We start from the raw sequence: 274,057 nt of genomic DNA, 5'->3' as shown, positions 1-274,057 counted from the left end.
GAGATGTTAACAAATTGAAGCATGCCCTTAAATGTTTTAGAATTTGCATTTTCAATTACGTTTTAAACTTTTTTCTATTTTTTCAAAAAATGAATTCACAATAACATTATATGAAAAAGCGAAATCATCAGGTGTTGTGAAATATGAAACAAAGATTTTTATAACTAGCTTTTTGGATACTTTATAAATAGTTATTATTTTTCGCTTAATATATAATGCAACTTCGATACAAAAAATAAGATCGCAAATCAGATAATCTGTCATGCGTGCCATGAACACACACAAAGAAGAAAACACAAATACCCAGACCCACAAAAAATATCTAAATTCATCATTCAGATATCGGTCTGGCCGGGGATCGAACCCGGTACCCTTTGTGTGCAGACCGATACGGTGATCGCACCGTCAAGTAGGTCGTCTAATTGATGATATATTTCACGTGATGTCATCAAGATCTTAAATAACTACCCATTATAAAATTAAGTTCTTTTTTAAATCTCGGTCGTTCTAAACACAAACAGTGCATACAGATATTGATCTGACCGAGGTTCGAACCCGGAACCCTTTGCGCGACAGACGGGCATGGTCTCGCATCGTTATAATGATCTCATCATCACACTGCTGGGCACGGGTCTCCTCTCAGAATGAGAATGATTAGGCCATAGTCCACCGCACTGGCCAAGTGCGGATTGGTAGACTTCACATACCTTTAAGATTTTTTTTATAAATCTCTCAGGTATGCAGGTTCCCTCACGATGTTTTTCTTCACCGTTTAAGCAGACGATAATTAATTTCTAATACGCACATAAATTTTAAAATCAGAGGTGCGTGCCTGAGATTTGAACCTCGGACCTCTCGATCGAGAGGCCGCGTTCCTTACCCATTACACTATGAATGCTTCTAATAATGATCTGCGTTATAATGATCTATTTCACGTTATTTCATCAAGATCTTACACTATAAGTACCTATTATAAAATTGAGTTCTTTTAGCATTCTAAACACAAACAGTGACCAAGAACAGTAGATATCAACTTCTGAACACTGATCTTACGGTACTTTTAATTTACGTCCCGTTAACAAATTGGTTTTTAACGACCCGATTGTCAAAGTACGATAATGGTGAAAGTCTGTTGCTAATAATTTCTGTTATCTCGCACAGTATCAGTTTTTTGTCGAGATGTCGAGTCAAATGCGATAAAATAAAACTTAAATAACGTTTAACATACATTTTTTTTTGTGATTTCACCGTTTTTGTATACGTGAGACAAAAGGAATGTGCAGTCCTCTTGATATTAAATGCTCATTGCCATCCAAATACCTTTAACAATCTATACAAAGTAGAATAACAGTGCTGCTTATCAAACAAACGCTGTGATGTATTCTGCGTTTCGTTGGAAGGGTGGACACCAACTGACGTAGGTACATGTGAGTCCTCAGTCCTCAGAAAATAGCAATGCATCGGCAATGAGCTCCAGATGGAACCACTCGACTGTATGAAGGTATTAATGTTCACTAGCGGCAGTGACCACTTAAATGATTTTGAAGGGGTCTCCCTTACCACACCCTTCAAAACGGACTATACTTTTCCAAGGTGTACCAGCTTAGTCCTGAAGGGTAGCGGCGCATCTGTGGCCGACCTCAGGTAGGAATATCTAATCCTATCTGGGGTTGATTACAGATATCCATGGGCGACAGTAGCCACTTACCAAATTTCACGTTAAATTGATGCTTGTTTAGTACTTCCATCTTATAAAGAATATTGTGTGAGAATGAGAATGTTTGTTGGCTTCACCCCAGAATAAATTAGACGCCATGCTGCTGCTAATAAGCAGAAATACGCCGCACAATAGAATTTTTAAATATTTGAACAACCTATAAGAATAATATCTAACTACTCCTCTACGCATTTATACTTACTTTTCCTTTTGTACAAATAATATAATTTCTAATGGGAACAACGACAACTACAAAAGAATCCTTAATAGTCTGTGAAGCTCATTCCATTTCGTTAGGCACTTTCACTAACAAAATCAAACGGAAACTTACGATCGGATGTAATATACTTTTGTGCTTTGATCGAACTCTTTGTTCGAGTATGAATGCCGTCAAAGGTATATTACATGTAGACCCCACGGTGACAATATTTTAACAATATTTAATACTATTTTTGAAGTCTTTTTGCCTCTTTAATACAGAGATTTAAGTATTGGCAATTATGTTTAGAAGGATAACATTTATATACAATAGAAAAGATAAATAATTAAAGTACTTAAACATAATATTAACTATTTACTTTTGTTACAGACATGCACAGGATATTTGTGGTTATAAATAAAAAACTCAGTGCGCATACACCATAACAACAGCAACTAAGCTTACCCCGCATCTACGCATATGCAGTTATTTAACAAGTTTTTTTTAATATAAAATTGAAGTATTGATCGAGCATGCAATCTACCTGTTGGTTAACGGCTACTGCCGCCTATGGAATGCGTTGCTACCCCTGACGATTAACTTGACAACGGGTAAGTACGTTTCCGTTACTACAAGATTCAAAGCGGAACACAACAGCGCTTAACACTGTTGTTATTTGGCACAATTAGATGTGGCGGTGGTGCTTCTGGAGTCGAACCACTAAGAGTTCTACCACAGTGAATTATTTAAAAACACACACACACGCACTTTTAATACAAGCCTTACTATATAAAATTCTCGTGTCACAATGTTAGTTACTGTACTCCTCCGAAACGGCTTTACCGATTTTCACCAAATTTTATATGCATATTCAGTAGGTCTGAGAATGGGCTACTACTATCTATTTTTCATACCCCTAAGTGATAAACTGTTTAGGGTGAACAAGCCTTAACAGTTTTGTTTTGTTGTTCACCCTTAACATTTTTTTTATTTATATGGCAACACAACGTTTGCCGGGTCGGCTAGTACTTACTGTATAAACACAAATACATTGAAAGCAACGCTTACAAAATATACTCAGGATCGTTTGCGATTCACACATGTGACGCGTGAATAACTAGGTTTAGGTCTCTAGTGACAAACACGTTTTATGATAATAAAATATGTAGATAGAAAGAGGTCCAAAATAGACTGGGATTCTCTATAGACCCTAATAAGTCGGATCAAAGATTTTCAAAGGAGTACAAAATAAATTTACGAGAATCCCCAGGGTATCTAGGTTCTGTTATTGCAAATTTTCTTCGAGTAAACGGCCCTGTTTCTAAATCTTTTGCACTAAAAGCCTGCCTAAAAATCTCTGTAGGGAATTGTGAGATGGAAATAATTGTTTTTATACTTAAAAGTCGAATAACTGCATATTATTACTTAAGTAATTTATAATAAGCAGTAATTATATTCAAAATTAATTTCGATTACAATTTCTTGTTATTAATAGACCTTAACTAGACATTTGCATACAATACATAAAATATCGGCCACATCCATATAAACATTCTTAACATAGTGATTGCTTTTAACTTGTATTTTCACTAGTATAACAGCTTCACTAGTAAGTTATTCATAATAATTTATACCTACTTAACAGATGCATTTCGTCCGCTCTGCGACTTATGTAACAATTTTTTTCCGCGAATTTCGAATCTGTCTCGTTATCAAGATATCAGTTTCTGGAGAAACAATTAACTCAAGCAACTCGGTCAGTGACTGATTGAGGTCAGCCTCAGCTTGGCAATGAAAAACAGGACAAGTGCCACTTGCTCCACACGTCGAGGATTCCGTAGACATACCTAGGAGAAACAGCGAACTACGTGAACAGCTATCACATAAAGCAATTTTTATATCTATTTAAAACACCTGTGGTTTTAAATAGATATAAAAATTGCTTTATTCTGGACCTATAAATTTTAATTCTTCACTATACCTATCAACACATTTTATGCATAATAACAGTATTCAGCGCTGCTGTTTTTCGACTCGGAGGATGGTAAATGATACTTATCGTTCCACCTTAGTCTTCAAGATTTGTAACGCAATTTTGGCCGAGCTAAGGTCTCTTATCTTATCTGGGGCTGATAACAAATATCGATGGGCAGCAATAGCCATCAATTATCTGGTGGACGTCATGCTCGTTTCCTTCTTCCATATTAAAAAAGACAATTGCATAAGTACAGGAAATAGCGTTTCCAACCATACCTACTTATAACTGTAAACAAACAAAAAAAGAGGCTCATTTATCTTGTAACTTAAAATAATTGCAAGACTTATTGTGATTTACAATTACATCGTTCAAGTTCACAATAATAGCCCATGTCCAATGATGGTAAGAATTACATTTTATTTTCCTCGCGAATAAAGTAATTTCGCGCGCAATCATCAATCATTGTACAAAACCTTTTCTCCATTGTAAGGTGAACGAGTGTGTTCGCATCTCAAATAATATTCCTTGAAACTCCGAAACTGATTTCTTCATTTCTTGAGTCATCATATTCTGATGTAATTGAACATCTGTGATCTTTTCGTTAATTGCTGCGAAGGACTGAAACGACTGAGCGAAATGAATTTCACGGCGGACGGTTCTCAATTTCATAACCAATTTGGGATCACAAACATCTCTGGGAACATTGTTTGTTTTGGAGGGAACATATGGTAATAGTGCCAGTTATATTTAATATGCTCACGTCTCTAACCACTTACAAATAAAGTGATGTTTTATAAAATTGCAGTAGCAAACATACTTTCCCTTTTTTTTTGTTTACTAGGGGGAAACCTTCAAAAGGTACCCTATGCCGTGGGAGCGACACGGGGTTATGTGGGATTCTTACCGCTCTAAAACCGCCCCGGTGGCCATCGTCGGCGCTGCGTTGAAGACTCTGGGATCTCCAGGGAACGCAACCGGAGTCCTCTAAGCGCGATTGCCCCATCAGGCTCCTCCCAGGTGAGCATAAGCTCGCCACATCCTCTGGTGTGTACAACGGCATGCGGCCACACATACCGCCGTCCTTCCCGAGGTCGCTGGCCAGGCGGTTCGAGCTCCCAATCTTGCCACCCACTACTCCGGAAGCCCCTTTCAGTCGCCTCTTACGACAGGCAGGGGATCCCGTAACCCTATTCTGGTCCCGAAACTACAGGGACAAAAACATACTTTCCCTGTCGCCTATGATAAGTGATACCTGCCGCCTGTAGAAATCTGTTACTTACTCCAGGTGAAATAGAGATTCCACCTGAAGACAGTCACCGATTCGTTGCCATTCCCAAGAAATATTTGTCTGTGACGATCATCTTATATGTTAGTTAGCCGATTGTATATATTATGATTGCCGATTGTATGTTTATTTATTTAAATTTTATGAATATTACAAAAAATATAGAAACGATAATGAGCCTTAATATTATAAATATTATATTTTTTCCATTTAGGTACCTTATAATTCTGGCTTTTCACATAGGATATAATATATAATATTTAAACACAACACTTCATATTTAACCCGCGTTAAAGATATCAACAAACACTCTACCTTCTCATAATATTCTTATTAGTTTTATTTCCAAAGTAAGCCCACACTATCAAAATTAAAATCTGGACACTCATATTTATGCTATAATGAAAAACAGTGCAATTAATAATAGCCGGAACCAACAAGTAACAATGTTTTATTTGAACAATCTCATCGTTCTTCCAATTTTCCCGCAGTAACGCTAAACCAATAAGGTTAAACTTTCAGAAAACTAATCTGGAAACTGTTTTATCGGTTCTCGTCAGATCGCAATACGACAATATTGCAATATGATTACCGAATGTGTCCTTTCTATTACAATGTAGGTATAAATGAAAACCGTCATACTAGATTATGCTGAATCACTATAATTGTTCCATACTTATTGTGCAACTAAAAAAATAAGAATAATTCTAATTCTATTATAACTTTTAAGCGGGACATATTTAAAATTTAATGATCCGACCAAAAAATAATTTATTTTCTTTATGTAAGTATATAGGTTTCTTGGAAGGCAGAAAATAGCGCGCTTTCTTTGAATACAGCCGAACAATATTTTTATTTTAAATAAATGATTTTATTGCCCTATTTTTCTATACTTACCACTGATGTATTGCTTAGTAGTACAAGTACCTTGCCATTATATTCTTTTTAGTGTTTTCTCTCCGGGATTACTGATATCGATTAACCACCAGTCTTAAGGTCAGTCATAACAACAATAATATTATTATGTTACTATTCACCCTATTACCTATTACGGAGACACAACAACGTATTTAGATATACATACTTAATATTACTTAAGGCGCGTCACAGTGGCCCAAATTCGACCGTTATATGACCGGTGATGCTCCCGAAGTCGAACCTCAGAGGACTACCACCTGAAGGTGGTAGTCCTCTGAGGTTCTTCTGTATAATACTTATACTTCGTACGTACGTACTTCTGTATAAAAATAAAGTAAAGAAAATGAATTTTCTTTACTTTTTAAATAATTTTCTGTATAAAAATAAAGTAAAGAAAATGAATTTTCTTTACTTTATTTTTATACAGAAGTACGATATTACATAATATATAATAGTTTACATTGTTCTCTACCATGTTTATAAACTACATATAGTACTTATGTTTAAGGAAAAATAAGGTTATTTGCTAAGCAGCATTTAAAAGCAATAACGCGTTATTTGTCAGAGACGTCTGCTATTGACATATCATGTCTTACATTGTCAGTTACGTAAATAGTGAATTTAAAGTTCTTTAATTTAACATATCTATTTATACATAAATATTATCTTCTCAACTGTGAACTTTAACTAAAACAAATGTCTCATTCTTCCGTGGACGCAATATACGTGAAAAGGTACCCCAAGTTTTTGCTTCACGTATTAATATGACTGATTAAAAGTTATGTTTCCAGTATTCTTCAAAATAATCACAATTATGATATCTTCACATATATTTCTTCAAATAATTGCCGTACCATAATATATAAAATTCTTGCTGCTGAATATTATAATAATATATAATCCTATAATAAATATTATCCTAGTAAGTATACAGAATTGCAAGGGAGTATCGCCAATATGACGATGCGACGATCAGCGTGCGTTGAATCAGAACAAGTTATGACGTTATCAGTCTCAACGACCTTAACGCAACGAACGATAATGTAAATAAAAGAGTCGCTTTATCTGAAGTAGCGGGAAGGTAACACACCACAATCATGCCGGCAGCGCCCCGGCGCGGACGACTGGCGAACAAACGTCGCGCGCGTTGACACTGTTTGACAGCTGAAACCGTCAACAAAACTGGAATACTGTATCAAGAGAAATAACACCATTCACGCTCGCGGCGAATCGCGGACCACACGTGGCCAGCTAATATTAGATACACGGCACGTTCCGTTCCAAAACATCACATAATCCGCCAGTGTACGCCCACATGCACTAAGCCGCCGGTGCAAACCGTACATAAATGTTTATTACAAAATACTCTGTGAAAATAAAAAATGTGCATCAGACGCAAGTGGAGAGAATATGTGGCAGCACTCAGTGGTTAGTTTCATTTATGTTTTGTTTGTAAATCTTTTTCGTTATTAAATTGTGCTTTCGTGCGAGCGTTCGCGGGCAACACTGTACAATACTACAATGTACATTCAGCGAGCTTCTGTAAACATGAGTGTAACTTATGACAATACCAAGGTATATTTTGTTTAAATACACTATATTTGACTCGGACTAATCCCGAGTCAGGACAAATTTTGACTGCAAATCATTGTTTCAGTGACTTGTAAAGTCTGGTGCATTTGTATGTAATATTGTGAAATCTTTAACCTTGATTTTGGCTTATTTTTGTTCCGCGCGTACCGGTAATCGCTTACTAATTTCTATGCAAACTTTGTTGAACCATTTGTGAGAAGTTACGTACATAACAAGGTCTGTAATAGAAACTAATGCCGTAGTCAATTACCACTGTAGCAGACGGTGTACAACCAAATTGTTGTCGGGAATTTAATTTATTACACAGTTCGCTTAAGTTGTCGCATGTTACTATCTATTTTAATTAAGATAAATGTACACATACGAAATAACTTTGCAAGCATTTACTAAAAAAATGTACAAATTATTTACAATTAAGTTAATTTAAAATTTTATTTTTTGTTAAAACTAACTCAAGTAATATTCAAGTAATTCAAGTAATATTTTTACAATATATTTAGTCGGATTTCAATGTAAATCATATTCTCTATTGAGTAATGCAAGGCTTAGTGATAACATACAAGTTATATGTCATTGTTTATCACCGGTAGCAACGACACACGATTTGCAACCAGAATTGATGATATAAACTTTTATAAATACATGCTTTCCGCACTACATTGGTATCTGGGATATCTGCTTAAGAATTGACATTGAAATCAATTTGCAGTCGATTCTTATACAGATACCACCGATACCACCGAGACAAAAATGTCTATGTCACTGTAAAGCGTAAGAGCGTCATCTTGTATTTAGAAAATTAATTCCGTTTAAAGATTTGTTCTTCACAAAAAACAATAGTTCAATTTTTAGTTATGTATAGTTAATTTTTGTTTATTTTATTTCCAATAGGTTTTTTAATTTCTAACATATTAATTTTACTTTCTAACCTGGAAATGGCTGCATGAGGTAATTTGTCGGAGGATATAATTCCTGTCCTCTCTTGCGATAATCGCCGACTTAAGTAGGTTATTTGTACTACCATCAATGTCATAGTGTTGTTATCGTTGGCAGAACTAACGGAAATATCAATTTTCTATTTCTATTCGTACATATCTAAGTTAGCCTGATATCGAAACAAGTAAGCCTTGTGAATTTTAAATGGATGATTTACCTACTTATAACACCGGCGTTGGCTTCGTGACGCCGGTATTATCAAAAACAAAAAAATGATTGAAAAAAGCGAACTTTTATACGCACGTACGATATAATACTTCTTTGGTGTAATTAATAAAATAAGAAGGAACTTTACAATAAACTTGCATTTTAAATGTTTGAATTTAAAATTGCTGCAATAACTTAATTTATTTTTTATCATTTACAATCGATTGCATACATAGATACATGTAATTCATAATACTTGTTACGCCATCTCTTATAATAAAATTTGTAACACTTCCACAAACATATTTGACTTAAAAAATATGGAAACAGTTAATTTTATAAATATTAAAGACTCAATACCCATCATAAAAATATAATGACAGAAAGAGGTATTTAAAAACATGTAAGTTTAAAAAATTAAAATTTACAACGTCTTACGCCATCTGTTATGAAATGCCGAAAGCACTCAGTCTAATCTGATTTTCATTGCACCAAAAGAAGTATAACTTCAAAATCAGTTTCGAGAAGAAGAAAAATAATCCGTTGGTGTAGTTTCAAAAGGAATTTGAAAAAAAATTGTATGTTTTTATATTAGATCTCTCTGGTAGAGCAGTTATCGCATTGGTCTGACAGAGAGAGTTCCAGCTTCGATTCTTGGCTAAGCAAATATTCGTATGATTTGAATTTAGATTTTTCTTTGGATTCAGAATATTTGTTTGATGTTTGTGGGTATCTATGGCACACAGCCCGCGGGATACGATTGTCGAAAACGTATATTTTTTACGATATATGTAATCCGTTAAAAGCATAATTATAAAGTTAAATATTACGTACTTTAGTGTTTTATATATATCTATACAGATGTAGGTCACAGTACCACGTGAAAGCTTGAGATAATTTTCCTTATCGTTACTACATTATCATATCGGAGTAAATATAACGTACCATAACACTCACTATCTGTTGCTTACCAATCTCTGATAGCACTTCCGAGGTACTCATTTCACAATGTAACGAATTAATCCTTGGTTACCGATCTTTATTTGCGTTAAAGTAATTCTCAAACATTTTTTATTAAATGTTGGTAGTTACAGCAATATTTTTGACAATGATCTCATCTCGTCAGATAATTTAGTCGTTAGTCAAATAAGGTCTGTGTAGCGCTTGCCTAAAAGATATCCGTTAAAACTTTCCAGGTAATCGCTGTCAGGTAGCAGGCTTAAATATAGACACAGACCAAAAAGTTTAGCCCTTGCTAAGTTTAGCTAAGTTTAGTTTAGCCCTTGTTTAGTTGTTGCTTGCTTGGTATTAAGTGATCACCGACCGTTGACCGACGGATAATTCACAAACTTAAATAATGAACTTATCTTAGGAGGGTTATCGATGTGTTGCTTTAAATACACTAATATCTACCTTATAATAGCGTTAAACGCTGTTTGTTCTGGTTTAATCGTTGTGGTTAGGTTAGGTTAGGTTATGGCTCTACCATTTATACGAGGCATTCCAACTTATTCCTTCAGGTTTAGGAACGCATCTGTGACTGACCTCAATTAGGACGCCAATCATATTATTATACCGGATTGGTTATAGATGTCCATGGTCCAGAATGGCAGTGGCCACTTGCCACGATGTGGCCTGCATGCTCATTTGCTACCCACCGCATTATAAAAGAAATGAACTCCTTATAACGTTTATATTAGTAAAAAAGCAACTCTTAACAATTATGGTACTTTCATATGATATAGTTAAATAAAGCATTGTTAATTAATATAATTATCGTAGAAAAGATAACTTAAGTTCATAAAAACAGGTAAACAGCCTTTTAATTGGCATTATTCACCTACCTAATTGTGATTATAATAATTATAATAATAAAATATTTTTAAGGGTCAAAATAATAAAATTATAGTATAGTGCATCCATTGGTACAAATTGTAGAGAGTTGTTTTGTATTTGTTTAAAACAACATATCTACTAATAGAACTATCTACTAGTTTCACCGTCACGGTACACTGTGCCTTTTTGTCGTATTGACCTTTTTTCTCCGGTTCATTGGAATATAGATTATATAGTTTATTTTTTTGTTTGTGGATCGGCAAAATGCGCTCCCTTAAACTGCTCCCTTCTTTTACGAGGGGGAAACCTTCAAAAGGTAACCAATGCCGTGGAAGCGACACGGGATTATGTGGGATTCTTGGTCGTTGGCCGGGCGGTTCGAGCTCCCACTCTTGCCACCCGCAACCCCGGAAACCCCCTTTAGTCGCCTCTTACGACAGGCATGGGATACCGTAGCCCTGTTCTAGTCCCGGAACTACAGGGACAGAAACTGCTCCCCTGGCAGTTGTCAAGCCAAACTCTTAACAACGACACTGCTTATCATGAAACAAAGTAGTATAAAAATCGGCTTGCAAAATATTGGGTAGTTCATGAATATGAAACATGGATTCGAAGAGTTCATATCACCAATTCAGATTTGCAGAGTTCGGGCGTCGTTGCTACCGTTGTAATAAAAGAATGATATGCAACTTGTATATCGATATGCCATACGTGCGTCAAAAAAGAATAGAATTAATATTGCAACCATAGATTAGTAAAGTTATTTCGCCGCCTTGAAGTTTTTTTTTAATTCGTGACAAATAAAAACATTTTTAGAGAAAATTTACGAGTAAATAACTAATACTGCGTGTAAATAACGCAATAATAAATAAATAATTATTTCAAATATTTTAGGGACATTTTACCACGGAGACGTGGCACAAACTTTTCTACGCAACTATTTCAATTCTCAATACTGGGTACATTTTCTTGTTAGGAATGAGTAATCTTTACTAATCTATGATTGCAACGAACATTATAAATGTATTTTTAAAGTAAATACACAAAATTTACTCATCGAAATTCACATCTTTAATGTTTGAAGGATGAGCGATTTTTTTTTTGGTACCGCAACAGAATTTTTCATATTGGTTTTTATATACCTATCGTAGCCACAAAGCTACGAGGTGCTACTAGCTTTGAAATATCTTATTTTAATATATGTAGGTAAATAAACTTATTAATTTTCACAAGATCTACTTATTTCCATATTAGATTTAGCTAAGTTACGTAAAAATAGAAAATATTTTATCCGTTACTTCTGCCAACGATAAGAACACTATGACATTGATGGTATTACAAATGACCTACTTACTTAAGTCGCCGATAATAACAAGAAATAGGAATTATATCCTTAAAAAACATTCCTCGCGTTGCCTGGTCATGAAAGGTGAAATAAAAATGTTAGACATGAAAAACAGTTTATCTATCACGCTTTGATCACCTAATCTTCAAATTGAAGCAATTTTATCAACAAAAAAATGATAGTAATTCTTATTCAACAAATATTATATATTACAAATTATTTGCAAATATCCGTACCTGGTCATGAAAGGTGAAATAAAAAGGTTAGAACAATTTATTTATCTTTTTTGTCACGCTTTGATCACCTAATCTTCGAATTGAAGCATTTTTATCAACAAAGAACTGACCGTAAGTCCTATTATTATCTATAAATTATTTGCATGAGTGGCAGTGATAATTTTATAAGCGTTTCCGTATGTACTATGTAATAAAAAAATAAATGATACATTATAATCAATTTAAACTTAGTAAAGACTACGGGGCTTCTTTGAAATTATAAGATGAGCTAATCTGCAGATCTGCATCCTAGTTGCCATCGCCAGTTCTTAAGATCTTGGCAATATCACCTGTTTTGAGTAATTCACTAAGATGACTGACTGAGATAAGAGCCAGCTCTCTGGACATTCGTTGACTCTATCAAACGATTAAAGTCGTTAAAAGATTAATCTACTCGTAGCATCAAATCGCTAGTGCCCCATAGTTTCAACGACAAATTGCAGAAATGTCTTAATTAGAGTTAAACATCTCTGTAACTTAGGTAGTGAATCCAGTAAAGTGATTACACAAAAACGACCAATTTGATCACCTGAAAATTTGTCCCTATCAACCAATGCTACAAACGGTACATTAAATTCGAATTCAAATCTCTCATAATAATAAGAATAATAAGCGGTTCCTAACTTATCTTTGGAAATATAATATTGTTCGAAGTGACTAATAAGTGTCGTATCCGATGACCACCAAGATGATCACGAGGCACGTTATGCCTCACGCTGTCAGAATTTCTGACAACTTGACGTTGCTATCTGTCCTAACACATCTACGTGTTAACGTTTTATCATTAACCTATTACTTCTATGTTCAAGTGCACTCTCAAATGGGATTATTAAGACCATACTATACCATGGTTATGAAGTGCAAATTAATTAATTTCATATTCACACTTTTGAAAATATTATGGTAAACTACACCGTTAATACGTCTAGATTGGCCTTCACCGTTGTATTTAAATTGTTTTGGCACTAACACTTAAATAACCTTTAAAAATAAGGTGAAATGCATATTTTTATTTGGCCCCTTTCGATAAATGTTCTCAGCTCAAAGATCACTACTGTGTTCAATTATATGTTAAAGATTTGATGACGGGTTCAACAACCTCACTTGTTTCGATTACATGTCTACATTAACAATCATGCCTACAAAGTTATGACCCATTGGAGTAATAAAAATATAATCATAATAACTGTTCATATTAAAGTAGAATATTAGTAGAAGGCCAACTAAATAAGTGCATTATTTTAAAACTAAATTCGTGTTAGAAGCAATTGTCGTTAATGATAAGAAATTAGCGAATCGATTGAAGCAGAAAACCACTGTCAATTATGTGATTTAATACATATTTAGTCACATAACACCTTTTTGATCAAATTAAAATGTTACTTTACTTTTAAACTTGCGGTATTCCGGTTAATGGGCATCGGAAATCAGTAGATCTCGATTTGATTTCTAGCAAAAGGAATTGAAGAACGAAGCTAATATAAAACGAATCGTATGTCTTATTGTCACGGCGGTGCGGTCCCTCACGAGTCGCATTCTTCAACAAGACATTCCAAGCTGATTAGATGCGGTCTTTACATCGCTGCAAGGGTCAAGGGGTGTAGTGGCGTCTTCGTAATAGGTCGTCGTAATTGAATACCTCTTAACGCGGGCAGAGTTAGAGAAATGCTCCTATGGCATCAATATGGGTAGAATTGATGAATTGGTTCCTAAGAAATATTTTAACAGATTCAGCTACTGTTTCAAATGCGCATTATTCCCATGATCGCATGGATTTATTAATTAAATATTATAATTATCTTCAAACAACTTGCGGCTATTAAGTAAACATTTAATATAATTATTTAACTCACGATAAGGTCTTATTAATACTTATTCTAAAATCTACAAAAAAAATCGAATATAAAAATATCAGCTGTTTTTCAAGTTAATGTTGGGATTTTATTCATACAATGGATGAATGAATTCACGTGACTAATCGTACTTAAATTTGATAAGCACCTAAGCAAATCCAATGACCTTGACCTGATGCTGCAACCAGCAATCTTAGAGCATAAGCTGCCAATTCCTCGATACCTTATTTTTTCTTTAAGTTTTCAGCCTCATTGTAGTACAGATTGTGATCTGGACGAGGGTCTGATGATATCATGTTATACGTACGACATTCTTTGCAGGTTTCTAACTTTATTTTTAGACTAAGTTTTTGTTTTCATCCCAGATAAAGATATCAATTGCAAATGATAAGGTCCGTCTTATAAATTGTAATAAATGATCTCACTGTAATTATCGTTATATATTTTTTTAAGTTTCCAGACACGTTGTAAAAATACGCGTATTAAGAATAAAAAACAAATATTTATTTTTTGATAACCTGCGTAACACAATGGTTATCATGCTAATAAGCGGCTCAGATAGTCTCCAGTTCAATTTCATTTTTCTGTCAATGCCACTAAAAATGTGGGGCGCGAACAACGATTAATGATAAAATGTCTAGAACACATAAAAATTCTATGTCATGGTTAGAACTAAGCATTAATAAATGAATGATAGTATTATTACCGCGACTAGACTCTAGACCAGTCACATTTGACACATGACAAGTGAAATGTAGCAGAACACGATTTATTGGAGCAAACAGAGCAAACAATTGGAGCTCGTAGACGTCAATGGTAATGTAATCGATGGAATAGTACCGGTACACTATGGATATGTACTGTATTTTCTTGAGAATTTGTCTCATAATAAAAAAAATTGACGATGATGGAACGCCTCTTAAATTCGGAGGCAATGCTGCCACGCGTATTTCTGTTTTTACCAGCAATTCAAGCGCTATTATGTTTTGACTTAAAAGGTGTTTTGAACAAAAGACCCGTAATCAGTGAAAAGTTCAAAGGTTTTAGTTTAAATTATGAGGTCTCTATGTAATGAAACTCCGAAGATATCACTGCCACGCTTATTTCTGCCTAAGAACAGTGTTAAGCGCTAGTGTTCAGTCCTGAAGTGTGTAGTGAGGTGCAATATTTGCTTTATAAAATCCGTAACCGAATCCAATTTTCCCAGGATATGTAGTGATGCGTTTGCTTATAAAAAGGTGCCGTTTTTATCCGACATTCTGTTTGCTGGTCTATATTAAAAGAATACATATTATGCTTAATGTCTGATAACAGTGGTGAATACATAAATGTCTGATAATAGTTTTAATCCTATACAATTATACATATATTGAAAAGTGGTAGAAACAGCATAGTTCAAATGGGGAGGTAGGTACCACCGTCACACACTTTTCTGTCGTGTATTCTTACGTGTTTGGATGCCGGCAGACCATCTTAGTCCTCAACAGTGGCCAACGCATCTGTTATCGCTTTCAGGAATAATTTTTCCTTTATATGAAGTTGGTTACAGATCTGGATATGCGGCAGAGACTTCAACCACATGTACCGACTCCATGCTCGCTAGCTACATACTGAGTGATCGGAACCTTTACTTTTACGGAACCCTGATTGCACAAGCCCTATTCCCCTTTGAGACCATTATTGTCATTTATATTTATTGCAAACATACTCGTAGTGTTAGAAATCTATTCAAATTATTTTATTATTAGTATTATAATAATATAAAAGTAAAATATTATTTACCAAATTTGTGTTTCTAAAGTGGTTATTTAAGAAACTTGTTTGCAAAATAATAGTTTTCAGGCTATTTCGTACAATAGGTATGTATTTCGGTCTCGGTCTGAATCTAAATTTCATGCTATTAATTATAATATAAATTCATTGGACATGGTACGTACTTGTGAGTTACGCTTCGTTGGTGAATCAATAGTATTCATTGTTTTATCAGTAAAGATATAATTTGAATAAATTTACTGCCAACTTTTAAACTAAGAAATTATATTGAATTTTTGGCTTTTCATCTTTTATCTCTAACTGTTTTTATTGAATAAAAATATTGTCTTCTAATATTTAGGAATATTTATAGAGCCTTTGTCATACAATACGCATTGTTATTATAGTTATTCGAAAATGAAACGCTACAGTAAAATATGCGTATTTTTATGAAAGTATGTAAGTGAAAATTACCTACATAAGCGACCACTATCACTCAAAATAATTTTGTCTTAGCTAGAGTTAGTCCCTGATCTATTATTAACCGTGGAAACTCAGTTGAAGGCCTTATGTACGAAAGTGTATCTACCGTTCCAGTGTTTATTACAACAGCAGTGCTTCACTTGACTTTTATAAGGTAGAAATAGGTGCTGATATCACTAGAGAATTTATCATTCATTCACTTTCTGAAGATCGAAACGCTTCGTTTATAAAGTACCTACGTTACACGTTATATTGCTTGCGTTTTCATTAACGGAGACAGTACTCAAATAAAGACACAACACTACTCAACCGGAACCACAATGAGAAAGTAAGTAGTAGGTAATGGTATTATATTCCTGATATCAAACAGTTCAATATCCAGACACGTTTTGTTATCTTTTATCAAAATGTTACAAAGTTATCGTATTACTGTTACAAAGTCACTACCGGCATTATTTATTATTTCCGTACAGAAATTCTTAGTTTTGAAGGTGGTAGAACCCTCTGAGGTTCGACTCCAGCGGCACCACCGCCCGCACCTATTCCTATATAATAACAGCAGTGTTAACTATACACTGCGACTTTAAACATACCTACTTGTAAATATTTGTATATCAATATCCGGATATGTTTTCGTTTTCCTTAAACGCACTATATAAAACATGATTTTATGTTCAGGATTGGGAGGAACATGGAGAGTAGGTATCTACCCATTAAATTTAACGTACAATGATAACCATTGTATGATCAATGATTAATACCACAGTACGGTTCGTCCCATACGTAAGTAAATCAAGTCAGCTATAACTTGATTTATCCTACCAATTAGCACACATTCTCAATACGGTCGGCACAAAATTTGCGTGTATAAAAATGTTCTAAGTACCTTAATTCAAAGTTCGTAAATGAAATGTAACATAATCGATAAAATGTATGAATGTTTAGTGAATTGTGGTACACACAACTGGACAAAATACCTTTTATTCCAGTAATTTATCATCTCAACAAGCAATTTCCTGACGTCTTCTTCAGGTCACTGTTCTGCTCTTTTTGTCTATTTAATGAGACAATTATTGGTTCCTGTCATACTAATATGCAGTATGTCAATTTAAATAGTCAAATCGGATTATTAACTCATTCGTCCTAATAAATTAGTTTATTAGCAAACTCGTTAACGTAAACAAGTGACTTTGTTTCCTTCCAACCGTACACGATACAGTAACCTGTCTTGCTACGGTCATCCATACATGCCATTGAAGCAAGTAGGTCGTAAATGTTTTCTTATCATGACACAATCCTGTCGCCCATTAAGTCAATGCGAATGTTTACATTATGTATAGTAATGCGGGTCCTTTAACACGTTCCCTGCGGCACAGATTTTTCTGTACTTTCCATTACTGCGTTACGAGTTGTTTTAAACCTCGTCCTATATCCGACATTGTGGCGGCACGAGGCGTGTTAAATCCCACCGCCCGAAGGAGACTAAAATCCTTTTTTTGACGCCAAATAAGACAAAATCGACGGCTTTTGTCTTGATTATTATTAACAATGAGTTGATTAACCTAAAACTGCCGCCGCCCTTGGTTAAATTCGTTACTTTAGATTCTATGGGTAAAATAAAATGTGGGTCTAATGCACCTCGGACCGCACTGAAAAATGGCAGGTTTCCATATAATTTAGTGATGGGAAAATAAATATCGATTTTATTTTATTGTTTTTATTTATCAACGTTATGGACAGAATGAATACAAAAAGGGGAAAAGTTATGGATGTTTTTCATTGAAACATTTCAGATAATAAGGTTTTTTGCAAACAGTGCATTCCGTGAGATTTTTTTTTTGGTTTTTTTGTCTGCCTCACGACATGTCAAGAATGTGCGGAGTTTTTCGTAGCATCCGACACATCTCTTCTTCTTTGGACCCTTATCGAGATGATGTGCTTTCTTTGCAGTGGATTCTGAAAAGTAGGAGCGAGTAGATTAGGGTAAGGAGTAATCGGAATACTCGGTAACGATTTTGCCTACGTTTCCTATATCAATAATGTAGCTACTTAACTTTTGTTTGAACCATAACAGGAAACGTAATTATCTATAATGTAATTTCTTACTATACGGATATACGCCTAGCCTGCCAAGTCTCACTACTGGACTTTCACCTAGACAGAGTATATTTGTGACTTACCTGTTTTTGAAATATCTTCCTGTATTCTGATTCTGGCTCAGATTTTTCAACCGGTTTTTCTTCATCTTCCTCCATGATCAACTTTTTTCGGCAACGTTTCGACATGATAATTTTCAACATAAAGACAGCGGTCCTACTTCGTCGCTACGCAGCCTCGACTGCGTTGCACAACACTAACCACGTGAAGCTAGCGTGGGGTGCGGTACGAGGTGCGTGGGGAAACGAGGCGTTCCCAACCTCGTTCCGCACTGTGTTAGCATTATTATTTGTTCAGTGCGGTACGAGGTCTAACAAACCCGACATTAGGTTGGTGTACCATAGAACTAGGAATCAGTAGCACATCACAAACATATAGTTATCACTCTCCTACACTGAACCAGACGGAAGTTATGCCTCTCGCACCACAGAGAAGTTAAAGTTTTTTCTTACCGCTATAACGACCAGACAAGGACGAGGTGTTTTAAGCCGCGTTCCGCAGCTAACGTGTTAAACTTATTGCCGATTGACGCCGACGCAATATCGCTTTCGTCGAATGTCATTGCCATACTTCTTGTTATTTTTCACAATACAGCATATTATTATGCATGAACTGTGCCCGCGACTTTGTTCGCGTGGATATTGTAAAATGTGTCCCGTAGGCCAGCAAACCATTTAGAGTTTAGACTTTAATGTGACCATCGAAATTTAAGATGCATTGCGAAACATTCATACAAAGATATTTGATACAGTAGTTTTGCTGTTTTTGGGATTTTAAATACACTAAAAAACAGAAAAAGTTCTAAAAAAGTAAGAAATTTCAAAAATTACTTATTCTTAATTATCCAAGCTCACACACACCTCACACACACATGTCACAGAAATTCTGTGCAAATATATTTATTGTAAGAACTCGCGGAACTTTCATTATTATTATATGTATGGAAGATGTGATGAACGAAACTTGTTCTTAAATTGCATTCTACCTTATAGCAACAACGCCAAATACTCCAAGTTAACCTTTACCTACACTGTGCATGTCATACAATACACTTATTAAATTTCTGCTCTTATGTTCATTACAAGTATGTTTGTTCTATAATATGAGTAACAGTGTGAATCTAGTGTTCTAGGTTGAGATATGTAGGAGAAACAATTATACGAAGCGTTCTAATTTGTTTTCAGGGACAATATATACTGAAGGTGGTAGAACCCTTTGTGGTTCGACTCAGGCGGCACCACCGCCACACCTATTTCTACCTAATAACAGCAGTGTTAGGCGCTGCTGTGTTCCGGTTTGAAGGGTGTGGTAAGAGAGACAGACTTTTCCGAGGCGTTACAGCTTAGTCCTCAGGGGTAGCGGCGCATCAGTTGCCGACCTCAGATAGGAATATCTAATCTTATCTGGGGTTGATTACAGATGTCCATGGGCGGCAGTAGCCACTTACGATCGGGTGGACTGCATGCTCGTCTGCTACTCCTATATTATAAAAAAAAATACTGATACCGATATCGATCACTGGATCAATCTTAGGTATACTATCCATGGACTATCAGTTTACTTTATGTTTTACCCTTAGTATGAGTTTATACGTTTTTATAAAAATGACTGTTTTTGTATTTGTTTACGTATTTTCCATACATTTCCGATCAGTTCTGATACAGTCCGCTAGGGGCGCTGATTGGAAATGTATGGGCAAATACGTTAACAAAAACGAATACAAATTCCGACAAATGTCACTTCAACACCTATTTTACTGCTAGTTTTTGCTCCCATTACACAAAAACACAAAAACCGTAATAATATTTGTCGTCCTTTATGTAAAGTTCTCAGCGCTAGAAACGTTTCAGTTCCTGATAACATCGCTGGCCACGAGCACGGTACGCTATCTCGATCCTGATCATGTCCGTAAGTAGGTCGAGGCTTATTCCGCGCGTTGTGACACTTTCTTGTCACGGGGCCCAGAGAAACAGGATTATCTAAGGTAGCGCTCGAATATGATTTTATCGATAACGGCCCAAGCTATTTTTAACCGACTTCGAAAAGGAGGAGGACCTACATTCGGCTGTATGTGTTTTTTTTGGCACCGGCGATTGGCGTTATGACGATTTTGTTGACACTGCGTTACGTTTTGGAGACTTGCAGTGTTAAGTCGCACTATTGGAAAACGTGCGTTTAAGTGACTGCATGAATACTGCAGTAATTTTCGCGTTCATTTGTTGCATTGTCCGTTTAAAGCAGTTGCAACTAGCTCACACGTATCCAAGGCGAAGCGTTTTATCGCTGTATCTAACTTAAAGCAGCCAGCGAAAAGTAGACTAAATCGTCGAATAAATTTCCAGCATCCATAATTTTAACACTTCACTCATAATGTGTGAGACGGATTTTCCATATGGGAACCGCGTAACTGGTTAACACAAATTTAGCACATTCACCACATTAGCCTATAGAAGCAGTGGAACTTCCACTATTTATGCCCAAATAAAGTCTATGTACCGTACGAATATTTACGCTATTCTACTCACGGAATACAAGAACATCTTTTAAATTACATCAGCATATATTTGACCAAAAAAATAAATAATCTCACTTAACATGACGTAAACATATTACAAAACGTATATTGCTTAATATTAAGAGTAATATGACGTAATATTAGTAGTAGTGAAATTACAAATTATTTTAAAAACAAAAACCCAACTGCTTAAACATAATATAGCTTTGGTCACTCTCACAATTGGCTTGATGGCAAATTTTGAAAATCCCTTCTATAATGTACGTACGTCGTACATGTCTACTGATCCCAAAAATCGTATTATTTCTGCAATACATTCAGTATTAACGAAATAATACCATATTTTTATACTTATTTTGAATTAAATGTTATAATCCGTCTAGTCTTTTGGCATGTAGGGTGAGCTAAAATATGAGACAGACATACGAAAAGCTCGAAAAACATTACCCTCCCAGTGGGTAAAAATGCATTGTATATTATAAAACTGGTATTTTATTCTCACCTTGGGGTCAATAATTACATTGTTTTGCAGTACTACCGATGAGTCACTACACTATACAAGTTTATAAAACAAGTCAATAAAAGATTATACGAGTATGTCGCACCGGAAGCTGTATGAGTAGAAACATTTCACTTCCGTTTACAAATACATGTTGTCTTGAGTTAAGGCCTACCACTTGTTAAGCGCATTATAGGTTTTGAATTTAGAATTTTAAAACAGTAGGAATAGTACAAATGTATATTGCATGTACTAGTTATGTGATGTGATGAGTAAAAATGTTTCAACTCGCGTCAGGACACGTGACCTGATCGAAAATTTGTAAGACTGTCATGTTTGTGTACGATAGCGCCATAAATGAATATTGTATTTTAGCACATAAATGATAGTACTTTTATACTGATAAAATTAAAGCAATTCGCGCAAAATTATTCCCTAACTATTCCAAAATATCAAAACTGCACGACGTTAATATTTAAGTTTTCACTTCTGCCGACACTCCCGGAGTACAATCCATTGATTTTTTTAACATTTCATGTGTTAATATTCAGTGTATATTTTTTTGTGCTTAAGAATGAAACAATTAATACGAGAATTGTTCAAAAAGAGTTTCATCTCATTATTTTTTTATCAGCTCATTTTGGTATATCGATGATCTTATTGTATTCTAATCTTAAATCTCTATTTTTAATCAGTAGTCATTGTGACGACTCCTTGTAAGAAATGACTCTATTGTGCAATCATATCATTTAGATGAACAAAAATGTCAAATAATGTGCTCTACTGATCCAAATCGCAGATTTTTTAATTTATTATATTATATGGATATTGGAAATTGCGTGTGCGATGGTTTATTTTTAAATGTGAATTTGCGAAGATGAAGTACATTTGTTTTTATTTTTGAAAGAGTGATCTTACATTAACAGGTCTACTTCCTGATGTAGCCACTAGCAATGCGTTCATGATACCAAAATAAAAAAACATTTTTACCACATGTCAATCTACATGAGGAAGCTAATCTAAGTAATATGAAAGTAAATTTTAGAAAGATAATAGTTTTGTAAGAAAATTACGTAACACTGTTATCCAGGACTCTACTAAAAGAGAAACATGTAGAGGTAAATTATTATTGTTCATAGTTGATGTATTTGCTTTCGCGCCCTCAATTATGACGTTTTGGTTATGTAATGTTTAGGATGTGTAATTCTTCTTAATCATGTCATATCATTAATGTAAATATTGCTAATGTAAGCAATTAATTTGCACTCGCATTATCTCCGCTGTTAGACATTATTATTATATTACGCAGAATGCAATGGAAAATCATGTTTACTATTCTCGGTGTTTGTAACGATTGAACATGTTAAAAGTAGTAATTGAAAGTGTAAGTTTTTACGTTCGCTCGAAAACGTTCAACGTTTACGTTTTCGCTCATACAGCGCCTCCGTGGAACTATAACGCTATCGAAATTAAGTGAAACAATTAAAAATAAATGCATTATATTTGTAAAACTAAATGTCGTTACAATTGACTATTCATATTTTTAAAACTCATAATGCGAAATTTTAGTTCCGATACGGTCTGCGGGAGCGCTGTTTGAGCGAATACGTAAACGTTGAAAGTTTTTGAGCAAAGGTAAAAACTCATATTAAGGGTACTGAGTTTAGTTAGTTTCTCTGCTCTTTACGAAGAATCCCTTCACATTTTCGAAGTAAAATGATCTATAATTACCTAGTTCATGGCAGTCTTTAAGTTAAAATAAATCTTATAAGATGAAACACTGTTTGAATTAAGTGGAATAATATATTTATGTAATATTCTTTCTATACTTTGTTGTTCGAAATTTATGTAAATGACATAAACATCATTGGATTTAATATCTTAGAAGGCATTGTTATGAATTAATAAGTGCTAAATCTACTACAAACAAAGGCAGCGTTACGAAAGTAATTCTAGACTATAAGGACTTACGAGGTGTTTTGCGTCTCTGCAACACACCTATATTGTATATTTGTTATTGGTCATGGCCAATTCTTGAAAGAGTTTAAAACGAGCGCATGCCTGGGTTTCTTACAATTGTAGATCTCGAAAGGCCGATTGCGCTATTACTGCTTTTAACATGCTTTTATTAGCTTCACTTGACGTTACTAACAGCCTAATTAAGTAATTACTAATTGCCCTTTCCATTTTAAACTTACCATGTATATTGTATATTTATCCTGTAATAATTTAGCACCACGAGGTTCATTTGATTACCTATTTATGGAACGATGGAGTAGGAGATGAATATTGGACGGTGGAGCTTTTTTACTAATGAATCTTTGGCAAAGGGAGATCTCCCGCCGGGCTAGGTGATCATGCCCGGGGAGCGGCCGTGCTCCAACAGTCTCAGTTCGGAGCTTGTATATATGCAAGAAATTCAGAAAACTTCGATAGCGTGATTCAGAATACTCGTGACGCCATCTCTTGTCGAGTAGCGGGAAGTCGCCACAAATCCAATGAACTTCGGCACATTTGATATGCTTTGACGAGCCTCACATATAACACTTTATTACAAAGGGTAGAAACCGGGAAATTGAGGTCTGTTCAATATTTTCTAGTTATCTTAATACTTATTTCCTTGATCGTAGAGGGCAATGTTTTCAAGTGTATGTCTCATTTTCTGGTACCTCCTACAAGCTAAACGGCTTGACTTTCGATGGATTCTTCTAAATTGTAAGAGTAACATGCGGTAAGTATTTAACGAGATAATACATATATGACTACATATACACCCGATATTAATCGCATACAAGTATGTCCTGTATACCACTTGTCAAACGAATAGGTTATTAGCGTATAAGCGTAGTAAATACGCGATATATCTTAAGTTTAATTAACAAACACTGGCTGTTGATAATGAAAACACTTTGATGAAAATTAATGCTTACTGATGCGAAAAATTGAGTAAATCACGTAATTTGACGCTTCTGAATAAGTACATAACTATTTGAAAATCTTAATTTTGGGATTAATTGGTAGATAAAGATGTGCAATCTAGCAATGTCATTAATGTCAAAGCAATGTCAATTGTACATTCCGGTATTGTCCAGAAACATATAAACATTGTAAAGAAAACCCTAAAGAATATAAATATAATAATATAAATATAATACATATGCAGGTGTGGTATAATGATGATTATCAATATCATCATCACCACAAATTACCGATTTCTTATTTGTATCTAAATATCTAGTTGCCTACAAACTGTGTTTCAATTAGCGAACCACAAACAGTCCCCAAATGTTAAATGGTTAGTAAGTACACTTAATACGAGTTTTCAAAACATTTTTACATTACTATTATTAAAATATGCTGGCAAGATTGCTACTCGTATTACATAAAAAGTAAATAAACGAAGTGGATTTAAATCAATACAAACCACGCCCTCACACAACAATTATTCACAAATATAAGTTATGTGTACAACACATTATAGCAACTGATCCAGTAATATTTGTGGTAAAGCCACCTCGACTTATATCATCGACTGCACGAGAACTGATTGATTATTATCGATGATATTAATAAAAGGTGTAAAAATATATTGAGAATAAATGTAAAATACATTTAAATTTCTCAGTCGGCTTTCATACTGTTACGCGTAATGGAATAACTGATCTCGATTTAAAAATCCGTCTCCAGTATTTGGATAGCAAAGAATAATCCTGCTTGTAATTTCTAATTGTTGATATACTCATACCTATATTGTACCTACTCCGTAGCTTCACGACAGTTATGTTCTCTGAAGACAGTAGTGAATGCACATGCATCTTTGTTCCTCTATTTATTTACAACGTTTACTGATGCTCATTGTCCGTGATCCCGCAACAACAAAAGCCATGGTTATATATATAATATTCAATAGACGTCACGATGTTTACAGGGAAATACGCGTGATAAGAGGAAAGTGCCAGAGCTCTACAAAAGATTCAGCTACCCAAGAGCTTCACTCTACCTATACGTTAAAGCAACAATTTAATTTAGTTTGAGTTTAAAGTTTTATGAGGTTAGCAGTCGGTAAACTTTTTAGATAATAACTTCATATTAAATAAAATTATGCTCTTATATAATTTCATTAAACTATCCATGATTACATTATATGGAGCGCTACAACATTTTGCATCAACATTGTTTTTATATAATAAAAGTTTTATTTAAGATAAGACTCTAGTATGCGAAGTTTATTAAATCTTATACAATGTAAGTATATTACATTGATAAGTTATTTTATTTTCTATCTGTGACCAGTTTTTCAATCGTTATTATGCGACGGTGAAGTACCTAATGCCGTTCTATTGCGTACAGCGATATTACAACTGTGTCAATAAAATACATGTTTTTAATTGTTTTCTGTGTGTTGCCGTCTATAATCGGCTTCAAGTGGAACTGTTCTATACGGAATTGGTTACAAATGTCCATGGACAGCAGAGACCACTTACCATCAGATGGTCTTTAAGCTCGTTTGCTACGCCAATGCTTATTAAAAAAGTTGTACAACATACAAATAAATATAACTCAAAACACAATGTATACAAGAGTATTATAAAGTATAATTATTTTAGTCCTGTTTTAATTATAGATACGTAATTATATATTTATATTTAGTTATATACTGTTGTTTATTGTTTACTACATGAGTCCACTGCAGCCTTAAGTCCAAAGTGGCTATAATTTACATATAGGTATACCTACAACAAAAAGAAAAGGCCTTTTTTATTCCAGGTTTAAAAAAATAATGAAGATAAAGATAGAAATGAAATAACTTTTTAAGTTGACACTTTTATGCAACAATAATAATCATTGAGATAAAACATTCATTAGGTATAAAGATTTAACTGTAAATATGTGTATTTTTGTATATATTTCCTTAATAATACGCGGAATGCATTACACAAACTTTTGCGATTTGGTATTTCCTCTAAACTTAAAGGAGATTTATTTGCGTTTCCAGCGACGCTGATCACGGCGGCGGCTGGCACCACGGTGGGCTGGACGTCGCCCACGCTGCCCATCCTGCTGTCCAAAGACTCGCCCATACAGACCACTGCCGACCAGAGCTCGTGGATCGCCTCGCTCATGATATTGTTCTCAGGTAATGCTTAATAATAATGCGCCAAGTACGTGTCGAACTCGCACATGGAGGCTTCCGTACCTACTCGTACCTAGAGATGTTCATTATATTTTACTTATTTTTTTGTAAAATAACCATATTAAATTATATTTTATTGTTCTTATTTGTATTTATTATAATACCAGTTATAGTAGTAAACGGATTGTAATAATTTCAACTGTCTTTCTAGTACTTTTTAACATTTAGATCGATAAATGCCGAAAAATACCGATTTGTTGTATGGAAACCCCCTGCAATATTCAACATTATTTTAGTTTTAGTATTTGTTGTTATAGCGGACACCATTACGCATCTTCTGTAAATATTCAAGTGTCTATCTATTACGGTTCCAGAGATAAAGCCCTGTGACCGAGGGACAGACAGCGAAGTCTTAGTAATAGGGTTCCGTTTTTACCCTTTGGGTGCGGAACCCTAAACAGCAATGATAGCCTAGAGCTATGAGTTTCTGTGAACTACGCTGTGAAATCTAGGGTCCGCAATTTTGCATCCAAGGCAGATGTCACAAATTAATTACGTCTTGTTTTAAGGACAGCAAAATATTCGTGAAAGTTATCCATAATGGTCACGAAACTGTATGTAAACTTCAAGCCTGGATTTATCATTAGGACGTATAAAATTGACGACTAACTTAAGCTAACCTAACTGTAGGATAAAATAAAAAAGAGTAGAATAATGTATTAAGGTAATCGAAACATATAAAGTTTGTCAGGTCATAGATTGAAATGATTTAGCAGTTAATAGGTTATTTAACAGGAAGCCCTTTATACTAAGAATTTATAATGTTTGCTTTTATTATAAATTAATACGCAAACCTGAAAGTGGCACATTAATTAACGTAGGAAGAATCTCAGCATATTTCATTCTGAGAATACAGATTTAATTTGTGCATTTCATTATTTTGTTATGATCACTTTGCATTGTGCTTTGCATTTGTTAATATAAAATAACATTTTATAAGGTAAGGTTTAATTTTAGAACAAGACGTTTTATATTATTGTATGACGAAAAATACAGTAGTCACAACATAATAAATAACTAAATACGCAACGGAATGAGATTTTGTAATTAAGGGACCAATAAATTGCAATGAGTTGACATTAATTACTTAACGTAAGAAAATAAAGAAGATAAGAGGTTTTAAAAGTTCAAGTATTATTGTCATGACAAGACGTCGTGACTTATTTTATTATTTAAGGCAACAAGATTATATATTACACATCATAATTTCCCTTTTTATAATATAAAAGTAGCTTCAAGCATGCAGACATAGGCCCTGAGGTCCGCCACAGATGTGTTACTATCCCTGAGGACAAAAATGAAAAGCCTCAGATATATATAATTATGTCTCCCATACCATACCCTCCAAACCAGAACACAGCAGCGCTTTACACTGTTGTTATTAGACAGAATTAATAGGCCTACAAATGCGTTACTACATATACATACTAACTTACAACGCCTCGTATAAGTGTAACTACGAGTATTAATACTAAGTTAGTTAGCGCTTATTATTCTTACTTCAACAGTGAAATGACACAAACCTATTTATAATTTCCAGCTGTAAGCCCGATCCCAGCGTCATACCTCGCAGACCGCATCGGCACAAAGAAGACGCTTCTCCTGGCAGCGATCCCGTACATCATCGGCTGGATCCTGGTGATGCTGGCAGCTAACGTGCCGACCATCTACGCGGCCCGTCTCATCTCCGGCATCGGCTACGGCATCGCCTACACAGCGGCGCCGATGTATCTTGGAGAAATCGCGTCCAATGAAGTCAGGGGTGCGATGGCCACGCTAATCACTGTGATGTCCAAGGTATGTGGCACTTACACATTTTCTGTCCCTTTGTCTGTTTGTTTGTCAGCTAATAACTCGAAACCACTGATACAAATTAACACTGTTGTATTATGGAAACACATTATTTACTCATTAACTGTTCCTTTCTAATAAATGTTTATGTTATTGCTTTGATTTTGAAATATTTTGAACAGAATTTATATCACAACAATTTTCCTGTTACGTATCGTTTTCTTATCTGTGACCACCATCTCGCCAATACTGTCCCCATGATAAAAAAAAAGATACCGGCCGAATTGATAACCACCTCCTTTTTGAAGTCGGTTAAAAATAAGGGAATGAAAGAACTCCCTACCCGCTTTTGGCACTTATGTAGTTCAATAAAGTTAAATAAAGAACAAAATTCAATTCAGATATCCAGTATCAAAAATAACTAATTTCTGTTAATTAAGTTCCGTTTTGTATGCTTAGTATTCATTATTGGGGTAGGACGATTAATATAGAATGTAATTCATGTTTATACAATTTTTCCTGATGTCTCTATATTTATTATGATATACAGGAATAGCATTTTAAGGTAACATCATTATATCGTAAAAGGATTGAGGTTGTAACTTATGTAGCGGTAATTATTTATTATCTAAATTCATTAACTCAGGTTACATACTTGTTTTATAGGACAAGTGTTGCCTTATCAATAGTTACACCGTTTAATAGAAGTAATTATGTATACTTAACTATGTAGATATATCTTATGTCAATCTAACTATACTGGTTACTATTGTTACAACATACAGATGCATTCCTACCCCTGAGCACTAACTTGGATCGCCTTGTACAGGTATTTTCCCCTACCACTCCCTTTAAAGAACACAACAACACTAAACAGTGTAACTTGACAGATATAGCGGTTAATTTTGGGCTAGTTTTTCAAACATTATCGCCACTACAATATGATTCTGCGCCGATTTTGTCAAACAGCGATGCGGTTTAATATTTACAATCAGTACCATGACCCTGATATTGGTAATAGTCTTATCATTGTTATACTAATTAAATAGTAATGAGCAAAATCATTTAAATCTTTAATTGCATAAAATTAGCAAAAAATTCAGAAGGTATTGCCAAATGAACTTGATAAAAGTCATCCTACATTTATTTACTTGCGTGATCGATAAATGTAAATTTCTGTTTTATTAAGAATAGGCACATGAAATAGTTTATTTTAATATATTTTATCAAACACTAACATAGAGTTATTAAGTAGTAAAAACTAAGGTCGCGGGGAACCGCAATCTGTAACCTGTAGATTGTAGACCTGAATGAATTCAACAGTCTATTTGTAATTCAATTTGTCAGTTGCGCTAAGTAACTAACCGCAATGACAAAATATAACAGCCCGGGCAAATATAACGGTGTAGGGCTTAGCGACAAGCGGCGCGATTATTTATCGCCCTTCATTTGTTTTTCACCACGCACCGCTGTCTTCTGTCACTCGTCCACGTAACATGGATCATACATTTCTTTATATTTGTCTTAAGCTTGTAGGAACGTAGCGGCTATTTTTAGATACAAATGTATAGAAATATATGAAGCATGCAACGCAGACTCACATCGAATTGCTCGAGTTATAGGCGGCGACGGTGCGCGATCCGCAATAACAAATGACCAGTCAATGGGAATGCGATAACAGATCGACTGAGTGGTATTTCGTAAGACAGAATTCTTCAGAAGATTTTAGACCGCATAATTGTAATAAACTATCTTGCTGTGTCGCTTGTCTCACTGAGTCCGTGGCCGAGCTGTAAGCGATAAATCCGATAAAACATAGGTCATACCCTCTATACATCGAGACGCGTAATGGACTAGTGAGAATTCTATTAAAGACCTTTTCTAAATCTATGATATACTTAATTGTGGGAATTTACAATTAAACGTCAAGATAATTATTTATCCCGTCACGGTCGCCATGTAGAGATGCTGCAGGCTCGTTCGTTTAAAAGAGGCGTGTTGATGGAACGATGTTTTTATTATAACTAACTTAACATTACCGTAATTTCGTAAACCTATCTTATATTAGGCCGCCTTAGCTCCACACTACAATTGTCATTACCAGTGATTGAAATTAACTACTGAAGGACGGATATTATAAGACATGATATACCTAAACTACATCGTATTCTCTTCTCAGTGTGCCTGTTTCAAAATATAGCATCAAATAAGTATCTCCAATTAATAAACAAGTGTCATATAATTACTATGGTATTTGCCTACGCCTAACACTCACTACATAGCAAATTAAAACGAAACGCGTTTTTAATGCTCTTGTACTACATGAAGTCTACTAGATCAGTAGGATATCGCACAGTAATATAGAAATAAATATTCTTATGATATTTTAACATCAATTTTATAAAATTAGGAAATAGATAATAGATTAATTTTGAAGTACCTACCTACATTTTGATATCAAATACCTACATATCCTTTACTTAATTATTAGTACAAATAAATATATTATGCAATTGAATGATAATGAAATTTGATGAATGACATTTTTTTTGCATGTACCGAATGAGTAATAAGGTACTTTATATTAATTACAATCTAGCCTACTATGCCTAGCCTAGAATGATATTAACATCAGAAAAACATAACCAATTTAAAAGTTTAATATTCTCAATTTCAGTTCGGAATCCTGTCACAATATTGTATCGGGCCGTACGTGTCAATGCTGGGACTGGCGAGCTTCAACATCGCCATACCGATCCTGTTCGTGGTGACCTTCAGCGCCATGCCGGAGTCTCCCTACTACTTCCTCAAGTCTGGACAGGCGAACGAAGCTGAACAATCGTTGAAAAAACTTCGGGGCAAGCAGTACATGAGAGAAGAATTAGATAGTATGACGCATTTGGTCAACGAGAATATGAAGGAAAAGAGCCGTTGGAAAGACCTCTACTACGTTGGTGGCAACAAGAAAGGCCTAATTATTTTGATGGGCATATACTTCACTCAGCAATTCTGTGGAAGCACGGCTATTATTTCATATGCCCAACAGATATTCGGTGCTGCCGAGGGTGGCCTGGGAGCAAAAGAGTCGTGTATATTGTTTGGCACGGTTCAATTATTAACATCGGCGATTTCCTCTCAACTTGTTGACAGGCTGGGAAGAAAACCACTGTTATTAGTGTCTTCCTGTGGCGTTGGCCTCGCCAACATCATTATAGGAGCTTACTTCTTTATGAAGTATGAAAATAGCGAATATGTTGTAGGTTTAAAATTCATTCCTATTGTTGTTATACCAATATTTATATTTTCGTATACGATAGGTTTAGCCACTGTGCCTTTTGCTATTACTTCGGAGATATTTCCGACGAACATTAAGTCGAAAGCGACGTGTGTTATACAAATATTTGTAGCGCTAATGACTTTCGCCGTCACAAAGTTGTTTCAAGTGATCGCGGACAATTTAGGTAATTACGTGGCTTTCTGGTGCTTCGGTGCGCTCTCAGTGGGCGGTGTGATATTTATACTAATTTTATTACCAGAAACAAAGGGTCAGTCGTTCGCCGCGATACAAGAGAAGTTATACTCCAGCGACCGAGTAGTGTATGAGAAGCGCCATAACAAGAGCAATGTGAGGCTGGGTTTGAGTTACGCGTGAATTTTATCTTTTAATTTAGTTTCGTACTTAACTCCTCCAGATTACAGATTACATTTAAAACATTCCGCGGAACAATAATCGCCACGTGACTATTACTTATCTACAATGTTTACATCACCGTACCGAATTAAGCTCTATTGTAAGTGTATTATACAATAATTATGCATACTTTGATATCACAATTGATTAAACACAAGTTATTGTTCGTAGCCTCGTTGCTCATTAAAGCATTACTTTAATGTTTACGCAGTGCCTTTCAAATATTGTACCAAAGTACAAACTTTAGGATATAAGCAGAGATATATAGAGAAATACGGACATATGATATTTTAAAAGATGAGAATTTAATATAATGACTACTTAAAGAACTTATTTTTACTAAATAATAGTAATAGTAAATAATAATGTGCCTATCCACTTATTCTTACGGGATACAGCATCAGAGTAAGCTGATGTTCAAATCCCAGACACACTCGTCTGATTATCAAAATTATGCCGAGGTAAATTTTAAAAAAACATTTGTTATAACACTTTGCGCCTGAGACTTTTTTGAAAAAGAAGTTCTCAATGGTGTCTAAACTATGGTGGAAACACACACTAGTAGGACAGTAATGGGTTGACAATATGAAAAGTACACTACATCGATAGACATAGCATTACCATCATAAACTCTGATAGCTTCTCCGTATGAGAAAGGTCATTTATTAGAAGGCACATGTTACCAATGTAAAATTATTTCACGTCTTCTTAATAAAAATACCTACTGCTATCAGAACTATCTTGAAAAGAATCCCAAAGCATTTGAACTATTATGTAGGAAATAGATTTTTTTTCGAATTGGCGCTCCAGATATGAAAAGAGTGTGTTGCATGTTATATGTAAAATAAATATTGAATGGACTATGTGACCTTATAAATTGCGATGATCTTAAGTCAAAATTAAGTTGGAATTAGCTACCATAGGCCTAAGGAACCAAAAACCAACAGTTTAATAAAATATTACCATGTGTTAGCACTGACGTGCCAAATAATTATTTATTTTAAGTAAGGCAACGACGAAAGTTTATTGACTCTGGTGCTTTTATGAGGATTGACTAGAAATACAAAGATATATTCTATTATGTAAAAAAGAACATATTTAAAAAAAACAAAAAGAAATATAAAAACAGCTAAAATGTTTAACATTGTAAGAATCATCACGGACAAGATATATAATTGTAAAATAAGCAACACACAAACATATACACAGTACATAGAAATGTGAAAATGAAACACAGATACTTAAACTGTAGGTAATTTTGCGTCATAGATATGATGATCTGCCTATATGAGACATTAATTTGAGAAACAGTCGCTGGCTGATTGAAATTTAGAATGAAATATTAACACTGAACTTTCGCAAATTGTGCAATCGCCAACGTTTCAGCGAGTCATAGCTATAGGGTAGGTCATCCGTATGTGATATGATATTCAAATGTCTAATATAAACTAATAACGGTAGTAAACAAAGATTCCCCATAAATTGATAAAGATAAATTGTTACGAAAAATGAAACGAAGCCTCAAATAATCATCCATTGGATTTAAAACCATTATTGGAGGTGGTTTTAAAACCTGGGAGCTAGCAATGTATACTCTGAGTTACCATAAGCGTAATGAAATTAATTCTTACGATTTATTTATCCACAAATAGCATTGCAATTTTGCTTGGTCATAGGCTGTGTAAATGTACTAAGTTTAAACCAATGTGTATCACATGTACGGTTTCTTCTAACGTGGCTTAACATCGAATTATTAGTATTAATGTATGTTAAACGCTGTAAGTAGTCCAGTGAACTGTTTCACAATTATTTGTAGTCTAATTTTAATTTATCGTTATATATTTTATAAGTTTTAAAGCACATGTAAGCGTTTTTTGCACTCATTAACAATTTTTGATGACTAACTAACGTAAAGTAAGAAAACTGTAACTCTTGGAAATTGTGATCATAAAAATTTTAACATTTGATTTGGAAATTTATATAGGACTGAAATAAACAATTACTTTATTTTTATGTTCATTTGCGATTAATAAACCGATTTTTGTATTTGATTGTTTCTTATCGATTATTTATTATTTGATTTGATTAATTTTGTTTATACATAACATGTTAATCTATTCATAAAAATATTAGAATAACTGATTGATAAGAAAAAAATATTTCATTTTAAATCAAATAATGAATCTCCTATTAAATTACCCTTTACCAGACTTGTACTTATATTTATATGTCATGTGATAAATGTAGAGATTTAACTTTATTTAATTTAATTACCTCACACTCATAATGTAATTTAAATATTTGCAAAATAGTTTTGTTTATTTATTTCGCTTGTTTGAACTGTAAAAACAACGAAAAACTATTTAAATATTCATATACAAACAAGATTGAAGTGCCTGTCTGTTACTACAAAATATTTCAAGACCTTGCACTATACCAAATAATTAAAATGTTTCGTCTATTTAGTCAATTTAATTGCAAATAACCCAAGTGGTTGGATTTTTATGCAAACGATCCTACGGCTTTAAGTAGAGTAACGTTAGATACTTTTTAAACCGCAAATATTTAGGGTTCTTACTGAATAAAATAAAACTGTCTGTGGACTTTTTCATTAATATTCACGTGTGTAAAAGACTTGAAGCAAAAAAACACTAATCCGTCTCTATTTTTAATTTAATCGAGCAAGCCCTCTGCCGCGAGAGCGATAGGGGTCACGGCAATAGATACACAATACTGAGGTTTATCGTGATTTAACTTATCATAATGTTTAGAAACTTTTTAAATGAAGAAAGTATTTTTAAAAGTAATTGTGATGTGACCACATTCCGGGTGCCTTGTCGTGTTGTGCCATTAGAGTTGTTATAATCAGGGCTGCCACCAATGTATACTTCTTATATTAAAATTGACTTGACGGTTAGATATAGGTTCATTTTATCATATCCCACAGACATTTGAAAAGTTCTATTATATAAGGATCAAGTTTCATGTTTCATGAATTATTTTATATCGACTTATATGTACAATTATTTAATAAACTTTTCCACACGAATGAATAAACATTTTTTATTTGTTCTTAAGACGATTTTTAATTTACCTACTATTAAATATTGTAACATCCATAATGTTTGTGTCATAAGATAAGTTTAGGAGGTATCCACCGCGCCGCCGTATATAATCGTGGCATAAAAACTTCACATTTTTTCTTGACAGGTATACATGAAAAGATTTACCAGTTTTTAAAGTATGAAATCACTTTTAAAGTACTTATCATTAACCAAAATACCTCTTCTTTTGTTTTTTTTTTAATAGTACGGTTAAATCGTTTTATTTAGCCACTTATATCAAAACTATATATACAAAAGGAAGAGATAAAATACATAAATAGATATTAGTAACAACCATACTTGATAATTTGTAATGACTTTGAGGCTTATTTATTATTATGTGGGTACAAGGTGGCAGCCCTAATTGCCTAATCAATAATAGCAATTGTATCAATCAGCCAGATTGCGTTGTTTAACTGTAGATATTTATAACTATTTAGAACAATGTTAAATAAATAATATACACTGAATTCTTATGTTTTATTGGGGCCTTCCTGTTAAGTCCTCATTTACCTCTATTATTTTATAATTAAATATAATTTTTAATGCGTTTCAACTTTACTCTCAAAGACAATAACAGCTTAGATAAACCTCAGTTAGGAACTTTTTGTTTCAATTCAGATTCAGTTATCGAGGAAATTCGTCGTTTTCACGCCACTATATCTTTTTTCCGAAATGTGTTGTTACTGGTGGTCCTAGCGGCCTTCCCAGCTTCACCGGGCGACCAAATACTCTTGGCGTCTTGGTGACCATGCCGGTGACCGTTGCAACTATACCTAGGAGCATATATTTTAATATCTAAGTCAAACTTAAATATGAAAAGTGTTTCAAATTATTAATATGCTTACTGATAACAAATATATTTAATCTGTTCAAACATAGCCTAAACTTGATAAATATATTTGAATTATGCAATGATATTTTTCATTCCTTAACTATCCTCATTATCGGATTTTCCCGCATGCCTATGGTTATCTTAATTTAACAAACAATTTTTATGGTCACAAATGAAAATAAGATTTAGCGCTGAATACACATAAAGAGTGTCGGCAGAAAACATTTTAACAATACTTACATTAAAGGATATCTTGAACGCACCCATTTAAGTAGATACATTTAATTTCTTAAACCTATTTTAGATTGGTATAATTTATTAAATGCGAGCGATGTATTTTTTACACATTTTTTTTCGAAAGGGCAATATTGTAGACGTTTTTCCTTATATTTAATTTCGCAGATTTTTGAGCAAAGCCCAAAATCTTAAATGTTAGAAGTTATGGTGTGTAAAGCGGTTATGGTATCATTCCTTTAATCACAAATAACACGTGTGACATATGTACCTATTTCATGAAGATCGGTTGATTAGTTGAGCTGTGAAACAAACAGACTTCATATCAGTAGTAAGAGTATGATGTCTCCAGTTAAATATTTATTACACTTAAATATTTATTGCAGTATAGCAAACAGCTAAGTAAATGCCAACGTAATAAGTTAATAACATACAGGTCACATTCAAAAGTACCATAAATTTATTAATATTTTACCAGAATATGTTCTATTTTTATTTTAAGATAACATTTTATTAATATAGAATATATTTTAATTGCGTTAACACAAATAATTATAAAATAAAGATCAGATTTAGTGGAAGGAAGATATTATATTATGATACTAATGATCAGACCTAGTGTAAGAAAGATATAATATTACGGTACCTTTATTGTTGTTTTACACTGCTTTATTCTTATTTGTAAGGTGAGATAAGGCAGGCGACTTACGGGACACATAAAAAGATAAGTACCCAAACACCCGGAACACAACAAGGTATGCAAATTTCTTCACTTAGATATCTGCTTGGCAGTGGATCGAATCCGAAACCCTGTGTTTGCCAACCTAAAATGTATCACTGTGCCGCACACCTCATCTCGAAGGCATCCAAATTAGTTTTCTATCATCCAAGTTAAAACTTCTGTCAAGAATACTGCTTTATAAAAAGTTCTACTCTATTTCATTCGATGCTCGCGTTGATAAGATTGAGGGGATCTAATTTTTATAGCCTTCGAGGATCGTAATCTTAAGTGTTACCTAATCCACATTCAACAAACAATATCCCGACGTGGAAAGTTACCAATCAATACATGATAGGATTCATTGTGAACCAACTTGCGTCTATAACTCTGTAGGTAATAAAAGTAATGGTAACTCGTTATTGCAAGATGTATGAGCACGGAATTTATGCAAATGATCCTTAATCGCCAAATATGAATAGCGCCATCTCTTATTGTAATAAAGAAATAAATTACAACATTGCGACACGTCATGATACTGTTTCTTTAAATTTTTAACTGACTTCAAAAAAGGAGCTCTCGTATTTGACCGCTATATCTAATATATAAAATTCTCGTGTCACAGTTTTCGTTGCCATACTCCTCCGAAACGGCTTGACCGATTTTGATAAAAAATTTTGTGCTTATCCGGTATCTATGAGAATCGGCCAACATATATTTTTCATCCCCCTAAGTGATAAGAGTTGTTCACCCTTAATTTTTATTTATTTATATGGCAACACAACGTTTGCTGGGTCAGCTAGTGTATTTATATAAAATTCTATGTTCGCCATTTTCTTAAAACTACGATTTCAATGATTATTTCAAAATAATGTTACGTAGTTTAAATGTTTACTTGAACTTAATAATAAAGAGTTTAAAACTAATGTATATACAGCAACGGATTGGACAACTAATTATCCAATTATTATAATTAGACAGTAATTATACTTAAAACTAGAAAATATCTATGTGTGTCGTCTTCGAGCAGTTTCTAATTAACATATTTACAACTTTAATTATTTGTTTCTTATAATCAACGGTTATACCGGTTTTCTATGCAATGGATGGTAGCTGCTTCTAATCTTAATCCTAGCACAAAAAGATACATTTAGACTTCGAGGTTTAAGTCTTTGTCTCACACCCAAAATTGGACGTAGTTATGCAAAATAGATCCAACCACAAAAACTAAAAGCTTTTGAGAAAATAGGTCTTTTAGTAAAAGTTAAATTGCTTAATGTATGCTTGGTATCACTGATATATATATATTTATATTTATATATGTATATTTATATATGTTTATTTATATATGTATATTTCAAAAGAACAAATGTACCATGCAGCTTGAATATTTCTTGCATATACGTCTAAATAAAATGGTTTTTGTGGATTGGATCCATTTTGCATAACTACGTCCAATTAGGGTCGCCATAAGTACTTTATTGTAAAGTATTGTAAGTTTTAAGTTTCAGTTTTCAGTTAAACGTACGAGACGACGCGACAGCAATAAATGACCTATTGCGACCATTTAAGGTTATATTTATTTATTGGTGTCAAAAAATAAACAATAAAAAAGCGTCCCTACATTCGTCAGAGCAATGACTATAGCAATTGTTCTTCTATGCTACATTCATAAATAATTAATTACTTACCTGTCGTTATAAAGACAGATTGTCAAAATGGGGTTAAGGCGTTCTTCGATAACAATTTATTTTAGATGTTGCTAGAAGCACCAAAAACAGCAACTTAAGAAAATATTATTTACTTAATTTTTAGATGTTATTTTTTTTCATAGATCTTATATATAAAATTCTCGTGTCACCATGTTAGTTACCGTACTCCTCCGAAACGGCTTTACCGATTTTCACCAAATTTTGTATGCATATTCAGTAGGTCTGAGAATCGGCTACTATCTATTTTTCATACCCCTAAGTGATAAGGGTTGTTCAGCCATAACATTTTTTTATTTATATGGCAACACAACTTTTGCCGGGTCAGCTAGTAATTAATAAAACTTTTTGCTTAATGAAAAGATAGAGCAACCTCACACGTGACACGACAATTCTTCTACTAACTATTTAATTATTTAGTTATCATGTCCTAACATATTATTTCAAACTTGTATCTAAGAATATCTACGATATTCCTAATTCAACAGTAAATAAGAGTATGATATTTAATTTTAGTAATGCACCGTCACCCCTCCCACTACTCGACTTATGTATGCATAAACATTTCAATGTACCACGATTTATATTCACATCGGAATTGCGACACTAATTTAATGGTTCATATTTGCAATCGTCGTCTATAAATATTAAGTTTCGTTCCAATCAATAAGAAAATAGAAAATAATGGTGTTTGTTCTTTCATTCATGTCGCGTATCTATGAAAAAGGGATAAAATACGCGCTATCATCTTAACATAAGAGCAATGTACGAAAGTATCACAGAAGTACTAATGTAAGATGATATCTATATTGTGTAATTCAGCAACTACAACAGTTTTTAAGTAATAGAAGCAACAAACAAACTTGTAATCTTAAGTCCTTTAAAGTTATTTATTTGTGTCTATTTGTGTCATTGTGTTTGTGAAATAGGTAACATGTTCTGTTCCGACTAAGCAAAATTCCTTCTAATGCTATATACTATATACGCTATGTACGACCTGTGTATTATCTGTCTACTAAATGTCATATTTGAAGGACAAAATCCACCTCACCCAACGAAGGGCCGCGCCTATGTTGACGTACGTACCTACGAATACTCTATACACTAGCTTCAAAATCATAAGCCCTTCATATGCTCAAGTCCTAGCAAACAAGGTTTGAAGATGGTAGAATCCTCTATGGTTCGACTCCGGTAGCACCAACGCCGCACTTGTTTCTGCCCAATAACAGCAGTCCTTAAGAGGTGCTGTTCTGTTTTAAAGGGTTTGTTGAGAGACATATACTGTTTTGAGGGAGTTCCAGCTTAGTCTTCACTGGTAGCGCATTTGTGGCCGACCTCAGATAGGAATATAATCATATCTGGAGTTCAGTACATGTATATAGGCGGCAATAGACTTCCTTTAGGTGGTCAGATCAGTTTACCAATTCTTCCAAGTGCGTCCTAATAATGTTTTCCAAGATATATTTTGGAACTAGATAAAATCTCCAAGATCTTGGAAACCATTACGACAATCAGCCAAGACCCTAAATATGTGTATGATTAAAAAAATCTGAATTCTTCGGCTTAGTTTCGGTACCTAACTTACTTAGCGTGTACCGTATAGACGCTATAGACCCTAAACAAAGCAAGAATACGATATAAAATATCTACTATATTTATATATACATCGCTTAAATTCTTTTAAAGAAACACGTGTACAGTGAATGTGCATTGCATGTGACATTTAAAGTTCCTACGAATTTTTTGTCCACCATTAAATATCAAGAGCAACTTTGTAACCTGCGAAGAAAATTCTAACCGATGCGTCAAGCGCCCAAATCGATCTGCTATCAGTCAGAAGGCGTGGGAACACTGCTTTGATATCATTTCGTTACTTGAATCGTTGAATGGCATCACTAATAAATAAGGTGAGATATATTTTCAGAAGCGCCAACTGGCGTCCAAATTGCTGATACTAAAAATAGAGCGCGCTTAGGACGTTCATCTCAGAATGTAGCGAAACGAATCTTTTACCAAAATCTCGGTGATTCATCAAAAACTTGTGCAAATTACATCGATAATTCCGCGTTATCACGGTGGGTGTGTTCGATATACGTCACCTTTATTTTTAGATAGTTATCTAGTTGCATAAATATCGCCCGGCATATGTGCGTTTACCATAAACCTATTCACACGTATTACAACTACACCACAACGACAACTGTGTGAGAAATGAGTTATGTAAATGCACACCTAATTTAATTTACACGGACTACATTTTGCCATCCAAATCAATAATATAGACGAAACTGACCACAACACAACTACAAGTGACACCGTGTATAAGAGGCCGGTTAATCTATCGCAAAAACATGTTTTTGTATTTACCACAACAGAGTAACAAAACCTGCGACACTATTTACACGTAACCACCGCTTGCCGACATTTTGTTGCTGTGCTGAATGGTACATGTGAATAGACTATTAGAGTCACACACCGTTTGTAGATTTACAACGAGTAACGACATTGAATGTCGATTAAATCTAGGGCGTCTATTTTTATATTCAACGATATTGAAAGTAAAAATAACTTTACTTATGAAAGCTATCAACATTATAAGTTGCTCGCCAAAGTGGTCACTCGAAGAAGAAACAACAAATTCTTTAGAGTACGACAAAGTAACTCAAAGTACATAAAATAGCAACGATTTTGCCGAAATTTTCAATCATACCTACGTCGATAGACAAAAATTCGTATACATATAAGAATACATGCCTATGTCAGTTTTGTTGTACATGTGTGCCGAAGTCTATAAACACGTAACAGTAGCACACAAGCTCAGCTGCCAAGACTATACAATGATTCACAGTATACATATTCACTCAGAAGCTGAACTGCATACAAAACATCTTTGAATTTCATTATTTATCTGCTATTGCATTATATGTAGTCATTTGATTTTGTTTAGCTATAAAATGGTAGTTAAATAGTCTGAGAATTAGGTACTATTAATATATGATTACTGAATTTGAGTAGTAATTACCGCCTTTGGAATATAACAATTTAAAACTATTTTTTATAAGATTAAAGTAACAAACGGCCTTGTACTTGTAAATGCCTATTACACAAACTCTACCTGAATTTGATCATAGATGCGGTATCACTCTTGAGAACTAAGATGGTCGGTTGATACAGGGCCTGATTTAAGGGAGGGCAACCGGGGCGGCAGCCCCGGGGCCTCCAGAAAAGAGGGGACCCTACAATAGAGACATCAGATTTCTTTTTTAATTCTGACTAGTAAACTCTAGTAAAAAAAATATATCTTTTCCTTTGATATTTTTTTTCGCTGTTTTACCTTTATCTACAGTACTTTGCACAAACATGAATACTAGAAGAATTTTACCTGCGTTTCACAATAAAATATTTATTGAAAAACTCAACTGAAAAAAATGTTCATTTTATTCGGAAAATAATTTGGGGCCAGGGGGCCTCCACTCCTTTGTTGCCCCGAGGCCTCTAGACCTCTAAATCCGGCCCTGGGTTTATAAGTCAGCCAGCATCAACACCCTTCTACCAAAACGTATAACTGCTTCCGCTGGAGATGGGTATACTACCTACCCAGTTGAACTATACTGGCTCTACCACCTTTCAAACACCTTACGCACTTTCAACAATTATTTCTACAAATATTTTTTCATTTAATTATACTTATACATTACTTACTTATACTTAAACTTAGCTAATTTATAAGTCTATTCGTTTCTATAAAATTTACTTTCATCGAAAAAGTATGAAACTTCCCCATCTTGAACACGATTCGGAAGCGATCGCTTTTATATATTTTGCCGATGCGTCTTCTAAGTTCTCGCTGTACGAAGTTTGACTTCTGCAATATACTTCAATGTGAACAACCGTTTCGTACACAAACGTGCTTGGCATGTGTGCGTCAGAGACTTCACGCGTCGAACGAATGATCACATGTCCACATTCCGAGTTCCTTATAAATGACGTGAAAAGATCTGTACGGTTTCAAGCATGTTTCAATTTCAACGAACTTTATTGAACAGCCGGCCAATGTGTGCGATTTGACCTACATTCGTATTTTTCACCTCAGACGCTCGGTGCTCATTTATTACGTCATATTTTTTTAATATATACGCCTAACATATTTATTGCGTTACGTAAAATATTAAGAATCTTTATTATTCTAACAATAGGAATAATACTCAATTATTATTATATACTGCAGTGGGATACTTTGTCATCTTTTTGTTATTACTGAATTCATTTTTTTCTTTATGGTTTGTCATGTCTACATTTTAATATGTTTTTATTAATAAAGTAGAGAATAAGCGAAACGTAAATAAAAAATTGCTACCATATTCCATTACAATATTTACAATAACAAGTTAGCTTTTAACAAGAAGCGAGGAAGTAATTCTAAAACAAAACGTCCACATTGTAATATAACAAACAACTGCGAGCTACGTTTGCTGATAAAATTACACAATCATGCAGAATATTGCATACGATACAGATAATATAGGTACTGATTCTGGTTTAATCAATGTGTCTCTTAAAATAAACAAAACGTACGAACTTATTTTGATGTTTTCTTAGTAAAGAAAAGCAGATAAAGGTATGCATCATTATTCTTTATAAACAAGGAAACAAACAAATAAGTGCCTAGGTACTGACTGAAATTATTTTCTTTTTTATACCAATTGGTAGCAAATTGACCAGTCTGGTTTGCAATCTATCTTATATTAATTGTTCAGTGTCGCCAACGGACGTTGGAATCAATTTCAGACATAACCGGCATCACGGCTAAATTGGACAAAAAAAGCGTTGTACTCGTACTTGCCATATTCTGTTTTGAAGGATATCATAAGGTAGAAATGCTTATATAATGGATTCCGGCGTAGTACTCGGTTCGATTTTTTTCATAATCGATTTTTTATAATTTATGTCGGTTGCTAGTTTGTTTGTAGTAAACTGAATCCTTTGGAAGTAGGTAGGTACATGATCACTGCATTCGAAATATTATGTTCTCATGGCTTATTTAACAAACGGTGATAAACCAATATGAATTATACCCTTCTACTTTCGATTACTGAGTTCATATCCTCTTTACGCTTTCGAACATCACGAGTATAATCAAAAAAATATCACCTACTTGAAAGTTAAAGAAAGCATCGCAAGGAAAGCAAAGCATATGAAAATTTTCCACAATGTTTTCAAAGGAGTGTAAATTCTGCATCTCACCAGAAGGACACACTGTGAGTCATCTGTTTCAAAAATGTACTTATTTTCTAAACAAATCAATAAATGTTTCTTAGACTTACAGTAGACTAAACTCTAGCTAGACTTGTAGCATGCATAAGAACGTGCTTCACTGATAACCTTATCTATAGGACTTACATAGCTTCGTCATATGAATTAATACTAGCCAGATAACCGAACTACGTCTGGTTATTTTATACTAATTTTATTAGTTCCACTCGTATAACAAACAAGCTAAAGATAACAAATCTAGGCAGATTTAAACCTACCGATAATTTTATACACTTTAAATTTTACAAATATATAGTTTTAATGAATAAGTACAATTTTCTCTGTTATTGCTGGTGGAGATAAAAAACAGGCAGCCAAATCTTAGGCTACTGTAGATACGGCTATAAGAAAAGGTAGGTACCAAAGTCAATAAAGGTATCTACTGTTTATTTTATCGATCTATATACCTACATTTCATAATAATATTTTCTTTATCTTTAATAAGACACAATAAACATTAATGTGTAGTTTCACTACACATTGCTCTGCCGTTGACAGCGGCCGCTATAAATTACATTATATGACATTTATAATGTGTTTTAAGCACAACAATGGTTTTACAGCTCATTTTTATCACGAGACAAAAGCAACGCTTTCGTTCAAAATGAATGCTTATCATCTTGCTCTTTCTTCTTCATAAAATACACGAAAAAATATGTTTTAGGAAAGTGTGAAGTTCGTGATAAAGTCGGTATTTAGATAATGTGTTTCGTCATAATTATTCATATCTGACACGTACTTAAGGCCTGATGTTCATGTTTTAGAGCTGTCTGTCAGAATTGTAATAATCTGATTACGGTGAGAGGAAATTTATCATGCAAATTGAATAATACTTATGATTCATGTGTTTACGATAGGAATTTTATCGTAAATTTACCATTTGGTATTCTATTGTGAAATCGGTTATTAGGTTTTCCACAGCATCATACCGTAATTAAGGGTTCATTTACATTTAGGGACATTTAGCGTTTCAGACGCTTGTCACAGCAGACACGGGCGGTGCCTATCAAAGTACTTTCTGATACGTTTTTGAACTATTACTTACAAATTTTCTTTCGTAGATTAAAAGGGGCCTTAACCGTGTAATATCACGCGGAAGTACTACGCCTTATGCATGGAAGAGAGGTACAAGATAGAAATAGATTAAAATAGTGTCGCTTATCATATTGTTTACTTTAATAGATAATAAAACGGTTACACCGACAAGCAAACTACGAACATTTAGATACATTAACCTTTGGCCATAGACATAGTATTAAGCGAAATAGTCTAAATGCATCTAATGTAATGATAGTACGAGATTTAAGGATGATTTGTAGAGACAAGGCCTAAGCCTTGGCTGCTATTCTGTCGACAAAACTAATAACATAAATAAAGTTGGACTGTCTCTTAGTTTTCCGGTTTATGAGCTGGATGAAGAAGTCGTGTTTCCCTCAAAATATAATATGCGTAGTCTCACCTGCTATAACGGCAGATATATCAATTTTGAATTAATTTAGAGTACATAATATATGAAAATGTTTTATTATTATTTTAATTAATGAGATGCGCCTAGTAGTTATGTTTGAATTAATTCTATTCGTTTCTTCCTCTGAATATTGTGAAACCTATGATGACACACATACAAAGTTACTCGTGTAATGTAAACGCTCTTGTAGAGCCCTACATCCTGTAAAGTTAGGATATTTGCAACTGATGAATTAATAAATATGAAGGTTAAGCTGCAATTCTCAGAGGAAGAGGTAACGATAACATCCACGGTTCAAAGTAATCAGAACATTTATTAATAAATTACCACAGAATCTATATTTACACTTGTGAAACTGACGAAGATATATGGTCTGTCTCAGTTAATTACCGTAAATGACTACCGGTATTTATTTATGTGGAAAATTACTCATTTCCATCGGAAGTCAAGAAAAGTGGGTAACTGGTCCCTTTACATAAGTCACTCTGTTTCAACATGTCACTCACGCGTCAGTAGTACGTAGTGTAAACTGTACTATTTGCTAATATGAAACATTGAAGTACTATCATTTTGAATCGCAAATATTTTAAAACACATCCTGCGTAGACTACTTAAACGATAACATATTATGACGTTCGTAATGTTTATTTTCAGGTTATTTTTAGAAAGACTGCATTATTTATATTGGTACGGTTTTAAATTTAAAAACATGGCATCATTGAATTTATGTGCCGACAAAATGTAAATAGTATATATTCTATTTTGTAAATAAATTTATCCATAAGATGGCTGGCATCATTACTGACTTCTGATAATAGTATTTGGCATAAAATCATCGGCTCAGAAATCTTTCTAAAATTTCTGTACATACACAGATACAGTATAAAAATAATTTAATTGCTTCTAACTTAGCAGTGCCAAAGACTTTTCGAAAAAAATGCAATAGTGGGAGTACACCATATACACATAGTGAACTCTACATTTTTAATATTTTTATTCATTTTTGTCACAGGCTTACAACATAGTTTATATAATTAGTTTAGGAAAATCTGAATCGTTTTTTATATAAAATATCTATGCAATCAACTTTAAACATTGGATTTCTGAGAACTCGCTATACTTAGAGGCATAACGATTATATATTACTGAACGTTGACTTCCTCCTACTATAGTTACTGCCTTGAGTATTTCCAATCCAAAGATTAACAGCCTCATTCTTTGAGTCCAATGTCCACTCATCAAATTCGTCAGCACTACATTCGGATTTAGAAATAAAATGACATCATAAGTGTGTCACATAATAAAACTGTAACAAAATTAAGAAAAAAACTACACAATAGTCGTTCTTTTAGTCGGTACTTGGCTAATGTTATCAGTGAATGTACGAAAGGTCTGCCAACCATTGTCCCGTCAGTCCGCGTGGAGTTAACTATTGTCAGTATTATTTTTGGCAAGTATGAACTAAAAATACATGTGTCTCTACAAATATTCGTAGTCGGGGCGGCTCTAGGTGTACAGAGCATAGTGCGACTGAGCGGTCGCGGCGGAGGCGCGTCACGGCGTGCGTCTGCGATATCGACCTTCTCGTTATCGATACAAGAGCTACTCGGCGCCGGCGAGCTAACTCAGCCGATAAACAAGGAGCAAAAGCGTGCGCCCGCGCCGATTTGCCTCATTCCATTCCACTCCGTGCGATCCTATTAGTTCGTTCGCCTCAAACGCCACTTAGTTCAGTTGTTCACTCGCCCTCGTCGCGTTAACACTCGTGTGCGTCTCCTCGCATTATGTACCAGCAAACCAACAACACATAAACCTTCCAAAATGAAGCCTAATCGGTTATAACGTTTCTCTTAAATACATATTAATTTTTAGATCGAATATTTTTATTATTGTGATATTTAGTTTGTATATAACAACGTTACTATTTATATTATTACCATGGGTTCGAATTATGTTATATAGTATTTTTATATTTTAAAAACAAATCAGTGCTCAAGATAATCTCATTCCAAAACGCCCAGTAATTCAAAGTTAGTCTGATAGAAAAATAAATCGTTTGCAATGACAGCCAAAACTCGTTCACATTGGAAGGAATATGGAACAGCACTCTGTGGTGAGTTCGTTTTCTAACCTATTCGCATCTCACAAGCGCCGCCCATGTCATTACTATATACCATTTCCAACTATTCCATGTTCCATTGCTTTGGAGGGTGTATTTATTATTTTATTTACTTTAATATTGCAAGTAGCAAGGTGTTTATTCATGCATTCCTTACGGTGACGTTTATCGCGAACGTTAGTCTCGTGAGCCGGTCGTTCGACATTTTAATGAAACGTGTCGGGTCCGCACAACCACATTGAACACAACGCAATATGTCGTGGCGACTCCAATTCATTTCACCACAATCAAAAACGCATTTCCAAGCACCCATTACCGCAAAACCACCTATGAAAGCACAACAACCCATCCCGTGTAGAGTGTAGGTGTAGAGTTGTCGGTGTCGTGTCGCAAAAATGATACTTAATGAATTTGTGTTTGTTGACATGCGCTCCGGCTTCTAAGAATTTAACCAAAGTCTACATTTGATTTATGATGGAAATAATATCTTGAATTTATTATAATACATAGAAACTACGTTCTACGTTCGCGCCTTTTTAACAGGAAAAATGAGTAACAACGTGGAATTGCCGCCATAATTCACTTATTAATGTTGGCAGTCGCCACAGATATTAATTTGAAGGTTAAATTAAGAACCTTACCTAGTGATAAACAGCGATACGTTATTTAGTTCAATTGAGCGTGAAAAATAACTCAATTAAAATAATGAGGGTAAATTAAACCGATACGATGACAAACAAATCATTTGAATTTCAGTCTCTAATTAATGTATAGGTGTGATGGAATTATGCTCGCCTAGGTATAAAATATCCCATTTTTATCCCATCCCATATTATAATTCCCATATAAATAACGGTTTCAGATGTCTTAATATCTGAACTACCTAGTATAAACCACTTGCTGCATACACGTGAAATCGTGAAAGTTGTATCACACGATTCGCCGCTTTCCGATTCCTATGCATAAACCGCGCGATAGCAAGCGAGCCAATTATTATTCTTCTCAGAAATAAAACAGATTTATAGCTCTATCACTAATATAATTAAGACTGTATGTTTGCAGCAGTAATTACAAGATTCTTCAATAACTCCCGCTGAAGTGTAAAATTACATGACGTATGCCCTAGTTTAAGGATAAAGTCTGAAACAGGAACATTTCCTGATTCGTTTGTTTTACGTTTGTGTCTCTTATACACTTGTTTATATTTTTGTGCTGTATTTTTCTCTTACAGTGAATCAACTTGTCCTTTAAAACAACTCTAAGTAAATTTATAATAGTCTCTACCATTAATTCTTCTGTTGAGTCATTCTAATTCGTCTTATTTGTATGAAATCCGCTATACATATTAAGTATTGCGTATTCTTTAAAATAAAATGTACCTATATAAAATTCACATAACTGTCTGTGTCAGTGTAACAAATAATAACAAAAAGTATATTTGACAATTTCCTTCATTCATATTTTTCGATTATCCTAAAAGCCATAAACAAATCGGAATATTCTAAGTTTCTTCAGAATACTAACATCTTTACTGTGCAGTTAAACTGCATACTAACGTGCTTCCAAATACAACCTACTGACGAAGCTTTCCACGAAACACTTATAACAAACAGTACGACTAATGTAATATAATACGCCTCGTGTACCGTACTTTGCGTATTACAAAGTGGCATTAATAAGCCAATGATAATATCAAACCACAATCGAAACTTCCTGTTTTGATAGATGTATTGACAAAAAACCGGACTTCAAATATAAAACGTAGTTGAACAAACTATTCGTATGTATTTTAGTTGTAAAATACAAAGAAATATGTTATTGTACACATATAACTACTTACACCATATATCTTGCATCAGTTTGCAGACATATTTCAAACTATAAATATTAATATCGATAAATGTATAGCAAAGTAGAGGATAAAAAAGCATAAAAAACCAGCGGCCTTGTTTAGTTCCAAAACAGCAAAAACTTATATTTAGTATTATAATAATGATATAGGTCACTTATTTTCAATAAACATAGATAAGTATAAATAAAAATGCATCTTATTTGTGTCGTTACGCTTCATAAATATTTTATCCCGATGAACAATATGAAGGCAATGTCCAAGGCAAGTTATTTTATTTATACAGACGTGTAATGTTCCTCTTAAATATTATTCAAAATTATTGTTCAAGAGAAAAAATAATGTACGGCTCTTTGAAGGTTCACTTACATTGAACATCAATCAAGAGTATCCTGTGGTCATAATTCCTTCCCGACGTTGAGAAATAACCAAAGGATTTCTCGGAAGGCAGCCCCAGGTATAAAACTTCGATGCCGGGTTCGTTCAGTAAAGGGCCTTTATCAAAATTGCTACATTACGCAACATAACCACAATCTACAATAGGAAATAAATGCTGTTATACTCACAATTATTGGAAATGTATTTTGTAGAATTTTAATTCTAGAGTCTCTATTTTCAATAAGAAGTAATAATTACTAAAAGTTTATTCAAATACCTCAGTGAAAGGTATTAAAAATAACTGCAGACATGTATTATTATAATAGTAGGTCTATTTACATATTTAATTTAAAAACTTTCTGTAGTTTCATTCCATCATTTTTATAGTTTCCATATTTTGTAAAAAATATTTTTTTAATTTTTCTGTTGAATTATTATTAAACAATATCATTGCCTTGAAAATTGCCATGTAGTAACTATCATACCTATTAATTTAAAAAGTACAAAAAATCATTTTAATTGAATATTGTTGGTATTAACTTATTATCATTTCCTCCTAAGAACATTCGGACTATTCATCCGTGTTTTTGATACTATCGTACCAAACGAAGTATCAAAAACCTGAAAAGATTGCTATCAAAAAACATTAATCACTAATTACACGACTTTTCGTGATGCAATATCGTGTTTAGCGATAAAACTAATTAAATATATCTTTCAAAAAGATATAAATAAAAATGCATCGTTACAAATAAATACAATTAAAGAGTGCCGAAATTATAATTAGAATCCAACAATGTAATATATTTAGTTATCAAAAGCAACATTAAGTATGTAAACCACATTTATCAGAAAAGTAATCGTACTGTAAAAAAATTACAGTTCTTATACAACGAATTTTATGATGGGATTTCTTCTTTCTTAAAGTTTATTGCCTAGTTTTAGATAAGAATGCACTTTTATTTATGCGTAGAAACATTATATAGATGTATATCCCACAATTGGTTTGCGGAATTACACCTAACACTCCATTTTTTCCTTATAGCAACTGAACCTTATTTTATAGTGTAGTAGCTGACCCGGCAAACTTTGTATCGCCTCAAAATCTATTTATCAAATATCATATAAAATATAGCCTATGTTACCCGTGGATAATGTAGCTTTCGAATGGTGAAAGATTTTTTAAAATCGGTCCAGTAGTTTTTTAAGCCTATTCATTACAATCAAACAAACAAAGTTTTCCTCTTTATAATATTAGTATAGATTTACCAGGGATAATCTGGTCTATATACCTGTTGATTAAATAAAAGCGATTGGCAATCGTACACAAATGCATGTCTTCTCCTGAGTACTGAGTAACAATAAGTCTAAAATGTAGGCCTTCCCTTTTCCCTTCTAACAGACCAGAGTAATGATAGTGTTGTTATAAGGCAGAAGGGTTGCGATGGTGCTATGTAGGTATCTACTTTCACATTTTCAACTTATTCTTTGAGATACTGTGACAGACGGATAAGATTCTGCCTCTATATTTCAGCGAGATGGTCCGCATTCCCATTTCTTCTGTCATCATAAATAAAAAAGGACTACGTCGTTAATTTACCGGTTTAACTTATCTCAAGTACCAAATTGCATTTTATTGTATTATTATCCATATCTAACGGATCTTTATGGTGGTTTGTGACGAATAATATTGCTTTGACAACTCACTTATCGAGTCTTAGAGTTTACAGCAAAGATAGAGAGTAATGCATTTGAATAAATTATAGCTAATTTATCTTAATATACTTCATTTTGTGCACTATAAAGAAAAGGCTTTGTGTAATTTTATGATTTGATTATCTGCCTATTGTTACTGTAAGGCAATTATTGAATTATCTGTGCAATTTCTCGCATAAGCCACGGTGCAACGAATTGCTTATGACGTAAAAAGTATAGCTATTATATTAAACATTAGTAACGACATTGTAATTACTATTCAGTCATTTCACACAATTATCTACGGCATTGTATTATTAGGTATTAACGCTTATTTATGTTACTTAACAAATGACTTGATTAAACGTGGTAGATGTGATTTTCACCAATGGACAGAGTGATTAATAAATTCTTCATGAGTTTAGATTTCAAAATAAACGTATTGTATGTTTTGATTTTTTAATGAATTTATATTGAAAATATGATTTTAGTATACATAATTATATTATGTTTACTGGAATGACACTCGAACTTCAATCTAAAACAATACTTATGTTTCGACTCATTATCTGGATAACAGATGGGTTTGTATTTATTTGCCAGTAACTATAAATTAAACAGATAAGTAGCACATATCCACCAAGAAGCTCATGTCAACGACACTTAGTTCCTATTCACACGTACTATAACCATACCAAATCACAACGCAAATCCATAACCGCGTATACATTTATATGAAATTGCATAGATTTATATACACGGGCCATATTTTGACATCAAAATCAAAGTATGGACGATACGGACCGCATTAAAATCACAATACAGCTACAAAGCATAGCATAAGAGGCCACTACTCTATCGCACAGACACGTTTTTGTTATAAACGCACACTTTCTGATATTTTATGCTGCCAAGTGCTGTGGCTGTGGTACATGTGAATAGGCACTTAGCACGAGTGGTGATTATCTTTGGCTCACGCGGGGAAGATCGTCAGTTGTCAGTCTGTGCACCACGGAGCGACGTTCGATGTTTATAAACAACGCCACTTCGATCGGGCCTCAATAGTTCTTCGTGGAACCGACAGAGTTCGCTGCGGTTCAGTCCCATTCAATGCAATTGTATTATCCTTATTATTGAACATGCTTTAGCGCACGGTTATGTCCACATTCGCGCATATACAGATTAAAATTTTGACGCACAAATCTACAACAATTTCGAACATAAAACTACGTAAACCTTCTCTAAATAAAATTCTATATACATTTAATCAGTTCTGTCCTTTCGAAAATTAAGTGTTACAGGCAGAAAGATAATTAAAACTGGTTTACATGTCTTGTGCTTATAACGTATCACTAAAATGACAGATATTGTAAGATGTCAGACAGGCACTTAAATTTTATTTATTTGTATAGATAGCACTTCACACACCATCACGTTAATCAATTTCGATAGTACACTCACCGGCACAAATAACCGCCCACTTACATATTTTTGAATCTTTCGTAAATGCAAATAAATTTGTCGAATATTGTTTTAGATTTATGTTAAAGTATCGAGTACCAATAAACAACAATTTTGTTAATAAAAAGTGTTGTTTATAGTGCAGAATAAAAAATACAGAAAAACACCTTTTTCTTGAAAAAGTACCGAAAAAGGCAATGCACGAGTATTTTCGAGTGTATTTTCGAGTATATGTGTATTCGAGTGTATATTTAAACTACTATATTTATAGAGTCACTGTTTCATAAAACCTATAACGGTTTTTCTATAAAGATACATATTAGTCAAATATTATCATAGCCATATATCAGTGTAGGAAATAAATTGTTTAAATGTATGATAATGATAAAAATGTAAGTCAATTATGATACAGCAACGTAGGTGCAAACGTTTATATTATCAAAGTATTGATAATAGTACTCGTAGTTAGTTACGACATATAAAATACAACATAAAATACAATTAGGTACCTATATAAATGTGAACACAATTATAATTTTTAACACTACTACTACTACCACTACTACTTGAAACGACGGCATATTTGAGTAGCTTGCTATCAATAAATTGGCAGTTTTTAGGACGTAGGCAAATATATTTTAATCATTTTGAATTATTAAGGAAAAGTAGTATATTACAGAAGAGGGCAACACCAGTTATTGTGGTTTTTGTACAATTGATATTTTTTTATTAATTAACACTGGATTTCCAAATAATTTGGGCGAATACAACACAATTTCGGTAAATGTAATTGTATTTAATTATCCAATGTTTTAATTTCTAAATTTTGTATTTTGCATTTATTTATATCTGTACTATCTTCATGGCCAACAGGAATTTTGCTTCAAACCATATGAATTCTTATCAACAGTCGTTACGAATGCATTTCTACTTCAATGCCGTAAAAGTGCTCTCAAGAATATTTCACTCTCTAATAGAAAACTGAATTACATCCGCATTTGCGTCAAACCGAGAAGCTATAGATAACCTCGACACAATGAAGTGTTAAGTGCATAGATAGCAATTTATTTATATATTATCCCACGTGTCGTCATTTAATTTCTTATAAAATAACCTATCGATTACTACAAAAATATTATTAAAAATAAACTCTACTGCTTAAAGTAGCCTATTACTCACCCACAATTTAGACGAATCCAACGACACCTCATAAGAATGTCAAACCATTTGGTTTGTAGGTTGCAGTTTGGTAACAATAAATAAAAAATACGCTTTAAAAAATATTTTCCAGTTTTCGGCTCAGCTCAATCACAAAAACTTTGTCACAAAGAGCCCAAAAGTAATCTCTTGTCGTATAATGGTCATTAAAGCGTGCCACTGCCCCTTTCCTGGTTATATGATTATGACAGCTTAATGCTATCCAATTATTATATTGTAATTTGAATTTTACATACTGACAAAATATCAAATCGATACGACAATTAAAAGTAAGTTAAAATCGACTTCCTATTTTTGTTTACATAGTTACATAAAAAATAGGCGAAACTAATAGAATAATGCTGAAAATATTTTAAATTGTGATTTTGAGTGCAATTAAGTGTTTATAAAATTCAAAACAAAGGACTCTTGTTAATACGTACTTAATTTATAGGTATGCAAACTCTATTTCGAATTTGGAATTCGATAAAATTTCCCCAACGTTACCTATTTCAAAGGTTACCTATATCTGGCTGTGTTGTATACACATTAAACTTATGAAAACTGGTTAAAATAAGGCTATCTTATTAAAAAATGGAGGCAATGTAATGCGCAACAAGTGGTAGAACTCTTTGCTGCGTATGTATAAAGACATAAGTCTCATGGAAGTAATATAATAAACAATCAATGTTATTATGACGATATGTCGATGATAGTTGACCTTTTTGATTATATTAATGTACCTACGCTAAACCTTTTCCAATTTGCGCTAGTATATTCACGCTATCAGGTTTAGCAGCTAAATGACTGATTTCCTACATTCTTCGTATTGCCTAGAAACCGAAATGCCTAGAATTCTGAAAAAAAAACGGTTTCATACAAACTTAAAGAGTATACTGCGTTTAAAGATTTTTAGACACACGTGTATATAAGAGAAAACATTTCTGAAAACACGGAAGCCTGGCAAAATATATTAAAGGTGGCTGATCTTTGTAACCACAACTTTCAAAACATGATAAGCAGTAAAAGTGACTCATAGTTATTGCATTCATTTGAGGCGTTCGATCTGTCCTCAAATTTAGCGACACAGAGTGTCAAATAGTATCCCTGTCATGTTTCAGGTTGTTCAAAGAAGTCGATACCTACCCAACTGGGTAGGTATCGTAACTACGATCATATCATCACATACTGTTCCCGTATATTTTAACTCCAATTTATTTTCCTATATTTCAGTGCTTATTTGATACTAAAATGTTATGATTCATTTTATTTACTTTCCATTATATTTACTTGCCATTTAATTTACTTTCATATCATATACGTAAAAATAATGATAAAAGCGAGTAAAAAAATCGAATCCGCAAGTGATAAGCAGTGTTTACGAGAGGTGGAAACGCGCGACCGCAATCGTTCAAGAGGCAAGTTTTGGCACGACACGTGCTCCAGGCACGTGCATACAGTTATTTATATACTAACCCAACCCTTCGTCTTACCGTGTCGTAAGTCGTCACTACTTTCGTCTCTTAGAACGAAAACGAGGAAAATGATTATTTTTATTTCGACAGCATAATTTTACATAGTAATGTTAAAAATTAACATAAAGTAGAGCGATTCTAATAATAAGTTCGCAGTAAACTACGTTATTTAGACCAGATATACGGGTAAGTAATTTTATGCAAAAGCGTGAGGCATATAAAATGATATTTTGTTTGGACATACGAGTAGAATGAGTTTAAAAACTGTTTGTTATTATTAGCTCATCTCACGTGATTTAGAACTTCAACACAACTTGTTGAGCGTTGACATTGATAGTGGTATGTAGGTAAAGTTCCTTTACAGCTACAGACATAATGTAATTACTGTGCTGTTCTATATAAGGCTGGAACCACACTTTCTTCCGGTTTTTGTTACGAGCTACCATTAACTTAATGGGTTTGATTATCCGTACCTACTTGTACGTATACGTCTTGGAATGGATAGAGATCGTCATAATTAATATTGCTTTATGAGTCTGGTGACGTATGTATTTACTACTTAGGAGTTTTATCTATAAGTTCAGTTTTAAGGTCAAAATTAACCTTAGTATTCAAAGTAGGGCCAAATCATTATTTACTAAGTGCACTCACTAACATACTTTAATTATTAACTTATTAAAATAGCACCTTATCACAAAAAAATGCAATAAAGATAAACATTGTAATTATAAAAAATGTTTCCAGAATTACAGGAAAATTCACTATCTAACTATTATACGAGTATATGTTGACCAGTGTCCTTGGCGTTAACATTTTACCTACAATATTTTTTGTTGGCATTGTTGTCTTGCTACTCGTGGCTTTGTTTCGCAAAAAATACCTACCAAAGCTTCAATAGAAATCAGGAACAAAAAGTGAACGTAGGCTTTTCCGCAGACAATTGATGTAACTATTTCTAGACCGCTGAATCATACAAATTAATAGAAATAAAGACAGCTCTACATTTAGCTACAGGTACTCAATAAACAATAGGCACTTGAAAAATAGTGTTGACAGTCTAGTTCTTGTGAAAGGTTGCCTTACCTTGAAATATTTTAATTTAGAACTAAAGTCGACATTTAAGGAGCAGTGTCAATTATTTCACCTTATTTTGAAAAAAATAACTGAGTTTTTATTAATCTATGAATAGCACACGTTCCACCTTTTACCAATGCCGTAAACGTAATATAAATTATAGCCAAAGAAAAAAAAAGGTCCTATGTAAGCTCGATTACATTTTCCTACCCATGGTTAATACGTTAGTGTACCTCACTTATGCCGTTAACCTTAACTTCCTTATAGATACACAACTTTAGATAAGACTCCCTAGGAAAAAAATATTTCTACATTAATTTACAATTTTCTATAATAAAAATGTGCCAAATTAATAAAACTCGTAATCTGAACGCAACTTTACCGGTGGTTTACGTCACCGCGCACCGCGCGACGCGACGCCCCCCGCGCGTGCCCCCACCCGCGTCGACCTCGCACACAGGTCACGTAAAAACATTTAATACGAACTGAACACATTATTTAGATACAGAACCTATCTGAATAAATAAAAAAATGTACCGTCTGTCTATTACTTGGAAACGGCGGCTGTTTAGGGTACATTTTTAAATAACATTGCTTTTATGTAACAACAATATCTATTTTTATTGGGAAATAACCGAGGTTCTACAGAAGAATTTTTAAAACGCACAAAGGTGGCTATAACGTGAAAGCTGTTTACCAATAAATATATTTGTAATAACAACAATGTAACTATCAGCGTAATAAACAATTATGCGCATTTCGGCATACTTACAAACCTACGTCAAATAGTTCCTTCTTCATGTTATATGCAAAACATTGTCAAATCTATTTTAAAAATTCGACGAGACATGTGTTCATTACATAAACTTTTACCCACGGAAGTGTTTGAATGATAAATAGAACAGTAAGCCACACAAAACATATTGTAAGTAGGTATTATTTTTCACTTCGGTCATTTCTTAGAATTTAATTATGTTGACTCTACTCGTACTTCAGCCGTAAAATATGATAATTAAATAAAATTAAATTAAAATAATCGGATCGAATCACAATATGCTGCATTTGCGTTTTTAATCAATAATGATCACGTTCTTGCGCGTGATTTTATCGGCTTTTTTTTATTGAAGAGACCGGATACAATGGAGGCTTAGATTCCCTATCTTGCAGAATATTTACTCGTATATACTAACACGTTTCGTCTGCATGAATATTCTAAATAACTTCTTGAATCATCATGATCGATAATAGTGTGTACATGTAACGAATGTTGTCTGTAAAACAGTAAGGGCTATTGTTACTGTAGTGTACTTCTAAAGATAATTTCAACGCCCACTATTGAGGAGTGCCACTTTCAATAAAGATTTTGGGAAGTGTTAATTCCATTATTATAAGTACGTATTTGATTACAAGCACGTCTTATAAGTCCACACAAGAAATATTAATACTATTTTCCAATTCCGATTTCAGGGTAGATACGAATGTATCCCGAAAGTACAAAACTCGTTCAATGAAATCAATAATCGTAATTACAATCGAACCGTAAATATTCAAGAACAAGCGCGTGGGTGTTCGTCCAACTTGTCCATCCACAAAGTACACATCCAGAATGCCGTGCCAACTGGCATTCGCTTCACATCCTGAAGTTGTTCCGTCTACCGCTAACTTCACACTAATCACGTCACATTCGAACTGAGTGTAGGAAGATGCTAACGTCATTTCATTTCATATCCCAAGATCAATGAACCGGACTGAAATCATTTTAATGGAAATTGACTCACTTCGCAAAGACGTTAGCTGGATGCTTAAATGTATCAAAATATCATTATTAATTTTACATTTATTCATCTTTTAAATTTTCGAAGCCATATTTTTCGAAGCCTTTTGGCAATAAAAGAAAAATCATAAACATAACGAAACAAAAACAAAATAGGTCTTCCCTTAGCTTCATAACCATTAAACATGGGATTTTTAAAAAAACGGTATATCTCTCAATATTGCAATGTTATATTATGAAGGTGGTAGGACACTTAGTGGTTAGACTCCGGCGGCACCACCACCACACCTAGTTCTACCTAATAACAGCAGTGTTAGGCGCTGCTGTGTTCCGTTTTAAAGGGTGTGGTAAGGGAGACAGACTTTTCCAAATCGTTCCAGCTTAGTCCTCAGGGGTAGCGGCGCATCTGTGGCCGACCTCAGGTAGAAATATCTAATCCTATCTGGAGTTGATTACAGATGTCCATGGGCGGCAGTAGCCACTTGCCATTAGGTGGACTGCATGCTCGTCTGCTACTCCTATATTATAAAAAAAAATATGCGGGCAAACTTACATCAATATTTTCATCTGGTAAACGTATTTCCAATATTTCCAATCGGCTCAGATTTAAACCAAGTTATGGGACGTAGATAATCAACGTACGAAATCATCTCCACACAAATATAACACGCACTTGTCCAGTTCTTAAGTAAAAACAACGCCAATCAAGGCGGCAACTTCCTTAATTAATTATTTATGTTTTAGTTTACGACTGATGGTCATATTCGATTAGCATGTACCTAATATGATTATATTATGAACCATTTTACGTCTTAATTAGTAGATAGTAAAATATTTATATTGGACATTCCAAGTAAGTATTCCTAATTTAGTATCTTAAAGACTCGACAAGTATAAAAAACAGCCAAAGAGAACTTTTAACAAGTAATTAATTTAAAAAATCAAAAACCCGACTGCACCAAAAAGGCTGAAGTAGAATTTCCAAAAGCAGTGAAATAGGCATTTCATTATTTTTATCCAGAAAGCCAAATACAAAGTTTCATATTAGGTGTCTGCTTCAAAAACAAAAGATGTTCAAACAATATTATTCTATTTTATCCTCGTAGTGTTCATTTACGCTATATAAAGAACCTATGTGTAAAATTCCAGCACGCTTAAGTTCAGCGGTTTCCCTTTGCGTTGATCTCTGGCACAGCAACTCTCTTATTTAGTTCGGAGGAGTACGGTAACTAACACGAGAATTTTATATATAAGATATATTATATAATGTATATGTAATCTCCTCTTAATTTCCTTTATTTTGACACCCTACTCGATAGGTTTGGTTAACTTTTTTTAAAACGTGTTACTATTTTGCGAAAAAATTCACCATTTACGGCCTATAAAATATATAACTTCAGTAAATCAAAGTTTCGGTCATTATTTTACCTCGTTAGAGGTAGCATTTCATTATTTTTATCCAAAAAGCCTGATACAACATGTCATAGTGTTTGCTTCAAAATTGACGATTGTTCAAATGAACTTTTGACCCTTATTTTACCCTCTACGGGGTTGATTTTTCGGAGGGGGATAAATAAGTGCGTCCTTGTTCCTATCCAGAAAGCCAAATACAAATTTTTATAGTAATTGCTTCAAAATTAAAGGATTTCAAAAAAACTGTTTTCCCCTATTTTACCCTCTTAAGGGTAGAATTTCCAAAAGGCCTTTCTTAGTACTTATTCAAGCTATATAGAGAACCTGTGTGCAAAATTTCAGAACTGTAAGGTCCTTGGTTTAGGCTGTACGTTGATTTCTGAAAAATGAAAAAGTCATTTAGTTAGTCAGTCAGTCAGTCACCTTACTGTTTTATATATATACAAATATGTTTTTATAATCTCCGTTTAATTTCCTTTCATTTGATACCCTACTCGATAGATTCGGTTAACTTTTTTTTTTAAATGTGTTACTATTTCGCGCCAAAAATCCGCCATTTTGTTTTTTTTTTACTAACACCTATCTAAGGACACTCGGGTCGTTGAGACAAATATAATGACACTTTAACTGTTGAAATTCATCCAGCCGTTTGTTAGATCGGATCAAATAAAGAAAGACAAACATACAAGATACGCGCGAAAAACATAACCCTTCCTTGGCAGTCGGGTAAAAAGAAAATTTTAAAATTTTAAATTGGAGTATAATTATAATAATAATTAACTTAGTGTTGATAGATTTAAAAATGTGAAAATAATAAAATTTGCTCTTATCCACTAAAATCGGCATAGTACTATCTACAGAAAGCACTATCTGCCTTACTTTGTAGAAACATGCACGTACTAATGTAAAACTGAAAATATTAATGTCACTCAAGATGCAAGTCATGTAAGTAATATAATAAATGAAACACTCAATGTCATATAGCTGAAAGTGATGACAAATTGATGTTTGCTTGAATGCATACCTATTGTGACCATAAATCCTGTTTTAAATAGGACGGTCCTATTTGTTTTATGGCATTCCGTCTCATTATCAAATCATAAAAGATACTTACAATTTCTATAAAAGTTATTCTGAATTAACGCACGGCAATCAAATTAATTAGTAAAATATTTACGGTGAGATATTAAACATGGCAAAAGTGAATATAACATTAGGTATACTTACCTACTTACTAAGGATTTTCCTTAACGTTTTTGGGGGTTTTGAGCTGAAGCTTCGAATTCGTACAAAAATGTCCCATTTTAAATGTTATTAAAATGGTCATGTTGTCCTGTCAGCATTCATGTCGCTCAGGCTTATCCAAGCATCGCATTACTATTCTGTTGATTTTAAATTAGTTCACTTCTACACACTGCGCACTCATACAAGCAGGTGATGCACTTTGTAATCCATTTTTTTAGCCTGGCTGTTAGTTTACGTAAAGTTGATTGAATTAGAGTGGAAGTAATAATAAACAAAAGTAAACAGTTTCATATATCTAACTACCTTCTTGTTAACCTAAAACGTTAAACAGTTATAAAAAGTAAATAATGATTTTGTCTCATTCTATCATTTTATTAATAATGCCAGACCAGAATAATGAGACGGACAAGCACACACTCAAAAAACCCTCGAAGTCGGGTAAAAAAGAGAAAACATGTAATAATAATACCATTTGGTTAAGAAGTGTGAAGGAACTTAAGGAAATCTAATAAAAACACATTAAAAAACTGGATCACAATACGTATTACTGATAATTATTTCCACATATCAGTAAAGTTTAAAGATAAATAAAATCGGGATACGTCCGTCTGTCAGAAGTTTCCATAAGTGTGGTGATAAGGTGCAGTACGATAACCGGGCGAGTGTGTGCGCCACTCGCCCCAACTAAACTTGTTTTATAATTACATATTTATTTATATAAGGTAAAGTCACCTAATGCCGAGGGGTTCTGAAATTGGCACCAAATTCCGTGGTATTTACAAAAACGGCTTTTATAAAGTATTTACAAAATCATTTTTACTGAAAGGTATGTTATTTAATAGATAATTTATCTCTCTATCGTCATATGGCTACCGTAAGAGTATTATGTGTATGGTTTTTTAAATAATCGCATAGTTTTGCATTAGTGCCTCCATCAAACGCATGCTTCATACATTTTGGGCCTCTTGCACGTGAATGTCACGATTTCTCAAATAGTGATTTTGTCAATAAATATGCATGTGTGGGATAGTGTTTCAATGAAAACATTATATTGATTATATATGGAATCGATAACATTTAAATATTTTGCTTATTTCTTAACAGATAATAGTAAAAATAAGTTTAAAAATACAGCGGCATTAGGTGCCAAATATTTTGGGTTGTCCCTAAAACCGAGGTATACCACGGAATAGCAATTTCATAGACTTGTATTTAATTTCAATTTTTTTAGATGTTTTTATGAATAAGCACGTCTTGCTTCGAATTTGATAAATTTAATACTCAATTAATATCGAAATCATTTTCCGAGGTACAGCATTGTACTGCATTACCTAATTATATAATATCAAAGATGACCTATTTATGTACTTTCCTAATTTCTTCTATGGGACAACTAAGGAGAGAAAATGAAGTTTATCCAGATAACAATGGAATATTGAACAAGTATTGTATATTATTATATACATATTTCAATAAAGCATCTTTCTGCCTTTAAATTGTGTAAAAGTCTGTTATTATTTAATAATCGGAATTTGGAAACGTGATTTTTAGTTATGAAACGCTATTCCGATGTATATAAATCGGAATTAGGTTATATGGGCACATTAATCCGCGGCATAGCCGCAAAATACTATACAGGGTTTAAAGTTTTCATCGGTTTTTAAGAACACATATATCGTTTGTATCAGTAATTCACTTAATCCTAATTAATGAAGAATTAACATTGTCATACGATTTTAATAGCTATTTAAATAAGAACTAGAACATTTTACGACGTTTTCATTTGATTAAATTACTCAAAACGAAATAATTCTATAAACCTGATGACGATATTCCATATTATTATTATTTCTGGTGTACGATAATAAACCCTAGTATAAAGTACACGAAGAAGAATGTCCAAAATTGTATTGCAGATATACGAATCTACTGCAGTTTAAAAAATACATGATATACCTACATTAGTAAAATTAACCAGTCAAGAAACTATACTGTAAAAAAGTTTTTCGGCAGCTTTCCTTTAATCATAGCTAAGAACACTTTTGATAAAGCTACTCTTTTAATAATAAAAAAAAAAATTAAATCAAAATATAAACTAAATTCAATAAATAACATTTATTTTTATACACCATGTAGCAGTCGGTCTATCTCTTTCACTCCCTTATTTTGTATACTCGGAATAAGAAGCCAAATACATCGGAATAAGGATTTTTACATCGGAATTAGGGTTTTCTGACTTGGTTCATATTTATTTTAAATACACATTTAAATCAATATTTAATCGTAAAATGTCGAGTCTATTTCAAGAGTACAGATAATGAAGCTTCTGATAAAATTATCTAATTCCTTATTAAGCCGTAGTAAATGCTTAATATCTGACGCTCTTTCTAGTTTTGGTGAAAATACCGCGGAAATAGGTGACTTTACCTTACTAAGTACCTCAAGTTCCCAACTCCTTCCATGTAGAAAAACCGTAATTAATCACATTCGCTCATTCCCGGTATTAAAACATATATTTTATGCGTTTCCATACTATTACCATAGATACATAATCTTTACCAATTGCATTATTAAAATAAAATCCTACATGTAAATAGTACAACTGAATTTTTCTTATAAGTTTAAGCTTCTATTAATAATTAACTTCTCTTGCTTATAATAATAATATAATTAAGATCAGTTAAGTACCTATTAATCTTCGTATTATTTGATGTCCCCAAAATATCTATTAAGATAAATATACAACAACACAACTCATTTCATGGTTTGAAAATGGCAACCTAAATATCTTCCACATCTAATTTCACGATTGAAAATGGCAATCCAAATATCTTCCAACCTGTGAAGTTATATGCACGTAGGTAACTCCTATTTTCCATTGTTCTATTTGTAATTTAGCAGTGCCGTTATCTATGTAAACATTTTAACATCTCTTGTACACTTACTCAAGTCAAACAGATAAATAGACACGTCAAAGACTTTCATGGAAAATTGTAAGGGCGTTATACTCCCTATCTTTACCTACTCGTTAAGTTTGTGTCTGTACCTACAATAATAATCATCGTTAATAAGGAAGAGCAAATCAGTCCACCAATCGACTTCAATAAACGCAACGCGCAAATAAGACCTGTGTTTAACATGAAAAGAATAACTGCTGCAAAACTCGTTGAGCTATTTGACCCTTCTCATTACTCCTGCTCTATTCCTCCTTCATATCATCTCCATATTTTTATACGAAATAATTACTGCGTATCCTAATTATTTCTGTATCATAAATAACCGATGTTTTTTCTACATTTCAGCGACACTCATCACTGCAACTGCGGGAACCTGCTACGGTTGGCCATCACCAACCCTACCGTACTTAAAGTCGTCTGCAAGTTCAATACCCACTACAGCAGACGAAGGATCATGGATAGTCTCGATCATGATCCTCTGCTCGGCGTTGACGCCAATACCGTCAGCATACTTCGCCGACCGCTTCGGCAGAAAGACCGCCTTACTCCTGGGAGCGGTTCCCTTCATCATCGGCTGGGTGCTGGTGATCGTAGCCAAGTCCGTAGTCGTCCTGTGCGTCGCACGAATGTTCTCCGGTCTCGGTTACGGTATCGTGTACACCGTCGCTCCTATGTACACGGGAGAGATCGCCACCAACGAAGTCAGAGGCGCCCTCTCCACTCTAATAACACTCATGAATAAGGTCAGTTGAAACTACGTTAACATTTAGGTTACAGTTGTCACCTGTACACACATTGCCATGACATCACCTTGCTTACAATAGTCAAATAGTAAATACTTCGCGTTTGTTTTCGTAGCCGTTATTAAAAATAATTGTTTCAGTACTCGTAATAATAATATATATTATACGCATTATTCTTCTAAAGCACATTTTGTTAATTTACACATTAAATCAATTAAGCACATTTGAGTATTTAGCAATAACTTATAAGTTTTTATCTTTTGTCAAGGTAAAAGAAATTGCTAGTTTGTCGTGTGTAGAAGCCTATTTGTACCAATTTTAATAAAATGGCTCATTAAGCTCGCATAAATAGACGGTGTTTTGTTTCGTAATTGATTACAAACGCCGTTCTGTAAACTAATAAATGGGTACACGAGCTAACACGTAAACATGAGTCATTGCTATAAGTATAAAGTGTTGCACATGAAATTCAAATAAAGATAAATACATAAGCCACCGGCTTAATAGTTTATACGCATGCAGCATACTGCGCCCGCAAATATCCTTTTAAAGTTGATAACGTTATGGTTATCTTAACTTTTGAGAAATATTCATACGCATTTACATTTCATTTATCCTCATTCAAAGTAGAGAGTATAATTATATCGTTTTCAATTTATTACGCTTAATTATTCGTACTAACTATTGCGATAATAGGTACATATGACATCAGTAAGCCGATTCCTAGTAATGACTCAAGATATAATAAACACATACTCATAAAATATATTAAATGCATATTGCATTATAACTCGTTCTTATTAATATTCCATATGATATCGTGCATTTTCACCTTTTAGTATATTCTAATTCAATGCGTTTCCAGCTTTTAGTACGTTTAAAATAGGTAACTCTTAATAAAAACTTGGTTTCAAAATTAATTGACTAAACTCACTTGGAATCCATACGTAAAACTCTTTTTAATGACGATCAAAGTATAAATATAAGATTCTAGCTCTATTTAGAAGTCTACAGGGACTTCATTACATCAAATCAAGCAAGACAAGTAGTCTTCTAAATCTGGATTTCATGAAATGTACAATGTACCGATTGCGTATTACCCTACTATGGATTAGAGCAGTTATCTGTAAACTTATAACACACTTATGGGTAATTTACAACCTATAGGCAATATTTTCCTTAAGTACGTACGACGCGTACTAATCTGGCGAAGATTAATATCCTATGCCGTTCTATTTACACTGCATATCAGATAAGATATCCTAAATGTTTATTATTACCGTCCATATAAGACGTTTCATGATTACAGACAGGAATTTTTCTTGAGTAATGAGAAAACGCTAAAAAAAATAATTAAATAAACCATTTTACGTACCCTGCGATTTAAATTAAACAAAGATTTCAATTTCTACACAGCTTACCTAAAGATATGACAATTAAGTTTCTATAACAGATTCTTCCCTTTTTTTCGCTCACTTACGTGTACTTTGATGAGATGAAAATAACACCAATATGGATTTTAAATCCCTCAATCATGAACTGACTTTTCTACCAAGAATCTTTATGGTACATAAATGTTATGCAAGTTGACGGTGATCTCTATTTAATAGCTTTATTAAAAATAAATCTTTTCTCATTTCCAGGTCGGAATTCTTGCCCAGTACTGTATCGGACCTTTTGTTTCGATGCGCACATTAGCCGCCATCAACTTGATCCTGCCTATAAGTTTCGTACTATCGTTCATCTTCCTGCCGGAATCGCCCTACTTCTACCTTAAATTCGAACGCTCTGAAAGAGCGGAGACAGCTTTGAGGAACTTAAGAAGCGGAGATATAAGACTCGAACTCAAAAATATCGAGATAAATGTCCAAGAGGACATGAAGAATAGAGGTACTTGGAGCGATCTTCTCACCGAGGCCACGAATAGAAAAGCCATGTGGATAAGCTTAGGAGTATTTACAATTCAGCAATATTGTGGAAGTGCTGCAATTGTAGCGTACGCCGAAGAAATATTCAAGCAGGCTAAGGGCCAGCTTCAGCCCTTCCAGGAGTCCATTATCCTGGGGTGCGTGCAAGTTGCAACTTGCATTCTATCCGTCATCCTCGTGGACCGCGTCGGAAGGAAGCCCCTTTTGTTGCTATCTGCTCTCGGAGTGGGCCTCATGAACGGCACCATCGGCACCTACTTCTTCTTCTTAAAGTCTGATGAGTCGTCCGTGGAGCATCTCCACTGGATACCAATAACAGCCCTCCTCATCTACATCGTATGCTACGCTATCGGCTTGTCGACGGTGCCCTACGTCATCATAGGGGAGATGTTCCCCACAAACGTTAAATTATACGCCTCATGCGTCGCTCATATTTACACCGGCATCTCTATGTTTGCGGTCCAAAAGCTCTACCAAGTAAGTATAAAACAACATAAAATTTTGAGTAATTGTTTCCAGATATTGAAATTATATTATACGAGTACTTTTAATCCCAACTCAAACAAGTTTATGAAGCAATATATTTCAAAAGTTTGCGTTGGTTCTTAAAATGAACGGATAAAATCTGTAACTTATTTGACAACTAACATAATAATACTTAGACCCGTTAGTTTATGTTCTGTTTTACGTTCATTGTTCAAGATAAATTTATGTACTGATGGTCCGTTTGATGGTTTCCAAATTTTTTCCCTTAAAATAGTGGAAAAACGAAAAAATCTAATGACTTCCTTAAAAACCATAGATGGCTTAGACCCATAGATAGATCTACAGCATAAAATCTCATGTTTTCAGGTGGTAGCTGACGCGTGGGGTATCTACACAGCATTCTGGGGTTTCTCCGCGTTCTCACTGATGGGGCTGGTGTTCATGCTGGTGGTGTTGCCCGAGACGAAGGGCAAGTCGTTCGCGTGCATCCAGGCGCAGCTGCGGCGCGACGTCGCGCGCGACAACGCCAGCAAGCTGATGACCGTCGAGTATTAGCGGCGGACGGCCGGTTTAGTTAAGCGTACTTTACTTAGGCATAGGTTGCCAGGTTGCCTAGCCGGGCATGTGGCTTTATGTTCGTGGACGACCTGTCTGGTTTTTATTTAGTCTTTAAACACGTAAAATAAGAAATCCTTTTATAACAAAATAAAAAATAATTTAAAACACTTAATCTTAATTACTTTTTTACAAATGAAGGGAAGTCCGGTCTAAGTGCTACATGTCCGGACAGATAACCGCGTCCGGTTGTGTTCCGGGCCGGCAAATCTACTTAGGGATCAAGTCGAAATGAAACTTAAAGATATTACTTAATTGTGTAATGATAGTTTTACATACGTACTTAGCGTTGCAAAGTGTTATTATAAATACAAGGCGTATCACAGGATTAGCCTGTAGAGGGGCAGGAGGGGTAAAACGGGGAGGACGGTGGGGACGAGCTTGCTGGCCGCGGAGAAGGCGGTGAAGTCCTCGGGGTCGTAGTCGGCGGGCAGGCCGCGCGAGCTCACCACGCTCGCGTACAGCCGCGCCGAGTCCTTCGCCGTCCGCGTCTTGTTCGGGCTCTTGAAATCCACCAAGTACAGACCGAAGCGGGACCTGCAATTGCATTTACAAACATGACGAGTGAAATTATAACATGATTTGACTGACGATGTGTTTCATTTCAACTCACTAAAACGCTTTCTATATTATTAACCCCATATTAAGATTATCTCTCTCCTAGATGCCATACACAAGCAAATATTATAAAACATGGGATTTAGATAGGGTGGATAGTGCCATACCTTAAAAAGATTATAAACATCACTCAGATATCGGGAATCGAAACTAGACCGTTCTGTGTATTTAATTGGTACCTATAGTTACCAAAGTAGAGAGTATACTCCCTAAATTAATAATTGCATCTACAGAAAACAATGCACCATTTAATTTATTTAAAGAGTTAATAATAACCGTGATGTTAGGCTATCATAAATGGACAGGAATTAAAATGATTACTGTTATCAGTAAACACGAATTTTCCAGTCATAATTACGACTAAAGTAAGTTACTGTTAGATAAGGATCTTAAAACAGTTTTACAATATATTTATGTATTAAAGGATAAATTGGACTGTTCATTTGTAATGTTATTATAATTTACTTGTATTTGTATAATACATAAATTCTAAAGTATCTGCAATTCTAAAGTTCTAAAGTAGCTACAGCAAGGGGTGTAGATTTTTGTTATTGGCTTTATTTAACTTGAGATGCAAAAACAGTGGAATAGGCAAGAACGTCGGCGAAATAAGAAAAGGTCGTCTGGGCCCTGAATTTATTTTTCAATACCATGGAAGTTTTGGAATAAATAGTCTCTGAAAACTTGTCGACAAACAAAGAGGTCCTCCTGTTTGACGGATTTCTCTGTTTTCGTCTATGCTAAGATGTTTAAAGGATCCAGATCCAATGTGCGCATATTCGCCTACGACTGCGGCCCATGGATAAATAATTAGACACCATATAAAAGTGAATTGTAGAACTCTTGTCTGCTAAATTTTAGCTCAAATTGAGTCCAGACCTCACCTCACTTTCGACCGGGAGATGGAACCGAAAAATCGTGTTAGCTAAATTAGTCTAACACGCACAGCTTTCCGGGTCCGATTTCAGGCTAGGCAACTATCTGATGAATTGAATTTCCATTCTGAGTCTAGATTGTGTGAGGTATTCCCCAAACGAGGAATTGCTGTATAAAGCTTCCTTATAGGAGTAAAAGTAATGTTTAAGATAAGAATAACTTAAGTACTTAATAATATAAAGCATGCTGAAATTTTGCATGCTGTGTAACAAATTTTAAAATGATTGAATGCTTTCGGACTAAGTCCTCATAAGAAGCAATACGTCTATAAAGACTACATCTGAAGAGATAATATTTAGAGACGGTAATAAATACAATGTCTGAAGTATATAACGTAATTACAATGTTAAGTCAAATGAGGTCCGAAGTTGGATGGATGATCGTTAGGGGCTAAATTGTATTTGCTTCATGCTTTGGAGGACACGTTAAGCCCTTGTTAAGCATCTTGGCTATTACCACTTAATAGCACATTATAAACTTTACTGAGTAGTTCCCATAGAACTCATAAGAAACTCCTTTCAATCAACATGAATATTTACTGGAACTGACAATTGGATTACGAAATTTTAATACCACGAGGATGATATTGAATATCTGAAGTAAGTTTTACCAATGCATCGACATCGTAAGTATAAGACAAAAAGCATTCAAAATAATTGTGTTTTCTTATTGCTTTGTTGAGTTATTTATATTATAAGAATAATATCAGGTGACTGGTCAAAAGAACCAAGTAATTACAATGACAAGGCCTTTGAGTATTATAATAATGAGTGTGAACATCCAAAATTACTTCGAAGATTTTACAAAAGGTGAATGCCCGGGGAAGGTCGTGTGTCAATCACACTGTGATGACCAGTCTTACACTTACAATAGGTTACAACGAACCATCAATTCTGTGAATATGTACTTCTTTTCAATGGATCGTCGTCTCCGAGGCTGCGAAAAAGCCTTTGACGGTTTAAATATTATGATACAAAAAAAATACCTTTGCAAATCACCTCGGCCAATTATATGAATAATAAATTTATTATTTATTCATTCATAAAACTTATAGAATTATTTAACACATATGTTGCAAATTTTGGAAGATCATCCCAGCAACTTTTATAATTTTGTAATTGAATATGAGGAAAATATTTTTATTATATACAAGCAGAATAAATTTAAAACGACATAGGGTTGTCAAATTTCCGTAGGCTACTGACTGAAAATCCTAAATTGAATTACAGATCAAATTCCATGATTGATTTATTTAACGGTCCTCTCACACCAAATATGTCTGCCCAGCCCTTGTGACCCATATGGCACAAATTACAAAGTAATTAGTAGTCACGTAGATAGCAGTCTTTTTTTCATTTCATACATAACTCCTCACAAAAGTCGTTAAAAATACTTTACTTGTTTCAAACTCATTGCAATATCTGAGGTATTCACTAAAAATATCGTAATAAAAAGATCTCGTTGTTCTTCCATTTGCGTGTTCAAGCCAGAACTGTATTTTCTGATAAATATATAAATAAACTTAAAAAGGCGTAAAAATATTTTAAAGACCAAAACCCTTTAATTTCTATATTCGTTCGCTATGATATCATCAAACTATATTTATGTCTTATAGTACGAAAATTAAAGAAATGCTAAACATAAAACATATGTAAATATTTGGTATAATATGAGATATGGTTTCCCCATCTTCTTTTAAACGCTATAAAAACTTATTTATCATAAAGACTGGAATCAAGTATAAAACTAGTTATACAAGTATCTTCACAGATAATACTTATTTATAGCGAATAGTTAAATGTATTGGCATCACCTTTAGTTCGTTATTAACCGACAGTTTGATTAATCATTTACTTCTACTTTTTATCACATGACGTCAATATGAGTATAATTAAAATATATTTTATAGTTGTCTATTATATATGCAGCGTAAAAAAGTAATCTTCTATATGATATCCTATTATAATGTGGTTATATGCCACCCGTGGACACGTAATCAACTCGAAACAGCACTTCAATCGTGAACTGTGAGCGAAGATGAAATGCAACACAAAGTATCTCTCCTTTACCGCAACGTCGGTGGACTTGACGGCTATTATCATTCTACATAACATAAAAACCATATTTACACATATCCATCATCCCATTCGAAGTTGTCCATCAAGCTCCACGCGAAGTAACCGATGACGCTGCTGTTGTCTTCGTGGATGGCGTGCAGCAAAGCGTTGAGGTAGTGGCTGTAGTAGGACACGCGCGCGTCGTCGTGCACGCCGCTGAAGTCCGCATACCCGTTCTCCGTTACTATGATAGGTACGTTGTTGTACTCCTTCGTTATCCAACGCAGTAGCCGCCTGAAGCCGAAAGGAACGACCTGGAAACAATAGTTACCTACATTTAGACAGGTAGTTATACTCTTAGAGAAACACGTTAAAACTCATTTTTTCTTCCAAATCTTTTAACAATTCGACTCTAATATTTTCTCAATTCTACCGCTTCTTTGCTTGACATTGATTAAGTATAATTAAAACAAGGTATAGGTACTAAATAAAATAGGTACACTTCACATTTATATAGATAACGGATATAATGAAATAATTTACATTTAGATATAAAAACCTAATTACTTAAAATGCATCATTCTGCATATCAAACTTGGTTTTTTCAGTACAATTACGTGGATATATATTCATTAATTATCTCCAAAAGTTCAATAAAATTCACATTTAATATCATTGCAATTATACATTGTATACCTAATTCATTATAATTAAAGTAACGGTACCTATATTATGAATTATTGCAAGCATACATTAGTTATAAATTTGCTCTTGCAGTGTATTACTTTATTGTTTAAAGCAAATGCAAGTTTATTATGCGAACAAAGGCAAAGATAATCACAAGGACAAATCATAAAATAATTACATCCATTATGTTGTAATCTGAGCAATTTAGCAAAATATTGAGTACGTTGTAAGAAACATTAGCGGATTATCGGACAGACGCGTTTTTTATAACATAAGAGTAATGGACGAACATGCAGTCCACCTGGTGGTTAGTAGAAACTGCCATCCATGGATATCCGTAATCAATCCCAAATAAGATTACATCCCTGCCTGAGGACCGCCACAGATGCACCGCTACCTCTGTGGACTAAGCTGGAATGTCTCGGAAAAGTATATTTCCCTTATCACACCCTTCAAACCAGAACACAGTTATTATTAGGCAGTTTTGTATTTGTTATGCTGTTATTAGGCAAAATAAAGTGTGGCGGTGGTGCCACCGGAGTCGAAACACAGAAGGTACCATCTTTAATTAATTGATGTGTCTAAAATTACCTTTAACCAAGACGAGGAGGACATTGAAGGCCAGCTTGCATCTTGAACCCTGACGATGCCGATATCGTTTTCGTGTGACGGTATCTTGCCTACTTCTCCGTCAGCCATGCTCAACATATAAGTTGTGTAGTGATTCAACCCGAAGAAGTCAGCTGTGCCGCGGATGTAGACGACCTCCTCAGGACTAAACTTCGGTAGACGGGAGCGAGTGTAGTTCTGTTGACGGCTCTTCTCGTCAACCAGTCTAATCAGATCAGGAGGGTAGTTTCCTTCGGCTGAGTACACGGGATGCGCGTACCATCCCACCTGAAAGGTGAAACAAAAGTATTCATTAACTACTGCGTTAAAAATTAAGTGATGTCCACATCGTGGTAAAAATGTCGTAATAATGGTATTTTTTGTATGACAAGCATAATAAAAGAGCATTTAGACTGGCCTGATGGTAAGCGGAAACTTCTATCCTCATAATTAGCTTAAAATAGTATCCTACATAAGCAACAGATAATTTACTTTCCCGTAGACCTTGGAACACCTTGTGTATTATGTTACCATTCATAATGCATAAATTTTAATATAAATTATTAAGTAAAAAAAAGCTTTGGGAAGTTCCATATTTTATTTACCACAGTTTTATAGTCCTTGAATAATTACGTTCTATTCGCAAAAGCTTTTGATTGGATAATGAAGAAAAACTAAATATTGCACGCGACTCTCGCCGTACAAGATAATATTCTCAGGAAATTAACTACATATTTAGATTTAGATAACAACTATTTATTTAGATTTAGATAACAACTATTTGTACGTAACGATACAAAAATATAATTTGTTTATTATTGTAATAATCTAACTTCGACTATCACTAATTCTTGTGACATAAATATCAATTTACAAAATCTACATTCCATGATATGTTTAGGTCCTTAACAGCAATTCATATAAAAATCAGCGGAATTGTAACCAATATTGATGTGTTGATTCTAATAAACAAACATGTCAACATTTTTATACATATACACTAAACTCAACAATCGAATTAGAAATATACAACTTCTACATCTACAGAGCCATCCAAACTCATAAAAAGCTGTCCAATACAATTTAAAATTTTAAACATTTATTAAATATAGATACGTTATTTATTACTGCTTATGTAGGTATTTATGTACGCAGTAAAGGTCAATTAAGAAACCTGAAGAATGTTTTGTTCTAATAAAACCACATTTATGAATATTAAGTTATGTCATGTTATATGATTGACTATGTTAGTATTTTTTAACTCTACATAGCTACATGCTGTGACCGATGATCAAAGCTACTTAACATTGCAAGACAAAGCTCTACTATTATAAAAACGGTAGGTCTGGAAGCATAAGAAAATTGCATCGGAGCTTCTTATATACCAATTAAAATGCAAATGTAATTAATTTAGCATTAGCAGCACTTATATTTATACTCCTGTTTTTTCTCGAATCCTATGTGTTGAAACGAAAACAGAAAATGTTATATAGAAACCTTTAAGCTTAAAGTATCCCTATATTTTTATAACAACTTAAGTTACTAATAATATCGTTATTAATGGAAAAGCTACTTGTAGATTAACTTAAGAGATTTTGGGGAAACACGTGTAAAATAACCACACCTATTAGTATAATGACGTTTAGGATTTTTTGTTTGTTGCACGTCTTAAAGTATATATGTACTATCAGTCACATTAGTCGCGCATGAGTACGTATTTAGTTTTATCTTATTTCTACACAATAAATGGTGTGAAGTCATTGCGCACCTGTCCAGCTTGAACTATGATGAGAACCTATCTTATTCTGAAAGGAGATAAGTACGTACTGCAACAGAATAGCAATAGGTCCATAATGATCATGACAATGGGTAATTCATCTGCCATAGAGATATAATGTAGAACCAACGCCCACGAACACTAATAGGTACATTAGGTACTCTCAATATGTGGGCTAGCCCGAGTTCATTAACCACTCAGCAGCAGGTGACTTACAATACAAAAATATGAATGATTATTATGTATCTATTCTACTGTGTAGTTAATTTCTTCGAATTAATAAACCTACAGTTATATCACTTTAACTGCTACAATTAAATTCGATTTGGATTTATGTATGCCAAGAACAACATTCTAAGAAGGGTTAATGTCTGGCAAGCATTCGTATAAGGCTACCACATCCTACTGCAATACATATTAAAAATCAAATTCATATGTCTGCCCATATTTTATAATTAATTCTTATTTTCTAAGATCACACGATACCAAAAAGTCCAATTGTAATTTAAGAATTTCTCCGTGCACCTCCATGTGCTAATCATGGAAGTGGAGGAAATTTTGAAGAGACTCTTGGACAAAGTTAGAGGATGTTACAAATAGTGACGTAGGTTATTTTTGACCAAAAAGTACTGTGACATTTAAATAAAAAATATACTCTGCGTACTCTAAATTGATGAGGTGCTAGATTGAATTATCTTAGTTTAAATGATGTCGATAAAAATAAAGTGTTAATAAAGAATCCACCACAGCCTACTTAGCATAAGTGTCAAGGCGAGTTTTGCCATGGAATTCGCAGTATCACATTTTTTCCAGTAATTAAGTGTATTGGCAAATTAGGTACTCAAGAGTAATAATACCTAACTATTAAAGGTTGCGGTAATTTAAAATGTGGCGGAACATATTGTTTTAAATATCTTCTTATATATAAATTCTCGTGTCACAATGTTAGTTACCGTACTCCTCCGAAACGGCTTCACCGATTTTCACCAAATTCTATATGCATATTCAGTAGGTCTGAGAATCGGCTGCTATCTATTTTTCATATCCCTAACTGATAAGCGTTGTTCATCCTTAACATTTTTTTATTTATATGGCAACACAACGTTTGCCGGTTCAGCTAGTAATAAAATAGAATGACTTTTTGAAATTAAAGTAATGAGTATATATGATAAACTATTCTTTTTCTCACAGCTAAAACTTCAACGAGCTTTTTCTCATGTCCGGAATTTTAGTTACAGTCCTGAAACATTTTATGACTTCAGTACGTAGTTAATCTTATAAACATATTTAATTATCTGATAGTTTCTAAAGTACCTACAACGTATTATTTTCATGTAAGATAAAATCTATTGTTAAACAAAATTCGTTATCAGAAGTACTATCTCTGAGATTATTGTGGATTAGATGTGTTTATCAAGTGCTACAGGATTTCGCGATAAGAGCACTTAAAATACAATTAAATTATATAATTCTATACTATTCTACAAGTAGAGAGTTGAAGATAATATAAACTTTGCGTGTAGACGATTCCACTTTATTTCTAAGCAACCACTTACCATCAGATTAATGACACTATAACTCTTTTAGTACCTGCTACTTATTAAATCTTTATTTGCAAATATATCAAGGTATTAAACCGTACAATTATATCGTGTACACACACGCTCTGTAACCTAAACGTCTTGTCATTATACATATTAGATTTTTTTTTGCATCTCAGATACCACACGCTATATTTTGCTTGGGGCCCGTCACAAGTTACTAAACTGCCAATTTACTCTCTCTCCAAACCGAAGATTTGGATGCGAAATATAAATTTAATTGTATTTAATTGTATGTACGTTAATTTTTATACAGAAATGACTATCAATACTACTCACATGAGTTTGTAAGTACAATTCCGCTGCAGCTTTATCCTTAGATGTGTTTGCTTTCGGTTCTGCCCAGTTTGAGTCCAGTGACATGCCAATTTTACCTGTATAATAAAATAAATTTATCGTCATTATCAAAATACCATTTTAAAGGTCGAATTATTAAGATGATTATATTCTTGACATTCGAGAATTGATGAATAAAAAACAAATGTATAAACTACGTAATAATTTAGCGCGATACAACAAAAACAAAACAGCATAAAAACTGATACTTAAGCTGCACTCAAATACCGGTCCTTGGACAAACAATTTGAAACGAACCACAGTTAATTTACATTTACGACATTAAGAGTTAATTGATCATAGCTGCGATCGATTATAGTCTGCGCTGATTGTATATTTTATTACCAGTAATTACAAATATATTACATACTAGTTGACTCGGGCAAACCTTGTAATGCCACAAAAATATCTCGACATAAGACAGACGTATCGGGTACAAAAGTGTACATATAAACACTTTGAAGGTGGTAGAACCCTTTGTGGTCGACTCCGGCGGCACCACCGCCACACCGATTTCTATCTAATAACAGCAGTGTTATTAGATATAATAAAAAATGTGCTATGCTGGAAACTTTGCAGAACCCTACTCTACAACTTCAAAAGTTTCATGTCACATTATCATGGTTTCATTGCATAAAAGTAAAACAAACAGACATACATACATTCACACGGACATACCAATACAGCATACAGATATATAGTTATAGGTTAATCTGACATACCTCCGTACGTAGGCCGATACTGTTGGTCGAACAAATGATAAGCACTGGCGTGAGCTTTCAACAAGTTGTGGGTGCAGAGGTACTCAGCAATGCCGTGCCTGTCGAGAGCTGGAGCCCGGTACGTGCCTCCGTAACCTTCGAGACAGGTCTGCATCGGCTCGTTGAAAGTTACCCAATACTTCACTTTATCCGCGAAATTTGCAAACAAGACATTCGCGTAGTCCGTGTAGTAATCAACTATGTGGGCATTGGTCCACCCTCCGATATCTTGCAACTTCTGTGGTAGATCCCAGTGATATATCGTCACCATGGGAGTGATATTGTACTTGACCAGTTCGTTTATAAGATTTTTGTAGTAAAGAATGCCGAGCGGGTTGACTTCGTTAGCTAAGCCGGTGGGCAATATCCGTGGCCATGATATTGAGAACCGATAAATGTCGACTCCAAGCTCGTGAACCATTTCTGCGTCACGCTTATACAAGTGGTAGGAGTCCGCAGCAACGTCGGGGTTGGAGCGGTCTCGGACGAAATCGGGATTTGTGTGTATTAAATGGTCCCATATACTTTCTGTCTTTCCTGGAACAACAGAATAGGAACATAAAATAAAGAGTTGACTATCACAGGTTACACATGAGATGTGATGTGAAACATTAAAATTGATGGAAAATGTTCCATCAAATTAACGAAAATCAATAAATAAATGTGGAATAAAATAAAATAATAACATGCTATTCATTTCTATCTTAATTGTGTGTATTGTTTCTTGGAAGATTTTAATATTATCTTTATCTTAGAAAACATAATATACCTAAGTCAAAACAATAAATTGTTTCTTAGTATATTGTGCTTAGATTTTCCTACCAGTAAAGCTTGTAGTGCAGCATCGAAACTTTATTTACTTAAAATAACCACCCACTACAGGGAGATACATACTACAGTTATACTACCTTTCTCCTCTCAGAAGAAGAAGGATTAGGCCATATTAAATTGCACTGGCAAAGTTCGTATTGGTAAACTTAACATAGAACTTATAGAACTTTTTTTATAGATCTCTCAGGTATGCAGGTTTCGTCGTGATGTTTTTCTTCACCCTATAACTACACACCATCGCATAGGTGATTTGTAAAAATCAGAGGCCTGGAATTCGAACCTCGGACTCCTCGATCGAGAGGCCGACTGTCAACCACTAAACTATCAGTGCCTTAACAAATTAATTAACAATAAACTGAAATCATAGGAATACTCAAACCAACAGTGAGTCGGTAAACACACCGTTAAAAATATAATGTGAAACACTCAGGTATACCTATGTAAAACAGTACGAGGAAACCGTTTTTATTTTTAATCCTGTTTTAATAGGAAAACCCGTTGATGAAATTTTATTATGTGCACTTGTAAAATATATATATTACATAAACTATATAAGCATAAAATATTTATTGCATAATTACAGTCGATTTAACAATAAGACTGACGATCATAATTATTTATAATCATTCAAACTAGTTTGATGAATTAAATGGGAGGTACGTATATTTAGCAACGTAGCACTTGCAAGACTAGACTAAGAAGATCGTAAAGCAGAACAGAAAAATAGGTCTTAACTGTAGTGCTAATTTACCTTTCTGTAAATTAATGTGTCATTAGGGTAACAATAACTAAGTTAATATGAGTAAATCTACTAAAGGAAACAACAATATTAAATCAATATATTACCATCTTCGTTCCACGCTCCTTCAATCTGAATAGCCGCCGTAGAAACACCAAAAAAGAATTCTTTTGGAAACGTGTAATTTGATTTATCACCACCAGAAAAGTTTAATATATCAGCACTCCTGAAAATAAATAAGCATTATTAATTTATTTTATTAAATTATAATTAGAAAATAACAAACAAATAGTTTCAAACAGGAAAAAAAATGTGAGCCGTCACGGGACGCCTGGCAGATGTGAAACATCGACATTATTTTGTAAAAGTAATATGCAGAAAAGAACATATTGTGATAGGAACTAAATATGTCATAATGATAAAATAAAATATTACGATTGCGCATGGCGACGCGTCGCCACACCGTACACACTACTGCATATAGACTGTATATATATACAAAAGCATGCATCGCCACGCCAGAAATCGGTTTTACGTGCGGCTATAGATGTTTCACATCAAAAATTTAAATTTATTTTACATATTAATGAATTTAAACATCTGTTATTACTGAATTTGAAAATTATCCTCATATCGGTACAAAAAATAAATAAGTGCACGTGAATATGCAAAAGTTTCTTGGAAAGAGATGATCGCTTTTAAACCGTCCGATAAGCAATATATTTATAAAACTCTATAAATTTAATTCGTGTATAATATTTAAAACATGATATACCTAAGAGTTAAGTTATGATACAATGATTTCGTAGGTATGTTATGATACAAGTTGAAACTTGAAGTTACATTTAGTTTTTAAAAGCGACAATTAAAGAGTTTTAACTTTTAACACATTATGTGAACATTATTCAAGGTTGCTTAACGATTACGATAACTATGCACCTCCTTTTATAAATATAAATTGTCTAGCTAAAACAAGAAATAACCGATTTACATCAATCAAGTTATTGTAAACTTTTCTATGTCATTAAATCCGATCCTGTGAAATGAAATAAAGTTATTGACCTTACTTTTAAATAGCCTATGTCCTCGAGCCAAATACATGTGATTGTTTTATAAGTAGGTACCTACCTATTCTTCAAATCTACATACGGACGCAGATATAAAAAAACGAATGTAAACACTGATTTACAAAACCAGACCAGCTACTCTACTTATATTAACAAAAATCGATAATCAGAACATAAGCTAGTTGGCAAGAGGTACAGGCAAGGTAAGATGTACAAATAAAGATCTTGAAAATATCAGTGTTACTTCGTTCGTCGTATCAATATAGATCTCGTTACCTTCGATGTTAAATTTTAACGGAAACACTATACGTATCTCCCGTGAGAGGCGTGGCTGCCGTGACATTGGCCGTAGTGTCGTGTAACCAGGACGTACTCGTTATGACTTAGACATTGCTCAAAAGGGCTATGCGGAAACAGCAACAATGACACGAGACTGTATCATACTTTCTGGGTTACACTCGTATATCGATAAGTTACATGTAGGTTAATTGATATTTAATGAGAATCCGCTGAGGTTACAGTAACAAGGCATCGTTGCCCTATACACACAATACAGAATTGTAATCCATATATAAACATATAAAGGGAATTTTCTCATCGTCATCGGGCTATTATTGTTCCACTGCTGGACTGGGTCCCTTCAGAAAAAGACGAATTAAAACAAAACTCCACTGTGCAAATTGTTAGACTTCACACACCTTTTACAACGTTTAAAGTACTCTTATGCGTCTAGCTTTCCTCGCTGTGTTTTTCTTCACAGTTATAAAAAGTGATACGTAAATGAGTAATAAGCAAATAACTGAAAATTCAGAAATGCGTGCCTGGAATTAAAAATTTGGACCCCATTTGATAATTTGGGCCATATATTAAATCCAAAAACTTTATTTAACACCAACAAAATGTAGTATTAAAAAGTCCTTCAAATAAGGCTATCGCACATACGAGTAAGCTGTGTAAAAAGGGCGTATGTATATCCGTAAGGAAAACCTTCTACCCGTTACCTTAAACAATGCGGAAAACGAAATGCGACTGAATGACCTACTAATTACGATAAGTTCGATATATTTTATCTACCATTCAAGTGTTCCAAGAAACATTGACGCAATAAAACGTAAATGACCATTTTAAAATCAAATTAATGTTTAAAGTAACTAAAAGTTTTATTAGCCTTACCATTTTAATTTCCGTTCCCTGTAACTTATATACTTTCAATTGATTGTTTTAAAACGGCAAGATAATCTCGAATTCCGTTACCTTCAGAAACTGTGATCAAGAACTCATTTAATGATTAATGTTATGGTAATGATCGATTTAATGATAAGGACAACAGAGGAAATCACAGCACCGTAACAACTAACGAGCAAAAAATATAGGATAAAACTAAATCCCACGAAGACAATAAGTCTCTTTTTGAAGATCGTCTTCGGGCGATTTTCAAAAAGAAACTTATTGTCGATATGTCGATTCGGGATTTTTATAATTATCAACAGGGACTAGAATAATATTATGATAGCTATATTCAACTGTATCTATCATCTACATGTTCATTTGTATTCAAATTTGCTGTCAAAATGTCTCAGAAATTTCAAATACATTACCCACCTCAAAACTTCACCTTGACACGTAAAAATCAGGTTTTTAGATATGACCTTTAGTCAAAGTAATTAAGTGTAACTACCACTGAAAGGATTTTGCAATAATGAACGCTAATAATGGATACGAGTGTTTTGTAATAATAATACTTCTGTATAAAATTAGAGGTTTCTATACATGGCAATGTTATGATGTTATGATGTCTACGCTGAAACGAGCTATTATAATATTAAATATGCTATTCGCCTTATACATTTCAAATGCATATGAACCTCACATAAAAACGCAAATCAACTGTAGGGCCTTATGATAGGAATTTGCAAGTAATGCAAACTTTCGATTGGATCGCACATCGAAGCGCGCAAAATACGAACATTTACGCAATCCCACATATCGATAGTGACATATGGGCGCACTAATCATCATGAAATCATCTTTGTCAATTCAATCATCGTTGCAATTTTGTTTTTCACGAAATTGCAGGCATATTTAATAAAAAACAAATTTGCGGTTTGGTTTTTAATTTGTTTAGCATTTCAAGTGAAAACGAAGGGTTTTTTCATAGTATATCTAATCTTATTAAATGAAATATTGGGGTAAGACGACATGAAGTAGGAAATGAATTGTAAATCATAAATAAAATAATATAATAAGTAATAACAACAAAATTGATGAAATTCCTATTAGATTAGATTCTCAAGTAATATAGAACGGTAAAGATGTGGTTTTAAAAAAATTCCAAAACTATGTTTTGGAACTTATATTTATATCGTATCTATGAGAGGTGTATAACGATCTTGCAAGTAAATACTAAAATTAATCCTCATAAAAACAGACAACTGCGCAAACAAGTAATGATAAGAATCGTGTGGAGTCTGATTGAGACTTATTGTGTATGTGTATTTTTACTATGTTTTATATAAAATGACTAACATTATTTTATTTATTAGCCCTTCTACTAGATCTAATACGTCTATAAATTCTACATCATTTATTTGATATGAGTTTATTTTTATTGATGTTACTTTGTATACTGACTCTTTAATAAAAAATGATAATTACAACTGACAAGAATAAGAGCAATCATTATGAGGAAAAACATAAACGTTCTTTCTTTAGAATAGTAAAAATATGTAACCGGGCATACCCGCGCATGTCAACTCGTGTCAACCGCACTGGTTTTTTTAATTGACTCAAAAGCACCTACGCCTTACACCATTACATCGTTGAATAAAAAGTTACTTCTTGTTTCTCGGGAGTATCTTTCCTAAATCCTCTATCTTTGGGCGAAAAAAGTACAGTCAAGCAAACTGCTTACTTTAAAAAATATTTATTTACTTCTCTAATATTTATTTACTGTACATTATTTAAAAAAATGATTCGTGCAAATAAGTGCACGCCTCAAATTCAAATTCAAATTCTTTATTTGCTAGAACACAGTTATTACACAGATATTATGTACATACTACAGCCCAGTGTGTTCTACCTGTATGAGGTTTGCAAAAATTCAACAAAATTATATAAAACCAAAATTAAAATTTGTTACTAATTGAATTATAATACCTGACTGGCATTAGTCGATTAATAATAATATTTACATAAGTACCAAGTCAATAATAAGATTAAATAATCACACGTCAAGAAAATAATAATAATAATACCAAATAGTTAAATACAATAAAATAAAATGTGGATAGCTTAAATGTCAGTTTAAAAAAAAACATTATTTTTACAAATTCATTTCAATTTACAATGTCATGTAATCCTGCAGGCTGTAAAAGCTATGCCTCGTGAGCTTATAAAATTGTAGGTACTGAGAGACATTTAAATTTTATAAAATTATATATATTTTATAGAATGGATTTACTTATTGCACGTGCACTTTAGTATTTGAAGCTGAACGTTGCTTAACAAGAAAATCTTTTTTCATAACACGATGCAATTAAATATCTAATATATTATTATTATGCAGTTTATAAGAAAAAATATGTAGCTAACAAAAATAAATACATAAATACTTATGTACACAAATGGCTGTCTTATCACAGTAAGGTAGTTTAGATAGATACCTACCTGTTTGAACGACCATTGTTGTTTTGTAAAGAATTATAACGGAATTTTAAGAATAAAATTATTTATATAATTATACAATATATTTTAAGTGTTTAATTCTGAGAACATTGTGGGGCAGTTGCAAATTGTTGGATCGGCTTTATTGAACGAAAGGTTATTTAAGTAACAATAAATTATTTTATGTACTTACCCATTACACACTAATACTAATACGGTTATGAAAGTTAAATATTTGTACATCTTCATTATAATGTTTTTAACACTGTCTACGAAAAAATAAATATCACAAATATATCACTTTAAATCTATCTAACTTTAAATTACTATACAAAATAATTTAAGTTCTAATCATAACTACTGAGTTGAAAAGTAGCTCAGTCGAGTGTAGCGATCGAGCGACTCGAAGTCCTTCACGAGTTTTCGCAAGTGTACGTGCAACACGCGCGCCTACCGACCGCGCACTGTGCGCACGAGATTTTCATTTTATAAAGTCATAACGAATGTTCAGACTCTTTGAGCAGACAATTTAGCTATTGAAAAGGGGAATTATGTTGGCAAGTTATCGTCACCGCCGCAGCAGTCAGTGGCATTTCGTCACAGTTTTGTGCGTCCTTCCCAACATCTTAATCCGGGAAACTTACGCACTGCATAATATACAAGGAAGTATACTTTATACTACAGGATAAATTCGTTTTAACAGCTACGGTAGAATTTCCAATTTCAGATTAAATATTAGTAAAGACTGTTTTACGTGGACACTCCTGGTAAATAAGGTAAATGGTAAATTTCAAGGTGGAATGCAGTGTTAAAGTAGGGCTTCTTTAGGACGAAGACTGCGAGGTATCCTAATTTATATTTTATGTAAGTTGGTCTAGTAGTCGTTAGATGCCCAAAGTCGGCAGTAATTTATAAACGCACACTGTTAAACGTATTCTTCGTCCAAAAGAGAAGAGAGTAATCATAAATTGATAAGACGTTTTCCTAACTCTGAAGACTTGGTTGGAATATTTCCAGCACTCATATCGTGTAAAGTCAGAAGTCAGAGTATTTCTAATATAGACTTAGCCTCTCGAACAAACTTTTATCGTAACAAATTCTGACGATTTGCATAGCATACAAAAATTTAGTACAAATTCAATGTCAATCACTCCGATGGTGTTGAGTAAAAAAGGATTTCATATGAGTAGATTCATTTTAATTAGTGATGTTCGCTTACGCGGCGTCCCGGTTATATCTTCTTATTTGAACTTGTTAAAATTTTTTCACCCAGCGACACAAGTACCTAAAACCTCCTGCCATATAAAAAGTTAAGGAATAACATTTATGCTGCAAAATTATTATACTCCGGCAATATACCGCTTGGTATTTTAAAACACATTAGTATTATCAATCAGGGTCAGATTTGAGGGATAACGAGCGGGAATACTTCCCTGGGGCCACCACAATGAAGGGGACCACAATAAAGAAAATAAATATCCAAATTACGACGGCTCAGCAGCTTAAAGATTCCTATTTCACCAAAAAAATGTTTTCGCCTTTTTATCAATAATACTTGCTAACTACTTAGTTCGTCGTCCCTGAGGATACCTACTACAGTTGTGGTGTAAAAAGGTCTCGCGTAATCACGAGTTTCTGTTGATTGATGAAAATAATCGATACGGAAGTTTACCTCAAATTCAAATACGCTGCCAGTATCAGTATTATCGGATACAATAATATTGTCATATGTCACTTGTCTGGGGATCTTACTATATTCAATATAATTAATATTACCTATTATAGTGTAGGAAAACTTTGTTTAAAGAATTTATTGGTTTTCATTGAAAAGTGAATCAAAGTTAACATTGCAAAGGTTAAGCACCATTATTTAGGTGAAGGAAGTTTCACAGACAGAATTTTCCTCTTATTTTCATACAACGGTATTCCATGAGAAATTATTAATAATATATTTAATACGTAATTTCTTAATAACAATCCATTATAATTACAGTCTCATATAGTTTAAATATATATGGTTAAGTCGTCTTTTATTAAGGAAACACGATTTATTATATTATACCTAGTTTTATCGTAATTTTACATTGTTTCTCGTGTAAAAAAAACATGATACTTGCCAAAAAACATCAATCGAAAACATCTTTTCACTCATAATCTATGTCGTGTTCCCCAGCTGTACTTTATCCTGATTTATTATATTCAATGACTTTAAAATAGGCGTTGCACCCAAAACTAAGTACACAAAAAAATACCGCAGCCACCATTTTGCAAACAAGTAAGTCTTAACACACTCTTCAAACAGGAACGCAGCAATGCGATCAAAAATAGCAAAGCCATTTAACAGAAGTTGGATAATGTGGCCGTGTGTCATTTGCCGAAAAAAGCAAGACAGACCCGCTGAGTTTCCTTCTGGACTTTCTCAATCAAGGCTGTGCTCCGATACCGCAAACGGCCAAAAAAATGTCGGAGCCCCCTAACCCTAAATAGAATAAATAATTTTTACTTTAACTACCATATACCTAAAGATATAGTAAATGTATTTATGTGAATTTGATAATGAGTAAGACCAACGTAATGCTGATGCATTATATTTTAGTGTTAGAAAATCCCATGGAGTATGCTACATGTCGCAACAGTCATAATATCGCGTCAGTCAGTTGTTTGTCAGACTTTTCAGTCAATAAACTTACCACATTGGGGTCAACCACATACCTGCCCATATTTTCAGCGCTGCTGTGTTCTGTTTCATATACCTACCTATGCCGTAAAGTACAAAAAACACCAGAGGTGCCAACATAGTCATCTTGGATAACGATGTCTCTTTAGTACACGTCAAATAAGTACCTAATCCTATTTGTAATGCAATCTATGTACATGCGAGATTGACCAAGTACTTTCAGGTGGAATGCGTACTCGATTGCTATTACATATTTAAATTACATCCGAATAAGGTACTTAGTATATATGTAGATACCCAATGTTACGCTCTAGCTTATACTTCCTTATCAATTACTCAAGTTATTTGTGTCTTCATTCAGAATGTATTAAATCAACATCCGGTCTTCATGAAGATCTTTAGTACCTAGGTTCATAAGGTACTTTTATACCTAAGTGTACTTTGTACTTACCTAGAGGAGAATTCTCCTTACTTATAAGTCACTTGATATACCAACACGATGTTTGCAATTATCCTGCTTTATATTTTACTCCTCTTGTACATTCATACAATATGCACCTTTATACTTTTTCCTCTTCTGTTTTACCACGGAACAGGGTTTTACCATGCCTATTAAGTAAAAATATAGGAAGAACTGGAATGCTGGAACTTCCAGGTATTATTGCAGATGAGTAAGCTCATTGTTAATTGAAGTGCCTTTGGAACGAACACTGCTAAACTTACATCTTCTCTATAAAGAGTTTAAAGGTTTTGTCGTAGTCACCCAACGTCGTCTCATAACTATTAGTGACGGCAGGTTACTATAATAATACAAAACAGGAAGGTACTGCCCATTTTCTGGAGATATTTTAATTGCCTCTTACAAGATCCACGATGAGCGGAGAAACAACATGGTAAACTTAAATTCAAATATACGTTAATCCAAAATACCATTAGTAAAAATACATTAAAATACAATATATTAAGTATTACTTTGTAGTTTAACTGCAATAAAACAGATTTGAAGGAGATACGTATTACTTAATTAACACAGAAGCCTACTGAATATTACTTAATCTGGTAACGGTTACAGACAGTCCATTAGCAATGTAGTATTGTATTGTATGTATTGTGACAGATTATCAGATAATACAATACAAACGACCTTGATTTATGGTGTTCCTAAGCTGTACTATATGTAGGTTGCTAATTATAACCTCCACTGTCGTGAGTTCCGGATATTGATTGCATATAGGATTGAATAAAAAACAACATTACATACTGCAGGTCGCAAATGTTGCTATACGTATAGGAAACTCAATGCACTATGCATAATACTTTAACTATTGTCGTAATAAGTGCATAGCTAGAATAACTTTTTTGTTGACAGGATATCTTCGAAATGTACAGTGGCATCTTGACACTTAAACCTCCCGGTGACCTGCCCCAGCTCTATTCGGGCTCTGTCAGGGAAATAATTTTAATTTTGATCCACGTTTCAGGATGACTACGACATCGTCCGTCGTCCTTCCTGGCTGGACAATTCGATTTCCCACTCTTGCCGTCCGCCGCTATGCTGAACCCTGAAAGTCTCCATTTAGTCGCATTTTACAACAGGCAGGGGACATAGAAGGGCAATTTTACCGTAGCTCGTATTGTAACTTGGAGATACAACAATACTATTTTATTCGTATCCATATTGGTATTTGTACAAATTGGAAAATAAACACTCCCACAGCCAAAGGAAAATATTGAAATGTATGTTATATATTGGCCTTAATCAGCATAGTTAGGTTAGGTTAGGTTAGAATTAAACAAAATTATGAAGAAGACATCCGATCCTGCACCGCCGCCGTGCCGTGGGAACGCTGACTCCGCACTAGGGTTGTTGCGAATATCAGCATCAGCATCCGCTGATTATCAGCTTTCTTTTAAATATCAGCATCAGCATCCGCATCCGCAACAAAAGATGCTGATGTTTAATGCTGATATTGAAATTGCAACGTGTTCGTTGAAGGCGGGACCGAGCTTAAATCACGTGGAGTTTTAGCCAATCACAGAAGTCTATAAACACAAGTTGTCACTTGTTCCCTCATCAAACAATCATTCGATTGTATTGACAACGTAATTTGGTCAGACATCAATAACTTTCGGTCATAGTTCAATCAATCAATAACAGAATTATGTATTCAATTCATAATGCCACATCCAGCGAAAAGTGCAATATGACTAAATATTTCGTTATTGAACAAAGATACGGCAACAGTGTAGTTTTTGTAAAAAAAAATAACAAATAAATGCCGACTTCTGTGTCACTGCAGAGTGGAGGGTAGCTGAAGTGGATGTTGCTGTGTGGTTCTGAAGTCGGTGCTAAATATATTTCGTTGGATAACGGCGTAAACAGCGTGTTCAATATGAGTGCCGGCTTCGGAGATATGTGCTGAGCCAAAAAGTGATGACATACTAAAAATCTTACAAACGCACTAGTCGCCCTTACGATTTTTGAAAGTTCCCCTCGATTTCTCTGGTCTGCCATCATCAGACCCTTATTTCCTTATAATGGAACTACTTTGGAAATATCTTTTTTTCCAACAAAATAAAAATCATCCAGTTCGGTTCATAACGACGAAGTTATCCGCGAACAAACATAAAAAAGACATATATACGGTTGAATTGAGAAACCGCCTCATTTTGTGAAGTCGGTTAAAAAATACTATTCTCGTAAGGGACGTACAAATACCTCGGTATAAAATATATTTAGTATTTTTAAATATCAGCATCAGCATCAGCATCAGCTGATATTAATCTGAAAAAATCAGCATCAGCTTCAGCATCCGCTGATCTAGTAAAAACCTGCATCAGCAACAACCCCGCTCCGCACCTACGTTGCCACCTCATAGTCCCGAACGTGGGAGTTCACTCTGGGCGCTAACATTGCCCCAGCAAGTCACTTAGGATAGTTAGTTTTAATTTAGGTTAGATTTAATCCAAAACATGTAATATTCTGTTTTGATTAAATACGTATATATAAGTAATTCGTGTTATCGTCGTTAATAAGAAGCTTGGATATTAACGATATCACATTTTTATAACGTTACATTAAAGTAATAAGTGACTCATTTGATACTACAGTTTAAAAACAGATGCGGGTAGGTGAAGTGGGGACGACACCTTGGCGGCGCTCGAATTAACAGAGAGCGACATTCTGGTCGGAGACTTCAGCAAGAGCAGTCGAATAACGGAGATACTTGTGTAGTTATAATACTTCTAATCACTAGTGTGAACTTACTTACGTATAATTGTTATATCGTTACTCTGTACCGTTTATGTGACTATATTATTACATGACTTCAAGACCTTCAAGACGAGTTTGATTTCATCAGAAGTGTACAAGAACCAGCTCACAATCATGGACGGCGATTCGTAAGTACGAACATACTTGACACAGGAATAAAAACCGTGAGTTAAAACATTATTTTGTCATATGTGAATTTATCTTGGTAAAATAAGTAAAAATGGGGGTAGATAAATGTCGTTGATGTAAGGGCAAACTCATTTGAATTAAGAAAATGGATAGATTGAGACTAGTAATTCAATGAAATGTTAATACCCTCTGAAAATGATATACTTAAATTTTGTGAACAAACTTTACTCTTAGCAAATTACTTGTTAACATTGTAAACTGAGGTGTTTACTTCAAAATAAGTGCATTTTCTGTGAAGAAGTGTCTAAAAGTAATTTTGCAAGGCAGTTCTTGTGGTAAATCTGTCCATTTGGTTAAAGTCTGTGGTGTAAAAAGTAAATCCTAATTGTTCTAAAGTTACACCTACTTTGAAATATATAGAAATACACGTACTTATGAAAATATTTTAAGGATCTTTAATCTTAAATGTCAGGCTTTATAGATGTGGGAACCTAATGGTTGTTAATATAGGCTAATGTACGCCAGAAATTGCATACAGGTTAGATTTGAATTTATTTTTGATAACTTTTAATGTTTCAAACTGGGTTTACGTATATGCGTTTGTTATTATTGTATGGAGAGGACTATGCGGTAGCAACAAACGCAGTTACAGAGTACAGTATACCTACTTGATATAAGTGACACGTTTATTAAGTTGCAAAATTTTGATTATTCATAATTGTACAGAAATGTATAATATCTACGTGGTACATATTTAACTGACTGCAAATAAGTATCACGACCACGGTATTCAGTGGCTGAGTGTACCCACGAGGGAAATGGTAAATGAGTTTAAGGTTTATTGTTTTTTTTTTTTTGGATATTAATTGACTATATTTAAAAATAAACTTCTACATTGAAAATTCACATCTACATTGTTCACACTTTCATTTTATAAATCAATGAAAGTTTCCTTTTGATTTCATATACTTGATACGTAATTGTTATGAAAGAAGCATACGTACGTTGCCAAATTTAGCATTCCATCAATTCTAGGCGAACTCACGCAGTACTGTGTACTACTGTGTTTTGACTCCCATAAAGTATAAATGCACATTAGTTAATGATCTATGAGAAAACTGAGAAACTTATGCGCAGCGGTCTTTGGAATATTATATATAAAAAAACAACCTCCCATTTCACTTATACAGAATATTAAATGTCTGTTTTAAATTTAGTATGCAACGTTTCGTTTTGTATTAATATTTCTTTACATCTCGTAATTTTAAACCTTTATTGAATTTGAATTTGACACATTACACGTCCTTTTGGTTTGAAAATTGGGCACTATCAAATACTGGTAAATGAAGTTTGTACCTTAAACGTTGAGGCGCTTAGACTATCGATATTATCAATTATGTGAGCCACTTACGAAATGATAAACGGGATCCACTTTGTATGGGATTGAGAATAAATTATTTTAAGTAAAATAATAATAATAATAATAAATTGATGCTTTTATAACTTGAGCTTAGTTCTATTTACAAGTTACAGCAATTAAGTTATTATGCGTATTAAGTGAGAAACGGTCACTGAATCCTACATAAATTTAGATAGTCTTTTGTATACCATATTTAAAATGAGTCTTGCCTGCGACTTTGTTCATGTGGATTCAGAATATAGTTTGAATTGCATTTTTAAAACGAGTCTTGCCTGCGACTTTGTTCATGTGGATTCAGAATATAGTTTGAATTGCATTTTTAAAACGAGTCTTGCCTGCGACTTTGTTCATGTGGATTCAAAATATAATTTGAATTGCATTTTTAAAACGAGTCTTGCCTGCGACTTTGTTCATGTGGATTCAAAATATAATTTTAATTATACAATGCCCTCTGTCAAGATCACGGAGTACATTGGTAATTTGAAATTCTCCATTACCTGGTCATGTAATGTTTTAAAAAAAAAATATATTTTTGACATCAACTTCGTAGTTTTGGTTTTAATGCATTTTCAAACATACAAACCGACAGACAAAAATTTTTCTTTTTCAAATATATTCGATGTAAACACGTGAAGATTTCATTCTTATTATATGTATATCATAGCCGAATGAATAATAATGTAATCAAATAAAACCATAGGTACATTTCGATGGGATTTTCTTATACAATAATTTACTTTTCATATAAATTTCATACGGTTCACAATTGCGTCATGTCTAGGTTTTCTCTATAGAAACATCGAGCGTCTCCTTGAGAGTGTTGGTTGTAAATGATACATATTATATTAATATAATCTATACAGATATTACGCACTGATATATTTTTTATTACAAACTATATAAAAGTCAGGTGAAGCCGAGGCGTTTGAAATATATATAATGAATATGAATTGTTCGGTAATAAGGTGTATCATAAGATAGTTTGACTAACTGTTTGTTTGGCTGGCTGGTATAAAATCATGATCAACTTTAATAGACCTTTTTCAGGTCATAGAAATTTTAGGTTGTGATTGATAAGGAGCCACATGTTATGTAAAACAGTTATAGTTTTCAATCTGACGATCGTGATGAGACAAAATTAGAATTGGACAAGAGTATTAAAATCATGTCATGTCAAAGTATTTCAAAATTTTTAAATAAATCTGACCGTTCAAAGTAGGTAAAAATCGAATTCGAATATTCGGTTACATACATACAGGTCAAGTTAATAAAAGCGTGGCAAAAATAAAAGCGTGTTTAAAAAAAATCTTTTATCAGTTGTAGACACAAATAAGTATAGTTAAATAATGGCCGGTTTCTGAAGTCATTTTTCTTGGTAGGTAGTTTACGAGTATGTATTCAATCTATCGGAAACTATCCGTTTGATAACTACCTACGAAAAAAAAAATCCGCTTCCGAGGAACTCAATGTAAGACAAGGTCTGTTTAAACTCCGTTTAGATTAACGGACCATTTTAATGTGTTTATTCTTTCCATAACATTATTTGATTTTTTTTAAAAAACGACGTTTTGCGTAAAGTCTAGCAAATCTTCCTTAGTATAATGCATAACTTTTACAGTAAAATAGCCCAAACTATAACTTCCTTATGGGAATCTTGATTTAAAACTTTTGGTGAAAAAAAAAAAAAAAGTTAAGCTTATTACACAATTGACAAGTATGTCGCTGACGTGAACGCATGGGTCCTTCGCTTTATTAATTAAATTTTGAAATTCATGCAATAGTATGTATTATTATAACTGAATATAAATTCAATTTAATGTAATGAAATTTCTTTCGGACTTTCAAAAGTGGGTTATGTGGCCCTACTTTGAAAGAAATAATGTGAATTTGTGATAAATAACGTAAAAAATTGGGTTCATACAACTTATTACGTGTTGTACTTGTGTGAAATTCATGGTTTGTTTACCATTATTTAGTCTTTAACTTTGATATCATTCATTTCAAATATTCACGATATATTATTATTTTGATACTGCTTCATCAGTTGATAAAAGACGTACGTTGGAAAGGCAACTATTTGTATACAATAACATTGTAATAATTAAAAGAAGTACTAAGTAGTAATAAAATAATGTTATAATAGTATTTTGAGTCGCACAGATTCATTTAGTGGCCAACTATAGATCTATCAGTATCTATCTATCAGTATAACAGTTATTGAACAGGTTGTTGAGCATTCCGAAATGGACTAATAAGATAAACGTCGTTATTCTGATGCGTAACTTTATCGAATCAATAGTTGTTGGAGATTTAACTATTGGACTTAGAATCCAGACATAAGTAAAGTGGGCAGCTAGATGTTGTCATTACTGTAGGTGTAGGAAACTTTGTGGTTTGATTTTTATTTATCTGGAGTTAAGATGGATTAGTGCAGATGCCTCGAGCAGTGTGATGTTCGCGGGTGTCTCTTGGTGATGCATATGGTTGGGTTGACCCAAGGCATTGAGTACCTTGAAGACATTAAGTGAATATTGCATTTTTAGAGTAAATTTGAGTTGAGCACTGGCCGAATGTTATCGTAAGCAAGGTATAAAAACTGCGGTGATACATGACTAGAGTGATCCTATATGAACATCACCTAGTTATAACCGTGTTTTTTATTATTTAACAATGGTCTAATGCATTCGCTTCAATACCTGTCGCGCATATGACATTTATGTAAAGAGTCCTTATGAACTATGCCTGCAACAGAAATCCGTGGTGAACACTGTTGGGGCAGATTTATAACCTAGGTAATACACAACTAGTGTGATTCTATATGAACATCACCTAGTTTAAGCCTTGGTTCGGATCAACAGTTCGGGCCTTTTACATGCGAGTCGGTATTGCAAGAAAATGCGTATAGTTAAAGCCATGTTTTTGATAAACAGTTCGGGCCTCTTACGTGCGAGTCGGTATTACAAGAAAATGTGTAACTCTTCTGGACTTAGGCATTAAACAACTGGTTTTCTTTTGCAGCTCTTGCATCAGACCATACACGATCGAGGACGAACGTGTGAGCAGGACGGCCGAATGTTATCGTCGTTAATAAGAAGCTTGGATATTAACGATATCACATTTTTATAACGTTACATTAAAGTAATAAGTGACTCATTTGATACTACAGTTTAAAAACAGATGCGGGTAGGTGAAGTGGGGACGACACCTTGGCGGCGCTCGAATTAACAGAGAGCGACATTCTGGTCGGAGACTTCAGCAAGAGCAGTCGAATAACGGAGATACTTGTGTAGTTATAATACTTCTAATCACTAGTGTGAACTTACTTACGTATAATTGTTATATCGTTACTCTGTACCGTTTATGTGACTATATTATTACATGACTTCAAGACCTTCAAGACGAGTTTGATTTCATTCGGTCTTTCTGTATCCTGGCTGCTGCATCCCGACGCATAACATAACTTGTATAGAGGTCATAGACACAATAATTAGGTACGTTTATTATAATATTTGAAAAATTAATTAATGTTTGCCTATTTGGTGGGCTTCTTCTGTTTTTTTGTCTGAGTACCTACAATTATGTTACCCGCGTTACTTATTTTGAAGGTTACTGATTATGGCCTTTCTTTCACCTAGAATGTAAAACTAGACCTCGATGAATATCAAAAATTTAAAACAACCAAATGTCAATTCCAAACGGCCTTACGTCGACCTTCAAAATAATTTCGATTAAATACATATCATTTTTTCATTGAGGTAGACTGCGACTAGATTTAATATGATAACTAGATTTACAGGCTGGTTCAGTGTTTTTACACATACAATATATTCCTAATCACGAGAACGATAATGATAACATGGTATTTTATAAACGTGTTATGTTGAAAAGTTTTTTATTTTGGTATTTATCGGTACCTACCTAGTTGTGTAAATTCCGGCCGGCCACGCTGGGGGTCAGAGGTTTAAAAACTGGAAATATCAAAGTGACAAAACGTAATGCACACAATAAAATTAATACTTCGCTCTCGCCTCTTATAAAAGATAGAGGTCGTATGTCAACATTCACATTAGTAATTATACCTACCCTTGAATAAATATAACAGACTACTGTAATGTTTCAAGACTTAGTTATTGCAGACAAGTGCCTGCTTATAAAAGAATAAACTGACCTTATTCACAGCTGCCTATTATTAGCAATATGCTATAAGTTATTAAATTTATTTGGATCGTTCAACCGTTTCGTGCAACTTGGTACGTTACGCGGTAATAAAATAAATATCAAGAAACTGGATTATACGTACGATTTTATAAGAGTTTAACATTACAAGCTTATAATAGTTCAAGATACTCAAGTATCTTGCGTATACTGGTTTTTGTAAAATGAAGATCATACACAATGACCCTACTCTATATGGGAATGATCTAGGACAAGATTTAACAGAAGTGGAAATGACATAAATAAATAAATTTGTTAGTATATATTTTTGAGAAAATGTAATAATCGTTCTAGTGAAAGTATAATATTATTTTTTAATTGTTCAGAGTTACAAGTACGATAAAATACATCAACGTAAAGCTGGAATAGTCAAGCGTGAAGAAGTCTAGATACCCTGTCTACGTAATATGTGGAAATAAGAGCTACTAATTTAAAAATATTACATTTGTCAGGTCTCTTAAGCAATTGTAAGTAGACGAAGGTAAGTTTTCAGTTACTTCATTAAGTATCCATCTCATCTCAAGATAGCTCAGATTATCCTCAATTATAGGAGCAAAAAGTTGAATGTTGGAGTGATAAGGGCTTAGTTTGAAGTGACATTAAAACCATTGCGCACACGCAACATTCAATGTTTCTCAATTTTAATTTAACAATAATATAAGTCCTGGCAGAGTCTTCAAGCATATATCTACATATATAGTACAGAATACAATATGCCACGATACCCCCGAATAATGAATTAGATCACTTTACATTAGTTATTCTAACTAGCCCCATAATATATGCCAATATAAAGCCAAATTCTGTTATAAGTTCTGCAACGTTCTCTTGTCTTAAATCAAAAACTAAACCACGGCCTTTACGGAACCCACATTCTTCTCTAAACCAATTCGGAACAGACCTTCAGACCCTTCGGAAGTTCACATTGAAATTTAAAGTCACTTGAGTTATAATATACACGTATATAGTTACGTTAACGTACCTATATATGTAGTGTTTTTGACATCTATTCAGAACTTACCCGGAAATACACTCTAAACCTACAGGAGTGTATTGCTTTTATCGCTATTTATGCTACCTTTTCTATCTACACACGAGTTTATATAAAATTTCCTCAAAGTTATTTAATTATTTCGCAGTAAACGCTTTAGATTCGTAATACCAGAATACAACCTTCGACGATGTCAAAGCTTCCGCCCTTCACTTAACAAACTATTCATAATTCCCGATAAATCATGTCATTGTAATATTTAAGCTTTTATAAACTTCAAAAGAGTTTTATTGCGGCTATCTTCGGATTTTTTTAGTTTATATGCAATAAATATTTCATTAATCCTTTCTAGAATGTATAGTGGCGGATTTACCAGCAGGCTGAGTAGGCTGGAGCCTAGGGCGGCAGATTTTTGGGGCGGCAAATTTGGGAACCGAATGTTTTTTTTGCTAATTAGGAAGCTAGTTCGTTCATGCCTTAAACGTGTCATGAACTGGTGAGCAAAAAAAAAACAAACGGGAACCGTATCATAAGCCGGCGCGACGACCAAAAAAACAACGGGAAACATGTTCTGAATCAACGTGGCGAGCAGCAAAAAAAAAAAATCAGGAGCGCAAGCTACCTAAACCGATAAACTACCTGGTCCAATATACCACCTAGTCCAGGAAACTACCTAGTCCCTGAACCAGTATATACGCCTCACCTCTAGTAAGACATGACAATTGTAGAAGCAGGGGCGGCAAAAACTGTTCAGCCTAGACCTTATTTTTTTTTAAATCCGCCACTGAGAATGTAGCCTTAAGCCATAGATTAGTAAAGATTACTCACTCCTAACAAGAAAATGTACCCAGTTTTGAGAATTGAAATAGATGCTTAAAAAAGTTTTGCCACCTCTCCGTGCTAAAATGTCCCTAAAATATTTAAAATAATTATTTATTAACTATGTAAATTACGCAGTATTAGTTATTTATTCGTAAATTTTCTCTAAAAATGTTGATGTGAAACATCTATAGCCGCACGTAAAACCGATTTCTGGCATGGCGACGCATGCCATGGCGTCGCCACGCTATACGATGGTATATATATACAGTCTATATGCAGTAGTGTTCGGTGTGGCGACGCGTCGCCATGCGCAATCGAGTTCAATAAATAGTCATCGTTATCCGGAAAAAAATCGTAATATTTTATTTTATCATTATGACATATTTAGTTCCTATCACAATATGTTCTTTTCTGCATATTACTTTTACAAAATAATGTCGATGTTTCACATCTGCCAGGCGTCCCGTGACGGCTCACATTTTTTTTTATTTTAGCTGACTTACATTTAGGTTAGCTGACTTAGGTTTAGCAAAAAAATAATTTGGGTTCTATTCTATTTTTTTATTATTATTTTATCTAAAATCATATTCAAATTTGGTTTATTCAAAATTGATTAATATTGATTTTTTTTTTTCGAACATTAACAAAATACCACCGCTTTGGATAGTGGTTCGTTATGGAGAGGAAGTGGCGAAAGAAACTCCGTATGTGCGCAATTTAAAATATTTTAAAAGTATGTACTCGTTTTATACAATGTTATGAGATGAATTTCTTAATAGTTTGTTTGTACGGGATGATGTGTTCGCCCAGCGAAAAAATCCCACTTTTAATTTAAAATAAATAAATAAATATGTAAATAAATAAATATTTTTTTTTTTTATTTGTCAAGAATTGAAAAAAGAACTTACTAATAGGGTTCGTACACAAAACTGCGATGCGACGTCGCATCGCAAAAATCTGCGAGCTCCCTCGACGCATCGCAAGAACTTGCGAATTGATTCGCATCGCACAATGGTTGTTGTTGTTGGTCACCCTGAGAGACGCTACGCCGCACGATATCGCATCGCAGCAATTCGCATCGCAATTTTCTGCGTTGCGAATTCGCATCGCGTCGCATCGCAGTTTTGTGTTCGAGCCCATAAACCGTTTGTGACTTCGTTCAATTTCAAGGCAGCGAAGTATCTTTACTAATCTATGCCTTAAGCATGTGGCGTCATGTGAATGGCCACTGATACCCTTGAACATCTGTCATCAACCCCCTTAAATAGACCCTCAAACCCCAAATGATTATAACAGTAAGGTCACAGATTACTATCTTAATACATAATTTACTTTACCACACTAAATACTAAAATATCAACGTAAATCATGTTTTCATAGGTAGGTAAGGTACGGTGTAAAGCAGGTATAGTTTTGTCACCAAACAAAAAAATATGATATTATTTGAATGTAAACTATAACGTATATATTATTTATATTACATATTTATCATAAAGCTACAACAAAACAGAATGAACCTTATGTTAAAAATGTTATTAATGCTAGCCGTGTAGTATAAGTTTAGGATACCTACCTAATTGTTTTTACCTATCCTCCCTCATTAAAATTAGTTGAGCCATTAATTTTCATTCAATTTATTCATCCATTATAACAATATAATCCATTGTTTCAAGAATAACACGACAACCAAATAAAAATTAAACTAAGAAAATTGCAATATGCATTATTTTACTAAAATTATGTTATTGCAAAGTCATAAAATTAGGCGTTGTAAAATTATCTACGTACTTTTTTTCCAAAATTAATTTAAAAATATTACGAGTACGAACGTATTATATATTTTCAATAATAATAAAGAGCTTTATATTTTTTATAATCTGAACAGAGCTATTTACGGGCTACATAATATATACAAAATTATAATGGCTGTCAGTATTTCTAATATTGGTCTGTTTATAAAAAATAAAACCATTGGTCTATGACTAGTCTATGGTCAATATCATATTTTATGGGTTCAAATTTGGACTTTATATCATTTGGATAAAGTCTACATTAAATGAAACAAATTTATTGGACGGCAAATATTTTTAGACTTCGTTTGTTATTTAATTTTGTTGTCAGTCAGTGTCAATTTTGCACTTGACAAAATTGTACCTACTGTGCAACTTTTAGTATTTTCACGGAAAGAAACATCGAAGCAGGAAAACGGTTGAAATAATCTTCATATTGGGCGAGCAAAACCAGTATTAGTTACCATTTTACGATAAACAAATGTGATACATACATCTGACAGCGACAAATGAAACGTAGATTTTCAAATCGATTTTTCCGGTGATGTGATATTATTGTTCATTGTGCAAGAATGAGTCCAGTTGTTGGATCTGCCTTTTTTCTATTCTATTTACTCGCATTGTGTAATGCTTCGGGTGCAGATATAGCTCTCGATGCTAAAGCGACCCTATTACATCGCATCGATAGCTTGAATCTCTTGATTTACACATGCCTTTTGACTCTGACTGTTTTGACGATATGGGTATTTAAACATCGCCGTGTGAGCTGGCTTCATGAGACGGGCCTGGCTGTGATATATGGTAAGATCCCCTCAAGAGACGATTATTCTATTGCTTTGACCCTGACAGGTGTAATGCTATCATGTGATGAGTGAGTGATATCTTCACCGACCTTGTTAGACATGCATTTCAGCTGACCTTAACAAAATAAATAATGTAAAAAGAATAGCCATGATTCTACTTTGCAACTATATACAATTGTTGTATATATAGTTGCAAAGTAGAATCATAAAATTGTTAAACAATTTTATAATTGCTCTCAATTTTCTTTTATATTGTGCATAATAAATTAATTACAAATGAATACAAGACACATGGGAAAATTTGAGAAAAAAAAATGTTATAAATCAATTATATTTGTTATATTGTTACATGTACTTTTAATGATTTTAGTTCTGCAGTGTTCAAAAGAATTAAATCTCAAAATTTTTGAATGACAATCAAAATTTACCGAAAGCCTAATGGCACTTTCTTTCTTAAAGTTGAACACCTTACATGAACTGAATTGTGAAACAGTAATTTGCATATCTAATATGGGTACCTGCATTACTAATACTGGGTACTAATACTTGCCTGGGTACTTTGATAAGGAGGTTAACCTACAACTTCCTTTTCTAAATTAAATTTGAAATATTGTCAATGAAATAATCTTAGACAGTGCTTAAATATTCCCTTAGACTTTTCTTTTTAATAAATCTGTAACAACATGTGTCTGTATAATTTTTCACAAATAATTGCTATACACAACTATTAAATAATTTGAGTTAGATATTTCAGCCAATGTGTCTATCATAATGTACTTTGTTGATAGCAAACTATGTATTAAAATGTTAAAAACTTAATATTCCTACTAGTACTTAAATTGATAAAAAAATTGTTTAACCTTAACTGATAACAATAATAACCTTATGACAATAAATAATTGACAGCGATAATATTAGACATCCTTAGAAATTCATTGAAATTTTTGCAATATTTCTTTCATAGGTCTAATAGTGGGAGCAATAATCCGATATGCAAGCAGTACAAATCAAGTTACCTACATCGATGCCCACCCAGCACCTGACACCAAGTACAACCTGTCTGTACCACCAGACATACTGCGCTTCCGCTTCCCGGACAAAATACAGATTTCCTCCGGAGGTTTGTATGTTTATGTATAAGTAAATTCATTATCATTTGTCGACAGGGTTGGATTAAGAATCCTGTAATGATTGCAATCAATGTTTATAATGTGACTAAACCTTGTATTGGATATATCTGATCTTCAAAATTTATTCTTAAAATAAATTGTATGCTGTAATCAGGGTAGAAATAGGAAGGTTTGAATTCATAATGTGTGATCAGATGTGCTCCCATCAAGAAACATGTCAATTATTTCTAGTATTTGTAAAAACATGTCTCAGGAGGATAAATTTTAATAAATAAATCTAAAATAGTGCAAATATTGCAAAGTGAGAAACCAACACAAAAACAAGAAAGAATTTTTTGCCTTTAAAACCTCAAAGATTAAAACCAGTTCAAATGCTTAAAATAGTCTAATGAGATGCTTTTAATCAACTGATTTTAATCAACCTTGACGTTGATCATACGAGTAAATGTGTTAGTATATACCCTAAACTCACTCTGCTAGTCTTAAGTAAATAAAATAGACTAACTCAATTTAAACATATTGGATTTATATTAATTATTGGGTATTTATTTCTGTATCGTTAAGGATTTTTTTTTTATAATGTAGGAGTAGCAGACGAGCATTACAGTCCACCTGATGGTAAGTGGCTACTGCCGCCCATGGACATCTGTAATCAACCCCAGATAGGATTAGATATTCCCACCTGAGGTCGGCCACAGATGCGCCGCTACCACTGAGGACTAAGCTGAAACGCCTCCGAAAAGTCTGTCTCCCTTACCACACCCTTCAAACCGGAACACAGCAGCGCCTAACACTGCTGTTATTAGGTAGAAATAGGTGTGGCGGTGGTGCCGCCGGAGTCGAACCACAAAGGGTTCTACCACCTTCAAAATTTAATTTTATTTAGATTTATATTAATGTGTGCATAAATTTCAGATACCGTACCAAATAAGACATATGCGTACAGCTTCCGAGGTGAAATAGTAAATTTGGAACAGAATGAAATTGATTTGAAAGCAACTTTCGATCCCGAGATATTTTTCAATATAATCTTACCACCAATTATTTTCCACGCTGGATACTGTTTGAAAAGAGTAAGTAATATATGAGTTTAATAATTACGAAAAATGTCCACTATAAAGAATTTGAACTAGTATAATAATATCAGGATGACCTATCTCAGATATAGAATATCAAGTGGTGATAGATAGTTGTCTTCTTTCGATGTAGGTATGTAAAATGTATATTTGTAAAGGTACAAATCTTTGTAGCTGGTTTTAAGTGTAATTCTTACAAAGGGTACCTTTTACATGCCTTTCAAACTACCAGTCTTAATGAATGAACTGTAATGTAAAATAGAAAGTTTTGTATGTAAAGATTAGACACTATTATTACTATGTGAGAATTAAATAACAAATTAATTAACATGTAATTAATCAAATAGCAATACAAAATATTAGTCACTAGACATTGCTTTTGGTGTTTTACAACTTAACAATATTGTAATTGTAACTTAAAAATATTGATTAAGGATTAAATTTCTATCAAACTTATTTATCTTTAAACAAACAGGTTGTATTAATTACTACACACTATTACAGTAACCACATACTCATTAACAGATGTTGGCATTGTAGTTTTATATTAACAAATAAATTACAAAGGTCTTTTAGAGGATAATGGGGTGAATGTACCATGCTTTCTTTGTGAATTCTCACCTTGAGTCAGAGTTAAATTAAACTTGCGCCTAGGGAGCTATTGTTTCTGAAGTTACGAAGATTTGGGTTCTACGACGGTCGTTTTAACTCCTGTGGTAGATCCATTTTGAAGGCATTCTACCAAAAAATTACTGCGATTATACACGTTCCATCCTAATGCACATTTAAAATATCATCAACCTTATTACGAGGATTACGTTTTTGTTCGGTTTCGAGATACGAATTAATAATATTTTTGTAATTAATAACATGTTTTTCCTCATGAGTTTATTTTCGTGTCGTAATTTTAGATATTCCACATTGTTTGTATCGATATCTAATTATCACTTATACAAGATTGATGTTGTAATTATGCGGATCAATCATTTTCCATTTCATTCATAATGATGATTACTACTTAAAGTTGCGTAAACACGAAAGTCATTTTTGTCAGTGGAAAAACTGCACGATTGTGTATGTATTCAGGTCATTCTTGATAGTCTCGCTTCTACTTATAATTCATTATTCTATGGCACTACCTACTTAGCTGAATGGGAAAAGTGACTTAAAGCTTCGTAATGAAAAGATCTTGCACAGACACATTTACAGTGTCTGTGCAAGATCTTTTCATTAATTCACTTAAAAGTAAATCGCAATTTCGAACCTTATTAAACTATAATGAACCATATGATGCCAGCCTTAAAATTTACAAATATTCTAAACGAGTGTGTTTAAATACAAAAAACAAAAGCAATACAAAAAACAGGTCTCTGGAAATCAGAGGCAGTTTTGCCCAGTGCCTACAGTATGGACTGAATCCTTGTCCCTTCTCAGTAGGACACAAGGGTTGGTAACAATGACAAACGAAAACCCTCAACTATATCCTCAGAAATACTTCTTCCGCAACCTGGGCGCGATCCTGACGTTCGCGATGGTGGGCACGGCGCTGTCCGCGCTGGTGATCGGCGCGCTCATGTACGGCTTCGTGCAGCTCATGCCCGCGTCGCTCGCGTCCAGCTTCACCTTCCTCGACACGCTGTACTTTGGCGCTCTCATCTCCCCTACCGACCCACTCACCGTGCTCGCTATCTTCTCGCAGTTAAAGGTAATTATGATAATAAGAGTTATGTGATAGCTGTATTGTTTGGTTAGAAAAATCCTAGATAGAATAGAGGGTGTCCCTGTAGTTCCGGGACCAGAATAGGGCTACGGTATCCCCTGCCTGTCGTAAGAGGCGACTAAAAGGGGCTTTCGGGGTTACGGGCGGCAAGAGTGGGAGCTCGAACCGCCCGGCTAGCGACCCCGGGAAGGACGACGGTATGTGTGGTCGCATTCCGTCGTATACACCAGACGGTGTGGTGACACAAAGTCATCTGGGCGGAGCCCGACGGGGCAGTGCGCTGAGAGGACTCCGGTCGCGTTCCTTTGGAGATCCCGGAGTCCTCTACGCAGCGCCGAGGACGGCCACCGGGGGGGTTTTAGTGCGGTAAAAGTCCCATATAACCCCGTGTCGCTCCCACGGCACCGGGTACCTTTTGAAGGTTTCCCCCTCGAAAAGAAAAAAAAAAAAAAAAAAAAAAGAATAGAGGGATGAAAAGATGATGTAACTCAATGTTCTCCTGTTTTTGTAAAATTTAAATGAAACTGTACAAAGATATGGCTCATTTTTATGAAAAGTAATCTTTGATACATGTCATGTCGCCATTATAATAGGGTGAGGTAGGAAGGATAGGTGATTATACTCTGTCATTGTTTCTTGAATAGAATAATGTAAGTTCTTTACTAACATACACATGTTATAATTATTTACAAAAAGTTTAGAGAAGCGTGTTAAAATTCGTGACACGGGTCAGCAGTGCCTACTTATCATCAAATTATTACATCTAGTAGCTTCTATATGCCAGATTTTATGAAATTCACTGGATAGTTTTTACGTAAAACTAAAAGTATATATGCACATTCAAAGCTGTTCAACTGGTTTTAAAATTGGAATTTCCCAGGCGACGTAATTTAGTTACTCTACTACATTGATCTATAAATATAAAGATCCGCCACAAGCGGGCAAAACTTGAAACATACAAAATACGGCAAGTGGTGTAAAACGACTCCAGCCAAGTCCAGTCGCTCTCGCGCGGCGTAGTAATACACACGAATGTCACTGAACACGTTGAACGTCATTATTTTGAATTTAAAGCCTCAAAATGCCTTCTTGTGCAATGCGTAAATGCAAAAATTATGCTCGAAAAAGAAACAAACTTCATGGAATCACCTATCACACGTAAATGAAGAGAAATTATTAAATTTTGTTTATTTTTCGTGTTCGATCCGCCATGATTACGTGAGTAACCAGAAGGAGACAAAGTATGTTTTTGTCAATGAAAGTGATAAAGACGCAAAATGCATGGTCATAGATCAACAGAACAGAAGTGACATTTTATTGAATCTGACGATGTTCATATGTCGTATGTTATAGTTTAAGATCCCACTGCTTAATTTTTATATTAGTGTGTTTTTAGTCAAAATATAACATTTTATGGTTTATTTTAATAAAATAAAATCGATATATGGGAAATTCTGTATCCTAATCTTTAAATTTCCTTCGATACCTGTGGTAAATAATAAAAAATATTACCATAAAATTTATATAGGATAGTATACGGTATTTTAAAATTTCTTTAATTGAATAAATATTTCAATCATTAAGGTCGTATTTCTTCCTTAACCTAAACATAATTTAATAAATAATCTTTGTATAGCCAGAAATTAATCCTCAAAAAGACCACGGTAAAATTAGAATCTTATATATAAAATTCTCATGTCACAATGTTAGTTACTGTACCTACTCCTGCGAAACGGCTTTACTGATTTTCACCAAAATTTATATGCATATTCAGTAAGTCTGAGAATTGGCTACTATCTATTTTTCATATCTCTTAAGTGATAAGGGTTGTTCACCCTTAACATTTTTTTTATTTATATGGCAACACAATGTCTGCTGGGTCAGCTAGTACATTTATAAAATTTACACAACTTTGCAATTAATGGTCGTGTGTAAAATAAAACTGATAATAATAAACATAGATTAGTAAAGATACTTCGCCGCCTTGAAATTGAAATAAGCCACAAACGGCTTAATAGTAAGTTCTTTTTTTGAATTCTTGACAAATAAAAACATTTTTAGAGAAAATTTACGAATAAATAACTAATACTGCGTAATTTACATAATAAATAAATAATTATTTCAAATATTTTAGAGACATTTTAGCACGGAGACGTGGAAAACTTTTTTACGCAACTATTTCAATTCTCAAAACTGGGTACATTTTCTTGTTAGGAGTGAGTAATATTTACTAATCTATGATAATAAATATAAACTATTTTTAAAACATATATTTTAAACCAGTCGATACATCTGTATAGATACATTCTTTCAAATTATATTTTTATTTAATAATTATTTATTTAGTTAAACTGTACTATAACATTTCTACGTAAACGACGTACTAAAACTATTATCGACATTTTTGGACATTTTTTACCTTCTGTTCCATTATTTCATTGTCTTTGACAAGCATGCGTATCAATGGGATAGCCACCATACGTCCCGTTTTTAACGGGACAGTCCCTTTTTCCGATGCTTCGTGCCGTTGTCTCCGAAATGAACCGTTGCCATTGTCAATTAAGTAACAGTATATAGTATAATTATGAAAAAACATGGGGTGCTCCATTTACCAGTTTTGTAAAAAGCGCCCCACATTTTTTCCACAATTATACTATTTACTGTTCCTTAAATGATTCATAGATTGAAAATTATTTTCTACTTTTTAGTTAATTTTATCATAAAAGCGTGTTTTTAGTATTTAACTATATTTTTTCAAGTAAAAAGTATTTGACATAAAAAAATCGATGTCCCGTTTTGACTGAAGTAATCATTGGTCACTATATTCCATGGTCAATATTTACGTTTGCGTAGACTTGAAACGCAAGGTCAAACACTAGTTGTCTTTTTTTATCACATTGTTCTAATAGCTCTGTCCCTTATAGAACATTTGTCTATGTAGTAAAGGTAAGTAAAATAAAAAACGTGCATGTGTGCTATCAAAGCAGTTTCGCTCAAGTTTTCTCTTAAGTTAGCGGGCGTATAACGTGTCTAGTATAAAATGTCATTGCTCTACTATTTATACTTCTACTATTATCAGATACTTCTATATAGTAATTGATTATAATAAAAACGTCATGCAATGTAAACTAGTTGTTAGCAGAAAAAGACTAGTCACGTGAAGAACAAATAATAATTTAATCGCACTTTATATTACGTAAACACGTGCTTATCTTCCGCGTAACGTTTGTATTTGTAAATTGAACATCATTCATATAAGTTTTGCAAAGAGTTATTTTTATGAGTGCATACGTGTAGGTACATGCACGCCACGTGCATGTCTATGTTTACGAAATCTTTAGTAATATTATAAAAGCGAAAGTGTGTTTGTTTGCAATGCTTTCACGCCTTAAATTTCTACCTGAGGTCACCCACAAAGGCGCCGCTACCTCCGAGGACTAAGCTGGAATGCCTCCGATAAATATGTCTCCCGTCACCATACCTTTCAAATCAGAACACATCAGCGTTTAACTGATGTTATTAGGCAGAAATAGAAATAGCGGTGGTGCCTCCGAAGTCGAACCACAGGGGGTTGTACCATCTTAAAAAGCTGTTACATAATATTATACACATTACGTCCGTGGAACTGGCGCAGGCGCACACTCGCATGTCTGTATTGAAAAAATATGAACAGCGTCACAGACGCGCGTGCAAAGACAATACACGCGCGGCGGGCGCCCGCTCCTACAGCGTGGGTACATATGTTCAAATTAAATCACAGACAGATAGTTCAATTTTGTTTATGTTTATAAATATTATTTAACAATGAAATAAACGCTTACCAGTCATGGTTAGTACTTATTATATACCTATACATTGTCGGAGTAATGGACAATAAAGTCTAATAGCCAAATGATTATACTGGACGACATTTATCAATTAATTTCCGGCCAAGAACTAGTGAAGAAGAAGAATGTGATGTAAAAGCAACAATAAACGCTTAAATCATACTTGAGTCTTACTACTGAGTAACAGGATGTTCAGATTTGTTGAAATGTCTATGAATAATTGTATGTTAACTTATACTTATATTTCCAGGTGGACGTCAATTTGTACGCTATGATATTCGGTGAGAGCGTACTCAACGACGCCGTGGCTTTAGTACTTAGCGGGTAATTGACATTTGGTATTTTTTCATAGTAATTAAGCATATAACTCATTTTAATTGTGGACTGCCGACCAAAGTGATTTCTAAAAAACATCAAATAGGGTAAGACTTTTATCGGAAATCAATCAGAGTTGTATTGCTGCCAATAACTCTGTTGCATATTTTCCATTCAAAAACATACATTGTGGGAAAGTCCTGCACAAAATATTTTATAAATAGTTTGGGTTTAGAACATCTTTCCTGATATGTTTGCCTTACTGGAACCAAACAGGCACACAGCAAATTAAATGAGGATTTCATATGTATGGCGAAATACTGCAGTCCAACGACGAAGTGTAGTAACCGATATTATTACTAAACCTATATTTCGTTACAAGGATTTATATGGTATACACTGTCAACTGTTTGTAGGAAGTTTTTTTAAGAAAAATGTTAGAACATGTTTAAAGTCTATCTATAAGTTTATCTAATGATTATGAATATGTTAATAAAATTCTAACTTTACCTGTGACCCATGCCGTGACATACTTTAATTTTATTAATACAAACATATAACATATTTTGCATGTTGATAAATACCAGATATAGAAATGAGAGTTAACAATTGTAAATACAATATTAACTATAAATTTTATTAAAATGATGGGTACAAGTATGTATTATAACGTTTACTTTTAATAGATATATTACATAAACATGCATGAGATTTTGAACATATTTTCCTCTTTAATTAAAATACTCGATTTCAATATTGTTAGTAATGATGTATATAACATGCCTATTATATAACAATGTTATCACTTAATATTTCTAGCACTAGTGATATTATTTTGTTCCCATATTATTATGCAATCGTGTAGAATCCCATTTAGCTTAAAAAAGTTTTTTAAGTATTTTGCCATAACTATGCCTATACTATGTCGATAAGCCAAACTAATGCAGATTTTCAGCTATATTTTATAGAGATTAATTCATTAATGTAATGCAGGAGAATAATTTAGACCTCTCTGAAGTATGAACCAACAATCAAGGGGGGAGGCCAATAAAATGTTTATTGGGATTTTAGACGTGTATGACTCCGCGAGACAATTATTATAATACTCACTAACGTTATAGAAAACATTCCTTCCATCCATACTTTAAAAGAAGAGATAAGTTTATTATTCATGATTTAATTATATATTATTTATGGTTATGTTCATCCTGTTTATGGTTTGTTACTAGAATACATTACATCAGTTAATAAATGTTTAATAACATTTACTACCTACCTACAATGAATAATGTAATACAATCTTACATTTGTAATTATTTTATTACTTTCCTACTAAGTAATCAAATTAAACTAAATATAAGTAGTAATTTGTACAATTTATATGTGAATTTTCAATATTTATTTATTATGTATGAAACTATACCCAAGCGTATTTCTGTTAAGCTGTTAAACACGTTTCTAATTTGAACAATACAGAATTAAAATTGAAGGAAACTTTTAATTAATACTAATACTGAACTATCGGCCTCACTGTACGCATTGCTATCGCTGACAACAATATATATATATAGCTTTTGACCCTCTTCTTCATATTTTCCGCGGCGCATGATTATGTTTAAACTTATCTCTCCAGGAATATAATATTTATTCTGCATTATTAATTTCTTAACAACGCGATTTATATTTCCAGAGCCATACAGAACTACGAGAAAAGGTACTCAGTAGACGGCGGTTTCGAGATTACTGCGTTCTTGGCGGCGATTGGCGATTTCATCGGCATCTTCAGTCTATCCCTGCTTGTGGGTGCTCTCTTGGGATGTTTCACAGCATTGATATCCTTTTGAAATAAAATGTGTTAATAACTTAACAACTATAGTTGATAGCGTCTAGTATACTTTGGAATGATCAAGAAAAGTGCGTTTAACGCCTTAGCTTCATCAGATGTCAGTTAAATGTAGCCTTGATAAGGCTTTAGCATCTATGTAGACAGTAGATTAAGAAATGAAATTAAATAGAAATCCAAATCAGTCAACATACATCTGTAAACGTTGCTTTATTACCATGTGAGCTGTGAAAATTTCTTATTTCAAGTAACACAAGCTTTCTTACAAAATATCAGTAAAATTTTACTTTAGTTCCTTTCTGTTAACCTTAAAGATTTTTATAGTTACATATAAATACTTAGGATCCTTAGGTTAGGTTAGGTTAGTTGCAAATAATTCCTTAACCTGCGCGCACATGACGAAGTTCACGCACGTGCGCGACTGGCCGCTGCTGGAGTCCGCGCTGTTCGTGCTCATGTCGTACGCCGCCTTCCTCATCGCGGAGGTCTTCGAGCTCACAGGTGCGTTGTTATAACTAACCCACCTGATATTACCTAGTCCCTGTCGCCCTACTGTAACTGACCGATGTTTCATCCGAAACATTTCATAGTGATGTAGTTTTTTTAAATTGTAGTATGCCCGAACCAGCTAATAAGTACGTTTCCTCTATATTTTTGACATGAAACCGGATTATGTATTTGGTAATAGGCCTATGAGAGTAGTTAAATATGTCAGTTACAATAGAATATTCTTAAAACAATACTTGATAGAAACGCAACATCAACTCAGAAAGTTGCAAGAAAGTCCGGGAATTACACTTGTTTTATATATTTCGCGTTTTGCCTACACTGAATTTGAACCAATTTTATCATTATTTGTGTGACATATATTGGCAGACCTTTAATAGAACTATATGCATCTTTTACATCGCCCAATTTTGAACTGTGTACTCTTGGAATTTTCAGGCAGCACCACTAATATTCTACTCTGTTTGAATTGCAGGAGTGGTAGCGGTGTTATTCTGCGGCATATGCCAGGCGCACTACACGTACAACAACCTATCGTCGGACTCTCGCAACCGCACCAAGCAACTGTTCGAGCTGCTCAACTTCCTCGCGGAGAACTTCATCTTCACCTACATCGGCGTCTCCATGTTCACCTTCCCCAAACACCACTTCGATCCCTGGTTCATTATTGCTGGATTTGTATCCTTTTTAATAGAATGTTAAGTTTTCTTATAAAAAAGAAAATGCGCTATCCTGGCTGTCAAAAGATTAATACGATGGCACACACCTGAAATATTAGACAATGTAATAAAACAACCTTTTTTTACTGTGTTAATACTCATATGCTCCTAATATTTAAAATTAATTACATATCCAGCTAATATTTAAATTTAATTAAAATTTGGCTGCATTGAGTTGACAAAGCGTATAATTGTTACACATGCTTGAGACAGGTCCGCAAGTCTATATGGGCGTTGCGGTAAAAATGAACGATTTTAATGACATTCCTTAACCACGCAATAGTTGACGTCTACCCTCGGACGTGCCGTCAACATCTACCCCTTGTCGTTCCTGCTGAATCTAGGACGCAAACCACCGATTCCTATGAACTTCCAACACATGCTCTTCTTCTCTGGTGAGTATTAAATTTTATACGTATGCGGAAATAATATTTTAAACAGCCTCATGTAAATTTATGAAATCCATTACTAAACATTGATTTAATGAGGTAAAAATTGTAGCGATTACTTACATTAAATAAATAATATTTATATTATTAGCAAACTCTCCACCAGTAATTATACCGTTTTACGCTTAAGACACACCATAAAAGCAAAGCAAAGTTTTGTTTTAAAGAATGTGTTAATAAAAACACTATGCCTCGTATAGAGGAGGCAAATCAATTTAGTCATTACGGGTAGCCCAGCTTCTGTGACCAACTTCAGGTAGATTCTGTCTGGAGTTGATTACAGCTATTCACGTATGGCACCAGCCACATATCGTTTGTTGGACACCATGCTCGTATGGTATTATCATATTATATAAAATCACATGAATTTCGAGTCATGAGGGTTTCGTGAATACTTAAAACCCCAATCCTAAACTCCGTGTTCGGTAGGTCTCCGCGGCGCGATGTCGTTCGCGCTGGCGATCCGCAACACGGTGTCGGAGGCGCGGCAGGCCATGCTGACCACGACGTCGCTGATCGTGATCGCCACCGTGGTGCTGCAGGGCGGCGCCGCCACGCACGCGCTCGCCTACCTGCGCATACCCACCGGGTACGATGCACTGTAAATATGTCGTCTTTCTTTCTGTTTGCATTACATTTACCTTTCTCCTTCGGGGCGTAGCGTGGGCTAACACCGCTATGGACGTTTTGATGCTTACGACGGCCGCGGTCGGCGTAATAAAAACTGCAAAATGAGAAAAACGGTTTTATTTAATGATATTTACAATTAACCTAAAATTGGCATACAAATAGTAAATTAATGAAAAAAGACGTGTAAAAATACATTATATAATATGAGAAAGCTGTAATTTTTGAGATTTAACTGTTCCTAAAAAAGTGGTGTCCAAAGAAGACTAAGCCCATACCGTGCTACGCGCTACACCCCTGCTGTCCTCATTTCTACTCGTTTTCACTACATTCACTACTCTACAACCCATCTCATTACCATCGCCAATATCATGCTGCAAGGCTATAATGCCACGCACGTGTTTACCTTTCAAGCGCAAATATGTCAAAATTGTTACTCATTACAATGTTTTTCACTTGTCAACTCGCTACTGTGGTTATATAGGCACGCAAATTCATCAACATTACCTTAACGACCGCTAGTTATTTAAGAATAAAAATACATTTAAATACAAATGTTTACTTGACGATAAGTCTAATAGTAAGTTGCGAAATATCCTTAGAAAATACACACTGTAAATATCAAAGAATTTTTCTTGGCAACACAATAGTTACCAAGTACAACAGACAACAACATTGCATACTTATTTTAATAAGCATGTTTAGGGAAATTGATCTTTTTGGCGTATGACTCATTATTCAGTCATACGAATGGACCCTTAAAATTACCGTATAAACGAATACTTTCCCGAGTCCCATGCACAAGACATCTACCTAATTGAGACCTGTAAATAAATGATTTTGCCGTATTTTTCAGCCAAGGCCAAAACGATGAAAATGAAGCTCTACCATACCGTGATGTGAGAAGTGTAAGTATTCATAGTTCATTTACGCTGTCTTCACAAGTATTATTAATTTTAAATAGATGCACAAATTTAACACGTGCTATTCAGAGAAGGTGCAATTTGTATATTTCTATGCATTATTTAAACATAGACTTTGGCTCAAAAACTTTGTAAATATAATGCACAGGGTAAGAAATATTTTTCAATTAAGGAACATTATACTTGCATGTTTTCTGAGCCAAGTATTAGAAGCAAGTAATACTCAGATAATGCAATTGAATTTTTATTCTACAAATCGTTATTAATATATTAAATTATTATGTAAACAAAAGATGCAATATATTGCAGCAATATTTACTGAGATATTACCTGCACTAAAATAGTGCTAACAGTTTGTCTTGCTTATGTTGAGACGGTTACACATTGTATAGCTTTAATTTGTAGTGTTCGCTTTTATTACAAACCCTCTTATGGCTACTATGGTCGTAGCAACTTACGCACTCTCAGTTATCAAGAAAAATCACGCATTTACCGAAAACATTTCATATTTCACGAAATTGTGCAAGTTTTTGTATTTACGAACCGTGTAAAGTATTTTTAACAATGTTAATTATTTGTAAAATCATTTAAATTACCTTAGTAAATTGTTTTCAAGTTTTCTATTTGTAATAACCAAAAATATTGTTTGTGACTAAATTGCATTGAATCGAAGCGTGAGAAATACATCATTGGTATTGTACACATTTGGGCGTTACAGTGCATGTGATTAATATAACATTGTTGTGGCAGCTGTACCAGGCCACGGATTCGGGCAGACCGGTATGTATATACAGATAACCGCACTGCACTCTACATGGGCTTGTACATGTCACATGGTGGTGCTTGGGACATTTAACGCTGCCGATCTGAGTTAGAACTGTAGTGGTCAATCCATAGATAGGCCAACTTATACAAGGTCCTGTGTCAACATAGAATTTATTGATAGAAAATGAAATATGAATCGATATTAAATCTATCGATTTTTTATACAAAAAAACTCCGTTATAAAAATATTGTATTCGTGACTTCATAAACATCTGAAATAGTATATAACTGTGGAGATATTTACGCCTATTCCGAAATCATGGTAAAGATATTCAATTACATTAAAGACAACTTTCAAAATCTATAATAAATTATTTTTATTGACTCAGGGCATTAGTAGGTGGGGATCAAACATAAAAGTTAATCTTTATAAAATTCCGGTCGGCAATGTTAACATGTTCGCTCTAGGCCCCATAACAGTTTATTTGAGGGCCGCTAACATTGTGTCTTCACATAAAAAGTCATGACCCGGCAGTCATGCCTTTTGACGTTTATATCCGAGACCTGATCTATCTGTCAAATTATAAAAACAAAAAAACGTTAGTACAGAATTTGATAAGTATTCTAATTATTTTATTGGTACAAAGAATCTTAAAGGTTAACTATAAAATTTGTTTGACAGGTAACAGTGAAATGCTTTACTTGTAATAAATGTTACATGTATGTGGTCGTCTTTAAGTATATAACTCTGGTCGTAGCTACTTGAGTCATTCCGTATTTTAACAAGGTAAAGATTTGTAGTATATTTAACTACTCTATTTTCCATACCATAATAGTTGTGCAAAATGAAGGCGAAAAATTGACTTAGTAAGAACTCGGTAGGTACCGTAACTAACTTATTAAGATTATACTAACAAATCTTATAAAAACAAAATTGTATTATATGTTCCACGTAGCTACAGCCATTGTCAATTAACTACCAAATTAAGCCCTTAAAGCTGCGCATAGAACTTAACAGGAATCCGTATTTATCCAGACAGGAGACGTAGGTTTCGGCCTCCGAAACTTGGACGCCCCGACGGCCAGTAGCGACATGGCCACAGTAAGACTATATTGCCAGCATGCAAATAATGTCATACGTCCATCAAAATGATCCCTTCTACTAATCTACTAATCTTGGATGAGACAGTACAGATTATTATAACCTTATACATTTATTTTGAAGTGGTCGTAATTGGTTAACGGTAAACAATATAATTATATAAGAAGACAAAAAATACTATTTAATTATTTTTTAAGACTAGAATTTATGACGATGGGGTGTCATATGAAAATATATTTTCTACATTTATGAAATGAATATTTTTTTTCTTTCATAATTAAAATAAACTGTACTGTATCATTTTGATGTAATAGACAAATCCTGCTGCATCTGTTTGTGTGTAACATTATTAATTGCACCTTTATCGGAATTGCAATATATTAAAATTATTTATAATTAAAATTAAATGTTATCAAGTTAATATAGACGAATTCAATATTGTCTATCTCTTTTGTTACCAGCAGGACGTCTGTTGTATCTATATTAATTTCCACTAATTTATTGCATGTTATTTTATTTTCACTTTTGGTTTAAACGTCTAGAATGGCAGCATGGTAGTTAAATGGGGCAAAGGCGAAAATGGAGTGATAATGCCTTGGCAACTAAACGTTCTCGCAGTATGTAAACATATTTTTCTATATTCAATATACTCCACTGCATGAGTGGGCGACATGCATGTCATCGTACAGTCGACAACAATATTATATCCTCTTCTGCATTTTGCTCAATATAAATGCTGTCAAGTTTTTATTTATTGATCAATGTATTGTCAACTGTACGCACTCCTAAACATATTCTTTATTTGCCCTATGTATTGCATGCACGTGAAAGTAAAGATAGGGGTAATAAAATATGTACAAAGATCATTACCTGTACTTTTATACAATAATATGGCTAAAATCAATATAAAAATGTTCCTTTCTCTGCTATCTTTTCTTTCATGGTGTAAAATATTAACTTCATATTTTTAAGTAACCCTTTCTTGTATGACTTCACGAATTCATGTTTCTTTCATTCCCTTTTACAAAGTCCAGTAATTAAATAACCTAAAAATCCAAATTTTGATCAATTGACAACCTTTTTAAATACTTAGTCAACAACATAATATTATTAGTAAATCCCCAAAATTCAACTTACATTTCAACGTATCTAGTTTACAATGGCTTTAAACCAATAATTAGTCCCAATAAAACTGAGAGACGCTCCCGAAACACGATTCTTTTAACGCGTAACGCACAATTGGCCTCCAAGAAACCTAACTTCTTGAAACGCAATAAAGAGTATAAAGCCCGCTCCACATTCTCGCGAGAACGCGAGAAAGACCGGCTCCACATTCTCGTTTCTCGTGCTTTTCTCGCGGGAACGTGGAGCGGGCTTAACGTTCCACGTGGTGCGTCCAGGAGACGCCCCGCAGCGGCGAGGCGGGCGAGAAGGCGCGGCTGGCGCGGCTGTGGGGCGCGCTGGACTCGCGCCTGCTGAAGCCGCTGCTGACGCACGCGCGCCCGCCGCTCACAGAGACGCTGCCCGGCTTCCTCAGCCCGCTCGCACGGATACTCACCACCACGCGCCAGTACACGCAGGCTGTAAGTGTTTAGGGAAACTTACATGGATAATAAATAGTTAACTATTTCTAATAAAAGGGATTATGTATTTAAATTAGTAGAATTAGATAATTATTACTACTAATTTAAATATATAATCCCTTAATGTAGATACATGTACTTATCCTAGGTGTGCCAGTTTAGAGTCAAGGATAGCAACGCATTTGTAGTCTTTCTTAGATAGGAATTTTAAAGTTAATAATTACATGGTAATATATCTGTAAACAGCGTAAGCCATTTACGATTTGACACCCTTTGTGTTTTCACTCCAAAGACATCACTGCCACTCCTTTTTCTGTCTAATACCAGCAATTTTAAACACTGCTGGGTTCTAGTTTAAAGGTAAGAGAGAAGGACTTATCAGAGGCATTCCAGCTTAGTCTTCGTAGCAATTCACCTGTAGCGGACCTGAGGTAAAAATCTAATTTTACCAGGGATTAACTACAAATGTACATGAGCGACAGTAGCCACTTACCATCACAGATGACCAGCATGCTCGTCTCCTACTTCTTCATTAATATAAAACTTAATTGTACTATTTGAGATATAATAAAAATCTATGTAATTTTTGCCAATATTTTCTTTGTCTTTTAATATGCCAATACTTTTTATATAATAATATGCTGTAAAATAATAACTTTACAGGACAACAGTCTTCGTAGGACCGACTCTGATTCGGACCTCTGTCTCGACGAACCGCAACCAGTGCCGACTAGTATCGATCCACAGGTATCTCATATCTCTTAGTTATATTTCGTTGCCAAATAAATGTTGTGATTAATTAAAAAAATACAGGCTTATATAATTATAGTAGAAACATTTTTTTAATGAATTAATTTGTATAAATTTATTTTCTATATTAAAAAAATATATTCCTGCTTGTTATATTTTCAAGGCTAGCATTCATATTGATATTATTTTTATAGAATTCATCCCAATGGTATTGGTGCACACATGTAACAAATTTCTTAAAATAATAATGAATGCATCAAATCTGCAATTTCTTATCAGGCCTATTGATGTCTAACCGGTCTGCCCTACAGAGATTTCTGGGTTCAATTCCCGAATATGCAAACACCTAAAAGATGTTTTTTGTCATCTTTTGTCTGGATGTTTGTTTACTTGTCTTTGTGTATGTCCATGAGTGTAGAACGCATTTATAGTAAAATTCAAATCTATATACTTTTACATACATTAATGCATGCGCTTGTAATCTAAAATTATACATGTACTTGACCCTGTGTATAATTTCTTTTCGTTGCAGCTTTCTTTTAGTTTACGGAACGGATACGGAAATGTATAGACTTTGTAACGGTATAGATCTTCGGCTGTGATATAAGGTGTAGATGTAAATAGACATAGCATGGTATTAATAGAAGAATTATTTTGAATTATTGCACGCAGCAATTGTGGCCTGGACTCGTCGACACACGGATCTCTGTAGAAGGTATTACCGGGAGTAATATTTAACTGACATAAATGTTAATCATTACAAATATAAAAGTGTGCCACAATGTAAAGGGATCGTTACGTCGCGGCGCATGCCAAAATCGCTGTGATTATACCATACTTTTCTTGTTAGTGCAAAACGAAGTGTTATTAATTTTTATAAGTCATTTATTAATTCATCCATAATTTTGTTATACTGTAACAAATATTATCCTTTTTGGAAATGAAATTAGGAAGTACAAAATCTGAAAAATAATACAGCGATTTTTCACGCGTAGCGACAGATTGTTAGATATTAAGTTGTCGCATCCCTCGTCGAGGTTTTTAAAGCTTCGTGAACTTTTAAGATCAGTGTAACAGATCTTGAAAGGGTGTAGTGAAAGCGCCAGGTGAGTCTGAATGCTGTATGTCTCTAGAGATGTTGTAACTTAGTTTTGTCATAGTCAAAACTGATCTGTAGAGCCATTTGATCCATAAAACTGATATTAAATAGTTTGCCTTCCATTTTTTTTTATTGAGTGTTTATGCAAAAGAGAAGAAGCACAATTAGACACAGTATTAATTTTGCTTCTCTCATATTTCTTTTTATCTTTTTTCTTTTTGCTACTGATATGATTTCTCACGTTTCCCATACATGCAATGTCTATTTGATATCTGTTTTATGGTAACCGCATCCAAAATCAAGCGCTTCGACCTCATCGGATGTTGAAAATATAAAGGGTTGCCAATGCATAGTATGATCATGTACCATTGATATACAGATGATGAAATTTGTACGTTTAGGTAATATAATACACATATTTTATGTATTTTCGAACTTCATTATTATTGTACTTTGACTAGCATAGTTGTAGACAACCTCATAGTATTCGAAGATGCCATATTATTTCGACAATCTCGTATGGTTATGTTGGCAACCCTGAATGTGTGGACGTGGTTGTGGGTGGCCTTGCCTGCGTGCTTTGATGGTCGCTGGTTAAGAACTAGCTTAGCTTGAATTATTGTGTATAAAGTGCACATTGCACTATTCACAGTATTTGAGACATGTCATTGTGCATCTCGGGATATGTAAAATATCGAAATTATTAATATATAATTTAACTTCCTTATTGCTACAGATATATTTGAATTATTAATGCAGTAATTATTGATTAGATTAGTGACTACCTTCACTTAGAATCTTTTGAAAATTTCAGTGAAAATATTAGTGTCATGTCTCAAATATAAATCTCATCTCTGGTTGTATATTTTGCTTGCTGCAGTCCTAGCATACTAGTGTGAAAGGACTACAAAAATGAAGTATTTCATATTAGGGGAATATATATTCTACTATCATCTATCTCGTATGTAAAATTTAAAATCATACTACGAATATTAAACAGACATCCAAATGATACAATCTTTTATTCTCAAACTGGACGTTTGTATTGATATCATATGCGAGTCAAATAATAATCGCGACATAGTGTCCTAGCCTAGGAGCTATGATTGTAAAAAGCATGAAACTATATTCTAATTGGAGTAAAGATCTTTTATAGGAGTATAGGATGTCTTTTCATATAAACATGCAAAGCCAGCTAGCATTGATGCACTATAATGCAAAACCCAAGTTTTGAAAGTTGGCTTTTATCTGTATACATCTTTTAATAATATTTGTCTTTGTATTGTACTCTATTAAGTAAACCATCTTTTTTCTTGCTCATTGTGATACAACTTTTATTACATATTTATTCTTGGCCATTAAATGATTCGCTGTAAATATGACATATACTACACATTAAAAACTACAAGCAAAGCAGATCATGTGTATATTTTAATTTGCATGTGGGAAATTACCCGTTAGATTGTGATTATCAGATTACTGTTTAACATGTATCAAAATATGATTTTAGAATAATATTATCGCGGAATTTAGATTTTTATTATGTAACGGGTACTTACGGTACTCGGTTTTTAATTTATTTTTTTCCGATATTTCGATCCAGTTACATAGAGTGTGGAATAATCTATCTATCATTAGCAATTGTCAACGGTGTCTCTCAGCCACACTTTTCGCCGTGACCACGATCCATGAAACTGTCGAAGTATCTGCAATAAATAAATTTAAAACCGCGTATCGTAAGAACTCGTTATATATTAAAATGTATCAAAATAATAGTACAACAAATGATGTATTATTGACTTATTACTCTCTAGTCTCTCATGTTAGTTTTGAGTTACATTTTTCAAAATCTGAATGTATAGTGTAAGCACATGTAACAAAAAGTTCTTTTATTGTAAAAAATATTGCTAAATTGTTTCCTTTTTTTCATATATGTTGCCCTAAAGGTTTAATCTTAGTAATAGACTCTTAAATATCTTTTTTGCTTTAAATGAAGAATTTTAAACATCTTTATGTTCAGCTTCCTCATATTAAGATCAGACAACTGTGTTGTTCAATATTACATTGTTATTATACTTCGAATAAATTATAATATATACCTAAAACTTATTTTGTCACCGAATTTTTTGTAAAACAAATCCTTTTACATGTACTATGTGTAATAAAATTTAATGCAAAAAAGTCTTTTCATTCATATCTTTTTAATCAGAATAATATTATGGGCATCTTCAAGTGATATACAGGAACTAATTGAAATTGGAAGATATAATAAAACCAAGTTCGTCAACACTACCTCTCAGTGTGAAATGTGTTTGGGCTAATGTGCTAGACATGCAGATTGGTAGTATTTAAGGCCCATTGCAACCACTGGGCTATCACCACTCTTTTACAAGTATATGCAAATATATAAAAAAGCAGAAAAAAGCTGTGTTATTATTAAGTACTTATTTATTGGATAAGATTTAACAATACTACAATAAATTGTACTTATTATGCATAGTAATATAATTTGATTAGCATACTTAATTTTTCCTTAATTATTTTTTGTTGGCAAAATTACATAACTTGCCTAACATCTAGGCTTTAATATTAAATCCATCTTATAAAAATAAATGGCATATAACACTTATGTACTTGATCTTTCTATCACAATATCTTGCAGCACAAAACACCATCAGTCTTCAAATGCAAATGTCTTAACCGATTCTGTGCGGATGGCACCACAGTTGTGCTACATCCGCTACAGTTTTGCCACATCGGCACGGAATGGGTTTAGTAACAAAGTTTAGCTGATCATGATCATCATTTTTAGTGTTTATATTATGTCTATTTATTCTGATGCCTGTTTTTTCAAAGCATCTCTAATTTGATCAGTAACTTGGAATTTTGGCCCATGTCCGGGTACTATCCAATCTGCTAAACATGCTACTTTTGATCTGTTCTTCCTTTGTTGAATGGGATCCTCACTGCCTGCATCTTTCCACATATCAGGATTTTCAATATCTTCAAACTTCTCAAATAAATCACCTAAAAATATAGAACCTTATACATACACAATGTTTTATGAGTATTTTAAAGATTTAATTAATTACAGCAAAAAGGCTTAGTAGTTGCATTTAATTTCATTTTACATATTATGTCTATAACTATAAACATAAGCAGAATAATATTATATGAAAAGATAGTACATAAAAAAGTTTTGATTCAATCAAATATGTACATACCAGCAATAGCTACGGTTCCTTCTTTGGTGGTGACCAGTACACTCACATGTGCCATTGTGTGCCCAGGTGTTGGTATCACCTTCACTCCATCATTTATAACATATTCCTCACCTGAGAACAAGAAATAAATCTTTCAAATCTGATCAACTTATAAATTATGTCACATAAATAGAGATACTGTACCTTTATCAAATGGATAAATAAAATACTTGTCTTTATGGGATATGCTGTATCCAACAATATGTTTTGCCTTCATGAAGAGGTTGTTATTGCCAACATGATCCGAATGTCCATGAGTAGAAACAACATAGTGAATATCATTGGGCGAAATATTGTGTTTCTTCAGACCTGATACAGAAAAAAGGAATAAGAAAAATTACACTGAATTTACAGAACAATTAAGTAATATCTTGTAAGAATAAGAAAATATTTACCATTTATTATCAGCTCAGAGTCCCATGCTGTCATGGTGTCGACGATAACATTGTGTGGTCCAGTTATAAGGGTACATGAGCAATTAGCTGACATTTCGTCATCTGAATTCATCTCTGAGTATCCATCGTACAATACTATAGTTTCACTCATTGTGTTCATCTTTCCTTACAAAGCCAGGTGTTCAAAACCAAAAGAGCCGGGCTGAAGTTAAAGTAATCTTTTAACAATCAAAGTAGCAATGCAATGCAACAAGATTATGTAATCTGAAGTATTATATCTATAGGTTATTATATAGTGACTTCGGGAATATAAAAATACAAAAGTAAAAGTAAAACATTATTTACAATAAAATTAATTTCGATGATATCAGAATCACACCTCGTTGACGACGTCAATGTCAGTAATATCGGTATTGTCACTATTGTCAGACTGTCAAACAATCAAACAAATATTTGATGTCAGATCACACAATCAGCTGTAAACCGTCTAGAAACAGCTGTTTATTTATTTGCCATGTGGAGTTTGAAAATTTTATATAAAAAGTAAATAAAATGCTAAAATATAAAAAAAAGACTCGTACGCACTATTCGTCAAAACACAAGCTATAGTCAGTACAAACATTTCTGTATGTGTGGCGGTTTTCGGCGATAAGTCATTTATTTTGTAAGTAATAAGATATGTTAGTATTTTTTTAATTTCCCTAAGTAAAAAGTTTTTAGGAGGTACATCCATTTAGTAAAATAACGGTCTTAAGAACTACAAACTTTATTTGTAAAATTAATAATTTTAGAGATTTTTGTAATAATATGTCAATATTATTGATAAATAGAGTCATTAAAACTATCCATTTCTTAAGTTATCTAGTAAAGAAAAATGGAGTAATAAAAGATATATTTAAAATGCCAGTTGGTTTGTCGTTATTATATTTTATACAAATTCCATTATTGTATATAAAATTTTAATAAAAATCTTACGAAGTTATTGACAACTTTGTAAGATTTTTATTAAATGTCTGTTAATTGTCAACTTGTCAAGTCTTTTATATTATATACCCGTCTCTGTCTTTCCCCAGCTGTCTTTGCCGGTTATTTTTAGGTTAAAATCTAAAATAAATTCAAGAAACCCGTGGCGGTACAGTACATACTTTGTTATGTAGGTTATTTTAAAATTCCAACGTGCGCCAATATATTGTATGTTCATTAAAATTGCGCATTTAGATTACTGTATATATAAGTTGCTGGTTCATTGTGATTCCATTGTTTACCCAGGGTTATGAAACAATAGGGGGATCTCTTCTGCCGCCTACGGAGCGTCAGATTAAATTGAGCCATGTCCGGCGATGTACAACCAAGGAAGCGCAAAGATAAAAAACGAAAGAAAGGTAATAAAATGTATTTTTTTTATGTCACCAAATTCATACATTCATCTTATTGTTCCATCAATTGTACCATCTATATGTACTTTTTCTCAACATTAGTAAATTAAACAATAAAATAGACTATTTAATTAAGCCCTGCAATATTTACGACACGTGTTGTAAAGATTTTTGTTGTAAATATCACCTATTAGAATAATTAATTTAAATCCTGTAGCGTTTTTTAATGGGCTTTTCAGTACAAAATGTACTTACAAGTTGCCTTATGGCAATATAATATAGACAATAGTACATAAATGTGAATTTAATAACTGTTATTCATGAAAATCTAAATATATATACAGTGTAAACTCTTTATAACGAATTTCAAGGGACCGAGCATATTTATTCGTTATAGAGAGTTTTCGTTATAGGGAGGGAGGAGAAAAAATCAACCCAAAACCAATTGCAATCATTTCTGTCACACTTTTTCGTTTCTTTAATGCTTACTGGCCATCTTGACAATTTCAAAGTTGATTTACAACTGATAATACGCGATTGGTGTCCATGGTATGTATAGTACTTAGACAGACAAATTCCTGCAGACAATGTAATCTAAGAATATAATGGCACACGTGTTAAGGCAAATAACAAGAACAAAAGCGAAAGGGCCGTTTATGAACCCCGTAATCTTTCTTAAAACTTTCGGCACCTCAAAAGGTTAGTTTTTTAGCTGCTTATAAAACAATTCCAGTGTAAAAATATTGTTCTCGTCTAAATATGAACGTATTTCTTCGTAATAGAGAGTGACTGTTGCGTTATAAAGAGTGAATCAATGTATGGGTTTTAATGTAAACCAACCAATTGAACTTATTTCTACGTTATAGAGAGTTTTTCGTTATAGAGAATGACGTTATAAAGAGTTTACACTGTAATTTGATATACACTAGTGCTACTAGCTAATCCTCCTAGGAATCTGAAGTGTGCATTGACAACTACTTTGAAACAAATATTCCTGCCATTGCAGCTATGCGAGGTGTCACTACTACATACTATAATTAAACTACTGCCACTACCACTATTACTACTATTGTTAATATTTCTTAAAGAAATTCACATTGTAATAATCACAGTATAGTGCAAAATACATAGCACCTGTAATGCAAGTAATCTATAAAGTGTCTAACAATTGTCTTAGTACCAAGTAACATTACATAAATTATACTTATATTTCTGTTCTGTATTTCCAGATGAGCTGAGCGTGGAGGAGCACCGTGGGACAGCGGCAGTGTTTGGCGAGGGAGATGTGTTGATGCACTCACAGCATGAGCATGGCACTGGAGGACACTGGTGTGCAAAGATCATATTCTTTTCACTCCTAGCTGTTCTTGTTACTCTCATTGGATTAATCATACTGGAAAACAGAGGCCTCACTGAATGTAAGTATTTGATGTAGGTTTTTTTTGTCATACCACTTATATATCAATTATATATGAAACACAAAAGACTATTCTACTACTACATATGTACTTTCGTATAACTGAAGAATGTCTGTAATTAAAAATTAATCTTTCTTAGGAATTTATTATTAAGTAATGTAATGTAAGAGGTATTTACTCCATAATTCTTAATGAAGCAATGTGATAATACTGGTGTACTTCAAATTGAATGAAAGTAAATGTAGAATAAAGTCATGATTAATAATTGTTTTATATTAACTCAATTACAGTGGAAGCGAATGCGGTAGAATCTCGTTATTCTGGAGTACTCGATGGTTGGATAGAGGAGGCTCCTGATGATGATCACCATGATGAACATACACTAGAATTAAAACATCATGTAAGTATCAAATTATCTAACACCACTGTACATTATTCTGAATTAAAGAATAGAGTAGTATTTGCAATTTTTGTATAAGTTTAGAATCATATTAGATAATTTCATCTGTGTTAAATATATAATATAATACCTTTAGAATATGCATACAAACATTACCATTTCATATTGTAGTATGAAATACAATAATACACCTTAATACTGAAATCCGTACCAAAATAATGTTTTCCAGTGATTTTAATGTCCTGCAGTAAGTATCATTTTTTAAATCACATACTTATTATCAAGTTGTATCTGTTATGATTTAAATTCAACAAACATGTGGTATCCGTCGAAGTTAGTAAGGGTGATAATAGATACAAAACTCATTCAACAATGCTTAGGAGCATACTGATGATGATGATGAGCACGCATCCGAAAACGATCTCGACAATAACGGAGACGAACACGACGAGGAGATCGATCATGACGAAGATGATGATGATGATGAGGAAGGTCATGACGAAGAAGGTGAAGATGCAGACGACGACGAAAATGATGACGGAGATGAAGATGAATCTAAAGAGATAGATCAAGAAGAAGATGAGGATGAAGATCAACAAGCTAACGACGCTGATCAAGCTGATGACGACGACGATGATGATGATGACGAAGAGGACGATGAGGGAAGTGAAGAACAAGATATCAAAGTTGAGGTGTGATTTTCTTTGCTCAAAAAAGTAGACAACTGTGTTTTGCATGGCATTTGCATATACCGAGAAAGAATTTTAACTTATAAAACACATATTTGACTTTTTAACCTTTTAAAAATAAACAAGCTTTATTATTTACTGGATTTTGTATAAGAAAAAAGTAGAAAAAAAAATTGATACTGCAATGTAACCCCTTTTTTGCTTCAGTCTGTAAAATACAAACAATACAAACATTGGTGCATGATTTTAATTATGTATGTATGTACATTTAGTTATAAAGGAAAGATATTATTATTCTCTCAAATTGAACAGGCTAAACATGATGCAAATGATGATGACGATGACAACGACGATGACGACAAAGACGACGACGATGATCAAGATGAAAATGATGAAGATGATAACAATAGGATAGATACTAATGAGGAGGATGATGATAGTAATGAGTTAAAAGACATAGATGATGATGATGATGACGACGATGATAATGAGGAAGAAATCGATAATCGAAGTGTTGAAAATGACAACGCTGATGATGACGACGATGAAAACAGCAAAGAAGATAATGATGAGGTGCAGATAAATAGTGATGTGAAACGTGTGGCAGCAAACTAAACGATATGATTGGCTACTAACATATATGAAGCTTTATCAATGGCACGAGTATTTTTATGACTTCTAGTATAACAGCAATTTAAAATATGTATTAACAAGACTTATAAAATAAGTACAAAAACTTTAAATAAAGGTTTTGTTTAGAGTATCAATAATGAAGCTGGGTGGCAACTAAAAAGACTATTGAAGTAAAAACAAACCGCTTTTGTGAAATTGGTTGTTGTGAAGTTGAACAATTACTATTTAAAGATTATATAATATGTTTTTAGTATTTGTAACAAAAATTTCAATTTTGATCATTGATCAATCAAAGATTATAGTATAAAATCTTTATAAATGTCTTTCCAATTATGTATATTTTACCTTCACATGAATTGTCTTCATTATAAAACATTCATATAAATATTACTACATATCAATGTAGATTGTTCAATACCAACACCCATATCTAGTTTAACATAGATATTAAAATCGATTAGCAACATTTGACATTTTTATGCTTACTGTGTAATACTACCTGTTCCTTAGGACATCACTCATCATAGTTTCAAGAAGCTAGCCATGACTTGCTAGTCTACAATAATAATTTTAATATGTTAATGTCATTCAAAGCTCTTCTGCATGATACTATAAATATCTGGTTGCAATCGGTTAAAAAAATGATCGAAAGTAGTTGGAGCTATAAACGTTTAAAGTTTTCTATTTAATTTTTCTGGCCAATATTTTCTAGCAGCTGCTGACCTTTAGCATGTGCACAGAACATCAGAATTACAAATCGATTAACCCAGTGTCCCTCATGGAAGCCACAGAAAAAGAGTGTCGCTTACATCACTATAACACGCTTACGTTGTGTATTATATTACTCAAAATTGTATCACTTCGTGCAGTAGTCATTAACATTATGAAGTCAATGTTAGGCAGAAAATGCATTAAAATATTTTAAAGCTGTGGAAGGAAATATAACAAAATCAGACCTTTGCAGGGTCAGCTCCAAAATCTTTATTTTTCTCGTAAAGCGTGACTATTTACTGTGTTAAAATCTTTTTATCTGACTTATATCCTTATGACACAATGCTACCTTACGCGTTGTTTTAAAAGCAACATATCTATATATAATCTAAACTATTTTGTAACTTGGACTGCTTCAAATTTTCAGCAAATAATATAATAATTCAAATAAACTTATAAAAATATGTCTGAAAAGATCAATCGAGGTAAAAAGGAGATATAGTTTGTATCATCTTATATATAAAATTCTCGTGTCACAATGTTAGTTACCGTACTCCTCCGAAACGGCTTTACCGATTTTCACCAAATTTTATATGCATATTCAGTAGGTCTGAGAATCAGCTAGTATCTGTTTTTCATACCCCTAAGTGATAAGGGTTGTTCACCTTTAACATTTTTTTAATTATATGGCAACACAACGTTTGCCGGGTCAGCTAGTTTAAATATATTTTCAACGTGCAGGATGACGATGAACATGAAGAAGAACACGAGGAAGAGATCGAAGAGGAGATAGAAAAGATAGAGAAAGAAGTCTTGGATCAAGAGGAGCCCGAGTCAGTAGAGGTAGCGCTACCAGAGACAAGTGTGGAGAAACAAGAAGGTACGACTAAGTGGTTCTATATGGCGTGAATATACAAATTGAAGAGTTTCATAGTCAAAGAGTTCATCTGTATTCTAAAAAATTGCTATTTTAGACAGTATTTGATGTTTCTTTGGGAAAATCCCTATGCATACATGCATGTTTTAAAAAGTCTGTTTGCTTATCTGTGTATGCAATGATATTGAAAATTAAATTAGCCCATGCACTTGGACAAAAATGAATGTAAATAGCATGTGTTGTAGAAAGATGTGAGCCTGCCATAATAAACTTTTTTACCTAGTAGTGTATTGTTCTTATTAATTAAATTATATTCACTTAGATACATCAGTGGAATTGGTAAATCCTGATGAAGAGGAGGGGGCGGACGATAGTGAATTCTTGGTAGTGGACGATCTGGACGAGCCCGCCGTGGAGCGCATCGCGCCGCCGCCGTCCGGCAAGCCGTACGATGAGGTATGCACAACAAATTATGTAAAGAAACATTTATTTCGTCACTATTAATATGTAAGTGTAATTACAACAATACTAACCTTCTCGTTATGAGAGGAGACCGGTGCCCAGCAGTGGGACAGTAATGGGTTGATGGTGATGATGACAACAATACTTAAATAGATCAGAAAATATTCTAAATTTTAAGTAATAAATTTGTTTTGTCTTAATGTCTAAATTTTGTCCTTTGCTGAAATTGTTACATATAGTTTTTAGTTGCTCTTGCGTTTAAAAACCATTATCGTTCGTTTTAGTATATTCGTAGTTGTTATATAGATCAAATAATAAATATACCTATTCTGATGAAGTTAAAAATGTCTTAGTTAAATAAAATTATTTAAAATATTTGCATAACTTGCATGTAATCACTAAAGTATCTGTGATGCATTTTAATTATATCTTTCAATCTTTTGCAATCCTCTTACATAAAAATGCTTTTATTTTCACAATACAGATTGAAGATGAGGTTTCCACAGAAGTAGCACCGAACACGCTGGCGGAAGAGGAAGAATACGAGAAGCAGCAGGAGCAACTTCGTCAAGAAGAAGAGCAATCTTCCAGCCACAGTGAGTACCATACCTTTCATATTAACGCCTAGATATCGTCACTGCAAAACGTTCATCAATACCGAATTGTTGTAAATACAATATTCAATCGGTCAATATTCTGAATAGTATTAAATCAAAATAAAGCATTGAAACTGCTATGTTCAATGCATATTTGTCAATAAATATTTTCGGTGAATTATTTAAGAGATAGGTAAGATATCAAATTTCTTCAGACAGAAAGCTGGTCTACAGTCAATCGTTCCACGTTCACATTCCTTTTTAATTCATTGTTATGATTTAAGGCATGTACATATTAAGTGTTGATATAATACAAAAAAAAATTACAAGATATCTCCCGTTTTGACACGTGGACATCTTCTCTCTGTGGAAGTGAGTAATAGTAACAGCGTTCGCGCTACTTATTCAGGGCTGAATTTTATAGTAAGATACGAACATTATGTAAATATGCCTTGAGGCATTTAACCGTAGTAATCACTTAGTACAGGCTTAGGTGTATGATAATTAATTGTTTGCCTAGCGTTAAATTATAGCTTACCACAAAATAATGTTGCCCAAAAGTAAGTCAAGTTCTAAGATAAAAGAAAATTCGAATAAAAGCAGATTTTATCTCATTGCTAACTTATGTGGCGAGCTGGTGAAACATGGGGACGCCATGTGCTCATTAGCACGCTATTTAGTTACGCCATTACTGTCGCTGTTACTGAAATAGACCGAGCGGTGGTTGGACGAGTACTTCCGCAATTGAACCATTACAAAGGGTTCCACGTTTCGTCATGCTGGAATTTGTACTTCGATCTATGGATCTGTTAAGATATCTTGTTGTTCTATTAATAATAATAAGTGATAAAAGAAATTTAAACATGTTATTTCAAGATAACTGTCATTATCTATACTCATATTTTATGCTTATTTGCATGATGTCAAAACATAAAAATCTCGCTTTAAGATGTTTGTTTGTCTGTTTGTAGAGGTTAAGTTTGGAAAAGAGAGAAACAATATTGGTGGGATATCATATGGAAATTGACATATGCTTTTTGAAAAAAAAAATACTGATGAAAACTTTTAATACAGTGCATGCGAGTTCTATCGCGAGTGAAAGCTTATGTAAAATAAATGATAGTAAAAATATATTTAAAACAGTATTGCCGGATTATGATACAAGTTTATTAAGAATGCATTAATTTATTATTGAGTAGGTAGTGTGTGGTTTGGTTTTTTACTAATTGCTCATATTTACGTCTGCTTTTTTATCATAAAATTAACCCATATTAACCACTAACAGCGCTACAAAATGACCTCATTTTACTAATTTTATAGGTAGAAATAATATGCGTCATTAATATAGGGTTAGCTAGATTTTAAAAAGTACATTTTCTCTGTTTAAAAGTGGAAGGACAATGTTTTACCAAAAATCACTATTCTGCTGTGACGAGGCTTTTAAAAATTAATTTAGATCCAGAGCTTATATTAGGCTGAATACCGTTCAACAACAACATATGTATATATTTTGCATTCAATAATTACTACAGATGAATAATAAAAATAAGCATGTTAATGCAATAATAAGAATGATAAATTGTGATGTTGTATACTATAAATTGAGTTAAAATTAATTAATAGTTTTGGGATAATCTTAATCAGAATTAAAGGCTTAATAGCGGGAAATAAATGGCGTGCAATACAAAAGAAATAACGTGAAAAAGAAAATAATTAGTTAGAGAATGATTTTATATGAAACTTCACATTGTGTAATTAACACGTCATTCTATCCAGCCGGTCGGTAATACATACATATTTTACTATAAATTATTAACACATAACACATTATATCAAAAACACTGTCCATTTGAAAAATAAATCGTTTTTTATATCAATTTTCACAATTTACAAGACGTGCTAATTGACTTTTTCTATTAAATGACTTAACTCTAAGTAAATATAAATATACTCGTATTCATAGATAAATAATTAAAAATTACGTCATAAGTAATTAGAACAGTGGACAATAGTAGTAAACGTAACAACAGCTGGGTATGAAAATTATGTGAAATATTGTATGTAACGCTCCTCCCACGCGGCGCCCACGCGTTCTCCGCGCGCTAAACTCGCTTATTTGTGTCATCTGCAGCTGCGTCAGTGCACGTTTAGTATTAATTTAGAATACTCATACTGATAACATGTCCTTCTTAAACTTTCTAGGGCAAATCTTTGCCCAGGGTCACGAACACTTAGGAGGTAAATACAATTTTTATGCTTCCACCTAATTTCAACACAATCCTAATACAACTTAACATAGTTTCGTTTGTAAATGATTTTCCCCAATGTCACGTGTCACATTTGGCTCGCGACATCACCAGCGTTCGTTCGGCCGATCCGAATTTTATAAATTCTTGTTTGAATTTTATATTTCTCCCGCTAGACGAATACTTCGGTAACGTTACACTTCATTAAAATCGAAACCTGTAAATACTCACAGCGACAATCACATCATCCGCTTGCCGGTGGAAAAATCGTTTTCACGATTTTGGAGTAAACATTATCTCCCCGTCTCGTAGGCGGTCGAGACGTCGCCGTCAGACAGGGTGGCATTGGGCAGAGAGTCTAAGCGTGTGGCGCGTGTGTTGCAGTGTGGCTGAGGCTGGCGGTGGGCGGCGCGCTGCTGGCCGCCACGCACGCCGTCGTGCGCCGCGCCACGGGCCCGCGCGGTGCGTACCTCGTACTGTAGGCTGTAGTGCTCTCAGCTCGCACTTGTTACAGTAATACCAACGTGTCAGACTCCCTTGATGCGAAGCACTCGTTTGTCACGCAATACTATCTCCCCCCGTTTTAAATACACTTTTTATACACACTTGATTACTTGACATTAAACTCTTTGTTGTAAATATTTGACTGGGGACTGTCACGTATAAATCGCTTGAGGGAGTACAAACTAAGCGCTGATTCCTATTCCCGTAACAGATGCGCCTGAAAGTGAACAGGAGGAGCATGCTAGTAGGGAAGAGACTCCTCTGTCCGATCGGCGAATGACCCTAATATCGGAGGAAGCTGCAAAAGCTATTCCGCTGCAAAGTTCTCAACCAAAGATTGATGAGGAGATTGTTCAAAAAACTGCTTCCTTCGTAAAAGCAGCTCCTGTGCAGAAACAAGAAAGTGAGGAAATAGAGGAGGATGCGGAGGTAGATGAAGAAGCCGAGGTAGTAAGTAATAGGGCCGTTTTGTTGAACATCCGTTCAGTATCGATTTATTATTTGTAATAACATCAACTTTCAATCATTGTTAAATAGGATCAGAAAATACAAAAAACTAAAGATGACACTAAGGAATTGTATAGCGATGAGGATGAGAACGAAGCAGATGAAGAAGTGGACGAAGAAGAGGAATTAGAGGAGAAAGAAGAAATACCCAAATTGGTCCAAAAGGTTTCTGCGGTTAAGAAACAAGAGGAACCGGAAGATGTAGAGGAAGACGTAGAGATCATTGACGATGAACAGGTGGAAGAGGAAGTTGACGAAGAAGTAGAGGATGAGGAGGAAATATCTGATGTAGACGATGCGGAGTTGCTGACTCGTTTGGAGGCTAAATACGGCCGCTTGCCGGAGCCGGAGAGGCCGGGACAAAAACACAGTAAACGCGACTCGTTGACGTGTGTCCGCTTTCTTGTACAAACCGCCGCGTAGCTGACGCATGAGATCAGTAACCAATTAACAATCACTGTTGGCATGACTAACAAAATGTGAGTGATATTAACTTTTTTGATGATTTTGATAATATATGGTTTACGGGGTTAGTGTTTCAGGCCAGTTTAACATATAGCTGTAGCAAATTTCGTGTACACAGATATAATTATTATTGTACGTTGATTTTAGTTAGAAGAGAAACTAATCAACATTTTGTACACGCATGAATTTACTTTCGCGGCATCGTACACGTTTTTGTGCATGTTTTTGTTTTTCCCAGAAACTCTGAGTAAAAAAATAGCCTTACTCAGTCCTGTAAGGACCTACCTGAAATATATCTCCGTTTAAGCTAGTGTAACAAGATAAACCTAAAACAGATTAAAATTTTCAAGTGAGGATATTATGTTTTACTATCGTGTAAATAAGCATAAATTCATAAATCAGACAAACCATTTTATTCATTCATTATTTTATCGCCATTTACTGTAAATTAACTCTTGCTATCCTGGTTTTAAATACTAACCCCGTGTAAACGATAAACCCGACATCTGTAGAAATTTTATTATCTTTTGCTTACTGTTGAAAATACTTTGCTTAAGAATGTATAGTAAATTAAAAACATATTCCTATCTATACTCTATCATTATAGAACTTCATGAGATGACAACATACAAGAGTAAGAATTAAGGAATATTTAGTGCATTTTTGTAATTAAATAGATGACAAACATTTTAAACATTACTATCATATTTTATTTTTCTAAAAAAAATACTATTTATGACGGAAATACTGTGTAACGAATAGTACAGTAGGAATAAATGTTGAATACTAAATAATTTATTATGTGCGTGCGTTATAACATTTGTTGTGTTTGTAGAAGACGGCGGTAACAGCGTAGAGGACGACTGGCCGGGCGAGCCCAGCGAGGTGTTCTGGCGCGAACAGCTGGATAAAGCTGAACAAGACCTCCGCCAAGTAAGAATATAACTTTTAATTTTGTAGAACTCTTCAGGCTGCTCAAATGGAGTTAATTTATTATGAATATATTATAACCCTGTGTGCAGTCAGTGTTTACTCAAGGTGCACAATTCTTCTAACTGATATATTTCTAGTTATACTAGCAGTGATAGTCTTAAGTTTTGAAAATTATACTAAAGGACAAACGATAGAACTGAAACTTTTTAAATATTTTTATTTAAATATGAGACGTATACTAAGATTTTCCCTTGAATTTAGAATACAAAGAAATTAAATATCTGTATTGGTGTATTCCTATTTAGCGTTAAATTGTGTGTGATACTTACGGAGTGGACAACGTTTTCTGCATGATAAAAATCCTCGCTTCGCATTAATAAAAAACAAAATAAGAATACACCAATTTCCTGAAAATTATATAACGTCATTTAAATCAAAATGAAATATTTAATTCTAAACCAATTTGGACGAATTCCAGGACTGGCTGGACTAACAATTTTTGCACTTACTTAATCTCTTTCATCCTTGCTCGTTGTGCCATTTTCCCCCCTCGTCCGCGCGGCCCCGGCCGGCCCCGCGCCGCACCCCGCGAGCCCCCGGCGCCGCGCCGACGACTAACCCCCAAGTAGTGTACGTTCGGTCGTTCAAAATCGAATGTAGCAGACGTTCGATCGTTTAAAACCGAATTCAAGTCATTCGATCCTTTAAAATCGAACGTAGGAGCCATTCGATAGTTCGACGTCGAATGCGAGTCGTTCGATTCGAAATCGAACGTAGTGAATGAGTGTGCGTGTATTGTGTGATTGTTGTGTACTAACGTGCGGAGGGCGCGTTTGGAGCGTGCGAGGAGCGAACCAGCGCACCGGAGCTGGCGGGCAGCGGCCGCGCGCTGTACCTGCGGGCGCGCGCGCTCGACGCGAGGGCCGAGGCGCAGCGCGACAACCGCGTGCTGGCGCAGGCTATATCCGCGTACCTTCAACTTCTGAAGATGAATGAGGGAATCTCCGATAAGAAGCTCGTCGTAGTCGCGCTCCGAACCATCGATAGAATAAAATTTAGAGGTTAGTAAGGCTTGCATACTTGCAAGAAGCACATGCATGATTATATATTAAACGGCAAAGACTCATTTTTTATGAGATCTCATTTCTCATACACTTGAATTACCTTTAAATAATTTATTACAAATAGTTTTTTTTATTCTTAGCAATTGACAATTTTTTGACATCTTATAAAAGTAATATTTCTGCACTTTTTTTTATAATTCTTATTATGTTCTCAGGCACCTACTTAAATGCTGAACCTGTGTACAGATTATTGATACGCCGATTTCCAAATGATGTGACACACCGAAATAATTTGACTATATCGTTTCTCATGGCCAATAGGTAAGCATGCAATATTGAAAACGACTGACTGAGATTTACTCTGTTACTAAAGAGGTAAAACATACAATTTGGTTATTTCAGAGCCGATCTGGCCAGTGAAGTGCTCAGAGAAACGTTACGCCTATGGCCCAACGACCGCGTTGCTCTAGCACACTACGGCTTCATCCTAAAAACCGAGCACAACAAGCTCGAAGAGGCAGTGACGTACTTCAAGAGAGCGCTGGAAGGGGACGCCGGCGCCGCGAACGAGCCCCGATTCTACTACCACCTGGGAGACGCGCTCCTGATGTTGGGGCGGAAGGACGAGGCGGACGCGGTGCACCGGCGGGGCGCCGAGCTCGGCCACTTCCTGTCGCCGCTGCAGCGGTCGCTGTACAACGTGGAGCGGCTGCAGAGCCAGCCGTGGTGGGACGTGGCGGGCACGCCGTACGCGCGGCTGGCGCGCGAGCTGGAGGCGGCGTGGCGCGACATCCTGCGCGAGGGCGAGGCGGCGCGCGCGCTGTACGAGCGCGAGCGCGAGGGGCTGCGCGAGCGCGGCGAGTGGTCGCAGCTGGACGTGTTCGTGCGCGGCCGCGAGGTGCCCGGCCGCTGCGAGCGCGCGCCCGTCACATGCGCCATCGTGCGCCGCGAGCCCGCCGCGCGATGCCGCCGCGGACAGGTAAACATAACACTATTTAAGAAATAACTGTTTATTGCAATAAGGCGTATTTTCTACTGGAGTGGTTTTTGTAAATAAAATGTGTGTTATCCTGATATTGTTTATTTTATCACTAGTGCATCAATAGACAAAGCGAGTAATTTGTAAAACTATAGACATAGTATTGATTCTCATGGATGCACAGCTATACAGTTTATAAATTTTGCGTATGTATTTGGACAATATCCAAACAGACTTTTAATTTATATTGCTAATTTAATATTTCCATCTATAAATCTTGGTGGTAGAACCCTTTGTGGTTCGACTCTAGCGACATCACCTCCACACCTATTTCTGCCTCATAACAGCAGCGTTAAGCGCTGCTGTGTTCTAGTTTGAAGGGTGTGATAAGAGAGACATACTTTTCCGAGGTTTTCCAGCTTAGTCTTCAGGGGTAACGACGCATCTGTGGACGACCTCAAGTAGAAATATCTTATCCTATCTGGGTTTGATTACGGATGTTACCATCGGGTGGACTGCATGCCCGTCTGCTAGTCCTATATCATAAAAAAATGCATTTACGATCAATCCGAGTACAGCATACTTCACGCCTTTGTAAAAAATATCCTTCCTTTATATTTAAACATAATGTTGTGCAGGTGAAGTTCAGCGCGTTGTCGGGCGGCACGCACGTGCGCGCGCACGTGGGCCCCACCAACTGCCGCCTGCGCCTGCACCTCGCGCTCAGCAACACGCAGGGCGCCTACCTGCGCGTCGGACACGAGACCAGGTCGGTGTTTATGTGGATCGTTTGTTAAGGCTCCGCTTATGCTGCTTCTAGACACGATGCTTTCTAAATTTGATAGTATCATAAAGATTCCCTGTGACAACTGATGCCATTTACTTTCAAACGTATATACGTACAAACATGTACTCGTAAAGATACACTATGTTACACGATGATCCGCGTATCGCAGTAGTCACCATACCAATTTGGTGAATATTTGTAAATGTTTGACTATTGCACGACTCATGATGCGAAGCATCAGAGAGTGCTTTACGATCGAAAAATTTTTTTCGCTTCATTTTGGCGGCTATTTTTATTATTATAGCCTTGATAGTTCACGGAATCAAGATATTTTGCATACTATTGTCGAGATATTTTAATGGAGATTAATTCCATACTCTTTAAAAATGGATTTACTGCAATAGAATTGGAAAAAAACACCAAAATAGGTTAAAAAAAAATTTCCTGTCCGTCATGTGTGAAACCTGAAAACACTGTAACTTGTGAAAAAATCCATCATTTGAGTTATTTTTTTTTTTTTTTTAATTCTAATCGACGATTGTAGGTCACTGAATGCGAATGATTAATTAATTCAGTGTCGTTTAATTGCAATTAATAAAAAACGAAAACTACAAGACTGTATATCTATAGATATTATGTACATTTATTCCACCAGGGGCGCTTGTGCAGTACCTTCTTCCTACTACAGCTGTTTATTCGGCAATTAATTTTGAACGACTTAAGTTTTTTTTTTTTATATTTCATAATTAAATGAGCATTATGAGTCGTGCACTTTTGGATTTTCCAAACTTTTCGTCTCTTTATTTGTAGTAGAAGTAATATAGTATACACTTGCTGGTAGTGGCAATGATAAATGCCAATAGGCATTAAGTCGACCATTATATAATTAAATGAAATATGCAAATGAACGTATATCATACAATTCCAGGCAGTGGGAAGTGGGCAAGGTGTTGATGTTCGACGACAGCTTCGAGCACGAGGTGTGGCACAACGGCACCGCCACGCGGCTCGTGCTCATCGTGGACGTGTGGCACCCCGCGCTGTCGCCCGCCGAGCGCCGCGACCTGCCCGCCATCTAGCGGAACACTTCACCTACAAGATACTATACGAGCTGGTTTTACCTATATATAGTCCGCGTAAAACTGCTAATCCGCTAGTAAATATTGAAATGAATCGCGACGCCATAGCAAAGTGTATGACTACACCTGCTCGCAACAACTTCAGAGCGGACTAGCAGGTTGGCGCGGCCTCTAGATATATGAAAGGTATAAAAGCAAAACGCTTTAGTCAACAATTTCATTTCTTTTTAATTGGGTATATTAAATTATACAGCTCGAAAGCAACAATATGCTAAACTTGACGTTAAAGTACATAGACACGACTCACGGTAAAAGGCTTTTCGAAACTAGCGTTCATAAATAATTTCTGTGTCACTACAGAAAATCGCTAAGAACTTAGATGTCTTTCCTGAAGCACCTTTGCTTTTATACCCCTTATATAGATTTGACAGTCATAGCTTAGATACTAGAAAATTTTGCGCGTTTTAAATACAGTTTAGACTTGGCCCAAGTGTATTGTGCAAATTTGCCACGAAACATTTAATTACATTTTAAGTTTGACAAAAATTCGCGTGTTCAATTTCACGTAATGATTTTATAAAAGGAATTTCTTTCAACTAAAAAGCTAAATATAATTGAACTACGTAGTAGATCAACAACTCAAAAACATTCAACTCTACTATAGAAACTTTAACGCTAAATATTTGATATTGTTGTAAGTAACGTACCTGTCGTAAGCGTATGAGTCTCACGGGCTTTCAATACCAAATATTATATATAAAGTTCTATATATGGTCAATTTAAGCGACAATAAGCATAATCGTTTCCAATTTTGTCGCATTTTCGTTTCGGTTTAAAAAGCATTTAATATTTATGTACGACTGTTTTGTTTTTTATTACGTAGCTAATTCAGTTAGCTGTGTATTTATCGAAATCATGTGATACATTTTTATTGGAATTATAAAAAGCATTTTTAAGCGCTATTGCGTTAAATAATCTATTACGTTGATATTTCAAAAAATGCGCATGTTGAGGCGTAAAGATGCGGACTATAAAAGTTTTGCATGATGTATGTTGCCTCTAATCTTATCAAAAAATATTTAGGGTCTTATTTTTCAAATTACTTGACGCAAGAACTCCATCCGCACGATGTAAATATTATATGAATGGTTTTATGTATAAGTTAGCATTAAATCTATAAATTTAATGATTATGATGATTGTAAATGTCCTCGAATAACCCTAGGTCCTATAATCGCACTTGCATTTTTATTCATTTTACTAACAAGACTTGAACAAGAAGAACTTGTTTATATTATTTGCAAATTTTGTTACTATAAAAAGCCTTTATATTTGTAGGTTTTGTTATTAGGTTTATATTAATTATACATAATTACAATGCTCGATACACTGTTTTATTTAATGACAAGTAACTGATACCATATAAAATAACACCCAAATGTATTTAATATACTAGCCACCCGGCATGTTGCGTTTCCATATAAATAAAAAAAATGTTAAGGGTGAACAACCCTTATCACTTAGGGGTATGAAAAATTGATAATAGCCGGTTCTCAGACCTACTGAATATGCATATAAAATTTGGTGAAAATCGGTAAAGCCGTTTCGGAAGAGTACGGTAACTAACATTGTGCCTTCTTGAAGGGGTAACTGAAAACATGAGGCCTGTTTTTAATCTATAGCCCAGCATGGTTTTCAAAAAAGATTCAGATTTATGAATTATTAATATAACTATCGCAAATATGTAAAAAATTACAGGTATCACCTGTATTTGTCAACATTATAGTAAACACAGTAGAAATGTCTACTAATTCACACTGCAATCACATTACAGAATACAGATAGAGGGTAGCATATAAAATATAAATAAAAGAATAATAATTCATAGATGTATATTTGGTATAAAAGTAATGAAAAAGTTTGACTGCAACTTAGGATATCTTAATCTAATAAAGCTCGTTTTTCCTACACATACTGGTCGAGTGAATGGAATAAACACATTTGCAGTACATGTGTTATTTTGTGTATATAAATCATGATCACTGAAGTGTTATTTGAGCACTATAAATTACTTACGAATTGAGGCTTTAAGACCACGGTCGCACAGGTACGGCGACAGTGATTTATTAAAAACAAACTCATAAACATAGGGCCGTGGTAGCAACGACGATCGCCCATCGCGAAAATTATTTGATTATATCATAGAAAATTATTGTCCGTGCTGAATAAAATTTTAGGCGATAATTTCATTCTTGTAAATCTATGGCGACGCGACATTATATTTATGTGCGAAGGACTTGATTCCCAGACCCAAGTAGTGCCACTAGTCACTAAGCGATGTGGCCACAAATCGCCGACTTATCGCCACTGCTGTATGAACCTGCTTTTTTGTCGTCGCCTTACATGTGTGACCGCGACCTAAAGAAACGTGTAGTGGACATACTGTATTGAATTACCTTTGTGCAGGATATAAATGCAGATAAAATTTCACATTTACTATGGTGATATATAAATTACAAAAACAATGTAAATGATAGATATATTGCCCTATGAATATATCTTATAAAAATTTAAGTATATCAAATATTCATGATAATAATATAAAATTTTAAACAAAAGTTCAATTCAGATTTTCTTGGACGGATACATTTAGAAACCCTGATTTCTGAACACAAGTAAATGTATAGAAATATTATTAAGTACTTTCAATATGATCATCATAAACCAACAAAGACTTCACTACAATTAAAACTTAATATCTACTTATTGAAAAGTCATAAAAAATAGAAGTACATGTGTATACAAAATATTTTGTCAATATACTTGCCAAAGTAATTAATATATATGTATTATCAACGAAGTCGATAGTGGTAAAGTCAGAAACAAGGAATGTGTATTTTGTACAACAATAGTAACAAATTTATAAGACTTAAGAAATCTACAACATCAAACAACCACATAAAAGAAAGATAATAGTGATGTAAAAAAATTCGATATAACTAAATATGATTAAAGATTCACCTTCCTCCATTCAAAACAATACAACAATTGAGAAACCTACAAACAAATTCGATTGAGCTAGAAGTGAGCTTCACTGGATAAGGCACATGAAATAGAATAAGGTTATCTTACCCATTCAGAATTCAGCACAGGGCCACTCAAGTTAGCATGCTTTGTAATCTCGTACATTATATATGATTTTTTTTAATCATAAACTTTTTGTAGCAAAGGTTAGGGGTAGGGCATCATGCCCGAAAAGCGCTATTTGTGAGTAGTGAAAAAAATTGAACAGCATGTTACATGTGGCTAAATGTAGTGGTATGTATGATATGTATTGAAAAGTATTAAGTTCGAGTGCTTTTTTTTATAAATGCTCGAGATCCCCACTGCCTCGGTCGGGTAAGATGGCATAAATTCGTAATTAAGGCAAAACGCTATAAGTGTCAGTAGTCGGCTGGTATGCGGCAGGCTGGTAGGCGGGCGGGCCGGGCGCCTGCGGCGTGGCGCGCGCGCTGTAGGGCGGCGCGGGCGGCGGCGCGGGCCAGCCCTCCGCGTAGCCGCAGCCGCCCGCGCCGTACGGCGGCGACTCGCACGCCGGCGCCGCCTCGGCCCGACTCTCGTAGCTCGGCGCCGCCTCGTACCCGCGCCCGATGTTGTCGTATGCCGGCATGTTCGCCTCGTAGGTTTTAGCCGAGTCGTACCCGCTCGGCTCGTTATAGGGCCCGACCACGTCGTGGCTGGACGTCGGTCCTCCCCTCCTTATCGTGTCGTATCGGTTGGTCATTATCGGCACGGACTCCGCTTGCGGCGGCGGAGGATCGTAGCCGTCGTCCGACCGAGCTGCGCCCTCTCGATCCGGGATGTGGTACGAGGCCGGCCGCGCCGCGTGGAAGTTCGAGTAGGACGAGTGCGCTGAAGTGGGTCGTGACGGCCGCGAGTCGCGTGGCAGTGAAGCGTTCGATGCTAGATACCCCGCGTTTCTGTATGACCTCCGCGACCTTCTAACAGATGAACCGTTACCTCGCGATCCAGAACGTCGCTTCACACGCCGAGGCGTCATAGGTTTTAAAGAACTCTCACTAACAGTAGTATCGGTGGGACTAAGCTCTATTGTATACACTTGACGTCGTGGTAGAGTACTTTTATCTGCAAAAAATAAACTATATAGGTAATATGACTCAGTAGGAAAAGTAAAACTACTAGTATTACTAATTAAACCTTGGGATTATAAACGCCAGTGCAATTCCAAGGTCTTGAACATTATTATACATTTTTCTCTTTTTAGCAATTTATTTCTTTACTTTTTTTTTATTTGAAAGCAATTAGATTTATTGTCATCTATAAACATTTTGAAAGATTGTGCAATTTTAAATTATGGTTAAATGTCGACAACTGGGCAAACTATTTCTGCAACTTATTGTTAAAGGTTATTATATATTTTCATTAATTTAAACATATAGAACAAACATTAAATGAAAACTGATCTTAAATAATATTTTTACCTGAAGTTGGCTTCTGTTGCTTAAAGGATCTAATGGCTACAAGTACAGTAAGTGGCAAGGCAGTGATAGTTAAAACAGCAGCCAAAGCTGACTGAGCTAACTCGACGTGGTTCCACTGGAAGAAACAGCCATCAACTCTGGCAGGTCTCCAAGTGCCGGGTCCATCAATTTCCCCCCACACAGGCTGACACCCCCAGCCATTGCCCTCCCACCAACTTACACTGCCAGTCCCTAAGGACAGTAAGCCACTCTCCTAGAAAGCAATAATCATTATTTCAAAGATTATTTTATGTGGCGAAAAACATAAAATTGAGAGATTATTATATATTATGATTACGAACTTATGACATAACTTTGTTAGAATTGTTTAGATTGAAGACTATAATAGTTTATGAATAAAATAAATCTTACCCTATTTAAGGTGCCCAAATTAAGATAGTAACAAATTAAAAATATATTCCAGGTCAACCACATAAAGCTCCATATTACATACTGCAAAAGAATCAAATAATATAGCAACATATTCAACATTTGTTTGAAAAATAAAATGATAATATAATGAATTATTGGTCTTAAATTTGTGCAAGCACGTTATTTTGTTGAATAAATGTTTATAGATTACTTGTCCAGACTACTTTAATTAATATAATTATTTATTTTCATTATATGTATTGTTTACTTACGGCAAGAAGATATTTGGTTATATACTGAACAGCTCCAAAAGATCCAAAAATGATCAACAAAATGTTTACAAAGTTTGCAATTATTGGCAACCACATATAACCCAGGAAATCAAACACTTGTCTTTGTACTGTTACAATCTGCAATAAATACATACAATCATAAGAATAATATACTTTTTAAATAGTTCATACAATTACTTAGTCTAATAAACCTTTACGTACCAACTCAAGTATACACACAATTAACAACAATGTCCTAAGTCCACAAACGGCCATTTCGAATCGATGTTTTTGTCACAATTTCATTACTCATGACTAAAACACTAACTTTTACTACGGTTACTAAAACCCATGGCAAGAAATGTGACGAATATAAATGGAATGCACGGTTACAGCGCCAGTTAAAAAGGTATATCTTAAAACTTTACGAAAATCACACAGGTTCTATTTCACTAGACAACGCTGACAGTAACTGATGACATGACATACATGACACTGACATAAATAAAGTAATGTATATTAATGACAAAGTACATGTCATATTATTGAGAATAGAGTATTTAGTACTATCTTTATCTTTAATACTATTCATATTTACAACGTGATTGCAGACTTCTTACCCCGTTATCATAATATTATTATTACAGTACAACGTCGTTAACATATATCAAAACTTTTACTTTATAATTTATCTTACTCTGTGACATATGTCTAATTCTGAATTGTCTCATCTGTCTGTTGGCTACGGGCTGACTTTCAGAATTTGATTTGAATAATCGATTTTTCTAGCCTGTAAGTTGGACACCTTCAAGTGTGATACTTACGCATATTACGTTAATTTCTAGTATAATTTCGTGTTACCGAAGATTTCCTTGTAAGCTGTGAGTATACATCGTTATATTTATAAGCTACTACCTTTATTTCAATTTCTATCTTTCGAGTTTCAACCATTTCTATAACGCCGGTAATAAAATCCTCATTATAATTTCAGACCGAAATGGCGGAAACTCTCGTACCTCTTGAATCCAATCCCGAAGTAATGAACAAATTCCTCGAAAAAGTTGGTGTTCCACCAAAATATAACATCGTAGACGTTATGGGCTTGGAACCTGAGATGTTATCGTGGGTTCCAAGGCCCGTTCTTGCTGTGACTCTCCTGTTTCCTCTTTCGGATGCTTACGAACAGCATAAACAACAAGAAGAAAATCAGATATCATCAAAGAGCCAAGAAATTTCCAGTAATCTTTTCTACATGAAACAAAATATTCATAATGCATGCGGCACGGTGGCTCTCGTCCACAGCGTCGCTAACAACACCGATAAAATCGCGCTGAATACTGGACATTTGCAACGTTTCTTGGAGCAAGCTAAGAGTGTTGATCCAGCTACTCGTGGGGAATTGCTTGTGATGAGTGATGGCATAATTAATGCTCATAAAGAATTGGCTGAAGAGGGCCAAACTAGTAAACCAAAGGATGATGAACCCATTAATCATCATTTTATTACATTTGTCCATAAGGATGGAATACTGTATGAATTAGATGGTCGTAAAGCATTTCCTATTAACCATGGTCCCACCACTCCTGACACTCTTCTGGAAGATGCTGCAAAGGTTTGCAAGGAGTTTATGGCCAGAGATCCCAATGAAGTGCGTTTTACAGTTGTAGCTTTGGTAGAATCAGAGTGAAGAAACTTTGATACTCAACAAGTCTGCTATTTTTCTATGTCAAGCTATGTGCTTTCAGTCATTTTGAACTAACTTTGGTATTTAATACTTTGTAATACAAGCTATGCTTAGCTACGCCTTATGTGATATTAAAGAAGTATTTATTTTATACTTTCGTATTATTTATAAAATATGTACCTAGTTTGCAATAAATCATTCATAAACTATTTACTACAATTTTATTATACTGTTATTGTTCAAATCATAGTAACACAAGTACCTACATGATTTATTTTAGACACACTACTGATTCCTGATTACTGTGATTACATTTGCTAAATAATCAAGCTTTATCAAAGTCAATAACAGAATTTTTAAAGGCTTCTTAAAAAAATATATTATTTTGATTACTGTTTTATTAAATAAATAATAGACAAATGTTCTAATCAAGCAAGTTAGTTCAGTACTTTCACAAACATTGGTTATGCAAGATATTGTCAAAAGAGTACTTTAGAATGCTTGGTCCGCAAGGTTTCAAAGAACTTATGCAAGACGATCAAAAACCTCAAAAAACAATATAAGGTATATTTTGATAAGGATTTTCAAATTTTTGTAATTACAGGTATTCTAATCCATCTTTCAATAAGTACCTACTTATAAAATGCTTTTGTAACTTTTTTACACTATTTGTTTTAGATGTGTTTTAAACTAGTAGCCTAGGAAAGAAATCATAAATCTTAAAGGTGTAATCTAAATATATCATACGTCCAAGTTATATATACGGAATCGAAGCGTAGCCAATCCTGTCTAGACACTCATAGGGGCTTCAGTAGCGACGATTACGTATCGATTGATTTGTGAAAACACGCGATTACATCACGTAAGTAGTACCTAAGTAACGAGCTGTGTTCGTGGAAGCCTTTATGTATTGACATAAGAGTTTGATGAATAAGAATATGAACATACTACTAGCTATATCCACAACAGGTTCTGTAATAAAATGGATACCGACTACTTAGGGATATTAATTAAATATGTACTATGTAGCCATAGAACATTCTGTTGTCTCGAGTCTCGTCTCTATGAACGTTACCATAGGTGTAGCCAGGTTGTCCCTGTAGTTCCAGAACCAGAATTGGACTATGGTATTCCATGCCTGTCGTAAGAAGAGACTAAAAGGGGGCTTTCGAGGATGCGGGCGGCAAAAGTGAGAGGTCAAACCGACCGGCCAGCGACCCCGGGAAGGACGGCGGTACGTTGAGCGCATGCCGTGCTCACCACGGGGCTACACGCTCAGAGGACTCTTGTTGCATTCCTTTGGACTTTGGAGATCACCGACTTCCCTACGCAGCGCTGAGGACGGCCGTCGGGGGTTTTTTGTGCGATAAAAAATCCACATAACTCCGTGTCGCGGCCGTGTGTCCACGGCGTCAAAGGGCGTCAAGTACCTTTTGAAGGATTCCCCCTCGTCACCAAAAAAGTGTGGGGGTAAGTCATAGATTAGTACTAATCTACGGGGTAAGCGCACACTTGTGCTAGATACACTGACACCTTTTTTCCTTTTATAAAGGGAATGCTATGATATCAATTCATGAAGAGATGGTTTAATTTAAACTAGTATTTATTATAAATATCAATATATCTTTTTATTTATCTATAAAAATAAATGTACATAATGTTATTAATATTCATTGGAATGTGTGTGGAACAAAGAAATGTTTAACATTAAAAATATATGTTATTAAATTAAATATCTGGTTCTACTTGTATTTCGTCGTCCACTGCATTTATACTTGAATGGCCTGAAATAAAAATTGAAAATGTAAATCAATGACGCGGGTAATCAAAAGATTTAATTAAAAGGGCTATTAACGATAAAACATAAAGACTGGTAAAATCCAACAGTATTATACATATTACATCAAGTTACTGTAAAAGCCCGAAGTATGATAAATCTTGAGATTTACCAACGTAAAATTATCTAACGTTAATTGGTAAATGTCCGCACTTTTATTAAAAAACAGCCAATTTCGGATTTTTCAGATAGAGTTTGGTCAATATTAGGATTTATCCAATACCAAACGCAAGATGTAACAATTTTATATGTTATCGTCGTTAATAAGAAGCTTGGATATTAACGATATCATATTTTTATAACGTTACATTAAAGTAATAAGTGACGCATTTGATACTACAGTTTAAAAACAGATGCGGGTAGGTGAAGTGGGGACGACACCTTAAAGGCGCTCGAATTAACAGAGAGCGACATTCTGGTCGGAGACTTCAGCAAGAGCAGTCGAATAACGGAGATACTTGTGTAGTTATAATACTTCTAATCACTAGTGTGAACTTACTTACGTATAATTGTTATATCGTTACTCTGTACCGTTTATGTGACTATATTATTACATGACTTCAAGACCTACAAGATGAGTTTGATTTCATCAGAAGTGTACAAGAACCAGCTCACAATCATGGACGGCGATTCGTAAGTACGAACATACTTGACACAGGAATAAAAACCGTGAGTTAAAACATTATTATGTCATATGTGAATTCATCTTGGTAGAATAAGTAAAAATGGGGGTAGATAAATGTCGTTGATGTAAGGGAAAACTCATTTGAATTAAGAAAATGGATAGATTGAGACTAGTAATTCAATGAAATGTTAATACCCTCTGAAAATGATATACTTAAATTTTGTGAACAAACTTTACTCTTATCAAATTACTTGTTAACATTGTAAACTGAGGTGTTTACTTCAAAATAAGTGCATTTTCTGTGAAGAAGTGTCTAAAAGTAATTTTGCAAGGCAGTTCTTGTGGTAAATCTGTCCATTTGGTTAAATTCTGTGGTGTAAAAAGTAAATCCTAATTGTTCTAAAGTTACACCTACTTTGAAATATATAGAAATACACGTACTTATGAAAATATTTTAAGGATCTTTAATCTTAAATGTCAGGCTTTATAGATATGGGAACCTAATGGTTGTTAATATAGGCTAATGTACGCCAGAAATTGCATACAGGTTAGATTTGAATTTATTTTTGATAACTTTTAATGTTTCAAACGGGGTTTACGTATATGCGTTTGTTTTTATTGTATGGAAGGGACTATGCGGTAGCAACAAACGCAGTTACAGAGTACAGTATACCTACTTGATATAAGTGACACGTTTATTAAGTTGCAAAATTTTGATTATTCATAATTGTACAGAAATGTATAATATCTACGTGGTACATATTTAACTGCCTGCAAAAAAGTATCACGACCACGGTATTGAGTGGCTGAGTGTACCCAGGAGGGAAATGGTAAATGAGTTTAAGGTTTATTGTTTTTTTTTTTTTGGATATTAATTGACTATATTTAAAAATAAACTTGCATTCACATCTACATTGTTCACATTTTCATTTTATAAATCAATGAAAGTTTCCTTTTGATTTCATATACTTGATACGTAATTGTTATGAAAGAAGCATACGTACGTTGCCAAATTTAGATTTCCATCAATTCTAGGCGAATTCACGCAGTACTGTGTACTACTGTGTTTTGACTCCCATAAAGTATAAATGCACATTAGTTAATGATCTATAAGAAAACTGAGAAACTTATGCGCAGCGGTCTTTGGAATATTATATATAAAAATATCTCTCTTATCTCCCATTCTACTTCAGACTGACTCACTTATACATAATATTAAATGTCTGTTTTAAATTTAGTATGCAACGTTTCGTTTTGTATTAATATTTCTTTACATCTCGTAATTTTAAATCTTTAAATTTCAATTTGAATTTGACACATTACACGTCCTTTTGGTTTGAAAATTGGGCACTATCAAATACTGGTAAATGAAGTTTGTACCTTAAACGTTGAGACGCTTAGACTATCGATATTATTAATTATGTGAGCCATTTACGAAATGATAAACGGGATCCACTTTGTATGGGATTGAGAATAAATTATTTTAAGTAAAATAATAATAATAATAATAATAAATTGATGCTTTTATAACTTGAGCTTAGTTCTATTTACAAGTTACAGCAATTAAGTTATTATACGTATTAAGTGAGAAACGGTCACTGAAGCCTACATAAATTTAGATAGTCTCTTGTATACCATATTTAAAATGAGTCTTGCCTGCGACTTTGTTCATGTGGAGTCAGAATATAATTTGAATTGCATTTTTAAAACGAGTCTTGCCTGCGACTTTGTTCATGTGGATTCAAAATATAATTTGAATTGCATTTTTAAAACGAGTCTTGCCTGCGACTTTGTTCATGTGGATTCAAAATATAATTGGAATTATACAATGCCCTCTGTCAAGATCACGGAGTACGTTAGTAATTTGGAATTGTCCATTACCTGGTCATGTAATGTTTTTTAAAAAAAATGTATACTTTTGACATCGACTTCGTAGTTTTGGTTTTAATGCATTTTCAAATATACAAACCGACAGACAATTTTTCTTTTTCAAATATATTCGATGTAAACACGTGAAGATTTCATTCTTATTATATGTATATCATAGCCAAATGAATAATAATGTAATCAAATAAAAGCATAGGTACATTTCGATGGGATTTTCTTATACAATAATTTACTTTTCATATAAATTTCATACGGTTCACAATTGCGTCATGTCTAGGTTTTCTCTATAGAAACATCGAGCATCTCCTTGAGAGTGTTGGTTGTAAATGATACATATTATATTAATATAATCTATATAGATATTACGCACTAATATAATTTTTATTACAAACTATATAAAAGTCAGGTGAAGCCGAGGCGTTTGAAATATATATAATAAATATGAATTGTTCGGTAATAAGGTGTATCATAAGATAGTTTGACTAACTGTTTGTTTGGCTGGCTGGTATAAAATCATGATCAACTTTAATAGACCTTTTTCAGGTCATAGAAATTTTAGGTTGTGATTGATAAGGAGCCACATGTTATGTAAAACAGTTATAGTTTTAAATCTGACGATCGTGATGAGACAAAATTAGAATCGGACAAGATTATTAAAATCATGTCATGTCATAGGTAAAAATCGAATTCAAATATTCCGTTACATACATACAGGTCAAGTTAATAAAAGCGTGGCAAAAATAAAAGCGTGTTTAAAAAAAATCTTTTATCAGTTGTAGACACAAATAAGTATAGTTAAATAATGGCCGGTTTCTGAAGTCATTTTTCTTGGTAGGTAGTTTACGAGTGTGTATTCAATAACACTATCCGTTTGATAACTACCTACGGAAAAAAAAAATCCGCTTCCGAGGAACTCAATGTAAGACAAGGTCTGTTTAAACTCCGTTTAGATTAACGGACCATTTTAATGTGTTTATTCTTTCCATAACATTATTTGATTTTTTTTTAAAAACGACGTTTGCGTAAAGTCTAGCAAATCTTCCTTAGTATAATGCATAACTTTTACAGTAAAATAGCCCAAACTATAACTTCCTTATGGGAATCTTAATTTAAAACTTTTGGTGAAATAAAAAAAAAAAAAAAAAAAAAAAAAAAAGTTAAGTAGTTAAGCCATACACAATTGACAAGTATGTCGCTGACGTGAACGCATGGGTCCTTTGCTTTGTTAATTAAATTTTGAAATTCATGTAATAGTATGTATTATTATAACTGAATATAAATTCAATTTAATGTAATGAAATTTCTTTCTGACTTTCAAAAGTGGGTTATGTGGCCCTACTTTGAAAGAAATAATTTGAATTTGTGATAAATAACGTAAAAAAATTGGGTTCATACAACTTATACGTGTTATATTGTGTGAAATTCATGGTTAGTTTACCATTATTTAGTCTTTAACTTTGATATCATTCATTTCAAATATTCACGATATATTATTATTTTGATACTGCTTCATCAGTTGATAAAAGACGTACATTGGAAAGGCAACTATTTGTATAAAATAACATTGTAATAATTAAAAGAAGTACTAAGTAGTAATAAAATAATTTTATAATAGTATTTTGAGTCGCACAGATTCATTTAGTGGCCAACTATAGATCTATCTATCTATCAGTATAACAGTTATTGAACAGGTTGTTGAGCATTCCGAAATGGACTAATAAGATAAACGTCGTTATTCTGATGCGTAACTTTATCGAATCAATAGTTGTTGGAGATTTAACTATTAGACTTAGAATCCAGACATAAGTAAAGTGGGCAGCTAGATGTTGTCATTACTGTAGGTGTAGGAAACTTTTTTTAGTTTGATTTTTATTTATCTGTAGTTAAGATGGATTAGTGCAGATGCCTCGAGCAGTGTAATGTTCGCGGGTGTCTCTTGGTGATGCATATGGTTGGGTGTATGTATGTATGTATGTTGGGTGGATGTATTACATTGAGTGAATATTGCATTTTTAGAGTAAATTTGAGTTGAGCACTGGCCGAATGTTATCGTAAACAAGGTATAAAAACTGCGGTGATACATGACTAGAGTGATCCTATATGAACATCACCTAGTTTAAACCGTGTGTTTTATTATTTAACAATGGTCTAATGCATTCGCTTCAATACCTGTCGCGCATATGACATTTATGTAAAGAGTCCTTATGAACTATGCCTGCAACAGAAATCCGTGGTGAACACTGTTGGGGCAGATTTATAACCTAGGTAATACACAACTAGTGTGATTCTATATGAACATCACCTAGTTTAAGCCTTGGTTCGGATCAACAGTTCGGGCTTTTTACATGCGAGTCGGTATTGCAAGAAAATGCGTAGAGTTTAAGCCATGTTTTTGATAAACAGTTCGGGCCTCTTACGTGCGAGTCGGTATTACAAGAAAATGTGTAACTCTTCTGGACTTAGGCATTAAACAACTGGTTTTCTTTTGCAGCTCTTGCATCAGACCATACACGATCGAGGACGAACGTGTGAGCAGGACGGCCGAATGTTATCGTCGTTAATAAGAAGCTTGGATATTAACGATATCATATTTTTATAACGTTACATTAAAGTAATAAGTGACGCATTTGATACTACAGTTTAAAAACAGATGCGGGTAGGTGAAGTGGGGACGACACCTTAAAGGCGCTCGAATTAACAGAGAGCGACATTCTGGTCGGAGACTTCAGCAAGAGCAGTCGAATAACGGAGATACTTGTGTAGTTATAATACTTCTAATCACTAGTGTGAACTTACTTACGTATAATTGTTATATCGTTACTCTGTACCGTTTATGTGACTATATTATTACATGACTTCAAGACCTACAAGATGAGTTTGATTTCATATATTATACTCACTGTTATTAGTAAGAGCCTCTGAGGTCAATTTAGGTAACAGTAGAGTAAGTACAAGTCCGAGAATAGTAGCACCACCGCAAACCCATGACAAAACATCACGGTAGTATGTAACGCCGCCCGCGTCTGCACTGTAAGGAGAAAACATTTTTAATTAGGGGTGGCTCTACCCGCATGGACTCTACGCATTTAACCTTTAGTTTATAACCTTTAGTTTTGCAAATACCGCAAGTTCTCATGTTTACATGAATGTCCCATTATAATCGATTCAGGTTTTTCTAAAGCATTCAAATCAAGCCAAAAAGGTTGAACATATTGTTTTTTCGAAAATAAGGCGACTTTTGACGAACAAAAACAAATCTACCTACCAATATTGCGTACCTAAATAAGATTTAGAAATACTTTTGTAGCTCAATTTATGTTACATTAAATATTCGAGAAATTAACTTACTAGTGTTGTATAACAGCAATGGCGACACCACAGGCGAGTTTATCTGTAAAGCTCATAAGCCCATAAATAAATGCGGAGGCTTCAGTGCTCGAACCAACCAAATCAGCAGTGAGTGCCAGGCTTGTGACTAACATCTGAGCGCCTCCAAATCCTGGAATAAGTAATCATTTAAATTTACTTATTATTATAAATCTTTAGGTAAGGTATATAGTTAAACATATATTTAGATTCTATGTTATCCATTTTATAAATGGTTCTTATAAAAATCTTCCAAAAACATAGAACCAATAAAACAATCATATCAGTGTAAAAATTTTAAAAACTACAAATATCATTACATTTAATAATGAGCCTACAATAGTTAAGTAGATACTAATAATGTGTTTACAAGTCAGTGTTAATCTCAAAGAAAATGTTGTAACTACTGATTGATAATAATATTAGTAATACACAATCAATACTTGTTATCTTTGTTACTAACCTATTAGAACTGCAACAACATAAATGTAATAGACTTTGTAAGTATCATCCGAGTCAATATAAATCCAGATAAAACCAGCAAGTGAACATGCGGAGCCCACAAGGTAGTTTATTTTGCGGGTAATGGATGGTGGGGCCAACCTATGTACGCCAGCTGCAGCTAAGCTCCCTAGATACAGGGCGAGCGGCACCACTGCGAGAGCCCGGGCAGCCAACCCCAGTGTCCGATGGAGGTACAAGGGAATCATTACTTGTGATACATTCACTACTAACCTTGTACTCATGTAAATACCTGCAACCTGAAAACAGGCAAGGCATTTATGATTTAAAAAAGTGGGTGTTTACTTATGTATGGATGTAAGAAATTGGTGACCATATTTAATGAAATAGATAAAATATAATGCATGTCGTATTGTATCATATCATAACTAAAAAATATTTTTTATGAAAAATTTGCAATATTTTGTCAGTATTAGTAATATTTAAATATTAGCATTGTGATTAAAACTTATGAATCATCAAGTATCAATATTAACTATTAAATATGATAACACTTGCCTGATATAATTGAAATTTCCGGAACATACTACAATGAAGTGTATTGCCATTGTCTTCAATTAAGGATACTTGACTTCTTGGTGGTTTTTCAGTGACTGCAAAATGGAAAACAACAGACGCTGCAGTGCCCACACTTATGACTATATACATAACATTTCTGAACTTCCAGGCATCTGACGGTCCCACTTGCTGAAAAATATAGTCATAATAATATTAGTATTGTTTGTGAAAATATTGATATCTACTTTCAGGTGTTGCTGACATTGGTGATAGAGTGGGATTAATTTATTTAATAATTATGTATGTATCTGTCTATTTTTACAGAATAATTTAGTGTAATTTTCTTAACTAATTATAAAAAAACATATTTCAAATAATTGTTTTGGTAACCCAATTGGTAATCATGATAAAATACCATATTTGAGTATTGTGGCACGATTGTAATACTAATTGTGTGTACTGAATACTGATTAATTATTATTAATTGGATTATGAACTGTTTTCCTCTTGGTAAACATAATAATTATTTCATACAAACCTCCTTATCACAGTTTCCAGTTAAATGTAATATAACCCAAGTGATAATATATACAAATAAGTTTGAAAACACTGTAAATCCATATCTAAAAAAGAGGGAATATATTAGTATGCTTTTACCAGGCACTCTCACCTTACCCTACACAAGTAAAATTTATATTACATAAAACTTGAATACTGATGGTAGAATAAGCGAAGCAATATTGAGTCAAAGAGTATGTACATTTTGACTTAATATATTATCCAAATTTATGGTTTCAATAAGTATAATTTTGAAAGTGGTGGAACTGTCTGTATTTTGACTTCAGTGGCACCATTGTCACACCTGTTATTGCATTACAACAGCAGTGTTAACGGATTCCGTGCGGATGTGGCACAACTGTGGTGCCATCCACATTTGGTTTGGTTTGATTTGGATTTGGTTAAGCAGCATTGTGTTTTGGTTTAAAGGGAGACATACTTAATTAAGGCCTTCCAAGTTACTTCTCAGGAGTAGCAACAAATCAGTGGTTAACTTCAGGCAATACTGACTAAGCTAATCTGGAGTACATTAAATACAGATATTGATGGCAGTAGCCATTTACCATTCATTGGACCTCAACCTTGTTTTCTAGTGCTTAATTATAACAAAAAAGACTAAATTACAATATTTATAATTTAGTGTACATAAGTTAGTATTTTATTTGAATTTACCTTATATTTCAATGATTTTACCTTATAGCTGTAAGATGAGTTCTAGTATGAGGATCATCAGCTAATTCTGGTATTAAACTCAAGTGTGATATCTGTACAGCCGCCCATCCAATTTGGAAGATTATTATGAAGGAGGCAAAATAAAACATTTGCGCCCATTTGTGTGTCATGGAACATCCAATACATTCAGAAAAAATAAAAGGAAATGATGCTAAAACACAAAATGTCCCTGCAAACAAAGAAAGTGAAAACCATACAATTAATAATTAAAAAGTATTTGGATTCATATATGAATATATTACATTTTAATTTTATAAAAAAAAACATACCAAAAAAATGCCATAATTTTCTTCTGCCATACCTCGCACTAATAGAATTGTCTGTGTGATCAGAATGATAGCCTACAAACGGGGTAGAAAGGGCGTCTACTATTTGTCCTATTAACATTAAATTGCCGGCTTGCGATGCGGTAAACTCTAGCACGAGGTGGAAAAACACTAAAAAATACGTAAACCACAAACTTGCACAGACATCATTTAATATATGTCCAATACCGTAACCTAATTGCAGTTTAACGCTCGTAGAAATATCAACAAATTCATTATCCATTTTCGCACGCTTTAGGTAAGACTTAAAACACTAAACTTTAGAAACTACTTTAACTTCAGAAACATTAATAACGATATGTTGCTCTTAAGTACTACATTAAGTCCTAATTAAGTAACTTAAGTACATTAAGTACTAATTATATGACTACGCTATTATTTATTTGTGAAAAGAAAATTAAATGCCTTAAAAACACAAAGTGAACAGATCTAAATAACAAAATGACCGATTCTGTCTGGTTAACGTCAATGAGTCATTGACTTGACATTCACGTTATATTGACAAACAACAATAATGTCAATGTCAATAATATAAAATAAGAAATGACACTGACGTGAATAAGATGCGTTCAATGTTTATGTAAACCCATAACCTAAAACCTGCATATTTGCTCAACCGTCATTTTCCGTAAGCCACACCACCTATATAGAAAATGGAAATGGCGAGGGAATTTTTTCAACTAGGTAAAATTAAAGCGTTTAACATTTAGTTACATATAATTTATTAAAGAGCATAGTGTGACCGTGAAACTAGCACAGGAATTGCCAGCAGAGCACTTAAAAATGATAACCTCTGCTTTATGCCTCTGCTATATAATGCTAATTTCACACAGCAGAGTGTGTCCGTGAAAGCACAGCAGCAAAACAGTACTACACGGACCCCTATTTTGTATTCCCTATTTCTGATTAATTAAAGTATATTTCGCCGCAATTTGAAAGAAAACTAGGAAATAGCAGAGTTTAACAGTATATTCAGTGCTTCGCGACCGTTCTGTGTGAAAGCTAAAGCAAGAATACCGATGACATATTTTCTAAATTCAAAACAGAGTTTTTCTACAGCCTCTATTTTTGGTTTACAAAAAGTATCAATATCCAACACAATTTCGCGCTAAACTGCTTGTCCACTCTAAAGTTGTTGCAAGCAGATGTAACCATACAATTTGCTATGGCGACGCGATTCATTTCTATATACAAAGCGGACTAGCAGTTTTACGCGGACTATAACATAACATTGCATAAAAAACATTCAGTCTGTCATTTCCATAGATATTTCAGTAAAGTAAATACTCTATGGTCAATCACTTCAATATGTCAATGTCACTTAAGTCAGCCAATGCTGCCAATGGATTGAGCCAATCAATTCGTACCGTCGTACGGCTTTTCAGTATCTTAATATCTTTTCTCAATTTGCTTGACAGCGATTCGTTTTCATATTTGTTACTTTGTCTGAATTTCAGAAAGAAAATGATAACATAGATTTTATCAAATATCGTTTGTTGAAAGTCCATAGAACTTCAATCATGGCGAACTTATGTGTATTATTGTTAATTGCTTTGTCGTATGGACCAATATTCATTTTCGCGGACGATTTTAACGAAGAAATGTTTATTAAGCCTTTACCACCGTCTCATCTATACATTAATTTTCAGTTCATTACATTAGTAGATGGGCATACTTCTTGTATGTATTTTTTTTACAGTACATTTATTATTAGTGTTTTGAATAAAACTGCTAACTTTCTGTACGTTTCCAGTTGAACATTCTCATCTAGCGCCAAGATCTTTAAGAGAAGTGATGTCGAGGTTTGACGTAGAAGAGTTGCATCTGACATTAACGGAAGGCCAGTGGAAACATAACCAGTGGGGCTATCCTGTATTAGACGCAGCGCCTGGTGCAGAGCTGTATGCCTGGTTCTCTCCCGATGTTAAGGATGTAGACACTCAGTGGAGAAAATTAAGTGCAACATTATCAGGGCTATTCTGTGCATCATTGAATTTCATTGATAATTTTAATACAGTGACTCCTCAAATGGCTCTATGGCCAATGGGAGCAGTGCAGTCAAAACAAAATGCAACATCTTACTTACGATATGCATCATTACCCCGTGAAATAGTGTGCACCGAGAATTTGACTCCTTGGAAAAAGCTTTTGCCTTGTGAATCACGACATGGATTTGCATCCCTGCTCAATTCTAGAATGATTCACAACACAAATTACCACTCAATCGGTGTACATGTTAGGCAGATGTGTAAATCTAGTACTTGTGCAGAAACTAATTTAGAAATAAAGCAAACAGTAGCTCTTGTGTATGATTACAACATAATAAACAGCATGGACTGGTCTTTCAGGAAGTTGTTTGGACAAGGATTGCCTGGGGCTTGCCCCCTTTCATCGTCCAGCAAGATATATGTTGATGTAACTTCAAACAATTCATTACCCTTTAAACTGTACCCTGTACCAAACGAAATTCTTCTATCAAAAAGAGGAGGAAGTGAAACTAACTTTGCTGTGTATGAAATACCTGCTAATGGGCAAATGATAAATATTGGAGCCAAATATGAAACGAAAAATATACTGCCTATTTCAATACCACCTCCACTCACATTTACTCGCTCTGTGTTAGGATATGGAAAAGAGTTTGGTGGAATAGTCACGGAGTTAAGAAACAATTATTGGGCTCCAATTGATGTTGTTTTACTAGAGAATGCACCGTGGTGGCTGCCAATACAACTTAGTTCATTAAGAGTTAACGGTGAAGCAGAGAGTAAATTGATTTTGTCACAATATTATTCACCTGGTCGCAGCAGACAGAAACCTTACCATTTAGAACTCCTGCTCAAACTACCACCAAAATCGACTACTACTATTACTGTTGATTTTGAATTTGTTTTCTTGAAATGGCAGGAATATCCACCTGATGCTAATCACGGATTCTACATTGGATCAGCTTTAATATCTGCAAACCTTCCAACAGCTAGGAATTACACAAGTTTACCTGTAACTGGTAGTCATTTTGATTCAGCAATAAATGCATCTAAACCATGTAAGTAACCATGAATAATTTCAGTATAATATACAACATATCTATTATCAGTCAACAGGCTTTGTCCTTGAATGTTAATGATTTTAGTCCATATCCTGCAATGCACACCAAGTTAAGATTCATAGAATTCATAATAGCTTTGAAAACTTAAAATGATTATCAAAATATTTTTAACTGAATATAATTATAAAAATATTTCATTATATTCAGTTTAAAATATTTTGCTAAGGAAAGGGGCACTTTAAAATTACATAAATTATACATTTTCTGTAAAAAAAATTGTTTTCCTTATTTCAGGGTATCCAGCTGTGTTCCGAACAAATGGGGCCATGGTGTCATTACCTACACCGGACTTCAGTATGCCATATAATGTGATATGTTTGGCGTGTACTGTAGTAGCTCTTGCATTTGGACCTCTTCACCATATTTGCACTAAGGAGCTAGTGCTAAAAATAGTTGGCACCCCAGTTTCTTTGCGACAAAAAATTATAAATTTATTTAAAAGAAAAAAAGACTAGTCTTTAAATGTATTTAAATTTCAATAAAATAATACTATGTACAATTTTGCAGACGTTTCTATTTCAATTGCTTGTCATCTTTTCGATTGGCCTTATTTTAACAGAGGAAACTTCCCATTATGTTACAATAAACTTATATATTAGCGGGTGACGGGGTTTATGGAGCGTTAATCTGCTGTTTCGTATTATATAATATCTACTAGTGGTGCCCGCGGCTTCGCCCGCATTTTAAAGAAATAATATGACATACATAAAACGGAAAATTTGTACCTGCATTGGAATGACAGTGGTGCCATCTGTCAAAAATTGGTCTTACCAACTCCCAAACCCTCTTGGACAACAACTTGATCAAATGCATAGTTTCCGATTCTATAACTACTTACGAATTAAAAATTAATTAAAAAAACCTTTTCCCACGGACTAAATTGTGAGTCTAAACCATCCTCAAGTCCCCTTGAACACAACAAATTTAATCACAATCAGTCCAGTCGTTTAGGAGGAGTTCAGTGACATACACACGCACATAAGAAATATATATATAAAGATTTATAGAAAGAGCTTTGTAACTCTATTTGCTGCCCTGGGCAACCTATTTAAAGGACGGCAGAATGTTCGTCTAAATTTTACACTGACTTTAAAGGGCGGCAAAGGCGGCCCTAATCTTCGCCTTCTGGTATAAATCGTTAAACACCACGGTTTCCGAAGAGTTTCTTAGGTAGTTTTGTCAATCTGGCAACATTATGATCACCAGTGGCGCCTGTACATACAGAAGAATGCCAGATTGCATTTGTGTATTTTAATTTGTATTTGTCAGTTTATTTGATTAATCTCATTATTACTGTCAATATGCAGGGTTTTGTATTTTATTTACGCACGTACTTACTTGTTATTATTTTTGTATACGTATAAGATTTTATTTTATATAGTGTGTGACACAATTTATCCTTAGCGTTAGTACTCATATTATTAATGGACAAAGTTATGGAAGTTACTTGCAAGTATGTACCAAATACCGTTAACATAAAATTATCATTTACTTATATTACACTATACAGGGTTAATTTTTCAAATAGGCCTTCAGGGTCAAATCCGAAACTATGACGATTATCGAAAAATGCTGAAAGGAGTTACCAGGTCGATTTTGATAAAAACTAAAACTGCATCATTACTTTTTTTTAATATTTTTTTCTCTATCCGGGATTCGAACGAGTTCATTTTGAAAAAAAATTCACCCTCTATATTATTCCACAATTTGATAGTGTTGCTTATAAGGATCAAATTCAGGGAAGTAATGATAAATGACAAACTAAATGAAAAGCCTTAATTTTAAGAAAATACATATTTATTCATATTAATTTGGCAGTTAAGTTCCCGCCATTCATTAATTTAACCATTTCGCATGTTAACATTTTTTATTTATCTAATTAATGTTTCAAATCATTCGAAAGCGGACGTTTTATTCCTCAAGGATTTATATTTTTATGTTCGACTTTGTTATGGTTATTTTTAGGACCATTTCAATAGATTTGACCATTTCAATAGATTTTTAACTTGCTATGCGCGGAGTTTCGTTTAATACAGGTGTAACGTTTATAATTTGTGAGAATTACTTATTGAACTTTTTGAAAATCATATTTAATGTTGAAACGAAGTTGTTAACAACAAAAAATAAAAAAATGCTAATTAATCACTTATCTATTTTTATCAAAAAATAGATCCTAAAAACGGCGGGAACTTAGTTGCCAACCTATTACTTTCTCATACTAAGCCGCATGTCATGTTCATAACATCGAAGAATTAGTTGATTAACCAATAAATTCTTCCATGTTATAAATTATGTATAGTCCCAAATGATTATACATAAGTAATACGATAAAAATATGTATTTTGTAAAAAAAAAATCCTTTCCTTTAATTTGTCACATATTATTACCCCCCAGAATTTGATCCTTATAAGCGACACTATCAGATAGTGGAGTAGGTAATATTGAGAGTGTATTTTTTTCCAAAAGAAGTCGTTCGATCGGGAAAAAGATATTTAAAAAAAGTAATAATGCAGTTTTAGTTTTTATCAAAATCGGCCTCGTAACTCCTTTCAGCATTTTTCGCTAATCCTTGTAGTTTCGTATATGGCCCTTAAGGCCTATTTGAAAAATTAACCCTGTACATCTGATACTACTTAATTTAATTGAATTTGAATGTATCTTGTTTTGAAGGTGGTAGAACATTTTGTGGTTCGACTCCGGCGGCACCACCGCCAAACCTATATCTGTCTCATAACAGCAGCGTTGAGCGTTGCTGTGTTCTGGTTTGAAGGGTGTGGTAAGGAGACATACTTTTCCGAGGCTTTCCAGCTTAGTCGTCAGGGGTACTCATACGCATCAGTGGCCGACTCCATGTAGGAATATATAATCCTATCTGGGGTTGATTACAGATGACCATGGGCGGCAGTAGCCTCTTAACATCAGGTGGACTGCATGCTCGTCTGCTACTCCCATATTGTAAAGAATAAAGATAAAAATCTTTACTAGGTAGGAAATAATAATTACAAAGTTTAATGAATACTTTAATCTTTTAAATAGGTGCTCGAGTAACCCTTGTAATTTTAGAGGAAAATGCGAATGCTGCCAGGCATGCGAAGCATATTCGGGATTTCAGAAAATATTAGATTTAAAGGATGCAGGTCTTGTTATATATAGTTATACAAAACTCAAAGATCAGGTATGTTTTATCTTTACAATGACCATACAATAAAGAACATGTGCGCAATCTTTACATTGGTAGTATTCCATAGCATTAAAAACTCCGACATGGATGACGAACACTATCTCGACACACGGTAGCGAATTAACCAAGTCCTCAAAAAAGTATTGGTGACACAGCACATTACATTACATTTGGGACTGATTATAATAGACTACAAATAAGTATCCGCCGTTTTTCAACAAAAATAAAATATGTATTATAACATAACGGTAGCTTTAATTTATTCAAAGTATTGTCCATCACTTGCAACTACTTTTTCCTATCTCGGAGGCAACATTCGGATCCAACGTATGAAGAACTCTTTATCTTTAAAGGCTATCCACGAATAAACCCAATTTTTGGTATCTTCATAAGTTGTGAACCGCTGCTCCGACAGGGCATGAGCCATGAACCGGAACAGATGATAGTCAGACGGTGGAATGTCTGGTGAATACGGCGGGTGTGGTAACACTTCCCAATTAAGTGTTTCCAAATACTTTTTCACAGGAACCGCTACATGTGGACGCGTATGAGAATAATTTTATCGTGTCTAAAATAGTATTGAGGGCGTTTTTCCTTCAGAGATCGGCTCAATCTCATCAATTGTGTACGATAGAGAGTTCCAGTAATTGTTTCGTTAGGATTAAGCAACTCGTAATATACTACACCCAGCTGATCCCACCAAATACACAGCATGAGTTTTTTACCGTGAAAATTTGGTCTTACTGTCGATGTTAACGCGTGGCTAGGTAGTCCCCATGTTTTTTTTTTTTGGATTATCATAATGTATCCATTTCTCATCACCAGTTACAAAACCATGTAAAAACCCCTTCTTTTTATGTCTAGCTAGCAGTATTTCACTTAAGCATAATGGGCGGTCAAAATCTCTCGGCATTAATTCGTACGGAACCCAATTTCCTTGTTTATGAATCATTCCTAATGATTTTAAACGATGTGAGACTGCTTGCTTAGTGACTTCTAATGTTAGAGCAAGTTCCTTTTGTGTTTGAGATTAATCTTCCTCCAATAATTCCTCCAACTCTGTATCCTCGTAAATTTTTGGCCTTCCACTGCAATCTTTATCTTTTACATTGAAATCACCGTTTTTAAATTTTTGAAACCACTCACGACACGTTTTCTCACTCAAAGTAGCCTCACTATATGCTTCTATTAGCAATCGATGCGCCTCAGCAGCAGATTTTTTCAAATTACAGAAGTAAACTATAATTTCCCGCAAAAGACGCTTACTTGGCTCAAATTTGGACATTTTCAACTAAAAAAAAATATATTTTACCAATATGAAGTCAATGATATCAATAGGTTATGTTGTTCTTAAATGACCCAACTAATTTTCAAACCAGGTACCATCTGAGAAAGCTTACGGGAAGTCTGTCCACACCGTCTAGGTACCTACATTGACACGGTGGACATTTATTTGTACTCCTTAATATTATAATTGTGGTATAAACGACAATCAATGTTACAATAAGGTGAAATATTTTTTGCAGATCGATAAAAAAACTGGAAACTTTCAAAGTTCAATAAACACTACAGATGATGTGTTTATCATACACAATACAAAAGATATTCAGATGAACGCAGACCATTTTGTAACTGAAATAGGTATTATCTGCGCTTACATATTTTTTTCTTTACAATGTTGCATTGCTTTCAATTAATCAATAATGTATATATTTTTTTCCCAGATGACGAAATATATTGTCCAAGGTGTAGAGAATTAGTTCAACGTGCGCAGAAATATTTGAGAAATATACCAAGTATTGGAAAAAAAGATGTAATCAGCGTCTGTGATCATTGTCAAACTAGAAAACGATCCAATAAATACTGTTGTGAATGCCATGAGGCACTTGAAAGATTTTTAGTACAGAAAGATAAACAAAGTGTGCGAAAAGAACAAATAAAAGCTTGGTTAACAAAAATCCCCAAACTATTGTCGAAGAACTTTGCAACCGATAAAATAACTAAACAGAAATACCGCGCACATTCTGAATTAGATTTATATAAGTTACATAAAGACGACTTGAGTTGCCCACGTAGATTAGAAGTAGGACCAATGTTAGAAGTGAGGGTTAAAATAGCTGACTCGGCTAGATCAATTGACAAAATTGGGACGAAATCAGAAACCGTTTCGAAGCGTTTGGATTCTAAAAGAACGAAATTTAAATCTGGTTTAGTTGAATCCCGTTCATTTACAGACATTGAAAGGCATGTGTCATCGTCATTAGCCACGTATGACACGTCATTAGATAAAGACATTGATACAATCAAGCAAGACCTAGAAATAGATTCTTTAGAACGTTTGAGACAAATACGACGAAGAGATATAGAGTCTGCGCAAAAGCCCACCATGAAACATCGTGGATCACCCTTTACACTAAGGAAATATTACTCAGACGAAAATATATTTTTTTCTGTTGATGGATTTCAAGACCTTGAAAATAGAAAAAGAAATTTTAGTTATGTTTTTCCAAAAGAGGAAAGTGAAGAAATTAGACCTTTAAGAAGAGTTAAGACTTCTGCTGAGTTAATTGAAGATACCCAGGATAAGTTGCGTCTTCGAGCTAAATTGATAAGGGATGAAATATCTAGACAGCTAGCAAAAAGAAGTAAAGTAAGCAGTAAACAAAAACAGCCACTGACAAAATCTGACGAACAAGATATTAAAACACAAATAAGTCAGGAAGGTGAGAAAAGTTTAGCAAGACTATCAAGTGAAAAGGACAAAATTGAAGACGAAGAAATTAAAAGTGATAAGGATGAGACGCGAAAAGAGCGGAAAATTGCTCGAAAAGATATTGAGAGCCCTAAAGGACAAACAGATCAGAAAAAAGACCAAAATGTAAGGGCGGATGAATTACAAAAAGAAAGAGGAAAGAAGGATACAGAAAAAAAGGAGGAATTACAAAAGGAAAAAGAAAAAAAGAAGGAAAAAATTCAAGAAGAAAGGGAGAGAAAAGAAAAAGAGAAACAATTTCAGCAGAAGTTAAAAGATGAACAGAAGAAATCCAAAGACGAAAAATTAAGGGACGTGGATGAAAAACAAAAAGAAAAAAAAGAAAAGGAAAATGAAAAAAAGGAACAAATGCAAAAAGAAAAGGAAAGAATAGAAAAAGAGAAACAATTACAGCAAAAGTTAAAGGATGAACAGAAGAAAATCAAAGAAGAAAAATTAAGGGACATGGATGAAAAGCACAAAAATAAAAAAGAAAAGGAAAATGAAAAAAAGGAACAAATGCAAAAAGAAAAGGAAAGAATGGAAAAAGAGAAACAATTTCAGCAGAAGTTAAAGGATGAGCAGAAGAAATCCAAAGGCGAAAAATTAAGGGACATGGATGAAAAGCAAAAAGATAAAAAAGAAAAGGAAAATGAAAAAAAGGAACAAATGCAAAAAGAAAAGGAAATAATGGAAAAAGAGAAACAATTTCAGCAAAAGTTAAAGGATGAACAGAAGAAAATCAAAGACGAAAAATTAAGGGACATGGATGAAAAGCACAAAGATAAAAAAGACAAGGAAAATGAAAGAAAGGATCAAATGCAAAAAGAAAAGGAAAGAATGGAAAAAGAGAAACAGTTACAGCAGAAATTGAAAGATGAACAGAAAAAAACCAAAGATGAAAAATTCAAGAACAAAGATGAAAAACCACTGAATGTAGATGATAAAGCTGCTGATAACTTTCGTAAGGAAAGAGATGAACTTGCAAAACTGAAAGCTGAAGAACTAAAAATTAAAAAGCAACAGGAAGAAGAACATAAGAGAATGAGAATGGAAGCGGAAAAAAAAGCAAAAGAAGATGCAGAAGGTAAGTCAAAAACTCATAAAGAAATCAAGGTTGAAAACCAACCTGATATTGGAAAATCAAAACATGAAAGTAAACAAGAAATTAAACCTAAAGACGAAAAAATCAAGAAAATTGACGAAAAAACACAAAAAGAAGATAATAAAATTGCTGATAACTTTAGGAAAATGATAGACGAACAAGCGAAACTGAAAGCTGAAGCCCAAAACATCAAAAAGCAACAGGAAGAAGAAAGTAAAAGAATGAGAATAGAAGCAGAAAAAAAAATAAAAGAGAAAGAATTAAAAGACAAAGAAGAAGCAGAACGTAAGTTAAAAGTTCTTAGAGAAACCATGGTGGAAAAAATACCTGATAATGTAAAACCAAAACAAGAAACAAAACAGGAAGAACCAACAAGCAAAGAGTTAGATATTAAACAAATTAAAATAAGAAAGCCTTCTCAAGACGATTTAATTTTGCAGTTAGTGAGAATAAGACAGTCAACTGGAAAGGGGGAAAGACGAAGACCGAAACGTTTATCCGAAATTAACATTACTCCATTAATGGTTAAAGAACACAGAGTGCACAGGGATAGAAAAATACTCAACTGTGCTATTTGCGCGGATTCTGAATTGGAACTTGATGTAGATAGTATAATAAATAACAAGAATATACCAAATGAAGCTGACCTTATTGTGGGCAATAAAATTATAAAATCTAAGCATCCCTTAAGTGATAAACCTCCAGCAGAGGAAATGTTTCCCGTTTTATACAAGTCTTTATTTACGGAAGATTTAGTACCAAAACAAGAAAAACAATTGGCTGAAAAGATTACAGACAGGACTGAGAATATGCCACCAAAACTATTATCGCACAAATATGTAAGTAACTGTCACTTAATTATTGATTATGTAGTCAAACTATTTATGTTATAGGATTTAATTCGGACGAACTAAATAATTTTGAAAAACCAGCCTTTTCATATCGCTCTCGCGTACGATTCTGGTCCGCGTATTTGTCAATAGCATCATAGATACGTTTCCTGTCGTGTAAGCTCGCACGCGTAGCCCGAAAGAGGAGCGGAAAGACTGCTGCGGATTAATTTACGCATGCGAGTGTGCCTAATTCATGAACAATATAATAATATATATATGTATGGATATAAATCCATAACGGGAAAATGGCCCTCATCTTAAATGTGAGGACTTGAGCGCGTTAAGGAAACGATACTAATGGTGGTAGAATTTTTGTTTGTGGTGCGTTTCCGAAGATCCCACCATAACACCTATTTCAGCATAATGACATCAGTGTTAAGCAGTGCTATATTATGGTTTAACGGGTGGGATAAGAAAGACATACTAATCTGAAACGTTCCGAATTAGTCTTCACTATACCTCAGGGAGGTCTTTGTGATCGATATTTTATCATAATTCTTACTATGTGTACATTTCAATTAAAACAATCAATGTTAACAAATTGACACATTGGCGTAATGGCGTATTGAGATTTTCAAGCTAGCCAAAGCTCCTGGGTCATCCACCAAATGATAAATTAATGAAACTAGCATACTCGTACGTGACGCCTTAATTACTATATTTCCATTCATGTGGTTATATAATTTAATAACAGTGATTTCACGAATGTGGGAAATTCCCTTAAATCTCTGTGAATTAAGGTCGTAAGCGGGTGATAGTTAGCGTATATGGGTTAATTGATTGTAATGAGTTATAACATAATGCAGTTATATGCAATGTGCACAGTGTAGTATGTGATTTTTAAGCAAGAATAAACACGATAAAACACTATAAACATGAAATCGTGCGATTTAATGTTCAATCGTAAGTTTTCTTAGGAAACATTACATATGTTTAGTTACAGGACTGGTGAGAAAGATGACATAAAGCACGTGTTTATAGGCAAGAATTATTTTAAATTCAATCTAATCTAATTCATTCCAAATTTCTAATAATATGACATTTATCTTGTCTTTATTGTTTTTATGTCAAACAATATATATCTGACTGTAGTCAATGATGTTTATGTTTGTTTGCTATAAATTTATTTTTTAATTGTATATTTTAATACACAATTTTTAGAGATATGTCTAAAAGCAAAAAAGGTGATTTGGTGAGTAAACATAAAAAAGGATATTGTGTCTAGCCCTCCGCTAATTTGATAGCATGGCAAGGGCAAGACTTTTTCGGTTTACGGTAGATTTCTTAGTATATGATTTGAATCATACAGTGTAGAAAGCGTCTTATAAATCGAGCTAAACACGATTAGCTTCGAAATTTGGATATTTCGTTAAAATTACCTGATTTATTAATAGTACATTTTATTTGTATATCTTTTCTGTAGGCTGAACAAGAGCTTCCGAAAGGGATTATACGTTACGCTCTATCAGATCGCTCATTTATCGACAAAGGCTGGACCATGCTACCCACAGAAAAAGTTGTTAGGAAGGTAATTTATTTTAATTAACAGGTAAAATTTAGAAGGTACATATTAATTTTATTTTTCTGTTTAATACCTAATTGATACGATTTGAATTGAAATCAAGAGATATCCATATTTAATACGCTTTTATTAGCTTCAGACGTATGTATGTTGGTATGTTGGTATGTTAGTATGTTAGTATATAACGGAATCTTTGAACATGATTTTAACCCCCTTCAAAACGTCGGATTAACTCGAAATTTGGCATACTTATTAAGGACCGATGACAATTCAATATTTTAAACATTCTGACCCGTTATCCTTACTAGGATAATCAGGATCAGCGATTTTTGTTTTCCTGAGACCCGGAAGGTCTGCGTTAAGACCAATAAAGGAATCTACCAGGCGCGCCGATCACCTAACCTAACCTGACCTGACCTGACCTGACCTGACCCGACCTGACCTGACCTGACCTGACCTCAACTTCGACGCGTCCGTTGTTAATAGCATCATGAAGCGGTGTCTCATCATCCTTATTCATTCAGCACTTCAACATCTGCACCTTCCTTTAACAAGATTTCCACTACTTCATTGTTCCCATTTCTTGCTGCCAAATGTAAAGGCATATATGATTTCAGCTCATCGTCATAGTCACAACTTATATTATTAACTCGAGCTGTAAAATTAATTAAACTACTAACAGTTTTAAAATCTCTGCAGGCAGCAGCAACACAAAGAGAAGAAATTCTAGAATTATTTTTGATATTCACATCATCATGCTGTAATATTAAATCGATGATTGGACGACGCCCTTTTGAAATGGCTAGATGTAAAGCAGTTGACCGTTTTTGTCTTGAGTATTGCCATCAGCGCCTGTTTTTAAAAGATGCTCTATCATCCTTTTTCCGTGATTACTTTTATCCAAGATAGAGGACCTGGGATATGGTATAAATTATGAAAGAAAGCAGTTAGCATTGGCAATTCGGATGTCATTCAACAACTCCTCTGGGATTTTCACGTTAACAATAAAAATAAACACCAATGTAAAACACCACTTCATACAGCTGTGTTAAACAATGACCCAATATTCATTTTTGCACTGCTAAGCAAAGGTGCTGATGCTGATTCGAAAGATAAACTTGATAATACGCTACGTAATAATCGTTAAAATAATCGCTAAAATAATCACTAAAAAATGAAAAATAAATAATAGTTAAAAAAAAAACTAAAAAATACGCTTTTATAAATAATTCGACCAAAAAATGAAAAATAAATAATAGTTTAAAAAAACTAAAAAAATACATTTTTTATAGAAAATCCAACTAAAAAATAGAAAATATTTTTTTCTGCTTTTCAAGATATTATCAAACTGATAATCCTTCTACTCAATATCTATCAGTAAAATATTTATAACTATTGACACCATGCACCCCACGCTTTTTTTACAATAAAAAATATTTTTATCTTATTAACACTATTCTTAATTCAATTTAAAAAAAAATATTTTCTATTTTTTAGTTGGATTTTCTATAAAAAATGTATTTTTTTAGTTTTTTTAAACTATTATTTATTTTTCATTTTTTGGTCGAATTATTTATAAAAGCGTATTTTTTAGTTTTTTTAAACTATTATTTATTTTATGTGGCATAATAGCTAACGTTACCCATAAAATATGTATTAATTATTAATTGTAGCGATAAATATTTATTGTTTAAAATTAGATGAATGTGTATCGGATGCGTCCTGCGCATCCCGAATTCGACTGGTTTGATCGCAATAAGAATAAAAGGCTTATGCTATACGACTCGGGAGAGAAGTTGGCCGAGTTTGACGATAACGGTAGAGGTCGCTGGTTTTATAGAAATGGCAGATTAGCCCTCGATTACTATGACGCTGAAGGTAACGCAAGTTTACATTACCAATTTTCACGACGTCGTGGTATTTTACGATTTTTTTCGTACATTTTAGAAAACTAAATCACAACGTTAGACGACATCGCAATTTACCACGACACAATATCATGTGTAGGTCATGCATCCACAGTCCATAATTTTTATTAGGTATGTATTTTGTTTCATATTATGGATAGAGATAAATGCTCAACAAAGATTCGTAATCTACGGTAGTGGAGAACCTGACGAGCGCGGCCGGTACCAGCCTATATCTATCCTTGCAACATTTGACTATCTCGGAAATGGTGTTGTGTTTGATCACACTGGGAAAATTAGGTAATATTTTTATACTATCAAAAACAGGTTATGCATTATGCAATTTACCGTAATTCTACATAAAACAACTTGCAATTTCCTTAAAGTCTGGAGCTCCTTATTAGAGTGTTATTTAAGTAAAGTAGCTCATAGTGACAGTTCTATTGTTGAACAATATTATAAGACTTGATAAAACGTTTTTGCATTATAGGCTAAAGTATAACCAAACCGAAGGTGTCGTGTTAGACCGTAGCATTGGTCCTGTATCTCACTGGAAATGGCATACTTTAAACGATCCACCTGTATTGCAGCAAGTCATGATAGATACACAAATGGCACATAAGGACCCCGATATCTTAAAACTAGGTGGACCAGCAGACGATAAAGTAAGACCCGACAATGAAGAGATGTTAGCTATTGAATTCGACAATTTCATCAAAGAAAAAAGTAAGAAATTGACACAAAAATTTAAACCATTTCAAATAAGAACAAAAGCATTGAAGATAAATGACAATTTTTCCCTTAGGGTATTAGACCAAGCAAATATTTATTTAATATTTAGAGACGGCACAACAAATATAAAAATGAATATAGGAATGATACTCGACCACCAAGAAATTGTAGATACTGATACAGCTGAAGTCGGTGAGGTATCAAATAACTTGGAAAGATTTCCGGCGCGTACGGACAGTCTGGCAGGTCTACAGCGGAGCGTCGCGTATGCACAGCGAGTAGAACGATCGCGTTTAGAGCGAGAACGTCGATTAAAACACCCAGAACCAACATTAAGCGCAGATAGACTTGTAGCAGCGTCATCGCGACCATTGAGGTCGCAGTTAAAGATTGTACCCTCTAGTTCCACAACAGCTAAAGATAAATGTTTTTGTAAATGTAGGAAACCGTCAACTAGTAATATTTATTATGATACTCGTCTTTTATAATTAAATAAATTTTTAAAACAACTTAGTTTTTCTTCCGTTAAAAATGCAAATAAAAGCACTACTGACAGAGAATTTTTTTGCTGAACACTATTCTTTGGACCTATCAAGGCCTTACTATCAATACGCTTTAATACCAAAACCAAGTACCCCAAATATCTATCGAGCAAATAAATAGGTTCCACTACAAAATTCTTATAAAAACGACCATACAGCACAACGTCTAATGGACAAGACCTTTTGCTACTTATATAACATAATGTATTGATAGTAAGACTTATCAAGCCTTTTTTTTTCTAGTATCTTACTGGCCTTTTTATTGTTAGCAGGTTTATGTTCGCACTAGCAGCAGCGCAGACTAGCAGTTTGGCGCGGACATATAGTCCGCGCCAAACTGCTAGTCCGCTCAGTATATCAAAACTAGTCCCTGACAAGCTGCCCGCTCTCGACCTCGGGTACATAAGGGGAGATCCACAAATTACGTGAGATGTTTAAGGGGGAGGGGGGGTCGAGTCAAATCTCATCTAATCTTACGTTGGAGAGAGGGGGGGTCTCGGCAAATATCACGCAATTTTTTTTCTTATTGAAACAAAAAAAAACTATACTATTTTGATCCATTATCCAGATTCTACATGCTTAAGATTTAAGCATAACTGTAATACGATTAAGATCATTCACTAATTCGTTCGAAATAAAATAATTTCATTCATACTTCGACGTTTAACGTTTACATATTTAAGAAACGCACATTTTGAAAAATCTCACGTGAGATTGGGGGATGGGGGAGGGGGTTGAATAAAATCTCACGACATCTCACCAGGGGGGGAGAGAGGGACAGAAAATTCAAAAAAACACCTCACGTAATTTGTGGATCTCCCCTAACTGCGTTAGTATGCCCTTACGTTACGGAGTATATGCTAACTAAATCGGCGCGCAACAACTTCAGAGCGAACTAGCAGTTTGGCGCGGACTATATCTCACCCGCTTGCATGAGGTACGTTCAATGGACTTTAGTGGACACCAGTGATTTTAGTGGCATGCGGCCTAATAAAAATATCTATATGAAACGATAGGAGTCGAATAACACGCATGCGGAGCCATCCACGTAGTACCAAGCCCGTGCCTACGAAAAGGCCCTGAGCTTTGAATATAAAATATTTATATAGGAATTTAATCAATTATTGTAGCGAAATATATATTAAACCATTCTTTTGTTACAAAATAAAAATATGCCCTAATGTACACTTATAATGGCTGTATAATGGTATCATTTTAGTATACATTTAAAAAGTTTATGTAACAAAGAAAATTGTAAGTTTAGTTGTCAAAATGTCAATTGTCATTTTGTCTCTCATCATTGTCAGTTGCAGTAATATAGGATTTCTGTCTGTTTTAATTTCATACGTATTAGATCACTTTGATTTTGATAATAATTTAAGGGCGTATCAACATACGACGTAAAGTATTATTGTTAAACTTTATTAGATTCAAGAAATTGTGTCATATGTATAATCCGAAATATGGTAAGGCTTTTCTACACAAAGTATATGTACATTTTGAAATGTGAAATAGAAATTGAACTTAATTACTTTTGTAGAGTTATCAGGACGAATATGTGGGGTCTTTTCCCAAAGATTTTAGTTATGGACCGTTTGAACAAAACGGAGATGGAGACAATACTTCATTACAGGAAGACCACAAGCCTCGAATACTTCTTATGGGTTTGAGAAGGTACGTAAGATAATGAATCACTTTACGTCAATTTCGTAAAACACATTTGTTTACTAATATATTGTTCTAGGTCAGGAAAGTCATCAATACAGAAGGTCGTATTTCATAAGATGTCACCGAATGAAACACTGTTTTTAGAGTCTACAAACAAAATAGTAAAGGACGATATAAACAATAGTAGTTTTGTACAATTTCAAATTTGGGATTTTCCTGGACAGATAGACTTTTTTGATCCTTCATTTGATTCCGACACCATTTTTGGTGGTTGTGGTGCTCTGGTCTTTGTTATTGATGCACAGGTACTTACTCTAATTATTTATGTAATAGTTTTGAATATGAATACAATTTTAGAGTTATGGGCTTAGTCAAGATTTAGTTCAGGGTGAGGTTAACAAACATGAACTGTTGCGAACCTTCTTGGCTATGTCCTTAAATTAAGTTTCAGTTTCAATAAGAGAAATGTGCATAATATTTCAGGATGATTATCAAGATGCATTGGACAAATTGCACCTCACAGTCACAAAAGCATACAGAGTAAACAGTAACATTAAGTTTGAGGTATTTATTCACAAAGTAAGTATATTTATTAACCTTCACGGTGTACATTTTATACAATAATATTTATAGTTATAACTTGTTTACAATAGCACTGGTACATATAAAATTAATAACTTCATGATAGCCCTTTCGTTATCTATGTAATTGCTACTGTGTAGTTGCTATTGGAGAATTTTATTTTATTATAAGTATGAGTAATAATTAATACCTATCATGGTCATAGATACAGCTGTATTAAGATAAAATAGATTCTGCCTAAACTTTATACACAATAGGGCAAAATCAAGCCAGTTGTCCAGATGTCCTACCCTGTTTCTATTATAGTTCTTTATTAGTTACTGACTTGCTCCTCATGATGCTCACTTTGCCCACTCCTAAGAGAAATTCCTGAGACACAGTGTAAGAGTTAATATGACTTACAGAATATTTATGCCCAACATAGTTTTGTTGATGATTCATAAATGACAAAGGACTGTTATTGCTAATTCAATTGGCGTTTAGTCTAAAGTAACCTTTGAATATCAAAATTGTTTTTAAAAGGACATCCACAGAAAGATGTTTGTAGACAATAATATAGGCTACCTTAACATACACTGTATAGGTTGACAAGTGATAAAGTAAGAGCTGGAAGCTGAAGCTGAAGGTCTCATAATTAAATTTGGTTTGATTCAAATATTAAACAACACTAGATCAAAGATATTTTATTGTGGTTAGCACCTTTACAATTTAAGTTTTATCATATTTCTTACCTTTGACCCACAAAACCCACTATAAATATGAATTGTATAATGCATTTGAAGTTCAGTGATTAATGTATTATAATAGCACATTAAAATTATCTTTTCAGGTAGATGGCCTAAATGATGACTATAAGATGGAGTCCCAAAGGGATATCCATCATCGTGCTACTGATGATTTAACAGAAGCGAGTTTGGATCATGTGCACTTATCGTTCCACCTCACATCTATATATGATCACTCCATCTTTGAAGCATTCAGCAAAGTTGTACAGAAATTAATACCACAACTTCCTACATTAGAAAACCTTCTAAACATTCTTATTTCTGTAAGTAAGCCTTTTTACTTACCTATATTATTGCTCTATAATTTTAATATATGGCTCTTACACAGAGTTATGCATTGTGCTATACATGGTAAAAATATGGCATGACGCATGCTATTGTTCATTACATATTAGATTACCAATTAGTTTCACTATATTACACATTTATATAAACACTAGCTGACCCAGCAAACGTTGTGCTGCCATATAAATAAAAAAATGTTAAGGGTGAACAACCCTTATCACTTAGGGGTATGAATAATAGATAGTAGCCGATTCTCAGACCTACTGAATATGCATATAAAATGTGGTGAAAATCAGTAAAGCCGTTTTGGAGGAGTACAGTAACTAACATTGTGACACTAGAATTTTATATATAAGATCTATTTATCTTGGTTGAATTTGTGTTTTTAGTAGAAAACAAAACAGATGACTTATTTGGTACCCAAATTCAATGTGTAATATTGATTAAATTAATAATTTTTCAGAATTCTGGGATTGAGAAAGCATTCCTGTTCGATGTAGTATCCAAAATCTATATAGCAACTGACAGCTCACCCGTTGATATGCAGAGTTATGAATTATGCTGTGATATGATTGATGTTGTTATAGATATCTCTTGTATATATGGGTATGTTCATATCATACTACTATGTCTTTTTTGGTTATTTTTGCTTGTAAGTTGATAAAACTGCATGGCATAATTTGATAGGTGTATATCATGTTATAGTCACAGTAGGTATTTCAATGATTGTGTTCATGCAGTTTTTATTTTTTGTTTACAATAACTATTTATGTTTGCTCATAATAATAGTTTTGAATCGAAACTTTCGATCCTTATATGTATTTGTTAACTGCAAATATAGAATACCTACTCTAATTGGCAAATAAGCATGTTTGTTATAAACATTAATGAAACATTTGACTCCAATTTGGAAAAAATCTATTTATTTGGTTCAATTCTTTCTTTATTTTTTATTTCACGATAAGGCAGACGGGCTACCTGATGGAAACCAGTCACCGTCGCCTATGGACATTTGCAACACCATAGGCGTCGCCAATGCATCGCCAGCTTTGAATCGCCGGCAATTATCTTATTAGTAAAGAAAATTAGAAATATGTGGACAGAACGCTAGTTAGAATTTGAATGAAATTCTAATAAAAGCATCTATAAATAAATTTTGTGGAGTAGAAATTATCTAGCTACTTTTCTTCTATGAATTTTGTTTATATATAAATAATCATGTATGGAAATGTCCAGTGTTCACTACTAATCACTGGACATATCCATAATAGTCTGACTTAAGTTATGAGGTAAATTTATTTAGTTATACTCTTGTATGTTTACAGTATGGTGGATGAGAGCCAAATGAATACATTCAACAGCCAGAGTTCCAGCCTCATAAAGTTAAATAATGGAACTGTACTGTACTTGCGGGAAGTTAATAAATTTCTGGCGCTTGTCTGCATTCTACGCGAAGAAAATTTCCAGAAACAAGGTATTCTTATAATTGTTTACTGTAAATAAAAATATTCTATCTCATTCATGGGTTCCTTATCAATATCATAACTTTGAAGACTTAATCTTAAATGTAATGTCAAGAACTAATGTGGATTGCTGATGGTTACAAATTTGACTTAAATTAATGGGTGACCATACATTTGGAAGGTTCAAATCGAGAACAGTTAACAATTTAAAAAAAGCTGTTCAAATTATTATTTCCACATAATAGAACTTTTTGAATTCCTGACCACATGTTTTATTATGAAAAACTTCAAATTAAAAACTTAGTAAAGTAATAAAAAACACATTAAGTACAGAATCATGAATTACAGTTGCATTTAAGATAGTTAATAATACTTTTGGCATATAAATAAAGTTTTTTTTATTAGTCTTGGCTTAGTATAGTCATTAACATAATCCCTAGGTCTCATTGTCAACACATCATCACTGAACTTTATTTTTGTGTTACAGGTGTAATTGATTACAATTTCCTTTGCTTCCGTGATGCCATAACACAAGTGTTCGAATTGCGCAATAAATGCCAAGGTGTCGCCGCAGCAGCTAGGTCTCGGCCCGAACCGGAGTTAACCAACGGCGCAGCTGACTCCGCCGAGACCACGTCAGACCATTCGCAACCCCAAATACCCTAGCACAATACCTACATTCTCTTTGTACACATTTCCTAAATCGTATCATTTACTTTTAAGAAATATAATTTCATATTTTTTTATATAAATTCATAGGCTACATAAAGCAAATTCTTATATAAATGTAACTCCTTTTAAGAATTACATCATCACAGTGGGTAAAACAATTAGTTTTAAATGATAAAATACTTATATCATTGCTTACGCCTGTGATCTACCACAAGTTATTCCAAAAAAGTATATACTTGATAGATAATTGTAATAAAGAGATTTATTTTTATTGGCCAGCTTGTTTTATTTTTTCTATTAGCATGTTTTTTGCCTCTATTACCAGTTTGGCCCATTACCATCGTCGTAAATAGATTACTGTTGTTTATTTTTATAAAAATTGTAATTGGAAGTTAGTAACTATAGTATTTATTCATATTTCACATATTATTAGGAATCTTTAGAATGTAATAATGTTAAAATTTATTTATTTTATCGACAAATAACATAAGTTCTGGTTTTTAAAGTCGTACTAAATTAACGTAAGAACAAAAAGATATTTTCCCTGGAAAATGAAAAATGGATCATGATGCTGGCAACATTAGAATGTAGCTGTTTCTGAAAACCTTAACACGCACAGAAAAGTTTGTCGGATTATAGTTTACAGATACTTTAAAATGACAAATGACATTTCATGACAACATTTAGCTCCGTAAACATTGTACGACAATAACAACAAAATGGTTGTGCAACAAAATTCCCCTGGGTCCAGGTATTATATTCCTATATGTACCAAAGATACGTTTAGGCCAGGAACACACGGTCAACACGTGACTTTCGTGATGTTTGTACTATAGACGCTTCACTTTATAGACAAAGAAATCTGGATTTGTTATCCATACATTAATCCAGTCGTTAATATTCTATGTACGTAGTCTGAGCGCTGACGAGCAAATTGTATGAATACACCTGCTCGGAACAACTTCAGAGCGGACTAGCAGTTTGGCGATAACAATAAATATTTCTAGTATTGTACCGTATAAATCAATATCAGCTGATATCTATTGACCGGGTATACTGTCTTAATCCTGTTCTTATGTTCCATGCTCTATAAAATAGCGGAATGAACTAAACATAATCCATAAAAAAATACTTGACTGAATCAATAATAACTCTTTTTTCAACAATAATGATTGAAATAATTGGCTCGACTAAATTGATGTCGGTTGTAGGACTATATTTGTCCTTTTTGTAAAAAAAAAGCAGTGATTTAGGTCGCATAGTGGAACGTGCCTTTCAATGAAATCGATTCATTCTTGTCGTGTGTCAACTAATTGTCAGATTTAATTTTACGGAAAGCTTTGTTTCTTGAGTGTTTTTTTCGTGTTTTTTAATCGGGACAAAGTATTAATTATTAAACAATTGGCTTTCATATATTATACATATTCGTGACGTGCTATTCTGCTAGTTAAAGTTTTGCATACAAGGAATATTTATGTAAGTGGGAAAAAAACATTTTTTATTACATTTAAGGTTCAAAAATTAACATTGTAAACACATTTATTGAGGAGAAATCTGAGAATAATTAAATAAAATTATCAGCGTTACAAAATTATTTATGATTATTTTGTGACTTGCGAGACGACGGTAGGACAAAGAAAACATTTTTACTTACTAAGAGGACTTATGAGGGCTTTGTTATTTGTTATCTTTACCGCTGTTCATAAAAACTGTTAAGTTCACGGACAGATTTTAATTCAGTGAAACTGTGTCAATTCTTTGTGTAGTCACTTTCTTCAATTCTAATTGTAAATCATGCAAATCTCAACATTATTAATAAATTAATGTATAAAATATAAATACAATACGACCGGAATTTAGTAAGTTTCGGTAAATATTTAAAACTCTTATTCTCAATTGTATAATTATTTTTAATTATTATTTGAACATTTCCACAAAAAATCTTTAACCTCTTGAAGAAAACAGCAATATATAAAATAATATTTGCAGTTAAGCAAATATGAATGCACAACACTAATGAAAAAAGATTTTTTTATTAGGTCTTAAATGATCAGCCAAAGATAAAATTAGAATCTTAAGTAAGGTACCTCTGAGAGATAGGTTGGAATGCCTTGGATAAGTATAGCTCCTTTATGAGCTCTGTCAAACCAGAATTGCTTAACACAGTTGTTAGGCAGAAATATGTGTGGTAGTGGTGCCCTAGAGTTGAACCACAGACTATTCTACTACCAATGTTTTACAGATGCTTCGCCCACCAGATTCATGGTTACTTTTTTATTTATCGGTTAAGACTAACATTCCATGGTACATTTACACATTGTATTATATTTATTTACAATGTATAATGGTAACTTTTATAGACAATACATATATAAGTCTAGTTGAAGTTGGTCTTGTGATTAATGTTTGACAGTTGACAAAGTATAGATAAAAAAATCAGCAGGGTCACTTTTAAAAATATTTTATAGAGTACTACAGATTTTTTCATTACCTTAATTCACAAATCAGCCAACTCCACTTTTTGTCAAAATGTTTTTTTTATTTATTCTGATAGTAAATGGCGTTGAACGAAATCAAAATAAATAAAAAAAAAACATTTTGACAAAAAGTGGAGTTGGTTGATTTGCTAATAGGTATCGATATACATATAAACATTTCTAAAAAACTATTTAGTTTTAATAATTTTCCTGCACATAATTTTTTGTGGCCTTAAATCTATATTTCCAACAACATGAGCAGTATGATGTAAATCAGTATGAAATTTCCAGTTTTAGAATTGACAATTTTTAATTGCACTATAGTTTCAGTAGTTGTATATAGACATACATGCACACATCTTACAAGGAGGGATTCTTACCTATATAGGTTAGTACCTATATGAGGTCTATGTTTACAATAATAATTTTGACAAGTTTTCATTCAATATTTAGTGCTTTTAACAAAATTCTTTTTCTAATATCTAAAGCAAACTCTTTTAAGTGAAGTGAGGAAAGAAAAGGTGGTAGGACATTTTGTAGTTCAACTTCAGAGCTACCACACCCCACCTTCTTTTGCATAATAAAAGCAGTGTTAAGAGAATCCTGTGTTTTGGTTGGTATAATGTGGTGAGGACCAGATACTTATATGAGGAATCCCAATTTAATCCTCAAAGGAAGCAACACATCTTTAGCTCACCTGAAGTTTGATTCTAAGTCTGGTTGAGATTCATAAAAAAATGTTTATGAGCAGCTGTAGTTCTCTCTGTAGTGGCTCTGCAGCTGTAGGCTGTATCTATCATAAAAATAATAGCATTCTGATTAGATCATAAACTTAAATGTACCACTATACATTTTCAACTAAAAGACTTGATATACTGTAAGGGTGGTGAATAAGTGTTTAATATTATCTTGTAGTTATTGCTTAGTACAAAAATATCGTAATCATTACAACATGGTCGAGAAATCTAAATCCAAATCCTATATAATTCCTAATGTTTTCAAGAGCGCCACAACTACTTTACGAATTAGTGTGACATTTAATATCTCGTTGCGTTATGTAATTAACAAAAACATGTTTTGTTTTTCCGCATGTTAACAATTGCGAATTAGTAGAAGGCCATCGGGGAGATAACATTTTTGTTTTTCGCACGTACTCGTATTGCTTTCGTTGCGGGTGAGAAAAGGAGTTATGACGGCTAATCGAATAGTGTTAAGGTTGAAAGTGGGTCGCGGTTTGACATTGGAATCTGCATAGTGGCCTTGTGGATTTAAATACTACGCAACAGGCATATCGACAAACGGTGCGCCTTTGCCGTGGCACAGCTCGTAAATACTACGTCACACGACACACCCATTACTAGACAAATAAGACGATGTTTGCTTCTCGAGAGCATTTTGTGAATGAAATATCCTGGTACAAAATCATTAGAAACTATATAAGTAAGAAAATAAACATCAGCAGGTAAGGTTCTGGTTAAGTATTTTTGTAATAAAGATTACATTCAGTATGTAAAATTAACAAACGAGCAAAATAATACTTAATTATGAACTAAGCATAACATATTATATTAATTAATAAAAAAACCTCTCTCTGTCTATGTATATTTATATAGACTTTAGTGACAATGTGCTGGTCTGGATGGCATAGAAAGATCATTTTACTGGGGAAACCATAAACCCGCCGTTTTAGAAATTGTTAGATTGGTTTCAATTATTATTTTATTATCACCATTCTTATAATGTCACTATAGCTCATCTACATAGTTATTAATCCCAAATAGGATTTGACTACACTGAGATAGGTTATGGACTTATGAATGTGTTGCTGCCCCTCGAGACTAGTATATTGCCTATTGTAATGTTACCTGTAAATATCTCAAATACCAAAATTACCAAACTCACGTCTATAGGCTTAAAGCACTTAACACTGATATAGAAATAGGTATGGCTGTGGTGCCCTCGCAAACAACCACACAGGGTTGACCTAGTTAAGGGCCAATCTGCTTTACAAAACATGAAACCGCAAAAAAACAGTGTTACACTGGCAATCACATTGGATACATTTTACCGCAAAGGTCCCAACGTAAATAACACGGTTAAGTTACAAATTATTATTTTAGTTATAAGAAATATAAACTTTATTTTCCACCACATCGTTATTTGAAAATAACAAATTATTTTCGGGGTCCATTATTTTTTTTGTGTTAACTATTTATGTTTATACTTTAAAAATAACTTTGCTAAAGAAGTAATGGTTACTCATATCAATATATGGTTAACAGTATCATAGCCATCGCAATCGTAATATATGTAATTTAATAAGTAGATAATTTACTGATAGTAGATAAATAGTTAATTATATTATTTATAATATTGTCTAGATCGAAACTCGTGCTTGAGTATACTATAAATTTCCACTCACAAATATGTAGTGGGCGTTTGCTTGTAAAAAGAATTTTGTTCGACTTGTATCTATATGTCTTAATATTACGTCTGGATTATCTTTAAACACATTAAATAAAATATATAAAGAGTCAAAATAATTATTGGTTTTCATAACTGTAGTAATTAAAATGATAATTTATGTCATTTATGTGCAAAATAATTGGAAAGTACGATGACTAACAGTAACTCTGGTCCTAACGTAGTAATATGTACGTAAGTCGACTATGTTTACCTGAAAAAAAAAATCAATTAAAATAGCTGGAAGCATCTCACAATACTTCTTATCTTTTTTAATTTCAAAACAACTCATTTTATATGCACTACGTGCGTTTACTTATACATTTAAATACCTACACATATATCACTTATAAGGGGTGCCGTTATTGGGCGTGTTTCTGTAGGTCAGCGATCAGTGCGTTTTATCATTTTTGGGTCAAACTCTTTGTTTATGTCTTGTTGCAACCTCAAGTGTATTTTCCTGAGCGCAGAAGACACTTTCGCAATGGCGTGGTGCGACATCACGCCATCACGCGATGAACACGTCCGCATCGCGCGGTCGCCGTTCGGGCGCCGCGGCGGCCGGTTGGGTTTCTACCGAACACATGGTTATTATGCGTGTCCGCCGAATCGCGGTATGTGTAGTTCGTTCGTCTGGGAACTTCTACGTCACGCAATAATCAACCGGCGCTGTCGCACCCACTCCGCCCGCCACTCAGAGCGAAGCTCGCGTTCGCCAGTCACCAGTCCGTTGTCAATACTCTGGTGCGGGTGACGCTTATTAACGCGTCGTGTTTTTTCGTCTTGCATACGATATCGTACACGATATTGTACACAACGATTTCTTGCAACCATCGATTGTTGATAAGAGTGTTAATTCTTGGGATTGTATCGACAATTACAAAGAAAATAATTATTTTGGTACGTTGATTTTTTGTTTACCATACTTATTCCATTGTAACGACTGTTGCGAAAAATTTAAATGTCGCGAAACGAAGCATAATTTTTTTTAATTTAATGGAACGTATAATGTAATTATTTAGATAAGTATGTATTTATTAATGGGTTACCGACTAATCTCTGATTTCGAGACATTTATATAACTAGTAAAATTAGAAAAATAAAACAACCCTGAAAGAGATTTATTAAGTACTTTAATAGTCAGTTTCAGTGACTTTCAAATTTCAGTTAAAATAAAAATAAAATAATTACACTGAACAAAGTACGTACCCATTGTGTATGTATTCCATGTAGGTGGGTACTATATACACTATTCACATTTGTAAACTATTTTGAATATATTGTTTTGTACGTAGAAATTCTAATTTATTTAGTTACAAGACTACTTTATACGCTGGTTTTACTTATAAACACATTATTGTGGACGCAGAGGAATCTTCGCATACAATAACATTGAAACTCCTATTTAAATATGTAGTTTTTGTCTCTGGTCAAAGTTGAGGGCGTCGAAGGTCTTTGTCTTACCGGATATTTCTGTAAAATATTATGTAGTATACCTACATAATAGTTTTAGGTAGTCATAATAGGTAGGTAGATGTGACTGTAAATACGATATAGTTGCATTATATATGTGTTGTAGATGATCATAACAAAACAACACAATAACATCGTATAATTTAATTACAATGTCCACGTATCACACATAACTCCAATGAATCGTGCGGCTTACCATCGCACGTCACGTTGGTGTCCACACCACCCTGTGGTGAGCGTCAGCATGACAGTCAAGTAGATAAGGTTTCATGTTACCTCAAAATAAATAATACTAAGCACTTAGTATAATGTAATATACCTATATCCGTTCACGCTTATAACTATTTAATTTGCACTCTTTGTTGGCGACTCTCCAATAAAATGTAGGTTACTTTTTATTTAGAAAAGTAGCGAAAAAATCAAGGACGATCAAAGCGCCACTACTAGCTATTAGGAAGTGGTGAGGTGACGATTCGACTCAATCAATTATCCCAATGTTAGCGGAAACTTATTCATCAATAACACATCTTTGTACCGGAAAAGTTCAAGTAGTAGGTTCAAGATTAAATTACAAGAGTGAACAATAGTTTATAAATTGTTTCAAATATTAATGTTATTATATTTAGCGTTGATATGGTGAAAGTAGAGCAGGGTAGAGTTGACAATTCGACACCATTTGTAGTAGATAATTATGAACACCGATTCGGTAAGCGTAATTATACGCGCTTAAATATGTATGTCAACATAATTGCTTTAAAACAAAAGAAACAATAAAGTTAGTTATAAGAATAGAAAGCGACCGACGCAAAATCTTCCTTTTTTATTCGTGATAAGTACAATAAAAGTGAAGCCAAAACCATTATGCGGTTACCGAACTCTTTATACACATTTTAGTTCCAATTGATTCAATTTATTATTAAAATGAAAAGTCAATTGAAAAAACAGATTGCCATTTGTTTTCTTATTTAACGTGTAGTTTTGTGTTCATTAAAGGCTTTTTAATTTCGATCGAAATATTTGAAATACAGGAAGGGTCAAAAATCAGCACACTTCTTGCGTGATACTCTTATTCAAGTACACAAACAGAAAAAGCTACAGTTATCTTATTGTAATAGATAGTAAATGACAAAACAAAATAAAATTTATATTTATACGTATGTTGACCGTATCGACGCTAATTGTTTTCATAACGTAAATAACAAAGACATGATAATTAATCATATACAGTATATCTGTGATTAACATGTATGTATATTATAATAGTTTGTGTATGTATATATGTAATACCTATTATGACAATTTGCAAGAGCGCTATTCTTGCGGATTAGTCATTGTTAGTATCTACTCATACAAATCTCGCTCCGGGGGCAGAGTCCCTCTGTCGTCACGCACGCTACGGCCACGTGTGTGCATGATTCTCACTTCGGTGATAGGACCAGGTAATCTTTGCATGGACCGCCATTATCTGGCTTTATGTTCCGATTACTATTCTTTGTTGTCTGCTAAATTGTGAAGCCTTTTGACTTTACAACTATTTTCACGTTATAATCTTGCCTCGTTTAAATGTAATCAGTTCCTCATTACTTTTTATTAATGTATAACAAAAAGGTTTTTTATCCTGATATTACACGAAGAACGACACAAACACATGCACAGAGCCATGACAGTTATCTAAATTCATATATATTTCTGCTCGATTGGGAATCAAAGATGTCCAGCTCGCCATGCTAACATGGTAACCATAGTGACATAAGGATCGGCTGCAATTTATTATTATACCTGACTTTGATCATACGAGTAAGTATGTACGGACATAAATAGTTACTCTGAGTAGACATAATCCCTCTTGAATACTCTTGAGGCATATTACTACCGGTCAAGCTCTTTTATTGTACCAAAGCAATTACATAGTCTTTTATACGAATGTAGTGCACGTCTCTACTACTCTAATGTACGTACGTAACCTCAATCTCAATTTAACATATGTTTGTTCAAAACAGTTTCTCAATGTTCATTAATTATTGCCCTGCCGTAGCGTTCGGTTATTTCTCGTAATAGTAGTTATATTTGGTTGCTATTCGCTATATCTCAATGTTCTATCATGCAATGTTGCGTCAGGGTATCCTGCGCCTGCAAGTGCGTCGACCCACTAATTAAATTGATATGTTTGTTGTTGACGTTCTCAATACAGATCGTACCCGGAAGCTGTGGCCTTTTCAACTAGATTGTGTAGTGACCGATAGTGACGTGTCAAATTCCATAATGTAAGGTTGAGGATTAATAGCTGTCAATTACTCAATATCTACACAATGCGCTTATCTGATAATAGCAATGTCGAAAGTTATTTTAGTAATGACTCAATTTATTTCGGCGTAAATAATGTTTAGCAACTTATGAATCCCATAACGCATATTATAATGCAGATTATATGATTCGTCGTAATATACCTAAAAAAATCGTGGACTATTCACAAAAGTTCACTGCATGAATTGATTTCTGTTTATACGTTTTGACATATGCCAGCCGTGCATGAAACACAATTTAGTATCGATTTTTAATCGTACTAGGATGAATATTACTTCAGGACTATCAAACTGACTGAATCTTTACAATAAGTAACCACGCTTATAGCAGTTTAAACGGCATTTGAATCATTACTGGGTTTCATAGATTAAGAGGCCCTCTACAATTTGCCTTTGGCATTTTACAAGCCATCGAGCGTTGTTTCATAGACTATTACAAAATAACGAGTCTTGCAATTTGCCATCGAAGTTTGGCAGTTTACAAACCAGTGAGCATTTTTAAACGATATCGTCTGTACTCTTATAATAACGAGTAACGATTCATAAAATCTTCGACGGCGCAATATAATAATCAAAAGAATGAGATAAGAATACAATTCTCGCCATAGTAAAATTTTTTTTTTTTTTGTATTGTCAATTATATTATTGAAAGATAATATTCTGACGTGCAGCACCTGGCCCGTGAGAACCGGATGTTCGTTTACAGTTATCCTGCATGTGTTCTATCGTTCATGATAAATATATTGCCAATTTTCGCCCTATCACACAAGTGCAATTTCCATCTGTGGTTACGAGTACAAAGCAATGATTACTCGAGCTATATAATTAAAAACCATATTTTCCTTGTTTCAGATTCGCGTGCATTCACATTTGGCGTGATCAAAATGGGGTAGTTTGTGACTGAAGTTTTAATATTGGAATTGACTTGAGATATACATATATTAAGGTGTTAGGTTGTTAATTAGTGTGTTAGTGTTCAGTGAGTAAGACAAATTTGCCACCATGTATTCCATGAACTATATTGGCAAGTTCATTGCGAACTTTCGCGAGTTTTACAATGAGATAAACGGAGCGACGCTGACGGGGGCCATCGACGTGGTGGTGGTGGAGCAGCCCGACGGCAGCTTTACCTGCTCCCCGTTCCACGTGCGCTTCGGGAAGCTCGGCGTGCTACGCTCCAAGTTAAAAGTTGTAAGTAAACCAATAAGTAACATTCAATTCTCATTAAATCTCCTTAAAGAGGTTTGTAGCATTCGTGGTTTGACTGTGGCGGTGGAGCAGCTTCGCCAATTTCTATATCATAATGTTAGTATATAAATGCTGTTTTCTGTTTGAAGACTATATTATAGCAGAGAAAATATATTATTGACTAAGGATTACCTCAAAAATTAAGCGTTGTTAGACAATTGGACAGTTATATAAACTTAGATCTTCGACCTCGGTTGACAAAATTCAGATCCGAGAACATCTCAAAATTCGGAATTCGTATTAACAGGAAAAATGAGTACTTATCCCTCAACTTTAGTTGCATACTAAAAATTTAAGATGATTCTTAAAAAGCAAGATATGTGTAGATGTGTCAGCACCGCTATTATATAGGTACTACTTCACTGCGAGTACTATCAAACCTTTAAATTGTAGAGACGGATTCCGTTGATAACCTTTTGTGTTATGCGAGTTCACCATATCCACGTAACAAAATGCCGACTTTTAAAATGTCAAAAGTCAGTAGTAGGGGTATTCAAATTCATCTTAAGATAGTTATGTTGTGTTTAATGTGTATAAATAACAACACAGCACAACTGTCATACAAAAAACAATGTGGCTTTTCACTGTATTGAAGTAGTTGCCAAAGTAATAGTTTTTTATGAAAATGAATAGTCGAGACTGCCAACGTGAACCGTGAACGGAATCACGACATTATTTTTAAAAAGGGCGACGATTTTCTGTTCTTTATTTTTCTTTGTTGTTGTTGTTGTTGGGTTTAATGTCGCCGCAGTCGATGAATGATTGCGAGGAAAAACCGCCAATGCGCCATGATGAGACATGCGGTAAAGATGCAATTTTGTTTAGAATTTGCTAACCTTTGAAGTATAAGCAATGGTTTCACTTGTTATAAGTGGTTTAAAGTATTTTATACCTATGTTATTAAAATTACAATGTAATTTAGAATCCTCTCAATGTAAGAATTATAATGGGAAATAGTACATATTTTTTCAGAGCAGATGCTTGATGAACCTTTTAATTACTCAACAAGTAACGGCAGTAGCATACAATTTCTTTTTTAATTTATGGAAATAGGATAGTGTTTTTGCATATGTATCATGTTATAATTATTATGTTTTAACTAGTCTAGTACAACTTTTATAAAATAGATCGAAAAATATTCTAAATCTGAATGAAGTATCACCCTAACAATTTTAGGTTGATAATAGATAACCTTCTACATATTCAAATGGTGTTTAGTTTCGCAACGCCGCAAGTATGTTTTTTTACGCCATTACACTTTTTCTACTACAAGTTTTTATTGTAGTTCAGCATAGAGACAAACTATAACTACTCCTCTTTGAACTACTTATCATTTTCCATTTCCAAGCAACGATTTCCAACGGAATGACAAATTAATAAAATAAACACATAAATAACTGTTTCATTATTGGATTCTACAAAGAGGTATCTTTCGGAACAATTTTATTACATAACCTATTCATCAATAGTATGTTACATGTATGTCGAATAGTGCTCATAGGTTAATCAAACATAGCTATGTTGTAAGAGTATTACGTGTTAACTTATTATTACTTTAAGATAGTAGGTATATAACTATATATATGTTCTTGTAGGTATACGAATGTTTTAATTTGAAAAGTAGCGATGTTGTTACGCTTTAACGGCTATAACTTTAAAACGATTTTAATATAGACGTTGATAGTTAAGATTTTATTTCGATTAGAAAATGCCATCGTCGCGCAGTCCGTGTGGTCTGACCCTTATCTAGCTCACAAAAGGCGTTCAATTAATTATTAAATGCGCGGATTAGGTTATCTATATTCAGGGTCATCGTTACATTTACGTAATCAAGCATTAATCGTATTGATTACCTACATTACTTTTAAGACCTTTTTAACGATACTAAAATAATGTTTATTATATTATTCTCCATGTTTATAACTTGTTCCGTCTTCACCTTTTCGTCCTCTTGTAAACCAACCATTTACTTTTAGTAGCTCTCGAATAAAAAGTTGACATTCTTGTTTTTTTCCACACACCATCACTCCTACGTATTTTTTACGTTGGAGGAATGTTTTTTACTTACGAGGATCATGATAATTACATAACTTGAAAATAATATGAGTTGTACGCTTTTGTTTGAAATAAGAAAGCATTATTTCATAAATTAAACTTTTAACTACTAAGCAGCCAGTACATTTTCATACAATATAGAAACTAGTGCGCAATAGGAAATGGGCATTGCATTCATTTTACAAAAAAATAACTTTGACATTTAGCCATGTTCTACCTTAGCTGGGCAGGTATATATTCGATCATAAAATGGTCACACGTCACGAAGTCAACTACTCCGAAGTGTTTATAAAACATTTTAATGCATCCTTAGCAAGACAGGCTCGTGCTAATATCAAATTATCAATTGTCATGGAGTCATCACGCCACATCGTGCCTACGTCATCGTGTGACCACAATAAAGTTTATCACCATCTTATAATGTGCTTGGATTTATAATCTTATGTTGATATATGGTCTTGACCTTCTGTTTTAACAAACAGCGGTATAACGATGTCCTCTGTACCGAAACATGTATTATGGAATTTGTTAATATTGCAAAGAAGCTGACCTTACCTTGGAATATTTTAGTCTTAAAAATAAAATTAATCTAAATTGTATATGAGGGACGTTAACCTGAACTAAGACCTGCTGAATCCGCAAAATGTTGAACGCGTAATGTGTTTTTACTTATTTCATTAAAATTATTTAATTTATGTCCGGTAAACTCTTGTATTCAGGTAAACTAGATAAAAGGTTTTTGTTTGCAACAAAAACTATTTAGAAATCTGCACATTCACTTATTATTTTCGACTTTAAAAATACACGTATTGTAGATAATACATAAAACTTACCTATGTACTTAGGAAACATATTATTATGCTCTAGTGGACAAAATACTAATAATTTTGCAATGCACTATGTTAAATCATTTTGTCAGCGTACACTCGTAAATCAGGAATTCAGCTCATATATCTTACAAATAAAGTGAAAAATTTTTAACATAAGAAATCATAGCCTACAGCACTTCAGTACGTTATTATAGCTCTCTATCAATGAAAAAATTTCTCTCGCAAATATACCCAATGCGTATAACAGAAAGCAATTTTGAATTATAATTTGTATCGGCATTTGAAAATACTTATAACTATTTCACTTAAAATGAATGTGAGAGACAGTAGAGTGAGAGTGAGTAGAGAGACAATTGTATTTACAATTCGATGTTCGTTGTAACGGTCGGAAATGACGTGCGTGGTAACAGTTGTCGTCACAAGATTTCACGCGTTATTTCGTCAACGAGTCACGAAACAAGAATGTGTACATATCGACGAGCCGTTTGTGGTATTTTGGAATGAGACAGGTATGCCATTCGATTCCGATCAAGACTGGCGCTTACTGCTACGAATTACGATGCGATGCGGGAGAGTTACTCGTAAATCCACAGCTCAGTGAACACGCGCTGTGTCTAGATTGTTCTGGAAAACGAGCGATCCATCTGTTAGCACTATGTATTACTCGGTGAATACTCCTTGGCTCCCCGACTCGTTAATGTTAAGTATATTTAGATCACCTTTAAGTTCAATACCTACGTTATGCTGTGGAAATATCTTTCATTATTCGGTAATATTTTTTAAATACAGCTTCAGACAGACATTAGCTCTGTTTACGTTGGTTGGGCATTTAACACATTGCCAAATGAAGATAGGAAATCTGTGGCTGATTCACCGAGAAATTGGAATTATGCCAATTGCGGGCTTCAATTCCACCAGAGAATTGTATGAAAAATTTGGCACAAATATTTGTCCTCATGAAACCACCTGTTATTTTTATAGAAAGTTGTTAAGTCTGCTAACTATTAATGTTATTCAAATTACCGATTTTTCATCTAAAAAAATATTTCTATAAAAAATAAAATCTATGTAACTGTTATTTCAAAGTGGATTTTTTTTTAAACTACGTACCCTTATAATTTTCTTATTCTGGTCTGCAGCTAATCTAAATAAGAAAAGCAGTAAAATATTTTTTTGTATAATATTTTTAACGAAAGAACCCAATGTTCAAAATTCGAGATTGATGGTGGTCATACGTATTTTTACTTTGGCAAATATAGAGGAGTACGTGAAATAAATATATAACTTATGGATTAAGGACCTATTCTGATAAAAGATGAAAATTTTAAAACTTTGATCAGGTGTGGACAGAGTTACGTATTAATATAGTAATAATAATATGCTTGTATTAATATAATATTATAAAATAAAGGTAAGGTGACTATCAAATTTATGATGCAACCAATAACTTGCTTACAAGACGTAACATAAATTGTTGAACAAGGAGGATAAAATAGAGAAATAATAAACTCTACGATGACATGCAAAATATGCTAGTAAAGTCACGAATTAGTTTGCTTAGTTGCACAATAGCATTATAATAGAATTCAAAATTATTTGTCAAATTACCGTTCGCGTTGTATTTTGATACGACACGTGCAGGTTCTTCTTTTCTTTTTTTAAAGTAAATTTGATTTACATACATTATTATAATATATAATTATTTTTTGTTATTATATCATTAGAATTTTATGTATGCATCAAGTATTAATAAAGACTTAATTAAATTTAACTACGCTTACATAAACTTGAAGTCTCGGTAGATTTTATCAAGGAAATAAAAACAAAAGAAAATTATTAATAATATTAATGTTGTTTTTTTATTTCTCAAAGTATATAATTGTCCATTGTGATTAAGCACCCATATAATTTTTAATGATTCTTGATAGATTTGAGCAAAAAAATCTGTCTTAATTATAAAAATTATCTGGTTGACTACAAAAAAGCAAATAACCTACGTTCGTAGTTAAGTAACTTTACAAGATGTATGAAAAAAACCTCTGTTAGAATGGAAGAAATATTACTTGTCTCTGTGTACCTTCATAGAGTTTTTATAACCGAAAGAATCTTGTGCGCAAATGTAAGAGTTTTTGATAATAACGTACGCAATTTATCAGGTTGACTTGGAGCTCAATGGCGAGCAGCTGAACATCCAGATGAAGCTGGGTGAGTCGGGCGAGGCGTTCTTCGTGGAGCCAGTGGGCAAGGACGAGGCGGAGTGCGCGGCGCACCTCGCCACCTCGCCCATACCCGCCACACGCTTCGACGAGCTGTACGAGCCGCGCCGGCGGAACTCCCTGTCCGTTGTTGAGCCCGACCATGGTCAGGCGTCAGATTACACCAAAAGGAGGTTCGTCTTTAACTGTATTTTTACCAGTCTCAATGCGTGGATGGTATTATTCTCTACATGGGGTTAAAGCATCAAATCGTCCCAAAAAGTCTATTTAAATTCCCTCATGATGTAAGTCACAGGAATTGCAAAAGTAAATGCAAAATTCTATAATTCCTTCTCGATCCACTTGTAAACAGTAAAGAGCACACTCTTAAGTGTAAATTGTAACAGGGGTGAGGAACCAATGTTACAATGAAAGTAATTGCTAGGAATTGTTTTATCGTCATTACCCTTAACGCATTTACTACGCATGAATTGGCTGTATCATTTAGGTTGATTGTGAAGGTCCCACGCGGTTTGCGGTGCTGGTTTAACCTCAGGTGAACTGTACCTACACCCGATGTAAATTAATTTATATATATTTATTAACTGACATGTAAGACTGATTAAGTATGCATGAAAGTTAATAGACGATAATACATAAAAGTTAATCATAAAATGACTACATTTCCTGCTGTAAGGAAATTTAATGATAACTAAGTAGGTACATATATAAACTTCAGTAGACGCGTAAGATGACATGACATGTTTTTAGCGTAAAGTGGAGGTGACAATATTTGACCTTGGTTTTCCACGAGTTGCAATGGATTCGTATGTAATGAGAAGGAAATGCGATACTTTTCCTGTATACATTTTGCAACATTTGTACCACGGAACTTGTGAGGGCATGATATTCCGAAATAAATTAACTTAATCGAAATACAAAACATGTATATTACATTTCAATGTTTATCATGTTCTATGTTTTGTAGGCACATAAATATGAGTTTAAACTCCAAACTATATTATTCTTAACTCAGGAAAGGGGAAAGACCTTCTACTCTCATGTTTTTATTTGCCATTGAAATGCATTGTGCAGTCAATGATCTTACCGCAAAGAAGTCGTCCTTCACTAACTACACCGTGTTGATATTTCATATTATTATTCAATATCTAGGTTTTTATCCTCACATTTTAGCGTGTTAGATCTGAAATTTGTTTCATATTGTCCTAAATAATATAGTTATGTTGGAAGAGGCAATTTCATAGTCAATGCCATTTGCATCGCGATGCTCAAGACATGAAACGGTATTCTATAAAAACTAGAAAGCGAATTCAATTGCATATTGCAATTATATCGTTTACATACGCATGAAATCCGAAAGCGAACATGTTGTTTGTAAACCATTTATGTTCGCAATATTTATGCTAACAAGAGTTACATGCGCCATGTATACCTATTTGCTCATCATTACACGCTACTAACTTAAAATAGTGTGACGCGGACTGATGAGCTAGGAATTTCACCTTCTGTTTATTTTCAGGTACACCGCGGATGGTCAAACTATGCAGAAGCCTGATTTAAGTAAATTAACAAAGAATAAAGCCAAAGATGACAAGAAAACAAACGACGATCATGAGAACGATGCGTTGTTCGAAATGGACGGGTTAGATGAAGCTTCGACGGACTGGCCGGACGCGAAGCCGAGAACATTCGCAGCGGCGCAACTCGGGGAAGCAGAATGTGAGGCCAACCAAACAGTACAAAAAATTAGCGCGCACAACGACTTCCGCCCGATAGAAGCGGCCCCTTCCACTATCGAGGAACTTAAACAGAACGGTAACGGAAAGAAGAAAAAGAAAACTAGAAAAGTAAGCTCAAAGAAGAAGCACCAAAGAAAATCCTCCACTAGCTCAATTTCGAGCCAATCCGATCTCGCGGGTTCCGAGCGAGGCTCGCAGCCCGCCCCCATACCCAACACCACCGATATACATTTCTTTAGTGACACCGAAGTTACTGCTCCATCGCTTAGGTAAGTGTTATTTTTTTTAGTAACGTTTATTTACTATACTACAAGAAGGCTGTATTACTCGCCTTGGTAAGAAGCCAAATTATTTACGAAATAAATAGAGGTATTTTGTAATGAAAAGTTAAATGTAATGTACAAATGTCCGTGGCCTACAACACACCAACAACGTGAAAAACAATTTTTTTTTCGTCAACTTGTGACTTTGATTCCTTCCTGAGTTCAAATATCCATTATTTTACAAAAGAAGTTGTCATATTAAATATGATAAAATAAAATCTTTATGTCAATCAATTTTTATTATAAACAAATGACAAAAAATCTTTAAATTCCACATTGATTTTGATAAAATAATGTGGTATATGTAATAAAATTGATGTTATGTGGTGAGCAATCTTGGTGACCGTTTAATAATTGCGGCATTTCGCTGCACTATACATATTTTACCGCGCGAGCCGAGTTTAGATTAGACGCATAATATTAATGTTCAGAGCGGTCATAAAGTTGGCGTAGGATAATTAATTTTAAGGCGAAATAAAACACCTGTACGAGCGTATATTGAGTAGATTATTCGCCTGGTTACAGCGATGAGATGTCGAACATGAAGCTGAACGGTGAGAACCGCATCCCATTAGCGTTGTCGGACACAGCGTTCGAGGTGCACAGCGCCTCGAGACACGCGTAAACATCATTATTATCTAAATCTCACCTCGCCTCGCTTGCAGTAATCACATACAGCTCTTGTTGACATTCCAAATCGATTTATGTTCCGTTGTGGATCGATTTCGAATCAGTCTTGAGTCTACAATACGCATCACGCTTTCGTAGAATAACGTTTAATACGGTACAAATGTAGTGCTGCTCTGTATGGTTGGTGCCTTTGTGAGATATTATCTGTTACGTAATTTATCTAAGTGACTCAGTAGACGTACTTAACGTAGTTAGAAATCTGCTTTTTGTACTGTAAAACTTGTATTTTAATTGTATCTAATTAATTTTATTACTTTTAGTACAAAGTCGAACAGTATGATTATTGCGTCCACTGCTTTTTAATCAAAATATATTCTTATAAATAATGATTATTAGAGGGTTGCGTATCAGAATATAACCATAATTACCAATTTCTTAATTTGCTTAATTAACTGGTTTAGGCCGTGACGTTTTACTTGAATTTTACTCCGTACTTGTGACTGACGCTTCGTCGTCTTCACAAAACACTAAAACTTCTTGGGCACCGCTACTCTGACTACTACCTACTTAAGATATTTTAATCTACAAAAAACTAAAAAGACTGACCGGTCGTCGTTCCTCTAGGTGGGACGTCACTGCATTTCTCAGAACAGAAGTCTAAGCCATCTCCTCCGAATGGAGATAAAAATATATTCACCTTTCTCTTTGTAAAGTTCGATTAATCAGTAAAGTCCATTATGATAGTCAGTGTTTGCTTCGATGTTATGATAACACTGGGATAACGATAGTCTACACTCACCATTTCGGCATATCGCGTTGAGTTTTCAACACTATATCAACAACATCTCTTTTACTTTTTACGTACAAAATCTCTTTTACTTTTTTTCTTGCATCAGTAATCTAATATTGCTAACGTTTAATTTAAAGTATTTCAAAAAATATGGGAACTAAAATTTCCAAACCGCTCTCGCTAAACTTTTGTATTTGTCGGTTTAGTATTTTGGCTATTTTGTAAATATAGATTTGAATATGTAGTGACTTTAAAATAATAACGCTTCATACATTTTTAGCAAAGGATCTCGGCACGGTACGCCAGTGCAGTCTGATACCGAGGTGGAATTGGCAAGGACGACGAGTGGGGATAAGTCTTCTCAGTCGTGGCGGTGGGGCGAGCTGCCAGAACCCCCGGTGCGAGGACCACAGTCTACTGAATCTCCTGAGTCCCCGGCCTCGCCAGCCTCGCCTGCCGAACCGGCGTCTCCAACAGAACCGCTGAGTTCGGACGAAGACCGGCCAAACAGACGAGGGGTCCTCAGTGGCATGTTCCGCTTTATGACACGTGATGTGAACGATGCGGCCACCGAAGGGGTGTACCTCGATGATCTGGACCGTGGACAAGTGGACCCCAATTTGTACTTCCCGAAACACCATTCTGAACGTTATAGACCAGGTAAAGGGTACTTTTTAGAGTAGTTTTAAATAGGTATAGTAGTTTTAAGTAGGTAATAAAATTTGCCTTTTTTAAGCTACATATTTATTTATACTGGACTAATAGTTAAATATTTATAATCTATACATACATATAAATAAAATGAGAGTGTCTGTTATTAATATTGAAATAACCGCTTTTTACTACATGCATATGAATATACATACGATATATGTACTAAAATAACATTTTTACAATTTTTGTATGTCTGGCTGCTTATTCTGGCTAATCTAATAAATGGCCTGACCGATTTTGACGGGACTTTTATTGGCAGGTAGCTGATGTAATAAGGAGTAACTTAGGCTATTTATATTTTAGAACTAGCTGTGCCCCTGTTTCTTTTTAACGCGGGTGAAACCGCGGGGCACAGCTTATACACATATAAAATGTTATGAAAGTTCCTACGTTCGTTATAGAGAAAAAACCTTTTTTTAATAGAATTTGTGTCTTATTGTTAAATAGTTATACTTTAACTGGAGCGAAGTTTGTGTATAACATCGTTGGTTTGCTGCAGGTGGTGCGGGAGGCGCGGGCGGCGGGCCCACGGAGGAGGAGTACGAGTCGGGCAACGGGCCGTCGCTGCCGCAGTCGCCCGCCTCGCTCGACGCGCCCGTACTCGACTCCGATGACGACGAGAAGTTACTCTCCAAGTGAGTGTTACATTTCACTCAATGTTATTTTTGGATAAGATTCGTATGACTTCTGTACATATATTTATTTTTATGAAAGTCATTGACTACTTAAACATTGCTAAGATCGCTTTTTGATTTTTTTAATTGTGTATTTCAATGTGTTACTTCGTTTTTTTCTGGATACCGTACATTAATTTTGATTTTTTATAAATTGGTTAAGTATTTTAGCTATTGTAATATATTTAGTTTTCTGAACCACCACAATAAAATCTGGCTTAAAACTTAAAATAAAACGATGAAAAGTGGAAAGGGATATAATATTCAACAAAATCAAAGTTTATACGGATAGAGGTTATGTTAGGTTAGATTAGGTTAGGTTTACACGTGTATAACACGATGCGTTTCTTATTTTATAAAGGTGACGTTTTTATATGGAAATTTAGTATTGTTTCCTTTTATCTTTTACACTCATAGAGATTAGGTTAGGTTAGGTGAAGTGTACACGTGTATAACATGATGCGTCGTGTGGTCAGGGGCCAGGTGACGGTGTGGGCGCGCGAGGGCGCGGTGTCGCGCGCGCTGTCGTTCGAGGAGTTCGTGTCGCGGTGCGGCGACGGCGAGGCGGGCGGCGGCGCGCGGCTCGAGGTGCGGCTCGGCGCGCGCCGCCTGCCCTGGCGCGCCGCCGCGCCGCTGCTGCTCTCGCTGCTCGCGTACCGCCGCCCGCTGCCCAATGTGAGTACACACAACACTTGTCGCTTTGCAAGAATATTGGCACAACTCAAATAACCGGCCGAGTTTCTTAACCACTAGGCCACAACGCTTTTCATCAAACTGGAGATGTGTGATTGGCTTGCCTGCTCGCTGCACACCCCTCGTATCTCTGCTACTATAGCTCTGCTTCCCAGCTTAAATGGTGTCCGAAGCTACGCAGAGAGAAGACGTATAAGTAACCGTATAAGATTAGTTATTTACAAAAATTATACTCTCTCTTTCTTCAGTTTTTAAAACCGGTTTTTTCCCTTCTTCACGCGAGTTTTATGTCAAAATAAAAAAGCTAAGAGGTTCATAAAGTATCGCATGATGTAACTAAGTTAATGCCTTAGTATTGAGATTATGATTAATAAACATCGTGACGTCACATGTAATTAAAATATTTATTTATAGATGTGACAATAAAATAAAGTATAATGATGTGAGTGATGATAATTTCAACCCGGTTATAGCATAAACAAATATTGTAACGGACGAACTGAATTTATTTTGTCATAAAATGAAAGATAGGACCTAGAAAACCTTTTGAAGGTGGCAGAACCCTTTGTGCTTCAACTCCGGCGGCACCATCGCCACCCCTACTTCTGTCTTATAACAGCAGTGTTAAGCGCTGCTGTGTTCTGGTTTGAAGAGTGTGGTAAGGGAGACATACTTTTCCGAGGCGTTTCAGCTTAGTCCTCAGGGGTAGCGGCGCATCTGTGGCCGACCTCCGGTACGAATATCTAATCCTATCTGGAGTCGATTACAGATGTCCATGGACGGCAGTAGCCACTTACCATCAGGTGGACACGTCAAGGAAGACAGATCCAAAAATAAACCTAATGCTAATAAAAAATAATGTTGGTTGGGCAGCGGGTGCTGGAGGCGCTGGAGAAGGGCGACAAGGACGGCGGCGAGGCGGCGGCGGCCAGCGCGGACGCGGCCAAGCCGCGCTCCTACTCCTGGTGGAGCTGGCGCCGCACCAACACCGACCCCAAGCAGTGCGTACACTATCTCTCACTCTCGTTGTACTCTATGTTACACGCATTATACTCTATCTTATTCTGTTTTACTCTAATTTTACTCACTCATCTTACTCAGATACTTACTCCTTACTTGTTTAAATATTCTTTTGAGACGTGTAGGAACACTTCACAGACGTTGTCGTGCCAAAAAAAATCTCAACATAGCCATCTGACGGGACCAAAGTACACTACAGATCAAGCTGGTCAAAAATTATACATTTCATAAAATTTCTTGAAATCGGTTGAGTGATTTCAGAGATTAACGTGCACAAACACATGATCGAAATCACGTGTTTGTACACGCTAATTACAATCATGTAAATTGTGTATTGTGTGTAATTAATACATGCACTACACGACTACACAATACATATATACACTTTTTAAATATAGTGTGCGAAAGAACGCGTTATATTGATATACCTCACACACTGACGACTTGTAAGCTGAGCAGACATTTTCACATGCGGTTCAGAGATAACGTTTCACATGTATCTTTGTCTATGATATGAGCACATTGACCTATAATTGGAATAATCCATTTTTATATTTCGACAATATCATTTTTGTTGTTTACTTTGTTTCATTTTTTTATTAATATCGTCATTTTTTTATTTTTCTTCGTATTAAAGAAACTTGTAGAACTTAAATCGCGCTTACACATTTACACATGAACTTATATACATACAAAAACTTTAATTTATTTATGTTTATTCATGTAGATATCCGCTACGTAGCTTCTTAGCGTATATTTTCAGAATATAAACTTGTTAATCAGAAAACCAGTAACAAACATACATATATGTTACTTATTTTAATGTTACTTGGTGTATAATGTATAGTACCTACCATCATCAACATCATCATCATCTTCTATCATTTTCGTTTCTCTTCTTCTTTGTATCCCATCTTTCTAGTTCCTCTACTTTGTTTACTCTAGGACTAGGGATAATCCAGCAGTATTACATTTATGTTATTTTTTTTAATATACAACTTTAAAAACGATCTTTGAAAAATGGCAAAGCTTACATAGTTTATCATTTTAATAATTCAGAAATAGAATAGATTAATAAAAAAAATAAGGTTTCGTTTTTCTTATTTTATTACTTTCATTTACTTCACATTGTAAGATTGATGTATGAGACTAAGACACTCAGACGAAAAACCACTTATGAATAATTTCTGACAGTCGATGTACCGGATGTAATATATTGTGGCAACTCGGCCATGAGCCAACGTGAATCTTACCTCTTTTTTCGTGATAATAATAACAAATTAATTGTTGTTATCATTGCCCGTTGCTGGATTATATTCTCGAAAGTCAGATCGAGGTCGTAATCCTTCATTTGCAATGTAATTTCTTCAAATAAGATAGCCCTTATGTTATTGTTAATCTTGTTGGTGCAAAGTACAAATAGCATTTCCCTCGTGGCTCATACTCAACGACCTTGGTGGGTGATGTGACTATCTATAGATTATATGGAACAAGATCCAAGAAATCGATGTAGCAACACATTTAGACATAGATAAGCGGATGTCTCGGAAAGTATACGTTTTACATCGCTCTGTACATAATAATAATGTGTACTTTAAAAAACATACATTTAAGTTGCTTTATGACTACCACTGTATACAGTAAGTTCAACATTTTGTAGTAGGCGGAACATTAGTTTTAAAATAATTTGCTAGAAGAAAAATCAAGTAATATGCAGAAAAGAGGTTGAGAGTGTACAGCAATATAATTAAAGCATCAATTTATAAAAAAAAATATATAAATATTTATTATTATTATAATGCTAATATAAAACGAATGAACGAATGTGTTTGGGATGTTCCACCGCCCGTCTATTGTTCGAGCCAACTTCTACTTCACATAATATTATAGTGTCCGTAAACATTGCGACAGAATATTTCTGGCACGTGACACTTGAAACATCCTGTGGTTCACTTGATATATCCTAAATATAGACAAAACAAGCAAAAGGACTAGCCACTTTCTGAGATCATATGAATTAACATCATTTATGAATTGCATGCCTAGGAATGTTACTGATTCCATTATGCGTGAAGCTGTCGCTGATGTTGTGAATCACATTATTACTGTAGATTTATCCGTAACAAAGATTATTGTACCAACAGGTACTTTGTGCAAACTATCAAGAATAAATAAAAACAAATCACTTGGCATCGAGTATATAACATTCAAAGTCTGCTCATTGTCTGCTTGTGTATAAATTCTTGTAAATAGATTTTCACCGTCTATTCGGCGTCGATTGTTTATAAAGGGCTATGTAAACAAAGTTATATAATAAGATTTGACGAGATTAAGCAAGGCCACTTGCTTACTTGAAGCACGAATGAAAATGGTGCTTACTTCATTATGTGTAACAAAGAACCGTGATTATTAGAGAAAATAGTAAAAATAATACCATTAAACGGAAAGATTATCGTGCATAATGGAATAAACAACATTGCACATTTCAAGCCGGACTTATTATAATGCGTCACCCTTATTGTACCGTGAATTGGTATATTTTAGATTATAATTGACTGTGTGTAATTTCACAATCCTCACAAATTATATGATAAAATGTAACGGGTCATCAGGAAATGAGTCATTACACTAATACATGGTAAGGGGGGAGGGGGTCATTATATAAATTCAACTAGTTCTTGAGTATAATTATTAATTATTCATAAATTTATAAACTGGAGCGTAAAATCGTAGGGAAACCCCTTCTCTGGCTCAAAATTTCAAATACTGCGAAACAATCATCGTACTTATTTTTAATAATCTACATACGGATACTACACACGGCACTTTTAAGACGTATTTCAGTATTACATCTTCATATTTTTATTTGATTACTAAAACAGTTTTTATGTACCTATGTATGATGTTTATTGTTATAAATGAAAACATGCGTACGCATAAATTGGCCGCGCACAAATCAATGACGTTGAAGCGATTACGTTTCATTCGCGTTATCACAAATAATATTATTTATACATATTGTACAAATTATACGATAAAATACCTAACGTAGTCTGCCTTTGTTTGTGTGAATCAATAACGACAAAGGGATTTTTTTAACAGTAGTACTTCACGGAGATGTCAAGAATAAAATTATTTTTATAATTAAACGGTTTTCTAATGGCAGTTCTTCCAGCTATTTAAAAAATTCTAATAGACCGTAATAGTATAACCATTCATGGTTCGAGTCCGGCAACACCACCACCCACACCACCACATCTACTTTTTCCTTATGGCAGTAGTGTAAAGTGCTGTAGTGATCTGATTTAGGGTTTGTGGTAATGTAAAGAAACAAGGCATTCTCACTTCTCAGTTGTAGACCTTTGAAAGGACTCACATCTTTCTTGTGTTATATTGATGGCATTTACAGCAGTGACTGCTTGTCAGATAGATTTCATGCTCATTTATGAAATATACGAGTAGGTAACATCTGCGCTCGACGTTTGCTTCCGTGTATTAAAAACAAACCAAATGAAAGCTTTACAGTTACCTTTTTATATCTCAAACAAAATCAAGTTAATTAAGACCACCTTTGTGTTGGACTGTACATTTTATAATTAAGCAAACTAATTGCGATATAACAAAAACAATTATGAAATTTTCTTTGAAGTAAAGTGTTCCGCATGTTATGTGAAACTGCGCCTGAATTATTTTTTCGTACGTGTTGATATATATTTTTCTATTTTCAAACATTTCCAATATATTTAATACAAGTAATTTGTGAATTTAGGGAATGCTCATCTCGATTATATTTTTTAAATGAATACTTTGTAATCTTTTTTTTGGATATTTGTGACAATAAAATTATTTTTGAATGTAGGAACGAGCCGTCACCGCCTAAGGATGGTATCCAGAAGGATTCATACATGCCACAAATTGAAGAGATGAAGAAGGATGAACTAATTGGCATTGACCAAGTGGACGGTTTGACTGAGAACGTGTTGGAGGAAAACAAAGAAGTGGTGAATATTGATGAGGGGCTGGAGCCGGAACCACTGACCACTGATGACGTCACTCCCGGTGTGGAAGACAAGGAAAATTTACCAAAAGGTATAACTTATGCCCTAACTACATTGAAAAATTTCCCACAACACACACTTCATTCCATATACACACACAAACACATTGTTTACTAAAAGTAATAATTCTTATTGTTAGTTAACTACACACTACAAAAACATTATAAATATACATTTTTCATTTTTCATAATATATCAAATAAGTAACTAAATTTAATTACTTGACGTGAAAAAGAATAATTAACAATTCAATAGTTTAATTAAATTATTCAGATTATCATTAAGTTTTTATCGTGTTATATCTCGAAGAGAAACATTAAAAGTCATTATTATAGTAGTCACCGCACATAAGGATAATTAATATAATATAATATATAACAAATAATTAAATGAAGAATAGATGCATAAAATTTTGTTTTATAGATGATTTTAATGACACCTTTGTTTTGAGTAATTGTTTCCTGGGGTATTTTTAAAGTTATTTATCGTTTTTTTTTAATTCGTTAAATCTAACAACTTTAATAAGGACAAGAGCTTATTTTATTATTCTGTAATAATTATATGTGTTAGTTATAAAGTGTTGATATTTTTAATTGCGAAAGTCGATGGTTAGATGTGGTAAGAAATTTCAAGGTCGAATGAAGACCTGGGCGCAGCGACTCAAACTGTTGCAACTAATTAATAAGTTGTGTGGCGTCGATATGCCAAAAAAAATAAATAGATAACACTTTCTAAATTCGCCTCTCGCTGAGTTATTCTGTACCACGTGTGAGATGAAAAGCAATTTGACAGACACCGCGAACAGAAATCTTTTATCCTTGAAAATCTAATTTAAATTTAATTTGTTTGTTTGGGAGTTAAACCTTCGGCGTATAAAACCTTTGTGGTGTTCGATATGGCGGCCGCGCCGCATGGGTCGTTAATCAATATTAGCGAAGTAGGTCACATCGGTTAACAGAATGTAGAATCAATTCATACACAAAGGATTGCATCGAAGAATGAACTTTCGCATATTATTTAGTTTTGATAATATTTAAATGTGTACGTCTATGTTCTTTCAGTTGAGGAACGCCATGACCAGAGTTCATCGGACTCGGATCACGACGATGCAACTCAAAAGAGATCTCGGAGGCAGTCCACCTTCCGGAAGACTTTGCGACTCTCCTCTGATCAAATTGTAAGTACCTATTTTATAATTTCTTAATGTTTTGTGTATTTTGACGTTTTAAGGTTAAACGTCTTTCCCGAAAAATAATGTGAGTAACATGTTTCTTTATGTTTAACCTTGTCGCTATTTGTAGTATCCATTTACGCTGGCCCTGATCTTGAAATATTCATACCAGGAATTAACATTTTCACGTTTAAAGGGAGGTAGTCTGTTTACAACATATTTCATGGCGTAGGTTACAAGGAGGGTAGTTTACAGGTGGTGCGGTGAATATAATTAAAAATTAGTAAAAATCAAAATTAAAACGAAAAGCAATGATATTGGGATGAGAGACCAAACCAATGTCACAGTATATAGAAAGTTTGTATGAAGTAAGGAATCGAATAATTATTAAAATCTACCCCAATTACAAAATAAAATAAAATGAATAAGCAGGTGTGATAACATCTAAATATCAGCACATATATTTAAAATGTAGTCTATAACTATATTTGGCGCGGCACTAGCTGATTAACATGGTCTGACCTTGTAATAAGTTATTGTGTCGTAACATTTCGTACTAAAGAATTTTACCTTGAAAGTGCAATAAACCTGATTTATGCTATATTTTATATTTTATCTTCTCTTAGATGATTCGTTAAAATTACTTAAAATTTATTTTATATTATGTGAAATGACACTAGGAAGTGAATAAAAATCTGTTTCATAGCGTGTTTTAGTTGTGTATGTAATGTAAAAATAGTATATATCTAGGTGTAATGGTTACTTCAACGTCTTGGCTAAATAAGATCCTACGTAAAGCTAATAGGTAAATATTTGAAACACGAAGTAATTGATTTAACTAGGTGAAACAATCTAAAATAATTCATAGGCAAGTGGTATACCAATAACATAAACCAATACCAATAATCAGGAGTTTCGAAATAAGCGTTTATTTTAAGCAAGGCAGAAAATTTTGAGTAAACATTTTGATTATGCGAGTGGTGTACTACCGTGGTGTGGTATGTTCACCGTTTGTACGATAAGATGTATTGTACTACCCGCGATCCTTTGTATAATAAATGTGAGATTGCAACCCGCCGGTCGACTCGAGTCAGTCATATTCTGGTAGTGGTGAGCGACGGATGTGTCGCAAGCGCACAAATCACAAATAGGCTGTTTTCTTGAGTTGGAACTTCCAACCCCTGTTGTCGAGTTCAAGAGATAACAATGCCCAAGAATCTGATCAAATTACTTTTTGTCGTTTATCTTAACGTTATTAAAATCAAAACTGTTCCAATGTAATAATGTTCTCACTATTCCTATAGACATCAGTGAATATATATTTTTTTTCAAAATACGTAATGTCCATTTAATTCAATAAACTTTTGTTATAGAAAAAGCTGAATCTGCGCGAGGGCATGAACGAGATGGTGTTCAGCGTGACCACCGCGTACCAGGGCACCACGCGCTGCAAGTGCAACGTGTTCCGCTGGCGGTACGACGACAAGATTGTCATCTCCGACATCGACGGCACCATCACCAAGTGAGCCCCTTTGTTTAATCCGTTTCCTACCACTACCATTATTTTACGTACAGCTATTCACCGCACTGGCCAAGTGTGAATTGGTAGACTTAATGGCATTTGAGAACCTTTTTTTACAAAGTTTTCAGGCAATTTACCCGTGATGTTTGCCTAGATGTTTAAAATAAATGATATTTTATGGAAACTTATATATCTTGGTAAAATAGTGTTGTGTGCCTGTGTTTCACATCATATATTAAAAGTAAGTTTATCGCTCTCAGAGGAAGTGGGTGATTCCCCCGTCTCATGACGAAATTGGCACGCTATACTTGTTAATTCACATTGCATAAGAAAATGAATATTGCAAATATTAATAGTACAGTGTTCAATTATTACTCGCTTTTCGCTAGTAGATCATTCGAATTTTTAGTCATTACTTTGAATTGTAACTGATATTTGATATGTTTAAGACTTACTCTAGACAATTATTACTCATTTACAAACAAACGTATACCTTTTATACATTCAATAAAGAAGCTGTTGGAATGTGCCTTTGGCTGGTACACTTGGCTTGTGTTCTATTGTTTTGAAAGTTATAATTATATTGATAATGTATTTAACGTCATTAGTTTATTTATACCTCAGAATTCAATTAAGTTTCGTTTGTCTTGCAGGTCCGATGTTTTAGGCCACATTTTCCCACTTGTGGGCAAGGACTGGGCGCAGTCTGGGGTGGCGCAGCTGTTCACCAAAATCAAGAACAATGGATACCAGCTGCTGTACCTTTCAGCTCGCGCTATCGGCCAGGCCAGGGTAATGATTATTCTAAGATACATTAGACAGGTTTATAGAAAATTCTCAATATTGTAAAATTATAAAAATAATTATATACATCCTGTCTAGATCTAGAAAATCAGTGAGCGGACTAGACTAATAATGATACGTAATCGTAATTTCGATTTCTTTCTTAATTACTAGTTTTGTTGTTTATTTTGCTACTGTTTTCTAGAGCGTTTGAAACAATTTTAAATTAGCTTTAATTAGATGTTTCCCTGAGACAGTTGTGGACTGAAGTAGAGTGAATATCGCCCATGTGGCTTTATATAACTGGGTTGCAGTATGTGCTTACTTCACCTATGATCTTGTGTAACGTGACTTACATGAAGATCAAACGTTGCAATATACCAGATATGATATACTCAATAAACTCTATTCAGTAATTTTTGTGATTATCTCTTATATATAAACATGAGATGATCCATTATCTCCCCAGGACGTTGTGGTTCATTGTTAGTTTGACTTTTGCTCTGATCACATTATGATATGATTACTGACTGGTTTACGTAGGTTTTTTGCGATATATGGAAAATATATATGGAAATATATATGGATATATGGAAAATAATTATATTATTATTGTGGTTCGTCTCAGGCGGCACCACCGCCACACCTATTTCTACCTAATAACAGCAGTGTTGGGCGCTACTGTGTTCCGGTTTGAAGGGTGTGGTAAAGGAGACAGACTTTTCCGAGGCGTTCCAGCTTAGTCGTCAGGGGTAGCGGCGCACCTTTGGCCGACCTCAGGTAGGAATATCTAATCCTATCTGGGGTTGATTACAGATGTCCATGGGCGGCAGTAGCCACTTACCACCACGTGGACTGCATGCTTGTCTGCTACTTCTATATTATAAAAAAATATATAACATAAATACGTTTGCAGGTGACGCGAGAGTACCTGCGCTCGATCAAGCAGGGCGAGGTGTGCCTGCCGGACGGGCCGCTGCTGCTCAACCCCACGTCGCTGCTGCGCGCCTTCCACCGCGAGGTCATCGAGAAGAAGCCCGAGGAGTTCAAGATCCAGTGCCTCGCCGACATCAAGGCGCTCTTCCCGCACGGCTCCAACCCCTTCTACGCGGGCTACGGCAACAGGGTCAATGTGAGTAGCCTATAAGAACATATACAGGGTGAATTTTTCAAATAGGCTTTAAGGGTCAAAGCCGAAACTATAAAGATTAGCGAAAAATGCTGTATGTAGTAATATAAGAGTAAACATCGGGTGTAGTCCTAAATAATAACCCAAAAAGTTTTATGGACGTCAAAGTAAGGGGATTATTTGCCAACGCAAATGTCCACCATTGTAGTTCTGTTAGTATGTACGTTTATAGGCGAATATTTTATTATATCCATTTGTTAGTCCTACAATATAAGTATGCAGCTTATATTTTTTTTACCCATTTTTGTTATGAGTAGCTCTTAGATTCTGTGTAAGCTTGGGTGATTAAGCTACAATTTATTTGCAGGATGTGTGCGCATACCAAGCCGTCGGCATTCCTATCGTGAGAATATTCACCATAAACTACAAGGGCGAACTCAAACACGAGTTGACACAAACATTCCAATCGACGTAAGTGTAACACTATGTACAGATATCGCATTTAATTTATTTTTCTACGGCTTATTTTATCTCACACCCATGCTGCTGCAAACTAACGTTCCACCCAGTATTATTTAGTATATATATTATATATTTTTATTTCAGTTACCACGTGCAAAGTGACATGGTCGATGATTTCTTCCCGCCACTGAAAAGTGATAATGTTGTTAGTAGTTAACGCGGGGTTCCTTGGGGGTTGTTTTAGAGCATATAATTGTATTAGTAAAAGGAATTAGCGAGCACACGACACTTCCGGTAAGCCGTATGGCATGAATATAGGGGCTTGTCACGATTCAGATCGCGCTCTCTTTTCGACCATTTACAAAAACATACCGCTATCCGATAACTTGTCACGCATCTGGTTTTTATTACTGACCAAGTAACAACCAGCAATCATCGACATGTCATCTGTCTCGTTTTTATATTGAAGTGTTATTGCTGTGTCTTTCTTTCTGACTGTTTTTAGATCAAGTTTTTCTTGTTTCTGATTTTCGAATTGTACTGATTTCTTTACTATTCATGAAATACTAATGGCTATTGATTTGTATTCTTCATCGTTTCTAAGATTACAAACTATAACAGCATTTTACATATCAATCAAACCAATTTTTCCATGCGGGTATATAAAGCAAGTCAGTGCTTGTTATAAATATATTGTAATCACAAGAAATAACTTGGACTAAAAAAATTGTTCAGATCATATTATAAATAAAATTAATAAGTATTTTGTGTACGTCTCTGGCGCAAGGAATTCCGTAACACATAGGACTTTCATTATATAACACCGGTTTCGGTATCATAATATATTAATACATAAATTTCATTTGTGTTGGGTTGCGCTATAATAAAATATTTAAATAATTCTAAAATTTATTTTCTGTGTTTATTTGAACTATTAAAGTTACGTTTATTATTTTTGTATCTTATTGTATTTAAAAAAAAATTAATTGCGGGTAAATACTGATTCACTGTTGATCTTTCCGAAGTGGTATTCGTAGATTTTATGCTGTTACACGTTGTAAGTCAAGTTGTCAGAAAAACGTTGTTGAAAAAATACACTGCAAAATACAGTATAATATTGTATTAGTTATATATAATATAATTATTTACCGCCACATTTTTTATTGTAATAAATGACATTTATGTTAAGGTCAGAAAGCCAAAGCATACAAACGACTCCCTTCGTGGCGCATTGTCGAACTTTAAAAATAATAATGTTACTAATAAATGGACTACTCATAGCAGAAAATGATTAACGCTATAAAACAAAAAAGTGAAGACAAGGGATTACATAATGTGAATTATTTTATAAATGCCTTTTTGTAATACAATCTTAATAAATATTGTAGAATTCATAAGTAAAAAAATAATATAGCTAATTCTAAACTATAAAACGATTATGTAACACGAATAAGAAAGCTATAAAGTTAGAATAGCTAACAAGTTATTGTCAGAAATGTATTATTTTTGTATGGTTATAAGAAGTGTATTTGACTTATTTGTATTTATTTGGCCGTGTTCCCTGTGCGCAGGTACTCGCACATGTCGGTGCTGGTGGACCAGGTGTTCCCGCCGGCGCAGTGCGAGCCCAGCGCGGAGTTCTCGCAGAGCGTGTACTGGCGCGAGCCGCTGCCGCCGCTCTGCCTGCCGCCCGCACCGCCGCCCTCGCACTGAGCCGCTTAGATCCTCCTGGACTCGCCAGCTGGCGTCTACTGTTTATCGACGTTGGGACTTGCTTCCGAGAACATATTGTATACCCGAAGGCTTGCGTCCTCGGATTTACCTTCAGAAATCAAGGGACCTAAGACTGGATCTTGGCGACCTGCGAGTGAATTTTGAGACCTTCATCTCTGAACCCAATAATTACCTTCCCTTCGTTTCTCCCTGCCACGTCCGTTCGGAACTCCAGATCTAATAATTTAACATTTGGAAATTTGAGCTTATATAAATACTTACATGAACACCATTTGTAAGCTACTTGCTCTTGCCTTTTTAAGTATGTATGTCTGTGAAAGTGATGTGTGCAGTTGAGTTACATTATGTTAAACATCAGGGTATGTCGTAATATTGACACTTAATAAAATTTATATTAGTAATTGAAAAGCCACGTGTTCTTAACAAGTTCTCCTAGCGGTGTTAGCCGACTTCTGGATGTTTTGAAAGTGTACTAAAAATGTCATTAGATCTGGAATAAGATCCTCATTTTTTACATACTTGGGAATGTTACTCATGGATGCGTCTAAGGACTTATGAGACTGTGCACTGTTCAACCAAGAAACCTTTAATTATTGTCAGGAGAAAAACATCAGAGTTGGCCACATTTCCTAGTCGTATTTAGTATGCGCGTTACTAAAAATATTTTTTGCACTTTCATGTCATTTGGGCTTACAATATTTATGTGGAGTAGCAATTTGTAACAACTGTAGATTATGTGTTTGCTCAATTCTACTCTATTGTAAGATTATAATTTTGTAAAGCACTTGATATGTGATCTCTTATCAATGATTCAAAACGCCTTAGTTTACAATAGTTATGAAGTTCATTGTATTGTATGTCAATACATATTAAATACCGTAGTCTGGTCATTAAAATCTTGTATTCATATATGCATTAAAGAAGTTCAGCAAATGTGTATTGATATGTTTGTTACCAATACCAATTTCATTCTTTGAAGCATCAACCTTTATTTGAACAAATAGAGACTTTGCACAGTTTAGGTGCTTTGCCAGTACGTATGATATGCAATTAGTCTTAGTGTAGTCAGGTAATTTACCTTTAAATATAAAAAAATATGCCGGATGTATTAACGGTTCATGCCATTAGTGTGACAAAAATAGTTTGCTTGGTAATCGAAAATGATTATACCTTATTTTGTAATAATATAAAACTATTTAATTATAATAGTTGGATTTTCATGCATAGGAACTGTTTTTTTTTCTTTAACTTTAAATTTTAGTTTCAGAAAAGTACTGAAAATGTTTCAATTGTTTAATTTCTTAATTACACATTTTTTATTTTTATACCATATTAACAACTTCATTATTGTCATCTTATCAATAGTTTGTACCAGTGACAAAGGACATGTTATATAATACTATATGCTGTGATATAACAGTGATCTCATTTTCACAACTATATCACACAGTAAGGGTACCGGGATTGCTTTAAGATCAAGTTAACTTTTCGTTTATTTATTACAATGGCCTTTGGTCCAAACTTTTTTGAATATGGGAAAACATCTTCTATGGCACTAATAGCCATCTTTAGTTTAGGGAAACAACTGAACATGTACAAATATTCTGATAAACATCAAATTGAATAATTGTTAATTCTTATTTTTTAGTTATCACATCCTCCGAAATCTATTCCATAGTTGCAATAATGTAAACATTAAGGTATTATTTTGCTGATTGTGTGAACTGTGATGTAGTCTGATGATGAAGCAATGCTTTACTTTTATACTGTGATTACCTACTTGTATGTACATTAAGTTAAATTTGTGTTTGTATACACACAAAATACTGATAAATATGTACTGTTATGTCCGGGCATAGCCTTATGTAAGTGTGCCGGCACGTTAATGCGATTCGGCATTTGGATTTTAATTTAGATATGGCAGCAATATAGCCTTCGTAATTTTCTTTTTAATATAGTATACAGCTACTTTTGTTTGTCAATTAAATGTTATGATAAAAAAAATACCAGTCTACAAAACCATTTCAATTATGCTGGGACAAATGTATGTGTCGGCACCATTTTAGGATAGGTAGGTTTATTTTTTATTATTTTGAAATTTGTTTGGTATAATGCTGACATTTGAACATTTCTTAGTGTTTATTTATTGTGAAACGATTTGATTTGTGGATATCTATTTTTACATTTTATATGAAGAATTTGGTCCTACAGTTAATTAATACATGTTATTTCTGTATCATCTTCAAGCTACAGGTAGGCTTCTTAATTTAAATATATTTTTGTTGAAATTGCACCATGTTTTTTTAATCCTATCACAAGAATGATGTTATGAGGAAACAGATTATGTGATACATTGCACAACAAATAATGTAACAGTTATTATACGTAAAATAAAGAATAAATTGAAGTTAAAATTAAAGTGACAAGAAACAATAAAAGAATCATCTCATATAGATTTGAAGGACTTTAATGCTTATATTACAGTATAAAAATATTACTTTCAAGTAAAACACATTAATTAGGTTTCATCATCTTCCTCCATTGCCTCGTCTTCAGCAGCTTCATTGTCACTGTTGTTGTCCTCCTCATCACTAGGTATGTCCAAGTCCTTGTGAAACCCTTTCCCTTTAGTCCAATGGCATTTAATTACAACTTTGAAATCTGCCATTTGCATGCCCAATAACTTTAATATACTTGCTTGTTCTGGGGTTAAAGTGGCGCCTTTTTTGCATACCTGAAGAACCATATATATTTAAATAGTACAGTAAAATGGTGGAAGTACTCTATGTGGACCTTTTTCGGCAATATTTAGCACCTCTTTAATTTTCACAAGCAGTGAGGTATAAGTTAGAGCTCTTAAAATAACAGATTTCTTCTTAGTATTATCTTGGTTATTACAACGCTAATTGTATGAGTTACAGATATGTAAACTGTGCTAGTGGCCTCTTTACATCAGATATTTATTACATCCATCACAAGATTATTGGTGGTTGAAAGGAAAACCAGCTAAGCTTCTTTTGTAAATTAAAGTATTGTGAAACTAAAAATGAATATTGCTTTTAAAGATAATCTAATTCATTTGAATTAATAATTTACCTGATATTCTTTTATGAGGTTTATAACACCTCTTTCCAAAGATGTGGGTAAACCGAGTCTCCTTAAGTGTGGTTCTATTGTGTGTGAAAAGTCTTGCAGCGGACCTTGGGGTAATATCACATCTCGTGTTGCTACAAACCCTGCTCTAGCATATTCAGGTTCCTGGAAGTCTTTGAACCATTGCAAAACATCTGGGACATCCCTATTAGTCATCAATAAACCACATTGCCCTTTTAGCCTTTTTGAAATCTGAAAAGTAATACATATGTACATTTTACATTAAAATTCTTGTCTGCTGGCACAATATAACTAAAAGTCAAAAAAACATGAAAGTTACGACAGAGACTAACATTGACTTACTTTTATTCTTTAAACTAAATATGAGACGCCTATAAAAAATTAAGTTTTTTTTAATATAGGAGTAGCAAACGGGCATACAGTCCACATGATGGTAAGTGGCTATTGCCGCCCATGGAAATCTGTAATCAACCCCAGATAGGATTAGATATTCCTATCTGAGGTCAGCCACAGATGCGCCATTACCCCTGAGGACTGGAAAGCTGGAACGCCTCGGAAAAGTCTGTCTCCCTTAGCACACCATTCAAACCGGAACACAGCAGTGCCTAAGACTGCTGTTATGAGGTAGAAATAGGTGTGGCGGTGGTGCCGCCGGAGTCGAACCACAAAGGATTCTACCACCTGCAAAGACAAATGGTTAAAAAACGTTCAGTACATACCATGTTCAATTGTTCTTCCACTTCATCACTCTTATTCCTGCCTAATGCAATTGCCATAACTTTATTTTTCCCGAAGAAGAACCTCGAATCTTTCCATTCGTGACGAAGGTCTTTTAACTTTGCATTTCTCATATTGTCAACCGTGAAAAGAAAAATGTGTTCATATTTTGATAATGAATTTCGTATCTCTTCAATTGTCTTCTGTTTTAAGAGCAGACCCTTTTTATTGGTTTTAGTTAAAGAAACTGAAAAAAAAAAACGAATTTAGACAAACAGTCGAAACTCCAAATGAATTTAGAGGTTAACTTAAGAATTTACCTTTTTTATCTCTTTTGGACTTCGGCATTTTTTATTGTATATAGATAATGCACTTTTCGATAAACAATCACAATTGTTCTTAATTAAAATAAACGATAGATATTAATTTACCCAAAAAGATTACAAAATTTATTTCACGTGTTTACCCACACCGTAAATATTACAGCATAAACGTCAGGTTGTCAGACAGACAGTAAATGTCAGGCCTCTGTCATTGTCATCCAGGAAGTGGCTTTATTTTTTTCCGAATTCGTTTCGATTCGATTCAGTCTTCAATTTCATTTGAATATAACCTATATAGGATATATATAGATTATTATATTCTTAGAATATTACCTATATGAAGCCTATATGATATTAAATTTAAGACAAAAGATTCGATTAAATTAAAGAAAAGTTTTTATGTTAATGTAACCGAATTGTGATTTTATAAACTAGAATTTACGTCTTCCGTCAATAAACTGAATAATTTTTAAAATTATTTAAGTTTCGTCGATAACATGGAGCAACAAATACGAGCGTTATAATTAATGATACGCAAAATATTAATAAATTACGTTGCTAAGTTTTGTCAACTTAGCAACATTATGAATAGTTTGTCGGAATGGGTATGCATTGTACAATGAAACTTGGTCGTGCGATCATTAACTGAGGTTGTCTGTGCATTAATCTTTGAACAATAATATTGTTCAAACTTCAAAGACGTATGCAGATTTATACATATAAAGTAATTAATCGTATCGTATATAATTTTCGCCCACTGAAAGTTCATATAATTCAACAATGTGGTTGTGCACCACCGCCTTCTGGTTTTTCACCGTTTACCGATACTTCAGCATGTGTAATGTAAACAACAGTAATGTAATTCAAAAATTGTATAAATAAAGACCTTTTCCAACGCGCCAAATGAGAAATAACAACCAGGATCCTCTTGTTCGGTCGCTCGATAATACATGTCCAAGGATAACAGGATAGTTGTCTATGACTTTACAAATACACATGTTGGCAACCGCCGGCACCTGCAGGATTCCACCAAGGTGACCTTGGCTGATATAATCAAACTTTTTTGTGACATGACAGGGGGCACTACTGGCAATAATGTTGCCAAGTTATCAATACTACCTACAAAGCGGAAAATTTTAAACATCAAATTTATACCTTTTTAACGTATTTGACGTCTCTATGTAATATATTAAATGAAATATTCATTTTATTGCTAATTAAATCTAGTTTTTAAACTTTAAAACTTTATACACTTTGAAGGTGGTAGAACCCTTTGTGGTTCGACTCCGGCGGCACCACCGCCACACCTATTTCTACCTAATAACAGCAGTGTTAGGTGCTGCTGTGTTCCGTTTTGAATGGTGTGCTAAGGGAGACAGACTTTTCCGAGGCGTTCCAGCTTAGTCGTCAGGGGTAGCGGCGCATCTGTGGCCGACCTCAGATAGGAATATCTAATCCTATCTGGGATTGATTACAGATGTCCATGGGCGGCAGTAACCACTTACCATCAGGTGGACTGTATGCTCATCTGCTACTTCTATATTATAAATAAAAAAATACACGGAAAAATTGCCCGGGGGACTATCGCATAACGAAGCGGACAACATATAGCTAAACATACTTTTTTAGCAATTACTATAAGTATGTTTAGCGGTTTGTTGTCTGAAGTTATTACCATTATTTAACTTTTAAATAAATTATTGGCTGAATTAAGTAACATGCAAACTAAAAATCCTGGTTAAAATTAATTTAAATAAATCAAGTTTAGTTGACATGCTCACGCAAAATAATTGTAACTGACGAAACTTAGTAAGTGTCGATTTTAAATGTTATCGCATGTTGTATGGCGCACATTGTAAACATTATCTCATTTTTTTTTCAAACTCGCTAATAGGAGAAGGTATAAATTAAAACATAGTTTCATCATTCAACTGTCTGTTCGAAAAACATTCTACGTAATGGAAATAAATCACATTAAAATCTCATGGTATTTGTAAAATTTACTGCTCAGAAGGTACATTAAAATTGGGTGTATGTATCCATAATCCGATCCGATATCTAGTTTGGCATTCATATACGGAATGAGGTTGAAATCTAGGCCAGACTACGTCGTCTGAGTCTTGTTCCCGAGCTAGTTATATAATTTAAGATACTTAGCTTCATAAGTTAAGGAACCTTACTTGGCAACCAACCCCGTCGACCGATCTATATCGCTCAAAAATTAACGCTCGAATAACGCTCAAAAATTAATACTGGAGAAATTTATGAACGACCTAACACAGAACAAAATAATAGAGTAATAAATTTTACTACTATTAATTTACTAGATATTTGTTACTATTAATTTGGTGTACAATAAAGAGTTTTGTATTATATTCCCGATTAAGTGATTTTCAAATGTATTTTAATACAAATAACTATCTATATTACAGGCCATCTAAAAATGGCAGAAAATCAACCTCTACGATAGCGGATAGAACCGCTACACCTAGTTTAGTCCGAAACAATCCACAAGCTGATGTGTTTAATTGTGTTTATGAACTAAGGCTGGTATAACAATATGACGTACATAAAAAAGAAACAAAATAATAATTTGGATTGGCACCTTACTTAAAAATATGTAATTTTTTGTATTGCTCACTCAAATCACCTCGATGACATACGAACATATATCTTACTCTCAATACTTAGAAAAATAACATAAAATGTGTACTGTGTATTTAAAATAACCCGCGTTTTATATCACTTTCCGGTGACATTTGAAGGTATTGAGTACAAATTTCTAGTAGATCGACTGTCTCTATTATGTCGTATGTATTAGAAAAGGTACAGTATATGGATTAGAAAATTGCATTGCAACACTACAAATCCCGAGCTTCCTCTACAAGCATTTCAAAATGGCCGACATGCTATGAGAACCCTGTTCCGTTTTTTGTTTCCCCTCTGGCCCCGCAGCCGTCAGTGTAGTGTATCGTTCACCGCAAGAGAAAAATTGATATTGTGTTGTAATTTGCTGGCTAAATTACTTTATTACCCTTCTAACAAGTAAGTGTATTAAATTAATCGAGTGGGATACCTTTTGTGATTTTATGAGTGCTAATATTTGAAAATCGTACCAACATACAATTGTGACTGTGACGCATATAAGGAGTGTCCCTTGCAGCAGCCATTTTGACCGAGCCGGCGACACGATCTTGCGGTGCGGTTAGCTATCATTCCAAATTTTTGTAATCGGAGCGTAGTGGTATTTTCAGTGATTGTCTAGATAGCTAATAGTTTTTAGCAGTGATTGTAATGTTATAGCCAATTCATTGTAGAAGATAGTTAAAAGTGAGTTTTTTGGCACATTACCTTCTGGGATAATTAGGTATGTGCCTGTAACTCTGATAATAAAAGGTTTTTTTTGGTTCAATTACCATTTCGTTCATCGCAACACTATAGTAATTTCCTCGCCTCACCCTGTTATGTGTTAGCTATATACAGCTCGTGTCGTTTTCATCGGTAAAGTAATCAATGATCACGTTAGTCGGTTAGTGCGTCGTAATTTTACCGTGCGTATTCAGTCAGTCATGCCGTTATCTCGTTCGATAACGATTTATGTCATAAAACGATGGTGATCCTAAGTCGGTTGTTAAGCGATCATACACTTAGGATGTCGGAAATTCTATAAATTTACCGAAATTCGTAAGTTACGGTAGTCTAGTTCCTTCTATCCTTGTCGCTTGAGTCATATCGCAAGGCGCCCCCGCGGACAGGCACGAGTGTAAGCGTAAGGTTAGGTCAAGTACTTAAAGGCATTAGTGATTTTATAATCCATGATTATTATATAAAATATTATATTTTCTGTACTACTGTATGAATTATATTATTAGTTCATAAAAAATTCGTTGTACATTACTCCTTTCACATGAGAATTATTACGAGTGTGCTTATTGTACGAATTGGATTAGTCATAGCACCAGTCATAATTCAGTTTGATGTTTGATGATGTTATAATTGAAGAATTTTCAGGTATTAGCATCGACATATTTTAATCCTGAAATAAAACTATATTAGTATTATGCATTCATTCAGTTGTAATAAACAATTAAGAGTTAATGTATCAGCTAAGTTGTAATAGCTTTTTTAACTTTTTTAAGTAAAGAAAACTTGGATCTTTGTATGTACATTTCTTTCTATACTTTCTACTACTTTCTTTCTATACTGAGCAATTGATTTTGTGATTAATTGTATTATTCCAATATTTATTAAATTGATTATTGCTATCATTATTTCATGTTCACTGTGACAATATTATTTAATGTAACAAATAATGGTAACACATTGTGATTTTATTTGCATGTAACTCGCTAACAATTTGGGTTTGATCTCTAGCCAGTTTGACATTTAAGTATTGAAATAAGATTACTGTTCTGGGTCTAATTGTTTGTGTATTAGACTTTGTGTCCATGGAACCACACAGGATAAATCACAGTTATAAGCATAGAAACTTATTTATTACTTAAAATCAAATTGGAAGGTTTATTGATTCCACATATTACTATCCAATAGTTAAATCTATATTTCAGTTTTACAGTTAACATATAGTAATACAGTTAAATATGCTGTAGTATGTTAATTATTTATACAACTTGTATCTGCTTATTATTCTCTCGGTCAATAATGTTTTAGATTTATATTCTAATGAATATAAAACTAGAAATAGTAGTAAACTCAACGAGTGTAATTATGGGTGCATTAAAAAGTTTACTTTACATTTTGGTTTGTTGCGTCATATTTGTCAAATTGAATTATGGAGCACCTCCCAGTAGAATATTGCAACCGATATCACAATATGTATTTGCTTAATTAATTTACTTCTATAGTTTATAAGTAAACTTTTACTTAGACAATGTTTTTACTTTACTATTTTTTGATAAAAATGTAGAAATCCTGGGTGTTGTGTGATGTGCAGTACTGGAGTAAAGTGGACATTAAAGCCAAGGTGGTAACAAAAACAGGGCCAAGGAGTACTTCACTGGGGGGCAACTCCTACTTTATATGGCACAAGTAAGGCCGCTAATGGGGTACTGCTTGCAACTTTGAGCAGGGGCGATGCAATACCAACTTAACTAACTTAAACTCATGTAGAAATGCAGTGCAAATCACCAATAACTACTGCTGACCCAACAATCTCCGTACAGTTAGAACCCTTAACCCTGCAGCAAGGATGTAGGCTCCCTCTGCATGTTCTGCTGGCTTTAAAATGGTGATTGATCCAAGGAACTATTTGACCTGGTGCCTACCTGTCCTCCATAGCACCACTCACTAAAGAATGAGGTAACATGCAAATATTGTCTTGTGGCAGATTTTCATAGTCCAGTTTGTGGGGTCATTTATGTTGCATATGTGTAATATAAGGAATGAACTTCCTCCTAAGGTTATATTCCCTCACACCTAGCATGGGTGCAAATAAAAGCAAAAAAAAAATTTGAATAAGAGATAAAGTACATTCATAAAATAGAAGTCAGCCATTGCTATATTAGAACTCTTAAAAGTGCACCCATGGATGTTCATAAGTTTGTGGGCTTGAACTTGCACATTTATCATTAACTTTCAATATAGGATAATTTGTCTCGCTCTGCAACATGACCCATCATAATCTCTTGCTGAATTGCTATAAGCAACCTTCTAGTTGTGCCAGGTATTTTATCCATTCTTATACAAATGTGTTTGTGTTATTAAATTACATAACATAATAAGCACATATGCAATATCAACTTAAGTATTTGGTCATTCACTAACTAATGACGTCTTGATAATTTATAGATAGTTAATTTGAGTACAGAAAACTTGATACAACATGATTTTGATGCAAGTGTCAATTTCTGTATGCCTTACCTTTATTCTGTACTTCATTTTGTAATAGTACTTTTTATTTAAGGTGGAAGTCTCCTTTGTGATTCAAATTTGAAGAGTTGTGCCTTTTTCTGTTTTATAACAGCAGTGTTCTGGTCCGATCTATTCTGATTTGAAGGGTGTGCTAATGAGAGAAACTTAACCTAGCTGTTCTAAATTAGTGCTCAGGGGTAGCAAAGTGGCTGATGTCATACATACATAAGTAATTATTATAATTATATGTCATGTATATAACATGACATATAATTATAATAATTACTTATTTTATTTTTATATATTTTAACACTGAATGATGCAATAATCTGTAGTGTCATGTATGCCAATGACATTTTGTATGCCAGAGATTTGCTTATTGTTGCTTATTCAAACAATTTTTTTTAATGATGTACCAGATAAGTACGCAAGTAAATACTTACTTATTGCTTTTTTTTCTTATTAACTGACACTGCGTCACCCTGAGAGATTTATAGATACTTTGAAAGTAATTTTATTAGGTGTCTGACAACTATAAAGGGGTTTTTATAAAATGGGGTTTAAAAAAATAAAATAAATTTAGTAATACTGTAATATGCAAATAAAGCTGACTATAAGTATAATGTTTTGACATGTTGCAATCTATACATATAAATAAAATTGGAGTGTCTGTTTTTATTTTGAATATACATATGGTATATATACCAAAATAACATTTTTACAATTATTGTCTGTCTGTCTGTTTGTTCTGGCTAATCTCTGAAATGGCTAGACCGATTTTGACGGGACTTTATTGGCAGGTAGCTGATGTAATAAGGAGTAACTTGGCACAGCTTTCTTTTTAACGCGGGTGAAACCGCGGGGCACAGCTAGTCTAAAATAAACCTTTTCATGTTTATTACATTGTAAAGTTAAACATAAGATTATTAGATATATTCACTTTAAATTATTTATTGATTGGGTTAAAAAGCACTGGCTAAGCACTAATAATTGCCAAATTCCTTTAATAAAACATACAATATCAGTAAAGTTTCATATTTTATACAAGAATTGTATCAGTTATTTCAAAATCATAAAAAACATTAAAAATATTGATTTAAAATCAAAGTAAATTCTTAATTCGAGGAGAAAAAGACTGTCTCTTTTTTTCCTTGATCTCAAGTTATTACTCGTCGTCGTAGTCGTCGTCGTGTCGTCGTCGTCACACCATTATTGTCCCACTACTATATTTATGCCATAAACGAAACTACTTGGTATCAAAATTACTGAAGTGAGACATATTTATTAAAAATGTCTATGATATATAAATAACTGTTTTATACATAGGGAGCTACCTTATAAATTGAGGGCGTGGTCTTGACTGTTCACCGAAAATATGTAATATAACAACTTCAATTTATTTTTTAACACATAATAAATAATTCAATGCCATCAGTTTTATCGTGTCATGTACCGGGATCCCCTGATTACGTGCGTTTTGGTCTATAAGGTCTAGTTTCTCAAAAATTGCTAAATAATGTGTTCTCAATGCTAGAAATGCCACGTGGCGTAATTTTCGCTATAATCTGGAGTAATATGCGTCTTTAACATAACACACAGAAAGGGCAATGGAAAATAGTAAAATGGTTTTGTAGTAACATAATGTCATCCTATAATTAGTCCGTGGAAGATATGTTGGATGTATATTAAATAAGTTGGCGGAGCGTATTGGAGCCTAGCAACAGGATATCGAGCAGGGGGTTGTAGATAGATAAGGGTAGTGTGAGGTAGGCGCGAGGCGCCGGGCTGCCGGGTGCGGTGCACGCGGGGTGGGCGTCGAGGCGCGAGGGTGAGCGGGTGACGGGGTGAGGGGGTGGGTGGGTGAGGGGCGTGTGCAAGCGTCGCGCTAGTCGTATTTCGTCTGGAGTGTTTATCCCGCGTCGGCGGATCAATACTGGTGGCGCAGTGGCGCAGGCTGACCATCGGCGCGGGCTGTATCGCGTGTGCCTCGCCAGTTGCTCGAGTCTGTGAGATGCTGTCGAACCAAACGGACGCCGCGTCGATGTCGCGTTTGGCGTGAGGGTTGCTCTTTGAGCTGCGTCGAATTTTTACATTGCGCTAGTGCGCTCGTGGGCCTCCATCCAAGGTGCGCCATTATTACATGATGACTCACATACCCTATTTGGATTCACTTCGGTGAAAGTGACGTTTAAACGATTAGTCTTTCTGAGGAACGATTCGAACCGCCGGCTATCGTGAAATACTTAACACGTTGTTCATATTTTATACATTTATTGCAGGGGCATCAGTAATATAGTTCTCTCTCACCGTCAACGATGTCCGTCGACAAGGAGGAACTGGTGCAACGCGCCAAGCTGGCGGAGCAGGCTGAGCGATACGACGACATGGCGGCCGCGATGAAGGAAGTCACCGAAACCGGCGTCGAGCTCAGCAACGAGGAAAGGAACCTTCTTTCCGTCGCTTACAAGAACGTCGTTGGAGCTCGACGGTCATCATGGCGGGTTATCTCATCAATTGAACAAAAAACCGAAGGTTCGGAAAGAAAACAACAGATGGCAAAAGAATATAGGGTTAAAGTAGAAAAGGAGCTCAGAGAAATCTGCTACGATGTACTGGTAAGTTTTAATATTTTGATGTCTTGTGTTCTTTTACAGATTCAACATTTTTATTCTTTTGATAAGAAATGAATATAATCGACTTGATGCGTCGCAATTAGAGGATATTACGAAATTCCTTCCGAATTAAGTAGATTAATGTCTGTGGCCGTCTTCCTACGCCAGTGACGTCATATTTGCACGGTGCCAATTTGAGGGGGTGATGCAAGCGTTCAGTTGTCGCGGTCATTTCCTACGTAGCTGGCATGTTCTGATTAATCATGGGCGTTGCAAAGCTGGTTAGCCATGTGGGCGCACATAGGGGTGCGGTGCGGCTCACCGCGGGCGGCGGCGGGGGCGGGCGGCGGGCGCGGGCGCGGGGTGACGTACTGCGCCGCGTCGCTGCGCGCGCCGCTCGCCCATCTCCGTTCGTTGCCCTGTCCCTAGACATCGACCATTTCATTTTTTTTTTATGAAACTCTAAATTTAAAGATTAGACTCTAAATTTAAAGAAGCATGGCCACTTATCACCCAACTCTATTCTTCTACACTAACATAAATTTAATTTTTTTGCACCCTTTCGCAATCCATATCGGAACAATGTGTAACTTAAAACATCGTGGATTAGGATGGCAGGGGGTTGCGAAATAACTGAAATTGATTGGTTTTTATGCGGACGGCTTTTTAGAACCTTCACGTGTTACAGTTATTTAATAACAGCTATTTTAAAAAATACTTTTCAAAATGTAGTCCGTGATTATTAAAATTCTGTGCACAATAGATGAAGATTGAAGTCACTGCTGTTCCTGTCTTTATATTTTAACTTAGTTTTCTTACTAGACACATGAAACTTAAGATAGCAAATACTGAGTCACAAACATTTGTTACAGGGCTTACTTGACAAACACCTTATCCCTAAGGCTAGTAATCCAGAAAGTAAAGTATTCTACCTTAAAATGAAGGGAGATTACTACAGGTACCTCGCAGAAGTGGCCACTGGAGAAACCAGAAATTGTAAGTGTATCTTCTCTTCCTTCAATTCCCCAATCTTTCATTTCAATCATTTATTTCTATTTCTGACTTACTTTGATTTCATTGTGCCTTAAGAATTCTTATACACATATAATTTGGTTGGTGTTTATAAAACAAGTGTTTTAACTTAAACTTATATTGCAGCTGTTGTAGACGATTCACAGAAAGCATACCAAGATGCTTTCGAAATCAGCAAGGCGAAAATGCAGCCCACACACCCAATAAGGCTTGGGCTGGCGTTAAATTTCTCCGTCTTCTATTATGAGATATTAAATTCACCAGACAAGGCGTGTCAGCTCGCCAAACAGGTCATTATTTGTGTCAGTTACGCATAGGCTCTGTGCTGGCTGGCACGAGGGTAGGGTGCACGCTAGGCGTATTAACGTACTCGCTTGTCCCCAGCCGTCGTGGAGGACTCTCAGAAGGCATACCAGGAGGCGTTCGACATTGCTAAGGCCAAAATGCAACCAACCCACCCCATCAGGCTCGGTCTTGCGCTCAACTTTTCCGTATTTTATTACGAGATAATCAACTCACCTGCGAGAGCGTGCCACTTAGCTAAACAGGTTTAAAAATTGATCAGTGAACTGCAGTGTGACATGATGATGTAACAAACTACTAACTTCTCGAGACACTTTAACATCTTTGTACCACTGTGCATGGAGATCAGAAATTGTCATAGATGCTGTCTTGTCTTGCATAATTAATATCGTCCCGGCATGGCCACTATATACAGTGCAATTAACCACCCTTAATCCTCGATCCAGCCAGCATCGGAGTGTTTTAACTTGTATTACTTTATAATTGTTGTGACAATAATTAAATGTTGTTTATAAATGGTTGCGCCCTCTTTCGAAACTTTGCGATCGAGGGGAGTAGTTGAAAAATGAAATATTAGCAATCCCAGGGAAACGGAATATTTTACGATCTATAACGAGTGCATACATTTTGCAGGCGTTCGATGACGCGATCGCCGAATTGGACACACTGAACGAAGACTCATACAAGGACTCGACGCTGATCATGCAGCTGCTGCGAGACAACCTGACGCTGTGGACGTCGGACACGCAGGGCGACGGCGACGAGCCGGCCGAGGGCGGCGACAACTAGCCGCGCCCGCCCCAGCACACGCATTTGTTCTCATCGGTGTTTATAAGAAAACGAGTAACATTCGAGAACGTCGCGCGGCGCGGGCAGCCCGCCGCTGTTGCGAGCCGTCGCTTGTAAAAAAATGTTAAAATGTCGTTCGCAGCGGACCTTCACGTTCCGTCTAAAATTAAATGTTATGTGTCATCTTTGACGGTTTTGTATTTCTGTATTTACACTGGATTACAGATATCGAGCTGACCTGATGAATATAAATATTTATAACTTAAGTTATTAAAATTACGGTTTCTTAAGTTAAAAGTGTTTTCCTTTATTGAATAGAATCAAATCTACAGCCTGGTCGGCCCCCGAGTAACATTCCTTTCGCCGCATGTCCGCAGTGAAATGGAGATCATGATGGTGAATGTTTTGAAATTATGCAATTAGTTATTAATTTGTTAAAGTGCGCCCAAATAACACTATGAATTCTAGATTTTTCATGAATAATGAATCCACAAACTGTAATGGCTGTATCAGATTAGGGCACAAAAAACTTGTTAGTGTCTTTTATGTGGTTTTGTGATATCCTCTACAACTTTTAATACTACCAAAGTAACACTAAATGTTGACATTAACCATTTTGTTGTGCCCGTCATTGATTATTATAGCATTCTGAATTTTCAGGCATTTATTAGCAAAATAGTTTTTTTTTGTGATGGACAAATATTGTAACATTTCTGCTGCATTTTATCAGCCATTAATCTATTATATTTTTCATGTTTTCACCAATAAACTTTTTGTATTAAATACAATTTTTAGTTTTAGAATCAATATTTAAATAAACCACCACCTAATAACCCCAAAAGGATGTTTGAGTCATATCGTCAAATAATACAGTAACCTCTACTACATAAGAGATATCAATTCGCGTGAAATTGTACAATTTTCACTGTCATAGTAATACATTAGTCATGTTTTCCCAATCTACATGTAATAACACCACGAATGACTGGAAAACACTATATAGTATATTAAAATCATAGACTTTCTGGTGACACAAATGAACAAACACTTAAACTTTTTAATGACTGATTATGAAAAGTTATTTGATTTTTCCACTGAAGTTATAATAACTTGTTTTCATATTTTAACATAAAAATATTAGAAAAGTTTTAAATCTTACATGCTGAATAATCAAGGTGGCTCTTACAGCGATGCCGAGATTAGCTTTTAAACAGGAACACTTAAAAGGTAGTGCTAAAACTTAGCGCTGTTGAGTTCAATACAAAAATAAATGAACTGTGTAAACTGAAAGTTTCCCTGTTGTGATTTGATAGTAATTATCAAGGAATAAGTGATAGAGATCCTTTTAGCAATGATAATTTTTGAATTTGTTAAAGAGAGCAAGATTTACGTTTTACAACATAAATACGAGTATATTGGACAACAAACAATATAAAAATGTATTGTCCTATGTTTAATTACTTGAACACTAGTTATCTTCATTTGTCATAGCACTTGCTGTATGCTTAAACGACTTCCACATTGATCCCGTATTTTATAAGGGACAAAGAAAATTTGTTGTATGTTTTCATGTTCTTTATAGCTGGTTATACAAAAATATACTAGGTTGGTGACAATACACAGGTCTGATATCAGGTGTGGTGACAATCTTATTCAACACCTTAATTCTTTCTTCGACCATGAAGCCAAATTATAGAATTTGTTGCCAAAATTCTTATCACATTTCGTTTAATCACAAGATGTCTGTTGAATTAGTAGATAATAAATCAATAAGTTAATTACGTGGCGGAGTCCAAGACCTTATCAGTGACAGAGCGAAATATTTCTGATTCAGTAAAAAAAAACTTCAAACATCAAGGACTTTAAAAATTACTTACTTACATTACTATTTCATTCTGATATATAAATATTTTATGTAACACAATCAACGAGGTATGGTTTTTCATACATGACTAATTAAAATATAGGAATCCTTGAGCAGTTGTTACCCTGAAATCTAGAATACGTACTTTATTTTAATAGTAATAGTAATATTTTAATAGTAGTGGTATTGCTGCTACGCCCGAAACGGATCGGTTGATGGTGCCAGCGTATTCGGACCGCGGACCACGCAGTTCTACGATCAGTGCCTCTTTGGATTTAATTAACGAAGGAAGAAATGTGGAATCAAATACTGATTTTTGCATGGTGTTTAATCTGAGGATTCAGTGTTTCAGAAAAATGAGATTACCTGATTTCAAAGTAAATAAATAAATGGACCCAATGATTGAATATAAGAAGTTACTTAGTAGCCATATAAGTAGTTATAAATGAATATCTTTAAAATTGACTAATTATCATGTTAGAAGCTTAGAATCTATATCAAAGAGTAGTGTGGCGGAGACTGAGGGGACAATCTTTCCCTAGTCGGCGAAATTTTATAAATTAAGAAAAATATTTATATTACGTGAATAAACACATGTTTTCTCCGATTTATTAGCTCATTGGTAAATTTAAAAAGGGTCATAAACATTTTATTAACGAATTTTTGTCGCTGACTTTCTAAATTCAACCTCTGCCCTCGGCGGCCTCTACCCACGATGCGCCAATGTTGTCTGTGTGATGATCAGGTGTTGATGTTCAGCTTAAAACACTAACAAGGAATACCAATAACGTAAGTATTTTTTGAAGGTTTTCGTGACAGCATTACAATATATGAAGTAACATGAATGTTATCAACACTTAATAGCTCTTCATCAGTATAGTAGGCGCTACCGATGCACACGAAGATAAGCATATAGTCCCAGAAACCACGACACTTAGGTACCTACTGTAAATTTACTTTGCTTAGCCAACTACGGGATGTGGGATCGAACTGGAATGCCATATTTAAGGCAAATCGACAAAGTATAAAGTTATTAGGTAGGTACTATAGTTTTAAGTATTATTTTATTATCTTGCGATGTAATAAAACCACTTAGTGTCTATAATCATTATTTTATTTTATTGAATACTTTCAAGAAAAGTATGTTGTACCTACATTAATATAAAAATAGAAGCAGTGCTATTTAATTCACCTTGATTATCTATTCTTTATATTTCAATAAAACTTAATCTTATTTAATTTAATCATAATCACATTCGCATATAATAAAGAATTTACAATAACATATCGCCCACCAATAAAGAATTTACTTGAAAGTTATGAGACCAAAGTAAATTGCTATAGTAAACTTGTCCTTAATAAAATCTTTCAATAAAAATATTTCTCAAATTATTTCTTTATTGGTGCAGTCTAAGTATACTGTAAGAGACGAGGCACACTTTTATGAGCAAATCGATACATTACAGTTCATTGGTCCGCTTACAAAGATATTTATAAAGCTCGATTACCTTTTAATTCAGTAGGGATAATGTCAAACATTATCTTCATCAGTCCTCTTAAATCCTAAAGAAAATATTTTTCTTAAATGCGGTATTAATATTATACATAAAAGAGGTCGTATCAATGTTGCAGCTAAGTAAGCTGCGCTAAATACTAAACTTATTAATATCATAATATTGTTATTGTGTATTAATTGTTCATCCTTACCAGTAATTGTTGAGTAAATATAATAAACATTAATTACAGAACGTGGAGCGCATAATACACCGTACACAAGAATTAAGGATAATGATAATTTTAAAGCTGCAATAGATTCACTGCCTTCCATTTGAGATATCAATTTATTTGACTTTAATCTGAGAAGTATTATGATAGTTGCAATAGTCATAATAAACACAGGAAGAATCAAATTAAACACTGCAAGTAATGATTGCATTTTGACTTTGTGATTGGAATCTACCAAAGTGCATATAACAGTATTTTCATCAGTTCTTACGGTTGTAGCTAATGCGAACTCGGGAATGCTTAATGATGTAGATAGCACCCATACAAAAATCGACGGTGGCGCTATCGGAACGGTAGTGTCGGGCAGTCTATAATCCACATTCATAGTTCGAGGAGGAGTTGACGTATCGCTGTTTGCTACTAGGCTGTGCCGAGAAGAACGTATCTCTTCATCATCGTCTCTTTCGCGCCTTTTATTTCGTTGAACAGCAGCTTTAATCTCAAGATTAACTGTTGCTAATGTATGTAGGGCAATGGTAGTTACTAAGTACAGCGATGCTGTCGATGTGAATACTCGAAGTCCACGATAGGCTACACAGCTGCCAGTTCCAAGCGCCCAGTTCATGGTATTCCTGGACCATAGTTCTGGTCCGAGTGCCGTAGCCACTAACGCAAAGTCGGCCACAGCCAGTTGTATTATCAATGAATACAAACCTGAAATAAGAAACGAAGGCTAGACTGCTGTACTGTAGTCATTAAAAATATAACTAATAATGACCAACTTAGTTTATTTATTTCATGTTACAAGGTCAATGCAATATATTCAAATTGTAAACACCTCACTTTTACTTATTGGCGTAGGACTTTGGAGCGAAATTAACAATTTTAATAAACAATTATATATATCCATAACAATTTTATTAAATTTAGGGCTGCCATCACCTAAATTATTTCCTGGTCCAAATTCTGATTTCTTTTTGAGAAAACTCCTTTCATAATATGGAATGCTAAGGTGAGCCTGGTTGTTTGTTATTGAATTTTTGAGTAGGTAAGAATTTTTTACAGTTTATTGTTTTGTTGGGATTATATTTATTTTTTTACAAAATGTGGCTATTATTTATACAGACACTTTTTGAAAACTGTGTAATTCTCAATTAAAACTGACAAGCCACCATAGATTATACACAAGCCACAGACTATATCTACTACTCATCTCCCTCTTTAACATGAATAAATTTAATCACAATAATCAACTAAGTATGACGGTTTTCTTATGACTCTTCCATATTTGGAAGTACTAATGTTATTTTCATTTTTGAAACCTGGTGACTTAGAATTATGTAACGATGAAAATGAATGTTGCAATGGTGATCGAGCATCTGGCAATTCTTCAGTAACATTATCATCATTACATTCTTCTGGTCTTACAATATTTCTATTTATTTCTACAGTTTCTCTTATAACATCAGACACATCTGGAATAGAACTAAAATCTACACAATGTGAATCAGACTTAGAATGTTTTATATGCAGAGAATTTCTAATTAAAATTTTACCTTTACTACTGACAACTCTGTATGACCTAGGATTGTCAGTTTTATCTATAATCACACCTGGCTCCCAAGTTTTATTAATTGGATTTCTTACAACAATCTTATCCCCTTTTTTAAAGTCTCTTTTAAAAGAAGCATTTACATTATAATACTTTTTTACTTTATTATGCCTATTCATTTGCTGTTTAAACGCATCACAAATAATTACTTTAGGCTGTAGCTGCTTTTTTACTGCAGGTAATTTTGATCTTAATAAACGTCCCATCAACATTTCTGATGGTGAATAATCAGTTCCCGCAACTGGTGATACTCTATATTCAAGCAAGGCTTCATACAATTCCTGTTCTGAATCACATTTTTTTATCATATGCTTTGCTATTCCCACCGCTTTTTCTGCTAATCCATTAGACTTGGGATAATATGGAGATGAATGAATTAAATCAATATTTCTCTCTTTACAAAATTTAACCAATAAAACACAATTAAACGGACTATTATCGCATATTATTTGACTAGGAATTCCATGAACAGAAAATAATTGTTTTAACTTTGTTATTATTATCTCAACTGACTTGTTCTCAATAGCAATTATGTCAAACCATTTTGAAAAATAATCTACTACAATTAAGTAAGATTTTCCACCATACTCAGCAATATCCATTCCTAGTTTCATATAAGGCAATTCAGGTATTTTATGTTGTATAATAGTTTCCTTACGGTTACTGGATTGATATTTTTCACAAAGTTTACATGATTTAACATACATCTCAATCATTGTTGACATTTTAGGCCAATATAGTAAATTTCTCGCACGTTTTTTACATTTATCAATTCCTAAATGAGCATTACCATGAATTTGTTTAAGCATATCAGTATACATACTCCTGGGTACAACTACTTTGTCATTATAAAATATTATATTATCTTTTATTAACAACTGGTCTTTTATTTTATAAAACTGATGCAGTTCATGATCTGTTTTACAATAATTTTTCCAACCTTTACTAACAAAGTTAAGAACTTTTGATAACATAGCATCTTTTGTGGTTTCATCTTGAAACATTCTTAGTTTAACTTTACTTATTGGCAAGTACTCTTCTAATGTAATAGTATGAACAATATCCGACATGTCTGGATCATCATATATTTTATCTTTCAAATAATTTCTTGACAAATAATCTGATATAAACATAAATTTCCCTGGAACATATTCAATTGTAAATGTATATTTCAGTAATTTAAGTAACATACGTTGAATCCTATTAGTTGATTTATGAATTTCTTTAATAATAATGTGCACTAATGGCTTATGATCTGTCTGTACTTTAAATTTATGCCCATAAATAAACTGATGAAATTTAGAAATAGCAAAACAGACCCCTAACAGTTCTTTTTCTACCATACTATAATTTTGTTCAGCAGATGTCAAACTTCTTGAGACAAAAGCAATAGGTCTACCTTCCTGCATTAAACACCCTCCTAAGCCGTCTTTACTAGCATCAGTTTGAACAATAATTTCTTTATTTAAATCAAAATAACTGAGTGTTGGAGCTTCACTTACTAATTTTTTTAATAGATTAAATGCATTTTGTTGTTCTATATTCCAGCTCCATTTAGTATCTTTCTTAAGCAACTTTCTCAGTGGCGCAGCCACATTAGATAGATTAGGAATAAATTTGTGCAAGAAAGTAATCATACCTAGAAACTTTTGTAAAGATTTCTTGTTTTCTGGTTTATCCACATTTAATATTGAATCAACTTGTTTTTTATCTGCTTGAATCCCTAATTCTGAAAAAACAAACCCTAAATAACATACTTTAGGAATTTTATATTGAAGTTTAGTAGGATTAAACTTAACACCATATTTAAGTGCACGTTCCATAACCGTTTTAAGAACTACATCATGTTCCTCTTTGGTTTTTGTAGCTATAATTATGTCATCATAGTAAACTTGGACTCCTTTAATATCTCCAAATATTTTAGTGTTTTCTCTTTGGAATATTTCCGGGCTGGAACAAAGGCCAAAAGGTAACCTATTAAATTTATACCTACCAAATGGTGTATTAAATGTACACAAAAAAGTAGAGCTATCCTCCAATACTATTTGATGAAACCCGTCTTTCATATCAATAACTGTAAAATATTTCATGCCAGAGAGATTTGCAGTTAAATCTTCTATTGTAGGAATATTAAAATGTTCTCTCATAACATACTTGTTTAATTCTAAAGGACATAAACATAAACGTAAAGATCCATTTGGTTTTTCAACAATAATTAAATCATTAACCCACTCTGTAGGTTCTGTTACTTTAGATATAATTTCCTGAGCTTCTAAGTTATTTAATGTCTCTTTCAATCTAGGCTTTAAAATTTCAGGGACCCTACGTACTGGTTTTACAATAGGAACTGCTTTTTCTGACAATCTTATTTTATATTCAAACGGTAATTTGCCTAAACCTGTAAAAGCATCTTTATATTGTTCTAAAAACTTACCATCCTCTGTTAAGTTATTAGAAACTTGGTAAACTCTTTTAATTAGAGACAACTGAACACAAGTGTCCCTACCCAGAATTGGTGTTGTGTCACCTTTTACAACTGTAAATTCTATTATTGTATCATTTCTTCCCATTGGTTTGCATTTAATACTAATTACTCCGACTGGTACGATGACAAAACCTCCATAAGTAGTAACCTTCTGTTTATTTTTCTTCAATCTTATTTTTCTTGGGTTTAATTTCTGATAAAGATGATAGGGCAGCACATTAATATCTGCTCCTGAATCAAGTTTAAATTTAATATTCCCAATTTCTTCAATATACACCTCATGTATCCAATCTTCTCTTTTATTTTTCATTTGGATCTGTTCTATTCGCAAGCTATCTACATTATCACTCATCATGCTAGTTTCTACCTCCTGAACATTTCTACTGTCTTCTTTCCATTTCCTTGCATTATTTTTAGCACACATGTTTTTAAAATGATTGAGCTTTCCACATTTATAACAAGTCTTTCCATAAGCTTGGCATTCATTAATACCATGGAATTTGCCACATTTATAACACTCAAATTTGCTTTTCTTAAGTCTCTTTTCTTTGTCATTTTTTACAAGAAAAAGACTATTACTCACGCTATCACTTTGCATAATTTCTTTTTCTTTCTTATTTTGTTCAAATGCTCTGCCAATCTGTATTGCTTTTTCTAAACTTAAATCCCCCAGGGCAAGCAATTTCTCCTGCAACACTACGTCTTTCACTCCAATGACAATGCGATCCCGTATTAACGAATTCAATTGTTCTCCAAACTCGCATTTACAGGCTAAAAGTTTAATGCTTGTTTGAAATGAGTCAAAACATTCACCATCTTCTTGCACCCTTTTGAAGAACTGGTAACGACTGAATACAATATTTTTCTGCGGCGCAAAATATTTTTCAAAAAGTTCGACGACATTCTGGAAAGTCCTTTCTGTCGTTGTAACCTGCTTCCCCGAGTCGTTTAATTTAAATGAATTGTATATTCGCAGTGCTTCTGGACCTGCAGCGTTTAGGAGCATGGCCACTTTTACTTTTTCCGTTTTATTTTCCAACTCGTTAGCAATTAAATAAATTTGAAATTGCTGAATAAATAGGGCCCAATTCTCGGCAATATCGCCGCCCGTTTGTAATTTAGGCACTTGATTGTCCATTTTTACCAGTTTTTTCACCTGACACCATGTGTAATTCTCAATTAAAACTGACAAGCCACCATAGATTATACACAAGCCACAGACTATATCTACTACTCAAAAACTTCTTCCAAGCTCCATTTAAATAAAATAAAACCGGGAAGACACGAACAGATGGTAGCCCTAGTAACACTCAAGATTAATTTATAATCGTGCGAACATATCTGATTAAAATGCGTTATTTTTAAAATTTACCGTTTGTTGACCGCTTGAGGAGTGCGGCCACCAGCGCGCAGTTGGTGAGGGTGGCGGCGCCGGCGATGCACGCGAAGTACGCGGCGAGGACGAGCGGCGGGAGCAGCGCACGCCCGGCCGCGAGCTCCGCCGTGGCGTCGGCCGTCGGGGAACGCATCGGGATCAATGACTCGCGCTGCGTCACCCGCCTTCGCCGCCGTCCCTTACCGTTTTTTTTTTCACCAGAAATGAATCACCACTGTACGAACATGTGCTCGCGAGACGCTTGCTGGAGATGTACGTAGGTACTCAACAACACTTTAATTATGATACTGTATTTCGGTTAGCGTCGTTAGAATTCACGCACTTGAGTGTCGTTTAATTATTGCAACGTCGCCACACACTGCGATACAGACGATTTTTTTATAACCTACACAAAGCTCGCTCGCAGACGTGTGCGAATATTAATAATAAGGGATTCGTGGCGGTTAGTCTTCATTATTATTCAGTCCTCGCAGCGTCCTGCCTGTGGCATGAAGAAGGAGTAAACAGACTCATCCGTTACGGCTATATTTTCGATTATGTTTGGCACAAAATAATGTTACCGGAAATGTGTTCCTGGAGCTCAACGACCTTGTAACGGAGTTTTATTTTAACTTGAAATACCTACCAAATTGATGACCTACTTTCCAGTTTTGTAAAATTATAAATCTGAGAAGTGTGTCCTACAAAGATATGCGATATACAGGTACATGAACAAATAACTTATTTTGTGTGTATCATTATTATCAACTCATGTTGCTGCTCTTGGGCTGCATATGAGCAACAGTTTAGGTAGAGCACATAATGCACGATGGTTAAGTCCAGAATGGTGGACATAAAATAGCTCTGATGACCATGGAAAATTTGCCACAATTGCCATCAATATTAGAGTGATCATAAATAATAATTACACGCATAATTCGAAACTAAACCCTTTGGAAGCGAAAAATCATCTCAAGAGAAAACCCTAAACAGTCCACTATATAATTGATTATATTTTCGATTATATCCTTAAAAAAATGGCATTACTTGTTGTAAAGTGGATTTGATGCATTATTGTTATATTAAATTTATATGCCATCTATTTTATTTAATAACTGTAATGCGGCCTTTGGCTGAAATTTTTCCATTCGATCAAATAGAACATGAAAAGGATTAATACATACTTACCGTATAAGAGAATACCCGTTAACAATGAAGGAAAACATCGTAAGGACACCTACGAGTATGTACCTGAAAGCTCTCTATGACAGCCTGAAAAGTGTTTGAGGTCTTTTAATAGCTGGATACCATCTAGTTTTACCTGACCTGATTCATTCGAAGTTAAGGCTCGAAAACCTTTAATGTAGTGAGGACCGTCTCCGAACAGTGGTATCACAAACTAAAATGAGTAAAAATCAAAGAATTACATGCATACTCATAGGAGATCGAATAGCTTATGTATTTACACTTACGCTTTTTAAACCTTAGTTTAAACAATGTATTGGAATCATTTTGTTAAATTTAGCATATATGTGTAAAATACTAAGTATTAGACTATCTATTAGCGTTAAACACAAAAACTGCGTGTGCACCTCACCTTAGAAATCTCACATTATAATTATTGCTATTTCAAGAAGACTACACAATATATTATTTTTCTGTACTACGTCATTCGAACGAAGGAGTACGCATCAATATCAATAGATAATGTTTTCTTTTTGAAAATAGCTATAAAATTAAATATAAACATGTAAACACTAACGACACCGTAACATTGCATTCTTCAACATTTAAAAGATGATAGACTAGAACCCTTTGTAGGTAATATCTGGAAGTAACACCACCACACCTATATTTGCTTAATAACGGTACTGTTCAGCGCTGCTGCATTCCGGTTTGAAGGGTGTGATAAGGGAAACATAGCTATGCGAGTTAGTCTTCAGGGGTAGCAAAACATTTGCAGTCGTGCTCAGGGACTCATATCTTGTCTGCGGTCGATTTCAGATGTCAATGAGCAGCAGGGGCTACTTACAATCAGGTCGACAGCATGAACTTAAAAATAAACGTTAACAATAAAAATTAATTTAATTTTTCATGATAAGCTGGTAACATATCGCTGGTAAAACCATGGCCAATAACGTAATTCTAAATAAATGTCATATTACGAGCATTTCTCAACAGTTTTTGTTGTTAAAAGCTGACTTTAGTAAGAAATAATATGATATTTAATTTAAAAATAATTTAATGAACCACCTTTACTTCATTACATCATCATGATTTGCATAGTAACGGTGAATAGGATTTCGTACATTGATTAATCATGGCGTAGCGCAAAGTAGTACGAACAAATATAGCTTGTAGGTACGTACTCGTGAACTGAATTGATTATCGATATACCCATTTAATATGACTAGTCAAATTTAGTGGATTAAAAAAAACTATATACACCTGAACATAGAATGTACTCCTTTTTCGAAGTGAGTAACAAAATCTTTAAAAATATTTCCTTTCGATAGCTATAAATCTATGCAATAAATATATACAAGTATTCCTTCTTGCTTCTGATATTAAGTTGATATGATATTAAAAGAATAAAGAAATAGGTAAATTAAATAGAGGTTTTAGCATGCATGTCTAAATATAATAAATAAATACCTACTTAGTGTTGATAAAAAAATATTTTAATAGACGAAAGCAAAAACAATTTTTCCGTAGTTTAACAATAATTATTTATCATTTTGTGGAATAGTGCTACCATGATAATAAATATGTAGCAGTGCTTATGCTGTTGGATATGGGGCCAGGTAGCAGCAAGTACTGTATAAAGTAAAGTCGTACATTCGCAAAATTCATTATCACTATAGTAGAGTCGGTGTTGTTGTTTTAGACGCTGCTCTTTCGCATGATTGTAGTGGCTTGCTTCTGTGTATTGTAAAGTTGAGTTGAATTGAAGTTATAAACATAGTCGTTTGAAGTTATTAGGCAGCATAAATGATTTCTTACATGTTATTTAAATGAAAACATAGTTGATTATTGTCACTAATGCGGGCTGTAACTGCTTCCAGGACCTAATTGCTTAAAGTTATCGGTTATATGATAAGACAACGTTCTGGTGGCGTTCACCTCACTTAGTAATTTACTTTAAAACATGCGTAGAATAAAGTATTTAGCGACAAACATTCTTGATATTGACATAAATTTTGCATGTCATTGTGTTATATCCAATCTCTTACAAGAGCGCTCGTATGCGTTACCTATTAGCTTACCAGCGAGCGCTCGAGTGTGCGGTCGAGTGGAACCGCAAGGCGATATTGTTCATTTGTTTTGATCAGCGGCAGCCGACGGCCGGCGGCGGGTTGGAGTGATGGATGACTCGCGACAATGCTCCTACGGGGACGCGTGTGGGCGGTGTCTTGACAGCCAAAATCTGCACTTTCCTTCGACTTTCTCTCGGAGGTGCGAAAGGTGTACTGGGGGCACGCAATGGTTATTCGGTAGCCGGCGCGGCATAAGTGTACGCGTTCTAATCGCGATTACAGTCCGCCCGCTTCGGTGCATGGTGCATCGTACGCATTTCCGATATTCAAAACACCTGCATGTGGTTCGGCTTATAAGCTGCAGTTCGGAAGTTAAGGAACGATTTAAAGCGAAGACCGTGCAGTGAAATGTAAGAAGGCAGAAATGGCGCTAAGAGTTCAATCTGTGGTTGTAGCTCTGCTTTTCGCGCTACGAGCCGGCACGCCCGCGCATTTTCCCGTGAGTAAATCTTGGCCGTTGGGCGGGCGGGCGCTTATAAAGATATGCGTAAGCGCCATTAAATATTAAGCTTTGCTAAAGTATACATTTTCGTGTTTTATGTAAATGGTTTAATTTATTTTAGTAAATTCGCATAAATTAAAAGTATGTTTGTAATTGAATGTATCTTTGTATAGGTAATTATTTAAACAATATAGAGTTATAAAATAATATTTGCTACTTAAATTTTAGAACTCCTACATGTTTTAAGAGTAGTTTTGACAAACATGGATTAAGTAAACATAAGTATGATTATAAGGTCTCTAAGACATAGTCTCGTCTATTATCTATCGCTACCGGAAGCTTGTGATGCATGTCTAAATATTACAGATATACAGATTGTTCTATATTGTTGTCAATCTTTTATTTCTCTATTCATAGATTGTCTGGAAACAATCGTCCCTAGCGATAACACTACTTTTTGTCTTTCAGGCTTTTGTTTAACTGCTATCGACATATTCAAAAGTCTATCTAGACTCCATTTTTTGTTTCTGTTATTGTCCCTAAATAAAATGGTGTTACCTAAATATTTTATGTTAGATAGACACGTATAGTAGGAGCTTATCGGTTGATATTATAAATACATATTGGGTATTTGTAGAATATAAAATTATATTGATTGATACAAACAAAGGAAACATTCCAATTATTACAACCATATGCGAAAGAGCTATATGTAGGTATAGGTCAGATAGTACCTGAGATTTTAGGTATCTAATAGGACTGTCATATGCGTTTTACGTATTAATTAATTATTTTAAGAATATTCAACCTGTATTTTTATGTAGGTGTGCTATCTTTAAATCCTTATGGACAATAAGGTCTTATGAAATTTTCCAACACATTTTTCGTTTATTTCTTTAAGATTATAACTCCAGATACTTCTATTAATTTGTTGAAGAATTGATAACTCTACCAAATGTCTTTAAAAATACAAAATTAGTTTTTCTTTTGTCGAAAACGCGTTTGACTACGAGTAATTCTAATTCCCAGTTCTTCGTAGTCGTAGTAAAACGTTTACCTACTGCAGTTTTGTTGATCAGATGAGGCACGTAATTTGCTCGTACGTTCGGCGGCGCAGTGGCGTCGCTGCCAGGAAGTATTGATTTTCCCCCGCGCGCCGTTGGCTCCAGTTCAGTCTGCCTCGACCCGACGCATCTTAATGCCTCCACGCGACATATTAATGCTCTATAAAGCCATTTTTCACAACATTATAGCCGTTTCAATGCGCTAAAATAAAAATGCAGGCTAGAATTTATCCTTCTACATTAGATTTTGGCTCGGAGGTAATTTTCAGGACACATTGAAGTATTCTGCATTGATTGTTCTTTTTAAGTATATAGGTAACACTGCATATAAACATAAATTTAGAATACATTTACCATAATCTTTGTATGTACGTATCTACACAAACACCGTTTATAAAAATTATTATCTTCCTAGTTACAAGCATAATAATGGATAAGCAATAAGAAAATATATAGGTAATATTTCTAAATGTGAGATACCATAAATATCTTTGTATTTAATTCCGTGTAGATCACACACGCCATACATTTAATATTGTATAAGTACAGCGACACATTACAATAAATTGCCGCATGCGGCCCGCGGGTGCCGACTCCTATTGCAGTATAAATAGATCTAGAATGTAAAAAGATTATGGAGATGTATTGGTACGCTACGCTATTGACAGTAAGCTATATGTTAAAGTTTATTGTCTCATATAAGCAAATTGAATAAAATCCATAATTGAGTATTCCCAGAACTCAAATTTAGTATGTACATATTTATAGGTAAGTTCTTGCTTGCTTTGCAGTGTGTTTGTATATCAGGTGCTATATTGGCAGTAGACGCTGGAAAACTCTAGTGAAACTTTTACAATTTCGTAGTTTTGCTCCTTATAACAATGTACTTACTATGAGATAGGGAGGGTTTAATTCCTTTTTACTCGAATGCAGAGTACGTATGTTACTAATGCATAGAGTACACATTTGCCCACGACGTGAGATGCAGGATTAATATGTTAGTTAGTTTTTTCATGCATACCTACTTAAATGGTACCGATGCAGTTCATCTAATGTTGAATATCTAGCCACTTCCGTCCATTGCATCATTAACAAACTCGAAATGCAACTGATAATACTTAATAGATGTGGTGCTTCTGAGGTTTAAGTTATAACTTACAAGTATATACTACGCCCATCAAACCATAAATCATCAGCATACAGACTGCTGAGCTGCTTAAGGTAGCTACAAGTAGGTATCGGTGCTGGCGGAGCCAACTTACTCGAATCACACAAAGCTCTACCACATTTAAATAAATTAGGTCTGACATGTTCTCTGTAATTTTAATATATCTAACGTTACTTAGTTAGTCATTACTACCTAAATGCTAATGATGATTACGAGGAGTTTATTTAGCATTAGTTAAACCAATATTTACAGTTGGTATCTTATTTTACATGCTATGAGTCATTCTATAACGGTGAAGTACGATAACACAAATAATTTCGGGTTTAAAGCGTTCGGGGCAAAGAAAGCAATTGAAAATACAAGAGAGTTACTTAACACCTCTTTTTAGAACGAATCACTTGTGGTAGTATGAAGGTACGACAATACGAAAGCTACATCAACACGTGGTTATACAAAAGTTATCTATCTCTTATAGGTTTACGTAATTATTCTCCATAAAACACAAGTAGTTTCAACTGCATTCCGATATTCGGCGCTCGTAATCTCTATTAAAAGATGTTTAAGAGAACTTTCACCGATCGAACCCTATGATTTCGGGCAGCGTGGTGTATAATTTTATTTTGGCAATTATATTACATAACAAAGAGGAGCTTTATGTCTTTTGCGTACTGGATCACGTAGTGAGTTACACAAGCGTAAACGGCACGTAGGTACTTGGAGTTTTTCGATCGCCTCTCGGTGATTCACAGTACGTCGCTCATTGTCCGCCAGCGGGCGACAACGCGACGTGATGCAGACTCCACGTAATTGAGATCGACGCGAATAACTTTCATCATCCGGAACACTTCGGAACATACAAACGTAACACGGACAATTGAATTCCAAAATTAATGACTTTTAACTCGAGCATAACTTGACGCTTCTTGCGAGTAATTCGACGGAACGCCATTGTCTAGTGTCGTAGTAATGGAAAAACAAATAGTTTTACTTTCCCCTTTAGTTCGCTTGCGCTCGCTAATGCCGAATCTATACCGGCTGACTCACGTGGTACTATTTTCGGTTTCACTCACCTCTATCGCTCCGACTACTAGCCAAAACGTAATAAGTGAATTAGTGCCATGGATATACGAGTGTTATACCGAAGATAATAAAAACAACATCCACTGCTTCAACATTCAACCTGCTTCTTGTGGTCATCAATCATAATTTGGTTGCGGATAAAAAGAGTACTAATTCAGTTATCTTACGTATCCGTCAAGTTGGCCGTTATTAAAATCGCGTACCACAGCATTCGTACCAAAAGAAAATCCTAATAGGTGGAATGTATTATTATACCTACTATCGTAGGTCTAATTTCAAATTAATGATAGAGAACATTTTAATAAAAACCTTATGCGCAACATTGCTAGAACAGTCAACAGACGTAGATCGACTATTGTAGACAAAAGATGTCAGTTGCTAAAACATTGTAATTTTATAAAAATAGATAACAATCTTTAGTAGATACGCTCCAATTCTAAAATGTACTGGAACTAACGACCCAAATACGTTTAAGTGGTTGTTTGACATTGTTCAATTTTGATTAGTTGACAAGTTTAAATTAGTCTGAGAGATAATTAAAATATGTACTCGCGTTGTGGGAGTATTACTCTCCTAAAGCGTAATTTACACCAAAGCGGATGAAGGTAGATAGATGTAAGAATTTTCATGGAGAAGGTGTCTATTTGTTTAGTTCATACTGACTTACATGTGCTTAATATGTAAACTGCAGTTCCTCTGCAGTTCTCTTCGATATATCTACTTAATGTAACTAATAAATGTAATCTCTACGGCAGATGAAATATGATGAAAATTAAAAAAATGTGACGTTTAGGACTATTGTTATTAATGATATCAGAGGTAGGTTGGTAGCCTAACTTCCTTTCCTTTCCTTTAATGATAGCGACGAATAATTGAGACTTAGATTAAACAGTATCAATAGATCTTCAATAGTATGTTTGGAGCACCTCCAGGCCGTCTAACATTTGGGAACAATTCCCATTCCAGTAGGTATTTGAACACCTCACTTATCTAACTGCAGTAAAAATGTATATCAAAAGTAAAGGCTTACAACTTTTCTTAACAAGTAGAGACATTTTTTCTATTTGATGGTAGATAATAATCGTTTTATTTAAAGTGTATATTTTGAGGCACTCAATAAAATTCTAGAATTGGAATTTTAATGAGTCGAAGTGTTGCGTGGAAACTTTAATACTTTACGGAATCTAATAATATTCCATTATGGTTAGTTTGTTTTTACATGGTAGTATGGCCGCCGCCGTGTGCCGTGCCCGCTCTGGCATTAATTATGCTTTACTCCGAAAGCGCCCACGAGACGGCCCGAGCCTTGTCACCTCGTGTCGACCTCGTTATACAGTATTTATCATCGCCTCGTTGAGTTCATTTCGCCGCGTCCCTGATACCCACATTGATTGTATTGTCACCGACACCGAACGCTTATAGTTTCTCAGTAATCCGCGGAAAGCTTCCCGCCAATGGATCTTAGATGTCTGATAAGAGTGACATTAGCCACAAATTAGATTCTTAATTGAAATCGAGCCAAATAATTCTGGCGTGATTTGTCAATAGATACCTATTGCTATCGAGTTTGAAGTAGATGGACTAATAAAACTTCTAGCCATTGACGTCTGATTTAAATATACCTACCTATTTTTTGTACGACCATATTGTGAGGCACCTTGTTTGCGTATGTATAAAAAATTCTAGCAATAAATGAGGAAACTAAGTTTACCACAGTGACAATACTTATGTGATTGTGTGTGACAATACTTAAGTGATTGTTTTAAGGACTCAATATGAGATTATTACACACAAATCCACAACACTACAAATCGAATCGACTCTTTTTCATCAAAATGTGTTTTTTTTTTAATGTAAACTAATTTTGACGTACCTGTACTTAACAGTGCAATTCGAAACGTAACGTTTGGTGTATCATAATGTATAGTAAACAAACTTAAAAATGTGTATTAGAATGTCACTTGGCCTAGAGCTTAATTGGCTTAAATAAGTGCACGTAATATATAGAGTCGCCATGTAGAGTCACATTACGTAACATTATTTTTATACTTAGTTCATGTTTGTTAATATTTACAATACATATTTGTAATATACTTACATTTTTATATTTTTATAAAGTACATGGTGTTAAAATTTCTTACATTTTAAAACTATAATTTGATTAGGAAAAATATGTGCGATTTCAAGTAAAACTGAAAAATTCTTACTTTGCATGTTTACACCATTCCGCTTCTAAAGGTAGTTAAGTTATGTAATTATACTTTTAAGACTTTCAGGAAATGCGGCCCTTACTATCACGTATACGTGTACCAAGACATACTTACCTTAGCTATTAAATGGTGTACAATCTACATTTTACACCTAAACCTACTACTCCGTTTAGGAGAAACGTAGCTTTGGTGTTTTGCTTGATCATGACTACAAACAACTTCATAAATTCATGCAAATTTTAATAAGTCATATACGCAAATGACAAAATAATTCAATTCATAATCGCAATATATTCGTTTTTGTTATTAGTGCTATCTGTAGCACCGATGTCAACCGTCAACTACGCTCACGCACACGAATACAATGACGTAATTAGAGCGTACCGGGCGGCCGGCACCTGCTCCACACATTGATAAAAAACCTATTGTGCGTATACTAGTGTATTTAAACCTATGTGATATCTATTGAAATGTTAACAGTTTTACCATGAAGTAACTATATTTATTCTGTAATCTGTTGTGTACCTATTACTGTACAGAGCTATAATTAAAAGCTTTAAAAGCTTCATAATAACATTACTTTACATAATTTCGTCTTGTATTTACTCGTATTAAAGGACGTAACAGCTTTATTTATTTTAGTTACATAAATCTCTCCCCCTTTTGCCCTTTTAAAATATTAACACATTTTTATATTCTGCCTAGACTAAGTAGCGAATTAAGCAATAAGACTTTGTTATACCACCTTACCTATTATAATATTCTCAACGATTCTCTTGGTATATAAATGAAAAGTATTTGTATTGTTTTGTATACTTTTTGTACTTCTTCTTTTTGTGTATACATTCCGTACAAGTATGATTGATTGTAATATAAATAATAACTTTATGGCAACCGACAGGACTTGGAGCATTTCCCTCGTCTGCCGCTGCAGGGCTGGTGGGGCGGGCGCGGCGCGGGCGAGGACGTGCAGGTGGTGTACCTGCCCGCGCTGCTGCCGCGCGAGGCGCACTCCGCCGCCGACGCGCCCGCAGACGACGTGCCGCTCGACTACAGCTTCGATGCTTTCGGACGGTAAGAGGTTTTACTGTTTTTATGTTTTAATCAAACCGCTTTGTGTCCTGCCAGGTAATTAATTTTACACTACCTTCCCGATGAGCTAGATACTTAGTTAACGTGCTTAAACTACAAATTACTAAATAACTAACTTACAAATTTAAAATATAAATACTTAAAATAAAATAAAAAAGCCCATTTATTCCACACTAACTACTAATAAATTTACAATTATTTTCGTAAGTTCCTCCACTCCACAAATTTAAAATATAATAATAAGAAAATGTAAAAAATCACACTCTTATGACCAAATAAACATGGAATAAATTAAAGGAAAATGATTATAAAAGAGTAGAGACTAGAGAGACCATCAAAGAGATGGCTCGCACATCATTTGCAATGAAATATGATTTTCAGATGACCTACTTAAGTATAATGCAGCAATTATCTGTCGAATGCGCCCCACGTTTTTCGTTTAAATTTTCTTCTTAATTGTTTAAAAAAGGGGTATTAATTTCTTGTATAATTATTTTACAAGATTCTTGGTTACGAGTGTTTTTGCTTTTTGGCGTGCACAATTATAATAACTCTGATTGACTGCTAAAGTATAAGCATAAATGAAGATTAGATATAAAAATCTACCATTGTTGAAACTGTTTTTTTTTTATTAAAATTTGCCGATATTAATCGTAGAAGAAAAGTAGGTACTTGCGTTACTACTCCACCTTTTTACTTCAGGTTAAATGTCTTTTGCGTCCTTAATCAGCGTACATTTCGTACCTACGTACTTCTATTTTTACGGCGCACCCTCGGATTAGCTGGAAAGGTTAGTGTGGATAAATGGTGCTCCATTTAAACATTGCAATATGAACATTGCTGTTGTCTGGCAGAAAATTAGTTACGTTCTATTTGACCTACGACCTATTAGGGTACACGTAGTCGGGCACTACGAGACAGTCGTATAACTATGTCGTGTATAGTCTGCGACCATGCTTTATCGATTTAAGTCTACACAATCAAATTAATTCTTTCAATTCCATTAGAACTCTGTTCTGTATAAGTTCTGTTGCAATTTCTCCCTCAATCAATGAAAATGACTTTAAAATATTATTATTCATACTACGATTAATATTTCAGGAGCTTCGACCTCCAGCTGGTGCCGAACCGGCGGCTGGTGGCGCCGCAGTTCCGCGTGTGGTCGGAACACGGCCAAGACGAGCCGCTGTCCGCCGTCGACGCGTCGTGCCACTTCCTGCACACCGGCCCGGGGGCCGTGGCCGCCTTCTCTGCTTGCAGGGATCGTTCATTAGTAAGTCCTTTTTGGTTACATAGTATGTTGTAAAGAAATGTCATAGTTTGCTTTATAAGTATTCAATAAGTACGTAACATAATTTTAAGAGTTTTCTTTGGATTATTAACAGATATGTAGGAGTAATAATGTGATTGGAGTTGCTTCCTGTAAAGAGTTACATGGTGTTGGCTTAGCCTTGAGTGGTTCCAAGTCGACGAACATTTCTAACTGGGCGATATTAATAAAATTTAACCTATTTAATACTAATGATCCAATAATCATATAACAGTAACAAAAGCTACCGATACTAATCAAATTATTGGACTTTTACAGCACGGCCTCATAGTGACCGACAACTCTACATACGAAGTAAGGCCTCTGTCGCACGGGGCAGCGCGCGCCGACAACAGTGGTATCCGGCACGGCCGCACCGCCCACATCATTCGCCGAGCGCCGCCGCCACCCCCGACTAATGATGATGCGCGACCGCTCCGCTTCAGGGCCCGACGCCCCAGAATATACCCGCAGAGACCCAAACCCTCCTCCTACACTATCGAAATCGCCCTGTTCCTCGATGAGGCAGCTTATAAAATATTTCACCCTTACCTGAATTATAATGAAGCTGAATTGCGTGATATGCTGCTTGCTTACATTAATGGCGTAAGTCTTGTTAACTAGTGCTATTAAATATGTACTTACACTACTTACGTAAAATAGTTAAGTATATGTAGTTAAAAGATGTAGACGGTAAAATGTTTTATTTGTTATCAACAATTACCTAACGGTTTCGAATGGGTGTGGTAAGGGAGACATACTTTTCCGAGACATTCCAGCCTAGTCCTTGGGGGGAGGGGCGCATCTGTGGCCGACCTCAGGTAATATCTAATCCTACCTGGGGTTGATTACAGAGGTCCATGGGCGGCAGTAGCCGCTTATCATGAGGTGGGCTGCATCCTCGTCTGCTACTCCTATATTATAAAAAAAAAATTAAAGGATTATTGTCTAAGTTCTTCTACATTTACACACCTCTAGCATCTCTCCTTTATAAATTTATTTTCTATAAGATCACATTAATCGCGCTTGTAACATCAAATACTTTGAACATTTGATAATCATATAATGTAATGATTGCAGGTGCAAGCGTTATACCAGCACGCGTCGCTAGGCACGCGCATCCAGCTGTCGCTGGTGCGGCTGACGCTGCTGCGCGCGCAGCCGGCCGCGCTGCCCGCGCACGCCGAGCGCGGCCGCCTGCTCGACTCCTTCTGCGCGTACCAGCGCGCGCTCAACGTCGAGGACGACGACGATCCGCAGCATTGGGATATGGCGTTGTTGTTGTCTGGGTGGGTTGCGTGTTGTTAGTCGTTGCTTTCAGTTATAGCTGACTCTACATAAGAACTCTTCTTTAGAACAATTATTATTGTTCGTATAATGAAAGTAGTTAGGTAATTTTATTAATTATTAATGATTACATTTATCCAACAGCTAATAGAAAAAGTCACTTGACGTTCTGGTACTTTTATATAGTAGTAGCATTTGCTATTATAGTAGCAAATGTGTATGCAGGTAGAACCGCAGATAAGATTAGATTCCTACCTGAGATTGGAAGCAGATGCGTTATTACCCCCTCAGGACTAAGTTTAAACGCCTCGGAAAAGTATGATTTCACAGCCTTCAAAGCACTGCACAACAGCGCTTAACGCTTATGTTATTTCGTAAAAGTTAGGTTGCCTCCAGAGTCGAGTTCTATTATGTGAATTCGGTAACTTCTACTTATTTTATTTAGATCTGGATACGTTTGTCAATATTACAGTTTGGACTTCTACGCGGAGGAGGGCGGGCGTCGCAACGGCGTGACGATGGGCCTGGCGCCGGTGGGCGGCGTGTGCCTGCCGGCGCACGCGTGCGTCGTGTCGGAGTTCGGCGCCGTGGACGCGTTCGGCCGCCCCTACCCCTCCGCTGGATTCACCTCCGTCTACATCCTCGCGCACGAGATCGGACACAAGTCGGTCATTTCTGCACTATAGGCTATTCATTGTTTCAACACAGCCTACTTTTATTATGGTCAAATCATAACATCATAACGCAACCTATAACTTTCTTTACAAGATTAGCATACGGACATGCACTTCTCCTGTATATGTCTGCTACTGCCCATAGATAAACAGTCGACGAGATCAACCACTAGTAGAATAGAAGTCTAGAACCTGAGGTTGGGTACAGATGCGTTAATACTTTAAGTCCCTTACCATATCCACCAAATCAAAACACAACAGCGCTTTTACACTGCGGTTATAAGACAGAAAAACATATTGGTGGCGGTTGTTCTTTCGAAGTAGAAGGATTACCACCTTCATTTTCTTAGTCGCGTCTACATTGCTGAATTTCGTACCTGCTCTGGTGGTTTACTGTCGAGGTGTGCTGCATATTTTGCAAAACTCCTCGATCTTCTGCTTGTCTTAGGCATTCTGTGATAGACCTGTTAGTTAAGTCCTTGATCTGGTCAGACCATCTGGTTAGCGATCTTCTTCTTGGTCTTTTACCCTCCACCTTCATAACTAATGAAATTTTACTTGTTAACTTACCAATTGTACGAACCTTTAAATCTATGCGTAGTAGCATCTTACGGCCTATGATTACCCTCTTACATCGCACCCAAATGTACTGACACTGTTCCGCAGCCTGGGCATGCACCACGACGGCACGGGCAACGCGTGCGCGCGCGACGGGTACATCATGTCGCCGTCGCGCGGCACCGCGGGCGAGGCCACGTGGTCGCCCTGCAGCGCGCGCGTCGCTGCTGACTTGCAGTAAGATTTTAACATTCCCGCTCATAAAATGCTGAGAAACTTGTTTATAGAAATGTAAGTGCATTCATATGATATATTCAATGATACCCACTAAATCCAATATTTTTTAAGATTTTATTTTTCCATATGTAAGTACATTATACATTTATTTATCTGAGATGTTTTTTTTGGAGTTTACTCCTTAAGAAACGATTTGAGTTATAAGGCCCGGTACGGAAATTTTATGAGGAGTAAAATCAAGTGTAACACGAAAAGTTGAGGCGTAACGTAGAAAGAGACAAACATATATATCCACACTTTACGCGCAACACCAGTGAAGTCACTGAATAGAAATGTCATAATTTTATTGATCAAACTTATTCAGTTACAGTGAAAAACTGGTATTCAAACCGGTATCTGGAATATGAATGCACATTTATTGCTGCTTTTGGGCATGTGAGGTAGCGATGGTGTCACAACTTCTTTAAATCATGGTACTGATGAACATTATTGATCTTTTTTCACTTAACAAATTAATGCTCTGAGCATAAGTGTATATTACTTTTCAGGTGGGCAACGTGTTTGTTCGACGGTGGCGATGACTTAGACGCTCCGGACGAACTTCGTCATGAGCGTTTCGGCGGAGCGCCTGGCGTCACGTGGGGAGCCAAGAAGCAGTGTGAAGTACGTTATGAGACATTCTCCTTAAGGTCATTGTGTACTGCTGGTATAGCATTTGTACAAAATTTACATCTTTTGCCTGTTTGTTCGGTGTAAATTAATTTAAAATTACTCGTACCTAAGTATTTGTCAATTGATATATTTAATTTAATTGCTGGCTAAATCAGTTATGACGGAACTTTCAGAATTGTGAAGAGTAGTAGTTATTTTTCAGTAGTTCTACAGATTTATCATACGTATTGATGAATGTTGTTAGATATTCCTGCGCGACCGCGACGCGTCGCCGGTGGAGGGCGCGGGCGGCGAGGCGGGCGGGCGCTGCGCGCAGCTGACGTGCCGCTCGCCGCACCGCGCCGGCTTCTACCACGCGGGGCCCGCGCTGCCCGGCACCGCCTGCGGGGACGATAAGGTACGTGTAGGTGTAAGCTTGGTGGTTTCTGAAGATTGCTGCATATGACTGTTCAATGTATATTTGACTGCTCAAAGGTGACAAAGTTGGCGCTGTTTTTATATTACATAAAAGCGCTGTTGAATGTTAAACATAATTATAGTGCACTTCTACACCAGATGCTAAGTATTCAATAAAGTCTATGGACTGTTGATGCGATTTTTTTTTAAGGGAACACGAATTCTCTCGGTACGTTTCTATTTCATCTGCTGTAAACAATAATGATAATTCTCATGTACTCGTCTACCCTTGAGAGTATGCTCTTGAGAGTAAAATGGAATATTTCATGTTATTTTGCCTGAGATTTTCAACGCCCATCACAATCAATCACAGCACGGCTACTAGAAATAAGTATGCAGGTTTAACGATAGTGATGTTGCACTTGAACTATAAGGATTTGTCAACCTTAAACCTCTTAAAGACAAGGAACAATTACATATTATTATTACAATTACATTATCATTTCCTGGCAAGAACAATTACAATTCTATTGGAGCTCGGTATACGACTATTGGTAGCATTATATTCTACCAATAACAATGACTATTCCAGTGGTGTCAAGGCGGCGAGTGTGTAGCGGCGGACCCGGCGCCCGGGCCGCGGCCGCCCGCTGCGGAGGGCGCGACGTGGGGCGCGTGGAGCGCGGGCGCGTGCCGCTCGGGCTGCACGCTCAAGTCGCGCGGCGCCCGCGAGCGCCGCCGCTCCTGCCCGCCCGACGCCATCTGCGAGGGATCCTCCTACGATGTCGTGCTCTGTGAAGATACCAAGGTGAAATACTAACAATGAATATCATTAAGAGGTTTGGCTATATTATTTGCATTTGTCAACGTCTACTTACCTAAAGAGTTGTACTCTTCATAGTACTAGTCCGTGGTTTGGACTAGAATTAGGAGGTTCATAAAGATGTTCACTTTCAGCTCAAACTCTTCTCTACTACCTAGTTGTTCTACTACTGGATAAGGAATGTAAATCGGTGATCAATTACTGTTCTTAAAGAATATTCAATTGTACTTGGAGTTTCAGCGCCTGCTGGTTAAAAGCGAGTATTTGCTACGAAAAGCTCATTAGATATGTATTGCATTTTATTATAAACTTTTGTACCTACCTATATTTCATCATCATAACTATATTTCATAGTATAAAAATAAATACCGACATATTTTTATTCATTATATCTTAAATAATTAAAAATTAATTGAACTTTACTACAAAGATTTACCAAAAATCTAAAATCTAGGGAAAATCAAATGGAAAAATATATAGGCAAGTTTTATAGTGATTACGCCAATCATATTTATACTCCACTCATTTAATTTTATTAGCAACTACTCTCATTATTTGAATTAAAACTTACTATAAACCTGCGCCTAAAATTAACATATCACTACATCTCATTGTCAGGTTTGCGGGAAGAAAACGCGCGTGAGTTCCAACGAATTCGCGTCTCGGAAGTGCACGGAGTTTGCAGCGCGACTGCCCGAGCTCGACCCGCGCGGCGGCGGGCTGCAGGCGCCACACGACCCCAGTGAGTATAGGTGCAACCCTTCTTATGTCCCACTGCTGAATATGACCCCCCACAAATGGAGAAGTTCCAGAGAGTACTTCACTACGCTGTTCTAATGAGGAATGTTAGAGGAAGGTAAGAGTTCGTGATATGACTGTGGGTATTTCCAATTCGCGCAAATTTAAATAATATATACTTAATTCTGATTATTTCCGCTTTGCCCTTAAGAAGGAATTAAGAATAAAGATTTTTATTTTATTTTATTTTGCATTATACGCTAAGACGCTATAAAAATAATGTAAAGGTGGAAGAGTACGACATTTTTTTTGAATTTAGAAATAAGGCTTAATGTGGTTTTTATATGAAGCTTAATAGGGTACGTATATATTGTATAAGTACTATTAATTATAAATAAAAGTGAAATCATCAGAATACTCCTTATACAAGATAAACGCAAAACTAGTCATACGGGGAATTCCAGTAAGTTAACCGTTAGGAACTTCGTATTGTGGTTAAGTGGTGATAGGTAAGTACCAAATGTAAACAAACTCGGAATTGAGTGCGTTTGCCTATTTAATATTAATATAATTTTAAAGCTTTATTGTTTTAAAACTTATTTAAGCTACAAATCATTTAATGTCTATTAGAAAGAAATTACATCTTAAGGGTGGGTTGCATCGAAAGCCCGTTTAAAGTTTTTGTCAAAGTTAACACAATAACTTTAACGGTAGCAATAGAATGTAACTATTTTGTGTTCCACCAATTTATTTGTCATTAATGTCGTCTATATCGCGGTCACCACAATTTTTAGTCGACGGTGACAGATACGGAAGTTGACAAATACGAGTACAATAACTTTAACCGATCGAAATCAAGTGGTTAATTTTAACGGTTAGTTATGACGTAAGTTCAACCTCAATTAAAATGGTGCAACTAATTATTTTAATTTTGGATTTGACGGTTTGTTGGGCTTGTGTAAATTTTTAAGTTAAGTATATCATGCAACGCACCCTTAATGAATATTCAGTATTAATGTTATGTATCGAATAATATCTATATGTCAATGAATTAGAGGTGGTGTCAGTGTGAAGCGGGATGAAAGTTTTGTATAGTTATCGGCAAACTGCTAGACCGCTCTAAAGTTGTTGCGAACAGGTGTAGTCATACAATTTTCTATGGCGACGCGATTCATTTCTATATTCAGAGCGGACTAGCGATCCGCGTAAAACTTACGCGGACTATGCGAAAATTTTGAAGGTGGTAGAACCCTTTGTGGTTCGACTCCGGCGGCATCACCGCCACACCTATTTCTAATTTCTACCTAATAACAGCAGTGTTAGACGCTGCTGTATTTCGTTTTGAAGGGTGTGGTAAGGGAGACAGACTTTTCCGAGGCGTTCCATACAGACAGCTTAGTCGTCAGGGGTAGCGGCGCGTCTGTGGCCGACCTCAGGTAGGAATATCTAATCCTATCTGGGGTTGATTACAGATGTCCATGGGCGGCAGTAGCCACTTACCATGAGGTGGACTGCATGCTCGTCTGCTACTCCTATATTATATATAAAAAAACTTGTCATCCTCGTGTGCAGCTCGCATGTGGATGGGGTGCGCGGTGTTCTGCCGGCGCGCGGCGGGCGGCGGGTTCTACGCGCCGCGCGTGGAGCTCAACGGCGCCGGCCTCGACCCCTACTTCCCCGACGGCACGTGGTGCCACCACGACGGCACCACGCACTACTACTGCCTGCAACACCATTGCTTGCCTGAGGTATGCAGTTTAACTTTGTATCTAAGTTTCAGGTGGCTCTGATTTCGAAATTTTTACACTTTTTCATAAGATTCGATGACAAAAATGTTAAAACATTCCAACGTAATTAGGGAATACCAGCAATATGATAAGTTGGAATGTTAATACATCAAACGTATACAGTATTGGTAGATGTAAATTTCCTTCCTTGTTTATGTAGCTTAAATTGATCTTGAGATTAAATAGGAAAATACAAGGAAATCTAAAAGCAATATTTGATCAGTCCATATTTACTTAGTCTTAGTAGGTAATATTTATAAAAAATCTACCTATGATGGGAGATTGTATGACAATTGTGTGACACACTTCTTGAAACGTAGAAAGTAAAATTTTTAGCTATTTTTACAAAGCTGGTTAATTTAATAAATACGATTTCCAAAAATAAGTAAACAGATTATAAAACTGTTTCAGTCAAAAAGGCATAAAAGTAAGGATAAAAATCACTTTTTGAGGATATTCGAAATCTGAAATACCTACTATTAATACTACTTACCACGATGACATAATTGTTGATATCCAATAGAAAAAAGTTTTCCTCGTAAACTATTAGAATAATTATAATAATATTTCCTAACCAATCAGCTGATAAACAGATATTAACTGTTACGCGAACTTGATAATTTGAGCCTGACTAACAGTATTCTTAGGATTTCAGCCTTCAAGGAACTACGCGAAGATATCAGATAAGATAACAGTTTGTAAACATTGTGTAAATATAACAACAAATACCTAAGGGTACTTGTACTGATTACATTTTCCTGATATTATTCAATTGAAAAGATTCCAATCGAATCATGATACTAATCATTTATCTGCAACTTTAAATTTAAGAATTAGCAGTTTATATATCCAAATACATAGTTGCGAAAACAATTATTATGTTTTATACTAACCTATATTAGTTTACATAGAATACAAAAAAGCTAAGTATGCTAAAAGTGGAAATGAAACATTTTTCGTGTGTAAATTCTTTGTAGGAGTATTTTCTCCATCGTATGAACAGAATAATGTTGGTTTAAAATATGCTGCACTTACATTGTATATACCTTACGACACTAGTTTGGCAAGAAAAAGCTTTTTACACAACACGATTAGCTACTTCCACATCCTTTAACTTCTTACTTTAAAAGTGAAGTCCTGTATTTTTAAATAAATTGTAACCCAAACATTACTACAAAAACCGTTTAGTTGTTAAATTGTATTGAATAGATCGTCATGTTCACTTTACAGTAAAATAATTAAAATAATAAAAAATAATAAAGAATAAAGTAAAAGAATAATAAAGAATACAGTAAAAGAATAAAGTAAGAAGAAAATTATCTTTCGTGTATTTCCATAATCCGTTGGTTTTGTCACCGTGTTTGCAGCGAGCTCAATGCGTGTGCGTGTCGAATTTGCGGCGTGCACGCGTGAAAAGCACGCGTGTACTATATTCACGAAGGCGCGATGAACTCGTAGCGCGCACACGCCGGGCTCGGTCGCTCTGTAGAACACGGTGACAGACTTTGATTGACAAAGAGTGGTCCCTCGAAGCCCGAACTCTCCCTTACCTTCGAATTCGAATCCCCTTAGCATAGAAAGTCCTTTAATTCATTCAATCGATTGACAGATCGCAAATAAAAGAAAATAACAACCGTAACAATGCCTTAAAATTGAAGATCTAGAATCAAAGAAATCTGATATAAGAATGTATATATACCTACATCGGAGTAACAAAATCTCGTTATTTCATAATGTGTTTGTGCTATCGCTGTTATTGTACTTAATTGTTTCAAGGACCGTATGCATAGATTGATACAGCAGGACACAGGACTCTTCCGGGATGAATTGTTGAAAACATAATTATCTTATACCAACCTTTACTGTGTTATCTTTACAGCTATATTATTTCGCCAAAATCATTTAGGCATTTATTTAAAAACTTAATTGATTTAAGGTAAGAAAACAATCCCAGCTGCTGCTAGCCATGGCTCTATGCTACTGCTACTGCTAGCTATGCTACTGCTAGCTATGCTACTGCTAGCTATGTCTCACTAACTACAGAAGATAATTAGATTTTAGTGCGGTGAGATTTAGTGCGGTAAGAGTCCCACATAACCCTGTGTCGTTCCCACGGCACCGGGTACCTTTTGAAGGTTTCCCCCTCGTTAAAAAAAAGCTACATATGTCTCACTGCTGGTCATGACTTCTCCCCACACCTGGGCAAGGCCAAAAAATTATCAAAATTGTTAGGATATTACTATCACATTTTAATTTGAAACACCATAAAATTGGATTTTCCAAATAACATCGCTGTCATGACGTAGTCTATTTAGTGTCAAAAGCGTATATAATCTGTAAGTGGGTAATAATTGTCAGGTGTTTAGGAATCTTGTTCTATTCAGAAGCAAGGTCGTTGAAGTAATTTCCTGCATAGAAGCAAATGTTATGTTTTCAGAATTAGTTATGCAAAATAGATAAGATTTAGTCGAAGTGCTCTACACACAGTGCACTATTATGTTTAGTCATAAAATACAAACAGCTGGCGGGCCATTTAATCCCATTGTTTGTCAACACTGGCACGTCACTTCACGTGCTCCATTCAATCCAAATAGCTTTGTATCTTAAAAGATGTTCCTATTCACACGTACTACAATTATATCAATTGTAGCTTCTTGTAACTGCGTTTTGGTAACTACACAAAAATAAAATATGTCTTTGCAACAGTATACGCTATTGACATGTGGCCAGTACCGTCCGCAATATTGTATTGGCTTCAAAATATGATAGATACATTAATTAAAATTAGGCATACGAATTAACGCCTCCAGGCAATTGTTATTTTGGTGTCGTTGTGGTAGATACGTCTGGCTAAATACTAAGAATGTGATATCATAGTCTAATATAGTAGATATTGTAGGTATCCATCCTATTTTCTTATTGAGTGGCTTATTAACATTGTTAAAACGGTAGTTACCTCCTTTTATGTCCTAATTTTTAAGTCCCATGAATAGGTACAGATCTCTTCCTAACACTGCTAGGTAGGGGAAACCTAGATCCCCATCACCATTACTTCAATTTGAATATCAATATTTAATGCTAATAATTATATGAATAAATTCGTTGTAATATACCTAGAAAAAATATTGGAGTTTCATTCTTAAATAAATAGGACGGAGAAAGTTAGATGATGAAGACATTGACTCTATCATAATGATATCATATAAATCAATAATTAAATACATATACACTATAAAGGTATACTGATTACTATATTTAAGTAGGTAAATGTAAGATTTGTCGAAAATGAATTGTCTAGTAAACATTCCTTTGGTAACTGTGTATTATGGCAATTTCGGAGTCACCTGATTATACCGGGTACGCGTCACCTACCATCCGTCTCTTACGCTGTTTGTCCAGCAAACAGCATGGCTTCTTTATGGCCCTCGCGTCTGCGTCACCTCTTCAACATATTTGCCGTTAAACGGTAAATTATTCGCTAATTTGTCAACATTTATCAAGGCGTTTAAATTAGACCATGATAAATTATTCTTCACGGCGCGCTCTGACGTACATCGTCATATTGATTATGTGCTTAATAAATAGGCGTAGATAAATTTAGCCTTTTAGGCATAGATGTATTACCTAACTTATGTCATTACTTTTAGGTATATATCACATTATTTTAGACTTAATAATTTTCGAGGAACAAGTAGGTATAAGAAAAATAAGTTAAAATGAACGTTAAAGAATATTTGATTAAAAAACAGCTTTTGAGCTTAAATTAATACATATGTACCTACTAGCACATAGTCATTATGTCGTAACATCTGAATTAGAACTATAGTAATATATTCAAGAATCTGTAAATATGTACAGAATAATCAGTAGAATGAATAAATTAAACTGTAACTGTATATTAATGAACTTTCAATTCTCTAAAGTCACTTGTAATACATATGGGTACAAACTACAGACTCGTGGATGAATCACAACTGCTGCAATTATTTTCCTCTTATCGCAACAGTTTCTAGCATTGTTGTATTCTGGTTTAAAGTGTTTATTGAGGCATATACCTACAGATAAGTTTATAAGGAATTCAAATATCGTCTAGTGGGTATCTGTTGTTTTAAGGACATCCTTGTCCTGTACCCTTAGTATGAGTTTTTACGTTTTTACAAAATGCCTGTTTTGGTATTTGTTTACGTATTTGCCCATACATCTCCAATCAGCGCCCCTAGCGGATTGTATCAGAACTGAATTAAATAGTATGGGAAATACGTAAGTAAAAAACAAAAACAAAAACAGTCATTTTTGTCAAAACGTAAAAACTCATAGTAAAGGTACTGTTTAAATTTAATACTAGGGATACATGAAATTCATGGTCTGTAATCCTCACCTAAAATATGCTCCTATTTAATAATAAAAATGTATATAAAATATACCTACAACGCGCTTACAAATGAATTAGTATGAACGCTGTGTACCCAAAATATCCGTCTCTACATTGAATTTGTAATAGCCCTGACATTGTTTTAAGATGTAGGCAGTAGGTAGCTTAGCGAGATTTACAATTATATTCCAAAGAAAAATGTATTATAATCATGAAATTCGACGTTTGCTTGCTTTGTTTGCTTCAAAAACGCGAGAATAATAAACTATCCATATGCAGCATGAGACGTGTATAATTACTTGAAATTCCGCTAGATGGGATTAGTATACTCAGATTGAGTGAGTGATAGGGAATTGAAAGCAATAGGCCTGATTTAGGGCCGCTAATAATATTTAATCTATCCAAATTTTGTCTACCAAAGATCGAAATTTGACTTTGACAGATATTGATTCAAAATTCCTTTTTTTTCTCCAGCGCACGGTATTTGCACTTACACCCTTGTAATTCTCGTAAGTAAGGGTGTTTGTAAGGGTGTGACGTTTATTTTAAGGAACACATATAATATTATAAAATATAGTTTTGCCCTATCTCATGTGTGTGAGAAAATGATACAGGTATCATGAGTAAGTACTGTGTACTTACTACTACTTACATCGCCAGTGCCACACACTATCGGAAGTAAACAAGGGCAATTAGGGATCACGTTTATTGTGGTTTTATCAAGGCCCTTCGAAGCGTTCGTATCTATTGTTTAAGGGATTTATACCTAGTCACAGACAGCTTAAGTTACATTTTCTATATGGAATTTATATATCATTTACCGAATAAAAACTACGGTTTACTTACCTTAAATGTATTTAGGAATGTTAATGGTACGTGAAGAGGTACGATATAGGTGCGTAGTGCGTAGTTAATGCAGCGTAAATAGACTCTACATAAATTACGTGATGTACGTTCCAAATAAGGAAAATTGATTAATTGTTAAAAAAATCTTCAGAACATTAATTGTTTATGTTTGGCCTGTGCTATTATTATGCGGCTATTCTATTTGATTTTAAAATCTTCGTTCGGACACACTACCGCTATACCTATTTCTGCCTTAGAGCTACTCTGTTCCGATAATTCAATATTTAGGCAAAGCGACGTACTTGTGATCAATATTTTATTTTATCTACTGTTATCTTTGTCGGATATTCAGGTGTCCATTACTATTTTGACACTCAAAATCAGGTAGACTGCATACTTGTACAAAATTTAATCAAAACATATATCACACAAAAAATCCAATAAAATCTTCAACAGTCATTTGCTTTAATATGTATATGTAGGCACATCGTCATGTAATCAACTCATGTGCTCATTTACATAGACGTTGTTGTCGCCGCTGACTGATTTACTTTTAAACTTGCATAAGTAATCTATGTTTAATTTACGGCTTCTGTTTTGAAACCAACCGAGAAAAAAGTCATTAACCACAGTCACGCGGCTCTTAAAAAATCTATCAACGCTTGACAAAGATGTTTATTAGCTAGACATGAGCAAATTGTAGATAACTCGTAAGAAGTAATTGTACATAGGTCGATGGTAGGTACCTATCGTATAACAGGTACTTACTATATTTCAACATAATGTTACTGTCGTGGATACTAATTTTATAGAAAGAACAATGCAAGTTATTTTGTTTTCTGAAAGAGAAGGATATGGTTTCAACCATGTCCGGGCATGAGTTAGTAGAGTTGACCTAATCTTGGAAACATGGAAAACTGATCCAAATAACAACTTTTAATCTCATCATAATATTTGTAATAATTTTGCACATAATATTAAGATTTTTTTCCGTGTAGAACTTCAAGATAAGCCCCCAGTTACACATCTGGGAGTTGCCGAGCCAGGACTTCGACGGGCCGCAGAACGCGCGGGCGCGCGCCGCCCCCGCGCCCGGCGCCGCCGCGCTGCGCTCCTACCTCTCCCTCGACGACGCCGGCCTGCCCCTCGCGCGATCCGCCTTCCCCCCGCAGATACCAGAGGAACCTGAGAACCACTGGGAGGTCATCGATTACGTCGATATACCTCGCAACAACTACACTTCCGAAGATTTATCCTAAAAGTCGTTTTAGATTGCCACTGCCTTGGTTAGTTACATAGCATAATAAGGAAAGATAGTTACTTGCCATAACTACCTACTAGCATACTCGTAGGTAAAGCTTTTTAGTTTGAAAAACATTCAAATCGGATTTTGTCTCTGTTTGCAATTGAAATTTATATTGGAAGTTGGAAAAGACAATATTTGTGACCACGCAATTAGTGATATCTAACTAAGAATAAGTAAATATTATGAAAGAACCAACAAACTATATAAGTAAACTGATAATTCGAGAATTAGGATATCAATATTTATAGTATTTATAATTTGTATCGTAATGATAAGTAAATATTATTAAGAATATGATTCGAATTAACTTAATACAACGATAGAAAAATATATTTATATAAAAAATGTTTTGCTCAATGAAGCGCAACAAAACTTGCTTCTGATTTATTAAGAAATCATTAATTAAATAAAAAGAAATTATCGAACAGTTTTTCAAGACAAATTGGTATCAAGAAGTGTGGTTGCAACAATATGTTTGATGAGAGCGGCGCGCTCTGTACCCTTATCGCCACGTAGTGCGAATACCTCATGTGACTATTTGCATTTAATAGGATTAAGAGTTTACTGCAGTATTATGTACTTAGTTGTAAGGTCTGCCGCTCTGTGAAAGTTGCCGTAGTTTAATATTTAGTTTTAATTTGATAATTTAAATGTAATGTAATACATAAGTTGTTATTTTAGTTGCTTCCTCCAAGTAGTTAGCGTTTGGAATACAACGATGTCTTTAATTTTTATAAGAAGCTAGAAGTTTTTTTAAATGGATGCATCTACATTGAATTGATTAATATGAACACCTATTGACAAATAAACGTATCTCAGCCGATTATAAAGACAAATTTTAAATGTTTTCATAAAACAGCTCGTGTGTAAATACCTATGTTCGCACGTAAAAAGTAATAATTATTTGGCGCAAAACGACGCCACATGACTAAAACGTATGGTATCATTTATCTAAAAAATATATATCCCGCAAAACTTGCAAATTTTACCTTCTAGGCAAGATTATGGTGTCAAATTTATTATCTGTTAGATTTGTAATAAAACTCATTTTTCCCAAAAAAGTAAAAAATAATTATTATTTCAAAAAGAAAAATACGTACCTATTATCCGCAACATTTATAATACTTAAAGCTCAATCATCAAATTATCAACTACATCAATGCTAGTCTTATTGTAATTTTTCTTAGTGCTTAAGATATTTTAATAAGCGATTAGTATACTTAGCTATAAGTAATTTTCTGTAATTTTGCAATAAAGGATGTCAAAGAACTTCAATTATATTTTAATATCACGTGATTGCAATGCAATATATTTTTATGATAGTTGTACAATAAATAGTTAGTACTTTTTTATATTTCAAGTAATGTGCAATAACTACTATAAATGATACGTTTTAAACAACTACCCCACAAATATCATTTTCAAATTCTGTGACTTGTGTGATTGACAAGAATAATAAACGACTATATAATCCGACATGGATAATAACACATTTTATCAAGAAAATTCTAGAAGGTAAGTCCTTGATGAAAGTGTCGATGATCATACAAGGAAAAAAGTCTGTGTAATATAACTTGGTTAACTGCCAAAGAACAAGGGAATCCAAGAGAAGCAGTACCAGGTGGAGAGGTTACTGTCTCCTTTGGAAATTTATCACATTTATCTAGAAATGCGTTAATAACGCCTACTTCTATTATAGATATAATAGATCGTAACTATACGAAACCATGGAACCCTAAAATAATTTATGACGCTGGTGTTACGAATCGTTTACAGAAGTGTTTGGCTTGATTTAAACGGTTGTTACTATGTAAATCTTTAAGAATTTCGTAACCGACAAATTAGGTGGAGTTGGATTTTCGAATTATCGCTTGACGTAGATCACGTAAGCTGTGATTGACGGCTATCGGACGACGCATACGTGATATGCTGGTTAGCTTAAAAATGCTAATGCATTACTTGATTTAAACGTGAAGAAACCAAACGACGCCCATTATTCTGTCAACGACCATTCAATATTCACTCCGCACGGACGTCGTTAATCTAAGTTTTTGTTTCAATGAATAGAACTCGTTGTTACGTATTAAATCACTGAAAGCTTTATTTGTTGAAGACAATCAATCAATCCCCTATTGTCCAGATCTTCAATTATATTTCTTGAGTAGCGCTGACATAATATATATATACCTAACTATTTGTTATTAACGAGTACATAATATAGTATCGAGCGTGTTTTTTAATTTTTATACTTTTTATTTTATATTTTTACATTTTTATATTTACATATTTTTAAAATAAAAATATTGCTACGCGCGCCGTAGGGTACCTAATTAGTACTTGGTATAAACAATATCAAATAAAATAGTGAAAATGCAACTTTAAAAAAGGAATCAAATAACAGGGACATATTTGCTATAAACTTCGATCGAACTTAATTCAACCCCATAAAATTTATTGAATTTGTGAACAGTATTTACAGTATTTATATTCAGAATACATAAAGTAAATTGAAAACTACAGTTTTACAGGGTCGATATTTTTTTTGATGAATATTGGCAATAACACTATTCACATTAGAATTGTTTTGTTTGGTGGATTGCTACTGAAATAGGTACATAATTATTTCAGTATGCATCCGACACATATCTGTGTCGGGCCGACCTGAGGGGACCTGGCGCTATCACATTTTATTTAGGTGAGAAGTTAACGTTTAGAAGTGTCAAAGACCGCAGGATCAATTAGTTTATTACAATAAATCATTATAATTTATAGGATCATAAATTTTACAAACAATTGATACCAAAATGGACTGCAACGTTTTACACACAGTACAATAACAAATCAACATAGAATAGATTGATGCGTCAATAATTGATTATATGTAAAATATGTACGAGTACATGAGATAACTATTCGTACCTATGATTCTCAACTATTTATTCTATTAATTAAAAAAAAATGTATATAACAATGTGTGTGACTAACACGCAAAAAGTACTGCCTCATGTTCAATGCTATTTATTGCACTTAAATGCCTATGTTTAGGTTTAAAAAGTACCTATTACGCATTATATTTAATAAACGAAACGAATAAAAGAACGCAGGAAAAAGGAGTCATGGTAACATCAGCGGCCTCTACGCATATGATCTGCAACTTCATAACGTAGTTTCAGTAAAAAATATATTTCATTCCTATTGAAATATTACATTCGAGTTGCAATTGTCAGAGAACTGCTGTGATATCATTTTTCTGTAATATAATAAAATCTATCTATAAAAAGTTATAAATAAAAATTTGTTAGCTTTTTCACACATATTACTTCTTGACATCCAAAAAATAAAATTGCGTCCTCTGACTTTTGCACTCTCAGGACCAAAATTAGTAAATTTTCAGTGGACTAATATATTTTTTATTATTATATAATGTGTATATTCTATTCAACGTGTAGATAAAATTTGTATTAGTTATATTAATCATCGTGTCTCTTAGCAATATGCTACCCAGAGCTAGCATGCAATCTGCGCCGTGTTCCGGTCCAGAGCATACATAATGATGAGTTCTGCTTAGTCCTTCGGCTAAGCTACTTTCGGTGTTTCTTGCTATAGCTTTTTATAATATTGAAGTAGTAAAAAGGTCATCCTTAACCTACAAACAAGATTAGGGAAGTATCTGAGTTTAGTCTCAAATGCGTGACTGCACCTGACGGTGTGCTTATACTTAGATATACCTAACATTAAATAATTATAAAAACATTTCACATTTTGCTTAACCGGGGATCAAACTTCGCGCTCTCTACATTCTCTACAGCAGTCAATATAACTAAACCATTTCAAAGGAATAAGTATATAAAGCGAAATATATATCCTGTCAAGTGTGATGGCACGAATTTACACACAATACGCGAATGTGTCCTTCTAGATGAAAAATATATACGTGCTAGTTACGTTCATTAGTATTAAAAGGGCGTAATGATTGAATACAACGCGTGCCTGATGAAAATTAATAATTACCCACTTCAACTTACGCTAAACCTTTCGACGTTTTTATAGCTACCTACGTCAATAAAATTAATAAATATTATTATCACATCCTCAAAATTTGTGGCGGATTTTCCTCTTAGTATAAATTAATAGAGATTTCCTGAGATAATAATTACGTTAAGCTAATAATCAATAATTTACTTAGTGAAAGACATTCAACTATTTTCTTAGTAATATTTAATTTCTTTGACTGAACCATAAATGACATATTTTTTGTTCAAGAATAGTAACGCATAGATCTTAGGACTGAAATACAACACTTCACTAGGTTCCATAAATTATTCAAAATTGTCTATCGTGATATACAGATCACGTGTAGTATGCTCGTAGTTAACGATGTCCACCGAAGTTTAATTCTAAAAATATTGACTTACTGATTGAAACACAGATATGAAATTCAGGTTTTATAATCCATTTAACGACAAGGGAATATTCGAAATATTTGTTAAAAAATTGGATATTATCCAAGTATTTTTGTATATACATAAATTGAAACATAAAATATGCCACTGAGGTCATTTATTATATGTTTTAAATGTATAGTCGCGTAGGCACAAAACAAGTCCTCAGAGTCTAATGTGACGCTATTGCCAGACTAATAAATATCACACTCTTAAAATTAGGAACCTCAACTACCTACACCTGATAGTTATAAATATAGTCCTCACATGTTCAATAATAAACTTCATGGGAAAAGAAGTACACATATTAATTGATCGCCATGTTTCTTGGTTTTAAAATAACACAATTTTCCGATTCACGTACCTTCCACACGTACCTTCCAGTCGGTCTTAAATTCAAAGTGCTTAAAATGTTATGAAATAATTCCTTAATATAGAAAGTCATAATTAATAATTATGTTATCATAAGTTTGGTATTAAGTATTGGTCTACGAGTGTACGAGAGACTCTACAACCGAAAAAATGTATCTTTATAATCCATTAAAAATGCAATTAATTAAATTAATGGTAACATAAGAAATACGCAAAACAACTAGGCTTTGTTGACTTTTTTTGTTTATAATTAATTACATTTTACTAATTCATAATGTTGTTCAGTAAAAAAAATTCATAAACTGTAAACTTTACATTTTATTATTATTTTGTAAAAAATACCAATATTCTACACTTCAAAAAACACTCCTTAAGCGATTGGCTATGTGTCTTTTCACATGTGTCTTTCAATTATATTAAGATACAATAAATTAACAATTTCCCATTGATACTTTTCATAATTTCACGACCGTTACGAATACGTCGTAACTACGTTATACAGTTTAATCGCACTATTCTAAGATTATAGGATTCCCAATATACTTCTCATCTTGATAGAGTGCCATGACGACCCTTTTTTAGCTTAGCTGAGTAATTAAGGTGTGTATTCTCAATAATATGAAATTAGGTTAAGACCTAAGCCATTAATCAGAGTACTAGTCAGTTTGAAGTAGATGCACAACGGCGCGGCGTGCTAGGCACTACGAAGCAATCTAACTCGTTCGCTAACCAAGATAATTGTTGATTGAAGTCCGTCATCAACTGCCAACTACTTACATCAGGTAGTTTACTGTAATCCATGGTATTCACGCTACGCTACTTCCTTCATCAGCGAAATAACTAGCTGGAATATCGTACACCGTAATTTTATAAAAATTGCCTACTAATTTAAAAGTTCCCGACTATGTCTTTTTTAAGGTCCCGTACACAAATTGTAAAAACGGAACCCTAGACTAAGACTCCGCTGTTTGTCCGTATATCCGTCTGTCACAGGGCTCTATCTTTTAAATCATAATAGATAGATACTTGAAATTTTTACAATGTACGAGTATATATATTTATCGTTATTTCACATTCTTATAGACTTTTAGATTATTAACTTTTAAAGTTTATGCGACAATTTAGAATGATAAAATACACATAAGAAAGATTCATTACATATAACATACAATTTCAATGTGACATTTGTAACAGAGTAATCGTTGAACTTGATAAATGAGAAACCACAGGTGGTGTAATATAAGAAGATATATTCATTTCTGAGGTTCAAAAGTTATAGCTGCATTGAACTGTGCACAGTTATAGTTGTAGGTATTTGTAGCATTATGTGTTATACACAAATGGTAATTTTTTACGTAGTATCTATATTTTTTATTACATAAAAATGAATGCATGTATGCCTGTCTGTTTGTCATTTATACATTACTACTTCTTCCATCCGATAGCCGTGAAACCTTAGGAAGTAGTAGAGTACGTACACTTCCGTGAGATTTTTTTGTGCCAGTACAATGTTTTCCCGAGTCTACTGGCATACTTACATAATTATGTAAACCTATACCTAAGTGTGAACAATGTTAAAAAACGCCAGAAATAATACTAGTTAAAGAGAATAGTTTAAATTACAAAGTATTTTATTTCATATTTAAAACACAGCACCTAAACATACACAGTTTTAGGTATGTTAAATGTGTAAATAGAATTATGAGTATATTACAAACATCAACTGGAAAAACAAAGACGGATGAGTATTATGTAACAAAAGAACGATAAAAATCCTCGTAAAACGGAGTTTCGCCTGTTGCGCTTCTAACATTTGTTTGATTTTAAATTCTAAATATACTACTTGGTAGCGAAGCAGAAATGATTTGTTAGCTCAATATAAACTTTAATATAAACAATATTTTCGTGACGCACAAAAGAATACACGCAAAAGTCTGCAACACATAAAATCTGAAGAAGTTATCCACGTTTCTCCTAAGTCAGTATCTTATCGATATTCATAAGAGTCATTTTCTTACGTATGGATTAGACGAACGTTTAGTAACCAGATGTATGTTATGAATGAATTATTTGGTAGCTACTTGTATCATAAACTTAAAACGCACTTAAACGAATTCGAACGCTTAAAAATGTAAACAACAAATCATGACATTTGTCAAAAACAAATTGAGAAATGGAACGACAATTCATTTTTCAATTAAGTAGTAAATACATTTTAAATATTATTTATGTTATTTCACGTCAAAATAGTGTCTGTAAATTTTTTTTTTCTTATACGTTTCAAGGTATTTTGCTCGTTGGGAATTTTTCCGGGACAAATATAAATTATACGTGTCCGAATAAATAATCTCCTTCCTTTGGGAGTAGGTTAAAATAAAAAGAGGCTCCTTACCAAAGTACCCGGTCGTAGAGCACTACTTACTCGTCTTGTTTCTATTTGCAACTACGAATAGATCAGTTGTCTGCTTCTCGAACACAATCAAAGCGAGTACACGTATTTTACAAACATTTTTAAAACCAAACACACATTTGTATTTTTGTTTATCAACAAACGTCTATTAATCGAACTGACAGCAGATTTTTGATAGGTGTCTATTCCTATTTGCAATTATTTATTACTACTTATAGAGAAATTGCTTATGATAATATATGCGCTTATAATTTTCAGCGTTTACATAAATATTTGTTCCCTTTTCGTTCAATTTATACATTATATATACAATATTTATTTATTCCACCTACTTCAAAACTAGTAAAACAAATTGTTAATGTATCGTAGGATAACTTTGCATAACGATGTTATGGTGAAGTCGATAAATATTGTAGAGTGTTTACTCATATAAATACATTTTTGTGTTTATTGTAAAATATCCCAGTAAACATTTGCAAGATTTAACAAACGTTTTAAACGACAAATTTAAAAAAACGACGTAAAAATTAATAGCTGCACACATGAATGCACTCGGAAAAGAAGCGCGAGGTATCTCTTATAAATATGCTTGCGTGACCCACTGCATGATATTTATTTTTAACCTGTTGGCAAGTACTTACCTGTCTGAGAGATTAAGCCTTATCTACAATAGCCATTAAAATGTTAAATATCACAATTTTTACATCCAACAGAAGACATATAATTACACAAAGTATTTACAGCTTACACTTAGAAGTCAGCACTATTGTTAACTAACCATCTTGGGAAAAGTATTATAGAGTTTTTAATTTTAATAATATATCCATTATATACTTGGATACGATGTCTAAATAATACTTATATGAAGATATTTTTGAAAATATGCGCGAGGGAATGGAAATACAGAGGACGAGCTTGGTTAGAAAATAAAATAAATACCTCTAATTAGGCTATACTGGATCAATAAAAACAATACAACACACATACAAACACTGGTCAGCATTTTTTTCTCCATAATGTTTTCATGCATAAAAACAACACATTCGGTACTCAAAACATGGAATTTAATAGGCAAATAAATGCAGCAGATAGATTTCAAATATAATATCAAATTAATTAAAAAATAATATTATCAAAATAACATAAATTACAAAAAAGTAAAAAAAGACTACGGTCATTTATACAGCGACATATGTTGTTTTTACAGTCACAAGTTATAGAAATATCAGTATATTTGTCTCAATATGCTAGTATAATTCAAGTTATTTTGTAGATTTTTCTTTGCAGCGTTTCTATGTAAGTTTTTCGGCGAATCGACCAACAAAAATCAGCAAGCATTACTGCTGACCATTTTCTATTGTAGCGCCTTTCAATATGGATAATATCCTGATAAAACCTATCACCATGCACATCTCATACGGCATCGAGATTATTCGAAAAAAATCTACTTGCGAGTCCAAAAAAATAATTTTGAGTGACATATAAAGCTTTATAAGCTGAAAAAAGCTCTCGAATGATTTCTCTGTAGTTGTAAGCTTTTGTATTACCTAGTATACTACTACTATACTAGGAAATTCACGATAACTATAATTTAACCTAAAAAATTACTGTATTTACATAAATCGGATTTTTTTTCCTTAGATAATGACTTCTTTGTTTTTTTTCATAGATCAGTACGACCTATTATTGGCAATCATTGTAATTTTTGTTTGCACATGATAACCCTCTTAGTTCACAAGTTATAGCGACTTATGGATGTAGGCATGCTATTGTGGAAAATACTTAATTCGTTTAAAAAAATCTAGACGTGATAAAAAATATCTGCTACCGGGAACAGATTCAGAGCATCAAAATCTTCGTATTTATGGCCTAATTTTTTAAAGGAGGAATTTTTTGCAGACTAGTGTCGTTAGAAAATGCAATATTTAAATGATTTTTATATACTTTCTAAAATTGTTCATTGTCTTTAAATGATAAAGCACCACATGAAATATATTTAATGTTAAAAATTCGGTTTGACAACATTGTACTTGTTGACACTTTATGACATGTGGTGGAAACCAAAAAATAATTTTGTACTAATTTGATCTGAGGGAATTATTAACTAGAATATTCAAAAAAAAATAGATTAAAATTACGTGCCTACTTTTTTAACAGCTTATGCAACAGAAATGTTTTAAAGTATTTTAAAAATAGTTAGGTACATGTTATTCGAGCGACTCTACATTTTACGATTTTCCAAAAAGAGTTTACGATTGTTTTTATTACCCTGGAAATCTTCCAAATATAAAGCGAAAAATAAGTACAGAGCGAATGTGCTCTTTATTTTATTACAGTCTTTAAATAAACAACAATAAATTGATTTAGATTTATTACATTTTCATATGAGTTTCTCCCGCGCGCGTGCTCATCCTCATGTGTATTTTTTATTTGTAATGCCAGCCACTGAAGATCTTTAAGATGTTAAAGTCTATAAGTTTGTATCCCCCTGTAGCTTATTATCTTTTCGTAAAAATGCCACTAAAATAGGTCATTTTCCTGTTTATCAGTCATTTTCAAGTTTATTTCTTATGGACTATACTTAAAAAATCTTTTAATTGGTATCCTGAAATCTTAGCATATTAAAAAGTTGCCAATAAGCTTAGAAATTAGCAATGAATTTAAACAACAGACAGAAAGTTTAATCTTATTCATTTGTACTTCATCCTTAATGAATAATGAGGTCATTGTAATAGCAGAAAGTGAACTCACAATAAGGTTGATAATTTATGTATATGTCATGTACGTAGCATGAGCCTGGGTTATCGTTATCGTAAAGGTCAGACAAAAACTATAAATAAATAGGAAAGCAACTTGTTGAAGTGGAATGAAAGCGGACGTAAGTACAGGAAACTTACGCGACAAGTATGGACAGTATGGAGACTCATATCAACCATTAAATTATTATCTGACATTTATTAATCACCGGAAATTCAATTTCTGTATAGCTGTCGATTATAATAATAATGATGTACGTTTCATACTCAATGCCCCTGACCAGAATCTGTGTGTTGCTCTGTGTATGTTCACAAAGTAAACAAACACTAAGACGAACAGACGCCTAATTTCATAAAATAGGTGTGTCGAACCGAGAATCGTCTTAATCCCTTTATATGATTCTCTGGAATAGTGACTAAGACCACGGCGCATCACATATACACGATTAATCAAACGAATTGGGTGAAATCCACAAGCCACGAGCGAACTTTACAACCTCAACACTGATATTATTTTATTATTTTTTTATTAGTAGGTAACAAAATAATGTTATTAAGATTGAGTATTATTTTTAATAATAATAAATGAATATGGCTGGTACTCCGTACAACACTGCATATCAACTTAAAGCAGGATATTTTGATGGACTCTGTCCAACGAACCCTGATGATAAAGACCGCTATCAGTGCCTTTTGGTATAATATCCATTTTTAACTTCCGAAACCATGACATTAGAGAACAAATAAACTTAATATGCAGTATGTCAATAGACATATTTGATAACTTTATTGACTTCGCACATTGGAAAGTTTTAAGTGTTTGTTTAAATGTTGTTAAAGTATTAAGCGTGTTGATTTATTATACGAGTACCACTGACTAAAACGTAACGTAACTTATCTATATTAGATTATATATATTAGATTATAAAAGCTTGAAGCTCAGAGACGTATATGACAGGAGACCTTTTGTGGTTGGTCACAAAAGATCAGTAGCAACCTTAAGTACATTTACATCAACTGACCAGTATGTCAATTTTCTAATTATATTGAGTACTAACTAAGAGTAACATTGTACCGCCTCAAAATCTATGTATCAAATATATTTCAAACAAAATATAGCCTATGTTACTCGTGGATAATGTAGCTTTAATAATAAATAATAAACGCTTTCTACACTCACAGCCCCACACTAGGATTCCCTGTGTCGTGGGTGCCATGGACACACACATAGACAGATACACAAACACCCAGACCCAGAAACAGAAATCTAAATTCATCATTTAGACATCTGTCTGGCCGGGGAGCGAATCCGGGACCCTTTGTCAGACCGGGATGGTGGCCGCTCCGCCACGCGGGTCGTCAATTAAGTATAGATGTAAAAGTAGTCACCTATTACATATAGCTACGAAAATGTTTACTGCTCCTTATTTTATAAAAATATCTTGTGCAATATATAAACAGAGTTTGTTGAAGTAGCCTGTTGAAGTACCTAATAAATTGAATTTATCCTAAACTAATGAATTAAATCTCGTTTTTAAACTGTAATGCATACTTGAACAACGTAGCACATTATTTAACATTATCTTTACGTAGCAAAGCGCGTAGCGTATGACGTAATATACTTGTACCTACCTATAAAATGTAATAATACATATTCATCCGTTATAAACCTATTTACTCTTACTTAATATTGAAAATGTATATTATTTACAAAACCTATACCTATTTTTCAATCTTTAATATCTTATAATAAGCTCAAAAATCGAAACATTTATAATACCTTAATGTAATAAATATAGCGACTCCAAATTAATAACACTTTAATTTATAAAGTTCTTAAAAAAATACTAATCTCTTATTTGGTTATTTTTCGTCCTATTTTGAGTACATATACACTGGGTAGTTCATATATTTTGCGAAATTTATTCTTAAATTTCGACATAGCAAATATTCAAAGTATTATGCATATGAGCGCCAAGTTTGTGACACAATGCACATATCCTTATGCAAACAGGGATATACTTAGTTAAGTATTAGTACACTTCATTTATATCAGTCATGCTATTATGCGTAGGTTTGTCGCTATTATTAACATGTTTACCATGCAAATGTTGTAAAAATGATTTACAAAGTTATCTAATGAATCATTAGGTTAACTCGTAAATATTTATAGAATTTTATACTACAAACATAACTTGTACATAATCGATTATAATAATTAGAATTAGAATTTGCAGAAAGAGTTTATGCTATGTTTCCATTACCTATTACCTAATAGATTTTTTGAGAAGCGAGAAATTTATAAATTATAATTATATATTATAATAAAATTAATTATTATAATAAAAATAATTATTCAAATGTCACCTTTTTACTCTCCGCATCTTTTCACTACCAAAAGCAATAAATACTAACATAATAAGAAGTTATCTACACCAATTAAGGGTTAATGTTTATCAGACTCAAAATAATACATTTTGTGATAGTAACAGATACCTAATTATATCCAAATTAACCCTTGACCGTCTAATGATTATTTTTGTGTAAGATAGTATTGTTTATTTGACATGAGTGCAAGTACTAATAATATTTCTTGAAGCATGCTGATATGGAGAGCGGTGCTTGTGTTCAACCCGATAAACCGTGTCGGCGGTGACGCCTTACGATGCTGAGTAAGGACTCGGCCATATTACCGTGGGTCGATTTACTAGCGTTTAGTTATATTAATCTAAATTTACGTAAATATATTAATAGTTAACAAAAACAGACACTACTTTCGAAAAGCTCATGTAAAGTATGAAAACACATTGAAATAATTTTTCGAAAATTATAGATTGTCATTCTCATACACATTTTTACAGAGCAGCTCATGCTATTTTTCATAAACGTAGAATCTGAATTAATAAGTTTTGTTTAACTTTTCTGATACTTAAGTGAATAGTATAGGTACTTGTGTAAATGTATTCTTTTCGATTTATCGGTCAATTGAAAACAGTACCTACTTGCTAGGTACCACCTCCACTCCCTCTACCAACCTTTATTTCTTGTCTAGAAGTATATTTTATTTGGACTTAGAAGACTTAGTTGACTATTAATATGATTTGTTTAAGAAAATTTAAGAGTTCTATTACATCTACATATAGACTTAATAAATTGTCGTAATAATCATGTTATAATCATGTCTTATAAAGTCGCAGTAATAAAATTCGTCATTCACGTGTGACATCGTAATCCTTGTACCTTGTAAAAATCTTAGTTTAACTCATGATATGCATAAGCATTAGTATGATAATACCTTTACTTATCATCTTGTTTTGATACTTATGAGTTTTTAATATACAATATTATAATATAAGTTATATATTGTTATTGCAGGTTTTGCTGCGGAATCATCTCACCGCGTCGAAATCGGAACGTTTAATGTAAAGTAATCATTCAATATTGTTGGATTACTTATGTCCATGGCTTGTAATGAAATGAATTAATCAGTTTCAATATATAATACCTACATATCAGCATAAACACGTGTTAAAAGACAGAAGTAGGTGTGGCAGTGGTGGTAGTCCGGCCATAAACAGTTTTACCACAAGCATACACTTCATTGCAGTATTTACCTGGCTTTACCCAACGTGACGAAATATTGTAGGTATGTATAAACAATATTTAGTCACCTTAAGTATGTAGGTATTTTCTAATTATGAGTCGTTTATTGTGACGTTAATAAGCTGAATTGTGATTTAAGAAATAAGCAAATTTTCTTCATAATACTAAAAAGACGTACTCAATAAATTCACATATACCTTTGGTTCATTAAAATTTCTTTTTGCTGAACAGTGTTTATGTGAATGACTCTTTATTTCTTCTTTCTGACGATATCGGTGAAAATATTACTCAGTCCTTTTTAGATGTAGCTGCATTTTCCATTTACTATTTACATAAAAAATATTGTTACTAGATAGAAAATTAAATTACTATTTCGTAATTAAAATTATAATCTATAAAATGCCTAAATTAAACCAAAAAAAAATGTGAGCCGTCACGGGACGCCTGGCAGATGTGAAACATCGACATTATTTTGTAAAAGTAATATGCAGAAAAGAACATATTGTGATAGGAACTAAATATGTCATAATGATAAAATAAAATATTACAATTTTTTTCCAGATAACGATGACTATTTATTGAATTCGATTGCGCATGGCGACGCGTCGCCACACCGTACACACTACTGTACACGGCATGCGTCGCCACGCCAGAAATCGGTTTTACGTGCGGCTATAGATGTTTCACATCAAAAATATGTTATTAAAATATACAGAAAAAATAAATTGGCTCCAATATATTAGTAAACTCAAGAATCTTAGCTAGTTATTTCAATATATTACTGAAATCGTAAATTATAAGTATCAATAATGAATGTTTCACAATAAATGCCACTATGATTAGAAAAATTAATTAATTTTTTAATGTTCATATTTATAACAAATAAGAAAAAACTTTCGTGCGCTGCACGCCATCAGCTGATTTTGAAATACAATTCTGTCAGTCTTAATAAATTTATTCTCTGAGAAGAATGACATTAAAATTAATTAATAATTTAAAAACATTGTATGCAATGATTTTTATGTGAATTTTAATCTACCAAGATAGTAGATTTTACATTTGCTGGCGCTCAAAACACACCAAATATACGCGTGCTTAATGCACAGATAAATGCATACTTTAATTATAAAAAAATAATTAACTTACTGATGACTTGATGGTGTGTCATAGTGTGATTTTGCTTTCTTTGCAGAAGGCTGATCACTTTCACTCTCTAAATTATCACGGTCAGACATTTTATTATCAGAAAAATAAGCGGGCAATACTTAAAACATACAAAATACGTCAAGTGGTGTAAAACGAGTTAAAACGACTCCAGTCGCTCTCGCGCGGCGTAGTAATACACACGAATGTCACTGAACACGTTAAACGTCATTATTTTGAATTTCAAGCCTCAAAATGCCTTCTTGTGCAATGCATAAATGCAAAAATTATGCTCGAAAAAGAAACAAGATTCATGGAATCACCTATCACACGTAAATGAAGAGAAATTATTAAATTTTGTTTATTTTTCGTGTTCGATCCGCCATGATTACATGAGTAACCAGAAAGAGACAAAGAATGTTTTTGTCAATGAAAGTGATAAAGACGCAAAATGCATGACCATGCATTTTGCGTCTTTATCACTTTCATTGACAAAAACTTTCATTGATTGAATTGAACTGTCATAGATCAATGAAAAAATTTTCATTGATCTATGACCATAGGTCAACAGAACAGAAGTGACATTTTATTGAAGCTCACGATGTTCATACGTGTATGTTATAGTTTAAGATCCCACTGCTTAATTTTTATATTATTGTGTTTTAGTCAAAATATAACTTTTTATAGTTTATTTTAATAAAATAAAATATATGGGAAATTACAGAATTTCCCATATATCGATTTTATATTTGGGATACAGATCCTAATCTCTAAATTTTCTTCGATATCTGTGCTAAATAATAAAAAATATTACCATAAAATTTATATAGGATAGTATACGGTATTTTAAAATTTCTTTAATTGAATAAATTAACCTAAACATAATTTAATAAACAATCTTTGTATAGCCAGAAATTAATCCTCAAAAAGACCACGGTAAGATTATATAAAATTCGCATGTCACGATGTTAGTTACTGTACTCCTGCGAAACGCTCTTACTGATTTTCATCAAAATTTATATGCATATTCAGTAAGTCTGAGAATTGGCTACTATCTATCTATTTTTCATATCTCTTAAGTGATAAGGGTTGTTCACCCTTAACATTTTTTTTATTTATATGGCAACACAATGTTTGCTGGGTCAGCTAGTACATTTATAAAATGTACACAACTTTGCAATTAATGGTCGTGTGTAAAATAAAACTGAAAATAATAAACATAAATTAGTAAAGATACTTCGCCGCCTTGAAATTGAATGAAGCCAAAAACGGCTTATTAGTAAGTTTTTTTTGAATTCTTGACAAATAAAAACATTTTTAGAGAAAATTTACAAATAAATAACTAATACTGCGTAATTTACATAATAGATAAATAATTATTTCAAATATTTTAGGGACATTTTAGCACGGAGACGTGGCAAAACTTTTTTACGCAACTATTTCAATTCTCAAAACTGGGTACATTTTCTTGTTAGGAGTGAGTAATCTTTACTAATATACGATAATAAATATAAACAATTTTTAAATCGTATATTTTAAACCAGTCGATACATCTGTATAGATACATTCTTTCA

At 34.2% G+C, this 274,057-nt stretch overlaps 17 protein-coding genes across 55 annotated transcripts; 11 read left to right on the top strand and 6 right to left on the bottom strand.

Annotated features, from left to right (window-relative positions):
* The first annotated feature begins 7,021 nt into the window (after window positions 1-7,021).
* LOC140754256 (facilitated trehalose transporter Tret1) lies at window positions 7,022-32,780 on the top strand. Its single transcript, XM_073089225.1, has 4 exons — window positions 7,022-7,525; window positions 26,545-26,685; window positions 28,283-28,539; window positions 31,211-32,780. Exons 1-4 carry the CDS (start codon window positions 7,480-7,482, stop codon window positions 32,183-32,185), a joined length of 1,419 nt encoding a protein of 472 aa, XP_072945326.1. The 5' UTR covers window positions 7,022-7,479; the 3' UTR covers window positions 32,186-32,780.
* Window positions 32,781-47,313: 14,533 nt separating this feature from the next.
* Window positions 47,314-68,604, top strand: LOC140754249 (trehalose transporter 1-like protein). The gene is made up of 4 exons (XM_073089212.1): window positions 47,314-47,718; window positions 64,588-64,985; window positions 66,629-67,390; window positions 67,766-68,604. Exons 1-4 carry the CDS (start codon window positions 47,667-47,669, stop codon window positions 67,952-67,954), a joined length of 1,401 nt encoding a protein of 466 aa, XP_072945313.1. The 5' UTR covers window positions 47,314-47,666; the 3' UTR covers window positions 67,955-68,604.
* On the bottom strand, window positions 68,260-86,432 carry LOC140754240 (myrosinase 1). Of its 2 annotated transcripts, none has more exons than XM_073089202.1 (7): window positions 86,409-86,432; window positions 79,074-79,192; window positions 77,358-77,933; window positions 76,579-76,673; window positions 72,904-73,209; window positions 71,698-71,939; window positions 68,260-68,551 (listed from the first exon to the last, which is right to left on the bottom strand). In XM_073089202.1, the coding sequence occupies exons 1-7, from the start codon at window positions 86,414-86,416 to the stop codon at window positions 68,335-68,337; spliced, it is 1,563 nt and encodes a 520-aa protein (XP_072945303.1). In that variant the 5' UTR covers window positions 86,417-86,432; the 3' UTR covers window positions 68,260-68,334. The 2 variants fall into 2 exon arrangements, with proteins under 2 accessions (XP_072945303.1, XP_072945294.1); XM_073089193.1 differs by lacking the exon at window positions 86,409-86,432 and adding an exon at window positions 83,890-84,177.
* A 12,910-nt stretch (window positions 86,433-99,342) lies between these two features.
* On the top strand, window positions 99,343-119,242 carry Nhe3 (Na[+]/H[+] hydrogen exchanger 3). 21 transcript variants are annotated; one of them, XM_073089036.1, is made up of 16 exons: window positions 99,343-99,815; window positions 100,782-100,937; window positions 101,863-102,020; window positions 103,513-103,728; window positions 107,821-107,894; window positions 109,576-109,719; window positions 110,126-110,229; window positions 110,711-110,913; window positions 111,238-111,349; window positions 111,833-111,992; window positions 112,887-112,938; window positions 113,704-113,733; window positions 115,363-115,437; window positions 116,221-116,403; window positions 117,067-117,150; window positions 117,826-119,242. In XM_073089036.1, exons 1-16 carry the CDS (start codon window positions 99,587-99,589, stop codon window positions 117,889-117,891), a joined length of 2,046 nt encoding a protein of 681 aa, XP_072945137.1. In that variant the 5' UTR covers window positions 99,343-99,586; the 3' UTR covers window positions 117,892-119,242. The 21 variants fall into 21 exon arrangements, with proteins under 21 accessions (XP_072945137.1, XP_072945173.1, XP_072945143.1 ...); XM_073089072.1 differs by having other exon boundaries at window positions 117,686-119,242; XM_073089042.1 differs by lacking the exon at window positions 115,363-115,437 and adding an exon at window positions 114,755-114,820.
* Window positions 119,243-120,172: 930 nt separating this feature from the next.
* Window positions 120,173-122,390, bottom strand: LOC140754225 (metallo-beta-lactamase domain-containing protein 1). 2 transcript variants are annotated; one of them, XM_073089182.1, is made up of 5 exons: window positions 122,290-122,390; window positions 121,911-122,112; window positions 121,660-121,824; window positions 121,477-121,587; window positions 120,173-121,279 (listed from the first exon to the last, which is right to left on the bottom strand). In XM_073089182.1, the coding sequence occupies exons 2-5, from the start codon at window positions 122,068-122,070 to the stop codon at window positions 121,083-121,085; spliced, it is 633 nt and encodes a 210-aa protein (XP_072945283.1). In that variant the 5' UTR covers window positions 122,071-122,112; window positions 122,290-122,390; the 3' UTR covers window positions 120,173-121,082. The 2 variants fall into 2 exon arrangements, with proteins under 2 accessions (XP_072945283.1, XP_072945278.1); XM_073089177.1 differs by having other exon boundaries at window positions 122,256-122,368.
* A 541-nt stretch (window positions 122,391-122,931) lies between these two features.
* On the top strand, window positions 122,932-138,208 carry Asph (Aspartyl beta-hydroxylase). Of its 6 annotated transcripts, none has more exons than XM_073088971.1 (18): window positions 122,932-123,042; window positions 123,180-123,292; window positions 124,516-124,704; window positions 124,995-125,104; window positions 125,485-125,796; window positions 126,106-126,366; window positions 127,879-128,017; window positions 128,337-128,470; window positions 128,961-129,072; window positions 131,703-131,780; window positions 132,034-132,272; window positions 132,360-132,699; window positions 133,630-133,727; window positions 134,554-134,788; window positions 135,007-135,112; window positions 135,194-135,770; window positions 136,409-136,539; window positions 137,486-138,208. In XM_073088971.1, the coding sequence occupies exons 2-18, from the start codon at window positions 123,241-123,243 to the stop codon at window positions 137,634-137,636; spliced, it is 3,264 nt and encodes a 1,087-aa protein (XP_072945072.1). In that variant the 5' UTR covers window positions 122,932-123,042; window positions 123,180-123,240; the 3' UTR covers window positions 137,637-138,208. The 6 variants fall into 6 exon arrangements, with proteins under 6 accessions (XP_072945072.1, XP_072945078.1, XP_072945059.1 ...); XM_073088977.1 differs by having other exon boundaries at window positions 122,943-123,063; window positions 132,034-132,269; XM_073088958.1 differs by having other exon boundaries at window positions 122,943-123,063.
* A 1,302-nt stretch (window positions 138,209-139,510) lies between these two features.
* On the bottom strand, window positions 139,511-143,322 carry NKAIN (Sodium/potassium-transporting ATPase subunit beta-1-interacting protein). The gene is made up of 5 exons (XM_073089000.1): window positions 143,043-143,322; window positions 142,821-142,958; window positions 142,549-142,629; window positions 142,138-142,390; window positions 139,511-141,781 (listed from the first exon to the last, which is right to left on the bottom strand). Exons 1-5 carry the CDS (start codon window positions 143,094-143,096, stop codon window positions 141,057-141,059), a joined length of 1,251 nt encoding a protein of 416 aa, XP_072945101.1. The 5' UTR covers window positions 143,097-143,322; the 3' UTR covers window positions 139,511-141,056.
* Window positions 143,323-143,540: 218 nt separating this feature from the next.
* On the top strand, window positions 143,541-144,655 carry Uch (Ubiquitin carboxyl-terminal hydrolase). The gene is made up of 2 exons (XM_073089011.1): window positions 143,541-143,701; window positions 143,812-144,655. Exon 2 carries the CDS (start codon window positions 143,818-143,820, stop codon window positions 144,505-144,507), a length of 690 nt encoding a protein of 229 aa, XP_072945112.1. The 5' UTR covers window positions 143,541-143,701; window positions 143,812-143,817; the 3' UTR covers window positions 144,508-144,655.
* Window positions 144,656-146,106: 1,451 nt separating this feature from the next.
* Window positions 146,107-155,199, bottom strand: LOC140754036 (major facilitator superfamily domain-containing protein 12). The gene is made up of 8 exons (XM_073088946.1): window positions 154,799-155,199; window positions 154,491-154,698; window positions 153,778-153,862; window positions 153,240-153,428; window positions 152,683-152,980; window positions 152,202-152,352; window positions 151,754-151,881; window positions 146,107-146,288 (listed from the first exon to the last, which is right to left on the bottom strand). The coding sequence occupies exons 1-8, from the start codon at window positions 155,076-155,078 to the stop codon at window positions 146,233-146,235; spliced, it is 1,395 nt and encodes a 464-aa protein (XP_072945047.1). The 5' UTR covers window positions 155,079-155,199; the 3' UTR covers window positions 146,107-146,232.
* Window positions 155,200-156,250: 1,051 nt separating this feature from the next.
* On the top strand, window positions 156,251-158,461 carry PIG-T (phosphatidylinositol glycan anchor biosynthesis class T). The gene is made up of 3 exons (XM_073088934.1): window positions 156,251-156,535; window positions 156,609-157,898; window positions 158,196-158,461. Exons 1-3 carry the CDS (start codon window positions 156,376-156,378, stop codon window positions 158,414-158,416), a joined length of 1,671 nt encoding a protein of 556 aa, XP_072945035.1. The 5' UTR covers window positions 156,251-156,375; the 3' UTR covers window positions 158,417-158,461.
* Window positions 158,462-159,063: 602 nt separating this feature from the next.
* LOC140754009 (uncharacterized) lies at window positions 159,064-170,562 on the top strand. Of its 3 annotated transcripts, none has more exons than XM_073088913.1 (8): window positions 159,108-159,414; window positions 160,998-161,136; window positions 162,669-162,783; window positions 162,867-165,838; window positions 167,316-167,420; window positions 169,115-169,292; window positions 169,483-169,621; window positions 169,912-170,054. In XM_073088913.1, exons 1-8 carry the CDS (start codon window positions 159,386-159,388, stop codon window positions 169,919-169,921), a joined length of 3,687 nt encoding a protein of 1,228 aa, XP_072945014.1. In that variant the 5' UTR covers window positions 159,108-159,385; the 3' UTR covers window positions 169,922-170,054. The 3 variants fall into 3 exon arrangements, with proteins under 3 accessions (XP_072945023.1, XP_072945014.1, XP_072945007.1); XM_073088906.1 differs by having other exon boundaries at window positions 159,162-159,414; window positions 169,812-170,562; XM_073088922.1 differs by lacking the exon at window positions 169,912-170,054 and having other exon boundaries at window positions 159,064-159,414; window positions 169,454-169,592.
* Window positions 170,563-171,886: 1,324 nt separating this feature from the next.
* RagC-D (Ras-related GTP binding C/D) lies at window positions 171,887-176,326 on the top strand. The gene is made up of 8 exons (XM_073088894.1): window positions 171,887-172,061; window positions 172,136-172,269; window positions 172,340-172,568; window positions 172,747-172,842; window positions 173,675-173,893; window positions 174,379-174,521; window positions 175,241-175,389; window positions 175,866-176,326. The coding sequence occupies exons 1-8, from the start codon at window positions 172,059-172,061 to the stop codon at window positions 176,042-176,044; spliced, it is 1,152 nt and encodes a 383-aa protein (XP_072944995.1). The 5' UTR covers window positions 171,887-172,058; the 3' UTR covers window positions 176,045-176,326.
* Window positions 176,327-177,342: 1,016 nt separating this feature from the next.
* On the top strand, window positions 177,343-210,850 carry Lpin (phosphatidate phosphatase LPIN). Of its 4 annotated transcripts, XR_012103618.1 has the most exons (17): window positions 177,343-177,526; window positions 185,619-185,957; window positions 191,056-191,288; window positions 192,635-193,123; window positions 193,703-193,798; window positions 194,878-195,257; window positions 195,811-195,946; window positions 196,462-196,660; window positions 197,552-197,679; window positions 201,558-201,787; window positions 202,818-202,933; window positions 204,301-204,449; window positions 205,103-205,241; window positions 206,149-206,364; window positions 206,729-206,832; window positions 206,968-207,117; window positions 208,395-208,534. XR_012103618.1 is itself a non-coding variant. In XM_073088847.1 (16 exons), the coding sequence occupies exons 2-16, from the start codon at window positions 185,769-185,771 to the stop codon at window positions 208,534-208,536; spliced, it is 2,946 nt and encodes a 981-aa protein (XP_072944948.1). In that variant the 5' UTR covers window positions 177,343-177,526; window positions 185,619-185,768; the 3' UTR covers window positions 208,537-210,850. The 4 variants fall into 4 exon arrangements, 3 of the variants coding, with proteins under 3 accessions (XP_072944948.1, XP_072944972.1, XP_072944957.1); XM_073088847.1 differs by lacking the exon at window positions 206,968-207,117 and having other exon boundaries at window positions 208,395-210,850; XM_073088856.1 differs by lacking the exons at window positions 177,343-177,526; window positions 206,968-207,117 and adding an exon at window positions 181,663-181,890 and having other exon boundaries at window positions 208,395-210,850.
* A 153-nt stretch (window positions 210,851-211,003) lies between these two features.
* On the bottom strand, window positions 211,004-212,918 carry RpLP0-like (ribosomal protein LP0-like). The gene is made up of 4 exons (XM_073088884.1): window positions 212,709-212,918; window positions 212,391-212,635; window positions 211,654-211,902; window positions 211,004-211,291 (listed from the first exon to the last, which is right to left on the bottom strand). Exons 1-4 carry the CDS (start codon window positions 212,734-212,736, stop codon window positions 211,076-211,078), a joined length of 738 nt encoding a protein of 245 aa, XP_072944985.1. The 5' UTR covers window positions 212,737-212,918; the 3' UTR covers window positions 211,004-211,075.
* Window positions 212,919-215,596: 2,678 nt separating this feature from the next.
* Window positions 215,597-224,106, top strand: 14-3-3zeta (tyrosine 3-monooxygenase/tryptophan 5-monooxygenase activation protein zeta). Of its 7 annotated transcripts, none has more exons than XM_073088837.1 (5): window positions 215,597-215,756; window positions 220,862-221,197; window positions 222,067-222,190; window positions 222,611-222,774; window positions 223,163-224,106. In XM_073088837.1, exons 2-5 carry the CDS (start codon window positions 220,898-220,900, stop codon window positions 223,316-223,318), a joined length of 744 nt encoding a protein of 247 aa, XP_072944938.1. In that variant the 5' UTR covers window positions 215,597-215,756; window positions 220,862-220,897; the 3' UTR covers window positions 223,319-224,106. The 7 variants fall into 7 exon arrangements, with proteins under 7 accessions (XP_072944938.1, XP_072944887.1, XP_072944895.1 ...); XM_073088786.1 differs by lacking the exon at window positions 222,611-222,774 and adding an exon at window positions 222,353-222,516 and having other exon boundaries at window positions 215,598-215,756; XM_073088794.1 differs by lacking the exons at window positions 215,597-215,756; window positions 222,611-222,774 and adding exons at window positions 215,763-215,915; window positions 222,353-222,516.
* Window positions 224,107-226,278: 2,172 nt separating this feature from the next.
* On the bottom strand, window positions 226,279-232,548 carry LOC140753927 (uncharacterized). The gene is made up of 2 exons (XM_073088773.1): window positions 232,377-232,548; window positions 226,279-227,621 (listed from the first exon to the last, which is right to left on the bottom strand). Exons 1-2 carry the CDS (start codon window positions 232,531-232,533, stop codon window positions 226,714-226,716), a joined length of 1,065 nt encoding a protein of 354 aa, XP_072944874.1. The 5' UTR covers window positions 232,534-232,548; the 3' UTR covers window positions 226,279-226,713.
* A 3,512-nt stretch (window positions 232,549-236,060) lies between these two features.
* Window positions 236,061-259,008, top strand: LOC140748252 (A disintegrin and metalloproteinase with thrombospondin motifs adt-2). Its single transcript, XM_073081024.1, has 13 exons — window positions 236,061-236,135; window positions 242,562-242,734; window positions 243,854-244,025; window positions 244,341-244,667; window positions 245,142-245,350; window positions 245,821-246,012; window positions 246,689-246,817; window positions 247,366-247,480; window positions 247,734-247,886; window positions 248,478-248,693; window positions 249,327-249,450; window positions 251,019-251,194; window positions 257,450-259,008. The coding sequence occupies exons 1-13, from the start codon at window positions 236,061-236,063 to the stop codon at window positions 257,708-257,710; spliced, it is 2,322 nt and encodes a 773-aa protein (XP_072937125.1). The 3' UTR covers window positions 257,711-259,008.
* The last annotated feature ends 15,049 nt before the right edge of the window (window positions 259,009-274,057 follow it).

Source organism: Epargyreus clarus, unplaced genomic scaffold (assembly GCF_041222505.1).
Source record: "Epargyreus clarus isolate Ecla_fem2 unplaced genomic scaffold, WU_Ecla_fem_2.2 ptg000003l, whole genome shotgun sequence".
NCBI classification, from domain to species: Eukaryota; Metazoa; Arthropoda; class Insecta; order Lepidoptera; family Hesperiidae; genus Epargyreus; species Epargyreus clarus.
Note: the sequence above shows the minus strand (reverse complement) of the source record. Positions and strands in the feature narration are given on the sequence as shown.

What these genes read in the sequence shown, in the direction of transcription:
- LOC140754225 (XM_073089182.1), bottom strand. Translation starts at nt 122,070, where the DNA reads ATGAACACAATGAGTGAAACTATAGTATTGTACGATGGATACTCAGAG. An exon ending in CTCTGAGCTGATAATAAATG is followed by an intron (nt 121,825 to 121,910) that starts GTAAATATTTTC and finishes TTTCTGTATCAG; the next exon opens with GTCTGAAGAAACACAATATT. An exon ending in AGGAACCGTAGCTATTGCTG is followed by an intron (nt 121,280 to 121,476) that starts GTATGTACATAT and finishes CTATATTTTTAG; the next exon opens with GTGATTTATTTGAGAAGTTT.
- PIG-T (XM_073088934.1), top strand. Translation starts at nt 156,376, where the DNA reads ATGGCGAACTTATGTGTATTATTGTTAATTGCTTTGTCGTATGGACCA. An exon ending in AGTAGATGGGCATACTTCTT is followed by an intron (nt 156,536 to 156,608) that starts GTATGTATTTTT and finishes GTACGTTTCCAG; the next exon opens with TTGAACATTCTCATCTAGCG. An exon ending in AATAAATGCATCTAAACCAT is followed by an intron (nt 157,899 to 158,195) that starts GTAAGTAACCAT and finishes TCCTTATTTCAG; the next exon opens with GGTATCCAGCTGTGTTCCGA.
- LOC140753927 (XM_073088773.1), bottom strand. Translation starts at nt 232,533, where the DNA reads ATGCGTTCCCCGACGGCCGACGCCACGGCGGAGCTCGCGGCCGGGCGT. An exon ending in CCTCAAGCGGTCAACAAACG is followed by an intron (nt 227,622 to 232,376) that starts GTAAATTTTAAA and finishes TTCTTATTTCAG; the next exon opens with GTTTGTATTCATTGATAATA.
- RagC-D (XM_073088894.1), top strand. An exon ending in CTTCTTATGGGTTTGAGAAG is followed by an intron (nt 172,270 to 172,339) that starts GTACGTAAGATA and finishes ATATTGTTCTAG; the next exon opens with GTCAGGAAAGTCATCAATAC. An exon ending in TCTTTGTTATTGATGCACAG is followed by an intron (nt 172,569 to 172,746) that starts GTACTTACTCTA and finishes ATAATATTTCAG; the next exon opens with GATGATTATCAAGATGCATT.
- Asph (XM_073088971.1), top strand. Translation starts at nt 123,241, where the DNA reads ATGTCCGGCGATGTACAACCAAGGAAGCGCAAAGATAAAAAACGAAAG. An exon ending in GAGGCCGGGACAAAAACACA is followed by an intron (nt 132,700 to 133,629) that starts GTAAACGCGACT and finishes TTGTGTTTGTAG; the next exon opens with AAGACGGCGGTAACAGCGTA. An exon ending in TCGTTTCTCATGGCCAATAG is followed by an intron (nt 135,113 to 135,193) that starts GTAAGCATGCAA and finishes TGGTTATTTCAG; the next exon opens with AGCCGATCTGGCCAGTGAAG.
- LOC140748252 (XM_073081024.1), top strand. Translation starts at nt 236,061, where the DNA reads ATGGCGCTAAGAGTTCAATCTGTGGTTGTAGCTCTGCTTTTCGCGCTA. An exon ending in ATGGCGTTGTTGTTGTCTGG is followed by an intron (nt 245,351 to 245,820) that starts GTGGGTTGCGTG and finishes TCAATATTACAG; the next exon opens with TTTGGACTTCTACGCGGAGG. An exon ending in GCGCACGAGATCGGACACAA is followed by an intron (nt 246,013 to 246,688) that starts GTCGGTCATTTC and finishes ACTGTTCCGCAG; the next exon opens with CCTGGGCATGCACCACGACG.
- Nhe3 (XM_073089021.1), top strand. Translation starts at nt 99,587, where the DNA reads ATGAGTCCAGTTGTTGGATCTGCCTTTTTTCTATTCTATTTACTCGCA. An exon ending in CCACGGATTCGGGCAGACCG is followed by an intron (nt 113,734 to 115,362) that starts GTATGTATATAC and finishes TTAAACGTCTAG; the next exon opens with AATGGCAGCATGGTAGTTAA. An exon ending in CGACTAGTATCGATCCACAG is followed by an intron (nt 117,151 to 117,825) that starts GTATCTCATATC and finishes TATTGCACGCAG; the next exon opens with CAATTGTGGCCTGGACTCGT.
- LOC140754249 (XM_073089212.1), top strand. Translation starts at nt 47,667, where the DNA reads ATGACAGCCAAAACTCGTTCACATTGGAAGGAATATGGAACAGCACTC. An exon ending in ATATGGAACAGCACTCTGTG is followed by an intron (nt 47,719 to 64,587) that starts GTGAGTTCGTTT and finishes TCTACATTTCAG; the next exon opens with CGACACTCATCACTGCAACT. An exon ending in CGGTCCAAAAGCTCTACCAA is followed by an intron (nt 67,391 to 67,765) that starts GTAAGTATAAAA and finishes TCATGTTTTCAG; the next exon opens with GTGGTAGCTGACGCGTGGGG.
- Uch (XM_073089011.1), top strand. Translation starts at nt 143,818, where the DNA reads ATGGCGGAAACTCTCGTACCTCTTGAATCCAATCCCGAAGTAATGAAC.
- NKAIN (XM_073089000.1), bottom strand. Translation starts at nt 143,096, where the DNA reads ATGGCCGTTTGTGGACTTAGGACATTGTTGTTAATTGTGTGTATACTT. An exon ending in TTGTGTGTATACTTGAGTTG is followed by an intron (nt 142,959 to 143,042) that starts GTACGTAAAGGT and finishes TATTTATTGCAG; the next exon opens with ATTGTAACAGTACAAAGACA. An exon ending in GCAACAGAAGCCAACTTCAG is followed by an intron (nt 141,782 to 142,137) that starts GTAAAAATATTA and finishes TATTTTTTGCAG; the next exon opens with ATAAAAGTACTCTACCACGA.
- 14-3-3zeta (XM_073088837.1), top strand. Translation starts at nt 220,898, where the DNA reads ATGTCCGTCGACAAGGAGGAACTGGTGCAACGCGCCAAGCTGGCGGAG. An exon ending in AAATCTGCTACGATGTACTG is followed by an intron (nt 221,198 to 222,066) that starts GTAAGTTTTAAT and finishes CATTTGTTACAG; the next exon opens with GGCTTACTTGACAAACACCT. An exon ending in CGTGCCACTTAGCTAAACAG is followed by an intron (nt 222,775 to 223,162) that starts GTTTAAAAATTG and finishes TACATTTTGCAG; the next exon opens with GCGTTCGATGACGCGATCGC.
- LOC140754256 (XM_073089225.1), top strand. Translation starts at nt 7,480, where the DNA reads ATGTGCATCAGACGCAAGTGGAGAGAATATGTGGCAGCACTCAGTG. An exon ending in ATATGTGGCAGCACTCAGTG is followed by an intron (nt 7,526 to 26,544) that starts GTTAGTTTCATT and finishes TTGCGTTTCCAG; the next exon opens with CGACGCTGATCACGGCGGCG. An exon ending in TAATCACTGTGATGTCCAAG is followed by an intron (nt 28,540 to 31,210) that starts GTATGTGGCACT and finishes TCTCAATTTCAG; the next exon opens with TTCGGAATCCTGTCACAATA.
- RpLP0-like (XM_073088884.1), bottom strand. Translation starts at nt 212,736, where the DNA reads ATGCCGAAGTCCAAAAGAGATAAAAAAG. An exon ending in GTCCAAAAGAGATAAAAAAG is followed by an intron (nt 212,636 to 212,708) that starts GTAAATTCTTAA and finishes TTTTTTTTTCAG; the next exon opens with TTTCTTTAACTAAAACCAAT. An exon ending in ACCTCATAAAAGAATATCAG is followed by an intron (nt 211,292 to 211,653) that starts GTAAATTATTAA and finishes ATGGTTCTTCAG; the next exon opens with GTATGCAAAAAAGGCGCCAC.
- LOC140754009 (XM_073088906.1), top strand. Translation starts at nt 159,386, where the DNA reads ATGGACAAAGTTATGGAAGTTACTTGCAA. An exon ending in CAGAAAAAGTTGTTAGGAAG is followed by an intron (nt 167,421 to 169,114) that starts GTAATTTATTTT and finishes GTTTAAAATTAG; the next exon opens with ATGAATGTGTATCGGATGCG. An exon ending in GATCACACTGGGAAAATTAG is followed by an intron (nt 169,622 to 169,811) that starts GTAATATTTTTA and finishes TTTGCATTATAG; the next exon opens with GCTAAAGTATAACCAAACCG.
- Lpin (XM_073088847.1), top strand. Translation starts at nt 185,769, where the DNA reads ATGTATTCCATGAACTATATTGGCAAGTTCATTGCGAACTTTCGCGAG. An exon ending in TTCTGAACGTTATAGACCAG is followed by an intron (nt 195,258 to 195,810) that starts GTAAAGGGTACT and finishes GGTTTGCTGCAG; the next exon opens with GTGGTGCGGGAGGCGCGGGC. An exon ending in ACACAAACATTCCAATCGAC is followed by an intron (nt 206,833 to 208,394) that starts GTAAGTGTAACA and finishes CCCTGTGCGCAG; the next exon opens with GTACTCGCACATGTCGGTGC.
- LOC140754036 (XM_073088946.1), bottom strand. Translation starts at nt 155,078, where the DNA reads ATGGATAATGAATTTGTTGATATTTCTACGAGCGTTAAACTGCAATTA. An exon ending in GGAAATTTCAATTATATCAG is followed by an intron (nt 152,981 to 153,239) that starts GCAAGTGTTATC and finishes GCCTGTTTTCAG; the next exon opens with GTTGCAGGTATTTACATGAG. An exon ending in TGTTGTTGCAGTTCTAATAG is followed by an intron (nt 152,353 to 152,682) that starts GTTAGTAACAAA and finishes TACTTATTCCAG; the next exon opens with GATTTGGAGGCGCTCAGATG.
- LOC140754240 (XM_073089193.1), bottom strand. Translation starts at nt 83,945, where the DNA reads ATGAAGATGTACAAATATTTAACTTTCATAACCGTATTAGTATTAGTG. An exon ending in TTAGTATTAGTGTGTAATGG is followed by an intron (nt 79,193 to 83,889) that starts GTAAGTACATAA and finishes ATTTATTTTCAG; the next exon opens with GAGTGCTGATATATTAAACT. An exon ending in AGGAGCGTGGAACGAAGATG is followed by an intron (nt 77,934 to 79,073) that starts GTAATATATTGA and finishes CTGTTGTTCCAG; the next exon opens with GAAAGACAGAAAGTATATGG.